At 36.2% G+C, this 288,358-nt stretch overlaps 13 protein-coding genes, 1 long non-coding RNA gene, 1 other non-coding gene and 2 pseudogenes across 29 annotated transcripts; 6 read left to right on the forward strand and 11 right to left on the reverse strand.

Annotated features, from left to right (window-relative positions):
• Positions 1 to 2,515: 2,515 nt before the first annotated feature.
• Positions 2,516 to 3,831, reverse strand: LOC132622263 (F-box/kelch-repeat protein At3g23880-like; annotated as a pseudogene).
• A 9,237-nt stretch (positions 3,832 to 13,068) lies between these two features.
• On the forward strand, positions 13,069 to 13,530 carry LOC132628900 (secreted RxLR effector protein 161-like). The gene has a single exon (XM_060344652.1). It carries the CDS (start codon positions 13,069 to 13,071, stop codon positions 13,528 to 13,530), a length of 462 nt encoding a protein of 153 aa, XP_060200635.1.
• Positions 13,531 to 18,397: 4,867 nt separating this feature from the next.
• LOC132627215 (F-box protein CPR1-like) lies at positions 18,398 to 28,920 on the reverse strand. Of its 6 annotated transcripts, none has more exons than XM_060342426.1 (3): positions 28,667 to 28,894; positions 26,175 to 26,618; positions 18,398 to 19,744 (listed from the first exon to the last, which is right to left on the reverse strand). In XM_060342426.1, exon 3 carries the CDS (start codon positions 19,710 to 19,712, stop codon positions 18,495 to 18,497), a length of 1,218 nt encoding a protein of 405 aa, XP_060198409.1. In that variant the 5' UTR covers positions 19,713 to 19,744; positions 26,175 to 26,618; positions 28,667 to 28,894; the 3' UTR covers positions 18,398 to 18,494. The 6 variants fall into 6 exon arrangements, 4 of the variants coding, with proteins under 4 accessions (XP_060198409.1, XP_060198408.1, XP_060198407.1 ...); XR_009577806.1 differs by lacking the exon at positions 18,398 to 19,744 and adding an exon at positions 19,752 to 25,223 and having other exon boundaries at positions 28,667 to 28,920; XM_060342425.1 differs by lacking the exon at positions 26,175 to 26,618 and having other exon boundaries at positions 28,667 to 28,893.
• Positions 28,921 to 41,204: 12,284 nt separating this feature from the next.
• Positions 41,205 to 45,070, reverse strand: LOC132627216 (F-box only protein 8-like). The gene is made up of 2 exons (XM_060342427.1): positions 44,033 to 45,070; positions 41,205 to 42,758 (listed from the first exon to the last, which is right to left on the reverse strand). The coding sequence occupies exon 2, from the start codon at positions 42,724 to 42,726 to the stop codon at positions 41,515 to 41,517; it is 1,212 nt and encodes a 403-aa protein (XP_060198410.1). The 5' UTR covers positions 42,727 to 42,758; positions 44,033 to 45,070; the 3' UTR covers positions 41,205 to 41,514.
• Positions 45,071 to 53,574: 8,504 nt separating this feature from the next.
• Positions 53,575 to 62,231, reverse strand: LOC132627218 (probable galacturonosyltransferase 10). The gene is made up of 2 exons (XM_060342428.1): positions 61,833 to 62,231; positions 53,575 to 55,230 (listed from the first exon to the last, which is right to left on the reverse strand). The coding sequence occupies exons 1-2, from the start codon at positions 61,983 to 61,985 to the stop codon at positions 53,779 to 53,781; spliced, it is 1,605 nt and encodes a 534-aa protein (XP_060198411.1). The 5' UTR covers positions 61,986 to 62,231; the 3' UTR covers positions 53,575 to 53,778.
• A 13,116-nt stretch (positions 62,232 to 75,347) lies between these two features.
• Positions 75,348 to 99,369, forward strand: LOC132627219 (probable protein phosphatase 2C 11). The gene is made up of 8 exons (XM_060342429.1): positions 75,348 to 75,748; positions 84,738 to 84,880; positions 86,247 to 86,345; positions 86,437 to 86,595; positions 91,611 to 91,697; positions 93,772 to 93,863; positions 95,912 to 95,983; positions 98,715 to 99,369. Exons 1-8 carry the CDS (start codon positions 75,552 to 75,554, stop codon positions 98,841 to 98,843), a joined length of 978 nt encoding a protein of 325 aa, XP_060198412.1. The 5' UTR covers positions 75,348 to 75,551; the 3' UTR covers positions 98,844 to 99,369.
• Positions 99,370 to 100,996: 1,627 nt separating this feature from the next.
• LOC132627220 (uncharacterized) lies at positions 100,997 to 107,307 on the reverse strand. The gene is made up of 2 exons (XM_060342430.1): positions 101,851 to 107,307; positions 100,997 to 101,780 (listed from the first exon to the last, which is right to left on the reverse strand). Exon 1 carries the CDS (start codon positions 106,518 to 106,520, stop codon positions 105,813 to 105,815), a length of 708 nt encoding a protein of 235 aa, XP_060198413.1. The 5' UTR covers positions 106,521 to 107,307; the 3' UTR covers positions 100,997 to 101,780; positions 101,851 to 105,812.
• Positions 107,308 to 108,928: 1,621 nt separating this feature from the next.
• LOC132627221 (ras-related protein RABC1) lies at positions 108,929 to 115,001 on the reverse strand. Of its 2 annotated transcripts, none has more exons than XM_060342432.1 (7): positions 114,845 to 115,001; positions 114,535 to 114,739; positions 113,346 to 113,414; positions 111,220 to 111,285; positions 110,495 to 110,616; positions 110,202 to 110,330; positions 108,929 to 109,226 (listed from the first exon to the last, which is right to left on the reverse strand). In XM_060342432.1, exons 2-7 carry the CDS (start codon positions 114,668 to 114,670, stop codon positions 109,119 to 109,121), a joined length of 630 nt encoding a protein of 209 aa, XP_060198415.1. In that variant the 5' UTR covers positions 114,671 to 114,739; positions 114,845 to 115,001; the 3' UTR covers positions 108,929 to 109,118. The 2 variants fall into 2 exon arrangements, with proteins under 2 accessions (XP_060198415.1, XP_060198416.1); XM_060342433.1 differs by having other exon boundaries at positions 114,535 to 114,729; positions 114,845 to 114,987.
• Positions 115,002 to 118,512: 3,511 nt separating this feature from the next.
• On the forward strand, positions 118,513 to 121,364 carry LOC132628901 (probable indole-3-pyruvate monooxygenase YUCCA11). The gene is made up of 5 exons (XM_060344654.1): positions 118,513 to 119,124; positions 119,789 to 120,022; positions 120,126 to 120,248; positions 120,578 to 120,722; positions 121,057 to 121,364. Exons 1-5 carry the CDS (start codon positions 118,513 to 118,515, stop codon positions 121,362 to 121,364), a joined length of 1,422 nt encoding a protein of 473 aa, XP_060200637.1.
• Positions 121,365 to 124,406: 3,042 nt separating this feature from the next.
• Positions 124,407 to 126,562, forward strand: LOC132622272 (probable indole-3-pyruvate monooxygenase YUCCA11). The gene is made up of 4 exons (XM_060336853.1): positions 124,407 to 125,034; positions 125,515 to 125,748; positions 125,845 to 125,967; positions 126,292 to 126,562. Exons 1-4 carry the CDS (start codon positions 124,420 to 124,422, stop codon positions 126,463 to 126,465), a joined length of 1,146 nt encoding a protein of 381 aa, XP_060192836.1. The 5' UTR covers positions 124,407 to 124,419; the 3' UTR covers positions 126,466 to 126,562.
• A 35,878-nt stretch (positions 126,563 to 162,440) lies between these two features.
• LOC132627222 (uncharacterized) lies at positions 162,441 to 167,711 on the forward strand. The gene is made up of 2 exons (XR_009577807.1): positions 162,441 to 162,705; positions 167,128 to 167,711. It is a non-coding gene; the product is annotated as an uncharacterized LOC132627222 (long non-coding RNA).
• An 827-nt stretch (positions 167,712 to 168,538) lies between these two features.
• Positions 168,539 to 169,561, reverse strand: LOC132628902 (uncharacterized). The gene has a single exon (XM_060344655.1). The coding sequence runs from the start codon at positions 169,559 to 169,561 to the stop codon at positions 168,539 to 168,541; it is 1,023 nt and encodes a 340-aa protein (XP_060200638.1).
• An 11,904-nt stretch (positions 169,562 to 181,465) lies between these two features.
• On the reverse strand, positions 181,466 to 197,917 carry LOC132628903 (carboxyvinyl-carboxyphosphonate phosphorylmutase, chloroplastic-like; annotated as a pseudogene).
• Positions 197,918 to 205,009: 7,092 nt separating this feature from the next.
• On the reverse strand, positions 205,010 to 207,327 carry LOC132622279 (transcription factor MYB119-like). The gene is made up of 2 exons (XM_060336865.1): positions 206,849 to 207,327; positions 205,010 to 206,075 (listed from the first exon to the last, which is right to left on the reverse strand). The coding sequence occupies exons 1-2, from the start codon at positions 207,000 to 207,002 to the stop codon at positions 205,294 to 205,296; spliced, it is 936 nt and encodes a 311-aa protein (XP_060192848.1). The 5' UTR covers positions 207,003 to 207,327; the 3' UTR covers positions 205,010 to 205,293.
• A 23,585-nt stretch (positions 207,328 to 230,912) lies between these two features.
• LOC132629624 (small nucleolar RNA R71) lies at positions 230,913 to 231,018 on the reverse strand. The gene has a single exon (XR_009578386.1). It is a non-coding gene; the product is annotated as a small nucleolar RNA R71 (small nucleolar RNA).
• Positions 231,019 to 250,630: 19,612 nt separating this feature from the next.
• LOC132627223 (scarecrow-like protein 1) lies at positions 250,631 to 254,249 on the forward strand. 4 transcript variants are annotated; one of them, XM_060342434.1, is made up of 3 exons: positions 250,632 to 250,799; positions 251,165 to 251,219; positions 252,334 to 254,249. In XM_060342434.1, exon 3 carries the CDS (start codon positions 252,451 to 252,453, stop codon positions 254,065 to 254,067), a length of 1,617 nt encoding a protein of 538 aa, XP_060198417.1. In that variant the 5' UTR covers positions 250,632 to 250,799; positions 251,165 to 251,219; positions 252,334 to 252,450; the 3' UTR covers positions 254,068 to 254,249. The 4 variants fall into 4 exon arrangements, with proteins under 4 accessions (XP_060198420.1, XP_060198417.1, XP_060198418.1 ...); XM_060342435.1 differs by lacking the exon at positions 250,632 to 250,799 and adding an exon at positions 250,810 to 251,027; XM_060342436.1 differs by lacking the exon at positions 250,632 to 250,799 and adding an exon at positions 250,810 to 251,009.
• Positions 254,250 to 255,124: 875 nt separating this feature from the next.
• On the reverse strand, positions 255,125 to 282,055 carry LOC132627224 (small RNA degrading nuclease 5). 6 transcript variants are annotated; one of them, XM_060342438.1, is made up of 14 exons: positions 281,898 to 282,055; positions 280,838 to 280,894; positions 280,682 to 280,747; positions 279,293 to 279,426; positions 279,048 to 279,160; positions 275,883 to 276,011; positions 275,724 to 275,794; positions 274,959 to 275,018; positions 274,060 to 274,115; positions 266,341 to 266,401; positions 265,907 to 266,171; positions 257,363 to 257,550; positions 256,978 to 257,273; positions 255,125 to 255,596 (listed from the first exon to the last, which is right to left on the reverse strand). In XM_060342438.1, the coding sequence occupies exons 1-14, from the start codon at positions 281,976 to 281,978 to the stop codon at positions 255,473 to 255,475; spliced, it is 1,701 nt and encodes a 566-aa protein (XP_060198421.1). In that variant the 5' UTR covers positions 281,979 to 282,055; the 3' UTR covers positions 255,125 to 255,472. The 6 variants fall into 6 exon arrangements, with proteins under 6 accessions (XP_060198421.1, XP_060198422.1, XP_060198423.1 ...); XM_060342439.1 differs by lacking the exon at positions 281,898 to 282,055 and adding an exon at positions 281,598 to 281,771; XM_060342440.1 differs by lacking the exon at positions 281,898 to 282,055 and adding an exon at positions 281,477 to 281,554.
• Positions 282,056 to 288,358: the final 6,303 nt, after the last annotated feature.

Consider the following 288,358-nt stretch of genomic DNA (forward strand, 5'->3'; position numbering starts at 1 on the left):
TGCTAGTTTTTGTAAAATTCGTTTACCAGAAATAGTATCTTATGAGGGTTAAATTCGTTTTCCGGATGAAAATAATTCTCAATCAATTGAAATTGCAATGGAAAATGTTAATCTAGGAGCCAAGCTCGAAGAAGATGATAGCTAGTTCAGGGTTAGAACCGAGAGAATTAGCTTGAGAGAAATTGTAAGAAAACAGAATATAATTGATCTTATTATCATGAATGAATTCAGTTACAATGATACAATGTATTTATACAACCATTGAATTGTAATATGCAGTAACTAATCGAATGCAGCTTACTGTACAGTGCACTTCTACAACTAATAGCTTTAACTAACTCCATGTCAGCTACCATGTCACAATTCGCATCTTCACCCATCTACTGGCATCACTAATCTTTTCCATTCTACTTATTGTAGTTATGGGGGAGATGGCGGCTCACAGCAATCTCTAGGTAGTTCTTGTGATATATTTTTCTTAATCAAAAATGGCATTTTTATTCATTTCCACAAAAAGAGGGCACAAGAGCATAGCACATTTGAGTTGAGGGATATGAGCTCCTCTCAAATATCCCTGATCTTTCCTGAAGAATATACAAGCTAGTTATCCTAGTACATTTGAGATGAACTAAATACATGCATTTGGTCAAGACTAGAGACATGTACAAAAATAGCCACTCAAGGAGGCTCAGCTCATAAAAACTGTTGGGTCTCTTAATGTTAAACTATACGCATAGCAGGTAATCCCTATCCGTCCAGAGTCGTCAATTCTTTGACTTGAGCATGGAGGTCATTGTAGTTAGTGTATTCTTTAGAAGATTTCCCATAGCTTACGGAAGCAAGCTTCTGCGACTTGTTGCATTCTCGCTAGCAGTGTTGGATTGAGGATCGTGACAGATGAAGCAATCCACTAGCATTTTAGACCTGTTGACTCGGTGCCTTAACCTGACCGAGCAAACCACCTATATGAGACCTTATGCAGATACTTTATGAATCTGAATCAAGAGGTACAACAAACTCTTATGAACAATGCTACTTGCATATGTGTATAAATACAAATGTTTCTCGGACCTAAAAATATGTGATGGCTATACAAATGTACACAAGTGACCCATAATGTATGTCTATGAAGCCTCTATAGTAACTAGAGTGATATAACTGTCATATTTTTGTTAGTATGAACTCATGACCAGTTCACCTGCACCATGTCACCCCAAAAAGCATAGTAGCTGCTTCAGCCCAATTGCTTGGGCCAGGGATTTACACCAGTGATTATGCAAAAATCAGCTGCCCATTAATGTCTCTAATGATGCCACTTCCACAACAGAAGTCGTTCTTACAACTTCATCAGAATTAAGTTTAAGAAAAGGAGAAAGCGGTTTAATCCAAATAAGAAAAATAATATTTTCACAAATAATAAAAAGAGTGAAGGAGTTCAGAAATAGCTTTCCAGGAAGGATTCAATTTGATGTTACAGAAGTGCTCCACGATTAGATTAACCATTGAGGAGACTATAAGAGATAGCAGTATACATCTCTTTACATTAGTTTTCTCCTTTTCATATTTTGCCCCACATCTTGCTTACCTTATAATTTCTCAAGTAGCAATTGCAGGTAAACACTTTGTGTATTTCCTTTGAATTTCCACCAATTAGTTCTTTTGAGTTATGTAAATCTTCTTGCCACTAATTTTTCTTTATATTCAAATAGTACTTAATGCATAAAGAGGGATTCCGAGTTTCAACCTGAAATTTATCTTTTCATATTTAATCCATGTATTGTTTTCCCATGTTATATCAGGTTTAAAATGATATACCACTTGATGTACTAAATTATACCATGATTAACTAAGCAAGATTCAAAATACAAACCAAACACTGAATAAAATAATTGGACAATTTCATACTATAATTATTTCATCTTATGCCACAAACCAAACGAGTCCGAAAAGTTAAGGAGCCAGATACAAATTAGAAGCATGACAATTGAAGAACATGTCGGTAGAAAACATCATATCCCCTTAGTTAGACTTACTTGGTTCAAATCTAAATGGGTCAAATTAATGAATTTCGATTATAGAATGATTAAATGGAAAGAAATTAGTAAAGCTATATTGACAAAAGTAATTAACCTTTGGGATTTCCTTTACAGTTTTTCTTTCTTTTTCGGTGAATACCATGCTTCTATCCTGAACTTTCTCAAGTGGACCAAAGTATAGATATAGATACAGAGCATTTAAAATCTCAAGTCCAAAAGCAATGCCCCTTGACACCACAACCAATTAGAGAGGCTAAGGCAGATATAATCACATGATAGGAAAATACCACGTGTGTTTTTCTTCAATATAATACTGATCCAAGCAATCTTAAGTTTTCAAACACAATGTTACAAGGAGGTAAGATATGATGTCACAATGTTTAGAGGTAGTTCGGTTTTTTCTGTTTTCTAGTTTTTATTACAACAAAATTCCGTGTCCAAACCAAACAAAACAAATATTTAAGTTCGTCATTGGAAACCAGATTTGATCCGAGTCATCAAAGTCTTGCGGATCTAAGGCAGGATATGGAAGAAATGTTCAATTTGCTCGACTGCATTATCCTCGCCTTGACTTTCATTTTCTCTCTTTATTGGAGCTAGGCTCTCCTTATAATTGAAAACCCTACAGCTATCCATGTTAAAGTCCAGCTGAAATCCAAGATCTGTAACGTCTGTTGTTGTAGGGTCATATAGCACCAGCTGTGAAATTTCTGTGGAGTCACCAATAAAGAAAACCATCTTATCGTTCTCCCAGATGTTGCAAGGCCAATGAGAATCTATACTAGGTTGAACAGTAAGAACTTTTGACCAACTGCCCTCCTCTTCATTCATTATCCACACATCATATATGCATGTCATACCCATAGCAGGGTCCAAGGCTAATATAGCAAGCGAGTCACCACGCAAGATAAGCGGCCCCCAGTATTGTTCACTTGGAATATCTGGGCCTTGCATCTCCCCAAACTGTTCAGTACCCATGTCAAATGAGCGTATGCTGTAGATATCAATGCCGGTACTTAGAAAGCCAATAATAAACCCCATTGACATAAGTGGCATCAAGGGGCGCACTAAAATCACAACTGGACGGGAATATAGGTGTTAAGTTCTTCCATGAGTTGTTGCATGAGGAATACACACAAGCATGGAAATGACGGGAACTGCCCCGGCTCGTATCAACTCAGAATACTCGAATCCATACAACCTTATAATCTTGAGTCCACAGGTCAAACCCTAACCCAAATTGATGATCACTGTCAGACCAGTGCTTCTTGATCTCAAAAGGTGCAGGAGGCAGAGGCCGGAACTCTGTGGTGGCAGGATTCCACAATCCCAAGCGGACAGCGTTTCCACAAAAATTCTTCTGCACTAAGAATAAGCCATCAACTGGGCCAGCAACGCACGTGAAATCAGAGACCCTCGGAAGCTGAAGGAGAATTTTTTGTTCAGGGGTCACAGTTGGAACTATTTTTTCAGGGAGTAAGGAGAATACAACAGACTTTACATATGTGTGTGTCCTTCATGTCCTATTTGAAGTTACAGACGAGGAGATGGGCACGATTGTTTTTGTGATGAAAATGCTTTTCTATGAAACTCTGACTTTTGATGAGAGCATACTAATGCTTGCATACACATATGAAACACAAGAGTGATTCCACAGGCAACCTCAGTAGAATATCCAATACTAGATCTTCTGGGAAAGGACGACGATCATCCATAATGGTGGTCATTTTCTACCAAATCTTTTACCTGGAAATATAAGCAGTTCTCTGGTTCAGAATAAACAGAATGACACAACTTACAAACATATTGAAATCGAACAGATCTGCAACACAAGCATTAATAGAATACAAGGTGCAATAAAAGAAAAAAATCAAGCAGCAGCATTACCAGGTAATCAAACTTAGAAAAATGGGAAGTTACACATTTGGCCGCTCAGCCAAAAATATTTACATCTGCGCCGATATACATATTTTATGTGTATTTTATGCATCTGACGACTATTTATTTTTGATGGGCAACTATTTATGTCAATTTCCCTTAAGAAATGGACAGATGGGAATTCATAGAAGACTAGTAAATATTGACTAGTGAAGATGGTTAAGAAGCCACTATGGTTAGGTTAGAGTTAATAGCCTTGTTTAACTAAGTCGGTTAGTTAGTTGTTAGGTTGTTAAAAAAGCGGTGCTGTATATAAGTTTGGAAGTTGTAAATCTCATTTAGTACATTTTGAGTTTCATGTAAATCTTCTCTACAGTACAACTTCTTTCTCTCTTCTTCTTTCTTCTTCTTTCGACTGGTTCCAGATATTCATTCATGGAGTTATCATGGTATCAGGGCTGTGGTTAGTCGTAGATCAAACCAGTTGAAGACTTCCAGGGGTTGTTATCACTAGTAGCTGCTTAGATTCCAGTGTGAGTAGCTGAATCATAAATAGGCATCGAAGCTAGGTTTCTGATCCAAAGTGAGCTTTTCAATGGCGAATAGAGATAGTTAACACAGTTCTACGTGAAACGGAAATCCAAACTCAAATACAGCACATGCAAGCACTGGTTCTGGCGGCACAATTTACGGTAACATTCCTGCAATTGATCAGTATCATTCTTTGTATCTACATGACTACAGTCAAATGACAGTCCAGGTAGCTCTTTAATTTCTCTTCAACTAACTGGTTCTGAGAATTATGCTCTATGGAGTCGGTAGACTATGATTTTGTTTATGGTCGCTTTCCTAAGGATAATTTCATACCAGAATTGCACGATCTAAGGGGAAAATGCAATGATGTTGTAGTTCTGTCTTGGATAAAGAATGTTGTAAGGCCAAGTTTACCGAGTAGTATTGTCTATGCCTCTAATGCACATAAAGTCTGGGTTGACCTAAAGTAAAGGTTTGATAAGGTTAATGGTTCTCGTGTGTTCACTTTCACAAAGAAATTCATACATTTACTCAAGGAACTTTGGCTGTTGAAATTTAGGGACCTTGAAATAGTAAATACACAACCTTTTCGACTAACATCAATCCACAACACTTGGAAATGGAACAAGTTTAACTTAGCACAGCAAATTGTGCTCATCAAATGATATGATAGATCATTGGCCCTGTGAACTAATTTGGAAGACTAGACTACCTCCTAGGATCAAGTGTTTCACCTGGACTACGCTCAGAAATGCTATCCTAACCCTGGACATTCTAAATAGGAGAAAGTTTCAGCTAGTAAACAAATGCTTCATGGGCCACAATAGCTTGGAGACAGTGAATCATTTGTTCCTGCACTGTCCGTGGCAACAGCTCTTTGAAACATGTTCATCTCAATTTCTGGTATCAACTCGACTCTTCCCCAAAGTGTCAAAGAAGCAGTAGAAAGTTGGAGTCTAAAAGAAGTTGATGGCTCTATCAAGAAGACCTAACAGATGATTCCAGCATGTATTCTTTTGTTAGAAAAATGTGATTTTTCTGGATAGTGTTTAATTTAATATTTTCTATTTTGATATTTTGTTTAGTTTGTAAATGAATGATGGTCCTTGTTTTGTGGAATATGTCTTGTAAGAAAGGACAATAGTGGTTGGGTAAGTAAGGTGTCCTACTAACTTTTGAAGTGTATTATGTAGATATATGTGTGTATGCCTTTTGGAATATGAAATGAATGAAAAAAAATTCTGCTGAACCTTATTTGTTTTCTCTATAGTCTCAAAGCTAACAGTGGCATCAGAGCCCTTCTTCTTGAGGGATCTGTGAAGAAAAAAAGAAAAAGGTTTTTTCTTCAGTTCTTCTAAGGTGAGGAGAGCTAAGCAGCAGTAACATGGCTTCCAACAACTTCTTGGGTGCAGGTCCTCCTATGTTTACAGGGGAGATTATCACATATGAGTGATAAAAATGAAGGCTTATCTCAAAGCTCTTAGTTTATGGGAAACAATTGAAAGTGAATCTGATCCTCCTCCACTTGGACCAAATCCAACTGTTGCACAGATGAAGATCTGAAGTCAAGGAAACCAAAGGTTCTCACATGTCTTCATTCAGTACTCTCAGAAGTGATTTTTACAAGAATAATGGCTTGTGAGACACCTAAAGAAGCATGGGAAAAGCTAAAAGAGGAGTTCGATGGAAGTGATAGAGTGAAGACTGTCAAACTCCTAACTCTCAAAAGAGAATTTGAGATGTTAAGGATGAAGGAAGGAGATACTGTGAAAGACTACTCTGCCAAACTTTTGGAGATTGTAAATCAAATCAGGTTGTTTGGTGAAGTCTTTCCTGATTCAAAGGTGGTGGAGAAGATGATGATAAGCTTACCAGCAAGGTTTGAGTCCAAGATTTCAGGAATAGAGGAATCTTGTGATTTAAAGACTTTATCAGTAGCAGAACTGAAGGACAATAAAAGGATGGAAGGAGATAAAGTAGCTAAGGGGAAAAGATGGAAGGAATCTTCAAAGAAAGCGAAGTTTCCACCTTGCAACAATTGTAAAAGAACCAATCATCAAGAAAAGGACTGTTGGTTCAAGGGAAAGCCATCTATTCAATGCAGATTTTGTAGAAAAATGGGTCATCTTGAGAAGAATTGTAGGGTCAAGCAGAACCAACCACAACAAAACCATGTGCAATAGGCAAATTTTACTGAAGAGTCAGAAAAGGAAGAGGAAAGCCTGTTTATGGCTTCTCATGAAGAAAACACAACCAACAAAGCCACATGGTTCATAGATAGTAGATGTACGAGTCATATGTCACACAATGAGCTTCTGCTTCACACACTTGACAAGTCAATTAGAACTAAAGTCAAAATGAGAAATGGTGAAACGGTAGAAGCACATGGGAAGGGTTCTGCTGCCTTTCAAACTAAACAAAGGTACAAAATTTAGCATGTAATCTGTTATGTGTTGCTCAAATGATGTCGAAAGGTTATTCCTTATTTTTTAAAGGTAAGCATTGTTTGGTTTTTAACTGCAAAGATAGTTTGGTTATTAAAGTAGAAATGGTGAATAAAGTCTTTCCTTTAGACGGGAATCTTGATAGTGTCAATTTTGCAAGTTTGGACGAGTCATGGTTGTGGCACAAAAGATATGGGCATTTTAACTGTGCTACTTTAAAGTCTATGTATGAAAAGGGCTTGACTAAGGATTTACCTGAGATCTCACTGTCAAAAGAAGTTTGTGGTTCATGTCAAATGGGTAAGGTACACAGGAAAGCATTTCCTAAAAGTGCTACCTGGAGGGCGTCTGAAAAACTTGAGCTAGTTCATACTGATGTGTGTGGACCTATGCAGACACCATCTTTGGGCCAAAATAAATATTTTGTGCTCTTTATTGATGACTTAAAAAGGATGACTTGGGTGTATTTTCTAAGTAACAAGTCTCAAGTATTTTCAGTTTTCAAGAAATGCAAAGCTTTTGCTGAAAGACAGAGTGGTTGTAAGCTACAAGCATTGAGGTCGGACAACAGAGGAGAATACATTTAAAATGAGTTCAATAAGTATTGCGAAGATGTATGGATTGATCACAAGCTGACAGTAAGCTATGCACCCGAACAGAATGGGGTCTCAGAGAGGAAGAACAGGACTGTAGTTGAAATGATTAGATGTTTGCTGCTGGAAAAGAAACTACAGCAAAGCTTTTGGGCAAAAGTTGTTCATACTTCGGTGTATTTGTTAAATAGGCTGCCGACGAAAGCTGTGGATGGAAAGAATCCTATTGTGGCATGGTGTGGAATAAAGCCATCTACCAAGCATTTAAAATCTTTGGTTCAATATGCTATTCTCATGTTCCTTCGGTCAATAGAAGCAAACTTGAACCGAAAGGTGAATTGGGGATTTTTATTGGATATTCGTCGCAAGCTAAGGGTTATAGAGTTTTCAACTTGCAGACAAAAAATATTTCCATTAGAAGAGATGTAGTAGTGGGTGAGCATGCTTATTGGAACTAGGATAAGGTGCAAATTGAGCAAGAAAATGCAATTTCTCAAAACTTTCTCCCGCTGCCTAAGACACAATCAGTTGGCTATGAAAATCTGGAAGAAGATGAAGAATCAAATGGGGAATCCTCACTTGATTCGCCAATTTTGAAGATAATGTCCCTTGCTGATATACATGAAGGTGTAATGTTGCAATCTCGGAACCAACTAGCTATCAAGAAGCATCAAGACATAAAGTTTGGATTGAAACTATGAAGGAGGAGATTGGTATGATCGAGAAGAATGACACTTGAAAGCTAGTTGATAAACCCAAAGACAGAATTGTTATGGGGGTGAAATGGGTTTATAGAACCAAACTTAATCCAAATAATTCAGTTTATAAGTACAAAGCAAGGCTTGTTGTGAAAGGTTATGCGCAAGTTGCTGGTCTGGATTATGGAGACACATTTGCACCTGTTGCGAGACACGATACAATAAGGCTTCTATTTGCTTTGGCAGCTCAATCAAATTGGAAGTTGTATCATCTAGATGTGAAATCGGCGTTCTTAAATGGGCTGTTACATGAAGAGATTTATGTTGATCAACCAGAAGGCTTTCAAGTTGCAAGAAGGGAGGATAAAGTCTACAGACTACATAAGGCATTGTACGGATTAAAGCAGGCTCATCGAGCTTGGTACAATAAGATTGATGTTGATCTCATTCATTGTGGCTTCAAGAGAAGTGAAAATGAAGCCACTTTATATGTTAAGAAAGATAAAGGCAGAGATGTGCTTGTTTTGTCGCTCTATGTTGATGATCTTTTGTTAACAGGAAGTAATGAAGCTATGGTGAATCAGTTCAAGCAAGAAATGGAGACCAAGTTTGAAATGTCGGATTTGGGTGAAATGACTTACTTTTTAGGAATGGAGATTCATCAAGCTACTTATGGAATCTTCATTTCTGTAGAAACTATACAATCTTGACTTGTTCCATTCATTCACCAAGAGAGAATATATATAGGATACAATCTTGAACCCTAGTGAAACAAGGAAACTAAGATCCTAGTGAAACAAGGAAACTAAGATCCTAGTGAAACAAGAAAACTAACTAATATATGGTAATTAGTGAAACAAGGAAACTAACTAATATATGGTAATTATCTCCCTACAAATATGCTACCAAATAATATCAAATAATATAAAGATATTATACCGCAATACCCCCCCCCCCCCCCCCCCCTCAAGTTGGAGCATGGGAATAAAAAATGCCCAACTTGGAAAGCAAGAAGTCAAACTGAGTTTTGCCGAGAGCTTTGGTAAAAATGTCTGCCAATTGTGAAGATGTTGAAACGTGTGACGGAGAAATCAAACCTTCATTAATTGCATCACGAACAAAGTGACAATCTACCTCAATGTGCTTTGTCCGTTCATGGAAAACCGATTTTTTTGCGATGTGCAAAGCGGACTGACTATCACAAAACAATTTGATCGCCTTGGGATGCTGTATACCTAAACTCAACAACAGACCTCTCAGCCATTTCAACTCACAAGTGACCGCAGCCATGGACTTATATTCAGCCTCTGCAGAAGATCTAGAAACTGTGTGCTGCTTCTTTGTCTTCCAAGAGATGGGAGATTGACCTAGAAATACTAGCCAACCTGTCAACGAACGACGAGTAAGCGGACAAGCCGCCCAATCAGAATCACACCATCCCTGCAAAGTCAACTCACTGTCGGCACGTAACAAAATACCCTGTCCTGGTGTGCCTTTTAAATAACGGACCACTCGTAAGGCCGCTTCCCAATGTTCAATCCGGGGTTCTTGCATGAATTGAGACAAAATATGAACAGAATATGCCAAGTCCGGTCGAGTGACCCTCAAATAAATCAAACGCCCGACTAATCTACGGTAGACCTCCGGATCCGACAACAAATCTCCATTTGCAAGGCCAAGTTTATAATTTTGCTCAATAGGGAACCCACTTGGCTTTGCACCTAAAAATCCTGCTTCAGAGATAATATCAAGAGTATACTTGCGTTGACACAAAAACAACCCTGATGAACTACGAGCTACTTCAATACCCAAAAATTATTTGAGAGACCCAAGGTCTTTCATTTTGAAACAATCACTCAAATAGGCTTTGAAAGTTGCAAGTGCAGCGGAATCATTCCCAGATATAATAAGATCATCAACATAAACCAAGATATTAATCTGAATATTCCCTCTAGTAAATGTAAAAAGATAATAATCAGAATAAAATTGAAGGAAACCGTACCCTTTCAAAGCAGTCACCAATTTTGCAAACCAACATATAGGGGCCTGTTTCAACCCATACAGCGATTTGCGCAAACGACACACCAACGTAGGATCTGGACTTTCAAACCCGGGAGGGAGCTTCATATACACCTCCTCATCAAGGTCACCATGTAAAAAGGCATTATGAACATCCTTTTGGTGAAGTTCCCAATTTTTGGATGCTGCAATGGCTAGGAAGGCTCGAACAGTAGTCATCTTGGCGACCGGAGCAAAAGTTTCATTGTATTCAATCCCCGCTTGTTGATGATTTCCCAACACAACCAAGCGCGATTTGAGCCGTTCCACATCTCCATTTGACAAAAACTTGGTCTTGTACACCCACTGATTACCAAGTGCTTTCTTACCCGGAGAAAGATGTTCCAAAGTCCATGTACCATTGTCTTCCAATGCACGTATCTCTTCTTTCATTGAATGTCTCCAACCTTCGTGTTTCATGGCTTCTTTGAAGGTCTTAGGATCCTTACCCGAAATAATAGCTGCAAGAAACTTACGATAATTTACAGAAAAATTGTCACAATTAATATAGTGTGCCAAAGGATAGGGAGTACCTGAGGATTGATTGTTAACAGGAGTTGTAGGGGATGGACTATTTGCAAAAACTGAGTGTGTCACATAATCACGAAGCACAACAGAGGGAAATTTCTCCCGAAAACCACGCCCCAAGCCACCTTCCACATTCGTGATTGGGGTATGGTGTTGCTGCCCCCCCCCCCCCCCCCTCGCTGCCAGCGGGTGCTGGGTTCCCAACGGGCTGTGCAGTGGTTGTTGGCAGCTGCTCAGCCTCACTGCCAGCTAGCGCTGGGTTCCCAGCGGGCTAGACAGTGGCCGCTGGCTGCAGCTCGGCCTGGCTGCCAGCAGGCGCTGGTTGGGCAGTGGTTTGCGGCTGCTGCTCGGTAGCCTCCGAACTATCAACCTCGCCCCCTAATTCATCCCCGTACACCATAAAATCACGATCAATTTCAACTCCCTCATCAAAAAAAATAGACGAAATATTAACATCTTCCGGACAAGCAAAAGGAAACACATCCTCCACAAACTTTACATCACGAGAGACAAAAAATTCCTTCGTATCAAGATCAAACAACCGCCACCCCTTCTTACCAAATGGATATCCCACAAACAAACACTTTCTGCTCCGACTAGCAAATTTGTCACCCTGAGTTTTTTTATGATGAGCAAAGCACAAACACCCAAAAGTACGAATAGCATCAAAAGAAGGAGGTTTATTGAATAAAATTTCAAAAGGTGTTTTATTTTCCAATTTGGGTGTGGGGGTACGATTTATGAGATGAGAAGATGCAGCAAGAACACATTCACCCCAGAAAAAAATAGGCAAATTGGCCTGAAATCTCAGAGCCCTCGCAACATTCAACACATGTTTATGCTTCCTCGCTACCCTCCCATTCTGTTGCGGAGTACCCACACAAGAGGTTTGAAACAAATACCAGTGGCGGAAAAATAATCGATCAAACAATTAAATTCTGTACCATTATCACTTTGTACAACTTTAATTGTTTGATTAAATTGTCGATCAACCATAGCAACAAAAGCCATAAACATCGAAAACACTTCTGTTTTATCAACCAACAAGTAAATCCAAACAGCTCGGGAAAAATCATCAACAATTGTTAAAAAATAACGAGCTCCACACGACGAAACATGGCGATATGGGCCCCACAAATCACAATGTATTTTCTCAAATATTCTAGATGCATTATTATTACTTAAAGGAAATTTGTCTCTGGGATGCTTAGCACGTAAACACACTTCACAATCCTTTGCTAAACTACTCTTATCACTACTGACATGAGGAAGCAACTTAACTACTCTCTCGGAAGGATGCCCCAATCGTCGATGCCACCATTCCAATGCGGACGTTGCCACGACAGTAGACACATGTTGCACCACGTCCGGTTTGCTAAAATAGTATAGTCCGTCCGGTTTGCTAAAATAGTATAGTCCGTCCCTCCTAACTCCCGTTCCAATCAGCTCCTTCAGTGGGTTATGAATAGCACACATATAAGAATTAAAAGAGACAATAGAATGTAAAGTATCAGTAAGTTGGGGGACGGAGAGTAAGTTGCAACGTAAATAAGGCACATAAAGGACATGATGTAAGGTGATTTTATCTGACAGTCGAACAGAACCTTCCAAAGAAGCAAGCACCTTTTCACCATTAGGCAAACCAATAGGACAATCAACAGTGTGGACATCAAACAACCAAGATTTCTCACCGATAACATGATGAGTAACACCAATGTCAATAATTCAAGAAAAAACATCAAACTTACCATTCAAGCGATTTTCGGGAATTGTAGCATTACCAAAAAATCCCGTAATAGCCTTCCATTGATCGGAAGTAAAGTGCTGACCGACGGCAACGTTATTTGATGCGCCCTTGAAACGAGTAGGCGTGATATAGTCCCTGGGTCGGTCTTGAGGACCGATAAAATAGGGAGAATTAGACTCAATTTTGGGTGGTGGTGGAGGAGGTACGGCGTCACCGGCCATGGAAATTTACGATGAAGAGAAGAAAAAAAACGTGTGGCCTGATACCATGTAGAAACTATACAATCTTGACTTGTTCCATTCATTCACCAAGAGAGAATATATATAGGATACAATCTTGAACCCTAGTGAAACAAGGAAACTAAGATCCTAGTGAAACAAGGAAACTAACTAATATATGGTAATTAGTGAAACAAGGAAACTAACTAATATATGGTAATTATCTCCCTACAAATATACTACCAAATAATATCAAATAATATAAAGATATTATACCACAATAATTTCTCAAAGAAAATATGCATGGGATATTCTTAAAAAGTTCAAGTTTAAGATGGACAAGTGCAAGTTCGTATCGACCCCACTGGTTCACAATGAAAAGATTTCGAAGTTTGAAGGAGGTGATAGGGCTAATCCAACAGTTTATAGAAGTATAATTGGTAGTTTGCTGTATTTGATAGCAACAAGACCTGATCTTATGTTCGCGGCAAGTCTTTTGTCGAGGTTCAAGCAAGCTCCAAGTTTAGTTCATCTTAGTATCGCTAAACGAATGTTGAGGTATATCAACGGAACCGCTGATTATGGTATTTGGTTTAAAAAGGAAGAGCAAAGGCAATTGTTGGGTTATTCGGATAGTGATTGGGCAGGATATACTTTTACACTTGGTTCAGGCATGTTCTCATGGAATTCAAAGAAGCAGGAGGTGGTAGCTCAATCATCTGCAGAAGCAGAATACATCGCTGCTGCTGGTGCGACTAATCAGGCTCTATGGTTAAGAAAGATTTACGTGATCTAGAGCAAAATAAAATTAAAACTAATGTCGTTAAAGTTGACAACAAGTCAGCAATATCGATGGCCAAAAATCCAAAGCAACATGGTCGTAGCAAGCATATAAATGTGAAGTTTCACGCTATCGGGCAAGCAGATAAGGATGGCGAAGTTAAGCTTGTTCATTGCAGCTCCGATCAGCAGATTGCAGACATCATGACCAACGCTCTTCCTAAGGGGAAATTTGAAGTTCTGGGGGCTAAGCTGGGAGTATCCATGAAAAATCTCAAGGAGGAGTGTTAGAAAAATGAGATTTTTCTGGATAGTCTTTAATTTAATATTTCCTATTTTGTTATTTTGTTTAGTTTGTAAAGGAATGGTGGTCCTTGTTTTGTAGAATATGTCTTGTACGAAAGGACAATAGCGGTTGGGTAAGTAAGGTGTCCTACTAACTTTTGAAGTGTATTATGTAGATATATGTGTGTATACCTTTTGGAATATGAAATGAATGAAAAAAGTTTCTGCTGAACCTTATTTGTTTTCTCTATAGTCTCAAAGCTAACATTTTTTGGTGTATTTAGAAGGCAAGGAATCTCAGATGTTTTGGTGGTATCTCAACTCCAAGTAGTAGTTTGAAATCTTTTTGTATTTTTAATCTTTTTAGTTGGAGCAATCTATCCCCTGTGAATGATGTATTATCCCTTTTAGATTTCATCAGCTCCCTAAATATGGCTTAGAGACCATATGTTTGCTTTCAGGTTAAGTCCCTCATTTAGAAATGGATTTTTGTTCTCAGGAGTTAACCATGATTCTTTTGTAGAGATAATATCTTAGATGGTCACTCAACTATGGGTGTTTCACTCAGAAAGTCACTCAACTTTGTTTTCTAACCAGAAATTCACTCAACTATGAATGTTTCACTCAAAAAGTCACTCAACTATGGGTGTTTCACTTAGAAAGTCACTCAACTTTATTTTCTAACTAAAAAGTCACTCAACTGTTGGTATTTAGCCTACAAAGTCACTTAATCTATTCAAGTGATTTTTTAATTACATCTTGCTGATTTTTAATTAAAGATTGTAAGAAATAACAAATACATATTTTAACCATTTTATTGAACCCCCCACTTGATCCGACCCATGAAAAATATGTTGATAAAAACTTTTTATTTTACCATTATTCCCTCCTAATTTCTCTCGTATCTTGATCCACCAGAAAAATTTGGTCTAAACAGTGCCGCCTCAAGTCTTATTTAGTTCAGTTTATTTTATTTTTTTCAATTTTTGGACAGATGAGACCGTGGTACCTGTTAATCGATTCGTCCTTATACAACCTCTTCATAAGCTTATTCTTTATCATTTCTAATAAAGTTATAATTGCTTTGTTTCTTGCATCAAATATGTACCTACAAATTAAAATATAAAGAGCATAATGAGCGGGAAAAACGCAGAGAAAGAGGAGAAAGAGTCTTGAGCGCGAGAGAAATTAGGAGGGAATAAAATAAAAGGTCTTGGTCTATATATATTTTTAGTGGATCGGGTCTAGTGGACGGGTCAATAATATGATTAAAATGGATATTTGCTTATTTCTTACAATTTTGGCTTTAAATAAAATCAGCAAAATATAATTAAAAATCAGTTAAATAAGTTGAGTAACTTTGTAGGTGAAATACCAATAGTTGAGTGACTTTCTGGTTAGAAAATAAAATTGAGTGACTTTCTTAGTGAAACACGCATAGTTGGGTGACTTTCTGGTTAAAAAACAAAGTTGAGTGACTTTCTGAGAAAAACATGCATAGTTGAGTGACTTTCTGGTTAGAAAATAAAGTTAAGTGATTTTCTGAGTGAAACACGCATAGTCGAATGACCATCTGAGATATTATCTCTTCTTTTGTGTATATTACTTGCATTCTATTGATGCCTTTCTAATATAACATCTTAATTCATCAAAAAAAACAAAGTTTAACTTGGCACAACTTGCAAATATTTCTAACAATTGAAATTTGAAAGATGCAAAGAATGGTCAAAAGGAGGTACTCAGGTACTGTATAATTTAAGAGCAGAATCATTACCATAAAGAAGATACAAAAAAACCATAACAGTAACCAGTGTTTTAAAAGGCGGGGCGCTTTACTTAGCACAGGGCGAGTCGTAAGCCCCATGAATCTTTAAGATTTTAATTTATAACATAGTAAAATAGTATAATAACACAAATTTATTTTAAAAAAATACATTAATAGTTTTAATAAATTAAAAATATGATTAAAATAACTCATAGAAAACAAAACTTCTAACAAAATATTCCAAATATAAATAATGCAATGATATAAATGTTATTATGAAATGCAATTAACTCTAACATTTTAACTTTCAAACAAAAAAGAATCAAAACTTCTTAAATACATTACTACCATACTATGCAATTTACCTCCCTAAAAGAAAATAATCAATAAACTTTATTAGTATTATAATTAAAACATTACTCCTTCAACAAACAAAATTACATTCGAATAACAACTAATAAAATATGGTAATTTTGAGACATAGGAAAAAAGACATGTAGACCAATAATAATAATAAGTGAACATGTAAAATCCGGTTATGTAATTTTAAAAAAAAATGTTAAGTGATATTCACCCTCATGGTGTTCTCAAATAGTAAATATACAATACTACTACTTGTTATTTGAGATACTTTGAATCTTCTTAATTTTATAGATGAAAAAACTATTAGAAATCTTTAATAAATCATGAGGGTCAACAGTCTTAACTAAGGAATTTGACCTATAATTGTGTAAGAACTGTAAGGCGAGCCCCGAGCGTTGGGCGTGTTTAAGGCGTACAATCGGGCGCTTAGGGCGTAAACGTCACATAACTAAGCCTCACATGTAAGTCCCGAGGCGTTTTGCTAGTGCCCCGCCCGGGGCTGTCTTTTAAAACACTGACAGTAACAAAGCTATATCATCAAATAGGACAAGATGCAAAACAAAAAAGGTGGAAATAATTTGAAATCTAACCTTATGAGCTGATGAAAAAGAGTTAGTTATGAGCTGAATCTGAGAAGGAAAAGACACAGAAGAAATACAAATATGAGATGGTATCTATTTCCTTGTTTGTTAAGGTACAGGATTAATATTAATATTTAAATTCTTAGCAACATTTGACCTCGTAACTAAGAACTTAAAGTCATAATATTTCTCCCTATCTGATATTCAAAATTATCTGACTTCGATTAATTTAGACTTGACTACTTCTCATTTTCCCCTGGTGCCAGTGTCACACTTTGACATTTTATACCAACTAGTATAATCCCTTTTATGTAAACGTTTTAAATATCTTTCTTATATTAATTAAATGATAGACCAAATAAAAGCTGTAAATAAATAAAGGAAAATATATGGCAATCTTTCTGAATGTTATTCTTATAATTTAAACTAGGTGGTGTATAACTCTATATGGAAAGATGAAATAAATAGAAATCTTTACATATGAAACACATATGTAAATATATTAAAGGTTATGCTAAGAAAATTGATGAAGTATTTCATAGGCAAAACTTAATTCTAAATAAGTCAAAGTGTCAAACTAATAGCTTGGTCTCCTTCTAGGAACGATTAAAGTGAATATTGATGGCAGTGTCAAGGCTCAAACTGAATACGATGCTTTTTGGGGATATTTAGAGACGGGTAAGTGAATAGTAGATTATTCGGATAATAAGATGAAACTTACTACAAGCCTCACTACAAATATGGAGCATATTCAAACAAGGACTAGGGTTAGCAAAAGAAATAGGATATAAATAACTAATAGTGGAAAGTGGAAACTATTTGTTTGATGTCAAGCTCATCAAAGAGGAGGGCATGCATTATCACCCTCTTAGGGCTATTATTGAAGATTGTAAGTATTTGCTAGAAGTCAACAAGACTACTATTATTCATACCTGGAGGGACGCGAACATTGTTGCGGACTTTTTGGCAAATGTTGACCACAAATATGAAGAATATTTGATTACCTGGAAGTTGCGCTCAAGGAAATAAAATTTTACATCGCCCTGACAATTCAACTTACGGAGCTTATGAAAGATTTTGAGTAACTTCTTATCTTTTCCAATGAACCAACAAATGTATAGCTTTGATTGAAAGTTCTTATTTATCTTGTTTGTTATGTTATAGATTTAATGAAAAAATATTTTAGACGTACAATAACAATACGCTTGTTACATTGGAAATGTGAGGTAGAGTGATCTCGAATTTCAACTTGAAAGTTATATTTCTCAATCTCCCCACTTGTCTTTCCTTAACTAAATGGTACGTGATTCATAAAAAATGTTCTAAGTTTCAACTTGAAGTTTTGTTGCTCAGTACACACTCCTCTGCTATGGTAAATTTTTGACCGGCACATCATAATTGCCTTTGAAACTTTCCTATAATCCTCCAACATTTTCAAAATTGTTTTATCTTGATAACGTTAAAAGTCCTATTTATCCAACAAAGGTATCTTGTCATTTCAATCAATGCGGTGATCAACCGTTTTGTGCATTTAGCCACTGCAAGTCTGCAACAGTGAATTTTGACTAATTTTAATGTGACATCCTTTAAAACTTAAAATTGATTGATCTTTGAAAACATTAGGGATCGTGCGTTTCGACTAAGATATTCTTGTTATTTGAGGGTCTTGAGAAATATATCCAGTTTATTAGTACACTAGTGAGGCACTTATACATTGAAAAAAAAGTTCATTTGGTTATAGATTGTATCCAGCTTCTCACTCTAACTTGAAGTTGGATTTTCCAGTTTGAAACACTGGGGAGAATCAGTTCTCCACTGAATCCTTTTTCTCCACTCACAAAATTTCAACTTTTTTACAAGTGAAACGCATGTCCAGGCACAAGCTCAACTTTCAAATGTAATCTTTTAACTTCAACTTCAAGTCCTTTTCATTTACGAATTTCAACCAAATATGTCTGGAATGTTCTTTATAAGCTATTGAATGTTCTATAGGTAACAACCAACGGGCCTGGATGTTCTTTGTAAGCTATTGAAGAAGTGGTCGATTTGCTCAACTGCATTATCCTTGCCCTGGTTATCATTTCCTCTCCTTATTGGAACTAGGCTCTCCTTGTAATTGAAAACCCAATAGCGACCCGCGATTAACTCCAGCTGAAACCCGAGATCTGTAACTTGCCTTGTTGTAGGGTCATATAACACCAGCTGGGAAGTTTCAAAGCTTTCGAAAATCATCTTATCATCCTCCCAGAGGCTGCGAGGCCAACAAGCAACTTTTAGTAGAGGTTGAACAGTAGTGAGAACTTTTGTCCAACTACCCTCTTGTTTCATTACCCACACATCATATATGCATGCCATTGGCTTACCAGGGTCGATAACTATGATAGCAAGCGACTCACCACGCAACATGAGCTTTCCCCACTGTGCATTTGGAATAACTGGTCCTTGCATCTCCCCAAATTGTTCGCTTCCCATGTCAAATGAACATATGCGCCAGCTTTTATTGTCTAGGCGTCCAGAGAGCCAATAATATACCCCGTTGAGATATGTGGAACCAATGGGCTCGTGTAAGCTACAACAGTAAGGGAATTCAGATTTCAGGTTCTTCCACGAGTTGTTGCGTAAGGAATACACACTGATAAAGCAATTAGGAGAAACGTCCATTCCCCAGTCACCCCAAAATATTCGAACCCATAGAACCTTATAATCTCGAGTCGACGGGTCAAACCCTAATGCAAATTTATAATCATGTTCTTCGAGTGGATGAAGCTCAAAAGACACAGGAGGCAGAGGCCAGAACTCTCTGGTGGCCGGATTCCACAAAGCCAAGCGAGAATCATCTTCAGCAAGAAACTCCGCTTTCTCCAGTAAGAATAGGCCATCAACTGGGCCAGCAACGGACGTGAAATCAGTGGCCTCCCCAAACTGATGGAGAATTTTTTGTTCAGGGTGAACACCTGGAACTATTTTGTCGGGAAGTAAGGAGAAATCAACGGACTTTCCTTCATCTAATGACATTGTTAAGTTACAAATGAGGAGACGGGCACGATTGTTCTTGTGATGAAAATGCTTTTCTATGAAACTCGGACTTTTGATGAGAGCATACCAATGCTTGCACACACATTTGCAACGCAAGAGTGTTTCCACAGGCAACCTCAATAGAACATCCACTAATAAATCTTCTGTTAAATGACGTCTACCAACCATAATGGTGGGTCGCTTGCTCCCCAGCTTATCGCCTGGAATTATAAGCAAATCTCTAGTATATAAGAAACAAACTGAGACCACATACAAACTTATTGAAAGAGAATAGATCAAGACAGCAGGCATTAAACACAATACAAAGTGCAATAAGAAAAAAATCAAGCAGCACTATTTATCATGTGATCAAAGTATCAAACTAAGGAAAACTGAAAAGACAAAAACAAATAGAAAAATGGACAGAAATGAATTCATAGATGACTACAATCAGGCTGTATTTGCCTGCTAACAACAGTAGGGGAAAGACTAGATCAAGAAAAATGGAACCTCATAACGAAAACAAAGAAAAGTGCACATTTGCAGCTGCAACACCCCACATGAACAATACAGAAAAGAACCCAGGGTGTCTCATCTCTCCGATAGAGTGATGTCAACTACTTTTCTTAACTATATTACATGAAAGTCAGCTTCAGACTTTATATCTGGAACCCACTTTTGCAACCGCTAGGACACATCACTTAAAGATATGACGGGTGAAGATGGGAAGATATGTAAGAAGAAGCTTCTTCAAATGTGTATCCCTTTTGTGATTGTGGTCCATTCTTTTCCTCCATTCATTATCATTGTATGCTTCTTATCCAGTGTATGCTGAAAAACTTTATTAGGAAAATGTTGTTTAGTTAGACTTGATCAACAAAAATATGAATTTCCATTTGCTGCCTCAAGTCAAAGACTTTTACCTCTCTATTATGTTCTGATAAAGGTGAATTGATCCTTGTGGGTCTTTAATTACAGAAAAGGGTCAGATTTGCCCTTGTACTCTCAGAAATAAGCTATATTTGTCCTTCATTATAAATATTTAACATATTTGCCTTGTCATCCTACTTTAGGGCCATATTTGCCGTTGTACTCTAAAAAAAGTCATGTTTATCCCTACTCCGTTAAGTCCTCATGTCCCACCCTAATTTTCTTACGTGGCGCCATTTACCATAAGAATCATTTTTTTTAATCGAAATCGTTACCAGTATTGGAATGTAATAAGCTCCAATTAGAGCAGAATTGATACAGAGGATCTGATATACTCAGACCACAACTAGTTAATGGTTATGTGTAATTTAGTTTCATTTCTCTTTTTTGGCTTAGTAAGCAAAATGGGTTCTTAGATTAACCTGTTACTGGATTGATGGTCGTTGTGATTGTTACCATGTTGATGCCATTTGTATTAGTGGTATCTCTGTATGCAAAGTTTTGGGTTATTTGTTTTCGTCGCGGTAAACTTTCCTTAGATCCGGAAGAAAACTAGAAACTCACATGGAGCTCGAGAGAGAAGAAAGGATGGAGAAATGGAAAAGATATTTTTCTGTTTTTTAATCATTTGGTATGCATACAGTTATTTATACAAAGCTGTGCCAGCTGTCAAACTAAACTAACAACTTTCAACTGATGCATTAACTAACCAACTTAGGATGCATCCATGTGTAGCTCATGCGCACTGTATTAGTGTAGAATTTAACACTCCCCTCAAGCAGGAGGGTGAAGTAAGTAGAAGACTCCTAGCTTGCACAACAAATATGTGTGCTGAACTCGACCAAGCCCTTTTGTAAGATCTGCCTGCTGATCTTTGGTTCCAACATAAGAAGCCTCCACCACTCCTCCTTTGATCTTGTCCCGAATGAAATGACAATCATTCTCGATGTCCTTTGTACGCTCGTGGAAAATAGGATTGTGCGCTATTTGCATAGAAGCTTCTGTTAACTTGATATTTCACTGCCTAGAAGCCTGTTTGAGCCCATACAGTGATTTCAATAAGTGACACACCTTGTGCTCCCCCTGCTTCCCAAACCCAGGAGACAATTCCATGTACACCTCCTCACTAAGATCACCGTGTAAAAAGGCATTGTAAACATCTATTTGAAACATGTGCCATCCTTTAGAAGCAGCCAGAGCTATAACAGATCTCACTGTAACCATCTTGGCCACAGCTGAGACTGTGTCATGGTAATCTAGCCCCCCTCCTTCTGGCTATAACCTTTTGCCACCAGCCCAGCCTTAACCTCTCTACACTACCATCAGCTTTATACATAATTTTGTACACCCATTTAGAGCCCACAACATTTTCTCAAGGAGGCAAAGAAACAATCCTCCAAGTTTCATTAGCCTCAAGTGCCTGTATCTCCAGTTGCGTTGCCTCAACCCACCTTGGGTCCTGAGCAGCTTCTTTAAAAGTCCTAGGCTCAAGTTGGGCAGAGAATTTAGCTAAGACACTTTGGAAATGTGAAGATGTCTGGTCATATGATAAGTAATGTGAGAGAGGATAATTTCTGGTTTTCCCTTTCTTGGTTGAGACGGTCTTTCAACCAGATAGGTTCTTTTTTTTTTTTTAACTGGTTGTAGGAATTGTAACTCGGAGATTCATGCGGAATAATACAAACCTTCTTCTCTAGGATCGATGTGTGTTACTACCACCAATTGCCGAACGGTTTATTACAAGATCACTTGTGGAGTCTTGTAAATTATCCACAGCAACTACACTCTTTTGTTTAAGGAAAACTCACTCAGTGTATTTTGTGTTGTGTTTGGATGATCTCTACTGATCCCTTTTATAGGACAATATTGAAACTTATAACTCCGATTCATTCAAGAGTTACATCACCCCTTATCCCTTAACTCCACTAAATTCATGAATCACATAACTCTCTCTCTCTTTACCATAGGGAGTTATTTAGTTGAGTTGTAACTTGCCTTCATGAATGAAGCAAGTTATGGGTTTTCCCATCAATGGGTGTACATCCGTTTCCAACACTGGTACTGTTGTATTCCTCAGCATTAAGGGTATGCTGGCGACCTCCAAAAAGAAAACAAAAAAGAAAGGAAAAAAAAAAAGAGCAAGAGGCAGCTACTTACAGAGATCCTAGGAATTCTACGAGTTGATCTGCTTCTTCTATACATTGTTCTTTGCACCAAAAATAAAAAGATACAATACAATTTCCCTTCACATTATGAGTAGAATTGGATCTATCTTCAAAACATCTTTCATTCCTATCCTTCCATACAGACCACCAAACACAGGCAGGGATAATCCTCCTCCCACTTCTTCTGACTCTTACTTCCCCCCTCTACTCACCCAACAACTCAGTAGATTTGAGGTGTGCTCTGGCATGGTCCAATTAACCTTTGTGAGGCTAAAAAAGATTGCCCAAATCTGAGTTGTGAATCTGCAGTGGAGAAACAGATGATTGTTTGTTTCCCCTGTTTCATTGCATAGGCAGTTGTTTCCCATGTTTCATTGCATAGGCAGCATATAGAAACTACAGGTAGCCCCTTTTTCTGGAGCACTTCATGTGTTAGGCAAGATCTCCTAGCCACCAGCCAAGTGAAACATTTTACTTTGAGTGGTGCAATGCTTTTGCAGATTATCCTCCATAAGTGTGGGTTGTCTCTTGCCAATCCATTAATATCCCTTCGTAAACTCTATTAGCTGAGAACACTCCATCCCTGCTATGTTTCCATCCCAGCTTGTCAGACTCAGTAGAAATACCTGTAAAACCTTCAATATCCTTCAAAAGATTTGCCACTCTTTCAACCTCCCAGTCATTCAAATACCTTCTGAAGTTTAATTTCCATCCATGAGGGCTCCAGCAGTCAAAAACAGTAGCCTCAGGATTGTTGCATAACAAGAATCAATCGGATATGAGTCCTTTAAAGCAACCTGACCATTCCAACTTTCCTTCCAAAAACCAGTTCTCCTGCCATTGCCTACTATAATACAAGAATTCTTCCAATTTTGGCCATAAATCTCTGATTGATCACCACACCCCTACTCCATAAGTGTTTGTTACTGTACTTGTGCACCAGGGACTTGTTTGTCCATATTTGCACTGTATGACTTCCTTCCATAAGGCTTGTTCTTCAACATTGTACCTCCACAACCGCTTCATCAAAAGGCTACTGTTCTGCAACCTCAAATTTCTAATTCCAAGTCCTCCCTGTTCTTTGCTCAATTGACTGCTTTGCCATTTGACTAAATTATATCCTCTGTTTTCTTTTCTGCCATGCCTTAAGAAATTCCTTCTCAGTTTGTCAAGCTTCTTCGCCACCTTTGTTGGAACAGGAAAAAGGGACATTACATAGGTTGGTAATGAATCTAAAACAGCATTGATCAGAGTGAGGAGTTGCCAGATAGGTTCTTTACTCACTCTAGATGATTTTCTAGAAGATACTTCTGTAGGAGTTAAGTTGGCAAGCTGTTGAGAGGTGATTTCTTGTACAGGTTCAGAAGGAATTTTATGTATGGGTTCAGGCTGTTGAGAAATGATTCTTTGTACAGGTTCAGAAGGGATTTCTTGTACAGATTAAGGTTCACACTGAGATATAGTTTCAGGTAATGAATGAGAATTCTTCCTCAGTTGGAGGATCAAGCTGAATAAGCATCTCTTCATTTAGCAACTGTAACTCTTCTGGAGGAGATTGAATAGGCTGCAGCTACGCTGAATAGGTTGAGCATCATGGAAAGGAAATACTGCTTCCCTAAATACCACATCTTTACTTAAAAAAAAAAAAAAAAAAAAAAAAAAACTGATGTGTGACTAGATCCAGCAGTATATAACCTTTCTGAGCCTCTGTAAAGCCCATTAGTGCTGAAGCTCTTGCTCATGCAGCAAACTTGTCCCCCTTTGGTGTGGTTGTTGCTTAGCACAGACATCCCATTACTCTAAGATGATCTATGGACTTCTTCCTCTTGTGTAGTAATTCAGAAGGGACCTTGCCATTCAAAGCACTAGAGGGCAGTCTACTTATAATGTAGACAGCAGCTCTAATGCATAGCCTCCAATACTTGATGGGAATATATGCTTGAAATCTCAGTGCCCTAGCTGTGTCAAGGATGTGCCTATGCTTTCTTTCCACAATGCCATTTTGTTATGGTGTATATACACAACTACTTTGATGAATAATTCCTAATTCTTGGAACAGCTCAATACATTGAGAGTTGAAGAACTCTGTGCCATTATCAGTTCTAATCACTTTCACCATTACACCAAATTGATTCTTAACTATAGACAAGAAAAGCTTTAGTGCTACAATCACTTCTGTTTTTAACCGTAACAAGTAAGCCCAAGTATATCTGCTATGGTCATCAACAACAGTAACACAATATTGCTTTCTATCAAAAGTCGATGTCTTATAAGGACCCCACAAATCCAAGTCTACAAGAGTAAATGGTGAATTTGATCTTGAACTACTACAGGGAAATTTCAATCTGGCCTGCTTCGCTTAAGGACATACAGGGCATTTATTTGTAGAGTAACTATTGAAAGCATCCTTTAGAAAATCCAGTCCCTTCATTGTGGATGGTGAAGAGTGTCCCAGCCTCCTATGCCACAAACTAAGCTCTTCTTCTCTCTTTATTGTTGCAGCAATGTGCACAGCACCTTTATTCCATCCTTGCACAGCATCACTCAGAATGTACAGACCATCTCTTTCCTTACCAATCCCCTTGACCCTGCAACTTGAGAGATCCTGAAATACACATAGATCAGGGAGAAAAGTAACAGCACAAGAAAGTTCCTTGGTTAACCTAGATACAGACAGAAAGTTGAACCTAAAATCTGGGACATGTAGTACATTTTTCACTACTTCATTACCACATAGTGTTAGACTACCAAAGTGAGTATATCAGCCTTTCCTCCTGTTGGTAGTTGTACCCTATCTCCTGTTTTCCCTATTGCTTCTATAATCTAATTTAAAATTTCAGATTTGCTGTAACATGGTTTGTTGCACCACAGTCGCCATACCTGCCAAGTTGACCTTTTTATCACAGCTAGTATCCTTGTTCAGCATGCCAAGTATCTACTTATACTACTCTTCAGTGAACAAGGCTCCTCTGCCCTAATGTTCAACAGATCTTTTACCTTCTATGAAATCATGAAGCTGACTAGATCCTTCACCAGCTACATTGTTTACAGTAGTAAATCTCCCTTTTTCTTCAGATGGATATCCTATCACCTTCCAGCATCGGTCCTTTATATGACCCTTCTTCTGACAGACCTCACAAACTAGATAAGGTTTTTTTCCTTGGTAAGGCTGTCCTCTACCAACTGAGCCTTGATAAGGCTATCCCGTACCAGCTGAAGTTTGATGATTCTGTCCTCTACCAAATTACATTGCCAGTATCATTTTGTTCAGTTTTTGTATTGCCGTTTACACTAGTGGACTTATCACTTTCTACTTCAATTATCATTGCATACGCTCGGTTAACTGTCGGCGCAATATTTTTTAGCAGAATCTGCCTCCTAGTGTGGTCGTACGACTCATTCAACCCTCCTAAGAATTGCAATAATCTCCGTTCCTGGAGATGTTCCACATAGTCCTTGGATTTTTGGCATCCACACTTAGGAGTACGGATAATCATGTCATATTCATCCCATAATTCCATCAACCTTGAGTAATAAACTGAAAAAGTGATTGTACCTTGTTGAGAGTATTGCAATCTCTCTATGCAGTTGGAAAGTTCTCATTCGATTCACTTTGTTGAATCTCTCCTTCAAGTCCTTCCAAAGCGCATGCACATTCGATCCATACACAATTCTGTTCAGCAAATTCTTCAAGACTGAACTCGTGATCCAGGAGTGCACTATCGCATCACATTTCTCCCATAAATGATGCAATTCCTTCTTTTGTGTCTCTTTTTTGCAAGTTCTGTTCACAAAACCTAGTTTCCTTTTCCAAGCAATGCAAATTTCATGGATTTTCTCCATAAGCCGTGATTTCAGCATCGGTAAGTTCAGTTGTAATCGAGAATGATCCAGGGTGTCCAAAGCTTGAAGATACAGTACATGATTGTGATCCACCGCCACCTTGTTGATGGAACTTCTTCGAGCACTTCAGGCATTTATTAATTTGTAATTCTCAGACCTAATTGTGGAATTTGTTCAGCAATTAGTGCGCGGAAGACACCTGCTCTAATACCATGTCAACTTTCCTTAGATCCAGAAGTAAACTAGAAACTCACATGGAGCTCGAGAGAGAAGAAAGGATGGAGAAATGGAATCGATATTTTTTTGTCATTGATCATTTGGTATACATACAGTTATTTATACAAAGTTGTGCCAGATGTCAAAATAAACTAACAACTTTTAACTCATGCACTAACTAACCAACTTAGGATGCATTCATGTGTAGCTCATGTGCACAGTATAAGTGTATACTTTAACACGCATTTTGGTCAATGCGAATGCTGCTTGCTTTTTTTTTCTTTTCTCTTTGGAGCATATGTGAGTTTTAAGAAAAGGGAATACAGATGATGTTGGGGCTGATAGTAGCTGAATGTTGATGAAAATCTAGCTGCAAAAAGATATGCATCAGTGGCTTTAAGAAAAGGGAATATAGAAGAAAACTTCGCACATAATAATAGAGTTTGCTATTTATTGATTACGGATAATAAAGTCGCACTTATCCTATTGGCTTTCCTAATTTCAAATCTCCTTTACTCCAGCTTTGTATCTATTCTGTTTGAGGTTAAAGTTTGCTTCTGACGCATTGACGCCGCGGTTCAACAATAATTGTGGAAGATAATGTAATGGAAAGTTTTATCGAGAAAGATCCTGGATATTCGGTTGGAGTAGAAAAATATCAAACTTGATTTGAAAGACTTAATTGGAAAACAAGCCACTTAGGCACCACACATAAGAAAATTAGGGTGGGACATGGAGATATAATAGAGTATAGATAAATATGACTTTTTTTTTAGAGTTTATAAGGGCAAATATGGCCCAAAAGTTGGATGTCAAGGGAAAACCCGTTGAAAAAGTATAACCAAGGGCAAATCTGACCCTATACTTAAATGTGTCGTAACATATATTCGTAGGTCGTAAGCCAACACTCGTATTCATACTCGAGTCTATACCCCGAATCCTAAAATATATGTGATGAAGAATCCGCAATCTTATTGGGTACACACATCCGAGTCCAAGCAACATAGCATAAAACTATTTTCGTGTGTTGGAATCTAAAAGCTGATTTTCAGGCAGTGCCAGTTCTGCTTCTGAATTTATTTATTTTTTTTGATGACATGGGAACCGCAACCTCTACTCTTGGGGTGCGCACAGGGTAAACCCAGCTCCTGTGCAATAGCTCGAAAACCACACAGGAGAGATAACCGGCACTAGGCAAGACTCGTGTGACAAGTTCGACATATAGTTAAGAAAAGATATATTGTCATCATTTCTAATAGTCTTATTAAGATATTTACCCAATGGAAAATAGAAGATTAAAGATACATTTACCCAATGGAAAATAGAAGATTAAAGAAACAAAATTTAGAAAAGTCTTCTTAAAATACCTGGCAATCATGGAGCAAGAATGAATAGAAACCACAAAGAAAAAATACAAATTACTATCTTAAAACTAGTCATTTGCCTTTCTAGTCTATTCTACACAGCAACTTAGTTTATACAACCATTTTGCAGGTAATAAGAAACAATAAATATACACCCTTTTCGACTAATCACAATACTTGGTAATGGAACAAGTTTAACATCCATGTTAAAAAATTTGTAAGTCTTCCCATTTACCTAGTAAAGAAGTGGTCATTTAGCTTTCTAGTGTTTTCATTAGCCAATCAATGATTTCCTCTTTGTTTTCCTCAACATCTCAACTTAGCATATACACAACCATTTTGCTGGTAATTTAAGAAGCATTAAACAGTAAAAATGCACACCCTTTTCGACTAACATCAATTCACAGCTCTTGGAAATGGTTTTAACTTGGCACAACTTGCAAAGAATCCTAGCAATTGAAAATTGAAAGATGCAAAGACTGGTCATAAGAGCAAAAGCATAACCATAAAGAAGGTTAAAAAAAAAAAAAAAAAAAAACATAGCAGAAACAAAGCAGCAAAACCCTATATGATCAAATAGCACAGGTCCAAGAGAAAAAAGGTAGAAAAGAATTTGGAATGTTACCTTATAAGCTGATGCAAAGAATGATTTGTATTAGTGAAGAAGAGGCAAAAGCTCGTCAATTTATTAGTATCAACTCTGGTGGTGTACCACGTTGGTGCAAAATATCATACATATGACCATATAATAATAGTTGTCCTTATCAGTTGTCCACGCTACTGAAACGGCAAAATAAACACACAGGTCGTCAAACTTGACTTCAGTCGCCAACCATTTTCTTCAACTTTGATATGCATAAATAGGTACTCAACTTATATAAAACTAGTGGATTTATCCTCGCGAAGTGCGGATTTGCCTTTCAAATATTAAACTTATTAGCTTTTTAGTTTTCAAAGTAAAATAAATTAAATTATAACCAATTATATTATAAGCGCTTAATATATATATATATATATATTTATGTGATTTCTGTCACTTAAGAGTTTTTAGTCTTCAATAATTACTTGTATAGTAAGTACAAGTGAAACAAATTTTTTGTTTTTCTTAAAATAAAGTAAAGAAATAAAGTATTCAACAAAAACCAATCTATTTTTGTGCATATATATTCAAACTTTAAAATATTTAACTATCTAATTATATGAATCTCTTATGTAATTCTTATCTTATTCTTTTCTTTTCTTTTCCCATTTCTAACCTTTATATCTATTTTTCTTTTTCCTTTTTGACCTTTTTACTTCCCTACACAATCACTCATTTTTTTTAAAAACAATATCAATTTTTTTTTTTAAAACAATATCAAATTTTATTTTTCTTTCTCTTTTAACTTCCTAACAATAAAAATAAGAAACCAAAATATATTATTCTCAAATCTCAACATGAACTATAAGAAAATATATTAAATAAATATTGCATAAAAATATATCATAAAATATCGATAACCATGGATATTATTACGCATTATTTATTCAATTTAATTAGAGAATATGAAATAACAGATACAGTTAGAAACAGAAAACGAATAAATAATTTAATTGGTGAACAAATCATTTGGAATATGAAAAGAACCCAACAAAATATGAGAAATTAGTTTAATGACTTTTCTTCTTGATCATTAAATATTAATATAACAAATTTTCTTAAAATTCTAATATTAATCCGGAGGTCTTCTTCGTGCTGGTAGCCGCTTCCTTCTTTTTAAATTTTTTGATTTACCATAAGCTTAGGTCTTTTTAACTGCTATGCAATTGTGACTTATGTTTGGTTGATGATTATTGAGATTCACACATTAATATTAGGCAAATAATCATTTCTTGTTAAGAAATTAGATTTTTCCCTCTTTTTTTTTTCATATATTAAGTTTCAAAATAGCTTTAAAATTACATTGTGTCAATTTTTGAACAGATCTAATTAATAATATCCACAACATATCTAATCGGAAATAATTGTTCTTTGTAAAAGAAATTAAAGCAAACTAAGAAGTAGAAAAAATTATGAATTTAAAGAGTATATAATTACCTTAGAAGAAATGCATCCAATGTTAAGGTAGATACCATCGAGCCTGCTCTTCGATGTACATGGCATAGCACAAATAATTTAGCAAATGTTGAGTAAGATTAATTATGAGAGTCAAAAGAGTAAAGTTTTCAACCAAAATGTTGCATACCTTTCACATGAATCTCACAAAATAAATTGTGATTATGCAAAATAAAAAGTAAAATACACTGACCATGCAAAGTCAAGATCAACATTCTTCCTTTCATGACTTCCCTATCTTCTTGAACACAATATACATAATCTTATCCCAATCTAACACAAAATAATAACAAATCAAATAATTTATTGAAACGACTACATACACTTTACCATACATTAATAATAATATAGAACGAACTTATTACAAAATTAAACTTGGGAAAAGCCTAAATATTCACGTGATCAAACTGCTGAAGAAGAAGAACAAAAAAATGACTACTAAACTTCATATTGCACTTCTTGTTTTCTCTTTTGGCAGCCATGCAACTCCCTCTTACTCACTCTTGTCCGAAGCTCTCTCCATTTTTACCCTCAGACACAATCTTTTCCTTCTTCAATACATCACAATCCAACGCCTCAATCTTCTCCACAATTTCAAATCAAGAAAACATTAAAATATAAAGTGTTGCGTTTGAGACGGTGTCATAGAAGGCAGTGCCACCCCTTTTGGGCGTGAAGCCAAATGAATGAAAAATGTGAGGAGAAACTAATAATATGAAAGAAGATAAAAAGCATAGACATTAAACTATATTAATTGCTCAATTTAATTGGAGATTAAAATGGTTGTTGAATGTTGACCCATGAACCAAAAAAAGAAGAAGAGCAAAACGGATGAAATGAAAAGGCATAGACTTGAATATGTATTAAATGTTCAGTTTAATTAGAAAAATAAAAATGATTGTGGATGTTTTAAATAAGCTAAATTAATAGGATGAAGGAGGAAAAAATTGCAAAAAAAGGAGAAAAAAGATAAATAGGTTTCTTGGCTTTAGAGAGTGCCACATCACCGTTTTTATGCCTAGCTCTATATTATATATAGATTAAATATGTAAACATAAATCCAAACATACCATATAAATTTTATAGGTGTCTTGATAATCATTTTATAAGTTGGAGTGTTTAACTGATAAAATGGAGAAAAATTGAAGTGCCTATTTGTGCACACCCGAAGTTAGAGGATGTACTAATTACCAATTGAAGTCAAGTCTGAGGGATTCATCCAAAAATATTTTTCAATTTACAAAATTAATTAATTTTTTCCTATTTTGTCCTTAATATTAATTTTTTCTTAAAAAAAGTAATTAATATTTATTGGAGTGCAATTATAGATAAGGTAATATAGTAAAAATACACTTTTATTTATGATTTCTTAAAGGCCGTGTAAAAGGGAGTGGACAAGTAATATAGGCAAAAAATATATTTTTTACCTTTCTAATATAAAAAAAATATTTTGTAAAATACCGGAAAATCAATATTTTATATAATTTAGGACAAAATACTTAAATTCAACATGAAAAAGTTATTACAATGTATATTTCATAAAATAGTTCATTAAATTAAGAAAAAGGAAAAAATATTATTTCTTAACATGCATCTTTTGGAAGGAAAAAGAAAGCTTAAATTAAGCACAATTTACTTTTATGGAATTTTCAGTACTTTTTTGTGTGTTTAATTTGAGAAAACATCTACAAAAATATCTTATATTTATTTATAAGTTAACTTTTTTTATTTCATCCTACAACAATATTTTCGGAAAATATTTTTGAAATTAATTGAATATTGTAATATTTCTTGGAAGAAAAAAAAAGTGCGCCCATATAAGTTCAATTCATAGAAATAAATGAAATTAATTTAACATATGAAAAGCTGAATTTGGATCATTGGAGAGTTTAATCTCAAAAATTTAAGTACAGTAGAGATTCGAAAATCATTGTTTGATTTTATTTTATTTTTAAGAAAAGAATCTAATAGATAAACTAAGAAAAATATTTTCCTTAACTTTCAGACACGATTTTGTACTTTAATATTTTAGAAGTTTTTTGATGTCAAATTGATGTTACAAAAACAAAAGAGCAAGAGCATAACAAATTTAAAAAATATTTACAAATTGAAATTTTAACACCGGCTAAATAAAATATATAAAAATGTATCAAAATTATAAATCATAGTCCTTTCGTCTCAATCAGAAAATGAACTCCGAAGTATGGTTATTAATTAATCAAATTTTATATGCACACCCTTTCAACATAAAACTCATCAAATACATTACTATATTAAAAGACAAACTATAAAAAGAAATTACACACACACACATATATATATACTGAATATGTTTGAAAAAACATTGTAGTTAAAGAAAATACAATTTGATCTCCAAACAGTAACAATACTAAACAATTGCAAAAATTATATATTTTACCTTTCTAATATTGAAAAATATTTTGCCAAATACCGAATAATCAATATTTTATATAATTTAGGACAAAATACTTAAATTCTACATTAAAAAGTTATTACAATGTAGATTTCATAAAATAGTTCATTAAATTTAAGAAAAAAGAAAAAAAATGTTATTTCTTAACATGCATCTTGGAAAAAGAAAGCCTAAATTAAGAACAATTTACTTTTATTGACTTTTCAGTACTTTTTTGTGTGTTTAATCTTAGAGAACATCTACAAAAAAATATGTTTAAAAAAGCACTGTAGTTAAAGAAAATACAATTTGATCTCCAAACAGTAACAATACTAAACAATTGAAAAAAGTATATTTTTTACCTTTCTAATATTGAAAAATATTTTGCCAAATACCGGATAATCAATAATTTATATAATTTAGGACAAAATACTTAAATTCTACATGAAAAAGTTATTACAATTCATAAAATAGTTCATTAAATTTAAGAAAAAAGAAAAAATCTTAACATGCATCTTTGGAAAAAGAGAGCTTAAATTAAGAACAATTTAATTTTATTGAATTTTCAGTACTTTTTTGTGTGTTTAATCTAAGAGAAAATCTACAAAAATATCTTGTAATATCAAGGCTCTTAGTTATTTATATTTATTTATAAGTAAACTCTTTTGAAAACTCTTTTGATTTCATCATACAACAATATTTTTGACATTAATTGAATATTGTAATATCATTTGGTGAAATATAAGTGCACCCATATAAGTTCAATTCTTAGAAACAAATAAAATTAATTTAACATATGAAAAGCTAAATTTGGATCATCGGAGATTTTAATCTCAAAACATTTAAGTAAAGTAGAGATTAGAAAAGTCATTGTTTTATTATTATTTTTTTAAGAAAAGAATCTAATATATAAACTAAGAAAAATGTTTTCCTTTAAATTTCAGATATGTTTTTGTACTTTAATATTTTAAAAGTCTTTTGAGTCTAATTGATGTTACAAAAATAAAGAATCAAGAGCAAAATATCAACAAATTGAAATTTTAGCACGGACCGAATGAAACTAGTAAATAAAATATATAAAATGTTGTAAGGAAAGAAAGGAATGAGAAAATTAATAAGGAAAATATATGTCTTAGTTCGTTTTACGTCTTTCCATGTATAGTTTTGTTTTAAAATTACTTTCTGTGTCACAAATATCTGTCATGGTTATTAAAGATAGTTGTTTGAAATTATTTGTCATTTTAGTAGTTCAGAGCACAATTAATTATTTTTTCTCATTTTACTCTTAGACCCCATTTGGATTGGCTTACAAATTGCTTATAAGCTGTTTTCGGCTTTTTTGAGTGTTTGGCTGGTCAGCTTAAAGTCATTTTGTGCTTAAAATAAGCTCAAAAAATAATTAGGCCCGTTTGACTTAGTTTATCTAAAGCAGCTTATAAGCTGCTTAAAATAAGCCCATCCAAACAGACTCTTAGTAGAATTTTGTCATTAATGGAGATACACATAAATAGAGTAAATATTTCATAGAGAGAGATTATAACTTAGACAGTATAAAAAAATTGTAAGTAAATAAAGGAAAATATGTAGCGATCTTTTGTAATGCTATTCTTATAATTTCAACCATGTGGTTTGTAACTCTACATGGAAAAAATGAAATAATTAGAAATCTCTACATATGAAACTTATATGTTACTTGATGTATCTCATAGGCAAATTTTTTATTCTAAATAAGCCAAAGAGTCAAACTAATAGCTTGGTCTTCTCCCAGGAACGGTTAAATTGAATATTGATGGCAGTGTCAAGGCTCAAACTGGATATGATGCTTTTGGAGAGATTGTTAGAGATGAATAAGTGAAATTGTTTGTGAATCTGTGAGTAAATGAATCAAACTACAACAACATCCCCAATATATTCCAACAAAGTGGGGTCCGGGAGGGCAGAGTGTAGCCGACCTTATCCCTATCTTGGGAGGTAAATAGGTTGTTTTTTATAGACCCTCGACTCAAGAAAAGTTAATGAATCAAACTAAGAAGAAGAATTGAAGAATAATAAGAACACTAACTTGTGGATTCAAGAGAGATCATGAAAGAGAAGAGATAGAGAGAGAATTTTCATTATGAAAGACGAATTCACTAACTGGCTACTACAGTTGGTATATCAGTGTATATATACACAGATTAAAGAAGCATAATCTTTCTAAACTAACTTCTGGATAGGTGGCTAACAACTTAACCAACTTTTACTAATAAATTGAATAGGTAAAAAGACTATCCTACCCTTCTAGATATAAGCTAACTTATTCTTTAACGCTCCCCTCAAGCTAGGAGGTGAGAAATTGTTATGAACCCCTAGCTTGGAACTTAAGTAATGATGGTGCACTTTGTTCAATCCTTTGGTCAACAGATCTGCAGGTTGATCATAGGTTGAGATGTATTTAGTGACCACCAATCCTTGAAAAAAAAATTCCTTTATAAAATGACAATCAATCTCAATGTGCTTTGTCCTTTCATGATATACAGGATTTGCAGCAATTTGTATTGTTTCTTTACTGTCTGAATGAATTTTTACTGGTTTTTTCACTTCAATTGCCAATTCCTTCATCAGTCCAAGAATCTATATATCTCAGTAATAGTTATTGCCATACTCCTGTATTTAGCTTCCACCGAACTCCTGCAGACTGTGATTTGTTTTTTGGATTTCCAAGTAATAAGAGATTCTCCAAGTTTTACACAATAACCTGTCACGGATTTTCTGGTGTGAGGGCATGAAGCCCAATCATAGTCACAGTAAGCTGAGATTACTGTGTTTGGACTGCTTGTTAGTAATATACCTTGTCCAGGTTAGTTCTTGATATATCTTACAATTCTCAAGGCAGCATCCATATGGGATTTCTTTGGCTGTTGCAAAAACTGGCTTAAGGTTTGAACTCTAAAAGATATGTCAGGCCTGGTCATAGTTAAATACAGCAACTTCCCAATCAGTCTTTGATAAACACTTTGATCAACCAATGGATCAAGTTTTCTCTTGGTTGAAACAGCCTCTGCAGTTTTTACATGATCATCATACTGTTTAGTTGTAAGTTTGATATTTGTATCAATAGGAGTAATAGTTGGTTTTGCTGCAGTTAACCATGCCTCAGAGATCAATTCAAGTGAGTACTTCCTTTGGTGCATTAGGATTCCTTTCTTTGATCTTGCAAACTCTATACCCAAAAAATACTTCAACTCACCTAGACTCTTCATTTTGAAGGTCTGATTGAGCTTTTCTTTCTAGGCTTTTTTGTAGAAGACATGTTTCCTTATCTACATAGATGAGTGCTATAGCAATTCCTGTACTGGTTTTTCAGATAAACAATGAATGATCCAACTCACTTTGTTTGAACTGGAACTTTAACAATGCCTCTGACAGCTTGGCATGCCACTATCTTGGTGCTTGTTTTAGATCATACAGTGATTTAATGAGTCTACATACTTGATTCTCCCCCTGACCCTTAAATCCCTGTGGTAGTTCTATGTATATCTCATCATGAAGGTCACCTTGTAAGAATGCATTAAACACATCTATTTGATGGATGTGCCAATTGTTTTGAGCAGCCAAAGCAAGAACTGTCCTTATTGTTTTCATTTTCACCACAAGAGAGAAGGTTTCTTGATAATCTATCCCTTCTCTTTGACCGTATCCTTTTGCTACTAGCCTTGATTTTAGTCTTTCAACTTCACCAGTAGATTTGTACTTTACTCTGTACACCCATTTGCAGCTAATTGGTGTTTTTCCTTCAGGTAGACTTACTACTTCCCATGTGTGATTACTTTGTAAGGCATCAATTTCTGTCGTCATAGCTTCTATCCAACCTGGATCTGCAGCTGCTTCAGCATAATTTCTAGGCTTTTTTGTAGAAGACATGTTTGCTAAATAGGCTTGATAATGTGAAGATAGTCCGTCATATGATACATACTGAGAGAAGGCAAAAGGAACTTCTTGTACATTTAAGGTGACAAAGTCTTTAGTCCAAATTGGTGGTTTTCTTGCCCTTCCAGACTTCCTTTGATCCTGTTAATTAGGTTGTTGTACTGCATCTGGCACAATATTTTGCACTTCTTCAGGAACATTTTCATTTCGCACAGCATTATGCATAATTTGTGGTGCACCAATCTGCTCAGCAACTTGTGTTATATCTTGCACTTGTAAGTCTGAGATTTCCCCCATAGCATCTAGTGTTTGCGAATCATTCAGTGCTGAGGACTCATTTGACACAGTGGTAGGTATTTGTAAAGGCATAACAGCTGAAGAATCCAACTCTACTTCTGTAGTTGGAAATATATATAGGCATATGATTCTGCTTTGCTTGTTGAAAAGGAAATATGTCCTCTTTGAACACTACATCTCTGTGTACAAAAAATACTTGATTAGTAAAGTCATACAAAATGTAACCTTCTTGACATTCTAGAACTCTTATTTTTTTTGCACATGGACAAACTGAGCATTTATTCACAACTTCATATATAACATCAGTCTTTGAGGAAAATAATTTCTGCAGAACACTAGTGGACACATGTCCAAATCTTTTATGCCATATTTCTATATCAGACTTAGTACTAATATCTATGAGAGGTTTTGTTTTAGCATGTATATGTTGATTGCAATGCCTTGCAGCTAGAATAACGTCTTTGTTACTTGAACTTCCTGATAGTATGTATAGCCTATAGCCTATCATCCTCTCTACCAATCATCTTCACCTTCCCACTGAAGAGATCCTAAAAAACAAAGAAGTCAAGGAAAAAAAAAAAGAACATTGTAACTCTTTAGTAAGTTTGGCTACAGAAAGAAGATTAAACTTAAATTGTGATATATGAAACACATCTATGATGGTGTTTTGGTTGCATAATGTACTTGCAACAGTAGGAGTGACTATAGATATTTATCCATTAGGTAAAAACAGTCACTTTGGATTTTCAGTTTTAGTTATCGTTTCTTTATTCAACATATTCAGGTCAGACATCATATGATTGGTGGCTCATGTATCAACTATCCAGTCTTGACTCTTGTCAGACACCATAAGTGCCATACTGGTACCTACATTGTTAGTGACAACAACATTATCCACTTCATCATTTATGCAATTGGTTAGACCTGCAATATGTACAGAGGGAGTAGGATGTGCAGACGTCTCAGGATTCCTGTTAAAAAATTGCAGAATTTGCTGATACTGCTCTCTTGTTAGACTACAAGGATCCATTTGTTGAGCTGATTCACCTGTGAGCCTGATTGTCCTGTACTTGGACAATTTCCTTTATGTACATAGTTCCCTGCACTTTCAACCATTGCATTATGAGCATATCCAGCACCAGTTTTCTTCTTGTACTTATAATCCTGGGGGTATCCAATAAGTTTCCAGCAATTCTCTTTGGTATGCCCCTTAAGCTTGCAGAACTCACATTGAAGATTGCAGTTTACATTTGTATTCCTACCATCCTAGAATCCATAGCAATATCAAAGTTTACTTGTGCAACTGTAGAATTAGCACCCAAGATCCAGAAGTAGGTGCAACATTTTTCTGACTTTCATCACTAATCACTATAGAGTAGGCCTGATTAACTGATGGCATATGATGTATAAGCAAGATTTGGCTTCTTGTTTGCATATAAGACTCATTCAACCCCATCAGGAACTGAAACAACTTTAACTTCTGCAAGAACTTAACAAATTCCTAGACTTATCACATTGACAAGAAGGTGGTGGAACCAGTGCATCAAATTCTTCCCATAAATCTTTGAGTTTAGAAAAATGAACTAACACATAATTTGTTCCTTGACTTAGAGTTGCTATTTTCTTGTGAATGTTAAATGTTCTTGAACCATCCACTTTTTGAAATCTTTCACATAAATCAGATCAAACAGCCTGTGCACTAGAGGCATACATTATACCTCCTAGTAAGTTTTTACCCACAGAGTTCATTATTTTACCCACAGAGTTCATTACCCAAGATAGTCTAATAGCATTGACCCTTTCCCAATGTTCTTTCATTTCAAGATATTTTTCTTTAGGTCATGCACCAGTAACTAATCCAAACTTATTTCTTCCTAACAGTGCAATTCTCATAGACCTATACCAGAGATAGAGAGAGAATTTTCATTATGAAAGATGAATCCACTAATTGAGTATTACATTGGTATATCAGTGTATATATACACAAATTAAAGAAGCATAATCTTTCCTAACTAACTTCTGGATAGGTGGTTAACAACTTAACCACTTTTAACTAATAAACTGAATGGATAAAAAGACTATCCTACCCTTCTAGATATAAGCTAACTTATTCTTTAACAATAAAAAATGTGAATAATGGGTTATCTGGACAATAAGATGAAACTTACTTCAATCCACTACAACGCTATGGACCATTAAACAAGGACTAAAGTTAGCAAAATGAGATATAAAGAATTAACCGTGGAAACGTACTCCAAGGCTATCAAAGAAGAGGTTTGCTGGAAGCCAACAAGAGTACTACTATTCATATTGGAGGGATACAGACAAATGTGCAAACTTTCTGATAAATGATGACCACAAACATGAAGAATATTTGATCATCTGAAACTTGCGCTCAAGGAAATAGATTTTTATCTCGCACGTAGCTTACGAAATATATTGAGTAACTTATTGTCTTTTCCAATGTACCAAAAACTGGATAGCTTTATTTTAAAGTTCTTATCTATTTTATTTGTTCTGTTATATATTTAATGAAAAAATATTTTAGACATACAATAGCAGTGTATGCTTATGATAGAGCGATTTCGAGCTTCTGCGTGAAATTTATATTTTCAATCTCTCCACTTTGGCTACCTTTATTTGAATGGTACTTTATTCGTAAAGAATGATCCGAGTTTCAGCTTGAATTTTTGTTGCGCAGTAGACACCCCTCTACAATAATAAATTTACCGGTGTATCATAATTGCCTTTGAAACTTTTCTATAATCGTCAACCATTTTCAAAATGTGTATCATGATTGCCTTTGAAACTTTCTTATAATCCTCCAACATTGTCAAATTTGTTTGATTGATAACATTAGAAATCCTATTTTCGAACAAAGGTATCTTGTAAATTTTCAATCAATGCTAGTGAGTAGGGTGTACATGGACCGGGTTGGTTCGGATTTTTTAAACACCAAACCAAACCAATTGCGTCGGATTTTTAAATTTATACACCAAACCAAACCAATAAAATTCGGGTTTTTCAACCTCGAGTGTTTTCGGTTTATTCAGGTTTTTCGGGGTTTTTTTTCAGAATAGTCTTGATACAAAATATATAACTTTTACTTCAAATATTTCTTTAGTCCTAGTAAGATATTACTATACAATTAAGGTGTTTCATAAGAAAATAACGCAAAATGTGAGAAGAATGATGACATTGTATTAAAATATTCAACAAAAGATAATAAAATCAGTTAAAACAAATATTGTTAATTAATAAGCCATAAAGAAAATGACCACAATTTAAAAATACTAAGTCATGCTAAAAATACTGCTAATAAGTATTAATTACATGACAAGAAAAAAAAAACTTAAGTTATGTATTTTCACTCTCTAAACCAATTATGCAAAACTAAAGAATAGATATACATATTATTGTATTCCTAGTGGTAAATTGAATTTCTTTTGTTAGTATTAGTGTTGAGTTGGTTTTAGTTTGGACTTTCATATGAGTTACTAATATCCATATGATATAAAACTTATTGACATACAAAATTCTAAGTTTAAGCTTGAATAATATGATAATAGATAAAAAAAAATTACGAAAAAATTTAAAAAATATTTATAAATTACATTACAAATAAATATTTTTATGTATAAAATATTTCATTAGAATTGAATTATGTTTGTATATGTGATTGTATTCACCCGACAGAATCTAAATAGGATTAGAAAGAGAACTTCTTTTTATTATTCGAACGTACCAACGAGTTATGAAATCGGATTGATAGCCTCCACCCATGTTCTAGCTCGTCGGAGAGCTAGATTGCCTCAATTTTTTGTCTAATTTACTAGTGGCAACGAAGTTCTTAAATGACTAAAAATTGAATACATGTAATGTCGGGTTGGTTTGGTTTGACCTTTTTAGCTAAAACTAAATCAAACCAATTATGATCGATTTTTTTTTTCAACACCAAACCACTAGTCAGGTTTTTTTCTCGGTTTGACTTGATTTGTCGATTTACTTTGTACACCCCTACTGGTAAGTAGTTATCAACCATTAAGTGCATTTCGAGCCCGCATGCCAAGTTTCAACTTGGAATTTTGCCGCTCGGCAGCCCACCACTGCAATAGTAAATTTTGATTAATTTTAACGTAATTGCGTTTGAAACTTACTCCTTCCGTTCACTTTTACTTGTTATGTTTCGCTTCACGAGAATCAATTAGATTAATTTCATATTTAAAATTTAAATATTCGAAAACTATGCGAAAAATACTATAAGTTGCAATCATTCTCAATGAAAAAATAAATATGGTCAAATTCCATACAGTTTGAATCTCGAAAAACGAAATATGACAAGTAAAAGTGAACGGAGGGAGTAAAATTCTTTGATCTCTGGAAACTTTAGGAATCATGTGTTTAAACGAAGAGACCTTGTCAAACGAATCAGCGTCTTGCGACAATATATCCAGTTTAATAGCAGACTACTTAGGCGTGTGGACATTAAAATAAATTCAAATAACTGTTTGGTTATACATTGTATCCAGCTTCTCGCTTCAACTTGAAGTTTGGTTTTTCAAGTTTGAAAACATGGAGAGAATCAAATTTTCACTGATTCTTTTTTCCACTTACAAACTTCAATTATTTCACAACTAAAATGCATGCCCGAACAAAAGTTCAACTTACATATACCATCTTTTAACTTCAACTTCAGGTACTCTTTCTTTTTCCTCGAATTTCAACCAAACCTGTGTCTGGAATGTTCTTTATAAGCTATTTAATTCTTCAAGTAACAACCACGAGGCCCGTATGCTTTTTCGAACCTATTGAAGAACTGCTCAATCTGCTCAACTGCATTATCCTCGCCCTGGCTGTCATTTCCTCTCCTTATTGGAACTAGGCTCTCCTTGTAATTGGAAACCCAAGAGCGACCATAGATTAAGTCCAGCTGAAACCCAAGATCTGTAATTTGTCTTGTTGTAGGGTCATATAGCACCAGTTGTGAAGTTTCATCTATTTGGAAAATCATCTTATCATCCTCCCCGACTCCACGAGGCAAATGAGAAACTTTTATTAGAGGTTGAACAGTAAGAACTTTGGTCCAACTACTCTCGTGTTGGTTCATTACCCACACATCATATATGGATGTTGGTTTACAAGGGTCAACACCAACTACGAGAGCAAGTGAGTCACCGCGCAACATGAGCTTTCCCCACTGTGCATTTGGAAAAACTGGTCCTTGCATCTCCCCAAATTGTTCGCTGCACATGTCAAATGAGCATATGCGGCAGCTTTTGTTGTCTAGGCGCCCAGAGAGCCAATAATATACCCCATTGAGATGTGTGGCACCAATGGGATTGTGTAAGCTACAACAGTAAGGAAATTCAGGTTTCAGGTTCTTCCACGAGTTGTTGCGTAAGGAATAGACATTGACCAAGCAATTAGGGGAAACATCATCCCAAAATTGTCGAATCCATAGAACCTTATAATCCCGGGCCGACGGGTCAAACCCTAATGCAAATTGATAATTCTGATCTCTGAATGGCTGAAGCTCAAAAGTCACAGGAGGCAGAGGCCAGAACTCTCTGGTGGCCGGATTCCACAAAGCCAAGCTATTATCATCTTCAGGGTTAGGCTCCACTTTCTCCAGTAAGAATAGGCCATCAACTGGGCCAGCAACGGAGTTGAAACCAGTGACCCTCCGAAGCTGATGGAGAATTTTTAGTTCAGGGTGAACATCTGGAACTATTTTGTCGGGAAGTAAGGAGAAATCAATGGACATTCCTTCATCTAATGACATTGTTAAGTTACAAATGAGGAGACGGGCACGATTGTTCTTGTGATGAAAATGCTTTTCTATGAAACTCGGACTTTTAATGAGAGCATACCAACGCTTGGACACACATCTGAAACGCAAGAGTGGTTCCACAGGCAACCTCAATAGAATATCCACTAATATATCTTCTGGTAAATGACGTCTACCAACCATAATGGTGGGTCGCTCGCTTCCCACTTGATCTTCTGGAAATATAAGCAAAAATATCTAAGTATATAAAAAACAAAAGAGGCAACATACAAACTATTAAAAAAAGAACAGATCAAGCAAACAAGCGCTATATTACATGCAAGTCAGCTTGGGCTTTATATCTGGAACCAGATTTCGCTACCGCTAGGACCAATCACTAAAAGATATGACGGGGGAAGATAGGAAGATATGCAAGAAGCAGATATGTATCCCTTTTTGTATTGTAGTTCATTCTTTTCCTCAATCCATTATCATTGTATGCTTCTTATCCAGTGTATGCTGAAAAACTTTATTAGAAAAATGTTGTTTAGTTAGACTTGGTTAACAAAAATATGAATTTCCATTTGCTGCCGCGACTCAGACTTTTACCTCTCTATTATATTCTGATAAAGATAGGTGCTTCAATGTTTTCCTTGAGGTTATTTGTTCGACCCCGCTCAGCAACATAATAGTTTAGTGTTACCTTTTCAAAAAAAAAAAAAATTATGTTCTGATAAAGATGAATTGATGTTTGTGGTCACTATCATTATATAAGCAGAAGGGTCTTAAGATCTTGGACTTTCTTTTGACAAACACAGATTCATATTTTGCAGAATTCCCTAATGCAGAAAGGCTTCATTGTCTAGAAGAAAAAGGTAGAGTGTCATGACCATTTTCTTGTGTTACTAAAACCTGATTTTCATTTCTAAATCATATAGCTAAGAAAAGACATATTGTCATCATTTTTAATGGTCTTATTAAGATATTTACCTAAATGGAATATAGAAGATTGGAGAAACAAAATTTGGACAAGTCTTCTTATAAGAAACCTAATGTGGAGCAAGAAAGAATGATAAATTAAGATTTCCATCTTAACATTTTTGTAAGTCTTCCCATTTCCTAGTATTTTCATTAGCCAATCAATGATTTCCTCTTTGCTTTTGCTCTACACCTCAACTTAGCATATACAAACCATTTTGCAGGTAATATAAGGAGCATGAAACAGTAAATATACACACACCCTTTTGAACTAACATCAATCCACAACACTTGGAAATGGACCAAGTTTAACTTAGCACAACTTGCAAATAATTCTAGCAATTGAAAACTGTAAGATGCAAAGAATGGTCAAAAGGGTGGTGGGATCTACTTTAATAGCAAAATCATTTCCATTAATACAGAACCATAAAGAAGATAACAAAAAACCATAACAGAAACAAAGCAGCAAAACCTTTTATCACCAAATTTTTTTTTTTAAAAAAAAAAAAAGTAGAAAGAATTGAGATCTAACCTTATAAGCTGATGAAGAAGAGCAGGTGCAAAGACAGAAAAATGCAAAAGCTAGTCACTTTATCAACTTGGTTCTCCCCTTTTTGTTACAAGTACAGAATTGATTCATGGGTGGGTAGAAATGCCTTTACTCTTTAACTACTTGTATTCTCAGTTTAGAGCTTTTAACCAAAATCATCCCTCTTCTTTCGCCCCCAACTTCTACTGCATCCTTATAATATTTCACTTTAACTCAAAACATCCTTTAAGTTTTTCAAAGTTGACCAAAAACATCCCTCTATTAACATTTTCATTCATAGTTAACGGATTTTTCATTCTCTCATGATTTTTTCTTTTTCCCGAAGGGAGAGCCTTCGACTTCAGTGAGCTCTTCATTATTAACGAAAGAATGTTGCATTGTTTTTTGTCTTTGATTTTTTCCGATTTCTTTCTCGCGAAATCAATTAATGATAAAATAAATCTCTAATTATCTATTTCTCTTTCCGTATTCTGCTTCAGAATTTCTATTACTGACCAATCAAAACTTCTTATTTCTTTTTCCTACTTTTTTTTTTTTTTTTACAGAATGTGAATCTTTGAGATGAATTCAATGTCTTTTTCTGTATTTGGATAGAAAATCATGTGCAGAAACTGAAAATTATGCAGATTTTGTTCTGCAGAAACTTTAAAAAAAAGTTCAAATTTAGTGTGTAGAAATTAAAATACGTTTTCGGAAATTAAAAGTTGTGTGCAGAATGCAAAACTATGAGGAGAATGCAAAATATATGGTGCAAAAACTGAAAGTTCAGTGCAAAATCAGGAAAAATATCGTGCAGAAATTAAAAACTATGTGCATAAACTAAAATTTAAATGCAAATCAAAGTACAGAATGCAACAAATTATGGTGCAGATTAAAGACTCCATTAAATATGGATGAAATGTTAACATACGGATGTTTTTGGTTAACTTTGGAAAACTTATTTTGGGTTAAGTGAGATATTACAAGGATGTAGTGGAAGTTGGGATGAAACAAGAGAGATGATTTTGGTTAAAAGCTCATCGGTTTCCTAGGATACTATGGTGCCACACTTTGTACTCTATCATTTTATAGAGAAAACGACATAAATGTTCTTTAACACGAGGGTAGGTTCAAAATAGTTCCTTAACTATACAATTAACAATTTAGGCCTTTTAAATTTGCCACAAGTTGATAAAAATAGTCCTTTAACTATGATGGTAGGTTAAGAATAATCTCTTAAGTATGCACTTAATTGTTTCGGTCTTTGAGTTCGCCAAAAGTTAACACTTTTAGTCTCCGGCAAAATATTCATCGAATGTTGTTTGTTAGATTTGACGAGAAATATGAAGAAAAAAATTTGCGAGAACTCACATTTAGAGGTACACACTACTAAAAAAAAAGGGACAAATATCTCGGGACAAAACCGACGAACGTCCGTCGGTTATAGTGTAAAACCGAGAAGAAACCAACAGACTTGATAATGTCAGAAAATAAACACAAAAATCGAATGATTCAGTCAGTTAAAACTGAGGGAGTCCATCGGCTAGGTAAAATACACTAGACTCGGGTTTAATTGAAAATCCGGTATAAAAATAAATATTTCCATTGTAGTGAATTTAAAAATAAATATTTTCCGCACATTTTATTAGTCGGCATGAGCGGTTTGGCCATCCCGATTCAAATATGATGTGAAAATTGAGTATTTGGCATATATTGAAGAACTAGAAGATTCTTCAAGAATTTAGTTGTTGCTTGTTCTTATGAAAAGTTGATTATACTAGCAAATGTTGGGATTGAATTCCCTAAATTCTGAAAAAATATAAAAGGTGAATATGGGCCCGTTCACCTGTTATGTGATGTCTTAAATAGATGCATCGATAAGACGGTCACATGTGCTTTTATTGTCAACCCGCAGTTTGACATATGCAAAGTTACTTGCTTAAAATAATTGAGTTGAGAGCACAATTTTCAAATTATGTAATCAAGATAATTCATCTTGTTAATGCTGATTTATATCCAAGCTGGTTTGGCGTTAAATGCCTCTACTAAATAGCTAAACCGTTGTTTATGAGAACAAAGCTTCATGTGTTGATCTGAAATATGATATATTGCATACAATAACACTTATATGCTTCAGACCAAAGAATTATGATAAATTCTCCCCTCACAATTGGTTCAAGGTCAGGAACCAGATATTTCCATCTAACAATTTTTATGTGTGGTATATGATTAATTAATCTACCGTGATGCACAAAAATGGATTCCCCTAAAGAAGATGGGATATATGTTAGTTTTCTAACATAAAGGGGAGAGAAGAAGCAGCTGAGAAATATGTTATGAATTATCATTAGTATGATCCTCATTCAAAAGATAATTCAACTCAAATGCTAGAAGCATTTGCTGACCCAAAGTTAATTTCTAATTTTAGCTACAAAACGCTCCTATTAAATTCATGTCCCTGAAGGACAGAGTCTACAACATGCATGAAGCGTGGTAGACTAATTGGTTTCAAACGCAATAATCATTGAAAAGAAAGAGGAGCAAAATGATCAATGATCATTACAAGGAGACAATGATTATTATAAGGAGACAATGTGCTCTTGAAAAGCCTACGACATAACACTTCATGAAACCTCATGAGAGGTTAGGCACCTAAAAATAATGGAAGGGATGAGATCTCAATAAGTTATGTCACATTGCAAACCGATACAAATGATATATCATCGACGATATCTTTGGTATAATATAGCGCAATATTGTAAAAGATTGTGAGGATCTAAATTCTACGTCTATTAAAGCATGCTAACGGAAATTATTATCAAGTGAAATGATGAATCTTGGTAATTGTAAAACTTATTGGACCTACTGTCCAGACACCACAAGGTGTCACATCATTTAAATAGAAATATATGTTGTCACAGCCTATATGAATTACTTGACAAAATTATATGAAAACACTACTAAAAAAGGGGGAAAAACCGATGACGAAAACCGACGGACTGCGTCGGTTTTTTCAATTAAACCGACGGGAAACCGACCCTTTATGGTCCGTCCGTTTACATAGCCTCGCTTTTTGAAAACCGACGGACCACGTCGATTTTTTCCGACGGACTGCGTCGGTTACGTGGTCCGTCGGGTTTTATAAAATAATTTTTAAAAAAATCGACGGACAGAGTCGGTTTTTTTAATTTCTGATTTAATATGTTATATAAAAATAATATATATGTTATGGAAAAACTGACGCACGACGTCGGTTTTTCATTTAATTTTTTTTATTTTAAATACAAAACCGACCCAGTGCGTCGGTTTTTTCATAAAATTTCAGAATTATTTTCCAGAAAACCGACAGACTGAGTCAGTTTTCCGTCAGTTTTCTGGAAAATTTCCAAAATTCAATTCCTGCATTTTCTGCAGCCACACCTGCACAGAAACCAGTACCGAAAGCAGCTCAAAACTAACATTAAAATGCTCCAAATCAATTCTAAAAGAGCTACAACACATAAAATCATCCTAAGTAATGATAAAACACATCAAACACTATTTAAACACATCAAATACGATCTACATAGACCTTCAAAGTTCAGAAATATTTAAATGTCCAACCAAAAGTATCATTAACTAGTTTTAACACAATCTCTTTGCTTCATAGTAACTCTTAGGTATGTCGAATTCAGACTAACTAGTTCCCCTACAAGCTTAATCATTGAGTCCATAGCAGCTTCAGCAACAGTCCAATCTGATTTGATGTTAATCATTCTAACTGCAACAGACAACTTAGAATGCTGACTCCCTGCCTAAAGTGGACGACTACCCTCTTCTAATTCTTGATAGAAGTGCATTGCTTCTTCATTAGGAGGTTCCTCAAAATTTTGTCCAAGTTCAAACCCAGACTGTACGCCAAAATCATCATTAACCATATCATTAACTCTATCATATTGGACATGACTATATTCCTACGACACACTACTTTCACGGACAACCAATTCTAAAGATTGAAAAGTAAATCTAGAGAAATAAAATCTACATTTTAGTATTGAGGTTATAGAAATACTATAACTTAACAATTCTAACTTTAAAAAGCACAATCTCAACCAATTCTAACTTTGAATTCTCAATAACAATTCTAACTTTAATAACTTATGGATTCTAACTTTAATTCTAAAAATTGAAAAGTAAACCTAGTCAAATAAAGTCTACATTTTAGTTTTGAGGTTATAGAAATATTATAACTTAATAATTCTAACATAACTTAATAATTCTAACTTTGAAAAGCACAATTCCAACCAATTCTAACAATTGAAAAGTAAATCTAGAGAAATAAAATCTACATTTTAGTATTGAGGTTATAGAAATACTATAACTTAACATTTCTAACTTTGAAAAGCACAATCCCAACCAATTCTAACTTTGAAAAGCACAATACCAACCAATTCTAACTTTGAATTCTCAATAACAATTCTAACTTTAATAACTTATGGATTCTAACTTTAATTCTAAAAGTTTAAAAGTAAATCTAGTCAAATAAAGTCTACATTTTAGTTTTGAGGTTATAGAAATATTATAACTTAGTAATTCTAACATAACTTAATAATTCTAACTTCGAAAAGTACAATTCCAACCAATTCTAAAAATTGAAAAATAAATCTAGAGAAATAAAATCTACATTTTAGTATTGAGGTTATAGAAATACTATAACTTAACAATTCTAACTTTGAAAAGCACAATCCCAACCAATTCTAACTTTGAATTCTGAATAAAAATTCTAACTTTAATAACCTATGGATTCTAACTTTAATTCTAAAAATTGAAAAGTAAATCTAGTAAAATAAAGTCTACATTTTAGTTTTGAGGTTATAGAAATATTATAACTTAATAATTATAACATAACTTAATAATTCTAACTTTGAAAAGCACAATTCCAACCAATTCTAAAAATTGAAAAGTAAATCTAGAGAAATAAAATCTACATTTTTGTATTGAGGTTATAGAAATACTATAACTTAACAATTCTAACTTTGAAAAGCACAATCCCAACCAATTCTAACTATGAATTCTTAATAACAATTCTAACTTTAATAACTTATGGATTCTAACTTTAATTCTAAAAATTGAAAAGTAAATCTAGTCAAATAAAGTCTACATTTTAGTTTTGAGGTTATAGAAATATAATAACTTAATAATTCTATCATAACTTAATAATTCTAACTTTGAAAAGCACAATTCCAACCAATTCTAAAAATTGAAAAGTAAATCTAGAGAAATAAAATCTACATTTTAGTATTGAGGTTATAGAAATACTATAACTTAACAATTCTAACTTTGAAAAGAACAATCTCAACCAATTCTAATTTGGAATGATCAATAACAATTCTAATAACTTATGGAATTCTAACAAAAAGCACAATCCAACAAAAAAAAAAAACCTAGTCAAATAATTAAAGTTTACATTTTTGCACATATTCAACATCAATAATATTACAAAGAATGATAACTAAGCTAACACAAATACATTGACAAAGAAAATGAAATATAGCACAATCTCAAGCCAAAAAAAAAAAATGACAACTAAACTAGTCAAATAAAGTTTACATTTTTTTCACAAATTCAACATTAATAACATTGCAAATGATGTTTAACAAAGCTAAATAGATTAGCATTAGGCTTAAAATCTACAAATAAAACTAAAATTGAAAGAATTTTAAAAGCCCTAATTTAAGAGAAACTAACCTCAATTAATTAACTTCAAAACGAGTCTGGGGTTGGTGGAGACGGACTGCGCAGGCGGCGGCGCTGGGCGGGGGGGAAATGGGCAGCGGGGCTGGGCGGAGGGGAGGGGGGGCGGCGGGTAGCTAGGGTTTGAGGGGAATGGTAGTTTAATTGGGAAGAGGATAAAAAATGGGTATGAAAACCCGTCTGGAATGTTTTTAAAGAAAAATCGACGGACAAAACCGACCCTGTCCGTCAGCTTTTCCCGCACGTTTGACCAGATTTGACTCAAAATTTAAAAAAAAAATAGGAAACCGACCCTGTCCGTCGGTTTCCTAAAAAAATTGTTTATTATTTTTTTTTAAACAAATTGAATTGCATATTATTTAAAATATTTTTAAAAATAAAACCGACGTCATCCGTCGGTTTTATATTAATTATTATTATTATTATTATTATTTAATAAAACCGACGTCGGACGTCGATTTTTTTTTTTTTTTTGCGGATATATAATTTTAAAATTTTGCGGAAAAAACCGACGTTGTCCATCGGTTTTTTAATTAAAAAAATTAAAAAAAAAATAGAAATACACAAAACCGACGCACTGAGTCGGTTTTTCAAAGCGACGCAGTCCGTCGATTTTTTGTCCGTCGAATTTTGCCAGTTTTTTAGTTGTGAAATTCTTGAAGAATTTTGAATGCCTGAAGCATATACAAGTTCTAGTAGTTTTGTTCATTATTCTTATATGAATTAAATCAAGCAAGGTGAATGTGATTTAATCACCTTAATGAATGTTTAATGACTAAGGGTCTATTTATCCCTACGTCTTTGTGAAAATCAAAATCTATCATATTGTTTGTGCAAGTTGATGACTTGAGAATTATTGAAACTCTTGAAGAGTTTTCAAAAGAAATAGATTATCTGTTGAAAGAAGTTGAAATGAGAAACTTGCAAGATTTTTTGGTCTTGAAGTGTCATATCTTTATGCAATTGATGTATTTATATATTTTGCTATGACTATGAGGGATTATGGTCATACGATGTTATTTTACATGATAGTCAAATCATATAAAGATAACATATGTTTATAAAGCAAGTCAGGAATGCACTTGGAGTGATTTCAATAATATTATATATCAATGCAACTTTATCCAAAGACTGAAGATGCAGCAGCATACATAGCCCAACTAAAGAGAGGATTCATAAAAGCACAAGTCATGTTTCACCAAAGTTGTTCTTCACACACTAGCTCCAGAAGAATGGTGATATCAACATGCAGGAGAGTTGTTCGAGTAATAATATGACTGATTTATTCACCAAGTCTCTAGCAACTGCAACTTTCGAGAAGATATTGCACAAGATTGAGATGTGAAGATTCAAGTTTTTGGATTGAAGTTCTCATCAGGAGGAGTTAATATGCGTTGTACTCTTTTTCCCTTTCAAGGTTTTTGTCCCACTGGGTTTTTCCTTGTAAGGTTTTTAATGAGGCAACCAAATGACGTATTATTAGAAATGTGTACTCTTTTTCCTTCACTAGAATTTTTTTTCACTGGGTTTTTTAGTAAGGTTTTAACGAGGCACATTATCTATCAAATAGACATCCAAGGGGGAGTGTTATAAATATTATTTATTATTGTGGATGACTATCTTTAGGAGAAATATTAGGGTTAGTGACTTTGGGATCAAGTCACTTTTCCCCTATAAATATAGAGGTTCTCCTTCATTGTAAATAAATCTCTAACAAGAGAAATAAAGAATTCCTCTCTTCTCTCCTTCTCTACAAATATTCTTGTTCTTGCTTTATTATTTTATAACAATCTATATATAATATAAAGCTAGACATAGATAAGGTGATGTGACACCTCTCTATGACTTTCATTCCTATTTATTTTTTTTCTCCTTTTTTTGACATTTATTTGCATTTTCTCTATTTTTTCATTAATTCCACTATCCCAATTATTGCACCGCATGGTGTTTAATGTCAAAAAACGTTTCTTTCACATTGTTAGGTTGTACAAGCTCTTAAATAGCTGCAAATGGGTGTCAAATAACCGGTAAATGGTTGTCCATTTCACCTTCTTTATCACTCTATCTATGTAAAGTTTATGAATGTATTCCAAATATCCATAAATGCATACCTTCTTCCTTCATACATGATGTATCCCGTCATACTATAAATTGAGGTGAAGGAAATACAAGTTTTTCACTCTCCTTCTCAGAACAATCATGAAATATATTTTACTTTCGGTTTTTTTAACCAAAGGGGCGATTCTTTCTCAATAATTTTGACAAATAACGGAGTTCTCCAAGCCATGTATACTTTGACTTGATAAGATATGTAGAATCTTAATACCAACTATTGTTTTGTTAAAGGGTCTTAATAACATACATTTCAAAATGCACTTGTGAATATTATAAGCATTTTTTGCATTTAACATTCTGCTTATGCCAATCATTTACGCATAACGTCAATTGCAGGTTTGATTTATTCACACAAACCAAAAGAGATTCATAAGGTTTGAACATTTAAAGCTATATAGATTTATAAAGTATATAATTAACTCAAACTCTTAATGTAAATTGTTGATGTCCGAGTGAGATATTTACTATAGACTAAAATGTCAGCAGCCTGTATATACATGGTGGTGACTGGTGGAGTACATGGTGTTTATTATACATGAGTCCTCTGTTTTTTTATTCTTTAAAAAAGCTCAATAGAAGCTCAACTCTGATAATTTTCCACTTAAAAAGAAAGTGTAGTAATATTTATGTCGTGTTTCGTTATGTCTGAAAAGGAATTGTGGTGGAAAGAAATGGATACAAAGGAATAGTATGTAAGAATAGAAAGCAACGCTAAGAAGGATCTACTTTTAAAAACTTATTAGAAAATTTAAAGAGTATTATATGTTAATGAAATACCTAAGGATGCAATTTGTAATTGCATTAAAAAATAAAGTAGAGCATAAAAATAATATCCTCTTCCTCCCACTTTATTATGTGACACAATTTGGTGTACGAGGTCAAATTATCTAATTTTCGGAGTGAGTTCGGACATAAAGTTTTCATAAAATTTGAAATAATATAAACTTTTGTAAAAACTACATAAAAGTTACTATATACAAGGAAAAAATCAAAGCATTTCGTTTTGTAAATAAACAATTTTCTTACCAAGGAAAAAAAAATCAAAGCATTACTTATATGAGAATATGATATTTAAAAATAAAGATAGGTTCAAACATCATGTTTATTTAGATTTTATGATTTTTATCAAAATAATAGAAAATGTCGATAGTATTTTTACAAATATAGGTGTCAAATTTTTTGTTAACATCGTTTGAGTACTTTAAAACTATATTATTGTGAATAGAATGTGAGTTCAAAATTTTAGGTTTATTTATTTAATGAAATTCTTTTTGAATTTAGATATTGAAAAAAAAAAGATAATTATTTCATAATTTTAGTAAGATTTTAACAACCGCACGAAGCGCAGATCAATTTTCTAGTTTGTTCATAAATTCGCACACATTCTATATCCCCAACAAATATATTATTCCTCGATGCTTTAATTGGTCGTGTGCCTGTGCACTTACATGATTATTACATGTCTATTGGGCTATTGGAGTCAAAAAAAATTATTAAGAAGGCAACTGATATTTTCATGTCTCCTCTGTCAATAGTAGAAATGGGTAAAAGTTGCTATTTTTTCATATAGCTCTGTTTCAATTCTCTTCCAGAGGATTAATTGTCTTCTCGTTTTTCCTATTAGTTGGTGAAGAGGGGGGGAGGGAGGAAGAGGATTAGAAAAGATATTACATCTTGACAAATCTTGCCAACAGGAATCATACAACATGAAATTTTATCCATTCTGGCTAATAGAATACTGATGCCTTGATGTTTGTTGCAAACCTATACTACAACAAATTGGAATAAGCACGGAGATAACAATAGTTAAACCTTCTTAATCTCACAGAACCTCTAACAGATTTCCAGAATGATAAACTTACCACCTCTGTCAGAACTATGATAAAATTAATCAAGCCAACTTAGTGAAAATTGCATTGTTGTAATAAAGGATGACCATAATCAACATATTTGTCCCAGAGCGGCTTGTACTTCTCAATACCAATCTTCAACCAGGGTTTTGAGTTACCATTAAAGTGCAGCACAGCTCCCTTTTCTATCAATTTGGGATCGACATTCGTGTAACCAAAACCTAAGACATGCCATGAGGGATTCAAAGCCTCTGTCAATCCATAGAAGGTCAGCAGTCCAGGTGGTAAAGTGCCAAGCTTCCACAAAGTGCGGTCCACGTTCTTTTCTTGCCAGTAATGATATATGCCAGTAACATTCCTTTTTCGCCACTCAACCAAATCGAAAACATTCATCCCGAAGGCCCACCCACATGCATCAGGATCAAAATGTTGACGTATAAGTGGGTGAGAATAATTTAGGTACTTGTGATATCTGTGGAATGTCTCCATACAAGTTTCTACTGCACCATTTACATTGCCATTCAAGTCTGTGGAGAATAGGCCTGAAAGATCCTTCTGCACTACAACATCATCATCAAGAAATACAACCTTCTTAAGTGCAGGAAAAACTTCTGGGATATAGAATCTCAGATGGTTAAGCATCGATAGATATTTAGGGTTTCTGAACTTGATTGGAGTTCGGCTGTTCTCATGGTTGCCAGAAAAGTAGTAGTTCTGTGTGTCAGAATCTTGAAGTTGTTTGAGAACAGGTACATACGAAGCATTTAACCAACTAAAGTCTTCAATCTTTTGTACATCAACAGTCACTCCTCGGAAACTATTCATGGTGAACCATGCCTTCATTGCAGCATAGTTCACCTCGTCCGTTACGAGGTGGAAGACCACCATATCAGGATTCTTGGAATGCATAGCTGTTGAATTCACCACAACTGAAGTTGCAAGGATGTTGTCTGAGAATACACAGAAATGATACAAACCGGTGTCCACAAGTTTGGCAGCTGCTTGCTTTTCTTCCTTGGGTTTTCTCTGCAAATTGGAACTTCTGAACCATTCAGCTGTTAACCGGACACCAAGGCAGTACAGACTTTTAGGGACTTCTTCAGCAGCTATTTGTCCATATTTTGAACTCTTCTCGCTGAAGGAATTCGTCTGTTCTTCAAGGCTTTGGATTTTAGCTTTCAGTCTCATAAACATGGTTGCACTGTCATAGTGAAGTTGCTGTGCTTGGTAGAGCAGAAGTGCCATATCTCGAATTGCACTTTCTGATTCTCTGTTTGTCAAGGGATTTCTTCTGGAAGCAGCATTAGAAAGAAGCATCTGTGAGTTGCGGATTTGAGCACTTAGTTCCCATGCAAATTGAAGGTTGTTGCTTTCTTTTGCAATTACAAGAATTGCCTTTGCAAGAGAAATCTGATCATTAATTTGCCTTGCCACCGATTCAGGCCTCAGCATTTCTTCAGTGATGTTGAGACCATCCGCAATTCTGTCATGTCTATATGGTCTCTGCAAAGAAACACGAGAGAGTACAGGTTCAGATTTATCCATAAGCTTACAAGAGACTGTCAGACAAAGGGAAAAACAGACTGCAACTGCAAATTGAGAATGCCAACATGAAGGCACCCGTGAAATGAAATCTTTATTGTAACAAGCGTCATCTAATGAGTTAATAAATTCTTCCTCCAAACATATGTAGTTTCCTGGGTAGATAAATAAAGAATCCAGTGCCCAATTCCTATTGCTTTAATCAAAGGCACCACTACACACAAGTTAACAGCATGGTATGATTCAAATAGGGGGAAACACCGTAGAATGTATTCTCTCATCAGTATTAGAAATTTGGAATCATCACTAAACTCTAAATGTCACTTAACAGTTGATTTCTCATTCATCGATTTCCATAATTCTTTTCCTTTTCAAATGAGCAGACAGATAGATTCTCAGAAACCGCATAAGCCTTAATAGTGTTGTTGCGCTAGCTTGAGGAGCATTTAAGCCCTAAAGCTAGGTGCATTTCGGGCAATTCCCGTTGTCACATGGAGTTTCAATGCAGGAACCGAAGCATTAATATGTGTCTTATTGATCATGGGCTTGCCCTAAATAAAGCGGCACTAAACAATGCATACACCTGGCAAAGTGTCGTATTAATTACTATATAAATGTCGTATTAAATACATACATTAGTCACTAACTATAGGAATTAGAAATGTATAGGAAAAATAAGCACTAATTTTGAATTAAAAACTTAAAATTGCACTTTTTGTTCTGGAAACAGAATTTTAAATGGTTCTTTAACACCATTGACATGATTTTTTTTTTTTTTGCTTCTTTTTTTTTTTTTTTGGGATTCATAAGGGCATCATTGACATGACTTCTACTTCATACATTTCAAGTTCTGTAATTTTTCACTTCCATGGTATATAATTGTTGTTTTTGTTATACTTGTTTTTTCTTGTATTTCATACAAAGCTCTCCTCTTTTTCCCTTAATTTGTGTCTTTCTTCACTAAAGCGCTCTTTTAGTTGCCCTTTTTACTTAAAGCTCCATAGGATTTTGGTGTAGTACATTATTCGTATTTAAAAACGCTAAGCATTTGTTGGGAACGTATTTGAGTTTCTAGCATCACCAACAGCTTTTTTCCTTTTACAGTCAGACTTCAGTTAAGCAGATACATTATGATGTGGAAACCATGCAGCAAAGAACATTGGGCAACTGAAAAGCACTAAATGGAAATATCAGTGGTCGAATGAAATGCTTGTAGGAAAATAAGCGAAAATAAGAAGTATCAAAATTGACTGGAACAGAAAGATTTTCGCGAAAACAGTCGCCACAGAATCAATAAATTCCAAAAAGATTTCCACGTGATGTCAACATACATTTTGCTTTTATTTTTCTCCCGCACTATAAAACTTATCATTGGCAAGCATGAAGTGGCATAATGACCAGAGGGGGCCTATATTGTCCAGTGAGAGTGCACTGGCACCCGCAGACTTCGAGAAAAAAAATGGTATATACATGTAATATCTACAGGAAATAGACATATAAAGACAGAGGCCCCTGCAAGTGCAAAATATGTTTTGGTGCACTGGTTGAGAGGGCTTTTTGCAAGTCCTTGTGTTTGTAACCAAAGGTTCAAATCTCCCTCAATGCAATTAATTTTACTTCGAGTAGATTTCGACGCTAGTATCCTATCTCCCCACTTCAGTGTTCTTTTTTCATTTTCTTTTCTTTACATGTGGTCTTCTTTTTTATTTTATTTTTGGCTGGTTTTAATGCCCCAGCCTTTTCCTTTTCTTTTTTGGCCCCCTTAAGCCTTTGTTTTTCTTTTTAATTTTCTTTACCTTTGTTATTTCATTCTTCTATACTACCAACTCTCCTTTTGCCCTCGTATAGAATGAATTTTTTTTAAGTAGGACGAGTTAGGTCATGATCTATTACTTCGAGTTAGGTCTGATGTATTACTTAGGGTAACAATTGAACCGCACATCTTCACCTAACTAGAATGATAGTTGATGAATTCAGTTGAATCAGTTCATAGTTCTTTGTGATAAAAATTAGTTAATGAGTATTTATTTTCTTTCCGATTTGATTGACTCCAAAATTGTGACGGCTTGCTAAATTCGCCTTTGGATGTTTTAAATTTAGTATTTCTGAAATATAATATAATACATATAGAAATTACGCATAAAAATGAAAATATTATAAAGGCAAATTAATCTAAGAAAAGTCTATCAAAATTGAGCTACGGTTTTTCACCAACTTATCTAGTTGATAGGCACACTTTTTTTGTTGATATTTTTCTACTTTTATGCTTTATTCAATAGAATCAAATGGAGAGAAAAAAACTTAATGATCTGAAATAACTTCGGTCTGTTAATCAGTTGGTTTTTAAATCAAATACCTATCACACCAATCCAAAACTATTCTTGAACCGACCAACCGACCGAATAACCCTTATTTTAAAGAACCAGTTATAGATTCTACATTAAATGTAATGGTGCGCCTGTGGTCTTTAAATCATGGGTCCGCCTCTGATAATGACATAAAATGCGAATCTTCTTCTTGTTGTTGTTTTTTTTTTTTTTGTTTTTTTTTTTTTGGGGAAAACCTGAGTTAAGTCCAGCTGAGCTGAACCACCAGGAGTCTTCCTGCCTTCTTTCCATATTGAACACTCCAGAATAAAGTTGGGGAAAATTTTCAGAACTACCGGACAGAAAATTTGTGGTCTGTATTGTGTAACAACAGAGTGTTTTCTAAGATAGAAACTCTTCGTACCACATTATTATCAACAGAAAACAGAGACCTCTCCATTTTATCTAGACCACCTCTAGAAGCAATATTTCTGTCCTCAGATTATACAAATTATTCGATTTATTGTAAGAACTTTTTCTCAGTTAGCTATGTTCTAAACTAGGAACTATTGTTTTATTATTTTACACTAGTTGCCTGTCAAGAATAATATATGTACCATGCAACTTTGCATTCTTTTTTCTTTTCTTTTTTTTTTTTTTTTTTTTTTTTTTGAAACTAGTAACTTTGTAGTCCTCAGCATTAAGGGCATGCTGGCCACCTCCAAAAATTTACACTAACTAAAAATTAATTACAGCACAAGTCTGGGCATTGTTCATTAACTAGGCTAAGGTGAACTAGACTATGCCTGAACACACTGCAGACCTTCTAAGCTGTTGGATAAGAAGGGGAGGGAGCAAGAGTCAGAAGATTTGGTGGAAAACAGTTCCTGCCTGCATCTGGTGGAACATTTGGAAGGAAAGAAATGATAGAATTTTTAAAGGCAGAGAAAGTTCATTGCAGAAGATCCAATGGAAAGTCATTTCTTCATTAAGTTTTTGGTGTAAAGAACAATATGTAGAAGAGGAAGTTCAGCTAGTGGACTTTTTAGGATTACTGTACGTATTTCTCTTTCAGTAGAGTGTAAATTTTTGGAGGTGGCCAGCATACCCTTAATGCTGAAGAATACAAAGTTACCAGTTTCAAAAAAGTTAATTACAGTAAGCCTATAAAGTCCACTAACGGAACTTCCTCTTCTATACATTGCTCTTTACACCAAAAAGATAAAGAAATGATGACCTTCCACTCTGCTTTCTTAATTATCAAAAATGGGAACTCTGCATTCTTGGTTCCTTTGAGACATTTAATAAGATTATCAAATTACAGAGAGACTACCAGGAAGACAGGTAGCTATAGCTTTGATATGCCTTGCATGTTTTTTTCTTTTTATGTCCTTCACCTATTAATCGAACAAAGTATACTAACGTGGACCCCTGTATCATTCTTAATTTCCTCAACTCCAAGCATAACTTATTTGGAATCTATTTTCTTTATACATACTCAGTACTGAGTATTCTGCTAACTTTGTTCAACGTCCACGAGGAATTTTTAGGCTTTTATTAAGAGGCTTCTCAGATCGAGCCACTTTGTACTTTGTCGTTGATGTCACAGCTTGACAAAGGAACTACTCGAACAATAATCAAATTGTACTGCATTGTTTAATGCCAAACTAAAAAAGTGTTGAAGCCACAATTAACTATATACAATCGGATAACTCTTGGTTTCATTTAATTCTTCCGGAAGGCATGGAAAAGTGTACTATGAAATGTTCAGTTTAGGCACTAGCCACCAAGTTTGGACATCTTAATGTTCCCGAAAGCTTAAATTTGGGACGACGGGACTACTATATTCTTCAATGTCTTAGACTAGGATGTTTAATTTTCCTTTTCTATTTGCTACCTTACTCATCTTTGAAGCAGATTTAGTTGAGGCTAAGGGCATCAATCTGACAGACCTTTACGGTACCCTCACGTCTTAAATCCTCTCTTTTTCTTTCTTTCCTTTGACCAAATTTGCTTTATCCATCGGTAGCACAAATGTTCATCTTGATAGCCTATTCCAGAAAGATAAAGATGTCAGTTCTAGGCCTCAAAGTAGCCCAGATATTTTCACGCACTATTTAAATCCCACCATGATTTCTTTTAGCTTTAAAGTTTTTTGCCAAAATCAATACCTAATGCTCATGGTAACCAAAAAACATCAAATTATTCAAAAACTCAGCTATAGACCCGTCCAGAAATGCTAAGCGTAGTCACAGTCTCTTCTGATTACTCAATGCAAGTGATGAACTTGTGACGTTTGTACAGCAAATGTACTTCTTGACACTTTTTCCTAGCAATAATATCGCTAAGTAATAGGAAAAAGAAGTTGACTAGGATTATCCGCTAGTAGTTTGTTGTCAGGCACTAAAATACCAGTAGTAAAGAACCAGGGAAGGTGGGGGCATTACCAAAGAGGTTCTAGGTTTGATACGTATCCTCAAAGAATTAGGTATTCTTCGACAAGAAACAATTACTTCAAATTCACTTGGAATATATCTTGGAGGAAAGAAAAGCTTCATCGTACTTTAAACTTATTAACAGATAATAATAACTCAACCACGCATAAACTGCTTTTGGATATAGAGATAATTTCATTTTTCATAGAAAGTTCCAGAAATTTACAGCTTTTCCTTTTGTTTCAATAGATCAGTATGCCGCCTTAGTTTCTATATAGCCAACTCTCAAGCCTAAATGACCATTATTAAACAAGAAATGCAGTGACAATTACACATAACGACTGTACAATATATGAACTAAATTCCGTGAATTGGTTTTATGCCCACCTAAGAGATAATATTGAAACAAAAAGCTAACATTTGGATAACAAATCAAAATCCATCTAAGTTAGGATGTAAAAGATAATGTTGAGAACTATTAAGAAAGGTGCGACTTAACTTTGGTTGGGTTGTTGTGGTCAGAGGCAGATCAAAAATTTAAGTTTTGAGAGTTCAACATTTTAAGGTTCTTAGCATTGCACATTACATCTTTAAAGTTATGGGTTCATATCACTAGTTGTTGCAATTTTCGTGAATTTTTGTGTATAAATTTATGCTCTTTGTTGAAAGTACTAGGTTCAGATGAACCAGGTGTCGGTATGCTACATCCGCCTCTGGCTGTGGTTAGCTTGTAGTTTGGTAACTAATTATTGTTAAATGGATAGGTAGTTTGTTATAAGGAAGTAATGAGTAGTTAACCGAAAATAGTTTGTTAATAGATTCTTGTGAACAGCACACACAAGTGTAAGTATATAAGCCTTGTAAAATTCATTAATGAAATTTGAGCTCACATTGCACAAACTTCCCTTAGTAAATTTTCACTCATTTTCTCTTTACAATTCTTCTTCATCTCTTCGAATAAGTCTATGGTTCCTGAGATTAGTGAGCTTGGATCTGTGTAAATTTTGACAAGAACTCTAAAATGGAAAACTGAGAGAGCTCTAATTGCATGTTTGGCCAAACTTTTGGGAGGTCAAAAATGCTTAGAAAATAAGTGTTTTACGGGAGTACCAGAAGTTGTTTCTCATAAGCTAAAAAGATGTAGCTTTTCCCCAAAAGTAATTTATTGAAAATACACTTAGAAGCTAAGTTGCACGGACTCTTCACTTTGGATGCCGCATCCGTATCGGATTCTCCAAAAATGCACTACTTTTGGAGAATCAAACATGCACCTGTTGACATTTCTGAAAAGTCCGAGCAGCATAGCTTAGAAAAGCTTTTTAAAAACGATTCGTCAAACACTAATTGCTGCTCAAAAGTGTTTTTCAAATTAATTAGCCAAACCCAAACTATTTCTCACCCAAAAAAGTACCTTTTAACAAAAACACTTGTCAACATAAGCTGATTTCAGAAGTTTGACCAAACAGGCTATTAAACTGATTGCAAAAATCTTTTAGTATGATACTACTGCAAACTATTAGTTCACAATGTCAAGAACAATTAATATAATTGAGTAACCGAAAGCTCAACTTTCCACAATCATCTAAATTCTTCATCGAAAATCAGTGATTTCTTAGCATAAAACAAAACAACAGGAGCAATTTATAATACTAGTGCAAACTGTTAGATCACAACTGTCAATAACCATTTAAGTTCGTCCATATCAAGCCTATTAAAACTAATTGAGTAACCGAAAGCTAAAAAAAAAGGATTTCTTAGCTTAAAAAACAGAAAAGAAGAGAAAATTATAATAGTTGTAAGAATGAATAGTATTTATTATTACCTTAGTATAAGCCAATCTAGAGGATGAATCACGAGTTTCTCTACTAAGCAAAATAATGAGGAGCAATATGGCCAATCCACACACAGTTAACCAAAACACATTGGAGAATCGCCGCCTAACCGGTCGCCGGAAATCAGAGTTCCTCCGTCTCATTTTTCCGGCGACTACTCAAATATAAATAACTTTAGTAACTCTATATTTTACCACAACCAAAAAAAAAATGTGTGGTAAGTTGGAGATTTGGGTTTTATTGTGAGTTATCAGTGTGATGGTAATGGAGATTGTTATCAGATCTACAACGGTGCAGAAAGTTGCATGAGAAAACGGAATTGAGTTCTATAATTGTTCTTTTTTTATTATTTTTTGGTTTACCCAATTTTCTATTGAGGGAAAAGAGAGTAAAAATAACTGTAAAATTTGATGGAGACTTGTATGGTTTTGTCGGTCGAATTTGACAATTTATTTTGTGATATTAGCCATTTGGTTAAAGCCAGCACAAATTAAATTTTAAAATTAAGCTAAAATCTAACCCATAAATTTGTGTTGATTTAATTAAATGATGTGGATCTATAATTGGGGGTCAAGTGTCATAGCTGTTATTATAAAAATGGAGTTAATGAAAAATGGTATAAATGAGTCATTTTGGTAACAACATGGCATAAATGAGACAAATTATTAATGAATGACATAAATGAGTTATTTCTGATTCTTTGATGGCATATTTGAGCCTTTTTCCTTTTTTTTTAATGACAAGGACACCCGCAATGCTACAAGATGCGCACAGGGTAAATCCCGCGCCTATGCAATAGCATGCAAACCACATAGGAGAGATAACCCGCACTAAGCAAGTGCTCGTGCGATGAGTTTGATCCAGAAGGCAAATCTCTTATTATCGTTGACGGGGATTTTCAAATGTGAGATCAACCAACTGAACCACCCTTATGTGCATATTAACCATGGATAGTGTCTTATTTCAATTTTATATTTTTTATTGACAAAAGAACCCGCAGCTGCTACCCTTCGAATGCGCACAAGATAAATCTTACTCCAATGTAATAACCAAACTAATTATTGTCATTTGTTTTTTATTATTTTGCAAAATCAAATTTCGAACCTTTATTTTTGTAAAAGAGAAGTTGTTTTGATAATAATATTAACAAAGAATAAATTTTTATTTAATGTAAACGCTTTAAAAAACATGGTATGAGTTTTGATCACACAATTTCATAAAAATATTAATTTTTGAATTTAATGTTGGATGACAATTCAAAGTAGAATTGAATGAAGACAAATATTAGTGTAAGATTGTCAATGAATAGTGAATAATGGAGTGATAGATATTGAACTGAAGTGTTAAATTTTATATATATATATATATACTAGTGTACGTATCCGCGCAATGCGCGGATCGTTTAAAAAAAAAAAAAAGAGGAGAGTGATAATAGTAATAGACGTGTCTAAACCATGTGTGGCATATTATAAATTTTATATTCTCATTTTTTTTTTTGGATCAGTCTTATTACAGACAAACATTTTCCTATAGTATATGTAGTTGTCACTGCTTCTTCACATATTATACGGTCTTTTATACTCATGAGCTAATATCACAATAAGAGGAGGTATCACAAACCTGATGATTATTGTGGACGTTACTCCAAAAATGAAGGAATCTCTGGGAAGTAATATTGTTTGTTGTCTTGGTTTCAAAGGAATTCTATCTGCAAAGCAAAGTAGTACATACAATTTTTTATTGCTAAAAGATCCGGTAGAAGAAATAAAAAGAACAATTATTGAAAGAAATCGACTACACAATTAAATACATAAAAATTCCAAAGTGGCTATTGACAATTGATTCCACGTACCAGACAACCATAAAAACTCAACTTCCTGTGAATATGTTCACACATCACATTAGATTCAAATTTTATTTCAGCTCCTCAATGTTAGTGTAATGACCAGCACGTTGTGCGAATAGTATTAAAAAACAAATTAACCACATCAAAATATGATGTTGCTCATTTGAGCATATTAAATTTAATTGTTATATCCACTTGCCAAATGCCATGTTAATTTTCTAATGTATTATTTTAAATAACAACACAAATGATGGTCATGTTATTCACATCATGCTAAGCAATTCAAAACAATATTTCTGATACAAAAGCTTTTTGCGATTTAGAATATCATTAGCCTTAATTTAGATATGTAACAAAATACATGATTAGGACTAAATGTACTCAAGAGTTGATGTAAAAATAAATGAATGGAAAATAAAGATTTTCAACATAGACTAAACCAAAAAATTTGAGTTAGTAAAACATGTGTTAAAACGACACAAGAACACCAACCAAACATTTGCACAATGTCGATTTTCACTCACAGGGTAAAGGAACGCTAAAAAATTTAACACACAACATTTTTATATGAACCAAAGAAAATATGTCTAGCCGAGAGAATCAAATTTATTAGTTCCTTAAATAAAGTCTAGGTCCCATTGATTTAGACAGTCCCATTGACTATCTCATTTATTCACTATTAATTATTTAAGAAAACCATTCACATTCAAATTTCCCGAAGCTTGCAATGAAAAAAATCTTAACATCAGCATACATGACTAAGAATACAGAGATTTAATTAATAAAAAAACGCAAGCTATATAGCATAATTACTCTCACGAATTAACTACACGCAGAATCCTCAACCTAATATTCATTTTAAGACATTTAGCATTATATTAGAACGTATATGACAACTAAAAAAGTATATATGCATGAAAGCTCCATTGGATATCCAAACCAGAACATGTATTAAATTTTAAGACAATTTTAGATGATAGAACACCATTTATTTCGAAAAAAAAAGTAAAACTGCTAAACATTAAAAAAAAACAAAAAAAATTAAACAAACTTTGATTCATATAAAATATTGAAATAGAAATGTAATAACGGGAACGAATCTTCAAATTCTATTCAATTTTTTTTGTATTAAGTAACCTAATAAATATTGTATTATGGGAATGCTCTTACCATTAAAGCTTCAAACAATACTCCCGGTAGAGATGCCGTCAAACATTTGAACCCAACTAATAATACTACCAACATAAAATGAAAAATAGTGAAATAATAGTGCACAATAACATGTTAAAATTTATAGCGCAAGAAAAAACATAATGATAAAAATTTAGAAGCATAGAGATTACTACTTTAAATCCATTGATTATTGCGTTTTAAAAAATGTATATCAGCTTACTTAAGATGCAATTTACTTTTATAGAATAATGTCTTTCCAAGTTGTCCTTTTAAGATACTCCATGGTCATCACTTAATCTCTCACTAAAAACCTCACTTGGAAGTTGGAACAATTACAAACAAATAAATTCCATGCAGAAGAGATTAAAAGAATGCATGACAAAACAATAGTACTCATAGATTTAAAGGCCCCCACAACCCTCCCCCCCCCCCCCCCCCGAAACCTGTTACACCTCGAAAAATCCTCCGTTGGTATGCAAGCGGGCGAACTAGTAAGGAGTATACGATAATTGTGTGAGTAAGAAATGTCATTTGATGACCCTAAGTGAGATTTCAAAGGCATCCGACGTAAGACGAGAAAGTTGGCTAGATAAGGCAAAGTATATGATCAGTATCGGAAAGGAAATGCGAGTAACGAGTTAGCGAGCACTTAATGATGACTTGGAGAAGAGTGATAATGTCCATTGGATTGGTATTGAAGTGTTAAGAAGGTTCCATAAGGATTGGAGATCAAACGAATCGACGAAACGAAATTCGGAATCACTGGGGATTATACGGCCAAACATACTGGTCGTATAATTTATACGGTCCGTATGTCTGGACCGTATAATCAACCCAGCTTGGCCAAACTCTCTGTACCAAACATACGGCCAGGACATACGGTCCGTAGATTTTATACGGACGTATGTTGGTCCGTATATTTGGTCGGGGCAGCTTTTGCTCAATAAATGTAAGGGACTAAGTTGGTTTCATTTCATTTCCTTTGACACCCCTTCTCTCTAAAAACATCTCTCCACATTTATTATACAAGTTTTCAAGGATCATAAGTCATCAACAACATCAAACAAGTGAATCAAGAGTAAGAACCCATCAAAGATCATCTAAAGTCAAGAAATCCAAATGGAGGAAAACTAGGGTTTTGCTCAAAGTGGGGTATTATCAACTAAAGCTTGTTCCTACAACATCTAAGGTAAGATTCATGATATTTACATGATGTTTAAGGTATTTTAGAGTTAAAATACATGGATTGTAGAAAATATGGTAAAATGGGTTATGAATGATGAATAGTGACATTTTGAGGGATAGTTGAATTGAATCATGAATGTTGTTGTGATGTGATATGAATGTGTTATAAATGGTGTTAAGATCATGATCTAGACATTTTCAACGAATGAACGAAGTAGGGTATTATGACCATGAAAATGGGTGAATAAGAAGCAAATTGAGGAATCTAGATAATGTGAATAATATGAATGATTAATGACTATTGTTACGATATTGTGAATGTAATATTAACGTTTGGGAGTTGAATCACGATATGGGAAAATGTCGTATAAATAGAGGAGATGCTGTCCGATTTTCTCCAGCTTTAGTCATATATGTTAGTTGTCGATTCTAATGATGGTATGCCCTTAATGAAGGTAGAAACGTGAACATCGGAGGAGTACGCGCGAGTGTAGAATAGTGCGACGGAAAGGTATGTAAGGCTAACCCTTCTTTCATAAGGCATGGTTCTTTGGCCAAATTCCTAAATTCTCTCTATGAGTATGTTGTCTCCAAATGATTGATATTCCGAGCTCATAAGCTCGCAATCCTTGATATACACTACGATTGTACTACACACCTCATATGATGAGTAAGCCTATGATATAGACGTAGTAGTAATGATGATGATAGTAACGATGATGATAATGATAATAATGAGGTTAAAGGTGCCTACGGGCTAGTATATTTATATGTGCCTATGAAGGGCTATAATGAAACCCCGAGCTTATAATGCCGGGTAGAATATATGTATATGAATATGTATAAAGTATGTATACGATTACGAAACGCGCACACACCTCTGCAGATGGTACGGATAACCCTGAAGCCTTGGTAGGGCCAGGTATGAGCAACCTTGAGCCTTGGTTGGCCAAGTATGTATATGAAACCCCCGAACCTACATGGTTGGGTATGTTATATAAGGATATGTATGAAACACCGATCCTATATAGGGACGGGTATGCTATGTAAACACTATGTATATGAAATGACTAAGTATATAATATGAATATGAATGTGATAAGACTATGTACATGAATACGAGCACCAATAGGGTACGAGTACTATTATGGAATATGGATGATGGTGTATGTATACGAATACGTGTGAGAAATGGAAGGTTCCTATGAAAGGTAGGTAAGTGCTATGACGATGATATTATTGTCTCCTCCCCCTATGCTACTTCACATGTTGTCTATTATGCTTTCATATTGATGTTGATCATGCTTTACATACTCAGTACATTCTTCGTACTGACGTCCTTTTGGTTGTGGACGCTGCGTCATGCCCGCAGGTGCACAGGGGGATAGACTTGATCCATAGCTGCTTATCCAGAGATTGCATAGCAGAGCTCCATTCCCTTTCGGAGCCGTAGCTTTTGGGTACTTATTCTTTTGTGTATATAATTATGGGCATAGCGGGGTCCTGTCCCGCTCATGTGATATGTCATACTCTTCTTAGAGGCTCGTAGTCACGTGTATATGGTTAGATATGTCCAGCCTTGTCGGCCTGTGTTTGTATATCAATTTGTCGGCCACGTTAGCCCATGTACATTGATGTGGCATAAATGCCAAGTATGATATAATGGTGATGTCGTCCAATGGGACTAGTTTAATGAATGAATGGAAAATGCATGTTTAATTATGTGGCTCACCTAGATGTAAGCATAAGAGTAAGCTAAGAGGGTGCCCGGGTGGGCTAGCACCGGGTGCTCGTCGCGGCCCCCTAGTCGGGTCGTGACAAAACCAAAAAAAAAAAAAGATTTTTTAGTGAGACCAAAATCTTCTCAGTTCTCGCCTCTCCCCGGCAAGGAAGATTTAGACATACATAAAGCTTAGGAAACAAATTCTCTTATCAACGTGCATATTCTTTTTAAAAATTTAGCGGAAAACTCATAATTTTATATAAAATAACAAATGATAAATACCTATCTTTGGCTTACAGTGACAATTTTCGTAATACTCCTCATAATTCTGCATCAATCATCTTAGACTCCTTTGATGGCCATAACAACCATACAAAATATAGTCATTTCGTTCGAAACTTTGCCTAAACCTCCCTCAATTCCATCATCATCATACTCACATTTATGTACGACATTGTAGTTGAAACGGAATACAAATATGAACTTGAAGACAATATTAAATCTGTCTCCGAATTAAATAATGACGTTACAGCATTAGTGTATGAAAAATATAAATAGTTGAGTTAGAGGTGGAAATGGGAAATGGGGAACGTGGGTGAGGCTTGGGTTGGTTGTAGTATAAAAAGTTATTTATAAATTTTAAAAACTGAATGTTAAGAGCATGCAAATTTTTAAACTGGTTATGTCACGGAAGTTGTAGTTATAAATTTGAAGGATATGCAGAAACGTGGTATTCTTGACCACTACTTAAAACTAATTGTTCAGTTTTTTTAGGGTAACCGTAAAAAAAAAATACCCAAATTCAGATTTCTTTAGTTAATTATTTTTTAATTTTAATTTAAAAATAATAACTACTTATAGATTTTTTTTAGATTTAAAGTTAAATATAGATTAAAAGACAATAACTAATGTTTAACTAATTAATTATTTTTTGTCCTAAAACTACCACGTGTCATTATCCTACGCTGACACTTGTCAAAATCTTAAGGCAAACTATCCTCTTTTTAATAATATATATATATATATATATAATTTTATTTTCAAACAAATTTTATTGCAATTTTTCCGTGTTTTTATGAAAGTTGGAAAGAAACACCATCTTCCAACTTAACAATAGGTTTTCAAAAATCAGTGTTAAACAAATGCAGGTGTTCATGAAAAACAAAAAGATATGAACCAAATAAAAATTAAATCAAACCAACCTGAAAAACAACATGTACTTTTATTTGACGATTTTGAAGTAATTTTTTAAAAATTTGTATCGACCAAATCTAAAAAGATCATGCACTTAATACAAAATAATTGCGTGCGACACACCCAATGTCTCATAGGTTTTCATGCTTTCTTTTTTGTCGAGATGCTATTAAAAAGATTAAAGTATAATTGGGATATGAAGTAATTTACTTCAAAAAAAAAATCTCAAATTTAAAGCTTTAAAGGACAAGAACGAGATGAAGATTAGGAAGATTAAGGACCATCTCACATGAGAATTTTTCACTTTTTCCTGGAAAACTTTTTCACTTTATTTGAAAATTAATATTTGGCCATGAAAATTTCAAATGCAACTTGAAGTTGGATTTGGAATTTGAAAAACACCTAAAAATCTGTTTTCACTTTTTTCACATTTAGTACGTTCAAACAATCATATATTTTTTGCAAAAACTATAACCAAACACAACTCTAACTTCAAAATTTCAAATAAAGTGAAAAATAATTGGTTTTCATGGCCAAACACCTATTAAAATCTCAACCACACAGTTTTTTCTACTTCATTTTTTAAAGATGTTGATCTAAATAGTGCACGTCGAGTTTTGAAATTCCGAAAATTTTCGTATTTATAGATTTTTTGTTAGTTTCGACATGCGGCCACACATACATACGTACGCAATGGCAGAGTCAGGATTCATATTAAGGGATGTCAAAAATTATAAATGTATCGCGACCCAAGTTCGAACACACTATCTTAAAGACCTTTTGCGATCTCTTAATCGCTGCGCTGAGCCTTCAGCTTGTGTAAAGGGATGTTGAAACTAGTATAGATATCTATAAAATAAAATTTTCACCTGCCTATATAATGTAATTTTCCGGCGAAGGGGTGTCGCTTGACACCCCTTGGACAAGGGTAGCTCCGCCTCCGGTACGTACGTATGTTGGACATATAATGGTGATGATTTGTTTGTGGAATAGGAATATCATGATTGACAATATGCAATCAAATTAATTAGAATTATATTGCAGAACATTTTGGTATAAATATTATATTAATCAAACAATATATGTTAATTGTTTAAGTAATAAATCCAATGGAGTGTAGAAATACGATTTGAAATAATATTTGTGAATTTTAGAATAATAACTCACATTTATATTGAATGAAGAACAAAACGTACCTACTGTCTCATTGAAGGTTCATGTTGTCATCGACTACTGTAGATCTTCGGAAAAGGGTTGGATTTGTCCTTATACTCTCACAAATAAGTTATATTTGCTCTTCCTTATTTTCTTTTGATATATTTGGCCTTATCATCCAACTTTAGGGTCATATTTGTCTCTATACTCTATTTTCGAGTCATATTTACCCTCCGTCAGTTAAATTCCTTTTCCCCACATTTATTTCCCTACCAGGTGCCTACGTGAAATTTGTAAACACATACACAAACTATGAGAGCGAACCATAGAAAGGGGTTTCGCCATAGGAGAGAATTCGAGAGAAATTCTAGTACGATTTAGTTATTCACTCCACTCGATTCCATTGAATCATCTCCAGAATTCTACTGCTCTAGTTTGGGTAGAAGAATTTTTTCAAATATTGTTGCATGCACTCAGAGATCGATACAGTAACGAGCTTAATTAGCTCCATCATTGCTTTCTAGGTCTTCAAATACGACGTTTTACCACGTGATGTTAAAGGCCTCCCCCTTTTCTAATACTAAAAAAAGGTTTTCATCTTGATTCGACACCTAAGTTAGGTGCTTTACTTGTCTATGTTCGAGTTAAGAGCCCATTAGCATATTATGTTAATTTGAATGTAAAGCAATTGTTGAATTGAGATTCTGACAGGAAGAAGATGGTGAAATTAATTTCTATATTTCAATTATTAAGGCCGCACAAAGGACAATTCTTTTTGAAATATTACAAATATACTACTCCCATTATCCAAAAATAACAAAATGTTAAAACAAATGAAAATACAAGGAAGTTAAGCTCAATATTGCACTCCAGCTAGACATTTCTTTCATCTTTTCCTTGGAAACTGGTATTTCTATATGCAAATAAAATAAGAGATGGTTGCAACGTGTATGCTTAATGGCATAAAATTCAACCTTAAGGGCAATTTTGTCTTTTCAAAATCTAAGAATAAAATTCACATTTAAGGGAAATTTAATCTTTTCAAAATTCCCCATGAAACGTGCCTTTCAACCTACAATTAAAACGAGTCCGCAATTTTTTTAACCCAAAAAGTATCAAAAGGCACCAAAATAACTCTAAAAAAAAAAAAGTGATCGAAGTACCTTTTGCGCACTAATTTAGTGCGCAAAGGCCTATTTTTTTTCCACACAATTTTAAAGCTCTCAAATTCACTTTTTTTCATACTTTGATGCAAGATTAGTCATGTTTCAAAACTCCGAAATATTAATATTTTATATAGAACTTGATATCTTTTTTTGCGGACAATAATGTCAGCTCATTACATGAAGTTTACCTAGACATTTTGATCGTCGTTTTAGGGGTTGTAAAGTGCCTCAAAATAAGTTTTGTTTGTTTGAATCTTGTTATCTTTAGGTTTAAGTCTTTTCTTTTATAAGGTTTTGTTTTAAGTGTTTTATTTTTTAGTCAAGGCATTACTTTTTTTCGAATGTACAAATAAAAATATTATATTAAAAAATAATTCATCCAAATCGAGAGGTTCAAAATAATTCATTGCAATAACCAAATAATACATCATTATTTACAATAACAAAATATTTAAAACAATACATCAAGTGTGGGAGGCTCTTCTATTACGAGACGTACTTGCACCACCAAAGCCTCGTAGGCTACACAAACGCTTATCATGGCCAAACTGCTTACACGTCGAGCACCTTCGAGAGTATGTCCTATCCGATTGGGAATTTGAGTTCGTGCGTTAACCCGAATTTTACGGATATACTCCTTGTTAGCAACCATTGAAAATGGCTCGTCTGGCCAATAAGCTTGATCACCAAGTGGGTAGAAGCGGCCGACATATGCTTTAGGGTAACTTTTGACGCTGTATTCCGATGCCACATAACTTGTTACTGTATTTCCCATTGCCTCGAAACACTTGACGTTATGAGAACACGACATGTAGTATGTTTGCTACTTACCACAACTGCACGTTCTCGTGCCCTCATAAACGGTATGTATGTTTCCTCCCTTACCATGGTAATAACCCGTTGTGATTTCATACACATGTTCAATCAGGCCATACTCGGTCATCTTGGGCAGCTGACTTTTTTGCCTGTGATGCTCCGTCATTTTGAAAGGTTTTGGCATCCATCTCCCACCCTCTGCTCATATGGCTCTGGCTTGCTTGGTTCTTGTCACAAACCGCTCCACACCTTGCATGAAAGTCATTCTTACCATTGCAGTAACGGGTAATCCCTGAGCAGACTTTAGCAAACCATTGAATGACTCCGAGCTGTTTGTTGTGAGCATCCCCCATCTCCTGCCTTCATCAGCGTGTAATGTCCATTTTTCAACTTCGATTTTCTTCAACCAAGTATATGCTTCTGGACTCACTTAAAACTAAAGTCCCCATAAAAAAAATGGCTTGCGAGGATGGAGACGATCAAGGAAGTGAGTCCAGAAGCATATAGTGACTACCCGCTGAGTCCAGAAGAAAAACTTATTTTGGTGCCTTTTGACACTTTTTGGGTTAAAAAAGTTGCGGACTCCAATTAAAACAGCCACGTATCATTTTTCTTGTTCTCTTTTTGCTTTCTTTTGGACATTTTTTGTTCTGTCTTTCTACATTCCGATCTGGAAATTTCTTGGCATAAACCCACCTTAACTAACGCAATGCAGAGAGAAAGAGCTAAAACAGAAGTTTCATAGTTAGCATTTTAAAAGTAACTGGGTAAAAGCAAATAGTGAAAGAATCTGTATTAGGATGTTCAAGGTGTTAGTTCTTCAGCATATGCAAAAGAGAGATGCATAGCCTATTATCTCAAGGTTTTCAAACTTCTTTCTTTATGTTTAAAAATAGTAGCTACCATTAATAAATAGCGAGACAGAATAAAAAGCTTACAAAAGCTAACTTTTTGTGCTTTAGAATTTTGAAAGATTGATAAAGAGAACTTTGATTCTTTTGAGCATTACTGATAAATTTAGTGACTGGGAGAAGAAAAATAAGAAGAAAGAACACAATGATTCTTGCAGAACTGAGTTTGCTTAAGCAAAAGAAAGCAAACCTACATTCCCTTCAAAATATGATGTATATGCTTCAATAGGTAATTTTCTGAATCCTTTGCCCCTAATCAAAGAGTACAATAATGTCCAGTCCATAAATCATATAATGGGACCACAGACAATTTCATTAAACAAAGATTTTTAGATGATAGATTGCAGAAGCTTTGCATTGATAGGTTTAATGCATGGAATAGGAGGAAAAAGAAGGGAAAAGAGGAAGATAAGGTGCAGATTACTGTTGCTGTAGCTGAGAGTTGAGTTGTAAAAATTAAGGTAGGATCGAGAGAAACTATTTTTGAGAAACACACAAAAATCTGAAACTACTCTTCATTTGAAGTGTGGCCAAATAGTAAATTGGTGTATACTCTTGAGGTAGCAACAGTAGAAAGATCAATTTACTTGACGATACGTCAGATTCCAATCCTATCAACAAGAAAGTGACGGCAACAACTTTAACAGCTCCCCTTCGTACTCCTTTTTTTAGCTTTGGTTTTAGCTTTAGGAGAGATTGATGTGTTAATATCTTTAATGCATGGGTGGAAATTGCAACAATAAGGTACACATCCTCATTTTCATCACTTCCTGCGACATTCTCTGTTTTATTTGTTGTCCAGCACTTTGGGAAGGATCTACTATCTTTCTTCTCTTCTTTGCTTGAGATATAAGAACTAACAACTCATCATTACGTCTTAATTGTATAGGTATTTTTTGTCAAAAACTGCTAAGAAGAAGGCTACGACAGCAAGCACCATTGATTCCACTATGCAAATACTATAACCTGTAAATAATTTTCTCCTATGTGATATAAAGAATGCAGCCATGGGTGTAAATAATGTAACATTTGCCAACCACGAATGGATACTGTGATTCATATAATGTTGTCCGTCTTGATACTAGAGTCTAGAATTTAGACTACCTAGATATATCAACTGAACAGACCCTTACTGTTGTTTTGACAAAACAATATATACAGGCATCTTAAACTCTCCCATCATTGGGCCTGTGCTGGCACGAGTCATAACTGCCTAGTTAGTATATGTATGATAGTTATTTTGAACTGGTTGAATAAGGAGATTTAACGGACGGAAGGTACATATGACCCAAAAATATAGTACAAGGGTAAACACGATTCTAAAGTTGGATGATATGGACAAATATATCAAAAAAGTATGATGAAAGACAAATATAGCGAATTTATGAGAGTACAGGGGCAAATCTAACCCCTTTTCGGTAGTTCTTTTATCGCCTATTTCACTTTAATACTTTTTAGATCTAATCATTTACATCAAAATCACATTTAATTCAGTAGTTCAAATAAAATCAATGTTAACTTGATTTTGATAATTTATACATTCTTGTATCTTAATAATCAATCAATGCACTCAACATGGCAAGAAAGAGTAAGCTTGAATTTAGAGTGGGCAATCGGGATGAAGGAATTTTTAATTAGCGTAAAGTGAGATATTTAGTTAATATACTTTCAACCATTTAATAACCATTTAATAACTAGTGAATAAATAAACTTCACTAAAATATATCGTTTGTTTTCTATTAATGACCTAATTAGAATGTTTAATACTCCTTGATTCTTGTAGTTTCTCTTGAAATTGTTGCCTCATCTAAATTTTCAGTAAACTTTTTCTAAAAAGTCTTAATGCAATTTTCTCGCATTTTAAGAATATATTTTTCCATCACTTTTGATAACGTGCTCACTAATTTATTTGTTATTTAAAGACTCGATACTTCAATAGTTGTAATTTAGTTCATAATATACTCAATATTGATCTTTTTATAGATATCTTTAGTTGCTTCAATATTCAATAAGTTGTTCATTAAATATACAGTTTTGACTTTGTTGCAGGAAATATGAAAATTCATGCATTCTATAACAAGAATAAGAAAAATAACACTATAAACTTGTTCTCATTAGGTAATAATTATATAATCAAAATACATTATGTGTATTGTATTAAAAGAACGATAAAGAAAGTCTCAATAAAACAATTAAGTTATTACTTCACATAATTGAATAACACAATAAGATCAGTTTAACAAATGTGATGTTCCAACTCCAAGGACATTAATTTTCTCTAGGTTTATTTAACTGTATATTTGTGGTGCAGAATCAACTCCTAAATTTATCACAGGTTCTTTCTTTTGCACAGAAAAGGAAAGTAAGCAGTTAAGATTAGGGGCAAAAAAGGTCAACTCAAAAATTTCCGAAAGTAGCAAAGCAATTCGATAATTCGATTCCAAAAAATATAAACGAAGTTTTTTTCTTCTAATAAACAGTTGCTCTATTCCGCACACATCAATTACGAAAAAAGTACAAAACTGAATGCGGCGATTACGATGAACGTTAACGAAGAACAATCCGATCTTCCAGAACCTTCTCCACCGTCCGTTAACAAACACGCGCCGTCACAGCAACCGCCGAGAGACTCCACTGCGCCGCCGCTGTCTCTGCCGGAGATGAAGCAGCCGCCGTCAGCAACTGTTACAATTCCGTCTATTGATCCAAATGCGCTCTTTAGTGGCGGCGGTATTAGGTAACTGCATTATTTCATTTTTTTTGCTGCTGAATTTATTGGGGAACTTACCGAAATGCATCTAGTTAGTATACACTCTGGCTGTATAGGTATGTATATTATATGTATATTTAGTTTAAACTATACACTTATCTATACACTGTGTACGTATTTTGTAAACTAGATGGCTGAATGGTATTTGGCTGTTATTTTCCCTAAATCAATTTATTTGCTGTTAGCGGGCTTGAGAAGGGGTAGAGGTAAGCCTAAGAAGTACTGGGGGAGGTGATTAGGCAGGTCGGCAGGAAATGACACATCTTCAGCTCACCGAGGATATGAAGGAGGGTGTGGAGGTCTAGAATTAGGGTAGAAGGTAGTCGGGAGTTCTTTCCCGGTGTATTATTCTTGAATTTTCGCATTCTTAGTTTTTTTAGACTATTACCTTGATGTTGTTTTTATGCTTGTTGCTACTACTTATTGCCTTCCTTATTCACATTTCTTTCAGCTGAAGGTCTTTCGAAAACAGCTTCTCTACCTTCTCAAGGTAGGGGTAAGGTCGCGTACAATCTACCCTCCCCAGACCCCATTTGTGGGATCACATTGGGTGGTTGTTGTTGCCAATGCTGAAAATTAGTCATCGCTTATTTTTAGTTTGTTTGTGATTCGAGAAATGATACTGACACTCCACTTTGTCCTACTACATTATGGTTTACTGTTTTATAATTCCAGAGTTTATGATTATTTTGATTCTTTCTTATAGTGTTAGAAATGAGAATGACAGTCCGCAGTTGCTATTTCTACTCGAAATTATGGTCTAAAGTTTTTTTTTTTTCCCTTAGGTTTTCTTACAATTTTTTTCCCAAAGTATTCTCTGTTTCCCAAAGATGGGTAGTATTTACAAATGTGTAGCATGAACATATAAAGGAGGCACACCAAAAATCTAGCCAACAATCACAAATTGCTATTTCTGTTATACACCAAATATAAAAGAAATAAGGAGAGCCCTCAACAATAGTCTCTGTATCTTCCAGGAATGAGGAAAACCCAAAACTGCAAAAGGAGACGTCATGCTCATCTTCTTTTTCTTCACACGCACTTTGTTTTCTAGATTTCCATTCTTGCACCCGAGGGTGTGGCCAAGTGGTCATTGAAATCGGTTGAGAACCATGAGGTCTCAGGCTAAATTCCCAGCAAAGTTACCCGGTACCTGTGCTGGTGGGATGTACGGACACCACATTTTTTATTTAAAAAAAAAAAGGCTTTTTGTTGTTCCTGCAACTATTTCAGGAAGTGCCTGTTGGATGTTGAAAGTTACAGAAATCACAGACCTCAGCTCCGAAGATGCAGCAAGAGATGATCCACATCCTCCCCATGTTTCTTACACATACATCTCCAATTCATGGTGGTGCATGTTCCTGAAAAAGATGTTTATGGTGATGCATTTACTCCTTAAATTATCTACCATTAAGAGAGGCTCCTCATGCAGCGCAATATGTGACAAATATGTCTTCTTTTGGCGCCTTTGTTGGGAGATTTTGATATGAGATTATGATTTCCTAACTAAACAAGCGGTAACAAGACATAACTGAGAAGTACTTTAATTTCGAGCTTTTTCCGTATAAAAAGTTTACCTCCTCAAACTCTGTATCACATAATCTCATTAGGATCAATTCTTCTGATTGGTCGCCATTCAGTCTCAAAACCTTAGCAACTGTGATCTTCATATGCTTGTCAAATGAGAATGAGTTGGGATTTTTTTTTTGGCTAATGATGGTGGTGTCTAGGCCAACTTGTTGGCAAATGAGAATGGCGTAGTTGGTGAATTTACATGTTAAATTATTATCTCCGCACCATAAATGATCCAGAAATATGTTCTATTTCCGCTTCAAAACAAACTCAAAATTTCATTTCGTGATCCCTCTCCACGAACTCACTCATTAGGGAGGTTTTAGTGAACCAACCATAATGACTGATATCATATTTCACCAGAATCACCTTTCTGTATGTGACCTATTCTTCTACTGAAAATTTCCATATATGCCCAACAGTGTCTAATTAAGAATTTCCAATCTTCGGATGGCTAATCTCACAATCTGCATGAAATCTATTATACCGTGTCATAAAATAACTTCACTGTTAAACTTTTGAAATCTTGTCCTAATTGATGCCAAAGTGAACAGGGACAAAAGAAAGTTAGATTCTTAAAATAGCAGCACGTAGAAAATGGATCAATGGCTTCATGGAAAGGTTTAGAGGCTCTTCTAATATTATAGTCTCACACATTGTATGTAGACCCTTGCAGGATGGAGCCAGTGTAGTAGATATGGGTTCAGCAGTTTCCAGTAACCTCGGCTCAAACACTATATTAGTGTTACAAATTCCTATTTTTTTTTTTTTGATGAAGTAATTGTTATCATTAGCATCAGGCATCAAGAAGATGCAAATTACAGGTAAAGTTAGAGCTACCTAGTAGCTTCAAAAAGCAAAAATCACCTTGTTAGCTTTCTACAGTCAAAACAACTATCTTAAATACAGTGAGCTAACAAAGTCCAAAAAGTTTTCATGTGAATCTACAGGGGAGACATTTGCCCAACTAAATAAATACAAAAGACAGTTTGCTTTCAAGGTTGGTGTTGGGGTTGATAATCCATCAAAGCATCTTCTATTCCTCTCCTTCCATATGCTCCAAAAAATTGCAGCAGGTATCATTCTCCAAATGTTCTTGATGGTGTTATCAACCCTCCAGCTGCTCCAACACTCGATAGCATTCTTGATGGTGCGAGGCATAACCCAACTGATTCCAAAAAGTGAACAAAACATGTTCCAAAAATATAATGTAAATCTACAATGCAGAAACAGATGGTTGTTGGTTTCTGCCTTCCCGTGACACATGTAACATCTATTAGCCATATGAATTCCCCTTTTCATAAGGTTGTCCAGGGTCAAGCATGCCTCATAAAGAGCAGTCCAGCTAAAACAGATGACCCTGGGGGGCAGTTTGGTTTTCCAGATTAGTTTCCAAGGCCAGAAATAAGTAATTCCATTTTGTTCCATAATCATTTTATATCCTTTCCTCATAGTGTATCTGCCATCACTTGCACCTCCCCATTTGAACTTGTCTGTGATATGCTCATTTAGTAGAATGTCATTCAATGTGGCTAGAAGCCTGACTAGATCTTCAACCTCCCAGTCTTGAAGATTCTTCCTCAGTGTGATGTTCCAGATGTGCCCAATCTTGTTTTGAGTGATGGTAGAGTCAGGATGACAAGCAATCTGAAAAATAGCAGGATAGTCATGTCTTAAGGTTGAGTTTCCCAGCCATTTGTCCTTCCAGAACCTGATTCGCTGACCATTGCCTGCCAAAAAGTGATGATTTTCTGAGAACTCTCCCCATAGCCTTCATATATGCTTCCAAACTCCTACCCCATGTGGTGCACTGGTTAGTTTGGTGCACCAGCTGCCTTGAGAACTATGCTTAGCATTAACCACCCTCTTCCATAGAGGTTGATCCTCTTGTGTGTATCTCCAGAGCCACTTCATCAAAAGACACTTGTTTTGGGCTGCCAGATCTTTGATTCCCAAACCACCTTGATGCTTTGGCATAATAATCTTTTCCCACTTTACTAGATGGAACTTGTGTTCACTGCTATTACCTTCCCAGAGGAAATTCCTTCTTATTCTATCCAACTGTTCCAGCACTTTTGTTGGCATTGGGTATAGTGACATGTAGTAAGTGGGAATGCTATCCAGGACACTACTGATTAGAGTGAGCCTGCCTCCCATGGAGAGGTATTGCATTTGCCAGGAAGCTAACCTCTTCTCAAATTTTTCCACCACTCCATCCCATATAGCAGTAGACTTGTATTTTGCACCCAATGGGAGGCCCAAATATGTGGTAGGAAATGTGCCAGTGCTGCAACCCAGAATTCCTGCTAACTCCTCTAGGTTTAGCACATCATTGACCGGATAAATCACACTTTTGTGCATGTTAATATACAGACCTGAAAGAGCTTCAAAAATAAGAAGGGTTAGATTTAAATAGAGCACCTGATCTCTGTCTGCACCACAGAAGATCAGTGTGTCATCGGCATACAATAGGTGGGAGATGTTGATTGTGTCCCCGACACCCACATCAAAGCCTCTGATCCATTGCATACGCTTTGCTGTGTCTAGTAGTCTGCTTAGTCCTTCCATAGCAAGAATGAAAAGGAAGGAGAGAGAGGATCTCCCTGCCTTAAGCCTCTTTGAGGGGAGAAAAAACCAACCGGGCTTCTGTTGACTAGGATAGAGTACTTCACTGTTGAGATGTTAAAATTGATCCATTTGCTGCCAAACCCCATTTGCCTTAGAACTGAGATGAGGTATGACCAATTTAGTTGGTCAAATGCTTTCTCCAGATCCAGTTTACAAAGAATTCTTGCTCCTCCCTTCTTCAGCTTCCAATCCAAAACTTCATTAGCTATCATTGATGCATCAGTGATCTGTCTGTCTTTTATGAAGGCATTCTGTTGATTTGACACTAGCTTTTCCATCACTGATTTGAGCCTTTCAGCCAAAATTTTGGCTACTATTTTGTATATGCTTCCAATAAGACTAATTGTCCTATAGTCTTTGAGTTCCATGGCACCTTTCTTCTTAGGGATGAGAGCAATGAAAGAGGCATTGGATGACCTCACCATCCAACAATGTTGATGATAATGTGAAAGGGCCCCCATGATATCCTCTTTAATGAACTCCCATGCCTTTTGATAGAAGGCCATTGTGTATCCATCCGGGCCAGGTGCCTTGTCTGGTGCAGATGCCTTAATAGCAGCTAGAACCTCTTCTTCTTCAAATATTGCCTCCAAGCTGAGATTCTCCTCCTCTGTTATAGTGGCTATTCCTTCAAAGTTTGCAGAAGGTCTCCAATTCTCTTGCTCAGAGTAAAGCCCCTCATAGAAGTCCAGTATCTCTCTTTTAATCTGCTCTTTGTCCTCAATAATTACATCTTCCACTTGTAGTTTGTCAATGGAATTGGATCTTCGGTGAGAGTTTGCTACTTTCTGGAAATACTTGGTATTCTTATCCCCCTCCTTAAGCCAGAGACATCTAGATTTTTGTCTCCAAGAGACCTCTTCTGCACTTGCTATTTGCTGTAGCTCAACTTTTAGGTTCGCCATTTGAATGATCTCTTGTTGAGTGAGATTCCTCCTTTCCTGGTCCTGTTCAAGTGCTAAAAGCTCTGCCAAGGCTTTAGACCTTTTGGTCTCTATCTTCCCATATTCCTCTCTGTTCCAAGTTGTTATGTCTTTCTTCAGATTTTTTAGCTTTTGCAAGAGAATGTAATCTGCGCTGCCAGTGAAAGAATAACTCTGCCACCATCCTTTTAGTTTCTCCATGAACCCTTCTGATTGTAGCCACATATTTTCAAATTTAAAATAGGAGGGGCTAGCATCCCAGTCCCCACTTTCCAGCATGATGGGCTTATGATCAGAAATTACTCTAGGATATGCTAACTGTTTCACTGTCTTGAAGGATTCATCCCATTCAGGGGAGATGAGGAATCTGTCGATTCTAGAGGCTTGAGAACAATTTTCACCTCTTGACCAGGTATAACTTGCACCATGAAGAGGCAAGTCTATCAAGCACAAATCCTGGATTGTTTCTGAGAAGGTTATCATGCCCTTAGACCTCCTTGTGCAATTAAGTTTTTCACCCTCGAATCTACAGACATTAAAGTCTCCTCCGAGCACCCAGTGCCCATCCAATTTCGTTCCACATTTCTTCCCTATCTGGGTTTGTATGAGGCCCGTAAATACCTGTGAAACACCATCTAAAATCTTCTTGTGTGCTTTCAAGCATACAAGAAATGGAGTAGATGCTTTGCAAGTTCCCCACATTGTTCCATAGCCTCTTGTCCCAGACTACAATGATCCCACCCCTACTGCCACTCGCTTTTAATTCAGCCCAATCAGCCCATCTGTTGCCCCATAATTGATACACATCACCGTCTGGCCAATCTTGAATTTTAGTTTCTTGCAAACACATGACGTCGACCTTCCATTTTCGAATCAAGTCGTTTATTGTATTCCTTTTCCTTCTGTCATTCGCCCCTGCACATTCCAACTCAAAATTTTGAGTTTCATCCAGAACTAGAGTGATAGGACCTGCCCCGTTCCCGGTAAATGTTGGTCTTTTATCATAATTGACCCCACTGATTAGCCTTTTCTTTTCCCCTTCCCCCTTTGGTTTCTTCTCTTTCCCAGTCTTGGGTGAATGTATTTGATGCTTGAGTTGTTCCTTTCTTCTTTGCTCCATTCTCAAAATAATGCCCAGCAGTTCATGCTCAAATCCCTGAAAATTGACACCAAAAATTTTGCATGCCTTCCCCATTATGATCTTTGTCCATGTCGAGGTTTCAATCACCGTTGGTTTGTCTATCCTGTGCATGCTCGACTCTCCTACATGCCAAGTTAGTGGGAGAGCATCACTCACTGTATGAGAGGAGAAGTCCGAATCTGAGTTGTTTACCCGGGTCAGAATCTTGTGTGATGATGGCTGTTGAAACAGACGAGGAGTGAAATCCTTTGGGTCTTCTTCGTCATCAGCATCGAAGGAGTAATCTCCTGTGATTGGATCTGGTAAGAAGTCCTGAGTTTGTGAAGGAGCTGGATTCTCTTGATTATCGATTGAGTCGGTGCAGGACTCAATAGATAATAAGTCGTATCTATTAGAGTTTGCCTCAGCAATTGGGCCTTTAACCTGCCAGATCTGTTTCTCTTTCATCAATTTAATTTCTTTCACTTGGGCCTTTTTCTTTTTTGGGCCCTTCTTATAAAAATTAAGCCGTCCTACCTTGGTAGGAGTCAGGTCTGCATACACTCTACCCTCCCCAGACCCTACGATGTGGGATTTCACTGGGTTGTTGTTGTTGTTGTCTTATAAAAATTAAAATTAGGAGCCTGGCCCAAATTTTGTGGGTTAACCTGCTGTGTATTGACCAAAGGAAAAGAAGCAGAGTTGCAATTTGAATTAAAGTAATTTTGCTGCCTAATCACGTGCGCTTGCTTTGTGTCAGTAGCAATTTTCGATGCACCTTCTTCTTCCTTCGACTTCTTCTTTTCCAGTTCGCCGGAGCCTTTATTTCCGGCTGGCCTGGGTTTGAGATGAATGTCATCTAAAATCGTTATCTCGAAGCTCCAGTCTCCCAGATCTAGGTCAAGCTTTGCAGGAATGATTCCCGTTGTGTTCCGAATGCAGATACGAGCCCAAAAAAGATGATTTTTGTGTTTTGTATCGTCATCAATTTCAACGAAACCACCACAGTTATCCCCGATGAACTTGAAAGTACTTTCTGTCCATGCATGAAGGGGAATACCAAAGACTTTGACCCATTTGCGCCCCGTACCAGTCCCTTTTTGTAAATCCGACGCCGGCGACCGCCATGCCAAGGCCAATCTTCTGCCATTCCAATACCAATCCCCCGCCTTGATTCTGATAGCTTCCTGTTTGGATGGGAAGTCGAACAAAAATTGATTGTGGTTAATTTGAGTGACCTTGAGGCCGGCTGTTACTTGCCATCTCTTGACGAACCAGCTTTGAATTACTGATGGGTTTGGGTTAGCACTGCCGGCGTCGTTGAAGCATCCGATGAGACACTTTGAAAGAAAGTGTTCATTCCCACGTATCCCTTCATAAGGATCCATGGCTGGCCATTGGAGGATTTTTGCAGCTTCCATGTATGTTTTTGCTTGCTCCGTGGCTAGCTGAAACCTGGGGTTTGAAGCCTTACCAAGAGATCTTTGAATTTTTTCAGCAATATCTCCCCATCCCGTATTGAAATCTATCTCAGGAATAATGATAGCTGACTTCCTTTGGCCTATCTGTGTCTCGATTTGCACGTATCTTCCATAGCTGTTGAAATTCTGAGTCACCCTATAGGAATAAGCTTGTATCTTCCTAGCCCATCTCCTACATCTGTTTCCATACCCAAGTGAAGCTTGCTTCAAAGCCTCACAAATCCATCTCAGGTTGCTTTCATCCACCTTAATACTGCTGATGAATCTTTTGCTGCGCTCGTAGAGAATAAACCATCTGTCACAGTCCTCACTTATATCTTTTAGCTCGAAGGATTTGTCCCCTGAGATAAAGAAAAGTCTCCGGGCCATATTCATCGGATCTATGACAAATGGGTATCAGAAGAGAGAGGGGAGAGAAGTAAAGAAGAGAAGGAAGGGGAAAAGAAGAGAGGTGGAATTGATTCCGGTGATCAGAAGGATCACCGGAGGGGGAAGGTTTTTGGAGAAGTAACTAGGTCATATTCTTGGAGAATGTGCCTGGGAGCATTTCATAATCTCAATGTGCTTATTATGTGATATACAAAAACTTACAAATTCCTATTAATATGTACAAATTATCTATTGAGAACCCAGTAAGCAAAAAAAGTTGTGATTCAAAACCCATAAACTAAATATCCTGCCTCTGCCTCTGGACCCTCGTTCTATGTGATGCTGAAGTTTCTCTACTTTCCTATGCCCTCCGTTTTAATTTATGTGAACCTATTTGACTGGGCGCGGAGTTAAAGAAAAGAGGAGAAGATTTGTAAACTTGTGGTGTTAAATGAGTCTCATATATTTTTTGTGGCTATAAGTCATTGCATAAAGGTAAATTGTTTCCAAATATAGAAAGGAGTCATTCTTTTTGGCACGGACTAATAAGGAAATAGGTTCACGTAAATTGAAATGGAGGGAGTATCATCATATGAGAACTGCAAAATATACTCTACTGTGGGGTACCTTGTGTAGCTTAAAGAGCTGGTCGCTGGGCGGGTTAGGTCTTGAATTTCAGCCTGGTTGCTGTTTTTGGTTGTGGTTATGATAAATGCATTTTCTTTTGTTCAGATTTTTAGATTTTAATACGACTGTATCGTCATAGTGGGGAGAAAAAGTAATGCAATACTATTCATTTCTAAATATATCTTTGGGGATGAACTTTTATAAGAAACTAACTGTATCTTTTTCTTTTATTGAAGCTTTCTGACCGGGAATAAAAATGCTAAATTCAGCTATGGATATGCTACTTTTAAGGGAAAACGAGCCTCCATGGAGGACTTCTATGAGACAAGCATATCAGAAGTTGATGGTCAAATGGTGGCATTTTTTGGTGTTTTTGATGGTATTTCCCAGTTTTTCTTGCATATCTTGTCAGGATGGGTATTTTCTTTTTGGTAATTAAAGTTATATTATTACCAACTGAGGGAAATTACAGTTCAACCAAAAAATAAAAGATTCAAGATTGGACATGCATGCACCAATCTTTTGCTAAGCTACTTCTCATCACTACCTCAGTACTTAATGTTACTTATGCTTATACATCAAGGATAGAAGTTTAGACCTTGCAATATCCTAGCTAATCTGGGCCTCAAGCTTACTCCGAAGAGACTTCTTGGACAATCTGTTTTCACTATTGCTGCTGGGGTTCTTCTTTTGTACCGGAACACCCTCTAGTTCCTTTATTTCCATACATAATATACTGCTGCGGCCAATGTCATCTTAAAGATTTCTGCTTTGCTTCTCTTTCCTTTGCAATAGTTCACAGTCCACCTTATCTCCTCTTGCCAATCCATAGTATCCCGTTGTATCTTTTCCCAATGTAACAGTTTCCACCATATACTAGAAGTTTCAGGACATTTGAAGAGCAAGTGCTGGATACTTTCAGCTTCATCACATAAGGGACATTGGAGGCTAACATTCATTCCTCACTTTGCAAGTCTGTCTTTAGTAGCCAGCCTCTCCAGTATTTCCAGTCTTAGTATAAATATCCATTTAGGAGAACCCCTTTCCAGTCTACCCTCCCCAGATCCCACTTGTGGGATTACACTAGGTATGATGTTGTTTTTGGAAGGGGCCTTGTAAGTTTCTTTATATTGCTTGAATAGATATTTCTATTCCATTTGCATCAGTTCAGTCATTGTGCAACCAGCTTCTTCAATATATTTCCTGGATTTGAGTATCTTCCTAGTCAGCCATGCAGCCTGTTTTGGTTCAATTTGCGAAGTAGCTCTCCCTTTCACATAGTAGATGTGCATCCATTTCACCCATAGGCTGCCCTCTTTTTGCAAATATTCCATTTAGAGTTTACATATTGCAGCTTTATTCCAGATCATGATGCTGATGAAGTCAAGCCTCCAGCTGATTGAGGTTGACAGAGCTTTTCCCATGCCACCAGTGCCTTCCTAGATATTTCAGCTTTGCCGGTCCATAGAAATCTATTACATCTTTGCTCTATGGTTTGTGTGATCTTCTTAGGGGGTATGAATATCTGTGCCCAGAATGTTTGCATTGAAAAAATGACACTCTTAATGAGCTGAGCTCTTCCAGCATATGATAGGAATTTAGCAGGATGGGCATTTTATACTTTCAGAGTGTAATTCTTGTTTTGATGACATTTTAATGGTTGTAGATAGGACAATTAACTCATGAAGAGACTTTCTTTGCGACCTAGATGATTGTTTATCCCTTTATACTCTTATTGGTATTAGGTCATGGTGGTTCAAGAACAGCAGAATACCTAAAGAACAACCTCTTTAAGAATTTGACTAGTCATCCTGATTTTATCAAAGATACGAAGTCAGCTATAGGTATGAACCAGCGCAGACCTCTATGTTATTTCTAATTTCATCCTATCTTCTCTCTTCTGTATCATTTAATGGGAAAAGCTCTTGAATGCAGTTGAAGCATTTAAGCAGACTGACGCCGATTACCTTAATGAAGAAAAAGGCCAGCAAAGAGATGCTGGTTCAACAGCATCAACTGCTGTTCTTTTAGGTGATAGATTGCTTGTTGCAAATGTGGGAGACTCTAGAGTCGTCGCTTGTAGAGATGGATCAGGTTTGTTGCTTGTTGACTAAATACTATATGCTAAATTTTCACAAACACAACTTGGTTTCCAGAGAGATGTATATATTATTTGGTCTATCTCATGGTCAGTTAGCCTTTTTTTTTTGTTTTTGTTTTTTGTGGCTTATCTTTGTTATAGGTAACTAAAGGCTTTATTAAGGGAAGTACCCCCGGAAAAGTGGGTAAAACTCACAGGGATAGAGGGAGTGTGTCAGAGCGTTTGGTCTGAATAATTTACATCTGATATGTGAGATGTATTATTTGGGCTGTACAGAGCTGTGATTCTGGAACTACCTTTTGTAATTTTCAGCACTTTCTTCATTATCATATCAATGAAAATTTACTTAATCTGATTAAAAATACACGTGTGAAGAAGTATATAGACCTGAACAACCAAAATAAGAAATAGCGGAGTACATTTCAAACCTCCCAAGCAAATAAGAACCTCAAACAAATTTAGACGCTTAAAACAACTTTGTTACTCAATGCTGGCTTATCATAGTTTACGTTAAGCATTCCTAGAATCATAGTCAACACTATACTGGATTTGTCTGGCTAGTTGCTTTCGGTGTGCACTGTAAATGACCTGATCATTAGGATCACTTTCATCTTGCTGTCTTTTTCCTGTATTGATTATACCTTCTTTACTCTGATTGTTTGTGGAATAGCTTATTCAATGATTTGGAAAGATTGTTTTATAGTCTTCTCTTTTGCTTTGGCCATAGCCAGGCCCAACAAATTTTCCTTTGGAAGATGTTAGCTATGAAACTTTTGCAACAAAGGAATGTAACTTGTATAATTTAAAATGATTACCTATGAAGTTTTCCTTGTAAAAAAAAAAAAAACCAATGAAGCATGTTTCCTTATTGGACGGCCTTTATCCTATTTGTCTCCAAGGTCATTTGTCAAGTTAAAATGTTATTATAATCTTTTATCAGTAGGTTCTCACAAGAGCTCTAAGCATACTATTCTATGATAGGTGTTTTTCATCGGAATAAGATAATTAAGGACTCTGCTGGGTTTCTTTATGTTGTAGTCTTGTTGTTTCTTGGCTCTCGCAACTTGACATAGAGGCTGTAACAATTGATCCTATTAGCAGAGAAAAGAACCAATAAAAGGAACTTCAGAGAAAATGCAAATGTTAATCATTGTCTGTCCAAAATCTGAATAGTTGATAGTAAATCAAGGATAAATTCTGCCTCCGGGGTTTTTGGTCTAATTGGTAAGAGCGCAACGCATAATGTGTGAGTAGGCGCACGTCATTGGTTAGAACCTTGTCGTAAACAAAAGCCATGTATGGAAGTGGAGAAGGGTAGAGGGGCAAGCCCATTATCCTTGAGTTTGGAACCGTGCACCGTCGGCGCTCGAGTATTTCTAGGTTATAAATGATAAAAAAAGACAAGGATAATTCTTTACTTAAAAAAGGATAAATTTTGATTCTTCTGTGTTTGAAGTTCTCATGATATGTTTAGATGGTTGCTTCATTTGTTGATAAGAACTCTAATGGGTACAGTTGTTTTTATAATTTTTGTATTACGAGTTAATTTTTTTTTTTTTGGGGTAACATTGGTATTGATAGCACTAGGGCAGTGCTGAAGCCATATTTACAGAGGAGAAATCCCCGCAGCCAACAAAAATCCTAAAAAAAACAGTTAATCTTATGAATAAAAATTCTTGACTCATTAAATAAGAAAAAGAAGACTAGGGATAATAGGATGTTTCTTATCTATACTATCTAAAAAATCTCAATGATTTACCATATTTATGGAGTGGAACTTCGCTTCATATTTCTTTCAAATTGGGGAAGTGTTTGTTATAACTTGAATGGTTGATTGATGAATTATGTTCCCAAAAGTTCAATACAACAAATATATGGTATGGTAAAAACTTACTTCAATGTTCAAACCAACCCAATAAAAACATGACACACGCCTTCATATATACTTGCATCACTAAATCATAGTTAATTAATACACATTCTCACCTTAATTTATCACTTAGCCATGCAAATCAGTATGGTTTGCTGGAAATACTGGGTGTGGATGAGTTACCAGTATGGTATTCCATAATAAGAGAGACAACTACTTAGGGAAGCTTAATTAAGAATAGAGAATATATTTTTTTGATCAAGGAAAAGTGGCGCCATATAGAATATATTATTGGGGAAAAATCCAAATATACCCCTGAACTATAAGATTTGGAGCAGATTTATCCTCCGTTAAAAAAATGGCCTATATCTACCCCTACCGTTACACAAATGGCTCATATATACCCTTTTTGACAGACGGAGCTCAAATACCCGTTTTAAAAATATTTCCTTGGTGTCTTTTTATAATTAAAGCCGCGTGTAAAAAATAGACATTTTTTTAAAGGAGGGTAAATTTGCTCCAAATCGTATGGTTCAGAGGTATAGTTGGACCTTTTCCCTATATTATTTATACAATCAAATACCACCAATCATTAAAATCAAATAATCTAAAATAGTTAAGTTTATTTGAATTTAATTCTCTTTTAATTTAATCTTTCATCGAAAAAAAAATCATAAACTACTACTCTCTCCTCTCAATTTATGAGATGTACTTTGATTGGCATGGAGTTTAAGAAAAAGAATTTTGAAACTTGTGGTTTAAACAAGCCATAGATATTTGTGTGGACATAAATCATCTCATTTGGAGTAAAATGTTAAACTTAAAAGTGTTTTTAAATATAAAAATGTATCCTTTTTTTTTTTGGGATACACTAAAAGAATGTGTATCACATAAATTGGGACAGAGGGAGTATGTCATATTGCACTGCTATGAAAATCAAACATTTTCTGGGCAAAAAAATCCTGCACACTAAACACTAAACTTGTTTAACTTTATTTTAGGGTGGAAAATGTTTTCTTTGAAAACAAGTGGGTTTCTTACTTATTTTCTAGTAATTGGTAAGTAAACAAAAAATGTTATCCCAAGAGCATTTATATGTAATCTAGCTAACTATGGGGTGAGATGGGGTGGGGTATGGGTGTTCAGGAGTGGTAGGGGGTGTGGGATGGTCAAGGGCTGGGGTTTGGGGGTGTTGGATGGGTGGGGTGGAGACAATGAATTTGAAATGTAACTTATGGAACTTCTTTTCCCTAATTACATTAGGGAAGTCTTCCTCATTTTAAAGGAACCTGTTTTCCTAATGAAAATGTTCTCCAAAACATTTTGATCAACCAAACAGAAAAATATGAATTGAAGTTTTCTTTTGGATAAGGTAAATTATGAGAGTGAAGTTTCTCAATTTATTTTTTAAAAGACTAATAAATAATTTGACTCATGAGGTAAACTGAAAAAGGAAACAATAGATTGGCCTGTTGAAAATTTTTCAATAGAGTTACTTACTTATCAAGGAAGAGAATCAAAGATCATAACACCGTAAAAGTTGCTTGTCATTTAGTTAAAACTTTGTGAACTATTGTTTACTTAATTATATTTTAATTAGTATAATTTTGATTGTAAGTTGTTAAATGAAAGATAGAAGTCCATCCGTCCCAATTTGTTTTGGCCCTTTTCACTTATTGAGGGTTAATTTGATCAATTTTTGGTGTGAAATTGGACTAAGATTAGTTCATTCTTCTCAAGATATTAGACACCTACCTACATGAAAAATAGTAAAGTACTACAAGCTGCAGCATTCTATGTACCAAAATAGGAAAGAATACATTTACATATTAATAAAAGCTGACCTAATTTGATTGTCGGAAAGAGAATGGTGAAATAACTTGGGACATTTAAGGGAAGTTCCTATTTTTCAGCTAATGGATTGAAAAGGAAATGTACCTTATAATTCATTTTTGTACTGACTGCAAAGGAAATGTGGGTTATTCCATTTGAAATGAATAAAATATTTCTGATTGAAGTTAGATTTGCAAAATTAAGAAGAAATCATTATGCAAGTTAGGAGTTAATTAAGAATTTTTAGTGGTATTACTATCAGTGGAGAGCGAGTGACACAAATGGATTACATGTACAAAAGGATTACATGTATAATTCCTTTAAAGATAATAGAATTATATTACCTTTGCATTGTAAATCTTCCCGGATAGAATCTAAACTGTAAATATGAGAAAGTCAAACTAAAACTATTGACCTAATATAGTGGATAAATAAAGAAAAATACTCCTCGTTGATGGAAATTTAACAAAATTATAACTAAAATGTATATTCGTTTTATATTTAAATATCATTTCTAAATAACCACCTCAGCAAGAAATATAAGGGATCTATCCATTTTCTTATCGCATATAAGAGATTTAGCTACTTACTTTTAGTTTTTGAATTGAAACACTAAAGGAAGTGAAATAACAAGACAAATCCATTGGAATGAGACAATCATAAGTAAAACACTCCTTCTAACCCAGCTTGTAATTTGTATGGAGCACTTATTATTTGAGAAGTCAAACAACTTTTTTCCTGACCTAGTTCTTCGTTGGAAAAATCTAGAAATATTTTTTATTCTTTAAATTCAATTTTTGGGTTTACATTAAAAAATCAACCAGAAAGTAGGGCATTTTAATTTCACTTGCTGAATGATGCTATACATCCTAGGACTGTTGGAATAACTTTCAGCAATTTGAAATTCCACCGTGTCCATATACTTTTGTATTCATTCTCTTATAAAACTATAAGAAAAAGTATTCTTCATTGTCTGTTTGTATTGTGTGCCACATGCGTGCAAAATGTATTTGCTAAATGTTAGTATGAGTGGAAAGCAAGAAAAACTATCATTCTCATTGGACTTGCCATTTGAGCGTTATCCCTAGTATAGCACCTAAATTCTGATAAATTAGATGGCGGCAATCTATATTCTTCTTAAATTTCAACATGTCTGAACTTAATTATTTATTTCTCAGATTTCTAAAGTGAATTCAGGAAGTGATTCGTCAAGTTGAATGATTATTAGCCACATTTAAGATTTTTAAAAGATGTTACTCGTTTAAGCTATATGGTTTCGAGACATAACTATTGCAATTAATGCAGCTATTCCTTTGTCCGTCGATCACAAGCCTGACAGATCTGATGAGCGTGAAAGGATTGAACAGGCGGGTGGTTTCATCATCTGGGCAGGTAAAAGTCTGTTGGAATCTTTGTATGTGTTAATTGCTGCTTTATTGGCCTGGTAAATGCTATCGGAGACTGGAGTCGCAAAGAATTGTACTGTTCCGGTGCTCTTTTTCAATTTAATCAGAATTTTATCTTATTTTTCCTATCGGGTTCTATACATACTTATTTTGTAATCTTCATTAGGCGCAGAAAGTTTCCTTAAAGAATCTTCCAGAATCACATTATATAGATCTTTTAACCTTCATCATTTGTGAAGTTTGAGAGACTTCACTAAAATTTGCTATTCTGCCATTCGGACCTCAGCCTAGGTTAAAAGTTGGCGAAGTTACACTTAGGCATTTATGATATGCCTTGATTGCAATTTGGTGGTTGAATAAATTCCATTATCATTGTTGTCGTGAAATCGTTGGCTCTTCCAGTAAGAGCATACATAGATTGCATTTGAAGCTCAAGAAGTGAAGACGATAGGTTTTCCATGTTTCTTGACGAAACATTATTAAACTTTCAGGGTGTGATGTGACTTGATGCGTAATAACCCAATCCTTTCAACCGCCCCATCTTCCGATTCTTCCTTCCTGGGCTAGGAGAATTTATTGCTAGTATATTACACAACTGTGTAGTTAAATATTAGTATAGTATGAGTTTTTGGCCAAAAATATCCCTTATCTTTGGGGTAGGCTTAACTTTGTCCTCTAAATATAATCTTGAGCACTATATATCCTTTAAGTTTGCAAAACTTGAGCACTTTTAGTCTCACTAACAGAAAACTTGAGTTTTTGGCCAAAAATATCCCTTATCTTTGGGGGTAGGCTTAACTTTGTCCTCTAAATATAACCTTGAGCACTATATGTCCTTTAGGTTTGCAAAACTTGAGCACTTTTAGTCTCACTAACAGAAAACTTCACATCCTGTTAGAAAACTAACAGCATTTAGCAGAAAGAATTCAGCAGCAAAAATCAGCATTCCAGCAACAAAAAAAAGTGTTTTGGCAACAAAAAACAGCGTTCCAGCAGCAAAAAAAGAGCAATCCAACCGCAAAAAAATAGCATTTCAGCTGCAATAAAAACAACATTTCAGCAGTCAAAAATCAGCATTCCAGCAACAAAAAAAAGTGTTTTGGCAACAAAAAACAGCGTTCCAGCAGCAAAAAAAAAGAGCAATCCAACCGCAAAAAAATAGCATTTCAGCTGCAATAAAAACAACATTCAGCAGCTGATTTTTGACTGCTGAAATGTTGTTTTTATTGCAGCTGAAATGCAATTTTTTTGCGGTTGGATTGCTCTTTTTTTTGTTGCTGGAACGCTGTTTTTTGTTGCCAAAACACTTTTTTTTGTTGCTGGAATGCTGATTTTTGCTGCTGAATTCTTTCTGCTAAATGTTGTTAGTTTTCTAACAGGATGTGAAGTTTTCTGTTAGTGAGACTAAAAGTGCTCAAGTTTTGCAAACCTAAAGGACATATAGTGCTCAAGGTTATATTTAGAGGACAAAGTTAAGCCTACCCCCAAAGATAAGGGATATTTTTGGCCAAAAACTCAAGTTTTCTGTTAGTGAGACTAAAAGTGCTCAAGTTTTGCAAACTTAAAGGACATATAGTGCTCAAGGTTATATTTAGAGGACAAAGTTAAGCCTACCCCCAAAGATAAGGGATATTTTTGGCCAAAAACTCTAGTATAGTATACTAATGTAGAATCATTTATTAAGTGGAAGAAGGATACCAACTTGATTAATGTGTTAGTTTTAGATGTATTTTTCTATGTTGTGGAACTAAAAGCTGCTGGTACTGCTTTGTTCTTATGTTGATCGGAGACGTAAGGCTGCTGTTTGAGCGTGGAGCAACATGAGTTTCTCAGTGTATGGAGTAGAATTGATAAAGATGTTTATTGTGGTGTGCTTCATGCGGTTTCTTTTCCTGTCAGTGCCTTGTATGAGCAAATACTACATATTCGTGCTTGCATGCCTTAGGTGCTTCTTACTGAAAGTTATTACTGTTCAAAAAGACAAAAATATGCATGCGTGGTATCTTAGTTCCTTTTTCCTGTTAGTAGAATTCAGTGCAGTGTCCTGCTGCTCTCTTCAGGTACATGGCGTGTAGGCGGGGTCCTTGCTGTTTCTCGTGCATTTGGAGATAAAATGCTAAAGCCATATGTTGTGGCAGACCCAGAGATTCAGGTATATTGGCTTTCTTTCTTGAAGCACTAGTTTGTCTTCATTTGCTGCTTTTTTTTTGCCTGATCTGTCAAGGCTCGAGAGCATGGTGTTAATCTGGAGTATGGTTTTCCATTGTCCCCTTGTGATATATTATTGCAAAAGGCAGTTTTAGATTTTAAGGAAACGTATGGTGTTTTTAGTTTCTTTATATGAAACTTTTTTGGTTTATATGGTAACCTACATCTACCTTAATCTTATTCCTCAAACCACTTCCCCGGAGTCTAGAGCTGCCCTTCCTCCACATTGCTTACTTGGTAACTCAAACCTTCAACCTCAAGGTTGGAGGTGGTTGTTGTTTTCCACTTGATAAACCCTCTCGTCTTAGCTTCTTTAATTGAATAAATCAACCTCTTTTTTTTGGGGGGTGGGGGGGTTTGGGAAATGATGAAGGTTTTTTTTTTTTTTTTTTTTTTTTTTTTTTTTTTTTTTTTTTTTTGCAGTTTTCTTAAAAGAGATGCAAAAAATATTTCCACAGTGGTGTTCCAAATGAGATGGTGCATTAGCATGATTGTCCATGCTTTTAGTCTAAAAGTAATGCTACGTTTGAAAGGTTATCTTGACCCTAACTTCCTGAAGCATCTAATAGCAATATGACCAGCAAACAGGCATCTATCTGGTTCTATCATTTACTGCCAACTTGGTCGAGCAGAGATAGACCAAAAAACTTCTTCTGCCATCTTTTACCTTGTTTGTTTTCTCTGATTAGGATTGGAATCTCTGAATTTGCATAATCCCAAATCTCCCTGAAGCTACTTCTGTTGCCTTGAACGAAGAAGTGCAATTACAGCTTCACAGAATGTATTGAAGAACTCCATCTTGTTTAATACTCCTTCTGTCTTATTTTATGTGTCTTAGTTTGACTTGGCTCAAAGTTTAAGAAAGTGAAGAAGACTTCTGAATCTTGTGGTCTTAAACTAAAGGTGTGTATAACAAATACCAATTACCCTTTGAATCTTGTGGTCTTAAAACATGCCATGTCATTTCTACAAGGGACCGTCATTAAGGGTAAAATGAGAATGTTGGAACGAAATACTTAGTATTTGAAACAAACTAAAAATAAGGTAAGACACATAAATTGAAACAGAGGGAGTATGACATAAAACATTTGGTCTTCTGCTGCAATACTTTTGGCAGCAATAAGAGCTCTTCATCATACACTTGTGGCCTTTAGTAGTGCGAGTGTCTAGTTATTTCAGTTTGTACTATGACGATCAAGTTAAACTATTGCATAATAAAGGGTCAATTAAAAATATATTTGAATGGTATAGCCATATAGTGAAGTGTGAGAATCGAGACCAAGCTGCTCGTGTTAAAATATTTTCAGTACGTACTCCTTCCCTCTAAGAATTTGTTTCTCAGACCAGACATAATTTTCTTGAGGAATGCATTAATTGCCCCTGAAGCTGTTGTATGAGAATTGAAGGTTGATCGAGCACATTGCTCTGGGACTGTTATGAAGTTTAGAAGAGGGAAGAAAGGAAGGAAACTAAAATAGAATTTCACAGCCTTAGTCTTCCTTTTCCTTCTATTCCACCGCACTTTATAAGATGATACCATAACCATCAGAACTCATAATAATTGCACAAAAATATTGCTATTTTGGCCCATGCTTGTAGATGGAAGAACGATATGTTTGCATAGAGGTTTGGCAGTTCCTATCCAAGGACTGGCGGTAGACAATAACCTCAGTAGAAAAATGTTTGAGATAGTACATCGCACTTAAAACATAAGCATACAGGGGGAAACTGGCATTCAGCTATGTCTTTTTTTTTTTTTTTCACTATTTTGCAGCTGAAGTATTTTACGTCTCCCAGGATTCATGCTGTATTTTTTCTTAGCACATCTTGTCCCTGTAATTTAGTTGTTTTATTCTGATACTGTAGCTCAGTAGTTTTATTGAACTAAAATATTGCTATGCACATCTCTCTCTCTCTCTCGTATAATTAGCGTCCAATGTTAATTGACTTGTATTGATGGTGAGTGCACTGGTCTTTGATCTCCTTTTTCAGGAAGAAGAAATTGATGGTGTAGATTTTTTAATAATTGCAAGTGATGGACTTTGGAATGTCCTGTCTAACAAGGTCAGGTTTCTTCGCCAAATGTGTTACCTTTCTTGGTTTTTGAACACTAACCAGATTTCCTCAACTTAAAAACTCTTAGTAAGATGACAATGCTTAAATGTATATGGAGTTGGATGTCTTGATTGCATAAATTAATTAGGCTTACTTATGGCCTAGATGTCCTAGCTTTGATCTAATTTCTATCTTGTAATCTTTATAGTTGGTAAGAAAGTAACAAAAAAGAAAGATAGGCTGCAGAAAATTGCCCTCCTTTAATAAGGTATTTGCTACTCCATACAAATAGGAGGAAGGCCAGTGATGCAGGAATAGAGGGGCCAAAAATTAAGGGCTCGTTTGGCCATAAATACCAAAAACTTTTTCACTTTTTTTTGGAATTTTTGAAGTTGGAGTTGTGTTTGGCCATAGTTTTTGAAATTGTAGTTTTTGGTGAAATGTAGTGTAAAAAAGTGAAAAAGTTGAAATTTTTTGAAAAACAAGTTGTTCTTGTTTTTAGTATTCCAGAATACAACTCCGGAAAAAGTGAATAATTTTTATGGCCAAACACCCACTAAGTATCTTCGATGCAGTAGCGTTCTTGCTACAATGACTGTGCAGTAACCTCATTCTTCGAGGGTTTGGGCTCTAGTTATGTAATTTTTTCTTAAATTATCTTATAGGACTTATTTGGTTATTTCTTTTCCTTACAGAAATGCAAGGTAAGACTGGGTTCACTAGATCTAATGTGATCCGCCCTTCCCTAGAGTCCACGCCTACCCTGTGGAATTAGTCTAGATGCACGGAAGCTGGCTAGGGCACCACAGTTATTTAACAAAAGGCTTTGCAATTTGACTTTATGTTCATTTTTCAAGGACCAGTAGATTTTGCTGAAATTAGCCCCCAGTCAAATCTTCTTTTCGTGTTTCCCTAACAAACTAAGGTTTTGTCATGAGTTTGAAGTAAAACCCATTCTTACCACTCTCTGGCTTTAGCCTTTAGACATGTGGCAGTAGGTAGCAGCGAGAGTTTGATGGGGTAGGGAAGGGAAGAGAAAACCTGTGGGGGAAGGGAAAGGAAGGAGGAAGGACTTAGTGGGAAAAGAAGAGGGGAGAAGGGGAAGGGCTTAGTGGGAAAAGACGAGTGGAGAAGGAGGAAGGACTTAGTGGGAAAAGAAGAGGGGAGGCTCATGAGGGTTAAGGAAGAGGGCTGGCACTATAGTTGTTTTTCTTTTTGTGTTGTTGTGTGTGTGTGTTGGGGGGGGGGGGGGGGGAGGTGGAGGTGGGGAGGATGTTAAAGTATAGATGAAATGTGTATGTCAGTTGAGAGAAAATGATGAATTGAGATCCATGTTGCTTGTTAAGTGTTGCCATTTGTTTTTAGGTGGCAAGAGTGGTGGCAATGTCTCATGCCCTTGCATGCCGAAAGGCCATTCAAGTGCTAGCTTTACAACAACATACCGTGTAATCCCACAAGTGGGGTCTGGGGAGGGTAGTGCCTACGCAGACGTTACCCCTACCTTGTGGAGGTAGAGAGGCTGTTTCCGATAGACCCTTGGCTCAAGGAACACATTTCAATTGCTAGCTTTGTTGATTAAAAAAAGGCCCCTATTCTATGGGCTGGAGCAATTTCTAAGAAGGACCAGAACAGTTATTGGATATTCTTTATGGCCGAGCTACTTGTCTACATGTGTGTCAAAGGTAAAAGTCAAACGTGTACAAAAGCATGATGGTTTGTTGGACTTAAAAGCTCAACCCTCACTTTAGTTAAAAATACGTCAATGATGAAGAATAAAAGAAAGGAATACATATGAAATGCTAGAAAAATTAACTATAAGCATGTATAGTTGATTGCATGCAGAGAGGAATTTTAGAAATGTCTATCAGGGGATTTTGCAGCTGCACTGGAGGGAAAAGACATACCTGGTTGTGGAAGATAGACGGAAGGTGGTCTCAAAAAAGGATGGAAGTATATAAATTTGATGGGTAGAAGGTAACTGAGGATAGATGCTCTGAGGTACTTGATTAATCCAGACATCTCCCTTTGCGACCTCAGAGCCTGGATTGAAGGATTGAATTTGAATGCCTCATACAAGGGTTTTCTCTTATTTCTTCTGTCTTTATTTGAAGCTGGAGCTTGTCCTTCAAAGGGCGGGATATCAAACACGTGATTAGAATCTTCGTTAAGCTCATTAGTGGTCAGGAATTCAATTTTGTAATTCAAACTTAAGCTCAAATTTTTTGCAGTCCTGAGGTTAAAATTGAGGGGGAAAGACTTCTAATATACTCAATATTTGGGGTAGTTTGAAAGTATGCTCATAAAAATTGGCTGGTAACTGTTCTTAGGCTTAGAGCTTGATGTACAGGTGAAAGATCAAGGGGAAGCTTCTTTGCTTAGGCAAGCTCAAGTTTGGTTAGGGTTGTAATACTTTTATCATTTTCTTGTTTATACAGTTAGGAGAAAATAATAAACCGGGGAAGTTTTTCTTTCTTAAAATTAGTAGGCTTCTATGTTACCATTATCAAAAAAATTAGTAAGCTTCTTCTCTAATTCTAGTTTCATGATAGTTAGGACACGATAGAGTAGCTTTATAGTTGATGATTTTGCAAGCTTTGCTGATGTTTCTAATATGTTATCATTTGCTGATTGGTTCCTAAAGATTAATGCATATCAATCTTCTCTCTTCCTATGTTGTAACTAGAAGTCGCTTCAACAAGTTATGAATTTCAACGATCTAACTTCTCTTCATTGCATACAGGAGGCCGTGACCATTGTGCAGGACATAAAAGATGCGGAAGCAGCATCACGTAAGCTTATAGAAGAAGCTTATTCAAGGGGGAGTTCTGACAACATCACCTGTGTGGTTGTTCGATTTGAGAGCGCATGAATGGACCTTTCAAGGTCTGCCTACCTTTCCTTTACTCACAAACATAGAGAAAAAAGAAACACACACAGAAACTTTCTCCTCTGTTGTTTCGCGACAGTCTTACTCCTTTTCTCAAGCATTAAGAATGATGTTTGTCAACGATGCTACTCACTCTGCAGACAAAAAGATCCCGAAGGGAGGATGTAGGCCTTGTAACTAGCTTATTTTCCAACTTTGCTATTCTTCTGGTGATGATTAAGTTATTCGGTGGCCATGTCACTTGGAGTTGTGGTCATGGGGATTTTTACAGATGGTCTCTGCTTGTAGACTTGTAAAGTTGCCTTAAATTGTTGTGATGACGAAGTGTAAATCATGCTGGCCTACATTTAGTTTTTTCTTCTTTATTTACATATAGCTCTTTTATGATAGGCACTCAGTGTTCCCCTTGGCCTACCCAGAATTCTCAATCCAATATTTGCTGACGTTGTATTCTCCTTATATATTTACAGTAGAAAACAGAATCAGATATTGTCTTCTTTCCGTTTTCTGTCAAGGTTGTATTTGGGTATATGTCTTCTACCTCTACCAGCGTTACTGAGAGCGGTGTCTCTCTCTTAAGAATTAATGACATTTGCTAATATTATGTCGAAGAAGATCAAATATTGGTTTCTTCTGGACATCAGATTTGTCATGAAGTTGTCATTTACGACGTAATCTGAGAAGCTATGGAACTTTTGCAGGGAAACAGAAACTGAACAGCAGAAGCAATAGCTATGCCTCTTTGAATTCAGAAAAATTGAGCTACATGCAGCTGGCAGGTTGTCCAACTTGGGCAGATGTATCGCAATATGTTTGGTCTACCAAAGACTGGCAAAAATATACCTTCTCGACAGTCTTAACCTATTATTTGCGGTAACTTTGGGTGTTAAACTCCTAATTACAAAACAAGTGGTATCCCTAGGACCTCTAGTGAACCTGATAGGCTGGTATTTCTTGCGAAGTCCGCATGAACGTGGGAAACTTCGTGTACTAGCTGCTTCTTTCTATTATTTTGCTGGTCTTCTCCAATTGAAGATAGTTTATGCTGATCATTGGTCAATCTCCTCTTGTATACGACTTCAAATGATATTGAAAACCAAGTGACCCTCAATTTGAATATGTTGTTGCTGCTTTATACCCACTGGAAGGTTATGCAATTGACGTGTCACGGCAAAGAGATGATGGTGGTCCACAACATCAATAGCATTTCAAGATTTTTTTTATTTTCAACCGTATGTTTTCAATGATAGTCCCAAGATTACCCTTGTACTTCTGAGACTCTTGTCAACAAAGTACTAGTCATCGTTTACTTCCGAGAAAATAATAAAAACGGTCTCTTATGTTTGGGGATAAGTTCATAGTAATCCCTTAAAATACTTTTGAGCAATTTTAAATTTGCTAAGGGTGAAGATTGTTTGTTGCCTCTATTTGCTTAGATTTGACGAGAACGGCGTAAAAAGATAGATTTAGCGGAAACACACATATTGTGCAATTTTTGGTGTTTAGTACTACTTTTTGTGATGCAATATCTAGGATTTGATTGGCTTTCGCGGTGTTTCTGACTACATCTTTTTGTTTTTCACAGGTTTCAAATTTTCCGGCCAAAAGTTGTTAAAGTACTTACCGAAACCGAAAGTACTCACTGAGTCACTGTTACCAGATTTAAAATACAACTCCACTATGGGAAAGGGACAACATTGATTTCGCAATATGTCGCCGTTTGGTTTGGATTATTTATTTTTACCTATCAGAAGGTGTTATAATATAAAATTATAAATTTGTAGAGCTAAGGCAGATATTATTTCAATAAATTGATTGAAAATTAAAACTGACTATTTCAATCCAATTTCTACAAGCTGACTATATATATCTAATATGCACTGATTTGACATATTCAAAATCGTAGGGAGTCAATTATTAAGAAAGAACCGCTTCTCGTCACAAGTTTCTTCATTCCTTCAGGTTGAACCTGAAATTTCTAATTATGGAAGGATCACATACATTCCACATTTCTTGCTAATACAAACTCACAATAATCAAGAATCTTTGATACTGCAAACTAAACAAGCTTGCAACACAAGACAAAAATTACACACTTTGAAAAGAATGTCTGATGCGCTAGATGAGCTTTAGTCTAACTCGGGCGGAAAAGAGTAATGATTGACTTCAGAATGAATCATCTGATTGTAACAATTTCATTTATAAACAAATGAATTATAAGTACAAACACTAGTATCAATATCAGGGGAAGAATAAACGCTCTGAGCAAGGAGTTGAGTTAGGTTTCACAAGGATAAATCCTAACATTCACTAGCGAGCCAAAGAAGCAGACTATTTTTTTTTTTGAATGAATATAATTTTTTTCCTTTTCACTTTTAATTTTCTTAAGATGGATGAGGTAGAACTCAAAGATGATACCCGAGAGGAATTAAAGTTGTGTTGGTGCTGCACTCAAGTTCATAAGTAAATTCACTAGAAAGGAGATCATGTCTCAAGTATTATAAAGATATTACCACAGCCAAAGCTGGTTTCAGATGGCAAAGCTGAATTCCATCTGACGTAAACCTCAAGAGCAGATATTACAATCAGAGTCTGGAACTGAGGTGCCATTGTCTTCACATATCCCTTTCCGGGGTTCATCTTCATACTCGGAGGTTCCAGAGTCTGGAATTAGCCTTCGGCTCATACTAGAAAGATTTGGTGCATAGCCTCCATAAGGATACTGCCCGGATCCAAATAATGATGGTCAACAAACTTGAGTAAGTTGAGGTAGTCATTTGCCTCATCTCGTCGAACTAATCTCGAGACAAAAGTCACAGAAAAAGTAATGAGCTTTTCACTTCTAGGCCACATATGCACACAGGGTACAATCCTGCTAGCATCTCTCTTCCAAACAGGGTCCACCAGCTGACTTCACCTCTGTTTCAAATATGTGAAATTTCCGAGCCAAGAGGGGTCAAGCCAAAAATTCATTCTCATAAAAAATTACCTCTAATATGGCGTTGGATGCTTGAGAAAACCAGGAGGTCCTGCTTCAGACACTTTCAGCTCACCTTCAAAGCTGTTGCATTCATTAAGAGTGCGTTTTCCTAAAGCAGCAACGAAGTGGCTTTCTGGGCATTTCGAAGGACACTGTCTCATTCCTCGAGCTTTCCAGTTCCATTTCCTCTCAAACAGAGCAGCTCATCTTCGCTGTATCAGTACAATGCTGTTGGAGTTTCACTCAGAAGCCAAGCATATTGCAAACCATAAAAATAAAAATAAAAAATCTTATCATACATAAAACAGCATGTGATATGTAAGACTAAAGTGGAATCAGTCTACTTGTACCTGATTCACAAAGAAAAGGCGATCAGACTTGTACTTGTCAGCAGGATAAAGCCAAGAAAGAGCAAAAATCGTGAATTTTCAGCTAAAAAATATCATACAGAGAGTGGTCAAGTGAACATGTCACTCTCCTAAATAGATACCAGTTGATATACAGATTAGCACTATCTCCGAAATGGCACAGCGTGTAGCTGAAAGGGACAACAATGTTCATATATACTTGGAATCAAACTAAAATCACCTCATACGATAATACTTGTAATTGGATGAATATATTCCTTATGAACCTTAGCAGCAAGCAAAATTTCTAAGACCAATGAAGACCGCAAAACTATTTGTCTCCTCTATGCTTCCGAATCGCTCTGATTTCAGTGTTATTAAAAATGATATTTTGAGCAGAATGAAATGATGGATCTGAAGTAAAACATTGATAATTCCGCTATCTAGGGCACTGGAGAAGGTAATAACACTCCCCGTTTTCCCAATAAAAAATGACCTTTTTTTTAATTTGTGGTGGAATAAGTGTTTGATTGTTGGAGCTTTACAATTTCTTCTTTTGGCTCCCTCTTCTCTCTCAGTTGGTGATGCTGTTTTAATAACTATCAGATAAGCCAATAGTCCCGTTATGGCAGAAATAGTGAGAATACAACCTGCCTATTCCAAAAAAAAAAAAAAAAATGACCGTCCAAAAGAAGTGCATGTTAATGTTCAGTGGTACTATAGCCTTGAGACCCTTGCAGAGTGGCATGGAGAAAAAGAACTGTTCTTTGGCACTCATGGCGATATTGTGTCTTCAGAAAGCACACAAGGATATAGGAATGCTGTGATAGCTAAAGAACAACTCTCTCTCCATGCCCATTCCTCGAGCTTTCCAGTTCCATTTCCTCTCAAACGGAGCAACTAGTCTTTTCGGTACTGACAAAATATATGAGTCCACCAAACTGTATAGAGAACCAGGTTTTCTATCTGTTTCCTTAAGTCAGACAGAAAGTAATAACGCAAGATATTTACGCGAAAACCTACTTGCTCAATGGAGTAAAACCATGACCACTGCAGTAGGATTTTGCTCAAACTTCACTATAACCGAGCAAATTTCAGATTACAAACTATTGCAACCTAAGAATTAAACTCTTAATCCCTCCCCCTTAGAGTAACTCTATTGCAAGACCTATACAATAACTCTATTGCAAAGACACACCTTGGCTAACTCTAGCCAAGTGAACAACTCAGAATGGTTGAGAAACTGTCCTACTATGACACTTTTTGAAAGCTGGGTAGGTATACAAGATAAAGAACAAAAGACAAAGACTCAACAAACTTAAGGACTTAAGACATCTTCAGTGATTGGGAACTGGTCGCTCTGTTTGTTGCAACTTTGTTCTTGAGAGCACTTCGAGAGACGGAGGGTTGCACTTGAGATGTGAGTGATTTTCTGATTTGCAAGTGTTAGGTTTTCAGTTGTACCATGTTGTTTATATAGGTGGAGCAAGTAGGTTGATATGAAAGTGACATTTCATATTGCTTTGGCCACTTGAATTGCAGCTGTGCTGCTGCACTGCTACCAGTCGGTACAGTGTCAGTAGCTTTACAACTGTAGAGTTGACTTGCACCGCCTAGAGCCTGATCCCATCTAGTTTCTCTAAATACATATCTGGTTCCCTGAATTAGTTTGTCAAATCATTAAAACACAGAATAGAATAACTTATCAATTTTCTCCTTTTTGATGATGACAAACTCATAATTGTTATTCCCCCTGAGAACCAGATTCCCCACTTGTTCCCCCTGAGAATGAGACCCATCAACATCACAACATTTACCTCCCCTGATTTCCTTCCCCTTTTGGCATCATTGAAAAGAGTAAGTACATAACATGAGCAAAACAAAGCAATAGCAACATTAACTCATGGCCACTTGGGCAACACTAACATGAGCAACAACAAAACAAACAAGGTTGAATATCATTGCATAAAAAGCATAATGCCCAATTTAATACCATCAAAAACTTAATAGAGTCAGAAGTACAAAATATGATAACTAAACAACCAAGAGTACCACAATCATTAAAAACAGGATTAAAAAGGATGGAACAGTCATGAGAATAGGGAAACAGGGGGTTTGAGGAAAGAGGACAAGGAAGTAAAGGAAATGGGAGACTACAAATGCACACTTGATCCCTCTAGGACCCAACTTGGTCCGGTTTGGATCATTATTTTTGCAATATGCAAGACACCCCCACACTTTAAAATATCCTCTATTAGGCTTCCTTCCCCTCCATAATTCATATGGAGTAATCTGATTTTTCTTCATAGGAATCGTATTAAATATATGACATATAGCAAGAAGTGCTTCTCCCCACAAATTAAAAGGCAATTCAGCATGTAGCAACAAAGCATTAATCATTTCTAAATAAGTTCTATTTCTTTTTTCTGCTAAACCGTTCTGTTGAGGAGTGCGAGGAGCAAAACACTCATGAATAATACCATTTTCTACACAAAAAGCATTAAATTCTTTGGGAAAATATTCTCCTCCTCTATCGCTTCTTAAGACTTTAATTCTTTTTCCTAATTGATTTTCCACTTTTGCCTTATAATTCTTAAAAGTATTAAAGGCTTCATCTTTATGTCTCAACAAAAATATACATAAGTATATCTAGAATTATCATCAATAAAAGTTATAAAATATCTATTTCCTCCTCTTGTTAGCATGCTATTTAACTCGCATTTATCAAAATGAATTAAATCTAACAAATCAGTATTTATTTCAACACTTTTAAAAGACTTCTTAGTCAATTTAGATTTAACACATAATTCACATTTTTTAGATCACATGAAATTAATCCACTTTTAACCATTCTTTTCATAGCACTTAGGCCAACATGTGCCAATCTATAATGCCATAAAGAAATTGAATCCAACAAAGAAAAGCAAAGCAAAGGAATTTCTCTTGGTCCTAAAAAAGATCAAAATAAATTCAAGAAGTCCAAACAAGGAGGTTGCTTTGTGTGTGGAAAACCTGGCCAGTATGCCAGAGATTACATTAGAAAGAACCAGAAACCAGAAGTGAATTCTACAAAAGAAAATGAAGAGATCATTGCTACTGTGAGCGAGATCTACGCCATAAAAGGGAAAGTTTCTAGTTGGTGGTATGATACATGTGCTACTGTTCTTGTTTGCTATGACAAGTCCCACTTCAAGACTAACAGAGAAGTTACTGATGAGCAAGAGGTTCAAATGGGAAATGAAGGAAGGTCCAAAGTTTTTGGCAAGGGAAATGTTGAACTTGCATTTACTTCGGGCACGATAGTTACTCTAACCAATGTCTTACATGTTCACGATATGAATCGAAATCTTGTTAGTGGGGTACTTTTAGGCAAACCGGGTATTAAATCTGTAATTGAATTGGGAAAATTAATTTTATCCCGAAATGGTGTCTTTGTTGGAAAAGGCTATTCTACGGATGGAATGGTCAAGTTGTCTGTAACCGATGATTTTATTATTAATAATAAGAATGATGCTTCTGTTTATATGTTGGATTAGTGGATGGACCAGCTCAAGGGATCATCTTGAGAAGCTTGTCAATCCTTTCATTTGCAGCCCGCTGGTCATGAACCAATTGTCCAGTCAGTTACTCCACTTCCGCCTTCAGTTTTTCCACTACAGCCTGCAGCTGAGCATTGTCTTCTTTCAAAAGCCCACTGGCACCTGGCTCCTCCCTTTCTTTTGCACACTGCTGAAGCTCAGTCTTCAGAATGGCATTTTCAACCCTCAACTTGTTGGTCTCCTCAGTTGCCCTTTCCTGGGCATCAATCAGACTCGAGATCGTTGAGCTTCTGCCAAAACCTCCCTTCTTTGGCACGCATTCGCAGTCCTCAAGAGTACCCAGAGTAAACATTTGCTTTCTGGTTCCCACAATCACCTTTCCAACCTTGATTTCAAAGTGCTCGAACACTTTGGTGAGAAAGAAACCATATGCCAATCCATGCCTGCCTTCCTTAACCGTGACCACTTTTTTCATATGCTCGATCATCAGAGCAGGCAAGCTGACTGGAGTGAAGTTGGCCAACGCTTCTATTAGATACAAGTCTGGGATGGCTGCCATAGATCTCCTTTCATCATGGGGCAACAACACCTTTTTTACCAGTTCAAACAGGAGCTGGTACTCTGGCTTGAGCTGTTTTTTGTATAGCTGTTCCCCCGATATGGTCCCCTCCTGCTTTGCAATGATGTTCAAGAACTCCACTGAGGCTGATATATTTTTAACTATCTTCGCCGTCAGTGGAAACTCCAAGAATTTCCCCAATTTTCTCTTCATCAAGAGTGAAGTCTGAACCATTCACATGCAGAAATAAAGATTCATCTGTGAAAAACAAGTTGGTCTAAAACACCACTACTTCATCTTCAAACAAGCTTGGAACTAGAGGTTTAAATAGATGACTCCATTTCTGAAATTCCACCATCTCCAAAAGTTCCCTCATCCCAGGCTTCTCAGCAATCTCGGGATCAAATGCCCTTCCATTCAGTACTTTCTAAGTTTTCAAAACCTCTTTCCTTTCCCATTCTGTTATTTCAGTTTTCTGTTTCGTTGATGAGGAACCAGGTTCCTCACCCGCACTTGTCTTTCTTTTCCTGAGAGGGTAGGTTTTTTTTTTATTTTCCTCAGATTCTTCAACCTCAGCACCAGGTTCCTTTGCAGCAACAACTGCTGACTTACCTTTCCTCATTTTTTCTTCCTTAGAGCTTTTTCTCTCAAGTGGAGTTTCCTCCACTTCATTTTCTTCCTCATCAACTTCCACCACCTCAGTTGGTGACACCTCATCCTTATCTACCAAAAACCTTTTGACTAGACGCCTCTTCTTCTTTAAGGAGCTTTTCTCCTTGTTAGCTTTCAGGGTTGAGTCTAACTAGGCTTTTGCTTTTTGTCTTGTGGTTGGCTCCTTTTTGGCAACGTGCTTCTGTTTAGTCACTCGATCCTTTGGCGAGGACCCAAACTTTCTTTTGAACACGAGGTTCAAGGCTACTTCATCCTCATCAACCTCCTTAGAAGGAGTAACTGTACCAGATTCCTTGCCTGTAGAAAGGTCTCCTAAAGGCACAGTAATGATTGACACACGTTGGGAGTTGGTGTCTCAGTTAACTTTTGAGGAACCTGGTCCCATCCCACACAGGGGCAGTCTTAAACACGGGGGAATCAGATTCATCAGATGAACCAAGGTCCAAAGGTATCTTTCTCACGAGCAAAACAGTGCCATTAATCATTTTGCTTTCACGTGTACCAGTGGATGCCATTATCTCTTTGTTAATAAAGTATGTTTGCCAGTGTATTGTATTTGTGATGAGAAACAAAGGCAGGGTACTCTGATTTTGTAGGTGAAGACTGGCTAGCCTTGTAATCCACTTTCATATATCTCAAAGTGTAGGAATTTGTGTTTTCTGTATTCCAAAAAGACTCCTTAATTCATGTGTGACAATCACTTTGAACTTAAACTTAATCACCAAGACTAATTGGAAAGTGTGTGTTTACCAGTTTACATTTACATGTTAGTTGAATGTATATCCCCTTTTTGTGGCAGAGACCCTTAGTACTTTGGGCTCACAAATGAAAAGGTTTTTCCATTTATTATCTTGACGTTGAATTTTGTGCTGAACTTGGACTAGAAATGCTCCCCCTTTTTCCACTGCCTTGCTTTACCAGAAATGAAATTTTACCGTTGGACAAATATAAACTACATACCAATTGTTGTATTTTTATTCATACTAATGTTAAATTCTTAAAAGCTGTTTATTTAAGAAAATATAGAATCTTACCAGATTTAAGGATTACTTATACATGTGAAAAAACTATAAAAATGTTGCTTGAACAATGGCATCTCACTATGTATGTGCATAGTTTTATACACCGTCAATGTAAATAATTTTTTTGCATTATCAAAGGTCATTTAAAGGATATCTATAGGTAAGTATGCTTAATTTATAGGATTTTAAATCCTGAAAATAACATATGTTATCTGCTGCAACATGTAAAGATAACCTGATGGCCCGTTAACTCTCAACGTAAAAATCCCAAAGGAAAATATAGATGTATTTAATGAGTTAAAAACTAAATTATTCAGATATTAAGACTTCTTTTAAATAAAAATAAATAAGACAGTTACTCAACCTCAAAGATAACATCTCATTTTCTCATCCGATATGACACTCTAAAATGGATGTGCTGATAAATTAGTTTTTTCCTTTTCACCATTACTCAAGAATCAAGATGCATATACTAAACCTCAACCACAGTACCCAAGAGGAATTAAAGTTAGCGTTTGTGCTGCATTCAAGTTCATAAGAAGATCAAGGAAACTGATAAATTTAGAAGAAAGAAGATACCATCTCATATTATAATTATACTACCAGAGCAGAAGCTGGATAAATATTAAAGCTGTGCAACAACTTGAGAGACTCGACTTGGATAGCAGCCCAATCTTGAATTTATGATAAGTAATCGGCTTCCAAAAATTTGTGTTGGACAACACCTAATCATACAATTGTCTCTAAAGACAGCTACGTTGTGGCTTGTAATAACTAACGGTAAAAAAAAACATCCTTTTTGACAGGTGATAATTTAAAGAATCTTTTGAGTTATCAAATATTTTTAGCACCGACTAAAACACAAACAAAAATGGAACTAAAAGGCAAAAGCTTTATTACCATTAGTCATTTTGAAATTTTCAATTTTTTGCCTTTACTATCACCAAAGGAAAAAAGAAATCATCTTCTTCAAATATTAAATTAAAGACGAGTAGACAACAGAAGAACATTCAGTCACAAGAACTACAAACGTGAAGGATAGAAACCCAGCTGATATTCAAGTAATTACATCATTTTCTTTTACAAAAGAAAGGGAAAGCAGATGTGAAAGCACGAAGAAATCAAGGAAGCATCCATCTTAACAACAGCCACTTGTTGATGCATCAGTTTCTGGAGGTTTCTGTCTAAATATATTTTTCTTGACACCAGCTGAACCTTCAGCCAAGAGACTTGGAGTGTCCAAAACCTGCAAAACCAAAATTCATCATCATAACCAAGAAATGTTTCACTTCAATAGAGGGAGGGGGAAAGTAAAAGGGACTCCCATCTTTTATATTGAAACAAAGCTTCATTTATATTGAAATCCAAGCTAAGACAGTCAAACTACTGCGAAAAGACATAACAGCTGAGACAAAAATAAAACTGAACTTCGTAAGGCATGTATAGATGTGCGGCAGCGCAATAATAAAACCATTTATTTTATAGAGATAATATTTGCTAGCAAGGCTGTTGGACAAGGAAACAGACCCAACAAAAGGTTAAGTTGCAGTGACTACTGGCGGATAACTCCAAGTTCACCCAATCCCCATCTCCCCAACTAAGAAAAAGTTTAATGTTGCCCAGAGTGCAGAAAGCCCACCAGCTGTTCCTCAAGGAGATTTCCAGGAAACACATGGGAACATAGTTAAGACATGGCCCGCTCTAGGTATACTCGAGAAGTATTATCACCGGTAAAGACAGTTAAATATCTAAAATGAAGGTAGAGATCTCACAGGCATGATAAACCTGTTGCTCAGCCAAACTCAATAGTCGACATCCAGCACATCTTATATTTCAAGTGTCCATATCAACTAAACTACTATAGACAAGATACCAGCCCCCTGGAGCTAAATAAAACCGTCTGGTCCACGTAAGGGAGTGAACGAATTTCAATTGATCAAAGTAAACCACAACAGATGCTATGCTGTCTTGTTGGTCTACATTTGCTTGAGCTATTGTTTCCTGTTTTTCTAATTGCAGATATGAATATGCATACTATCCACACCATCCCGAATAATAACTCCTTTACCAAGACCTACAAATGCTATTAGGCAACAAAAAAGTTTCTTCCCGATAGAAGATCCCATCATGACCAGTCCATTCAAACTTTTTTTTTTAAAAGAAATTTACCAGTCCATTCAACATGAACAAAATACAAGAAAGATCCTTGGATTATTCATACCTTCAGCACAAGCTCCTCAAAGCACTGCTCGACATTGACCCTTGTCTTTGCACTGCATTCAATGAAAAGACATCCATATTCCCTGGCAAAATCAATTCCCTCTTTTTTGCTGACAACCCTTTCACTCTCCTGCAGAAAAGTTCATATGTATGTAAATGAATCATCCCTTCAAAATTCACAAGCATCATCACATACCGACATTTCAACCAAACAAATGCACTTGGTCAAAATGGGGTATATGATTGTGTTGGGGAAGATGGAACAGGTTCTCTTCCTAGAAGAAGGAGAGGTACCTTATCAACTTTGTTGCCAACAAGCATCTTGACGCACTCCTGATTTGTCGAATACAGGTCTATTTCTTTGGCCCATATATCAGATAGATTAGTGAATGTGTCTCGCCTTGTTACATCATAAACTGTTGAATCAAAGATAGATAAGTCCAGAATATGGCAACATGCTAATAATATCTTGGATGGCAGGGGAGTTGGGTGAAAGAATTTGCTCCAAGAACAAGAAACCCATTAAGAAGAAACTGAATTTGCTCCAAAAAATAAACCAGCAAGAAGAAGCATACTTTTAAATAGTACTCAAAAATTAACATACTCAAGCATATCATTAAAGAACAGTCCAGCCCGCCCCACTAATTTTCCCTTTTCATTCCCATTTCTATTCTTTTAACAATGCAAGAATGGACGTATACTTCTCCTAAGAAACATTCTAAAAAGTCGAGACAATCTTTTCCATCCATTCTTCGGGGCACTAGAGCAATCTTTCAAAGTTCTGGCCTACTACTCCATCAATTCTCTAAGCTATGACAACCATGTGAACCAACACATAAGACAGCATAATGACACATATAAGCCAGATGCATACTGTGCCAACTTCATGTCTTGTTCTTAGTGAACGGCAGTGATTGCTGTCTCTAAGAAAGAGATTGAAGTAAGTGTAGCATGATGATTACATAAATGAATATCCGTCAAATCAAATAACAAAGCAGAAAGAAGAGACAGCAGATTACCCATAATTATTCCTTGAGCTCCTCGGTAGTATGAACTTGTTAAAGTCCTAAATCTTTCCTGTCCAGCTGCAAAACAAGAAAGTCATAATGCTATCTAAGAATTGTGCTGGAGGAAACCTCCCACTAGCACATTCACCAAAACATGCTGAGCTCAATCACTGAATTAAGTCGACAACAATATTAAGGAAGCAATGCCAATCAGCTGCACCCTCTGCCACCACCTTATTTCCAAAGGAAGTAAGCAGGTCAGTTGGTGATAAGTTGATTTTGAATATATGAGCAAATATCAAGCATTCGTTAATATTTGCTAAGTTTCAAGGCACTTCATAGGTTTCTCTCACTCACTTCAATACATTTTGCAGAAGAAAACTCTTGGGAGGTACAATAATCAAGCTACCATTGACTCAAATTCAAACATTAACTCAAGTTGGATACTGTTAAGGTGCCACAACCCACACCTAAATGAATAGCAAGCATCACTCTCTCGCCTTGTGAACAGCGACTAGGTCCTCTAACCTTAGCGCCTAAGTGCTGCTTTGTGTTCACAGTTTTCCATTTTGCTCACATATATATAGCATTCAATTTATTTGTACTCTTCTTCAATTCTTCCTGGTTTTGATGGATGATAAACTGAAGTATTGAATATTATGCTTGATTTGATGAAGTAATTGGCTTCATTAATGGCATCAAGAAGATGCAAATTAGTTACAATATTGTGCCTGATTTGTCTAATTGATTGTAGATTTATTTGGAGCCTTGTGATTGAACTTTTTCTATGGTAATATAAGGTTAGATTATAATTAAATTGCATGAAGTTTAAAACACTAACTCATTAGATAAATTAATTAGCAATTAGGATAGGAATATGCCTAACTGCCTTATGCAATCAGAAATATGGCTTGACACCAATGGATCTTTGTTAACATTATTCTCATGAAACATATAAAATAGGTTACAGAAGGTAAGCTGTCAGCAATTTGAAAGATACTTGCAGGTATAATAGCGCCCTAAGATAACTTAAATCATTAAGGTACAGTTAGGACTTAGGAGAATACAAGAAGCTCAATAAAGCATTCTACTTGCTCTTAGTTTGTCAAAAATTAAATTCACGTTTAGTTAGTTTAGTTCTTTAAGTCAAGTTTAATTGTCTAAACAAACCAAAATTATTCTAGTCTTGATAGTTAATAAGTGGCCTGGGTACTCAAGCTCCTATATTACGAGTGCAACAGCATATACCTGCGAGTGTTGTGACCAACAGTTGGCAGTACTAGTTTTGTCAAGTAAATTGTAATATCTAATGATATAAGGGTCACATAATTTTCAATTTCTTCATTCTACAACAGATGCAAAATATGCTTTCTTAGTAGGCGTTTGGACATGCGATTTCATCTCATGAGATGAAATCCCAAATCATCCAAGAAGGCATGATTTGGGAAATCATGATTTCAAAATTTTTAAATGTAAAACTTGACCCATAAGTTTATATTTTGTAAAAAAAGACCCATAAAAATTTTAAATGTAACAATGTTGGTTCGTCTTCTCGGTCATCTGATTGGGAAATGCATGCTGTTGCCATGTGGGAGAGAATTATATTAAAGAGTAGTTATATTACTAGTCATGTTAAATTTTCCTTTTTATTGAACTAAAGTTTGATCAATTGATGTATTTTTTAGAAAGGCCTTATAGTAGCATATTAATTTTTTTATGAACTATGACTTGCTCATTTGGTATGATTGTATAAGAATTGGGAAAGTTTTGATGATTTTCACAACTTGTGGGGTTTTTCTGTCTATAAGAAAAAATACAATTTAAGAAATTCAAATTGCATGTCCAAACATGATTTCATCTTATGATTTCAAATCATGTCCAAACAGCTCCATAGGTTGAAGAGATTTTAGCTTTTAGATGGAAAACCACAAGATATATTTTGGAAAACCACATCGTATCATATCCAGCTTAAGGGTAAAATCAATAATGAGCCTCTATTTGGTTCGCATACGATATATTTGGATAAGAATTATTTCAGGGGTTTGAAAGAATGATACCTGGAGAAAAGGATACGCAACTAAACCATTTAAAATAAAGCACGACTTTATTGAAGATATGGCATAAAATGACTGGATTACCTGTATCCCATATAGCAAGCTTCAACTTCTTACCCCCGACGGTGACATGTTTTACCTTGAAGTCCACACCTGAGAATATGAAAGACAGCTTATTCCGTAACTAGTTATCCAGGGAAAAAACACCATAGAATTTTTGACATGCATTTTATGGCATATCAAGTGCACAGTGTAAACCTGCTAAGTTCAGTTCAGAAAGATTTTACACAGGATTTCTTTCTTCAGATGTATGCACTATTTCTCACTTACACGTGACTAAAAACACATCAAAATACAACATCTCCATTCTCAAATATATTTGTCAATTCTGACACCATGTATGGAAAAAACCATCATGAAGTTGGACAGATCAATTAACTGTTCCTACCACCAGTTTAATTCTAGGTATTCCTTCTCTTCTTTTGTTTCTTTTTGATGCTGCTGGTTATGCAGCACTACATCAATACCAGAAATTCAATAAATATTCCCCTTCATCTAGTTAGACCAATGCAATACCACTCATATTGAATTAACTCAAACTGTTAGTCTCACTTTTGATAGACACATAACCGTTCCAAATAAAGTCTTTTAACTCTTTCATAATTTATGCAGCTTCAAGTTACCGAATCGCTGCAGCCAAAGTGTTAACTAACCTTCAACATGCAATAGAACCCTTGAACAATACAAGTTTTGTGCATAAACAGCTAAAAGAAATTTCCACACCCACAAAACACTCGAACTATTTTATTCAATCTTTCCATCAATACCACCATTTTCACAAATTAAGTACTCCCTCCGTCCCAATTTAAGTGATTTACTTTCCTTTTTGGACTGTCCCAAAAAGAGTGTATCTTTCTATATTTAGTAAGTTTTCCGATTTTCAACATTCTACCTGGCAAGTTTATGACCACAAGATTTAAAGGACAACACACATTTTTAATTTAAGACCACAAGGTTCAAAAGTCTCGCTTTGTTTCTTAAACTCCGTGTCAAGTCAAAACCAGACAAACAAATTGAAACAGAGGGAATATTAACCAATATTTCATATTTGATCCACCTATCATTCCCATTTCCACACCCAACCCCTCTTTTTTAATAAAATGTACATCACAAAACACAATTCTAAGCAACAATATCACACAAAACACTTAACAACAAAAAAACCAATACATTAACAATTTTTTAAACCAAAAAAAAACTATAAAAAACTTACCAATAGTTGGAGAAAGATCCTCAAAAGAATCAGCAGTGAAACTGAGAAGCAAACTACTCTTCCCAACACCTGAATCTCCAATCATCAACAGCTTAAACAAGTAATCAAACTCTGGTGCAGATGAAGATGCCTCCATTTCCTTAAATACCCTTCAACTATCTCAAATTTCCAACAATACCCAAATACTCAATCAACCTTAAAAACCCTAAGATCCAAAAAAAAAAAATCCAAACTTTAAAACATTTCAAGAAACACAGATTCAAAAGCTATATATCAAATCAAGAATTGACGAAAAAGAAAAAGAGATAACCTGGAATTATGGAGATAATTGGTAAAGTGTAATTATAAAAAGATGAGATTATTTATTTTTTATAATTATTATACATGGAGAGAGTGTTGTAAAGGTGGAAGAACGTTGGAGAAAAAGTTGGGTATATGAAGAGTTGCTTTATTTTGAAGGCAAACTTTTTAATTATAGCGATTATTTGTACACTATGCTTAAGAAATTGTACACTTAGTTTACCTTTTTGTTTTTTTGTTTTTTTTGGCAATAAATGGTTGCCGACTTGGATGACCGATTGCTTTCATCATGCCAAGTACAAATTCAAGTACTTAAAACATTAGCCACACATGATGATTATATTAATTTAAATTAATGAATATAAAATAAGTATCTTTCCTAGATAAATTTGTCATTCAATTATGATAAAAATTAATATTTACAAGGGAAAATTGTAGCCAAATACCATTCGGTCATCTAATTTTATAAAATATATACATAGTGTATAGATACTGTATACTTTCTCAATTTCAATTTAAAATGTCTTAGTTTGACTGGACACTGAGTTTAAGAAACAAAGGGACATTTTTGAATCTTGTGGTCTTAAATTAATAATGTGTGTAGTCTTTTAAATCTTGTGATCATAAACTTGCCGGGTAGAATGTTGGAAATCGGAAAACTTACTAAATATAGAAGGATACACTCTTTTTTAAAGAGACTAAAAAGAAAAGTGACACACTTAAATTGGGACAGAGGAACACACAACATATACAGTCGAAGTGTATACTTCGGTCATGTTGGTAAATTAGTTGGCCGAAGGGTACATTGACTACATTGACTAAGTTTTCCATTTATAATTCGATCTATTTGGAATGGATCAGTTAAGGGCCAAATATACCCCTCTACTTTATTTTATTAGCTAACTTTATCCTCCGTTAGTGATTGTGAACAAATATACACCTGTCGTCTGCAAAGTTTACACTTATACCCCTATTTGGATGGAAAATCCCAAATCAAATTAAATTACCCAATCTGATCCCCGAATCGCCACGACCCAGCCTCGATTTCATCTTCTTCTCCAAGAAGAATGCTCAAAAAATTTGATCCAATCTCCTTCAATCTTAATCAAACGAGTTCAAATTTGAGATGCAAATTCCTCAAAATTCAGTGAACAAATCTCAATGCCTAGCATGTCTTTGAGCCATTTTTTCTTGCATATTCCATTTTTTAGCTATTGTTAGAGTTTGAAGCTTGAAGAAAAAAACTTGAAAATGGGTTTTGTTGATTCAATGTTGGTGGTTGGGATTTGTTCACTGAATTTTAAGGAAGTTGCATCTCAAATTTGAGCTCATTTGATTGAGAATCAAAGAGATTGAATCAATTCTTTTAAGCATTTTTCTTGGAGAAGAAGATGAAATAGGGGTCGGGTTGGGGCGGGTCAAGGAACGGTTTGAGTAATTTTCTTAAAACCGAATAATTTAATTTGATTTGGAGTTTTTCATCCAAATAAGGGATAAGTGAAACTTTGTAGACGGCAGGGGTATATTTGTTCAGAATGGGTATATTTGTTCAAAATCACTAACGGAGGATAAAATTGGCCAATAAAATAAAGTAGGGGGTATATTTGGCCCTTTTCCCAACATTCTATTATGTAGCGTGGTCTTGATTTTGCATATGGTGTTTATTCTCGTTTTGCCTTTTGTCGCACTACTTCCGTTAGCAATCAACTTCGGACTCTCCTTAAGGCGCTGCGTTGAGTAGAGATTTGAATGGAAATACCATTTTATTTATTACATATGGTGATATGATGACTATGAATTTGAATTTTGCATTGATAGGAGATTGTTACCATGCAGATTCATGATTTAAGCTTAATAAATTCAACTTTGAAGATTTTTAATACTAACTCGAATTGTTAAAATTATAAAATCAGAATTTATTTAAAGTTTGTACATATATATTGGTCTTCTGTTAAAAACAAAATGGATTTAGATGAAATCATGGTCCTTTGGCTACGTTCCCCTATGGTTGTCGTCACATTACGCTATTGAAAATAATGATTTGGTAGCAAATTAAGTACTTCCTATCATTAGGTATGTTGACATCTGAGTCAATATTCTAGTAATATTTGAAAGTGAAACTAATCTAATTACTTCTATTTTATTCACTAGGTCAAAGTTGTTGCTCACCAGAAATTGCTCATTAAAATTCTCTATGTGATTGGAGTACAACATAGTATTTGCTCATAGGTATTGTCTACTATTTTTACTTGGCTAAAACTTTTTCTCATATATAATACCGCTTGAAGATGTTTATGAAGAAATTATTATTCAAAGGAATCATTCAATAACATACTCAGTGTAATCTCATAAGTAGAGTTGGGAAAGGTAGAGTATACGCAGATGTTACCCTTATTTTAGAGGTAGATAGACTGTTTCCGACGTACCTCACCCCTAAAGGAATCATTTATATAAAATTGCAAAGTATTGATATGCATTTAACGAAAAAAAATTGTTTGCAGGAATTTCCCCTGTAGGAATACAAAATTACATGAGTTATTAAGGATTTAAGGTGCATCATGGGAAAGTATACAAATAATGTGGTACGTAATTTCAATAAACAATGCTTATACTAAGAAATTATGACCTCTTACAGTTAGTCACTAGCATGAAAGATCATGCGGTTTATGCTGAATTTCTTCTTCTTTTTTTTTTGGGGGGGGGGGGGGGGGGGGTGGGGACTAAGATAGATACATTTTCCCAGCAAAGGATTAGGAAAAGATAAGAGAGAAAAAGAAAAGCAAAAATGCGAGTTGACTTCATATGGTCACTCAACTAATAATTATTATCTCAAAATTTTGCTTAACAGAAAAAATAATTTTTTGAGATAACACTATTAGCTGAGTGACCATATGAAAAATCAACCCGAAAATGCACACCCCATGTTTGAGTATTTTTCACTTTGGTAGCAGAGGTTATTAGCGTCTCCAAATTGAATCAAACTGAGGATGTCAATTAAACTGCAGAAAATATAATCAACCCTTAACACTGAAAAGTTTTATCAAAATTAAGTCAATGTGAAACACTATTCAATTGTTGATCCCCTTGTCAAACAATGATTAAAACCAAAAAAAAATCAATTTTTTTTTTATTCAACAACAAAAAACTGAAAAATATTTTCAAAACAATCATTTTTTGAGGAAAATATTTGTTTTAAAAAAAATATTTTGAAAATCATTTTTCGAGGAAACCATTTTCTTTCATCAGAATCACACATGTGATTAAATTTTTTTTTTGTTCTTAAAAATTATGTTTTCCACTTGTAAACTAACTTATTTCTACCACTTAAATTTGAAAACTGCAATATTGAATTACTTAGCAAATATAGTATGACGAGTCTACCATAAAAAGAAGATTTACACAATTGGATAATATACATAAAAATCAAGTAATTTATATCAATCTTGATCAATAAACAAATTCAAACTCTTATGATATGCCTCTCAAACTTTGCTATCTGGCAGTCAACATTAGATAGAAGGTAAAATCTGCATATTGAGATTTGGATAATATGGCTTTGGAAAGTGATTTATTAATTTTCTATGTTCTTCTCTATATAAACACAATAAAATAATAAAGATCAGCAAAATAGAGAAGAAAAAGGATAAAGATAAACAAAGAAAAAAAGAAAAGGGAATTATGAAGCAAGAAACAGTTGTGCTCATTGTTGGAGCTGGCCCTGCTGGCATAGCTACTTCTGCTTGTCTAAATCTCAAAAATGTACCAAATATAGTTTTAGAAAGAGATGATTCTTTTGCTTCTTCATGGAGAAAGTCTTATGATAGGTTGAAACTTCATTTAGCAAGTCAATTTTGTGAACTTCCTTACATGTCATTTCCTCCAAATTCACCTACTTTTATGTCCAAAAATAGTTTTCTTGAATACTTAGGTAGTTATGTTTCCCATTTCAATGTTAATCCTTTGTATAAGCGTGCCGTTGAGTTTGCATTTTTCGATAAAGTTGATTGTAAATGGCATGTCAAGGCGATGAACATTGAAAAAAATGTTGTTGAGAATTATGTTGCTAGGTATCTTGTTGTTGCAACTGGTGAAAATAGTGAAGGTTTTGTTCCCAAAATAGAAGGATTGGATGGTTTTGGCGGAAAAATCATGCATTCTTGTGAGTATAGAAATGGCAAGAGTTTTGAGGATAAAGATGTTTTAGTAGTTGGTTGTGGAAATTCAGGTATGGAAATTGCCTATGATTTGTCTAATTGGGGTGCTCGGACCTCCATCGTTGTTCGTAGCGCTGTAAGTTCTCTCTTTACTATTTAATTTTATCCATTTTTTTTACTTGTCACTTTAATCAAAAGAATTTGGTATTCTCTCTGTTTTAATCTACATGAAACTTTTAACTAGATAGAATTTTTTTTTAAAAAAAGACTTTTGAAAAATTATGATTTTTAATATGCAATGATATTCACGCTATAAAATCATGTCATTAAGAGTAAAATAAGAAGTTTAAAAATGACTCTTTTTGTATATGGAAACAAATTAACTTCAAATTTCCTATTTATCCTTAATGATATGGCTTTGTAGTGACATAAATGCTAATTCATGTTTAAGACTTTAAGTTCCAAAATCTTTCTTTCTTTCTTAAATTTCGTAAAAAGTCAAATATTGAAATAAGTCATTCTTTCGTAATCATTTCTAACATAGAAAGAAAGATTTCATTATCCATTCTAAAGATAATAATGTCACACAATACAAAGCGAATGGAGTAAAAAATATTGATGACTTTAGAAAACAAAGAAGACATTATTATTTTTCAGTTCCCCCTTATTACTTTTAGGTTCATGCATTTCTTTTCATGGAAAATCAATTAAAAAGAATCTTTCAATTTTTGGTTGTATCAAAGTTCATTATAATTATTATCATGCTTCATTTTCATTTTTTTCATTTTTTTTATACATAGGTACACGTTCTCACGAAGGAAATGGTCCAAATGGGGATGTTTCTATTGAAATACATTCCTTGTAGTATAGTTGACCAAATGGTGATGATGTTAAGCAAATTAACACATGGAGATCTATCAGTATTTGGGTTAGATAGACCTAACAATGGTCCCTTTTATCTTAAGAAAACTACCGGTAGATCCCCAGTTATTGATGTTGGAACAGTGGATAAAATCAAACAAGAAGAAATCAAGGTACATGGAATGATTTTTATTATTTTTTCTTTAGTTATTATTATAATTATATTTATTTCTTCCGAATATAATTTTTTTTTCGATTTTTTATTTTGATTATCAGATTTTACCTTCGATCAAGAAAATCAAAGGAAATTATGTTAAATTTACTGATGATAAGAGACAACGGTTTGATGCCTTGGTTTTTGCTACAGGGTACAAAAGCACAGTTACAAAATGGCTCAAGGTATTTGATAAATATGAAGCAGATTTTGTGTGCACTGTCTAAATTCAGATTGTAACAATGAACCCTAATTTTATGTTTTAGTGTGTCACTTTAGAATTTGGGACTTTATACAAGTCAATTTAACCATTGTCTTAAAACGATGCGTTAAAACTTAAAATCAAAGGTCAACTTAAATAGATCTAGACAATTTTTTTGTTTGTTTGTGATATCCAGGTTAAAGATTGAAAAATGATGTTTTATTTTTTAATAAATATTTTCAAGATTTAAGAAAAAGAAGCTTGAAGATATATCTTTGCAAATTGAATTGTTTTATGAAACACTTTTTGTAGGATGATGGTGTGCTATTCAATGAAAGCGGAAAGCCAAAAAAAAGAAGTCCTTGTCACTGGAAAGCAGAGAAGGGTATTTATTGTGTAGGATTTGCAGGTGCTGGATTATTTGGAATTTCAACCAAGAATATAGCTGAAGATATCAGTAGGATTTTGATGCGCATTTGAAGAACGTCGGTGGCTAGATGGATGATATTCATCCATCTCTTAATTAGATGTTTCAAACTCGAGTTTTGAGCACGGATAACCTCTTCGTAAGGAGCACTTTATATTTTAGTGGATCATACAAGGCGTGAATCCAATTAGTCAAGTCGATAGATTTTGAATATGGGATGTATAGAAAAAAATATCAATTTTGCTGTATTTTTTGCCTCTCTTTACATAATTTAGAAATCCTGATGTAGTTGTAGCAAGCTCATAGAGATTTACAAATACAATACAAGAGAGGTTAACTTACTCTAGCTCACGTGCAAGTATAGGGGGAGTATTTCGAGATAGTAAAGGCGAATGGATAGCAGGTTTTAGTGGTAATGCCCATGCTTCCTCTCCCCTTCATACCGAGCTCGTGGCACTTTATGAAAGACTTCAAATGGCAAATAGCAGGAAATTCTTCCCTCTGGAGATTGAAACAGATAGTACAGAGGTAATAGAATGTTTAGCAAATGGAAGAGACACTCACTCTGCTACTATCTATCGTTTTGTTAATCTCCTTGTTGTGTTACTGGACAATATCAATAGTACTACTGTCGTTAGGAAAGAAGTTGATGCTAGGTACTGTAATATCTAGCTAGTTTTGGTAACCAAAGTGTCCTACGTGACGCTTCTACGGCTTGTAAAGTTGTAATGACTTTATTACATCAGTAACATAATATTATCTTGGATGATAAAAAAAAAACTACTCTAGCTTTTCAGTCTTTTCTTCGTCCAAAATTCTGTACTCTTGGGTTACTTGATTGGTGGGATAAGTGATTACAATCCCAGAATAAAATTAAATAAAAAATAATATATTTGCCTTTCTCTAAAAAGCTTCAAACAAGATAGAAAATGTTAAAACTTAAATAAAAATTTATTCCAATTTATCAGTTTAAACCAAACACATATGTTATATCAACCTTCGTATACTTATTTTATTGGTGGGATAAGTGGTGACAATCCCGGACTAAAATTAAATAAGAAAATATTTGCCTTTCTCTAAAAATCTTCAAAGTTTTTCAAGATAGAAGATGTTATAACTGAAATAAAAATTTGTTCCAATTTATCTATTTAAACCAAACACATGTGTTAGTTATATCATACCTCCGTATATTCTATTTTTAGTAATAAATCAAATATTTACCTATAAGAGTATATTTACTAAATTTTATAATCCCAAAATAACTTGTTCCCGAATCAAACAACCCCTTAAGCCTTAACTTATGATTCACAGAAAGTTAATAGTAATTTAGTTTTTTTTTTTAATTTATTTATGATGGTGGGTTCTTCAGCTTGCACGCACTTTGACTATTTTATCAATATTCGTTGGCTTTCACCGCTTAGAAGTGTGACGTGTTACACACTCATAAACAAGTCCCTACTACAAATAGCGCTCCATGACTCAACTTGTGTGACTCATGTAACCTAGTACTACGATACTGAGTTTGTCACGAGTCGAACTGTAAGCCATGATCGGCCCTCGCCAACCTTGGTGCTCGTTGAGCAGAACTTTTTTTTTTCTTTTTCTGTTGAATCAACCAAACATAAAAACATAAGCATCCCATAGAAAGGCATGAATGTATCACATATCTGAATAAGCTTCGAGGATAGGCATAGCCCAAAATAATACTAAATGGGTGAAAATGATTTTCACCCCTCAACTTTGTTTCAAATAGCAAACTCCCCCCTCAATTTTGAACAATAGACATTCTTCCCCCTTTATCAGATGCAATGACTATTTCACCATTGTTTTTTAATCCTCTATTATGTAATACATTTTTATATTATATATATATATTTTTTTTCTTTCTTTTTTTAATCTAGGTATATATAGATTCTTATTTAAGTTCATTAACATTATAAGTAGAATAATACTTTTATGAATTTGTGACAAAATCTAATGCTATTTTTTATGATCGTTATTTCAATATTATATGCAGTAGGTATGTACATGCATGTGTGTATATTTAAATTTCACTTCTCTTTTATTCTCTACTGTTTATATAAATAGACAAGGTATATATAGATTCTTATTTAAGTTCATTAACATTATAAGTAGAATAATACTTGTATGAATTTGTGACAAAATCTAATGCTATTTTTTATGATCGTTATTTCAATATTATATGCAGTAGGTATGTACATGCATGTGTGTATATTTAAATTTCACTTCTCTCTTATTCTCTACTGTTTATATAAATAGACAAGTTTTGGTTGTCACTCATGGAATATTTCTTAAATATATTAAAATTACAGTATAAATAGATAAATTTTAAAAATTTGCCCCTATTTTTAATCGTTTTTACATTACCTGCATAGAAACATATTTATAAAGTTATTATGACATGTTATTTTTCACTTGTATAAATAAATATTAAAGTTTTATTTTTTTTATTAAAATTAATTTTTTGTTTATTATGCTAATTTATTTTATTATAGAAAATCATTAACTTATATATTCAATTAGTATTTCTCACTTTTTCATTCGCCTAGGAGATAATATTAAATTTTATAAGAAATTTGTTACATAAATTAAGAAAATGAAAAATATCATGATTTTAAAGAAGTTAAAAAGACAAAAGTTGATAATGTAAGGGTAAAATAGGCATTTAAAAAAGTCAATTAGGATAAAGGAGAGAAAATATCTATTATTCAAAGTTGAGGGAAGAGTTTAATTACTAAAGCATAGTTGGGGGTGTAAATAATTTTCACCCAATACTAAATGCATAAACATCTACCTGCTGTAAGCCAATGAAGCTTGCATAAAGTACATTACATATGCATAAAAGTGGGATCTTTTCCTCAGATCCATCATCAACACCTAATTTTATTAATTTTAAAATTAAACTCATATTTCAAGTTTTACCCTATATACAATATTTCATTTTTAGAACAAAGAATCAAACGTCCGATAAAAATAATCTTTGCTATAATCTCGCATTTCTAATCCTGCATATGATTCATATATTTTTTTAATCCCAATGTGCATATACCTTGTTTTATAATTAACCACAGAACTCCTTACTAATATTAATAATCCTTGACACTGAAAAGTTTTATCATTCAACTTAATGTGAAACCTATCCAATTGGTGACACCCTTATAAAACCTTAATATGTACTAAATAATTTTTCAAAATATTTTTGTTCATAAGAATCACCCATGTAATTAAAAAAGAATTGTCCTTGAAAATTGTGTTTCCATCTTGTAAATTGATTCTTTCTACCATTTAAATTTAAAAATTTCAATGTTAAATCATTTAGTAGATGGAGTTCAACAAGACTACCGTAAAGTGAATATTTACACAACTGCATAATATACATATAGAGAGAATAATTTAATATCAGCATTGAACCGTATATAATTCGGCTACTTTTATAAATGAACCAGTTACTATAAAAACTAGATAACTTCACAAATTCAAGCTTTATGGTAAGAATTTTAAAACTTTGCTAATCTAGCAATCAACATAAATAGACTAACATTAGATTGAACATTAAATAAAAGGTAACATTTGCATTTGGAAAATAATTTATTAATTTTCTTTGTTTGTTGGATGTTCTTCTCTATATAAACACAGTAATAAAAATCAACAAAATAGAGAAGAAAACGGATAAAGATAAACAAAGAAAAAAAAAGAAAAGGGAATTATGAAGCAAGAAACAGTTGTGCTCATTGTTGGAGCTGGCCCTGCTGGCATAGCTACTTCTGCTTGTCTAAATCTGAAAAATATTCCTAATATAATTTTAGAAAAAGATGACTCTTTTGCTTCTTTATGGAGAAAAAGGTCTTATGATAGGTTGAAACTTCACTTAGCAAATCAATTTTGTGAACTTCCTTACATGTCATTTCCTCCAAATTCACCTACTTTTGTGTCCAAAACTGGTTTTATTGAATACTTAGATAATTATGTTTCAAATTTTAATGTTCATCCCTTGTATCAACGTACTGTCGAGTCTGCATTTTTGGATAATGTTGATTGTAAATGGCATGTTAAGGCGATGAACATCGAAAAAAATATCGTTGAGAATTATGTTGCTAGCTTTCTTGTTGTTGCAACTGGAGAAAATAGTGAAGGTTTTGTTCCAAAAATTGAAGGGTTAGATGAGTTTGATGGAAGGATCATGCATTCAAGTGAGTACGGAAATGGCAAAAGTTTTGAGGAGAAAGATGTTTTAGTAGTTGGTTGTGGAAATTCTGGTATGGAAATTGCCTATGATTTGTCCAATTGGGGTGCTCGGGCCTTCATTGTTGTTCGTAGCCCCGTAAGTTCTCTAACTATTTCCTTCCTCGATCTTTTTATCTGTCCGTTTAGTCAAAATAATTGATACATACTTCCTGTTTCATTATATGCATACCTATTTTACTAGATATGAAGTTTAAAAATGAAAAGAAGTTTTTATATTTGTGGTTTTGTACATTTACTCGGCTATAAAATTATGTCATTTAAGGATGAAATGAGAAGTTTAATTAAAGATAATTTTCTATATTTGGAAGCAACTTAACTTTAATTCCTATTCACCCTTAATAACATGATTTTATAGCCACATGAATGTTATGTCATGTTTAAGACTATAAGATCCAAAAGTTTTTCTTTCTCTTTTAAACTTCGTAAAAGTCAAATATAAAAATTTGTCGTTCTTTCGTAAACTTTCCAGACATAGAAAGATTTCATTATTTTCAGCACGGACTAATAAAAATAGTGACATAAAATTTCATCGTGTTTCATTTTTCTTTGTATATAGGTACACGTTCTCACCAAGGAAATGATCCAAATGGGAATGTTTCTATTGAAATACATTCCTTGTAATGTTGTCGACCAAATGGTGACGTTGTTAAGTAGATTAACATATGGTGATCTTTCTGTCTTTGGGCTAACTAGGCCTAACAAGGGTCCCTTTTATCTTAAGAAAGCTACTGGTAAATCGCCTGTTATTGATGTTGGAACATTGAACAAAATCAAACAAGAAGAAATCAAGGTACATGGAACAATTTTTTTCACTCCAATTATTAATATAATTATTTTCCGCCAACTATTTCGTGATTTTTACGTCTGGTCTCATTTTGGTCTTCAGGTTTTACCTTCGATCAGGAAAATAGAAGAAAATTATGTTAAATTTACTAATGGTAAGAGAACACAATTTGATGCGTTGGTTTTTGCTACGGGGTACAAAAGCACAGTTACAAAATGGCTCAAGGTATTTGATAAATATAAAGCAATTTTGCAATTTTCATTTATAGTTCAAATTAAGATAGTAACAACCTAACCCTTAATTTTAAATTTTAACACCCCATTTTAAAATTGAAGACTTGTACCAGTTAATATAACCATTTTGTCCTAAAACAGGGCGTTAAAACAAAAACTAAAGATAGAATTGTTACATAAGTCTAGCCAATCTTCTTATTTTTTTTTTTTGTGATTAATTCCATGTTAAAGATTGAAAACTAAAATATTTATTTTAAAAAAAAACTTGAAAAATGTATTTTGCAAATTTAACTGTGTTATGAAATGCTTTATGTAGGATGATGGTTTGCTATTCAATGAAAATGGGAAGCCAAAAAAGGGAAGTCCTTGTCACTGGAAAGGGGAGAAACGTATTTATTGCGTTGGATTTGCAAGTGCTGGTTTATTTGGAATTTCATCTGATGCTAAGAATGTAGCTGAAGATATCAATAGGATTTTGATGCACATTTGATCCCTCCATAATTTAAGTAGATGTTTCTAGTGCAAGTTTTAAAGTATGCGGAACGTCTTTGTAAGGAGCAATTTCAATTTTAGTGGATCATATACGAGGCGTGAATCCAATTAGTGGGACCGGTCAATTTTCAATATCAAATGTATTTAGAAAAAATATCTATTAATTTTACTATGTTTCCTGCCTCTCTTTATACGATTGGAAAATCATGATGAAGTTGTAGCAAGTTCATAGAGTAGAATTCTCTACTCTTATCTTTTATTTACAAATATTATACAAGAAATATTGGCTTATTCTAGCTTTACAGTCTTTTCTCCATCCACAATTCTGCACTCTTGGTTGTTTGTTGATGGAATAAGCGACTATAATCTCGAAACAAAAATAAATAATAAAATATTCTTTGTGTCTTTCTCTAAAAAAAAAATCAAAGTTTTAAAGAAAGATAACGTCAAAATTGAAAATAAACCAAATTTATCAGTTTAAATCAAATGCATTATATATATATATATATATATATATATATATATATATATATATATATATATATATATATATGTTATAAAATTAGAGCAATATAAGACAAGAAATATAGACAAAGAAGTAAAGAGGAGAAGAAGACTTTCTTTCTTATTTCATGTATCTAATCCATGAGCCAAAAATGCTCTATTTATAGCTATAAAGTACATCGTCAGAGGCAAGAATGAAGTTACATAATAAATAGATACATATGAATTCAAGTAATTCATGTATGTGATGTGTAAGAATTAAATGGACAGACACTTTAGTTCAGTGTATTCATAACACTCCCCCTCGGATGTCCATAGATAGTGCGCCTCGTTGAAACCTAACTAGGAAAAGCCCAGTGGGAAAAAATCTTTAGTGAAGGAAAAAGAGTACACACATCTTGTAATACGCATTGAGTACTGCCTCATTAAAAACCTTACCAGGAAAACCCAATGGGTCAAACCATGATTAAGAGAAAAAGAGTACGTCGCGTATTTACTCCCCCTGACTAAGACCAAAATTCAGATGCCGGAGTCTTCGCATTCCAACCTTGAATATCATCTTCTCAAGAGTTGAAGTTGGCAAATATTTGATGAACAAATCTACAGGATTGTCACTTGAACGGATTTGTTACACATCAATATCACCATTCTTCTGAAGATCATGTGTGAAAAATAACTTTGGTGAAATGTGCTTCATTCTATCTCCTTTTATGAAGCTTCCCTTTAATTGAGCTATGCATGCAACATTGCCTTCATATAATACTGTGGGTATTTTTATATCACACTTCAAGCCACATCTTTCTCTAATGAAATGTATCATTGATCTCAACCACACACATTCTCTACTTGCTTCATGAATAACGATTATCTCAGCATGATTCGAAAAAGTAGTAACAATGGACTACTTTGTAGATCGCCATGATATAGCAATACCTCCGTATGTAAACAAATAGCCTATTTGACATCGAGCTTTATGTGGATTAGATAAATAACCTCCATATGCATAACCAACAAGATCTGTACTACCATTGTTAGCATAAAACAGACCCATATCAATAGTCCTCTTTTAGATATCACAGTATATGCTTAATTCCTTTCCAATGTCTCCGTGTAGAGGAAGAGCTATATCTTGCTATCATATTAACAGAGAATGCTATGTCACGTCTTGTAGCATTAGAAAGATACATAAGTGCATCAATGGCACTAAGATATGGTACTTCAGGACCAAGAAGCTCTTCATTTTCTTCTTGAGGTCGGAACGGATCATTACTCACTTCAAGTGAGCAAAAAACCATTGGAGTACTTAAAGGATGCGCATTGTCCATGTAAAATCGTTTTAAAACTTTTTCGGTATAGGCAGATTGATGGATAAAGATCTCATTTGCTAAATGCTCTATTTGCAGAACAAGACGAAGTTTTGTCTTTCCACGATCTTTCATTTCAAATTCTTCCTTTAAATATTCAATTGCCTTTTGGAGCTCTTCTGGAGTTCCAATGAGATATTTGTCATCAACATAAATAGCAAAATAACAAGTATAACAAACTCTGATTTTGTTTTTTTAATAAACACACATGGACAAATGGCATCGTTTATATAACCTTCATTTACCAAGTACTTACTAAGGCGATTGTACCATATGCGCCTTGATTGTTTTAGACCATATAATGATCTTTGTAATCTGATTGAATACATTTCCCGAGACTTTTAACTAATTGCTTCAGGCATTTTAAATCCTTCAGGAATTTTCATATAAATTTCATCTAGCAAGTCATATAGGCTGTGACAACATCCATCAGTATTAATAATGTGACATTTTCTGATATTTGGACTGCTGGTCCAATAAACTTTATGTTTATCAAGATGCATCATATTACTTGGTAATTATTTCTACGTCAACATGCTTTAAGAGACGTAGAATTCAGATCCTCACAACCTTATACAATATTGCGCACTATATCGTATCAAAATATCATCAACAAGATATCATTTTGTATCGGTTCGCAATTCGACATAACTTACTGAGATCTCATCGCTTCATTATTTTCAGGTACCTGAACCTCTCATAAGGTTTCATGAAGTGTTTTGTCGTAGGCTCTTCAAGAGCACATTGCCTCCTTATTATGATCATTTTCTCCTTTCCCTTTTCAAGAATTATTACATTTGGAACCGATTGGTCTACCATGCTCCATGCATGTTGTAGAGCCCATCCTTTAGGGACATTAGGAGCATTTTGCAGATGAAAAACGAAATAGTTGGGTCAATAAATGCTTTCAACATCTGACTTGAATTATCTGAGGATCATAATGATGATAATTCACAACATATTTCTTAGCTGCATATTATCTCCCCCTCATGTTAGAAAAACTGCCACATATCCCTATTTTCTTTGAGAAATTCATTTGTGTGCATCATGGTATATCCATTAATCATATATCGCACATCAAAAGCTATAAGATAGAAATATCTAGTTCGTGACATTGAACCAATTATGAAGGGAGAATTTATCATAATTTATTGGTCTGAAGCATACAAGTGCCGGTGTATGCAATATATCATATCTCACATCAACATCTGAAGCTATGTTTTCATAAGCAATGGTTTAGCTATATTATGGAGGCATCCAGTTCCAAACCAGCTTAGATATAAACCAGCATTATCAAGATGAATTATCTTGATTACATATTCTGAAAATTATGCTTCCAACTCAAATATTTTGAGCAAGCAACTTCGTAAATGTCAAACTACCTGTTGACAATAAACATACATGTGACCGTCTCATAAATACATCTATTTAAGACATCACATCGCAGCTAAAGTGTCACAACCCGGCTAGGGGCCGTGACGGGTACCCGGAGCTAACCACCGATCACCCCTCGTTCTACTACTCATCATACTCATTAAACGTTCATTTATCAAATTCATACTCAAATTATAAGAAAATCATTTTTCTTTTGGGAACATAAATACTTTTATATACATAAGCCTTTCGGCTATGAGAATAATATACATATATATATATATATATATATATATATATATATATATATATATATATATATATATATATATATATACAACAATAACCTCGTGAGACCCTATAACCCACACCTGCGTATCTACGAGCCTCTACTAGAGTGCTAGACATAGGGACGGGACAGGACCCCGTCGTGCCCAAAATATATATATACACAAAAGAATAATCACGGCACATCTGGAACAATGGAGTGCTCTCAAATCAACTACTAGCTCCTATGAGTCTGGATCAAGATCACCTCCTTGTCTACCTGTGGGCATGAACACAACGTCTAAAGAAAACGGACGTCAGTACGAACATTGTACTGAGTATGAGAGGCATAAATAGCAACAATACATCAATGAGATAAAGGAAGCATCAACAAGGAGCAACTGTATATGACTGTCTCTTATAAAAGAAATAACACATGTTGTCTTACTCATAATCATCATCGTATCATATATGCATAAATGTATAAGCTGCCCGTCCATATCGGATCGGTGTGATAATCATTAGCCTGCGTCCAGGCCTCCCACGTCCGGGGTACAATCTCATGCCGTCCACTAGTGGTGTCTGTCCATGTCACCTAGACATGGTGTATACATATAGCTGCCCGCCTTAGCGGTGTCTGCCCGACCATATAGGCGCGGTGTGATAGCATCATGTACGTATCATAGACTTATCATATTCTCATCATATTATTATCATAATGCCTGACTGGAAACTTAAGACAATTATACTCTATCGGGGTGACATAAGGTCGTGAACCCCCGATTCCATTATGGAACGTTTATAAGTATCCTGCCCCACCTTGAAGGAAATAGTATATAAGGTGAGTGTATGCAATAAATGACATCGTTAACTTTATAGGAACATCATATCATAAACTCTAGAATCTTTATACTTTACTCATCATCAACTCTATTGGCTCATAACATGTCTCTTATCTCATATAGTCATTCATGAATATAGACTTTTAGCTTTCCGGAGTATAGAAGATTCATGGGAAAGAAAGAATAATCATGTCATAGGATTCATGCCATAGAAATAAAGGACTAGCCTCACATACCTTTTTCGTTTAACTAATCTATCGCTTGCTCGTTCTCCTTCAATGTCCATGTTTCTACCTTCAAGAGAAGTCGCATGAACATTAGCTAATCGATTACTTAAACGTGCTTACTAAAGCTAAAGAAAATTGGGCAGCATTTTATTTGTTTATACAACTTTTCCCATACTCTATATCAACTCCCAACAACCATAACAACATTTACAATATCATGGCAACAATCATCATTCAATCTACATTATCCGCATTTCGCCATTTCACTCCAATTTCTCCATAATCATGGTCACAATTCATTATCGCATTTTCTCACATATAATACTCATTCCCTATTCTAAATGTCATTCATAACATACTAACAATCACAACACCGATATGCATGATTCATATTAATCTACTATTCACAATTGCCACTAATCTCATCTTTTGTAATCTATTTTCCATTTTCTTCCATAATCCAAGTGTTTCAACTTTTCCTTACCTTTAACAACATGGAATAATCATGAAACTCACCTTTGAATGCGTAGGAACGGGTTTTGATTGGCAATACTTCACTTGGGGAAAACCCTAACTTCGCTCCCAAGAGAATTCTTGACTTGGAGGAACCCTAGCTTCTTGCACTTGATTCACTTGAATTCTTGATATTGATCTTTGCTTTCCTTTGTATTCTTGTGGATGAAGTGTGTGGAACCTTCTAGAGGTCTTGAGAGATATGAAGAAGTATGTGGGAATTAAATAATGAAGTGGAATCACATTTATATAATTGAACTTACTCAGCCCGTCGGGACTTCCACGGACACTTGTACGGTCCGTGGAACATGGCACGGTCCGTGAAAGTGGTCGTGGTTCACCACCATGAAATACTTAGTTGCTGTTGAGTTATACGGACCATTTTACGGTCCGTATAACATTCCACGGGCCGTATAACATGGTCGCGTAACTCACAGTTTTTCCGAAGTTGTTCTCGTCGTTTCGTTTGATCTCCAATCCTTATACAACCTTATTAACACTTGTTTAATACTTCATTAATGATCTAAACATCCCTATAACTCGACCTCAAGACCTTACCAAACAATTCTTAACGCAATAATTTACGAAACCTTTCCTAAACCTCACTTATACTCCACTTATCCTTATCAATCCTTATTCCATTAATTCATATAGCTCCAAGATCTTAACGTACGCATTCTAAGACCACTAATTATCCGTCTTATAATCTTAAGAACTTCCTTTTATCCTTAAGCTCGCAGTAGTTCACTCACTACGCGACGACATGAAATTTCCAAGGTGTAACATTCTTCCCCCCTTTTGGAACATTCGTCCTCGAATGTTAAACACTCGGGAATTCTACAAAAATTTCGCCAGAGTTTTCCTTGTAATATGGCATTACCGTCCTGTCACAACGACCCATAATAACATTGCCTCACGGGGCTACAATACAATATCAATATATTTATCGCCACACACGACCAAAAGCATGAAAAGTAAGCATACATACCTCATAAGGTTGGTGTTTCATCTTAAATCTCTCCTGGGGGTTGGAATAAGTGCGGATGCTTGAACTTCATACTCTCTTCCGCTTCCTAAGTCATTTCTTCCCGATTGTCATTTCGCCATAAGACTTTGACTGAAGCTACTTCCTTATTTCGAAGTCGTCGTACTTGCCTGTCTAAGATGGCAATAGACACTTCTTCATATGCTAGCTTTTCTGTCACTTGAACATCATCTATTGGAACAATCCTCGTGGGATCTCCAACACACTTGCGGAGCATCGAGACATGAAAAACTGGATGGACTAACTCGAGTTCTGAAGGTAAATCCAATTCATAGGCTACATGACCCACCTTGCGGATAATTTTGTAAGGTCCAATGTATCATGAACTTAACTTCCTTTTCTTGCCAAATCTCATCACCCCTTTCATTGGCGACACCTTCAAAAATACCCAATCATCAACTAGAAATTCCAAGTCTCGCCAGCGGTTGTCCGCATAAGATTTTTGGCGACTTTGGGCTGTCAACAATCGATCTCGGATCATTTTGACTTTTTCTACTGCTTGTTGAATCAATTCAGGGCCTATTAGCTGTACTTCTCCTGTTTTAAACCATCCAATCGGGGATCTACACTTTCTTCCATATAAAGCTTCATACGAAGCCATTTGGATACTGGAATGGTAACTATTGTTGTATGCAAATTCGATTAGAGGCAAATGATCATCCCAACTTCCTCCAAAGTCTAGAACACATGCTCTTAGCATATCCTCCAAGGTATGAATAGTACGCTTGTTCTGTCCATCGGTCTGCGGATGAAATGTCGTGCTAAGCTTCACTTGAGTACTTAGACCTTCTTGAAAAGACTTCCAGAACTTGGCTGTAAATTGGGCTCCTCTATCTGTGATAATGGATAGTGGAATACCATGGAGTCGCACAATTTCCTTAAGATACAACCTCGCATAATCTCCTGCTGAGTATGTGGTTTGGACTGGAAGAAAATGAGCTGCTTTCGTGAGTCTGTCCATGATCACCCATATGGAATCATACTTGCCTCGGGAATGAGGTAACCCCACAATAAAATTCATGTTGATCACTTTCCATTTCCAAGTAGGAATTTCTATTGCTTGCAATAATCCTCCTGGCTTTTGATGTTCGATCTTTACTTGTTGGCAATTTGGACATTGGGCTACAAATTCTGCTATGTCTCTCTTCATGCCATCCCACCAATACATCAATTTGAGATCGTGATACATCTTTGTTGCCCCTAGGTGAATAGAATACCGAGAATAATGGGCTTCTTCTAGAATTCGTCGGCGCAATTCTGCAACATTCGGCACACATATCCTGCTTCGGTACCTAAGAATTCTATCCATAGAAACTTCAAATGGGGACTTATCTTTTCCATGAGATGAGTCTCTGTAATGGCACAAGTGAGGATGTTCATACTGACGCTCTTTCACTTCCATATTCAGGGATGAAACTGTGGGATCATTAATACTAATTCCTGCATTACCCGAATCAATTACACGTACTCCCAGATTAGCTAGTTGATGGAGCTCATGAACTAATTCTTTCCTTTCCGGAGGAACTTCGCATAAACTGCCCATTGATCGGCTGCTAAGCATATAGGCTACTACATTTGCTTTTCTGGGGTGGTACAAATTATTCACATCGTAATCCTTCAATAACTCTAACCACCGCCTCTGCCGCAGATTTAACTCCTTCTGTTTGAAAATGTACTGAAGACCCTTGTGATCTGTATAGATATCAACCTACATACCATACAAGTAATGTCTCCACATCTTTATTGCGTGAATGACTGCAGCCAATTCGAGGTCATGAGTTGGATAGTTCTTCTCATGTTTCCGCAGCTGTCTCGAAGCATTAGCAATGACTCTACCGTGCTGCATTAACGCACATCCTAACCCAACACCGGAAGCATCACAGTACACAACATAACCATTTGTCCCTTCTGGAAGTGTTAAGACAGGAACTGAGGTTAATCTGTCCTTCAACTCTTGGAAGCTGCGTTCACAAGCATCATTCCATTGAAATTTGACTGACTTCTGGGTTAGCTTCGTCAATGGGGCTGAAATAGAGGAAAATCCCTCTACGAATCTTCTATAGCACCCTGCCAATTCCAGAAAACTACGGACTTTTGTAGGCGTCGTAGGCCTTGGCCAAGTCTTCACCGCTTCAATTTTCCGAGTGTTGACTCGAATGCCATCATATGAAATAACATGGCCCAGAAATGTTACAGAATTCAGCCAAAACTCGCACATTGAAAATTTTGCATATAATTCTCGGGCTCAAAGAATTCCAAGAACGATACGTAAATGATCTGCATGTTCTGATTCTGTGCGAGAGTATACCAAAATATCATCAATGAATACTATCACGAATAAATCCAAGAGTGGCCTGAATACATTATTCATCAAATTCATGAACACTGCCGGAGCATTAGTTAACCCAAACGACATCACCCGGAATTCATAATGGCCATATCTTGTTCTGAAAGCTGTTTTGGGAATATCTTCTTCTCTAACCCTCACTTGATGATAACCCGACCTCAAATCTATTTTAGAAAACCATTTGGCACCCTGTAATTGATCAAACAAATCATTAATCCTTGGAAGAGGATATTTTTTCTTTATAGTCACCTTGTTCAACTACCTATAATCGATGCACATTCGTAGGGAGCCATCTTTCTTCCTTACAAATAGAATAGGTGCTCCCCACGGTGATGAACTGGGTCTAATAAACCCTTTTTCAAGCAAATCTTTCAACTGTGCCTTTAGCTCTTTCAATTCTACCGGAGCCATTCGATACGGAGGAATGGAAATAGGCTTGGTGTCCGGCAACACATCAATGGCGAAATCAATCTCTCTTTCTCGAGGAAGGCCTGGAAGTTCATCTGGAAATACATCCGGAAATTCATTTACTACCGGAACGGATTGGAAAGTTGGCGACTTTACTTCAGTGTCATGAACTCGGACTAGATGGTAAATATAGCCCTTAGTTATCATCTTTCTTGCCTTAAGGTAGGAAATAAACCTACCTTTTGGAGATGTTGTTTACCCTTCCATTCAAGTACGGGCTCTCCCGGAAATTGAAATCGAACTATTTTCATTCGGAAATCAACCTAGCATAACATGAGGCCAACCAATCCACACCCATAATCACGTCAAAATCTAACATTTCCAGCTCAATTAAATCAGCTTTGGTCTGGCGATTGCATATCACAAGTACACAATTCTTATACACTTGTCTAGCTATCACGGGATCACCAACCGTAGTAGATATCTTAAAATGTTTAATTGGCTCAGGGTTCACCCCAATACAACCAGCAACATACGGAGTAATATAGAAAAAAGTATATCCCAGATCTATCAATGCATACACATCATGGGAAAATATGGATAATGTACCTGTGACCACATCTGGGGAGGACTCAAGATCCTGTCGTTCGGCTAAAGCATATACACGGGGCTGAGTGGCACCTGAAGCAGATGCTCCCCCTCTGCCTCTACCTCGACCTGTTGGAATCTGGGGAGTCTGCCCTACTGGGTGCACTGAAGATGAACTAGCCACTGCACCTGTGGGCTGAGCCCCAACTCTACCACTCGTCGACGGGCAATCTCGTAACATATGCCCAACCTGGCCGCAGGTATGGCAAGCATCTGAACCCTGGCGACACTGTCCGGAATGTAGTCTACCGCATTGGCTGCACCGCGGTACTGGGGGTCTCCTTTGGCTATAATCTTCCCTGAACTGAGAATCTGAGTCCCTCGAACTCTGACCCTGTCCTGAACGAAAGGAGCGATAAAATATCCTACCTGTAAATCGTGGAAGTGCGCTAGTCACCGACTGGCCTGAGTGTCTAGAATATGTCTGCCTTGATCCCCCACTATAATCACTGCCTGCCCCCATAGATCTGGCCCTCTTGCTTTGCCTTCTTCAATATCACGATCACCCCTTTGCAGTTGTTGTCGTCCCTCTAAGTTCTAGGCATGGGCTTGTATTCGGGAAATATCCATCCCGTCTTGCAATGAAGCCGTTAAGCAATCTTTAAATAAATGTGGCCCTAAGCCGCTCACAAAGCGATGCACTCTATCTCTCATATTGGCCACCATAGTCGGGGCATACCTAGCCAAGGAATTGAATTGAAGGCTATACTCCCGGGCACTCATATTTCCTTGCTTTAAATTTAAGAACCTATCCGCTCTATCTCGGCGGACCTCAGGTGGTAAATAGTGACGGATGAAAGCATCTACAAATTCTTGCCACACGGGAGGAGGCACATTTTCTTTTTTTGATGCTAGCCAATTATTATACCACAATACCGCCACATCTCGGAGTCTATAAGATGCCAACTCCACAGATTCAATCTCGGAAGTATGGATAATCCTCAATGTTCTCAACATCTTGTCAATAAAGCCTTGCGGGTCTTCATCCGGCTTTGACCCGAAAAACTCCGGAGGATTTAAACTCATAAAGTCACGGGCTCTGGTACTGGCTGCCCGATCACTTGAACTCACATTCTGCCACTGTGCCTGAGCGGCAACCAATTGTGTCAATAAATGAATGGCCTCGGTCACTTGTTGACCCGAAGCAACCGGTGGAGGAATTGGAGCTGAAGCTCCCCCTTGTTCTTCTACATTGGGTGGGGTAGAGGAAGTATTAGATAGAGCCTCATTTTGTGACTCGCCCTCTTCTACATTCATTGGCGGCTCTCTTTCTACCCGTCTTTTTGTCATAGTCTTGCCCTTCTGGGCAGCTGTAGCTTTTCCTTTCGGCGACATTTCTAAAATCATAACACACTATTAAGAGGGGAAAATCTTATAACACATCTCCATCGCACGATCTCTTAAGATGAAAGATGGTCATTTTTCCTAAATGCCTTGTAGCTGTCTGTTTATTAGTGTGGCGCGCAACACACCATAAACAAGACTCTACTAGACACGGCTCGTAGACACTTCCTAGGACTGAACTGCTCTGATACCACTTTTGTCACGGCCCCTAGCCGGGTCGTGACATGAAGGGGCCCACATTCACCTTTTATATTTTTCAGAATTTAGGGGATTCAGTCCCAACATTAGCTGGTATAATCAACTTATCATGAGAACAAGCAACGCAAACAAATTCTTGAAGAATCTTGTAGCTCTTCAATATATTCCAAATAATCAGCACATCAGATTTAAATCAAGGTGGACAAAATGGTCATATTGACTGATAAAATTACCTGTACTAGGAAACTTCAAGTTTACCATGACGAGTGTTATTTGTTTTAGTAAACTTCTGATTTACTATTGCATGAGATTTTATGTCAATAAACTTCTGGTTTTATTATGACATGTGATACGCTCATACTCGGATAAATTTTCACATATGTCTTTCTTAACCGTATTAACTTGGAGATATTCAATCTTCCAATCATTTATAATCTCAATATGCTAACCATCCTTATTGCAAATAAACTTCAGGTTTACTATTGTGTTCCGATCGTACCAATTACGATCTACGATGAATGGTATTATCATATATAACATTTTCAAGAGACTTCAATTTATTAATCATAATCAGATCTTATTTGGACAGTGCTGGTGTCATGATACTTGTAAATAAATAATTAGCTCTTCTGCAGCCTTTGATCATTAATTTCTATTACTAAATATTTCTTAAATACTTCTGGTACCATGAAAGCAAATTTAGACACTACTGGTGTCACGAAAATAACATTGAATTCTAAACTTCAATATTTCAAACATCTCCTTCAGGGAGATTTATTATTAACATCTGAATATTTTGTATCTAAGCATCAACCACATAATAATCACATCCTTCATAAAGAGATACATAAATTGTTATTTCCTTCAAGAAAATCAATAAAAACTAACCATAATGTATCAATGCGGTTATAGTAGAAACATTCTATTTTGCCTTCTTTTGCCTTCAAATGATACTTAATATAATTATTTGAGATGTTCCTATGTACGACGAGTATGTGCTGCAATGATGTTTATACCACATGTATTTCCTTTGTTATTTTATCTTTCCAGGAGGTAGCCTGTGGTATAACTTCATTCTCTTCGGGAAATGAAACATGAATATTTGAATGTGCTTGACATACAACATTCATCTATAGCTCATTATTTTGCACAAGCACAAGAAACACTGCTTCAATATATTTCTCAGATACTTTCTTTCTGCTTCAGGAGTAAAGTTTCTGAGTTTTACTACTTTAGGAGTAAAGTTTAAAGTTTTACTACTTCGGGAGTAAAGATAGAATATTTCTTCTCAATTATTCTACCTCTTCTGGAGATGAGTCGTGATAACTTCACAACCAAACGCACGTCCGTACTTATAAGCTTTACTAAATATTATCACATTCACTTCAGGGAACAAATTTATATTTTTAGCTTTTATCAAAAGTTCTCATTCTTCAGGAATAGAACACAATCATTTGAACGAGCCTTAAGCATATCAAATCGTGATAGCTTAGAACTTTTTTTTTTAAGAAATTGCTACTTAAGCAGCAAATCGAGGCATAGATACGATGTAGAAAATTTTCCTCTAACACATCTTCAATTGAAGCCACAACAATGCATAGGAAATATTGTCACTTCTGGTGATCATATATTTCTTGCAAACTCTCATTTAGCCATTAAGGGATATAAAATTAAAATCATAATGACTCTTTATTTTTCTCCAGGAACAAATTTAAGGCATAAATAATCCAGAACTAATTAGGTTCCCATGGATCAAAAGAACCCAACAATTTGTACAATTAGTAGCAAACTCGTGATAGCCAGATATACTCCTTGTGAGGTCATCTTTATCATAAGCCATAAAAAGCCTTCCAAAATGAATTTAAAATAATACAGAGACTTACTTGCATCACTACAACCTTTTTATGAATAGTAGAACAATTCATCAATAATAAAACATAGCAAGCATTTGAAAATATTTTCACTTTAAGTGATCATAAGAACCAACCATAATTAATAATACCTTGAACGTATTGTCACTTAATTTTACAGTTATAAATTTAAATGCTTAGTCCTAATTAATAAGATTTTATGAATATTTATTATCGGTCTATTAGTCATATATTTCTTACAATTCTGTAAGTAACATTTACTAATGAAACGGACATGTATTTCATATTATTGCCTTTGATATTTAATGAATATACATCTAATATTGATATTCAAATAAATGTGATGATCATCACTCCCTTAATATGAATGACGAACAAGATGAAATTAATTGCCGACATTTACATTCACATGTTAATAAAAAATTTAGTCATGCATGTGTAGAGTCTTTTATCATAGAGAAAACTATTTTTCACACAAAGAATTCATGTGATCGTTAATTAAGAAGCTAATTCACGGGCTATTTAGCTACCGAATAAAATAATACATATGTAATATCATATCGTAAACTGTCGTAGTTTACTTGTAATAAATAACTTTGACATTTTATGAATAATAAAATAACACCAAATGTGAGCGGTAATTTCCTTATATCATACCACATATATTCAAACCCATAATAGTGATCAAGGGAAGATTATTTAATGATAGGCATGTGGTTGCAATTATAAGACTAAAGGCAATTGACCTATATCAAATTCATTTAAGCTTCGATAGCAACCACTGTCGTTAACATTATTTCATGATTATGTCTTGAGAATTCAAGATATAATTAAGTTTAAGGCTGACATAGTTGAATGTAATAAGAATGATAATTATGTATTCCAAGAACCAAATTAAAGCCAATCTTTTGGAAAACATACCTTGCTTGATGTTCGTAACACAAAAAAAAAAAAAATGAAAATCATACCGTAACCTTCTCAGTTGATTAGAGCTTCGTGCTGATAGCGTGTTATAAAATTAGAGCAATATAAGACAAGAAATATAGACAAAGAAGTAAAGAGGAGAAGAAGACTTTCTTTCTTATTTCAAGTATCTAATCCATGAGCCAAAAAAGCTCTATTTATAGCTACAAAGTACATCGTCAGAGCCAAGAATGAAGTTACATTATAAATAGATACATATGAATTCAAGTAATTCATGTATGTGATGTGTAAGAATTAAATGGGTAGACACTTTAGTTCAGTGTATTCATAACAATATATATATATCATACCTCTTTATTCTATTTTAATCCAATGAACCAAATATTTGCCTATAAAAGTATATTCACTAAATAATCATTTAATTATTTAATCTTCATATTATAATCCTGAAATAGGTTGTTTCTGAATCAAACGACCTCTTGAGTCTTACCTTATGTTTCACAAAAGTTAATAGTGGCATAGTTTTTTATTTTTATTTTTTATGACGGGTGTGTCCCCAGCTTGCATGAATTTCGACTATTCTGCCATTATTGTTAGTTGTCACAAATGTGATTTTTGAGTAATTATCCACCAAGGCTTAAACATATGAGAAGAAATCATGTGGTTTGTCTTTGATTTTATTTGAATTCTAATTTTCAAGATTTTAACCCAATTAATCGATCATTATATCACACTCTATGGTGATGCAAACTTGTTTTATTTATTCAGTAGCATTTTGATTTCGTAGTGGAACTAGTTGTTTAGTCATTAATGTTTTAATTTCTAACTTAAGATAGAGCGTTTAGTATGATTTTCTTTAAAATGGTTTAATCACCTTTTAGTATGCATCAATGTAAAGATTTCGAATCAAACTGCCATTTGCAAACTCTATAGGCTCTCAGTCAGCAGAACGAAAAGTTGTGGATTACATTGGTGCATTCTTATTATATAAATCAGAATTATTGGCTAACTATGGAGGTCCCAACACAAGCCTCTTGGATGGTAAGAAAGATTTCCAGCACTAGGAAGTACTGGCAAACTCTGGATATACAAGGGGAACAAGTTCCAGATCAGCGTTGCCTACAAGAAACTGAGAGGTGAATTTACTAATGTACCTTGGAGAGAATTGGTTTGTCATAATGCATCCTGCCCTAAACACACCATTATAGAGTCTACTGGAAAAGTTGAGAACTAAAGATATTCTGCTCCAATGGGGCATGGCTATCAATGGACTTTGTGTTCTGTGTGGTGACCAAGCTGAAACTTTGCAACACTTATTGTTTGAATATGTCTACTCTAATGGTGTTGGAGTGATGTATTACAATGGCTTCAATGGAAAAGTACTATCTTGGTATGACAACAAGAGTGGAGATGGGTGCTGAAGGCTAGCAGGACTAGAGCTCCTAAGGGTGTAATACTTGAAGCAACTTTTGAAGCAGTGATATATGAAGTATGGAGTGAGAGGAATGAAAGAGTTTTCAACAACAAATTCACAAGAAAGGAGGAGTTGGTTTATAGAATACAAACATTGTTGTACATCAGAGTAAGTGGGACTAGAAGGCTATCTGATTATATTTGTGAGCTATAGTTTCTTTGGTTCCAAGTTGGAAGTATAACTTATGTGTTTGCCTTACTTTTGATGAGCAGAATAGGTGTCTTGCTCTGGTTTTGTAATGAGTTACTTGGTGATTAATAAAATGTGACAGTTAATTGCTAAAAAAATTAGCTTCGACAAATATAGTAAATGTTTGATAATGGTTTGAACCTTTTTCAGCTAACAACCAATATTTCTGTATGAACTTCGTTAATGCTAATCAACTATTCAATTGTAAGTAATTTCAGTATTAGATTTAGTTTTTTATAATACAAATTAATCGATAATTATAAAAATATGTGTGAATATAACAATTCTTGGTATCTGATTGTGTTTGATTATGTTGAATGTTGAGTTGAATAGATTGGATAAGTTGAAAGTGCTTTGGTTGAATTTGAAAGTTTTTTTTCGCCCACACTAAATTTGGAGTTGATTAGGATATGCAAATAGTTCTTAATGTGAAAATACAAATCTGATCTTTAAATAATAAGAGATTGCATTTACAAGATTCACTAGTTTCAAATAAGAATATAAAAGTAGCATGAAGCACCTTATACTGTTAAATAGTTGTTTGTGTAGCTTATTATCCACAGATTCAACCGAATAAACTTTAGGATATAAAACATAAAATCTAAATCATCCATAAACTCAAAAACACAGTCTAGAAGCATCTAATAGACTTTAAATCCAAAGATCCAAGGATGCAACCCGAAAACAAAAGCAGAAGCAATAAACATAAACCCTTGTCTGGAACAAATGTAGTTGGTTCACCTCAGCTGGAATTCAAGATATGTTGTGAATCAGATCAAACAGGTTCCAAAACAATGTTAGAAGACAGATCTACGTGAAGCAGTAAATGGTGAGCTACAAGCTAAGTAAAGATCTTCGATCCTTCCCCTATTATACCCCTCGAAGTAAGTTTCTAGAATACCATGCATGACAGTAAATAATGCATCAAACATATATACGAAGAAATCGAATCATTGGAGCTACAACAATTATAACCATCAATTATGAAGCGCGTTCAATCACATCCACAATTGGCACAGTACACCTAACAATGGACCCTCAGATAAAATTATTAGACCAATAAATGAACCTCACTGATAAGATTACCAGAACTGCACAATGAATCCTCACGGATAAACCATTAAACCTGAAGCATGATATGAATACCATCATATCAACATCAAGCGCATATAACAATCAATGCAAAATAACAATATCATTCGATGCATAACAATCTTTAACATAGCCTAAGTCACGTACAACAATAACACGTAACATATCATGCTACCTAACAAAACTAGAATGTCATGCTTATGTTTTATCAAGCAAAATATATGCTTCAGACGTCTCAACATACATGTCATAGTCTTAACAAAATATACATTATAAGTACTTCTTACTATATAGACTTACATTTTAATAGATTAGACATAGATATACTATCAATTAAAGAAGCCCAAAGTTATAAATTGTTAATGGGCCTAGAAAAATATCTGTTTCTTTAAAAAAAAAAAATATATTTGATGGAAATATATTGAAGAGGCACCTCAAAGCCTGAAAATGAACTTCAGATAACCTTTATGGTCCCTAAATCAAAAGGGACGCTACTTTTTTTTTCTTTTCTATCTCATAAAAGAACGATTGGAAGGGCATTCTTCAAGGCTTAGAAGATCTTGTTTCCTTCTACTAGTTTCTTGCAATGGATCAAAGTAAGTGCCTTTACTATTCTTCTAGATTTATATCTCTTTCTAATGATTTACTTGCGATCTTGTGTATTGTACAAGTTTTCCAACATATATAGTTTCATAGAAGATATAATCTCAAATACATAAAGTTTTAAGCTCAAAATAGCATACATGTCCTATTACATGCTCAACGTACCACATACTAGGGACCTGTTTGGTCATGAGAATAATTCACTTTTTTTTTTCAAAATAATTTTTCATTTTATTTCAAAATTAGTGTTTGGTTATAAAATTTCCAAATCCAACTTGGAGTTGAATTCCAAATTTGAAATGTACTCGAAATCTGTTTTCCAATTCAATCTTCACAAAATTCAAATAAAGTATTCTATTCTCTTCTTTGCAAAAAGTAAAATCAAACACAACTCCATCTTTAACTCCAACTTCATAAATTCAAAATAAAGTGAAAAATATTTGAAATCTATGGCTAAGCGCCTACTAATCACATTCAAACATTTATGCAAGTTCCAACCCATGCTTATTTAAAGACAAACATCAATAGGTTAAAATTCCACTTATAGACTCAAAACATAAATTCAAACGTAAATACTCAAAATAAAAGGTCGAATTTAGCTGGATTTATAGAAAAAATGAAAAAGTAAATGGAAAAATTATACAGAAAACAAAAGCATGTAAGAAATACATATACTTGTAGATATAAACTTTGTGCAACGATATGTGTTTTGCCAGTTTGGTAAATGTGAGTTTAAACTTTTTTGGTTAAGCCAAACCAAATACTATAACTCTTAATTATTAGTTATTACATGTAAAACTGCAAAAAATTACACTGTAGGTTCTTGCAGTCATTTTAAATTTTACTAATTGCATTCGGCAGTCAAATATTTACTTCGTACAATTTGAGTTATATTTAGTTTTATTTTTATTTTTAATTATTTAACTTGTAGTCGGTCTGATAAATTTAAAACCGAGTCGGGCTCATTCTTTACTTGTCTTCCTCCTCCTTATTCAAAGGCTTTGATTGATGTTGGTAAACAGAGATTCCATGGAACTAGTTGCTTTGCGGAGTACCATTATATATTTAAGGTAGAATATTTAAAAAGAAATCTTGACACGTTTTATTCAGATTCCCTTAAACTATATTTGATCTTATTTATCCTCCTGCACTTGGATTTCTATAATCATTACTCTTTCAAACAATAACTAGCTCTAATCACCCTTATATTTGGCTTTTTATAATCGTTTCCCCCTAAAAAAATAGTAAAAGGAGAAACAATTTGGTAGCTGTATTTTAATAGAGAAATAGAGAAGATGTGTGAAAGGAGAAAAGGAAACCGCCGTTGAAATGACTAAATAAAAAGAAAATGGTAGTTTATTTTTTATTTTTTTTTATTTTTTAACATATTAGATTAATATGATGTGGCTGCTATTTTACACTCTCACGCGCCAAACATCATCTCAAATCACTTGGATTACAGAAAAGCCAAGTACAACGGGATAACTAGAACCAATTTATTATTTGAGAGGATAACAATTATTAAAAAAACAGGTGTAAGGGGTAAACAGACTAGACTTACATCTTTAATTGATTTGTTCATTTTATGGACCTAGTGTGATTTCTTAGATAGAATCCATACAAAGATAAAACGGTGAATCAATCAGTTTTCTCGAGTCGTACGCGGAAGAAGTTTAAAAAGAATTTGAATGAAACATGTCAAGCATAAGAGTTCTTCAGGTATTCTACCTATATTTTGAGTCCGGAACCAAAATGCCCTCAAAAAAACATTTTGAACTAAAATACCCCAACAAAAAAAATGTTACCAAACTACCTTTAGCGCAGTAATTTACTGCGCTATAGTGTCCCTCCTTTTTTTTTCGGCCCTTTTGGTTAACCCTTCTTCCATTACACTTTTTAACGTACTTTGACCATAGATTAATCATGCTTCGGGACCCCGAAACTTCAATATTTTATATAGAACCCTACTTATTTTTGTGCGATTAATAAGGTAGGATCAATACATCAAGGATACACAAAAGTTCGGATAGCCGTTTTAGTGGTTGAAAAGTGTTCGAACGCCATTTTCGTTTGAAGGCTCGGTGACATTAACTTGAAGTTCTTTACGAATACTTAAACTTGTTCATTAATAATTAATCAAAAGTTAGTCAAAATGGCAGCATTCATAAAAAAAAAAAACTTAATTAAATTCCATCATTCATAACCTTGAGTAGATGAAAATACTTAACATACTAATATTCTTCAAAATAACAGCATAATCATAAATTAAACTTAAAACTAAAATCACAACATTCTTAATCATCATCAGAGTACAAGTCCTCAATGTCGTCCTCAGAAAAATATTGGCGGTTTCTTAAGACACATCTTTTTTCAGTAGCAGTTAGTTCTCTACCGGTTGATGATGCTTGTTCTTGGGCCAACTTTATCATGTAAAATTTACATCGTCTTGCCAGCATTCTGTTGTTTTCTTTTCTAATTCTTTGCACGGCAAGCTCGCAAGTTTCTGGACCTACTTGAGGCATGGTTAAGGAGTACCTTGTTGGGATTGGAGTGTTGAGATTTTCCAAGTCACGAACAAGACGTTCTGATTCGGCAAGCCGATGTGACCATTCTCGGCGTAAACCGCAATAATATTCCCGCGGATCTGAATATTTCACACTGCAGAAATCATCATTACGCTCTATAAGAAGGTGGGGATTTAGCTCATCTAGTTTGAAATCACTGGTATAGCTCGAAAAACTGCTATAATTTGAACTCTCATCATCACTGCTATTTGGTTCTTTTGGAAGGAGTAAACACCAAGCTGAGTTTCTACTACTCGACATTGAATATGGTGTAGTCTAATAACAAAAGAAAGGGCTACTTATATAGTTGCAAACCCCCAAGTACCCACGGGGGGGGGGGGGGGGGGGGGGAGGGTCTTTATGACCCCACCTACTTACCTTATTGTAAGAAAAATATTAATCTTCATCGGACATTTCACAGTCCGAATCCTACTTGGATCTAAATCTTGTGCTACCATGTATACCATATTCTACCCTATGGTAACGTATTTGCATCCGATTGTTCTCTTCATGAAAACGATTAAGAGCCAAATTAAACTCTTGTGGAGTTCCGCGATGTCACGACCCGGCTAGGGGCCGCGACGGGCACCCGGGGCCAACCGCCGAGCACCACTCTGCTTAATGCTTATTGTACTCATTAAATACTCTTTTCAGAATTTATAGACGAAATATGTGAGAATCATACTTTACAAAGAAACATACTTGCTTTATATACATTTGCCATACGACTATCAAAATAGTATATGCATATGATAATATCTTGTAGAACCATCTAACCCCCACTGCGCATCTACGAGCCTCTACTGACATGTTATACTCAAGATCCTATCGCCCTGCCAAAGTATATACGCGGGGCTGAACAGCACCTGAAGTAGATACTCCCCCTCTACCTCTGCCTCTGTCTGCTGTAGTCTGAGAAGTCTGTACGGTCGGGCGTACCGAAGAAGAACCCATTGCTGAACCTGTGGGCTGAGTCCCCGCTCTGCCTCTCGCTGAAGGGCAATCTCTCATAATGTGACCAACCTGCCCGCAGGTGTAACATGCGTCTGAACCCTGACGGCACTGCCCGGAATGTAATCTACCGCACTGACTGCACCGCGGTACTGGAGGTCTCCGCTGACTGAAGTCTCCCCTAAACTGAGAATCTGGGGCCCTCGAACTTTGGCCCTGTTCTGGCTGAAAAGAACGATCAACTCTCCTGTCTGGGACCCTAGGAGGTGCACTGGTCGCTGACTGACCTGAGTGCCTAGAATGCATCTGTCTCGACCCTCCTCTGTATTCACTGCTCGCTCCCATCGATCTAACCCGTTTTCCTTGTCTCCTGTCACTATCATGATCACCTCTCTGCAACTGTCGCCATTCCTTATGATTCTGTGCATGGGCTTGTATCCGGGAAATATCCATCCAGTCTTGCAAAGAGGCTGTTAAACATTCTCTGAACAAATGTGGCCCCAAACCACTCACGAACCTGTGTACACGATCGCCCATATCGGCTACTATACTCGGAGCGTACCTTGCCAGAGAATTGAATTGCATACTATACTCTCGGGCACTCATGTTCCCTTGCATCAAATTCAAGAATCTATCCGCCCTAGCTCGGCGAGTCTCGGGTGGCAAGTAATGACGGATGAAAGCGTCCACAAATTCTTGCCAAACCGGAGGAGATGCATTCTCTCCTCTTGATGCCATCCAGTTGTTGTACCATAGCACCGCCACATCGCGGAGTCTATAAGAAGCTAGCTCCACCGATTCAATCTCGGAAGCATGAATAATCTTTAAAGTCCTCAACATTTCATCAACAAAGTTTTGCGGGTCTTCATCCGGCTTAGATCCAAAGAACTCCGGGGGATTTAGGGTCATGAAATCACGGGCTCTCGTACTAGTTAAACGATCACTCGGGCCCGCACTCTGTCGTTGTGCCTGGGCGGCAACCAACCGAGTCAATAAATGTATAGCCTCGGTCACTTGTCGACCCGACGCAACTGGTGGAGGAATCGGAGCCGAGGCTCCTCCTTGCCCCTCTATATTAAGCGAGGCCTCATTCTGTGATTCACCTTCCTCTACATTAGCTGGAGGCTCTCTTTCCGCCCGCTTTTTCGTTGTAGCTTTGCCCTTATGGGCAGCTGTATCTTTCCCTTTTGGCGGCATTCTGAAATCATAACGCACTTTTAGAAGAGAATAAAATCCTACACATGGCTCTGTCGCACGATCTATGAAAAGAAAGATGGTCATTTTCCAAAATGCCCTGTAGCCTCCTATTTATTGATGTGGCGCGCTATTCATGCCCAAAATGAATATATAGATATACACAAAAGGAGATCATAAGCACCTCCGAACAATGGAGTGCTCTCGACAGCTGACTGCTACTAGGAATCTGGGTCTAGCTCGCCTCCCTGTCTACATGTGGGCATGAACACAGCGTTCGAAGAAAAGGACGTCAGTACGAATATTGTACTGAGTATGAAAAGCATAAACAATGAAGAAAAGATAATGACAATATAACGAACATCAATGTGAGCATATGGATCTAAATGATAACCATAAGAAGAATGATACATGTTGTCTTACTCATACTCTTTATCATGTCATATATGCATATCATGGAAGCTGCCCGTCCATGTCGGAACGGTGTAATAATCAATAATATAAGCCCGCGTCCAGGCCTCCCGCGTCCGGGGTACCATCTCATGCCGCCCACTAGTGGTGTCTGCCCATGCCCGAGAGGGTCATGGTGTATCCCTATAGCTGCCCGCTGTAGCGGTGACTGCCCGGCCAACTAGGTGCGGTGTAATGCGATCATGACAGGCTTAACATAAAATACTTATAACATCATCCTTTTCAACATATGCTTATCTCATCATAATACATGCATAATGCTCATGATTAACTTTACTCTATCGGGGTGACGTAAGGTCGTGATCCCCCGATGGTATTATGGAACAATTACTGATACTCTGCCTCACCTTGAAAGAACTAGTATATAAGGTGAGTGTAAACGATGAATAACATCATTATCATGCTAGCTTCATCATATTATATCTTGCATATTATATAGGCATTATGACTTTAGACTTCTAGCTTTCCGGATTATAGGAACTCATATAGTAGGTAGGAATTCGAGTTATAAGATTCATGCCATCAGAAGGAAGGACTAGCCTCACATACCTTGGTCGCTTAGCTAGAATATCGTTCACTTGCACTAGGTTGTGGTGGATTGATGAAATAAATCTTAGATTTCTACTTGTGTTCTTGGTTGGAAAAGGGTAGAATATTCTAGAGAGAGAGAGAGGATCGTGTAGTAGCAAATGGGAAATGAAGAAATGGGACTTGGATCATGTTTTATAAAATTCAACTTCAGTCCCGATGCCATTATACGGTTCGTTATACGGTCCGTATAAATTTTTACGGTCCGTATAACTGACCGTAAAATGGGCTCAGTGATCACCCCTCTCTGTGATCATTTGACGATCCATTTGACGGGCCGTATAATTGTTATACGGTCCGTATAACTCACCGTAAAACTGATCTTCCCTCATCTTCATTCTGTGACACTTTGACGGTTCATTTTACGGATCGTCAAACCGTTATACGGTCCGTATAATCTGCCGTAAAACTCACCCTTCAGTCAGTCTCTTCTGTTACACTTTTGCGGTCCGTATAATGGACCGTAAAACACTTTTACGGTCCGTATAATGGACCGTATACTCCCCAGTTCACTGAATCTTATTTTCTTCACTTTGTTTCATCTCCGATCCTTATGGAACCTTCTTAACAATTGTTCAACGCCTCAATACCAATCTACAGGACTTTATTACCCGTCTCCAAGACGCCACATACACTTTATCCTTATTAGCCTATTTTGCGCATATTAACGGAAAAATTTCCGAGGTGTAACATTCTTCCCCCCCCCCCCCCCCCCCCCCCCCCCCCCCTTTTGGAACATTCATCCTCGAATGTTAAACACTCGAGTTCTTATAGAAATTTCGCCAGAGTTTCCCCTGTAATCTGGCATTACCAACCTGTCACAGCAACCCATAATATTATTGCCTCACGGGGCTACATCATAATATTAATGCATCTATGGCCACACACGACCAAAAATCATAGAAATAAAGCATACATACCTCAATTCGTCGTCGCTTCGTGTTGAGCCTCTTCTGGGGTTTGAAACAAATGGGGGTACTTGGACTTCATTTTCTTTTCCGCTTCCCAAGTCATTTCTTCTCTATTATTGTTCCGCCATAGAACTTTGACTGACGCTACTTCTTTGTTCTGTAGCCTTCGCACTTGTCTGTCCAATATAGCAACAGGTACCTCTTCATATGTTAGCTTTTCCGTCACTTGCACATCTTCTACCGGGACTATTCTCGTGGGATCCCCAATACACTTGCGGATCATCGAAACATGGAATACTGGATGAACTGATTCAAGCTCCGAAGGCAAATTCAATTCATAAGCTACTTGGCCCACCTTACGAATGATTTCATAGGGTCCGATATACCTGGGACTTAGTTTCCCTTTCTTGCCAAACCTCATCACTCCTTTCATCGGCGATACCTTTAGAAACACCCAGTCACCAATTTGGAATTCCAGGTCTCGTCGGCGATTGTCCGCATAAGACTTTTGACGACTCTGGGCTGTCAGTAACCGATCTCTAATAATTTTGACTTTTTTGACGGCTTGCTGAATCAGGTCGGGACCTATTAATTGTGATTCTCCTATCTCAAACCAACCAATTGGAGATCTACATTTCCTTCCGTACAAAGCTTCATATGGAGCCATCCGAATACCGGAATGGTAGCTATTGTTGTAAGCAAATTCAATGAGGGATAAGTGCTCGTCCCAACTATCACCAAAATCTAGCATGCATGCTCGTAGCATATCTTCCAGGGTTTGAATAGTGGGATCGGCTTGCCCGTCAGTTTGCGGATGAAATGCCGTACTGAATTTGACTTGAGTACCTAGACCCTCTTGAAACGACTTCCAAAACTTGGCTGTGAATTGTGCCCCTCTATCTGTAATAATGGCTAAAGGAATTCCATGGAGTCGCACGATTTCTTTTAAATACAACCGGGCATAATCTTCCGCCGAGTACGTAGTTCTGACTGGGAGGAAATGAGTTGATTTCGTGAGTCTGTCCACGATCACCCATATAGAATCATACTTCCCTCGTGAACGGGGTAATCCTACAACAAAATCCATATTAATGATTTCCCATTTACACATAGAAATTTCCATCGCTTGCAACAAACCTCCTGGCTTCTGATGTTCTGCGTTTACCTGTTGGCAATTTGAGTATTGTGCTGCAAAATCTGCTACATTTCTCTTCATGCCATCCCACCAGTATAATAATTTGAGGTCATGATACATCTTAGTTGCACCGGGATGAATGGAATACCGGGAATGGTGTGCTTCCTCTAAAATCCGTTGGCGCAAATTTGCCATATCCGGTACACATAGCTTGCCTTGATATCGAAGAACTCCATCCATGGAAACTTCAAATGGAGACTTTCTCTTCTCACGAGATAGGTCTCGGTAACGGCTTAGTTGAGAATCTTCGTATTGTCGTTCCTTCACTTCTACATTCAAAAATGAAACTGCGGGGTCATTAATGCCGATACTTGCTTTACTCGAATCAATTGCACGCACTCCAAGTCTCGCTAATCGATAAAGCTCACGGACCATTTATTTTTTTCTGAGGGAATTCCACATAAACTACCCATTGTTCGACGGCTAAGCGCGTCGGCTACCACATTAGCTTTTCCGGGGTGGTACATGATGTTTACATCATAGTCTTTCAATAATTCCAACCACCGCCTCTGCCGTAAATTCAACTCCTTCTGCTTAAAAATGTGTTGGAGACTCTTGTGATCTGTATATATGTCGATGTGAACTCCATACAAGTAATGTCTCCATATCTTCAAGGCATGAATAACCGCGGCCAATTCGAGATCATGAGTTGGGTAATTCTGTTCATGTTTCCGCAGTTGTCTCGAGGCATATGCAATGACTTTGCCCTGCTGTATTAGTACACAGCCTAATCCCATGCCGGAAGCATCACAATATACCACATAGCCATCCGGTCCTTCTGGAAGTGTTAACACTGGGGCTGAAGTCAACCCGTCTTTCAATTCTTGGAAACTGTGCTCACAAGCGTCATTCCATTGAAATCTTGCCGACTTCTGAGTTAGCTTCGTCAAGGGAGCTGAAATGGAGGAAAACCCCTCTACAAACCTTCTATAGTATCCTGCCAAACCAAGAAAACTACGAACTTCTGTCGGCGTCGTAGGCCTTGGCCAAGTCTTCACAGCTTCAATTTTCTGGGTGTCGACTCGGATGCCATCATTCGAAATAATATGGCCTAAGAATGCCACAGAATTAAGCCAAAACTCACACTTGGAGAACTTTGCATATAATTCTCGGGCTCGAAGAACACCAAGGACAATTCTTAAATGATCCGCATGTTCTGATTCTGTGCGAGAATATACCAAGATGTCATCGATAAATACTATCACGAAGAGATCCAAAAATGGTCTGAACACATTATTCATTAAATTCATGAACACCGTCGGGGCATTTGTTAACCCGAACGACATCACTCGGAACTCGTAGTGACCATACCTTGTCCTGAAAGCAGTCTTGGGAATATCTGCTTCCCTGATCCTCACTTGATGATAACCCGATCGCAAATCTATCTTGGAGAACCATTTAGCACCTTGCAGTTGATCAAACAAATCATCGATTCTGGCAAGAGGGTATCTATTCTTTACTGTCACCTTATTCAATTGCATGTAGTCGATACACATTCGTAGGGATCCGTCTTTGTTTTTTACGAACAGGACCGGTGCTCCCCACGGTGATGAACTAGGCCTTATAAACCCCTTCTCGAGTAGATCCTTCAACTGTATCTTTAATTCCTTCAACTCTGCTGGAGCCATTCGGTACGGAGGAATAGAAATGGGCTCAGTGTCTGGTGGTACATCGATAGCAAAATCAATTTCCCTTTCTGGAGGAAGACCTGGGAGCTCGTCTGGAAATACATCTAGAAATTCATTTACCACCGGAACCGACTGAAAATTTGGCGGCTCTGCCTCGATATCATGGACTCGAACTAGATGATAAATGTAACCTTTTGCTATCATCTTCCTCGCCTTGAGGTAGGAAATAAACCTACCATTTGGGGATGCTGCATTACCTCTCCATTCAAATACAGGTTCTCCCGGAAATTGGAATCGAACCACTTTTGTCCGGCAATCGACATTAGCATAGCATGAGGCCAACCAATCCATACCCATAATTACATCAAAATCGATCATCTCTAACTCAATCAAATTAGCTCGGGTCTGACGGTCACATATAACAATGACACAATCTTTGTATACTTGTTTTGCTATCACGGGTTCACCAACCGGAGTAAGTACCTCAAAGGGTTTAATTGACTCGGGTCTCACTCTAATACAACCAGCAACATACGGAGTAATATAAGAGAAAGTAGAGCCTGGGTCAATCAGAGCATACACGTCATGGGAAAATATAGTCAAGATACCTGTGACAACATCTAGGGAGGACTCAAGATCCTATCGCCCTACCAAAGCATATACGCGGGGCTGAACAGCACCTGAAGTAGATACTCCCCCTCTACTTTTGCCTCTGCCTGCTGTAGTCTGAGAAGTCTGTACGGACGGGCGTACCAAAGAAGAACCCATTGCTGAACCTGTGGGCTGAGTCCCCGCTCTGCCTCTCGCTGAAGGGCAATCTCTCATAATGTGACCAACCCGCCCGCAGGCGTAACATGCGTCTGAACCCTGACGGCACTGCCCGGAATGTAATCTACCGCACTGACTGCACAGCGGTACTGGAGGTCTCCGCTGACTGAAGTCTCCCCTAAACTGAGAATCTGGGGCCCTCGAACTCTGGCCCTGTCCTGGCTGAAAAGAACGATCAGCTCTCCTATCTGGGACCCTAGGAGGTGCACTGGTTGCTGACTGACCTGAGTGCCTAGAATGCATCTGTCTCGACCCTCCTCTGTATTCACTGCTCGCTCCCATCGATCTAACCCTTTTTCCTTGTCTCCTGTCACTATCATGATCACCTCTCTGCAACTGTCGTCGTTCCTCAAGATTCTGTGCATGGGCCTGTATCCGGGAAATATCCATCCCGTCTTGCAAAGAGGCTGTTAAACATTCTCTGAACAAATGTGGCCCCAAACCACTCACGAACCTGTGTACACGATCGCCCATATCGGATACTATACTCGGAGCGTACCTTGCCAGAGAATTGAATTGCATACTATACTCTCGGGCACTCATGTTCCCTTGCATCAAATTCAAGAATCTATCCGCCCTAGCTCGGCGAGTCTCGGGTGGCAAGTAATGACGGATGAAAGCGTCCACAAATTCTTGCCAAACCGGAGGAGATGCATTCTCTCCTCTTGATGCCATCCAGTTGTTGTACCATAGCACCGCCACATCGCGGAGTCTATAAGAAGCTAGCTCCACCAATTCAGTCTCGGAAGCATGAATAATCTTTAAAGTCCTCAACATTTCAGCAACAAAGTTTTGCGGGTCTTCATCCGGCTTAGATCCAAAGAACTCCGGGCGATTTAGGGTCATGAAATCACGGGCTCTCGTACTAGTTAAACGATCACTCGGGCCCGCACTCTGTCGTTGTGCCTGGGCGGCAACCAATTGAGTCAATAAATGTATAGCCTCGGTCACTTGTCGACCCGACGCAACTGGTGGAGGAATCGGAGCCGAGGCTCCTCCTTGCCCCTCTATATTATGCGAGGCCTCATTCTGTGATTCACCTTCCTCTACATTAGCTGGAGGCTCTCTTTCCGCCCGCTTTTTCATTGTAGCTTTGCCCTTCTGGGCAGCTGTAGCTTTCCCTTTTGGCGGCATTCTGAAATCATAATGCACTTTTAGAAGAGAATAAAATCCTACACATGGCTCTGTCGCACGATCTATGAAAAGAAAGATGGTCATTTTCCTAAATGCCTTGTAGCCTCCTGTTTATTGATGTGGCGCGCTATTCATGCCCAAAATGAATATATAAATATACACAAAAGGAGATCATAAGCACCTCCGAACAATGGAGTGCTCTCGACAGCTGACTGCTACTAGGAATCTGTGTCTAGCTCGCCTCCCTGTCTACCTGTGGGCATGAACACAGCGTCCGAAGAAAAGGACGTCAGTACGAATATTGTACTGAGTATGAGAAGCATAAATAACGAAGAAAAGATCATGACAATATAACGAACATCAATGTGAGCATATGGATCTGAATGATAACCATAAGAAGAATGATACATGATGTCTTACTCATACTCTTTATCATGTCATATATGCATATCATGCAAGCTGCCCGTCCATGTCGGAACGGTGTAATAATCAATAATATAAGCCCGCGTCCAGGCCTCCCGCGTCCGGGGTACCATCTCATGCCGCCCACTAGTGGTGTCTGCCCATGCCCGAGAGGGTCATGGTGTATCCGTATAGCTGCCCGCCATAGCGGTGACTGCCAGGCCAACTAGGCGCGGTGTAATGCGATCATGACAGGCTTAACATAAAATACTTATAACATCATCCTTTTCAACATATGCTTATCTCATCATAATACATGCATAATGCTCATGATTAACTTTACTCTATCGAGGTGACGTAAGGTCGTGATCCCCCGATGGTATTATGGAACAATTACTGATACTCTGCCTCACCTTGAAAGAACTAGTATATAAGGTGAGTGTAAACGATGAATAACATCATTATCATGCTAGCTTCATCATATCATATCTTGCATATTATATAGGCATTATGACTTTAGACTTCTAGCTTTCCGGATTATAGGAACTCATGTAGTAGGTAGGAATTCGAGTTATAAGATTCATGCCATCAGAAGGAAGGACTAGCCTCACATACCTTGGTCGCTTATCTAGAATATCGTTCACTTGCTCTTCTGCATTATCGCGTCGTTGCCTTCATAATAGAATTCGAATTATCATTAGTTAATGGACTATATGGACGTGTCGCTATTTCTAAAGAAAATTGGGCAGCACTTCCTTTGTTTATTCTACGTTTCCCATGTTCTAGGTCAACTTCCAACATTCACCACAATACCCACAATATCACAATCAACAACTATCATTTACATACCCTCATCACATTCCACCAATTTCCTCCAATTTCCCATATTTATCCATATAGCTTATTATCGTGTTTCTCACCTTTAATACTTATTTCATGGTAAAATCATCATTTATAGCATTTTCATAACCTTAACACTTCAACTTATATGATTCAATTCCATCATCACTCAATAGTGGCACTATTCACCCATTCAAGACCCATTTGTCTATGTGTTTCTACAATTCAAGCTTTCTTATTCTCCTAACACTTAAATAACTTGATAAAGTCATGAAACATACCTTGGATGGTGATTGAACAAACCTTGAGTTGAAATACTTCACTCCAACAAAACCCTAGTTCCTCCTTCTAGGAAATTCTTGACTCAAATAATCCCTTTTGATGTGTTCTTGCACTAGGTTGTGGTGGATTGATAAAATAAATCTTGGATTTCTACTTGTGTTCTTGGTTGGAAGAGGGTAGAATATTCTAGAGAGAGAGAGGATCGTGTAGTAGCAAATGGGAAATGAAGAAATGGGATTTGGATCATGTTTTATAAAATTCAACTTCAGTCCCGATGCCATTATACGGTTCGTTATACGGTCCGTATAACTGACCGTAAAATGGGCTCAGTGATCACCCCTCTCTGTGACCATTTGACGGGACGTATAATTGTTATACGGTCCGTATAACTCACCGTAAAACTGATCTTCCCTCATCTTCATTCTGTGACACTTTGACGGTTCATTTTATGGACCGTCAAACCGTTATACGGTCCGTATAATCTACCGTAAAACTCACCCTTCAGTTAGTCTCTTCTGTTACGCTTTTGCGGTCCGTATAATGGACCGTAAAACACTTTTACGGTCCGTATAATGGACCGTATACTCCCCAGTTCACTGAATCTTATTTTCTTCACTTTGTTTCATCTCCGATCCTTATGGAACCTTCTTAACAATTGTTCAACGCCTCAATACCAATCTACGGGACCTTATCACCCGTCTACAAGACGCCACATAGACTTTATCCGTATTAGCCTATTTTGCGCATATTAACGGAAAAATTTCCGAGGTGTAACACGCGAGGCATTGACATAGCACATTTTTTGGGGCATTTAAGACCTACTGACGCTAACTTATGCTCCAGTGCTGCAGCCTCCCTAACACGCCAATCTCACTCCTCTCTCATTTTATTATTGTATTCTCGATTGAATCTATCGTTAGGGTTATTTGAGTAATGAAAATCATCATCATCTAGTTCCCAGGTCTTACCCATTGCTTCAAATATGTTTGCTGGAGTGAACAATATAACACGACTAATATCTTTAAATTGGTCAAAAAAATGACATAGTAACTCAATTTTGTGTGGAATGTTGTGTGGTTGGTAACAACTATTCGTCAAATTACGTTATATAAAGTTTGATTTGAATCATGACGTTTTTCTGTTTGACAGTTGAGGTGACGATATGCTGCAGCGGTATAGCGTAGTAAAATACTGCGTTATACCAGTATAACACATTAAATTACTGCGTTATACTGTCATAACGCGGTATTTTACTGCGTTGTGACAGAATAACGTAGTAATTTACTGCGCTATTCTGCTGGGACCTGACATAACGCAGTTATTTCATGCGTTATGCAACACTCCGTACTTAATTTGATTTGACGTAACACTGCAAGACACTGTAATGCATGTGTTGGTTCTATATTCAAACTTCAAATCCTATTAATACCGAGTTCGTATAAGGCAAAAAAAACAAAAAATTTGAAGTTTCATCTAGTTTTTGCATTTTGTATTCCTCCTAAATTATTCAAAATATGGCAGATGTTCCAAGAATTAGAGTTTCTTTATTCTGGGACAGACAAATTATATTCGAGGAAAATAATTTGCGCTATGATTTTTCCCCAAAATACCATGTTAAGTTTCCACTTGACTTAAAATTCTCAAAACTACTCCAAGCCTTGTATAATAGACTACAAGTTAGTAGAAGTGATTTTGATCTAAATATAATTGGAAAATATCCAATGTCATTTACGCCAGAAGGTGTAACTAGTTATGGACAGTGGTACATTCAAGACGATGATTCTTTGACTGATTATTTGAAGGCGCCTTATGATTATAGGCAATGCATAACTTTAAACGTCCTTGAAATGTATATAGAGAAGGTCCCCATTAATCGACTTGAATTCATGGCTAGGGTTCCTCGGGAAGCCCGAAATAGACCTCGTCGGGAAGCCCCGTCTATAATTCAAGCTGAAGTCACTCAAGCGGAACCTACTTGTCAACACAATTACCCTGACATGAGTACCTATGAAAGTATTTTGACTAGCCAAATGCCTCTAGATAGTTTAAGTCAGCAATTTGACGGGCAGTGGTAAATATTCATTTTTTACAATATTATTATTATTATTATTATTATTATTGTTATTGTTATTATTATTATGTGTAGTGTCACTTGAATGCTACTAATGATGTCGATTATATTATTTAGGGGTTATACACCTGATATGGATCATATCGGATGGTCTCCTCAATCGGGATGGATGAATCAGGTTGGAACATCCTTATCCTATCCAACAACTCAAAGCGATGGTCCTTCCTCAAGTTTCGGTGCAGTTAATTACTATCGGTACGTCTATTTTTTTTTTAACATCAATAGTGTTATTTGATGTGTAGTAGTTAAAACACCCTAATTTCTTATGTAGGGAGAATGTGGTGGTTGCACCAAATTATAGGCAAAGGCCTGCTATGGATGGTCTGGATTATCCGAATTATATAGTGACATCATCCAACGATAGTGAGGAAATACCTAATGCGGAGGAAAGTGACGATGAGCAAAGTGACGATGAGCAAAGTGACGATGAGATTGAGGTTGGAACTAATCCTCAACATCAAGTAAAATTGTTGCAAGACATGATGAACAGTCCGGCACACGAGGAGGAATTGAATTCACAGCAACCATTTGAACAGCAAGAGTCGACTCCGATTCAGCTGCAAAGCCAATTTCAATGGCAAGAGTCGACCCCGATTCAGTGGCATTCCGATGAGATCCCCTATCTTGATCATCTTCAAGATCGCCCAGATGCCTTTGTCTTTACTAGGGATGATGATCATATTCGGCGAAGTTTGTGGAAAGAGCCAGTGGATCTTTTAAAATAAAAGGCTCATATTGAAAAAGGGATGATTTTCAGATCGAAAAAATCATTGCAAAGGGCTGTTAAGATTTATTGCATCCAGGGGATGAGGGAGTTTAAAGTTGACGATTCCACACGAAAACTTTGGCGATTGGTCTGCAAGCGAAAATATCAAGGCTACGAATGGATGCTCCGTGGTAAGGAAACTGCTGAAAAGATGTGGACTATTTCAAAGTTCTACACAAAGCACACTTGTGATATGGGTGACCTCCCAGATGATCGTTGCAATCTAGATACTAATTTGATTGCGCGTGTATTAGTTGGCGATAATAGAGAAAACCCAAGGTATCCCCTTCGTCTAAGTTTATTTTATTTTTGGTGTTAATATAATGTTCCTCGTTGTTATATGCTGATATTTCAAATTTTTCAGGCTCCCTATTAAAGATTGTATTAGAGCCGTCCTGAAAGTATATAGCAAAACTGTTACTAGGAAAAAGGCGTATCTTGGGCGTAGGCGTGCACATGAGATAGTCTTCGGCAATTGGGAGGGCTCTTTGACGTTGCCGAGATACATGGCGGCTCTAGAACACTTCAATCATGGTACTGTTGTTGAATGGAAGCTCAAATCGAAGCCTGGTGTGCCGGATAATATTTTTGATTTTGTGTTTTAGGCCTTCAAACCATGCATTGATGGTTTTGCTCATTGTCAGCCTGTAATATCAATAGATGGAACACATGTGTACGGGAAGTATGACATAAAGCTGCTAATAGCAGTTGGAATGGATGCAAATGGAGCTATATTCCCTCTAGCTTTTGCAATTGCAGCTAATGAGAGCATTAGTACGTGGGGTATGTTTTTGGACTACTTAAGGCAACACATTATTAAAGATCGCATGGGAATATGTGGGATATCAAACAGACATGCTGGCATATTGCACAACATGTTCAATTTGCAGGGGTGGCAGCCACCTTTTGCCTACCATCGTTATTGTTTAAGGCATTTGAAGGCAAACTTCCAAAAGGCATATCGAATCCCAACACTTTGCAATTGGATGTGGGCGGCTGCAACAGAGCATCAAGAGAAGAAGTTTAACCTGCAGATGGACATTATTAGGTGGGCGAATGAGGAAGCCTTCCACTGGTTGAATGCAGTTGATAAAGACAAATGGACATTATACCAGGATGAAGGTAGGAGAGGGGGTATGCTGACAACAAACAGCTCTGAGTCATTCAATGGCTTGTTGAAATCTGCACGGGGACTACCCGTCACCGCAATGGTGAGAATGACATTTAAGCAGGTTGTGGAGCTGTTCGTCAGTAGATCAAAAGAGGCCAAAGCACATGCAACAACATGTCAAAGATGGATGCCAAAACGGTCAAAACTGTTCGAGTACCACAAATATAAGGCTCAGAAACATGACCGGATGGAGTACAACTCTGCAGAGCGCATATTTAAACTCACAACAAGTGTGCACCAAGGTAAATGAGGTAACGTCCACACAATTTGTGAGATTCCAAGAACATGCACATGCGGCAAGTGTCAATCATATTACATACCATGTTCTCATGCCTTCAAGTGTTTTATCGCAATGGGAAAGAACGCCTCCCCGTACATAGCTGAGGAATATACAGTTGAAAATTATGCAAGAACGTATGCTGGAAGGTTCTACCCACTTGGTAGTGAGAGTTATTGGCCACCGGATCCATTTTCAATGGTTGCAAATAAAACATTTATCCGTAAATTCAGAAAGAATGCATACTCGCGTATTCATAATGAAATGGATGTTCCACCGGGGAGATACACTCGAAAATGCTCATTTTGCAATTATGTTGGTCATGATAAGCGCAAGTGTCCCTTACGGCATGGTGATCAAACTACATCTCGCGGTGGAAGTACCTCTCGTGGTGGAGGAAACTTTCGTGGTGGAAGTACCTCTAGTGGTGGTGGCACATCTCGCGGTGGTGGCGGAAGATCAACTCAAGGGCATTAATTGATGAATGTTTTTTAAGTTTTTTTTCTTACTTTGATGATTGTATTTTAAAAAGTTTGGGATTCTTATTAATGAACAAGTTTAAGTATTTTCATCTACTCAAGGTTATGAATGATGCAATTTAATTAAGTTTTTTTTTTGTATGAATGCTGCCATTTTGACTAACTTTTGATTAATTATTAATGAACAAGTTTAAGTATTCGTAAAAAACTTCAAGCTAATGTCACCGAGCCTTCAAACGAAAATGGTGTTCGAGCACTTTTCAACCACTAAAACGGCTATCTGAACTTTTGTGTATCCTTGATGTATTGATCCTACCTTATTAATCGCACAAAAATAAGTAGGGTTCTATATAAAACATTGAAGTTTCGGGGTCCCGAATCATGATTAATCTATGGTCAAAGTACGTTAAAAAGTGTAATGGAAGAAGGGTTAACCAAAAGGGCCGAAAAAAAAGGAGGGACACTATAAAGGTAGTTTGGTAACTTTTTTTTGTTGGGGTATTTTGGTTCAAAATATTTTTTTTTGGGGCATTTTGGTTCTGGACTATTCCTTGTATTATAAATTCTTGTAAATATTTGTGCCTAGGCCAAACCAAACTTACAAAATGTCAAACTATTTGGAATTGAGCCGCACAAGCAATACAATAGACTTCAGATATTTTATTTGATTCATACTCATATACTAAAATTTGACCTTATATGTAAAAATATTGGAATTAATTCTAAAACTATTATAGTTACAACAATTTATATAAAGTTTTTCAACCCCCTAAATTTAAAAATAAGCTAAATAATTTCTAAAAAAAATTCCGTTAGCATAAAGAGTATATTTGCACCATTTATGTAGCGACGAGGTAGATTTGCAACATTTTTTAATGAGGAGTATATTTGTTCTAAGCCGCAAAATTGAAGATATATTTGCACCATTTCCCTATCTAAAATTTGTACTTTATATTAATGTTTTTTTTCAACTTCAACCCTATAAATTTTGAATTGATTCTAAAACTATTCAAGTTTACAAAAAATTACCTATAATTTTTTCAACTTCAACCCCCTAAATTTGGGATTGACCTCTAATTAGGACCTGGATTTCCCCAAAATTTGTCCCTTCCAACATTCAACAAAGAGAACCCCCGTATTTTCAAATTACGCTTTCGAGCAATCACTTCCTCAGGCGAAAATATAGGTGTAAGTAAGTAACCTTATCGAAGTTTCTGCCTTTAGATTTTCCTCCTATACTTGTGTTTTCACTTGTTGCAAATTGTTTATTCTTTTATCTTCTAAATTAATTTTATGAGAATCCCCAATACGGGGTTTCATTACATTCACGTTTTTTTGGTCTCCAAATCTTTTTTATGCTTCTTTAGATATTTTGCAAGCTAATTTCCAGGTTAAACGAAAAAGTTCAGTTTTGGTATCATATTTTTCTAGCAACCCCTGATAGTTTCACAAATACAGTAAGAAGGTCAAATGTATATGAAAGTTACTACCTGTTGCTTTTAAATCTTTCTTTGATTTCACTCCTTTTGAGCCGAGGGGTCTATCGGAAACAGCCACTCTACCTCACAAATGTAGGGGTAAGGTCTGCGTACATCCTACCCTCCCCAGACCCTACTTGTGGTATTACACTAGGTATTTTGTTGTTGGATTACTAGATGTTTCTTATATAATGGGACGAGACAAGTTTTCTTTAGCTTAGCTCTTATGTATAAGCAATTAGAGGACTTCGATGTGGTGCGCAAACATGCTATGTGTTCAAGAAGTTTGCTAAGTTGATGTAGAGTTGCAAATTTGGGTTTTTTTTCTCTATACAATCTGGAATTGAAAGCTCACTAAGCTTTTGAGAAAATTACAGCTAAGAAAGAAGATATAGAGAGAGTCTGATGGATAAGCTAAAAACTAGGGCTAATTCATTTCTCAAAAGATAGATAAGTACTTAAGGGAAGTTATTTATAGGCTTAATACGTAGGAGGTAGGACAACAATGAGCTAACATACAACAACAACAACATACCTAGAGCCCGTTTGTCTTCGCTGATTTAAAGTAGCTGATAAGCATTAAGTGCTGACTTATAAGCACTTTTATTTTTACCAAACACAGAGAGAAGCCGAAAAGTGCTTATAAGCTGGTTTGACTAGCTTATAAGCTTAGCCAAACACCCTCCTAGTGTAATCCCACAAGCGGGGTCTGGAGGAATGAGCTAACATGCTCCTCTAAAATAAGCCATAAGTTGCAATGCTAACTTGAGCCTCCTTAATTCCTTTCCAGTTGCTTTTAGAGGCTTAAGAAATTCATATCGTATCAAATCTCGCTCCCTCAAATCACCCTTGTCCTCAAGGGTGTGTATTGTAAAAATCAAGGAACTCAATCTCTCCGGGATCAAATGCAATTTGTATAGATTCATCGTATGGAAGGGTTCTTGCCCCAGCTCGATATCTCCGTATCTACAAGCATAACTACTTAATGTTTCTGAGATGACTGATCTTGGTTCGAATGAAGACTTTTTGATGTAGCCTTCCATCTTAGAAAGATGCACACATTTTTCTAGAACTCATAGAGGTCTCAAGTAGTTTTCCACCCGTAGATCAATTCCATACTCAGAACACTTACTTGTCTTTTCATTTGAAGCTGTGACAATGCCTCCAGGGCTCATGCCTGTATCATCGATATATTCTCACAAGCGGCAACAATAAAAATGCACCTTTAAGAAACAACGAGCTCAATCATTTTATCTCAGATGATACACACCAAATGATAGCAATTGCTTTTGCAACATAGGACCACAGTAACATCTTGTCCCTCAAATTTCCTTTACAGGTGCACAATGTAGTACCCAGGAAGCCAATTCGTCCATAAGCATTCTCTCTAATCGGACAGAGCCATAAGCAGCACGAGAACTATCTACCAAACAGAGGAATCTATGTGAACATGCTTATACTTTACCAGTTCTTCTTCGACTTCAAGATAGCCAACTTGATCAATTACACCAGAATTAGCTACACTGAAGATTGCTTTATCTGGTATGAACCCCCAGGAATCTTGCATTATCTCAAAGCAATGTACATCTTCCTTGTTAGTTCCTTGTTGTGCACCGCCAGATATCATTGGATACCAAGACAGTAATTCTTTGACAGTCTCAATGCTAGATCTACATGCAGTCTCTTCCTCAACATCCATTGCTTTGTCATCGTTATTTATAAGGGTACCCTGTGAATCATCTTACGATGAAGCAGGTTCCACTTCTTCATGCTCTAATTCCCATTTGCATGGTTGTAGCTTCAACAATCGAAAGATCTACCTCTACCACCATTTGCGTGTTGTGGTTTTATCCTTCATGCTACTTATACCTTTTATGAGATGTGATCATTTCTGGTCTTAGCTAAACTCATATTACTGTACATCCATCTGATCGTTCATATTTTACGACACTCATTTTATGGAAATTGCTGGGCTGCTAGAAGCCCAACAGTCACTCATGTAACATTGCTAGTCTTACAACTGTTCTAGAGAACTTGTTTTGCTTATGGTGTAGGATGGAACGCACAACTGAGGCTGCAACAGGTCTGCCCCAATTGGGCCTTTTAATTCCAATACTCAATAATAGTCTTTTGGCCTTTGGGATAAATTAAGGGCATCTTAATGATGTCGAGGTCACGTGAGTCTCACCTAAGAGGCATGGCCAAGTCCAACCTATAGAAAATCATCATCAATCATCGTCAAGTTTGAATTGATGAATATGAACGGAAAGACTTAATGGATTAATGGTGTGGCTACAGTGAGTGAATGTAAAAATTCATATATCTTGGAAGGCTATTGTTTCCGGTTTTGTGCAGAATTTGGACTGCAATTCTGCTTACAAAATGTTTCACAGATGATATGTGAGATGTAAGGACCAAATAGCATCATGTGATGTCCTAATCATATTTTATTAGGTTTAAATGATTAGATAGGTACTTGAAAACTGAATATTCTGATGAGAAAAAGACAAGTTGAAGCCAAAGCTGAGGTACTTGCTTTTAATATCAGCTTGTGCTGTAGACAAAGTGCATTGTCTAAGCATGAAATAGTACAAGTTTCCAAAAAAAAAAAAAACAAAAAAAAAAAAAAAAGGTTTCAAAAAAAGCATGAAATAGTACATGATTTTTTTACTGGATGAGGGTCTGCGACTTATTCATGTCTGATAAGTGATAACTTCACTAATATTGAGATATGGTTAAAATAGTGTTTTGAAGAGGCGGAGTGCCTTTTTCTGGATTGCAGTTGCAGAATACAGGTGTGGATTCGGGTAACAAAAAGAATCTAGTTTATTTGAGGAGGCATTTCAATGTTTTGGTAGTTTCAAAAGTCCATATGATCCATGAGAACTACTGGATAATATAGAGGTGCTGTTATAGGTTCATATGTTGTCACAAGAGTGTGAGGACAATTAGGATTTCTTTTACATGGCAGTTGTTTGAATGAAGGCTAATTATGTTTTTCAAGTGTACCGAGTTTTCTTCATTTTGTCTTGATATGGAAACATTGTGGTTGTTTAATGGAGGTTCTAATGAATGAACATCATGTAACAGTATAATTTCTGACCATGGAATGCCTGGATTTGGTGGAAAATCAGAGGAACTTAGGCCTTTTAGTCTGCAGTCAGTGCAGGGCTGTTGGTGGGAGTTGAAAGATTTTTTATTTGATAAACGAAGTATTTTGAACTATAGATGGAGCATTCTGCTGGTATATCTTCATGGTTGTGCCATGTTTCTTGCGGCATGCTAGTGACATGGTGCAAGACGTGTCAACAAGAACCAACACCTATTTATTTCGGGCAGTACCTAACACTTGGAGAATCACAAGAATGGAGAAGTTGCAGTAGAGGCGCTGCTCAAAATTTCATGGTTGACTCTAAGATGGCGGGGAGCTCTATTTGCTTTTTCGTTTTTATGGATTAGAGGATTCTGCAAATGTGATGCTTTCAGCACTAACATGACAGATTTGGGAAAAAAAAAAAAAAAACCAGCCCATAGTTTGATTTAGGTGAAGAAGTGGTTCGCATATTATTAGGTAGAGAAGCTATGGAGTTGGTGTGAAGCACATACGCATAGTTCCATCCTTCTTCTTCACAATAAGTACAGGAGCACCCCAAGGGAAAATAAGAAAGGCGCTGCTTACAATTTGCAGAAGAAGAATATCTGTAGAGATTGCCATGAATAATTTTGCCTTCGGTTCTAGTGCTGGATCACTAGGAAGTCTCTCTGAAACTCCTGCACATTTTGAATCCATGTGTAGAACTTAATTGAAACTGATAAACTCCATTCCAGCCTTTCTATTGCAACTTGGCTATTTAAGAGGTTGTTGCAGCAGTTACTGCATTTTTTGTCTATTCTAGGCAATGAAGGAACTGTTCTTTGTGGTGCGTATTTTCTGAAATAGTAACAGAGATTTTATCTAGTCCCTTATCTTTTATATTCTATTTTAAATTTAGGAATATGTAACTTGGGCTCTTTATTGTCTTACACAAGCTTCTGCATCTCAGAGAAAGTTGCGTTAATGTATTTTCTTTGATATGCCAATAAGATATTTGTTTTTAGGTGATCTGGGGCTTTACAACTCTGATATATCTTTCCAGGTAGACAAATATGAATATAAAACCAACAGTTGCATTGAGAGCCATTCTTGTCGGAGGAATAGCTGCTTTTGCAAAAATTGGTGGTGCTGTTAAAGCTGCAGGAGGTGTAAAATTAGGTGCAGCAGCTGCTGCCATGACTGCTGCAGCAACAGCAGCCGTATCAGGATCAAAACAAGAAGAAAAGAAGGATGGTTCTCAGCAGTTGTCATCCAAGTGATGCACACAGCCCATGTTATTTTTTCTCCTATGTTACTTATAAATTGTCAAAATAAAAGTTGTAGGGTGGTGGAATATGCCAGTCAAATGGTTTACCAATATGATCTTAAATAGCTGAGATATACGGGTCCTTACAACTGCGGGATTTGTTAGTTCTGTACTAATGGAAGTAGGATTTTTTTGAAGTGAAAAAAATCATCACTCAGCTTCGGGGTAGAGGCAGTTTGTTTGCTCTACCTGGGGTATGTAATTGTTTTGTACCAGTAAAGGATGTATTACTGCTTCTGTGCTACTTTCGGAAGCAAAGTTTATGTTTTTGTAAGGTTTTAAAACATGGGGTCTCTTAATAAACCAATTTGAACTTTGAATTCCTTGTTCATTATACTGAGTACATTAGCTGAACCTTTTTCATTAGTATAGACTAATTTGCCTTGTATTAGTGAGAACCGGGTTGCCATCCCTTTCTTAGTAAATGATGATAAGTTAACCATAAGATACGTGACGGTATTTATCCCTCAAATGTTTTCTTGGGTGTTTGCTCGTACTCCCAAGTACATAGTTTTGGAAAGTACATAGGAAATGCATTTTAGCTTTTGTTATATTATTGTTATTTTTGACTTGTATACTTGAAAATCATTCTTGAATTCAATTATATTTTGCTTTAACGATGATAGATAGCATCGTGTAATACACAACAAAAAAGTAGTTTGGAAGTTAAATGAAAAATATAAACATTATAGCCATAACATGAGAGGGTCAAATTAAAATATCAATACAGTTTTACAAGCCCAATGGATATCCAAAATTAATGACATTATGGTAGGAGTAATAAAATAAAAGGAGAAAGGAATTAGAAAGGAACATACATAAGAATCAAGGCAAGTCAACAATTGATTTTGTCAAAGATTGTTAATCAAGCAGAATCAATGATGGCATATGATAACATCTAAGACAACCATTATGACATCCATAATGACCAAAGCTGATAAAGAGAATGCCAGTCTTTCATCTTTACTATCATAATAGTTCCCATAAATATTATCCATTGAAAAGGTCAATACAGAGAAATGTTCCACCCACAGAACTTGTGCTGAAGGAACAGAAAATGAACTCTAATATTTTACCAAAAAAAGGGAAAAAAAAAAGAGAAAAAAAGAACTAATATTTATGTGTAACACAAGATACAAGTCAAACTTTAAACGTCATAAGCCTCCAATTGCACATCTTTGGACTTCAAAGGTTCATACTCTCCCAAATAAACTTCAAGATGATCAGAAAGTGCAGATTTGTCAATGTTCTCATGGTGATAGGACTTGCAAACAAAGTAAATAATTGTTTGAATCACCAAACCAAAGAGAATCAACTTGAACAATAAAAGAAGACAAAGCAACCCAACCCCTACACTATACAACATCCCTAGATGCATATGATGGTTTCCATGTACCACAAACTTCTTGAAAATAAAGTTCAAGACACCAAGTGAAAGATTGAACTTGAAAAAGAAAACTAGGGCTATTCTCATCTTCCCCTTCAATAAATCCTTGCTTTTAAGCATGGCTTTCACCCCATATGAATCCTCTAACACGGTTATCACACTAGCTAAGTGCCATATAACCGAAAGGTACACGGATCCGCCGACATAAAGAATCCCCATGATCACGACAACAAATCTAACGATGCCATCGTTTTCACCCTGCATGCTGAAAGCCCATACAAACCATATAACAAAGGCAAAGAAGGCAACAAAGTTATAAGCGAAGAAACAAAGGAAAGCACACAAGAAAGTGACCATAACCCTCTTCCAAACTTTAGGGACAACACTCATAACTTTCATGAAACCGACTTCACGAGAAGTGTATATGCAAGCAATTGTGTAAACCACAGCAGAGGTGGAAAGAAGGGAGAAGATGACGAGGATAGTGAAGTAAACAATTATGAAAAGCCATAGAGAGGTTACTTCTGAATTTATGTGATCAGAGATCTTGTTGTATTTCGCCGTGCCCGTGTGAGTGTGTAGGAGCTGAAACTCAGAGTGCTTAAGGTCAGAGAAGAAAAGATGGTAAACTTCCATGTGAGCTAAGAAGATGAAGCACATTGGAAGGATCAAAGAAAGGGTGATTTGGCTGAATATTTTCCTCCATTTGTAGATGACTTTGTAGGCTTCTATGTAGATATCAAAGAGGCCTAGGAATTGCGTCTCTTCTTGTTCTCTATCCATGGTTAGTTGCATAGAGGATATGGAATGCAGATGCTTTAAGAGGGGGTAGATGGCAGGATTTAATCTATGGAAATGAAGGAGAAGAGATTAATATATGGTAGGAAATTGGGGAGGATATCTATATAGGCAAAATTTTCCTCTCTTTGGTCAATTTGTTAAAAAATATAAAGACAAAATTGAAAAGAAAAAGAAAAACAATTTGAAGCGTGAATAAGTAAAATATCTGAAAAGAAATGTTTCTCCAGTACAAAGTTATTTAGGGAAATATAGATAATTTTCTTCAGAATTCCTCAAAGCCGATACTGCAAAGATTGAATAACCACTTTTAGGGAAGCCGTAATATAAAGGAAAAAGGATTATTTAGAATTCTTATTTCTGAACAGGTATTTTGGTTAGTAATTCAAAACTTAAATTTAAATATTTAAAAGTTTAGGTTTCATATAAATTAATTTTTTTATAGAAATGAATACAAAATAAATTGTTTATATCTTTATTGCTCATAAAAACTAATAAAAATTGTCTTTATTCAAAGTCCAAGTCAACTCAAGTATTTTGGCAGAGACCATTTCAAAAAAATAATTAAAGGGCCTCTTTTTCAAATTTGCTATCTTGAAAGGGAGGTCCATGTGGTGCATTTGGGGATTAATGTTTGATTATTGATTTAGACCAAAAAAAAAAAAAAAAGTTTATATAATGTCCTTTACTGGCCTAGGAAAAGGGTAGAAGCCAAGGATTTCTCAACTTGGGTGGATTTCCTGGATGATCATTGCTTATGGCTAAGGTTTATTATAACAAATTCATAAACTAAAATTTGTAACAGAACAAACGCATCTAATATTTGTAACAAAACAAACACATCTAATATTCCTATATTTCGAATAAAATGAAAATCGCCGATAATTCATCAATCAGATGGAAGTTACAATTACTAAGTTTCACAAAAGATAAATTTGTCAAAGAAAACACCACCAGATCATCAACGCAACAAATCGAGCTATATAGAATGGGACGAAATGCATACATTATAATAACGGATCAAAATTACTTGGAAGCTTGGTTTTAACGTCATTGTCTTGTTTTGTAGTTACAGAAAATGCAAAAGAGAATTAGAGGATAAAAGAATTATTGATTAGATAGAAATTTGGGGCACAAGATGTGACTGGATGAAAGAAGAGAAATAGACTTTGAAAAAACTTAGGGGTCGTTTGGATAAGAGACAAGTTATGTAGAAATTATGCAAAAGCGGTGAGATATCAAAATACATCGGCATGTATATTTTAATTTCTTGTCCACCCCTTCCCTCTAAGGGGAGATCAGGGAACCCGATCAGAATTGGGCCAAGACTAATTGCGAGTTTAAACTGGTTTACTATGTATATTTTCAAGTGACAGCAAGTATAGCAACGTAGGGGTTAATTATGCAGGAATTATACATATAGGAATTAGTTATTGAAGGATTAGATCTGCAGATTATTCCTTGTTGAATGTTTAGTTTGATATAGTACAAGTTAGTCTGCAATATATAATTTAAAGTATTCGTTTATTGGTTAGACAATACAAAGAATTTCCAACTATTATGAAGGTCAATTTTTTCATTTTGTAATATTAATCTATGCATAACTAATTCTACACTGTTATTCGTATCCTATTTAGCATAAAATAATGCATAGATTTCGCATAACTTATGCACACAACAAAAAAGACAATCGAACACTGCATAATTAGTGATCAATTTCATGCAGAGTATCAAAAGGGCAACGAAATATTATTCGATTCGTCCCAAAATAGTTGTCACGTTTCGCTTTTCGAGAGTCAATATTTTTCTAAGCTAAATTCTATAAGATTAATTTAATATTCTAAAGTTAAAATTTATATCTACACGAAAAATATTATAAGTTGTAATTCATCTCATATCAATATAATGAAAAAATACATCATGAAATGTTGGTCTAAGTTCAACTAGTTTTGACTCTCGAAAAGAGAAACGTGACAAATATTTTAGGACGAAAAGAGTACATTATTAATGTTAGATTTTATGTTGGTATTATCATCATATTTTATACACGTGAAACCAAACGACCCCTAAGTGCTTCTTGGACGGCAAAGAAAAAGACCAAAGACTAATTCAGCGGGTCTTACACGCATGGACGAATTTTCTTGGGCGTTCGTTTTCAGCTTCCACTCCAACCAGTCTCCACGCAAAAAAATAAAATAAAAAAGTATTTTTTTATTGTTAATTTTCATTTCCTGTTAGTGTTAAAAAAAAAAAAAAAAAAAGGAACTTTCATTTTCCCTTCCCTTTTCTTAATCTCTACTTTCTTCTTTTTCGTTTTTTTTGGTTAAGCGTCTCAAATAGATTTTTATCTACATCTATAGCTACATTATTATAAAAGCATGAATATAAATGTTAGTTGACTAAAATATTATTTAAATATTAAACGACTTTTATGCCCTTCGATATAAATTATTTCTTCAAAATATAATTCTATATTGAACAAAATTGTAATTTAAAATTTCCCCTAATATTAATTCCATAAATTCTAATCACAAATTTCAACTTTGCACGTCCTACCTATTCTTTAATATCTAGGACTCTGAAGTTGGTTATTCCTGCTTAAACCCGTCAACCGGTTCGGGTTAACCGGTTCAAACCGGTAACCGGACCGGTAAAATCGGAACCGGTTAAATCGGTTAACCGTTTATTATATACCGATCCGGTTTCAATTTTTTTTTGGAACAGGAACCGGACCGGTTAAACCGGTGGAATTAATTTTTTTGTTTTTAAATAGAGCCGTTGGAGCAGCCCAATGGACCGTTGGGCAACGGTCCATTTGCAAAAATGGCCGTTGCTAAACGGTCCCAAACCCATTTTTTGCCCCCCCCCCCCCCCCCAACCCCCCAATTTTTTTTAACACTTTAACCCATCCCCCACCCCTATATAAACTCCTCTCCATTTTCATTTTAATCCACACCAATTCACTCTTCTCTTTCTCTCAAATCTCAATCTCTCAATTATAATTACTTTGCAACAATTAGCCACTTTAAATTTCTCTCAAATGAATATTATAAAGTCTTATTATAGTTTCAATTATTAATTTTGCAATTATAATATTGTTGGTGGAGTTGGTGATTTTGCAACAATCCGAAGTAACTTTGGTGGATTTGCAATTCTAGCCGCCTTCACTTTGTTGGAAATTAGTCCGGCAATTTGGTACCTTCGTTCCAACTCTATCTTTATTTCTCGCAATTTAATTCTAGCAATTTAATTTGTTGCAATTTATTTTCTTGTGATTTAAATTAATTCTATTTAATAATGGCGAAGAGATTTAGATGTAGTGTCGGTAGTAGTGGTATTGTTAGGCGTGGGCTTAATGAGGAAAGATTTGTGGAAGAAACACCTAATTTAGGTATTGATGTTGGTGGAAATAATCCACTTTTAGGTCATGAGGCAATACAACAATATTATACCGACACTTTTAATGAAATTGATGATAATGATGAAGCACAAGCCCCCGAAAATCCCATAGGAGATACATGTCCTGCACAATCACATACACAAGACAAACTGCCTAGAACTCGTAAGCCAACCGCTAAAATTTGGAAATTTATGACTAAGGATAGGGAAAGCCAAACAGCTAAATGTACCCTATGTGGACAAGTATTTACTTTTAGGCAAGAAACTAGTAAGGATGGTGGAACGAGTACACTAAATGCTCATATGAGAAAGAAACATATGAATGTTTGGGGAGAGCAAACGGGTTCAAATGTGGGGGGTATTCAAATGACGATAGACCCACGAACCGGTAAAATTTTTAAGTATGACAAGAAAAAAGAGCGTGTAGAAATAGCTAAAATGGTAGCTTATGATTGTTTACCATTTTCCTTTCCTTCGGGTTTAGGGTTTGTTACTTACATTCAACGTTGTTATAATCCGTTATTTGAGGGTATTCCTAGAAGTACTTGTAGAGCGCGATGTTATAGATTTGTTTAAAAAATATAGATTTTATTTGTGCCATGTATTTAATTCTTTAAATTGTAATGTTTCTCTTACCGCTGATTTGGGTCTTAGTCTTAACAAGTTAGATTTTTTTGCTATTACATGTCATTGGGTTGATGACAATTGGGTTATGGAAAAAAGAATTATATCTTTTTTATATAATGAAGAAAAATGTCGTCACGATGGAAAAATTTTAGCGGATTCAATGTTTACTATTATGAGATTTTTTTAACATTTATAGAAAAACACTTTGTATTGCTTTAGATAATGCTTCTAATAATACAAAGGCGATTGGTCTTTTAAAAAGAGAATTAAACTCTCCGCTAAAAAATATTTTTCATGTGAGATGTAGTTGTCACATTTTAAACTTAATTGTTAAAGATGGTCTTGTGCGTTTTGACGATTCTATTCAAAAAGTTAGAGAGACAGTTGCATTTCTTTTTTGTAATGCTAATAGGGGAAGACTTAGAGATTTTAAGAATTGTTGTGTGAAAAATAACCTTAGACCTAGAAAAATTCAAGTAGAAATTGAGACTAGGTGGAACTACACTTACATTATGCTACAACAAGCATATGAATATAGGATTCCCATACAACAAGTTCACAACAAATATAATATTAATAATGATGATTGGTTAAATTTTACGCATTGGGAAGATGTTAAGGAATGTGTTGAACTCTTAGAAATTTTTTATAATGCAACTCTTGCTTTTTCTAAACAATTCTATCCCACGGTAGCCGGAATTTTAGCCTACTTAGCGGAAATAACTAGAGTTTTACAAGAGTATAAATATAAACCCGGTTATCAAGCGGCTATTTTTGATATGACAACAAAATTTAAGAAGTATTTTTTTCCCATCCCAACTTTATTTATATTGGGTTCTCTTTTAAATCCTTGTTTAAAAGTGTCTTATACTAAAGCATTGGTTGGTCAAATTTATACATTTTTAGAAATTGAAGAGGGAGTTCAACCATCTTTAGCTGAAGCCGAACTCGCTATTGATGACGAGTTTATAAAAGTTTTTACTCATTATTATAATTTGGAAGAACATGCTACACCCGTTACTCCACGCCCTACTACTTCTCAAAGTAGCAAAAAGAGCTTGTCGGGTTTAAAAGTTTTACATTCACATCCAACTCCTTCTTATAATGCAAACTTTGATGAATATTACTTTTATTTGATGTAGCCAAATGTGGATATCAAGGAACTAGATGAGTTGGACGTCTTAGCATGGTAGAAGAAATACAAGGCAAGTCATCCGATACTCTCAAGAATGACTCGAGATATCCTTACGGTTCAAGTATCAATCGTGGCTTCGGAGAGTGCATTTAGCCAAGGAAGACAACAAATTGGAGACCATAGACACTCATTATCTAGCTTTAGCTTGCAAGTACTACTGTGCATTCGCGATTGGATTAGATCGGAGCGACGCAACCAAAACTTAGAAGCGGAGGAAGGCGAAGAGGAAGAGATTGAAGATTTGATAGCAAGTGGACCGGACCAAATGGAAGACTTTGAAGATATCTCCATGGCCGATTATGATACGGGGGAAATTAACCAAATGATTGAGAATTGGTGATTTTATTATTCTACTATTTCTTTGCAACTCATGTATTATTTGCAAGTTAAAAAAAACTACAACTTGCAAATAAATGTTATCCGAGAATGAATAAAATATATGGCTCATTGAACTTTCTTCTATTTACTTGTGTTCATATTTTTACTTATATTAAGTTAGGAATATACCTAAAATATACTTATAATATACATCTACTTAAATTAAAAACTAAAAAGTTATATACTTGAAAAATAACTAAAATATACTAAGAATATACTTATAATATAAATATACTTAATTTATAAAATACTAATTTATAAACTTAGAAAAAAATTAAGCTATAAATAACTTAAGTTATAATATATAAGTATATATATTATACATATATAGTGTGTGTATATATATATATATATATGTTATAACCTAAGTATATTGATATATATAAGTATATTCTTAGTATATTTTAGGTATATGTAGTATAACTTAAGCATATAACTTAATATATATATACATACGTATATGTTGTATTGCTATTAGTCAGTTAATATATAAACCTTACTTATAAATAAATATAACATATGTAAATATACCTACAATATACTAATAAATACTATAATATATATATATATATATATATATATATATATATATATATATATATATATATATATATATATAATATACAAAAAAAAAAGAGGGTTTGACACTTATATATGTTATATAACCTAAGTATATTGATATATATATAAGTATATTCTTAGTATATTTTAGGTATATGTAGTATAACTTAAGCATATAACTTAATATATATATATATAATATACAAAAAAAGAAGAAGAGGTTTTCACACTTTTGAACCGGACCGGTCCGATTTCGGTTATTTAACAGGTTAAACCGGAACCGGTGGCCGGTTCCGATTTTTGACCGGAAACCGGCCGGTTCTGATTTTTGAATCGGAAACCGGCCGATTTGTTAACCGGTTATCGGTCCGGTTCAAACCAGTTAACAGGTTACTGCTCTTCTCCCCCCCCCCCCCCCCCCCCCCCCCTTTTTTTTTTTTTTTTTCTTCAGGAGGAAGTCAACACAAATTCAAATTCCTTTTTTAAGGGATAAATCTACTAATTAAATTTATAGGATACTTTGGTAAAAAGATTGAAATATTCTTACTCCTGAATTTGCAATTGAAAATTTATTATCTGAGGTATATATTTTATAGTATTTGAAGCAAGATATTTTCGTGCAACGAGAGATATATCTAATATAAATCATAAAGTTGGGGAGTATATTTGCACATTTGTCCTAAATAAATATATATAATTACAATAATATTATCTAATATTTTTTTACTGTAATTGAGACTGTCTGCAAATAACGTGCAACCGCACGTTTACAGAGACAAGTTATTTTAAAAGCATGAATATAAATGTTGGTTGACCAAAATAACCTTCAAATATTGAACGAATTTTTTACCCGTAACTATCTCATTACTTTAGACAAGAACATACAAGGAAAGGACACAACTGGAATAATACACATTAGGATAAAAATTTGTATCCTATTAGTACTTAACTCACGGGTAATAAATTCTAATCCTATTATTTGGCGTTTACAATTGTACGTGGATATGGTTCCTTCTCTTTTTGTTAAATATAGAATTAAGTTAATCTAATATTTAATGTTTTTAGTAGATGATTATCCAGAATAGTTTGTAAACGGAGAAGTAAACATACAATCAATGAATCCAAATTATAGTGTTAACAACTTGGTTTCCTAGGTCTCATATGCCAAATTTTCTCATATGCTTAGATCAGTCTTCCTTGTCTGATTTTTGTTGATACAAGTATTGAAAAGTAATATTGATAATAGGGTCTCTTGATAATAAACCATACATGGTATGAATATAGGAAGATTTAAAGGGTATGCTATGAGTTTAAAGTGTTGACGAGAGTTAATATAAGATACTTGAATAGATCATATAACCAAAAAGTGTTGATGTCATGCAAATTGAAGATGCTAAAGTTTACTACTCTTTTAGTTAATTCAAAATTTGAAATTCTTGAGTTTGTTAACCTCAAGTTAATATAGTTAATTCAAAATTTGAAATTCTTGAGTTTGTACAATAACCTCAAGTTAATATTATAGGGAAAATACATAAATACCCTCCTCCCAAAACGTATACTTGAATTAATTATGATGCACCAACTTTTGCGGGTGACCTATTACCCTCCTGACCTTATTTTTTTTTATATTTTTGTACCCTCTTTTCGGCTGTCGCGGCACAATCAAAATTTGATGCTCAGTTGCACAGTGGAGAGTGTTGCACCCTCTCCACCACATTGGCGCCACGTCACTGCCACATCGTCGTCTTCTTGTTCTTCTTCATTATTTCAAGAAATTAATCAACCCATTTTCCTCAATTAACACACACACATTCAATTTCATCATCAATCATAAAAAGTTAATTTTCAAGAAATCAACCAATCCATATTCTTCCTCCATTAACACACACATTCAACCAATTTTTTTCCTCTATTAACACACATTCAACCCATTTTCTTCCTCCATTAACACACACATTCAATTTCATCATCAATCATAAATATCTTTTTGAGAAATCAACCAACCATTTTCTAGATTAGTTCAGTTATGCATCAAATAAATATCCAAGAAAAACTCAAATTAAAGGAAAGTTAAGAATGGACCTTCACTGTTGCAATTTCGAAGTCTCGTTTAACACACGAATAGATACAACTTCTGTTCCAACAATGAAACCCAACAGCAGAACTTAGACCAAAACAGCTGATCGGAATTCGAACGGAATACCTCAATCAGAACTCGACTACACCCAACAAAGACTGAAAACAGGGGAGACCGAGGGTGTTTTAACAGAGGTGAGAAGGTGTCGTTTGGTGATGGTGTTCTTGTGAATCAAAATGATGAAGAAGATGATTGCTTTTTTTTTTTGTTTGTTTGTTTTTCGTTTGGGGTCTATTTTGATCGCTGGTTTTAGGGGGTTAGAGAAATAGGTGGAGAAGATGATGATTCGGTGGCTGTGGGTGGTGACGGGTATTTTCGGGTGTTTGGACGATGGCAGATGGAGGTATGGAGGTGGTGCTACGACGATGGGGGTGACCAGAAAAATGGTAAGATGGTGGTTTCAGGTGGCAACGGAAAAAATGGTGAAGATGGTGAAAATTTTGTGTGTTTGTTAACCGAGGAAAATGGGTTGATTAATTTATTTTTTGTTAATGGAGGAAAAGAACAAGAACAAGATGACGTGGCACTGACGTGGCGCCAATGTGGTGGAGAGTGTGCAACACTCTGGGCATCAAATTTTGATTGTGCCACGTCAGCCGAAAAGGGATAAAAAATATAGAAAAAATAAGGCCAGGGGTAATAGCCACCCACAAAGGTTGGGTGTGTCATAATTAATTCGAGTATACGTTGAGGGTATTTATGTATTTTCCCTAATATTATATATCTTTCTCTTACTTTCACACACGGGCTTAATATCTTTTTCTCCCCATCTTATTCTTCCATTTTCATTTCAAGGTATTACGTGAGATGTATGTATTTTGATTCAAGGGAAGTACACTTGAAAAGGAGAGAAGCTTATTAGAATCATATGATAATATTGAGAGTTTTTATGCGGGGAAATCCCCTTTTAAAATGCTGTCAGCTAGGAAATTATTTCCAATTATTTTGATGCATTGAGTTCGCAAGGATTTTGAGGACCAGAACTTCTATAATTGAATTGTTGGTTAATATGCATATTTCCTTTAGGTTACAACCTAATTAGTTGTTTTCTTGCTTTACAAAATGTATTTATAAGTTCGAGTGTTCAACTGACAGGTGGAGACAAGGTAAGGTGACTACTTATACACACTCAAAGCTGAAGAGCATACTTGTCAGCTGAATCTAAGTTTAAGGGCCTGTTTATACATTATGCCAAAATATAATTTACCTAAACTTGATCACGACCAATATGATGTACCTTGGAATGAGAGAAATTATCAAAGAAAAGGCAAAAACAAGTTTCAATGCAAAATCAAAGCTAAGCCCAGAACAAGAGCAACTTTGTAAGACTGTATTACAAAGAGTAAAATCTGATAGAGAATTTCTTTATAGATTGCCTAGAGGAACCGGGAAAACATCATACATCACGCATCACTTGCAAATGTCACATCAAGAGGCATGATAGTGTTTGCAATAGCAACGGGTGGTGTAGAAACAACAATTTTATTAGGGGATCATACAACTAATTCTTGATTCGACATATCTCTAAAACAATTGAAACGACCCTCAAAGATATGTCAAAGTAGAGTGGTAGTGATAAACTGAAAAGAAAAGCAAAATTGATAATATGGGATAAAGTGCCTATGTAGAAGCATCAGATGATCAAAACATTTGGTAGGAACTTCAGACATATAATAGATGTCGATGTACAGTTTGGTAAATTTAATCAACAATCGATGAGAGCAAAGACCATCGTAAATGCTAGCTTGGTAAAATCATATTTATGGCTTCAAATGAAAATGTATCAACTATCAAAAAAATATGAGAGCAAGCATTCAATGATTTCTTGCTTCGTGTTGAGAGAAGAACATATAACAAAAGATGATTTAGTCCTTTTAGAACAATTGATTATAAAGACCAATTGTGACATTAGTGCTGAAGATCGCTAAGTAACGGAAATATTTCATCATTAAAGAAAACGAAAGTGGTGAAAAGTTACTTGACATAAAGAGCTATCTTAGGTAGCAAAAATAAATATATTGATAATTAATGAGATGTTGGTTGCCAAGCTTCATGGTGAAAATAAAATATTTGTAAATTTCGACGCAACCTTCTACTAATAACTACTACTAGAAAGAATACTTAGATACTTTAACAACAAATGGTCATGTAGCACATATGTTTGTTGTCAAGTTCATTACTTCTTATATATGTTAGTGTCATGTATGTATGTGACATACAAAGTATTAAGTGGACACAATTAAATTTTTGTACCTCATAAAGCAAATAATATGTAATTTCAAATAATATTACCTATCATTTGTTATGATTGAATGGAGATAACATGGGAGACACGTTCATAGAGATTATTTATTATAAAAACATGAATATAAATGTTAATTGACCAAAATCTCCTTTAACTATTGAATGACTTTTATACCCTTAATTTAAAAATAGAATTGTAATATTTAAGACTTTGAAACCAATTAAAATAGTGATAAAACTCACAAAGTGCGTGTCAACAAGGATTCTAATAGACAAAATATACTGCCGCAACAAGTAATTAAAAACAATGAGGAAAATATGGATTACCCTCTAAACTCGTGCATGTGCTTTTCATCTGATTCTTGAAAAGAGAAAAGTGTCAATTTGTCCGTGTACTATGCAGCTACGCAGAATTTCGTTTTGTCCTTGACGAAATTTTAATATGAAGAATGAAAGGTAATATTGAACAATAGTAAAAAAAAAAACAAATAGAGGGGCAACTGAAGTATTTTGCACACGTAATGTTTCACTCATTTATGCTGGAGCTCTATTAATGATGAGGACAAGCACGAGATGATTCCACAATCTAGTAATATTAGTAAAATCTACCATTAAATAGCGGGGATTCAATTCAAACTACACCTTTTTCCCTGTCCCTTTCTTTGGTCCCCTTGTAAATAATAATAGGATAGTTTACCAACTTGTCGGCTAACTCTTTTGAGCTGCATTTTCGTAAAGAGTTACTTTCGGTTCCCAATTTGATACACTTTTCTTTTATTTATCCTAAAAAAAATTATACATTTCTATATTTAGAAATAATTTTATTCAAAACTACGTCTTTTACCCTTAATGAAATGATTTACAGCCATACAAATATCTATGACTTGTTTTAGACCATAAGTTTCAAAAGTCTTTTTTTCATTCTTACACTCTGTGTCTAGTCAAATTATATCACATAAATTGAGACAGAGAGTAGAAGTTATTATATTGTTCTGACACGGACCTGTTCCATTCAAGGGTTACTAGAAGAAAGATAAGTTCAGATTAGTTAGGCTTTTTAGCTATTGCTAATGTCTTACACCATGCAAAGTAGTGCTAATTGTATGACAACCAATTGACCCAAATGCTCTCTTCAACAATCTCACTTTTTGCACTATGGATAGAATAGAAGGTTACACTTTTATCCAAAATAAATTGAAAAAATGAAGGTATTTGATTTTTTTAACATCAACGGGTCAAAGTTGCCATGTTTTCGAAGCTACATCCTTCTCAAGTTCTCATAGTTTATACATGCAAAGAAAGAGCTCTTTGATAGCCTGCATTCCAATTGATCCATCCGATTGTCTACCCTTCTTACATTGTTATTCGCATTTTTAACAAATTGAGAATGGAGAAAGTATCACCAAATATGAAAAGGAGCATGATGCAATGACTAAGAAATTACCATTTAGCTCAAGGTACAGTTAGAGAATTCCTGTACTAGACCAAAAATTTAGCTACCGCACAAAGCACATAAAAGAGCTCCAAGAAGTTAATGAAATTACTTTGTCCTTAGTTTTCTCTGAAATTTGATAACCACCTCACAAGAAAAAGGCTTCAATCTTTTCATGTTACTCGTTGGTTGATTTCTGCACATTTTTCCAGTTTGAATATCGTCCTTCAAGCTCAAACCAAGACTCCAAATTGACCAATTGGTTAAATTCTTCGAAAGTCGCCATCTTGTCTAGGTGATCTCTAGTTGTTCCTTGGTCCTTCAATGTCTTGAGAACACCAAGCATTGCACGAGCAGAAGCATAAAGAATCGTCAATGGATGACGATCAAATGGAAGCCTATAGCTCTCAGTTCTTCTGGAGTATGCAATGCTGTGACGCCACCCTCTAGCATGTTACATACCCTTAATCCATTAGTCTTCTTTCCTATTTTTTTTGAGCTCCTCGTCATCCCTCGGTGCCTCCACAAAGCAAGCATCCGCTCCAGCCTAGATTGTTCATTCAATGACATGGGAAAGTGGTAAGAAGAATCAGGCTGTATTCCATAATGGTATTTATTCGTGCATCTTCACTTTTAGCTTATTAGTACTCTTTGCAATTGAGCCAATTCGTAATGCAATTTCAAAACCCAAATCCTAAAAAATAAAAATGATTTTTTTTTTTTTTTACCATGGATAGACTACATCTGCACGTGCAGTAAAAATCCTAGGTGCCAATTTCAAGAACTATTGTACCAAACTATTGCTTGTACATATTGTATTTAAGCAAGCTTTATATACACCTATGTTTAATCAAGAGAGATTTTACCCGGCAAAAAATGTGCAAGCAAAATAGTAAGTAATTGAAATAATAGATACAAAAGCAACATGTAAATATAACTAAAAATGATCAAAACAGAGAAAAGTAAAGAATTAATAAATGAGAAGTAAAGAATTAACAAATGAGAATATTGCCGGTCCTGTAGGCTAATTCAAGAAAGGTAATATTTGGGCTAAAAGTCTCAAGTGACTTTGCAGGCGTAGTTTGGTCATTCTTATTAGCAGCAATTGTTGAAACCTTCGGGTATCAACGACTCAACATAACTTTCGAAAACCTCAAGGACCCTTTCGATGAAATTACATCTCATTTACCATCATAACTTTCAAGAAATAACTCACATTACATATTAAACATTATAGTTCTGGTTTTGTAATGCTCCTCTGCCCTGCAAGCTGAAACATTTTTTCAGCTTTCTTATCACTTTTCAGTAAAGTACATTGATTTTCTGCAAACTCTCATGCATTCTCCCGTGATCTCAAATACTCTAAAGAAATTTTGCACTCATTTCTACTTCATCCAACATTGATAACACAGATTTTCAAGATAACCTGCTACTGAGCAAAAACCTAAGTTGCTCGGACTCGGATGCGGGTATCCGATACGGGTACTGATCCGAGTGTCGGATTCGGCAAAATCTAAATTTTAAGATTCAGGGGTGCGGATCGGGGTGCAGGGATTCAGCTAAAAAAATTCAAAATTATAAAAAGTAGAGCTATAAATGTTGAGAGAAAAACACGAATCAGCAAAAAAGAGACAAAAGTACTATAATATTGAAGGTATGTCATTTCTCTTATCTTAAATCTGTTTTATCTTTAATTTTGAGAAATCAAAATCTCAATTTTCCCCCAAATTTGTCGATAGACTCCGGTCAAAGTATCCAAACTTGGTTGACCGTATCACGGACGTATCTCGCTCCCGACCCCTGTCGAGACTGGATCGGCACCAAAAACGGAGAGTCCGCGCAACTTAGGCAAAAACTAATGCTAGATTATCAAATATAATAGAAAGGAATATAGTTAAATAGCTTCACTTATACATCTCTCAAGAATAGTTGCAGTTGCTATTGGTTTTATTGTACATTAGTTTGCCATGAGATATCTACTGCAAGAGATCAAGCTCGTTGAAGATTACACCAGACCCAATTATGAATAAATAAATAATTGAAATTGTCAACAGCTGTAACAATCCAAGCCATTTCTTGTGTTAAACTGTTAAAGCACTTAGAAAATAATTATATTAGTTAGCTTTTGTTTCCATTTTTTGATATCTTTTAAAAGGACAAGTGCTTTTGGAAAACTGGAGTACCATGGTAAAACAAGTTCATAGGCAGGAGCTGCTCACAAGCGCTACGGCAAAAGGTCATTAGAAGTTCTTAAAATCCTCTGGATTATATTTGTTGCAAGACAGAGAAAGTATGAGGTATAGGAGTTTTCTAATGCTTCGTCTGCTCAAATTTCACCAATAAACCAAAAGAACGTGGTTGTTACTTCCTCATAAATACAACTGAGTCTTCATATTTTCTAAAAGCCTCCTCTGACCATGAAAGTGAACAGGATTTTTTTGTGGCAAACAAAAATAATTTGATAAACTTAAGTTATTGTTTGATGATGTGCCACATTTTTCTCAGTAGGGGCAAAAAAATAAAGAAAAAGAGAAGGAGAAATAAGCATCCATGTAGATTTGAAGTGCCTAGAAAAATAAAATTGAATATGATAAGACAATCTTACTATTCCGTGATATGATTCAAGCAAAATATTCATTTTACTTCAATCTTATGTTTTTTCTAATTGTGAAAAGATTTAACATGAATACCCAATATCAGCAAGGTAACACAGCGTGCAACCCATACCTCCATGTAAAGACTAACACAAGAAATGGCTTCTGAGAGACCATATTTTGCTGAGGTAGCACGTGCATCAGTCCTAGCGACAAGAAAAAAGTCAGAATCACCACTAGCATCCCTTGCAGATGCTATTTTTGCAGCATGTTCCTCTGCAGGTATAACATGAAAGAGACATGAAACAAGACAGAGTTCCCAAGAGAATTGGCATAAAAGATGAACAAAAAGCACATCTAGAAAAATGAAATTAACAGAGACATATGTACAGTTTGGCTGTAGACATAGTAACTGATTAAAAAAAGGAGAGCAAGAAGGACTACCTGTTTGCCTCGCATGTGTCCTAAATAAAGAGACAGAAAAGATGGACAGTAAGTTCAATGCTATTGAAGCCAAGACTGTTTACCCCGGATTCGGATAATCAATTAAATTTGTAAGTGGATATAGGATATGTGTTTTGTTCTTGATGTGTGTTAGATAGAGAAAATAAGTATTTGAAAGCTCCTTAGTAAAACGGCTAATGATGATAGTTTGCTAATAACATGAACGTTTGCGAACAATGTACGATACTTGATGGATAGAATGCAATAATAACAACAACGGGTGGCCTTGGCCGAATCAAATAATGAGAGAGATTGTATATATGAATTCTTCTACTACAAGTGTTCTTGGAAAACAAAAGGAGCCAACCCCCTCAAAGGAGGGGATGTGCTCTATTTATAGTGGCACTCTCATGGTTCTCATACAACATGAGCTAATAAAATAATGATAACAAGGACTGCTCTGCACGGATTTGGTGGAATTAGACTGACGGCGCCGTCTGACACACACACGGTGGGTAGTTGACCATGACTGGACGTCACTGACGCGTGGCTCGTCTGCGACGGCCACACGGACAAACGGCCACTCGGGCTAACGATCATGCGGACCAACGGCCACTCGGACCAACGGCCATGAAAGCCCGAGTCCTCGGGCTTGGCCGTTTCAGCGATGCAGAAGGCAGATCAGTCGGTGCCCTTGCTCAGCTTCGGCCCAGGCATTGTTTCGGTCAAGGGCGAATAGCATCGGGCGCATCCCTATTCCCTCATCCGGTTCCCGTTCCACCGGTTTGGCTTACATCCGGTTTTTACCGTATACAGATAGCCCCACACTTCCCGGATCTGCGATCTATCGGAGTAACGGGAAGTGGATAATTATCGAAAACCGGTGGTTCTGGCAGCTCGTCATGGTCTTCTTATTTTGGCCGGAACGGTTGCGTAATGCATCCCCTTTCGTCGTCCACGTGTCCCGCTCCGGATGGCTCGTCTCTGCCAACCGCCTTTTTCACATCGTTTCAAGTCACTTCGAATTAATGACGGGACACGTGGCGTCCCTTGATTGGCCGTCCTCGGTAACCGTTCCTCTTCTTCGCCTATATAAGGCCCTTTACCTCCTCATTTTTCCATTTTCACGCACTTGCTCTTCTTCAACTTCACTCCATTTTCTGCACTTTTTCATCTCCACTACACACGATCAACTTCCCATTTGATCTGCAGCTGGTTCATTGATTCACACAGCGTGCAAAAGAACCAATTCTGCTTCCCTTTCTTTTAGCCATCATCAGTCTCATCATCTTTCTTAAATCCCTCTCTTGGGCCTTCTTTCTTTCCTGTTATCACGATGTCTGAATCCACTTCTCATGATGCTCCACCGGTATCGTCCCCGGGGGCCGAGCCTGCGACTCCGGTTAAATTCGAGCCCACGGCCTCGGATATCATACCGGCTAAATTCAATTTTAGCAAAGACATTGAGGTCGAGAAGCCTTCCTCCGTTTCAGACAGGGGATTTGACGTGAGGCGGTATCCCTCGTCTATCACCGAGGAGAGGCTCGACATAGTCCGGGCCGATTGCGGGTGGGACACCCGTCCAGTTCGGGTTTTCGCCCCCGGGCCAGATGAATCCGTTACCGACCATCGTGAAGGGTTTCTGTATGTTTATACATACCCCTTCACTCTCAAACTCGACCCCTCGGTGGACCCGATCATTCTCGACATGTACCGGGTTTACGGCGTTACATTGGCTCAAATCGGCCCAAACGTTTGGAGGGTCATAGCGTGTCTCCGGATGTTGGCCAACAACACCGAGGAGGAGTTCACACTGGCCCATCTGATACGCCTTTACTCCCCGAGGCTGTTCCGGGGTGGCGTAATGAAACTGGCCAAGCGGAGCCGGAATCAATTCTTCACGAAAATGGATGAAGATCGAGACCGGGGATGGTTGGAGCGATACGTCCGGGTGAAGACCGAGGACATAATTCTAGCCGAGCACATGCCTTGCCCGAAGAAGTGGAATAACAAGCGTAAGCCCGAAGTCTCGAACAATTGCGTTAGTATTGCCTCGTCAAATTTTGATTCTGCTTCCTCACCGTTTCTTTCTTACTTTTTCCAGCCAATGGGTACGTTCCTCCGGTCATCCGGAATCTGAATGATTGGGTCACCGTGCTCCTCACCCAGCATCCCTACGACGACCGGACATGGGCTCACCTGTCTCGTGGCCGATGGACCGCCCAAAATCACGGTAACCTTCTATTTTTATTCTGCTGCATTCTCCTTTATTCGTTTCGTCCTTTGATCTTTGCTTACATCTTGTCTTTTTAGGTTTGCCTAAGGGCTCGGTAGCAACCAGATCGGAGTCGGGGACCGCCTCTCCAGCACCGGCGCCCGAATTCGACACAACGGGTTCTTCCCGTGTCCTCTCCGATGCTGCAAAAAGAAAGCGGCCCTCCGAAAAGGGGCAGACGCCGAAAAGGAAGAAGGCAAGGAGTGTTGCTCGTCCTTCAAGGGAAGAGACAGAGCCCGACATCATTGTTCGGAGAGTCGGCTCCGTTCCACCGTGGATTCAATACCGGAGGAGGCGGTCTCCGTTCCGCCCCTTCCTTCCATCGGCGAAGGTCTCTTGGTTCCTGCTCCACATTCAGGTGCGGAAGAAATACTTTCACCAGCTCCTCATCGGTCGATTGACTTTGTCGACATTTCAGGTGAAACTTCTTCGGAAGACGCTCCCCTGCAAAGAAAAAGGTCCGGGGAAGCGGTTGCTGTTGAAGCCGATAAAAGGACCGCCCCAGTACCGGAGAGCGAAGCCCCTACAGGCACTCGTCCGTCTCCCGAGCACGAGCCTGCTACAACTGTGGAGCCCTCGGCCTTTGCCGAAATTATTGGTGCTGCTCCAAGTTCATCTACCCCGGCTCTGCGGGTGGATGATTTTGATGATATGTTCTCGAGCACCCCCCCCCCCCCCCCCCCCCGCTACCGGAGAAGCAGCGGGCTTTGGTCATCTCCCTATTCCTCGGGCCACGAGGCCGGCCAACCGGATCTCCGAATCAGGGGCCAGGGACAGCTTGGTAAATATTTTCCCGGCCCCGAGCGTAGAGCCAAGGAGAACCAGATCGGTCGTAGTCACCGTACCCGAGGACTGCAGCTTTCTGTCGCGCCCGGTGGGCGTAGCGAGCTACTTGCGGCCCCTTATTTTTGACTCGGACAAGCGCAAAATGACCGGGCTCACTTGGCAGTGCCTCATTAACGAGGGTATGCATGCAAGCAACCGGGTAAGCTCTTCTGTCATCGTTGTACAGTTTATCTATGGATTTTATCCTTAGTTCGCCTAAGCCTTCTGACTTGTTTTACCTGTAGAGTATGGTGTTGGTTAATGAAGCTTTCATCCGCGCCCAACATGAGATAGATGATCTTCGAGGCCAACTGGATGCCCAAGGCCGAGAAACGGAGAAATACCGGCATCTCCTTCAGGAGAAGGAGGAAGAGTTGAATTGGGTGGCCGTGCTGGCCAACCTTCGTCCTGAGCTCGATGCGGCTAAGGACGAAAACCGTCGTTTGAAGAGTGAACTAGCCGCTATGACTGACTATAACCGGAGCCTTGAGGCTGAAAAGATCGGCCTTAGCCGGGATAAAGCCCAATTTTCTTCGAGGCTAGATGAGCTGGAGACCACGGTTTCCCGACTCCGGGGGGAGCTGGACTCGGTGAATGTTGATGCAACAACCCTGGCCGAGAGGAACCGGCAGCTCGAGTCCGAGGCTGCTTTGTCCAACGAGCGCAGGAGGGTGTTCGAAGAGAAAGCCGAGGAGCGATCTCGGATATGCCAAGGCCTAAGAACCGAGCTCGAGGAGGCGGCTATCGCCAACAATGCCCTTAAGGCCGAGCTGGATACAACCACTAGTAGGATAAGTGTCCTTGAGGGGGACCGGGCTGATATGGAAGCAAAACTGGCCAAGACTGAGGCCGACTTAGAAGAAACATGGAGAAGTGTTGAGGCGGCCGAGGCTTATACTGCTATTGCTGCCGAGTACGAGAAGTGGAAGTCTCGGCGGATCACCCTTGAGCAAGCCGAGCATGGTCTCTCGGATCTTCCGGCCCTGATACTCGAGGCCAAGAGGATGGAGGAAGAAGCCAATCGTGCCCTCGGGTCCGAGTCAGACGACTCCGAGCGAACTGAGTCCGAGCACTCAACCACCTCTAGTCATGCCGGATAGTATGGGGCTTGTGCCTTGCTTTTTGTTTTTGCTTTTTGCCTTTGTAGGACTTTGTTTTTCTTTTGATGTAAGAGACATCCGTTGTATAAATGAAAAGTGCATCCTTCTTGCTTCTTCGTTTGAATGTTTGTTTACTGCTTTTGCTATAGTTGTTGGTCTGTTCTAGGACCGGTCGACTCATAGTCGTTAATTCATTGTGCCCTCAGTTTTATCCGATATTTTGGGGCCGGTGGCTTATAAAATTTTGGCTTGGATCATAGTGATCTCATTGCCTTTGTCGAATTTCGACCAAGGTACCCGGCGTAGGGTATGCGAATGAGGCAGCATCGAGATACGACGGTTATCGACTGGGCAAAGTATATTTAACAGAGAGTTGTTATCCCAACTTTTGATAACTTGTGTTTGCAAAATGTTTGTACACATGAGAATTTTAACTCTTTCTTCCTTAGCCGTAGCAAATGTAAAATGCGACACGATTCATTATGATCGTTTGGTCTTTACATCGGGGGCTATGGCCGGTGGCCGGGCCTTAGTTTTGCCGTAGCAAATGTTGAATGGGACACGATTCATTATGATCGTTTGGTCCTTACCTCGGAGGCTATGGCCGGGCCTTAGTTTTGCCGTAGCAAATGTTGAGCTTCTCCGTTTGTTTTAATCGGTGTCATCTTTGGTGTGGCATAGTACTCCCCTAGCACTTATCCGATCTCCAAGGTCGGGTGAGTGTTATTATGTCCCCAATCGGAGGATGCGACACCGGGTATTCGGGTACTTGCCCTTCATATTCGTCAAGTAACACGTTGTACTCGTTGCCTCGTTAAAAACCTTGTCGGAAAATCCATTTTGGGACAAAACCGTACTAAGGAAAAGAGTGCAACACGTGTTTTCAGATCTGGGTTCTCATTTTGTCCCGCTCTTGCCTTCTTGCAAAAAGGAGAAAAGTTAACGAGAGAATTCGGGGGGACCATACCTTAGTAGTAGTATCTCTTTAGGTGGGCCACGTTCCAGTTATTACGTAGACGCTGCCCGTCCATGGACTCCAATTGGTACGATCCTTTGCCCGTTATACCAGTTACCTTATACGGGCCTTCCCAGTTCGGACCCAACTTTCCCTCATTGGGGTTCTTGGTGTGCAAGGTAACTTTTCGCAGTACTAAATCCCCGACTTGGAAATGCCGGAAGTTGGCTCTTCTATTGTAGTATCTTTCCATCCTCTGTTTTTGGGCCGCTATGCGGACCAACGAGCTTTCGCGTAGTTCATCTGCGAGGTCGAGCTTCACGGCCATGGCCTCCTCATTTGACTCCTCGGTGGCATACCTGAAACGGAGGGTCGGTTCCCCGACTTCTACCGGGATAAGGGCTTCGGCTCCGTAAACCAATGAGAACGGGGTTTCCCCCGTGCTCGCCTTGGATGTGGTTCTGTAAGCCCACAACACCTCCGGGAGTATCTCCCTCCAATGATGCTTCGATGCTTCAAGTCTCTTCTTCAGATTTTGGATTATTGTTTTGTTCGTTGATTCTACCTGTCCGTTTGCACATGGATGATACGGGGTCGACACAATTTTCTTGATCTTCAACCCCTCGAGGAAACTGTTGACCTTGCCACCCACAAACTGGGGGCCATTATCATAGGTTATCTCGGAGGGGATGCCGAAACGGCAGATGATGTGATCCCATATGAAGTCGATGACTTCCTTCTCTCTTATCTTTTCGAAGGCCTGCGCTTCAACCCACTTAGAAAAATAGTCAGTCATAAACAAAATGAAACGAGCCTTACCTGGTGCCTGAGCCAACGGACCCACAATGCCCATTCCCCACTTCATGAAAGGCCAAGGTGAGGTCATCGAATGCAGCAACTCCCCGGGCTGGTGAATCATCGGAGCATGCTTCTGACACCCGTCGCATCTTCGGACAAAACTTTTCGCGTCTTCGTCCATCCGATTCCAGTAATAACCGGCCCTGATAATTTTTCGAACCAAAGCTTCCGCACCGGAGTGGGTGCCGCAGGTTCCCTCGTGTACCTCTCTTATCACGTATTCCGTTTCACCGGGGCCCAAACACTTAGCCAGAGGACCGAGGAAAGAGCGTCGATACAGTTGACCGTCCACCAAGCAAAAGCGGGCAGCCTTGGTCCGTAGCGATCGTGACTCCTTCGGGTCATTTGGGAGCTTACCATCACGCAAGTAGTCGATGTACTTGTTGCGCCAATCCCAGGTCAAGCCCATTGTGTATATTTCGGCGTGCCCGGTTTCTATGGCGGTGTTTGATAAGTGCATCGTTGCCCCGAGATTGATTTCCTCCCCCTCGACCGAGGATCCCAAGTTTGCTAATGCATCGGCTTCGCTGTTCTGCTCCCTCGGTACGTGTTGCATGGTCCATCCTTTAAATTGATGAAGTACCACTTGGATTTTTTCGAGGTACCGCTGCATCCGTTCGTCCTTTACCTCGAATACGCCGTTCAACTGGTTCACGACCAAAAGCGAGTCGCACTTTGCCTCGATTGTTTCGGCTCCCATGCTTCGAGCCAATTCCAAACCTGCAATCATAGCCTCATACTCGGCTTCATTGTTAGTCAATCTAGCAGTTCTAACGGACTGTCGGATGACATCCCCGGCCGGGGTCCTAAGGACAATCCCTAGTCTGGAACCTCTAAGTTTCGAGGCCCCGTCCGTATGTAGAGACCAAATGCCCGTGGTCTTTCCCGAGTTCAGCAAAATTTCCTTCTCGACCTCGAGGACCATGGCCGAGGTAAAGTCTGCCACAAAATAGGCCAAGATTTGGGATTTGATGGTCGTCCGAGGCTTGTACTCGATGTCGTAACCGCTAATATGTGGGGTGGCATTGAAAATAAGGTCTGAGCTTTCTGGAAGCGCTTACCAGTGCTAATGCCAGTTTTTCTAAATGGGGATAACGGGTCTCTGCATCCCCCAAAGTTCTACTTACATAATAGATAGGGAATTGCGTACCTGATTCTTCTCGGACCAAAACGCCGCTTACCGCCATTTCGGAGACTGCTAGGTAGAGGAAAAATGGCTCATCGGTCTTCGGTGTGTGCAGCAATGGGGGGCTGGACAAATGCTTCTTCAACTCCCTTAGGGCTTCTTGGCACTCCGGTGTCCAAACGAAGTCGTTCTTCTTTCTGAGCAAAGAGAAAAACCGGTGACTCTTGTCCGAGGATCTCGATATGAAACGGCTCAGCGCCGCTATCCTCCCGGTGAGCTTCTGTACCCCTTTTATGTTGTTCACGACCTCGATATCCTCGATGGCCTTGATCTTGTCCGGGTTGATCTCAATTCCCCGGTTCGACACCATGAAACCCAGAAATTTACCGGACCTTACCTCGAAAGCACATTTCTCCGGGTTGAGCTTCATGTTGTATCTGCGGAGCACATCGAAGGTTTCCTGCAAATGTTTTAAATGGTCCTCTGTTTCTAGGGACTTAACAACCATGTCGTCAACATAAACTTCCATTGTTTTCCCTATTTGTTCTTCGAACATCCCATTAACTAGGCGTTGGTAAGTTGCACCGACATTTTTTAACCCGAAAGGCATGACGTTATAACAGTAAGTCCCATAGCGGGTGATGAAGGACGTTTTCTCTTGATCCTCCGGGTGCATCCAGATTTGGTTGTACCCGGAGTAAGCATCGAGAAAATTTAACATTTCATGTCCGGCCGTCGCATCGATCATTCTGTTGATGTGAGGCAATGGAAATGAATCCTTCGGGCATGCCTTGTTTAAATCCTTATAATCGACACACATTCGAAATTTATTACCTTTTTTGGGCACCACCACCACGTTAGCAAGCCAATCCGGGTATTTCACCTCCCGGATGGAACCTATATTCAAAAGCTTTGTTACCTCGTCTTTCACGAAGGCGTGTTTTGGCTCTGCCATGGGCCTTCTTTTTTGCTTTATCGGGGGAAATTTCCCGTCCAAGCTGAGTTTGTGTGACGTTAGTTCCGGTGATATACCTGTCATATCTATATGCGACCATGCAAAGCAATCGGCGTTAGCTTGAAGAAACACAATTAATTTACGCCTGAGCTCCGGGGTGAGCCTCGTGCCCAGGTATACCTTTCTGTCCGGTAAGAACTCGAACAAGATGATCTGCTCCAGCTCCTCCACGGTTGACTTGGTCGCGTCCGAGTCATCCGGCATGACAAAGGATCTGGGCATCCCGAAGTCATCCTCTTCATGCACTGGATCCGGTCCAGTATACTTTAGTTGCTATTGGGGGACCTCCCCTCAGGTTGTACCCTTCTCTTCCTGAGCCGGCTCCACGGGCCGGGGAGCTGCCTCTTCTACTGCGAACATTTCCTTTGCTGCGGGCTGCTCGTCTCGGATGGTTTTCACCCCCTCCGGAGTGGGGAATTTCAGCAACTGATGTAGTGTTGAGGGAATTTCCTTCATGCTATGTATCCAAGGTCTGCCTAATAACGCATTATATTTCATGTCCCCTTCGATCACATAGAACATTGTTTGTTGAATGGTGCCATCCACGTTCACGGGCAACGAGATCTCTCCCTTCGTGGTTTCACTAGCCATATTGAACCCGCTGAGTACCCGAGCCAACGGTACAATCCTATCGAGCAACCTAGCTGTTCGACCACTCTCCATCGGATGATGTTGGCCGAGCTACCTGGGTCAACCAAAATACATTTAACCTTAGTTTTAAAGACAAGTACAGAAATTACCAGTGCATCGTTGTGCGGTTGAACGATGCCTTCCGCGTCTTCGTCATCGAAGAAAATAGAGCCCCTGGTCGAATGGTCTCGGATGCGTTTTTCATGAACAATTGAGACCTTGGTCCGTTTCATTACCGGTCCCCGAGGGACGTCAATACCCCCAACTATCATGTTGATTGTATGCTGGTGTTCGACCGGTTCGACCCTTCGATGAGCTTCCCGTTCTTTGTAGTGATTTTTGGCTCGCTCGCTCAATAGATCCCGAAGGTGGCCGTTTTTTAATAATCGGGCTACCTCTTCTCTCAACTGGCGGCAATCCTCAATTTTGTGACCATGGGTTCCGTGATATTCACACACCACGCTCGGATCCCGTTGTCCCGGGTCTGACCTTAGTGGTTTCGGCCATCGCATATCCGGGACGCGGCCGATGGCCGATACAAGGCCTGAGGTATTGACGTTGAAGTTGTACTCCGAAATCTTCGGTGGACCCTTATTGTTGGCGGAACTTCCGGCATCGCTCCTGAACGAGAGTCCCCGGCTGTTTGACGGGCGCTCGACCCGCTTGCTACCTCGACCTGAGAAGTGGCTCGGGCTTTCCCTTGACCTCTCCGACTTGAAATTTGATCTCTCCGAGTGGGAGTATGGTCGAAACCTTTCTTTCGATGATTTGGACTTCATTTCATAACCTTTCTTCGATTTCTCGAAACTTCTATTCACTTTAAACTTTACCGAAGTGAGCCCGAACTGATCATCCTCCACCCGAATCTTCGATTCATACCGATTGTGGACGTCGGCCCATGTCACGGCCTCATATTCCAGCAAATTTTCTTTCAATTTGGCTGAGGCAACTGAACTTAGCATGTTGAGCCCCTTTGTGAAAGCTTGTGCTGCCCATTCTTCTGGCACCGGGGGGAGTTCCATCCTTTCCCTCTGAAACCGGGTGACGAACTCCCGCAGTAGCTCATCATCCCTTTGAGTTATTCGGAAGATATCGGCCTTACGGGCCTGCACCTTTATGGCACCGGCATGTGCCTTTACGAAGGCATCGGCGAGCATTTCGAAAGAGGTGATCGAGTGCTCGGGTAGGTGGTCATACCACGTCAACTCTCCCTTCGACAGAGTTTCCCCGAATTTCTTCAGCAACACCGACTCGATCTCATCTTCTTCCATGTCATTGCCCTTTATGGCGCAAGTATATGAGGTCACGTGCTCATGCGGGTCCGTTGTGCCATCATATTTCTGTATATCGGGCATTTTGAACCTCTTCGGGATCAGTTTCGGGGCCACACTCAGTGGAAAAGGCCTTTGGATGTACCTTTTCGAATTCGGCCCCTTCAGCAAAGGTGGAGCCCCCGGTATCTGGTCCACCCGAGAATTGTATGTCCCGACCCTCTTTTGGTTTGAATCTACCCGTTTCGCCAAAGTTTCGAGCATCTTTAGAACCTCGGTCGAGGAGCCGGCTCCGGAGTCGTTGCTCTTAACCATCCGTACCTCGTTTCTTCCGGTTTCGGCAGCACCCTTTTCCTTTTCCGGCCCTGCTTCACCCTTTCCGCTCAGCAGTTGGGCAATTGCTAATCCTTGTTCGGCGATTGCCGCCCTCTGTTCCTGCAACATTTCAAAAATTAAACGTAAGTTAATACCGTCGTTTGGTGCGTCCGGTTCTCTCCGGCCCCGATCCCGGGACAATGTAACGGAATTGTGAGTATTTAGTGGATCAGTGGCCGGTAGGGCGGCATTCTCTTGATCCACGGTATTTTGCCGGTTGAGCCCCTCCCTCGAATCGACGGGGTTCGGGTCAGCGGGGTTTGGCAATGCCCGTAGTCCGCTTCCTTCGTTTTCCGCCACAATCTCGGTGTTATTGACATGACCGAATTGTTCGACGTCAGCCATTTAGTCCATTTTCGCAGAGATGGGCAGGGACGTTTTTTATTTTGATGAATATGATAGAAATCAAGACCAAAGACCACTATTATCCTAGCCCCACGGTGGGTGCCAAACTGTTTACCCCGGATTCAGATAATCAATTAAATTTGTAAGTGGGTATAGGATATGTGCTTTGTTCTTGATGTGTGTTAGATAGAGAAAATAAGTATTTGAAAGCTCCTTAGTAAAACGGCTAATGATGATAGTTTGCTAATAACATGAACGTTTGCGAACATTGTACGATTCTTGATGGATGGAATGCAATAATAACAACAACGGGTGGCCTTGGCCGAATCAAATAATGAGAGAGATTGTATATATGAATTCTTCTACTACAAGTGTTCTTGGAAAACAAAAGGAGCCAACTCCCTCAAAGGAAGGGGATGTGCTCTATTTATAGTGGCACTCCCATGGTTCTCATACAACATGAGCTAATAAAATAGTGATAACAAGGACTGTTCTGCACGGATTTGGTGGGATTAGACTGACGGCGCCGTCTGACACACGCATGGTGGGTAGTTGACCATGACTGGACGTCACTGGCGCGTGGCTCGTCTGCGACGGCCACAGGGACAAACGGCCACTCGGGCTAATGGCCATGCGGACCAACGGCCACTCGGACCAACGGCCATGAAAGCCCGAGTCCTCGGGCTTGGCCGTTTCAGCGATGCAGAAGGCAGATCAGTCGGTGCCCTTGCTCAGCTTCGGCCCAGGCATTGTTTCGATCAAGGGCGAATAGCATCGGGCGCATCCCTATTCCCTCCTCCGGTTCCCGTTCCACCGGTTTGGCTTACATCCGATTTTTACCGTATACAAAGACATGTAAATTATATTTCCTCAGCTCATAACAAAAAACATCTCAAGCAGAAGCACTATTACCACACTTCTTCGGCCATGCTTGATCCTGGAACGAAAACAGAACACATGAATTAGTCCTTTAACGTCTAAGGTTTTAATGTCTTCTGCCAATTTAAGATCATACCTCTAAGAAGCCGCCAGCGGCACCAGCAGCAATTAAATCCTTGATAGTTCTTTGAACATTGAGAGCACTGCCACCGCCTGTATCTGCAAGGTGAAATAATCGAAAGCTGAAGGACTTGGTAATTATATAAACCACATGTTGTGCCAATTCTGATTGAATGGCCCTATGGAGAATAAAAGTTTTTGAAATAATATATATGAGACATTTGGGTTGTAGTTCCTCTGCGAAACTTTTTCCATTTTCAAAATTCTAGAGTCTTGTTTTGTCTTTTCAATTCCAGTTTTCACTTAGACAGGACTTATTCACTGTCTGAAACATAAATCCGTTTGCAACGAGTGAATCCAAATGATAAAAGATCCCCAATACAGTGCACGAACAAACAAACAGAGGTAGTTATGGAATAAACCAATCCAGGATGAAACTAATTGAAGGGTTCAGTGAATCTAGATAAGAAGAATCATAGACAACAGAGATCCACCAGTAGAAAATAGTGAATAAAATAAGGATTTCCAAAAGTATGAGAAATTGGTACATGCAGCATTGATTTGGTTGAGTTCCCTGAAATAACTCATGCCATTGAGTTCAAGGGAGAAAGAGGAATGTTATCAATAAAGACCATATGAAACACGCAGTTAGGACTGGGCATATTGTTTAAAAGTTCTAGAAATATAACAGCTACTCAAAAACTGGCCAAATTAATCTATTCTAGAGCAGTAATTAGTTTATCAATTTAGTACGCAAAGTACACTAAATATTGCTTTGATCTTTTCACATGGAGTATTGAGAATAAATGGTAAATCAATAGTAGCTTTTGCAACTCTTTTGTTCTTAATTGCACCGTCGGTCAGTTCTTTGAAGCAGCCCTATGTATCCTATGATAAACTTTAATAAAAGCCTCAACAATACAAATCTAATGAGTTATGACTATATATTAAGTCTGCAAACAAGGCTAGTTTGATAAATCATTTTCTCAAGTCACGTTACTGAATCGTGAAATTTAAGTTGAAGATGGATAATGTATATCCCCGGACCCCACTTGTGGAAATACACTGGGTATGTTGTTGTTTATGGATGATGATGTATTACTTATATGGCTTTTGAGTTAATTCACAATTGTATTCTTGTGTTGTCTTAGCCTCATTTGGCCAACTTAACTTGTTGAAACTGCATTTCCAGAACATTTTTATTCACCTTTGATTAAATGCTCAAATGACCTGAATTTTATGTAATTGTATCCAACATTTATCAAGCAAAGTAAATAGATGATACACTAAATCATGCCCAAGATTGCTTGCCTGTTCCCGGTACAAAATATCATTTTCACAGCCCCAAGTGCAATTTCTCTATCGGCAACTTAAGTGAAACTACATTAAATACTTGTCAAGAAATAACAAGCTCAAAAACGGGGAAATATTTTAACTTTTGAAAAGGGAATTAAACAGGATAGACCTGCATCAGCAATGATTGGAATCAATGGAGCAGCAGCACAAACTGAACGTGCTGTTTCTGCCATTTCAGGCGGTCTACAATATGAAAACATGTGCTCAAATTCATCAATTAATTTCCCAACATTTCCAAATCTTAAGATAATTAAGTCTCACATTACTCCAATTAACTAAAAGGAGGATAAGATACTAACGTTCAGAACAAGCTCCAAATAGTACACAGGAAAAATCACCGAAAAATGGTATTCCCTGTCCCTAAATGCTTTTATATACTCCCTCTGTCCCAATGCATTTTGAGAGTCAAACTTCTTTATTTTGATTGTAAATTTGGATGTCAAATCTTTAAGTTTTTTGAAAAAATAATTTACATATTTAAAAACTACATAAAAAATACTATAAGTCACAACAATTAACAGTGTAAACTATTTAAAGGACATACGAATAAATCGTGATAAAAAAATTTCTTATTTGACTCTCGAAATCCGAACTGTATCAAAGTGGGACAGAGGGAGTATTGCTTTCCAAGAGTCAAATTCAGTAAAATTTGACCTCAAATTTCTAAAATATTTGGAACGAAACATTTTCAACTCAGTTCATATTAATGATGTTAAGACTAGTTTGTGTGGAGTAAACTAATCCAATGGATATCTGCTAACTCTTTCTATATATCTAAGGATATAATCTCTTCAAAGCATGAATTATCTACAACTGGTCATTGTTTCTCTGGGAAATTAAAGTGATGAATGATATGTTAAAGGTACAAAAGCGAGCAAGGTGATTAGTTATAGACGGATTAGTTATGCAGAATTTCGTTATTCCATTTTCTATTCTGCATAAAATAATATAAAAATTTACTTATAACTACCTATTTCACTAATTATGTGAAATAATAAAAATATAATCAAATGTCCTACTTGGTGTGCTGAATTTTATACAAAGCAGTTATACCAAACATTAGCTATATTTTTTTTTTTCCTGAGCAGCAACCAAGAAATAGTTTTTGACGTAAATCAATATCCCTTGTTCACCAATCAAACGGTGGATACGCGTCTGCATTTTATCTCATTATCGTGGCCCTACGATTAACTGACTTGCTATGCAAAGTACGTGAACTAAACGACGTCGTAATTGGGAACTGTGGATGCAAAGAAATAGTTTGTTGACGTCATCATCACCGGCATTTTTAGGATTTAGAAAGAGGTTTTTTTCGAGTTTATATACGAGTATGGGATGTGATACAAACGCGCTTGTTTAGAGCGTGGGATTTATGCTGGGTAATCTCTTTTGTTGTTTCGGCGTTTGCGAATTTTAGTCCTTATCTTTAAGACCTTATTTGAGATAGAATATTGTATATTATTTACTTAATTAAAGAAAATAATAGTAATTCGACAGACTGTGACAATTGGGGGTCGTTTTGGCAAAGTTAATTTATTCATGCATTAAATTAAGCATAAAGTATATCATGTTTGGTAGCTGGTTAGGAGATAAGTTATTTATATACTTCTTCCGTTTCAATTTATGTGAGTTCATTTGACTGGGCACGGAGTTTAAGAAAATAGGAAAAACTTTTAAACTTGTGGTATTAGATGAGTCGCGTATATTTTGTGTGACTATAAATCATTGCATAAAGGTAAATTGTCTCCAATATAGAAAGAGGTCATTCTTTTTTACACGGACTAATAAGGAAATAGATTCACATAAATTGAAACAGAGGGAGTATAAAATTAATAGAGTGTTTGGTTTGTAATTTAGAAACCCGTATAACTAATATATTTATAAGTTATGAAAAAATTTATGTATTATTTTATGCGGGGTAGAAAAAAGAATAACTAAACCTGCATAAAATAATACATAAATTCTCTCATAACTAATTCATATATTACAAATGCTTGTATAACTCTAACCGGCTACCAAATAATAGACAAGCATGCATGAAAGAAAACAGATTACGGTGATGTTTTCTTTAAAACACGTGAAATAACTAGAAAAAATTCAGCAATTTGTCTCAACCAAATCTCATTGACGCAAAGTTTTTTTGTTCTTTTCTAAATTGATTACTCCAGAGGTGTTAATTCAAATTTTCTAAGACTGAATTTCTTTTCTTAGAAATGATGTTTGGTCGAAAACTAAATTAATTTCCCAACACTTTACTACTATATATAAGGGATAATAAAAGGGCTTTTGTAGTCCTCATAAAACTTTTCCAAAAATTATCAAACTTTTCGATTAATTACTTCTAGGTCCTCATCTTATTTTTTAAAGTCAAATTTATTTTTTATTCTTATGGTCTACTTTTTAAAAGCTGTCGAACAGTATGCCTTATTTACCTGTTTTCTATCCGGTATCCGATACCCGCATTAGAGCTCGCCTAATCCAGATTTGCGTCGCATAAGGCCCAATCGGGGGAAGCGCTCCCTACCAAGAATTTTTTCATACCCAGGCTCGAACCCGAGACCCCTGGTTAAGGGAGGGACAGCCCCATTCGCTGCACTTTATTTTCCCTGTTGCTCTCTTCTATTGTTCTTATCTATTAACCTAAAAAAATAGTCATTTTTCGCTAGATATTCTTGCTTCTCGTTGCTCTTTGTTTTCTTCTCTTTCATTTGTTGCTTATTATAGATTTTTACATGTAAGCATTTCTTTTGCTTTATATTTGTATTATGAAATTTGAAAATTTCTGAAAATTCTTTTACTCATATGTAGGCATTTTTTTTACTTTATATTTATAACACTTTAATGAGCTCATATGGGTTTACCAAGAATAGTACAAAAATGATTTTCAGATAGTTTTAAAAATTATTAAATGATGCCATATAATGTTGAAAATGAAGAAAATATTATCAGTCAAGATCAGGTTATCTTTAAAATCTCTGGTTTGGTTAACTAAAATTAATCTTTTAAACCCAAAATGAGTTTGAAGTAGGGTGGAATTAGAGTTTCAGCAACCGATTTGATCGGATTCGGTAGCACTTTGGTTCAAATTCTGTATTTGTCTTAAAAGTTCATTAAATATGTATAAATTATTAATTTAGAACTAAATAACTTAAAAAATTAGGATTCGAAACTCACATATTTCAAATTATGGCTCCGCATTTAGTTTGAAGTAAATAATTTCATCAAAATGAAAGTTAAGATATTAAAGGAGCGAAATGAAATTTTTGCTTTTATATTTTGAAAATATACTTATTTGAAGTTTAATTACTACCAACATAAATTATATTTCTTTAATTAAAATATTACTTTTTATATCTGGAGTTGGCCCCGTGCTTAGCAGAGGCCTCGTGAAACTAGTTTTAGAAACAAAGAACACAGTAATTTCTGAGAGATTTCTTAAGCTAGAGAATTATGCGCTAAATGGTATAAATATTAGAAGTCTATTTTCAACTAAGAAAAGGAAATAGAACAGTGGCACTCCTTTCAAAAATTCATTAGTCTGAACGAATATGTTTTGGAAAACAAGTAAACGGTTTATTTGCGGTGATTTGGCTCTCAAAATGGTCTTAGAATAATAATTTGGAGTTGTCACCCAATTAGAAAAATAGGACATTTTGAGTAAATACGTTAGCTACACAATTGCAATCCCTCCCTTGACTATACAGAGTGGATTAAACAAAAAAACTCTTTTGAAAATACAGAGTGGGTTAAAAAAAATACTTTTGAAAATCTTAGACTCCAAAGTATGTGCGATACTACCCAAATTATACATGAAATGCAATTACTCCTCCAACTTTGATGATTATATAAATTATAATTTACATATGATAAAGCACGGAAAACGAAAATTGATTAATATTCACTATAATGTAGCCTTTCAAACTACATAGGACAAAAAAATATAAATCTTGTACTAACTTTGCATTTTGTAAATTGTTTATATGCTCAAAATGATCCGAATTTTGGTGCACTGAAAGAAACAAGCATGATGAACGATTAACGCATAATCATCATATTGACAGTTAACACAAGTATTGTTATTTGAAACCTAATTAAATATCCATGTTTTATCTTAGTTATAACTTATATGACCCGTTTTTTTAACATTTGCACTCTAACAGCAGAGAGGTTCCATTTCCGCTATATATACATGATGTACTGAAAAACAATTGATTTAAACATTCCCCCCAAAATATAAAAAAATTAGGCAACTTCTACTGAAATACTTAACATTAATCCCGTTTGACACGGTTATCGTACAAAATGGTGCAGTTGTCCGTGCTTCGTGGAGGCATGAAGAAACATCATCACTGATATGATATTTTTAAATTTTATTTATTGAAAAAGGACGATGAAAATTTTCATGTAACCTCGATCGATGTTTTACTAATTTGAATTATTATTTTCCTTTTCTCTTTTGAGTTATAAGTTTGACTTCACTATACATTATATCCAAGTTTATGATGAGTAATAAAAAAAAAGTAAGTAAAAGATAAACATTACTTGATCACATTCTATATGACATAACAAGTTGGACGGCTTGTATATATTTCTTCATAAAACTCTTTCTTCAAAGAGACTAAATAGTCTTGTCCATGTGTATCATATATGCCTATCGATATTAAGTTCACATCATTCTCTAGTTTACTTCGTTCTTTTCCTCTTTTCTCTTTCCCTTTCAATTGAAGGTACGAAAACATTTTCAAACTACTTATAATGTAGATATCTTATCGAGAAGAAATAGGACAATTGGATTACGTACTATACACACTTTTTCTTTATTATATGATTTAGTTGTATAATTTGCAAGCTAGTATATAAATTATCTGTGAGATGAAGAAGAATGAAGGAAGAAGCTAGGACCAAATTAAAGAGAAAAGGAGAGACGTATTTAGAGGTAATTTCGAGGACATGGTAGACGAAACAATGGTAAATTTGTTCATTGTATGACAATTATATATAGGAAAAAGTTTAACAAATCATCATTGGTGTAGAAGTTTTATTGTATAATGGTATTATATAGTTTGAATAAGAAAAACATCGAGTGTGATATAACAAAATTGTATTATAGGGATGTTAGCATAATTTAATTTACCAAAATAATAAATAAATACCTGATAAGATAGCTAGGTTGTCAAAGCAATATTGAAAATTTGTTTTAATAACTTTGAAAGATACTATACATGTTGTAATAATATGTATACTAGGAATTAATCTTACGGCATTTGCTTATTTCCATCAGTTTACATTTTATGCAACATATATTATTAGAAAGAAGGAATTAAGTTAGGGTTTTGCGTGATGTCATTATTATATAAAATGAACTCCAGAAAAATCCCTTGTTCGTAAAATACCTCAGGTTGATTTTGATTGGTAAACAAGTTATACTTCTCAATTGTAATATGAGAGTTATAACACAAGAACTAAATAATGACGAGATTATTTAATAGATATAATTTCTTGATAAATATTTGGTTCATTGCACCTAAAACGAGATATAAAGGGAGATAATATTGTTGAAGAATGAAAAAAAGTCCCTCATCGGTGGTTAAAGAAATGGATCATGAGTCTAACTCAACCCCAAAAGCTAGCTTATGAGGGGAGGATTGCTCTTTTTTCATTCCTCAACACCCCACCTCACGCCCAGGGCTGGACATCTGGAGCGTGGGCAATATAATTTGGGGGCCTAACATCGGGTGAGATGGGTCCTGCTCTGATACCATGTAAAGAAATAGATCATGGGTCTAACTCAACCTCAAAAGCTAGCTTATGAGGGGAGGATTGCCCAAGTCCATATAAGGAGACCACCCATCTCATTAACCACCGATGAGGAATTATTTTTCATTCTTCAACAAATATAAAACACATATTTGACTTACACAAGATAAACTCAAATAATTTTATTCTCAATTTTTAACATATGTTTTCAAGAAGTACTTTGGAGAAGGACATTTTTGTAATTTCAAAATTGTTATTCCATAACTAGAGAGGTATCAGGATTCTTTGTACCGAAATAAAGTTTAATCGAATAAAGGGCAGTCCGGTGCACTAAACTTTCGCTATGCACGGGATCCGGGGAAGGATCGTACCACAAGAGTCTATTATCCGCAGTCTTACCTTGCATTTCTGCAAGAGGCTGTTTTCACGACTTGAACCTGTGACCTCCTGGTCACATGACATCAACTTTACCAGTTACTCCATGGCTCCGCTTCTAAAGTTTAATGGAATACGGGAAAACATAATTTTACATTTTAGTCAAGGATTATTATTCCCTATTCTCGTAATTAACAAAACGACCCCTTAGAGCACATAGTTTAGCGGTCTGGTAAACAGAAATCTCCGTACAAATTGAGAAAATCCTGCCATCAGCACACATAATTAAAGTGAATAAACAAACGAAAAAGATAGTTAGATGACTTAACTTTCATTAGTCTCAATTAAATAAATCTGATTAAGGATCAACTCTATTCAAAGCACAGGACGAGAAAGTAAGATATATATCCCAAATCTTAAAATTGGAGTGCACCTAAGATACATGGGTTTGTCGTCGTTAGTTTGCCTGTAAACATTCGTTAATGAACCATTATCTCCTTTATTTGAATACGGTTCCGATTTCCTACGTAGAAATACATGTAACAAATAGTCCTCTACCAAACTAGTATGTTGTAACTTTCAGGGCCTGTTCCAAATAGCTATCAATAATATATTTATGTAGCTGCTCCTTAAATGTTGCGATTTTAACATCTGCTTGACACTGATATACAATATCATTAGCACATATCTCACATCAAATTAGTTTCCCTCTTTTTTACTTAAGAGATTAGCAACTGATTCTTACCTGCACGAAATTGATACTTTTACTTTCTACAGAAAAGGAAAAAATAAGAAAATTTGAAGAGAAAGAAACGCAAAGATAATCTTTCCATGTCACGTAACACATGGGAAAAAGAAAAGCAACACATTGAGAGAATTGAGAAATATTAGTACGAATCCCTTTTTTTCAAGAAGAAAGAGTTTAAGTTCTATGCATTGATTTTGTAAAAACATATATGTATTATTAGGTCATTTATTGGTAATTAAAGTAAATTTCTTGATAAGCATTAACAACGAATCTCATAAAAATAATAACTGACCTGTCATCACAAGTTAAAATTCATTAATACTATAAACAGTTCTTACATTATCCATGTATATTACTTAAATCCTCAAAAAGAATATATAAAGATGTAACATGCATAAACCAAAGGCTTTCAACATAATAGTATAGTATATTCATATCAAAGTTTATTACTTATATTATGCTACAAGTGTTCAAAATCTATCTCCCTAAGAAATTAGGACGATTAAGTAAAACCTAAGAGAGGTTAAAGAAACAGTTAGCTAATTAAGCTATCACTTGAACAACAACTATAGGCAGTGACTAACATGATAAGGAAATTAACTAGGAAGCATATCAAATACTTATATTTTAATTGTAGATGAAAGATATCGAAAAGAATTGTTAAACATTAAACAAAGAATAAGGGAAAAAAGATAATCAAGAAGAAATGCCCACACCAAGAAAATCTATGAAGGGAATATCCTTCTTTTCCCTTGCTTCTTCTACATATTGTTGTTGTTGTCGTCGTTGTTGTTCAATGCTTGCCCTGAACATATTCCCGAATGAAAATGTACTATCGCTAATATTCACTACTCTTTCAGTTATGTCATCAGATCCATTTCTATCAGCATAACTAAAAGGGTTTTCAATTATACTCCTTTTATAAGTATTAGCTCCTCCTCCATGGCTTGAAAAGCTTAAATTATCTTGACATAAAGGTTTTTGGTCTAGTGAGCTTTCTCTAAACAAATGGCTCCTATTTCTTCCACAAAATTCAGGTGTAGATGAATATGTGGACATTGAGAAAACCCTATCTTTGTTGGGGTTTTGAAATTCAAAGAAGTTGATTTTGGAGCCATAATTACCTTCTCGTGTTTTCGGATTATTATTATTGTTGTTGCAGCTGTTGTTGTAGTTCTTTCTTTGAAAACCATAGGAGAGTGATTTAGAATCACTTAGAAAATTATCATGATGTTGTTGATATAAGCTTCTTTTGCCACAAATCTTGGATTGTTCCCTTTGCTTTCTTGCCATTAGGACATGCCAATGATTCTTCACAGCATTGTCAGTTCTACCAGGAAATAATCTTGAAATTAATGCCCATTTGTTGCCATGTATTCTATGAGCTGCAACTAGTCTTTGTTCTTCATCTTCTGTAAATGGCCTTCTATTAATTCTTGGATCAAGTTGGTTGAACCATCTCAATCTACAACTTTTCCCTACAGATTTAAGAGAAAAAAAGAATTGATTTTTCTTAGTAACTGATGATTTTCAGAAAGAAAAAAGAACCAAATTAAATGTGTGAATTAAAGACTTATAGAACAAGATCGTTTAATTTGCATTTAATATGCTTTTAAAACAGTTGAGAAGATACTATCAATGGAAGCTGCTAGACTTCATGTGTGTATGCATGATGCCAAAATTTTCCATTTTAGCCAAGTTTAAATTTTAATTAAGTTATAAGATAAACAGCAATAAAGGTTATCCATCTATAAAAATAGTTTGTGAAGTAGTTCATAAGCCATCTTTAAACAAACAAATGAAGAACAAAATAATAGCAACACCAATAAATGAAAATCTTTACTAACTTTTAATGGACTTGAGAAGTATTTGATGCTAAATATCGCATATTAGCCAACTTTTGACAATAAAGAAAATTCTCAAAATGTTCTTTAATTTTTTGAAAGAAAAGGGGGTGATATCAAAGTTCAAATTATGCTTCACTTCTTTCAACAAAAATTTACCCTAATTTTGAAACTGTAGCGCCATAATAATCAAAACATCTCTTTTTAAGATTCTTTTTTCTTCTTACTACATGATACTCAAATTTAGATCATTAAAATCAAAATTCTTACTAATTACGATTCGAGCAAAGAAAAAGTAAGCCTATTTATTTAGATGGTCGAGTCAACACATCATTTTTCGCTTCTATATATGTTTATAATCCAAACTCAATAAGTAAATAAATAATATTTCATAGATGGATATAAACCTGATCTTCCTTGAAGTTTTTCAGCAATAGAGTTCCAATTTTGAGGACCATATTGTTCTACAAGCTGTCGTAGCCTTTCATCTTCGGCCGGTCGCCAGTGGCCACGTGGACAGCTACTTCTTGTATCATCACCTGAACCACCACCTTCCGCCATGTATATGGTTGAACAAGCTGCTGGAAAAGTTGTTGCTAGTAAGATTAGTAATCTTGATCAAATTAAAGAAAATTAATGGAATAAAAGTATAAAGATGTTATATATATAGTTATAGTTATATGTCAAAGAAAGAGTAAAAGAAAGTGGGTTGGTTTAGAGATATATAGATGACTGATGGGCAGTCACTTTTGTTGGTTTTACACGACAAATTGGGAAGTGAGAGGAGAGAAAAACTTTTGTATACTTGTTGAAAAATACATATTTTTTTTTTTCTATTGGTCCTTCATCATCTTATTTCAAATTCTCACACGTTTTAAATTCATAGATTTCTATTTTTTTTCCTCAACAAGGAAGTGACTCTGAATGCAAAAAAACATTAAAAAAAAAAAACTCTGAATATATTGTCTGGCGCTATATCTCTGATGACCGGCTCAATCTCACTCATTATGTTTATTATGATTAATGATAATATCAAAAATTTCACGAAATAGGGAAAATAATAAATTTTAATAGAGAGAGAGAGTGAGAAAATCCTTTTTTGGAACATATAAGCTATAATTCATAAATGAGATATAAGCATACTGAGAGAGATCTTAATGTTAGAAGGACCGGGTTAGGAACTTTTGGTAATGTAATTAATTAATTAGTTAGTCATTTTGGTTGTGGAATATTAAATTCTTTTCAAGTACAAAAGAAGTTATTTGTGGAAGCCATCTCTCTACTTCCAATGTAGTGATAAGGTTCGCATATTTCTAGCTTCCCCAGACTCCACTTTGTGAGATTAGACTGGGTATGTTAATGTAGAAAAGAAGTTATTTAATTAAAGAATTTTAATTGTATATACCGACGATGTAAAAAATATTTAAACAATTATGTCACTTATTAGTACATAATTAATTTGTTGTCATAGGTTAAAATCCACTGACAGTGTAAAACTTACTTTTTAGAGTTCTGGTGTATATAAATTAATTGATCCTTAGTTAAGTTGGTTTTACTCATGTTTGCTAATGAAGAGTTTAGTATGCATTAAATGCCTTGCTATTTCATTAGTTTGTACACAAACAAAAAGGGGGAAATATTTAATAAAAAATGAAGAAATAGGAAAGTTGGGGAGTCGGTTATGGAGGTTGTTGAGGGGTGTAAATTCATTTCATTTGCGTTAAAGATACAATTATATTAGTCCTTTCAAATAGAGAATGGTAATAATGACTACCGTTAAGAATTAAAAAATTTCCGTTAATAAAGATTTTAGCTAGGTATGATTAGGCTTTTGCTCCACTAATTGGGTTTTCAATATTTCGGTATGTTGTTTGTACTTATTAATTAGATCGATGTGATATAACAGACTGGCCTTAGTAATCGGCTATTATTAGATCAATTAGTAAATAATTGTGATAAAACTATAACATTAACAACAACAACAACAACAACAACAATAATAATAATAATAATAATAAATATTACTATTAAATAAAATAAAGGGCTATTTTTAACCAGGAAGAAACCAGATAGAGGCAAGAAAAAAAAACTAGCAAAGTGGTCACGTTATCACTCTACAGTACTGGATTAAGTATTTTAATAAATTTCACAAAAATATGTTATATATTTGTCAATGAAAAGTTTTTTAAAGAGACAAAATTGTGAGGATGGGTTCAAGTATTGAAGATAAATATTGGGAACACATACAGAGAATATTTTAATGATCGCAGATTACCCATTTATACTTATGTTTATTATAGTCCATGTAATACTGATTTATAGAAAAACAAGATGTAACGTGTTGGTGGCAATTCATAGTTGATTATATACTAAGATGAAGAATCTATTGACAAATATTTGAATGAAATAAATCTTTAACAGCAATATACGATATAGGCAAAGTTAATTTGTGTGAAATATGTATATATAAGAAACAATTTCTTATTCTTTTTTTATAATCATTCAACAGTAAAAAAAAAGGGTCTATCCATGAAATTTCGTTTACGCAGTATCGTTAAAGTATAACAATAGTAGTTACAACGTCAATTGCATGTCAAGCTATTACAATATTTCAAAAATAAAATCAACTTATCAAGATAAATAAAATTAAAGAACGAGTTTATGTTATTGTCACCCCTAGTGTTTAAGTAAGGATTAAGTCATAAAACAATACTAAAAATAAGAATTAGCGACGGACAAATTATGTAACTAAACAGCAAAATCCGGATCCATCGCTAATCTTATTTAGCGACAGATTATCAAAAGTTTTTGTTAGTTACGAGCCATTTCGTGATGGATTAGCGACGAAATTCATAACTAATTCTAGCTTCTTTTGCAGTGAAAGTTTATTGCTTATATGCTTGACCACAATATTACGTTGCCTTCATATTGTACTAATTTATATGTCCAAAAACAGGTATTAATAATGAAACAATAATCTTCGCGCGCGTAAGCTACATAATATTTCAAATCTATGCATAAAACTAAGGAGTATATGTTTATCATATCAAAGCTCATAATTCATTTCTTAAGAAACAACTCTAGGAATTACTTTGTTAGGAAAATATATAGTTCAAACATTCTGATGTTTAAGAAAGAGTAGCAGTTGAGAAAAGACATAATTTAATTTACTCACTCACCCAAATAGGCAAAATATAAATTGTACTTCTACTACATGTCTTCCAATCCATGCAAATGGAATCACAAAGTTGAAAGCTTTGTAATCAATCAATTAATTAAAAAATTGATTTCTTAACTGACTCATTAATCTATACCCCACGAAACTAAACACTTCTCTTTGGAGTCAATTAAATTAATTAAATGGCGTATCCATTCACATCGAAAGTTTATCAATCAAACAAGACATCTCCAACGGTGGGTGTTAAATCAATATCTAAAACCTTGGTCCTTAATACGCATGTCTATCAACAACAACAAAATCCAATCATGTGTAACTTTTTGGATTTGTAAATAACTAAGTTAAATTCTGTTTGGTTAATTAGTTGATTGTTGGAATTATATATGGATATAGCTGGTCTTTCGACTTCCATTTTTCCTGATCAGTCTGCAAAGGCTGACCTGTACTCCCTCCGTTCCAACTTATGTGATATAGTTTGACCAGATACGAAACTTAAGAAAGAAATGAACACTTTTGAAACTTGTGGTCTAAAACAAGTCATAGATATTTGTATTGCGGTAAATTATTTCATTAAGGGTAAAAGGGGAAGTTCTAAATTAAATTATTTCTAAATATAGAAATATATCATTCTTTTTTGATAGACTAAAAAGAAAAATGTATCACATAAATCGGAACAGAGTTTATTTATCTTCTTTTTCCTCATATATTGTCACAGCCTAAATATGTATGGTCAAGATTGACACAATATGTGGCTAGTTTTACGGATAAAGTAACCTCATTTTTCATCTTGAAGTGGTTATAGTATACTGAATTTTTTTCCATACGAACATTTCGTGCACGAATAGACTACTAATTGGAGGTCTATGGCCGATTAATATTGTCCCTCAGTATCTAGCTATTGCAACTCTTTACGCCATTTTGATGAGTCTGACACTTTTGTAATTCAGAAAAAAAAAAAAAAAAATTGGAACCAAATTAACCCATTAAAAAAAAAGGAACCAAACTAGGCTTCACGCACAGAATCTGTGCATGAAAGGACCAAACTGTAATTTTTTAAGTTTGGTCCTTTCACGCACAGATTCTGTGCGTGAAACCCTTGCCTAAAAACCCAACCCAACCTTTGTTCTTTCTCTTCTCTTTCATTTTCTCCATCTTCACCCTTTCAATACACTTTTGCACTTCCAAAAACATGTCTCAAAGTTTTGAAACTTCAATGTTTGCTATACAACCTGATATTTGCGAATGCAGTTATTACTGTAAACTAAAAACATCAAAGACCCAAGATAATCCGGGTAGCCGTTTTTGGCGTTGTAAAGTTCCCAAAGTAAATGTTTTTACATTTTTTAGTGTTTTTTTTCACGTTATCCATATATTTTACTTTAAAAAACTGATTTTCTTGTAATGTTTATAGGATATGGGTGGTTGCAAATACTTTCGGTGGGAAAATAGCATTCACGTGGATAAAACGGTGGCGGCGAAGTTTAAAAATCCAGTTTTGGATAGAGATACCGCGACTTCACGTATCTCTAGAGATACCGCTAAGTTGGACTCGCAATTTAAGCTTGTGGAAGCTGAAGAAAAAATTGAAGGCTTGGAAGTGTTGCTCACTGATTCCGAAAAAGAAAAAAAAAATGAAATTTGCTGAAGGCTAAACTTAGAGAGGCTCAACATGAGAAATAGCTTTGAAAGAAAAACTTAAATTGTGAAATATTATTTGTGCTATGTTGTTGTTGTTCATTATTTATATGTATTTTGTTTATTAAGTTTAATATTTCTATGGATTATGTTTTTTACTAGTTGTACCTTTTCCCCTATAATGTAATCCGCACCCTTTATGTACTAATTTAGTTGTGTTTCTTTGTTAAATTGTCAATTAATAATAGACTTTAACAATAAAAGCAAATTAAAAACATGCCAAACTAATTCAAATTGATGACTTCGTCATAAAATGAAAATACAAATTAACAGCCTTAGTCCGAAACTTAAATGACCCATAATCTAAGACAGTTAGCCTAAATAGACCCTAATCGTCATCAGAATAGAAGTCGTTGATATCGTCCTCAGAACGATATTGGCGGTCTCTTAACACACATCTTTTTTCAGGAGATGTTAGTTTTCTACCGGTTGATGATGTTTGTTCTTCAGCCAACTTTAGCATGTAAAATCTACAACGTCTTGCCAGCATTCTGTTGTTTTCTTTTCTAATCCTTTGTACGACCATCTCGCAAGTTGCTGGACCTACTCGAGGCATGGTTAGTGAGTACCTTGTTGGGATTGGAGCGTTGAGATTTTCCAAGTCACGAACAAGACGTTCTGATTCGGCAATCCGATGTGACCATTCTTGGCGTAAACCGCAATAATATTCCCGCGGATCTGAATATTTCACACTGCAGAAATCATCATTACGCTCTACAAGAAGGTACGGATTTAGCTCGTCTAGTTTGAAATCACTGGTATCACTCGAAAAACTGCTATGATTTGAACTCTCATCATCACTGCTATTTGGTTCTTTTGGAAGGAGTAAAGACCAAGCTGAGTTTCTACTACTCAACATTGAATATGGTGTAGTCTAATAACAAAAGAAAGGGATACTTATATAGTTGCAAACCCCCAAGTACCCTCAGGGGGGGGGGTCTTTATGACCCTAACTAATTACCTTATTATAAGAAAAATATTAATCTTCATCGGACATTTCACAGTCTGAATCCCACTTGGATCTAAATCTTGTGCTACCATGTATACTCTATTCTACCCTATGGTAACGTATGTGCATCCGATTTTTTTCTTCGCGAAAACGATTAAGAGCAAAATTAAACTCTTGTGGAGTTCGGCGAGGCATTGACATAGCACTTTTTTTGGGCGTTTAAGCCCTATTGAAGCTAACTTTTACTCCAGTGCTTCAGCTTCCCTAACACGCCAATTCCACTCCTCTCTCATTGTTTTATTGTATTCTTGATTGAATCTTTTGTTAGGGTTATTTGAGTAATGAAAATCATCATCATCTAGTTCCAATGTCCTACCCATTGGTTCAAATATTTTTGTTGGGTTAAAACATGTAATAGAATCAAGATTTCCAAATTGGTTGTAGAATGTCATGATAACTCGTTTTAAAGTGAATACTAGTTGTTTGTCAATCATGTTATATATAGTACTGCATTTTTTGATTGTTTATTTGAATTAAATTCATATTACGCAATGTTCTTGTGCGCAATAGGACATGATTTGACAACACATCATACATGCCAATTTCAGCTTTTTTATGACACCTAAAGGACCGATTGGACAACACAATGCTGAATTTTTGATCGTTTATTTGAATTAAATTCATATTACACAATGTTCTTGTGCGCAATAGGACATGATTTGACAACACATCATGCATGCCAATTTCAGCTTTTTTATGACACATAAAGGAGGATGCTAAATTTTGATCGTTTATTTGAATTAAATTCATATTACTCAATGTTCTTGTGCGCAATAGGATATGATTTGACAACACGTCATGCATGCCAATTTCAGCTTTTATATGACACCTAAAGGACCGATTGGACAACACAATGTTGAATTTTTTACCATTTATTTGAATTAAATTCATATTACGCAATGTTCTTGTGCGCAATAGGACATGATTTGACAACACATCATGCATGCCAATTTCAGTTTTTTTATGACACCTAAAGGACCGATTGGACAATACAATGCTGAATTTTTTACCGTTTATTTGAATTAAATTCATATTACGCAATGTTCTTGTCCGCAATAGGGGTGAATATGAATTTATTTAAGAAGAATGTTGGACGAGGTAAAAACTCATTCATTTCATAAGTTTAAGTCTCTTAAGTCATTCAAAAAAACCTATCTTAAGTCATACAAAAAATGGCTCAAGATATTCCACCAGTTAAGGTTTCAATACATTGGGATGGTATTATCCTTGATGACAATAGTACAGTTCGTTACAATAAAAGACCAAACGTTCATGTTAAATGTCCACTTGAAATGTCTTATGAATCACTAGTCACTTACATATGTGAAAAAATGAAGATTAGTCCATATGAGTATGAAATCTCTATAACAGGCAGATATCCACAATCAGTTTCCAATGATATAGTGCTTTATGGCAGGCATTATATCAATGATGATGATTCTTTAAGGGATTATTTTAATGCGCCAGAAGAATTAAAACATTTAGTTGCCCTTAATGTTCTGGAGATGTATGTTGAAAAGATACCCAGAGAGGTCCCGCAACAACAGTCCAGTCAAGCTAACACGTATGGAGATTTTAGTTCTTACGGGGGTATTTTGAGTGGCCAGGTGCCGCTGGAAAATCTTACCCAACAATTTAATCAAACTTGGTAAATATGCATTCTTATATTATTATTTTGTGCAGTAGCACGTGCTTATTGTATGTATTAATAAATAACCATTTTTGAATCTTTGTAGGGGTTATAGACCTGATACGAGTAATATTGGGCAGTCATCTCAATTTAGTGGAGCAAGTCATTATTATCAGAACTCTCAGTCCAGTGGAGCAGATTATTACAATAATTCTCAGTTCAGTGGAGCTGATTATTATAATAATTTCCAGTTCGATGCAGCTGATTATTATCAAAACTCGCCAGTGGTACCAACTGTGGATGAAAGGCAGTCCTCTCAGTTTGGTGGAGTTGATCATTCTCCACACCATGTTCATAATCAGTATGTGTAGGTTCATCACCTAGATGCTAAATATATATATATATATATATATATATATATATATATATATATATATATATATATATATATATTTGTGAATTTGGAATTTAACATATGCTTTTTATTGTGTAGGAGGAGGCCTTTCTTAGATGGCGCTGATTGTCCAAGTTATATGGATACTTCAGAGAGTGATGGCGATGAACCAGCTAATAATGCAGAGGTAATCGATGATGAAGATAGTGAAGGGGATGAAGATACGCATTGTAGTCCCCAAAACCAACCAGAACCAACTCAACATCACGTACCACCTGCGATGGCCGAAAACCCAATTCCTGACAGCTCAATGCAATGGCATTCTAACTATATTCCATATCTTGACAGTCTCCAAGGTCGTGAGGCTGCATTTGTCTTCACAAGAGATGATTATCAAAGTCACCAAAAAACGTGGATTGAACCAAAAACTTCCATGGCTGATCAATGCGTCATTGCAAAGGGAATGCAGTTCACATCAAAAAAGATGTTGCAACGGGCTGTCAGAATGTATTGTGTACAGGGTATGAGGGAGTTTAAGGTTGATGACTCAAACAGATCGGTACGGAGGCTGATTTGTAGGCGACATACTCAAGGATGTCGGTGGTTGCTTTGGGGAATAGTTAAGCCGGATGGTCTGTGGGAAATCACAAAATTTCACCTGAAGCACACTTGTGATATGGGACAAAGTCGAGCAGATCATTGTAATCTAGATATAAACATGATTGCTCATGTGTTACTTAAACACGTTGAGGAAACTCCAAGGTAATTTATCTGACCATTTACATTATATATCTTATAGCAATTAAAATATCATTGCTAAATGTTGTTTGTTTAAACTTATGCACGATGCCTATCAAAACTTGTATTGGCATGGTCCACTCAAAATATGGTAAAATGATAAGCAAGAGAAAGGGATTTCTCGGGCATCGACGTGCTTTTAAAACGATCGTTGGAACTTGGGAATCCTCTTTTCAGGCGTTGCTGGGGTATATGGCGGCTCTAAAATATGATAATCCTGGCACTGTTGTACAGTGGTGGCTTTTAGAGGGCAGAATTTTCGACTTCGTCTTTTGGGCATTCAAACCAAGTATTGATGGTTTTGCTCATTGCAAGAATGTGATATCGATAGATGGGACCCATGTGTATAGCCGATATGACATTAAGCTCCTAATTGCAGTAGGTATGAATGCCAATGGGTCAATATTCCCTCTTGCTTTCGCAATTATCGCCAAAGAGAGCAACGAGACATGGGGGATGTTCTTGATTCATCTACAAACTCATGTTATTAAGGGTCGTCAGGGCATATGTGTCCTATCGGATCGTCATAAAGGCATATTGCACAATATACGTACTTCAGAAGGGTGGCAGCCTCCACATGCTTACCATCGATATTTCTTAAGGCACTTAAAGGCTAATTTGCAAACAAAGTTTGAAAATGGCACTGTAAACAAATTGATGTGGGGGGCTGCGATGCAGCATCAACAAAGAAATTGGGCTGCAAAAATAGAGCTTCTAAGAGGAGTGAGTGAAGAGGCATATATTTGGTTGATGAAATTAGAAGTTGAAAAATACACTCTTTATGCTGATGGAGGAAGGAGATGTGGCATGCTCACAACGAACAGCTCGGACTCTTTTAATGGACTCCTCAAATCTGCTCGAGGACTACCTGTTACCGCAATGGTAAGACTAACTTTTAGGCAGGTCCTGGAGCGATTTGCGGATAGGACAAGGCAGGCCATAGCTATATTAGCCGACAAGGGAACATGGATGCCAAAGCCCTTCAAAAAAATGGAGCACTATAGAAGAAAGGCAGAGGGTCGCCAAATGACCGAATATGACGTCGTTCAACGAATGTATGAAGTTAGAATGGGTTATTGCGACGGCAAAGGAGGAAACAAACATATCGTTACTGAGCGTACACAATCATGCACTTGTGGTTAGTGGCAAACGTACCACATGCCATGTTCTCATGCAGTCAAGTGCTTTGAGAGAATGGCCAGAAATGTAAATGATTATGTGGCGGAGGAATGTAAGGTCGTAAAATACCTTAAAGCATATTCGGGCCAATTCTGTGTCCTTGGTGATCAAGCTTATTGGCCAGCCGCGCCGTTTTCTATGATTGCGAACAAGAACCATATCCGTAAATTGGGAAAAAACAAGCTAACCCGTTATCACAATCAAATGGATGTTAGCGAAAAGACTTACTCTCGCAAGTGCTCGACATGTAAGCAATTTGGGCATGATAAGCGTTCATGTGGGCAAAACTCTCGTGGTGGCAGCACATCTGGAAGTAGAAGAGTGTCTAGAGCTTGATTTTTTTTTTAATTCTATTGTAATTTAATGATGTATTTCGTTGCTAATGGAATGAAATATTTTTCAATTATTATGAACCTCTCGTATTGGATGAATTATTTTTAAATATTATATTTATTTTTGCACATTCAAAAAGTGCGGATTACACAATACAATAACAAAATAAAAAAGACATAAAAGAATCCGCACCCTATAAAATATGGCACTTAAACCTAAATATAACAAGTTTTCAAACGTACTTCGGAGCACTTTACAACCCCAAAAACGACAATCAAAATGTATATGTATACTTGATGTAATGAACCGATATTATTCCACACTAAAAAAAATATTAAGTTCTATATAAAATATTTATATTCCGGTGTTTTGAAACGTGACTAATCTTCGGTCAAAGTACGCAAAAAACCTTAATTTTTGAGAAAGAGAAGAGAAAGAATAAAGGTTGGGTCGGGTTTTTAGGCAAGGGTTTCACGCACAGAATATGTGCGTAAAAGGACCAAACTTAAAAAGTTACTGTTTGGTCCTTTCACGCACAGATTCTGTGCGTGAAGTCTAGTTTGGTTCCTTTTTTTTTACTGGGTTAGTTTAGTTTCAATTTTTTTTTTTTAGGTTCCAAAAGTGCCGGACTCCATTTTGATTTGATGGATTATGAGGTTTTGGATGACCCTTCTTTTCTTTGGATTTCCTCTGCACCCTCCCATGACATTGTAATTACTCCATCACGACGCCCTTCTCTCGAGGTTGACTACATAAATGGTCATCAAAATATCAACGTGATATGACTTCTATTTCCCCCAATACACTAGTCCGGCATCAAGAAAAGATGTAGAGTGTTACTTATGGATTCATTCGAACACAACAGTTTAACTCATTCTCATACGTGGTAAAAAGTTTACAAAATAAGTATAATTTTTTTTAACCTAGAAAATTAAACGAGTTATGGTAAAATTTCGAACTCGGACGCATAAAGTTCAAATCTTGAATTTGCACGACATATTGTAGACAACATAATTAAATAAGGGAAACTTACACAAATGACTACACTTTTTTTTTTAGGCATAACTACACTTTTGCTAATTACATTTTGTAGCTACAGTAACATGTATTCAAATTCGGCTGTATTTCGTTGTATTCCAATTCCAATTCGGTTGTATTTACACTGGATTCAAGTTATCGTATTTAAATTCGATTGTATTCAAACAACATAAATGAAAAAATAGGGATATTCATCTGGAGTCAAATTCATTGTATATAAAAAGAATTCGGATGTATTCATTCATAACTACTTTTACATTGTATTTAAATTTGGTTGTATTCATACAACATAAATGCAAGAAAATACAAGGATATTCAGTTGTATTCAAAATTCACTGTATTCATTTGTATACAAAAAAATCTCTCCTTCGAAATACGGGAGAAAAATACATAAGAAACATTTTATGGTACACTAGATCTCTGACACTTTAGATATCTGACGAACAATACAAATACACTAATATATACAACAATACAGTGTATTTTTCAGTCAGATCTGGAAAACACAGTGTATTTTTCGGTCAGATCTAGGCCACCGACCTACTCATCTTCCGGTCAGTGTGTGGCGGCAGCTGTTAGAACTCGCCCGAGAAGATGGAGAGTTAGATGACGACTTCGCCACTGATGAAGAAGACGACGTCGTATCCATTCAAATCAACAAAGATCCATGCAAAAATCAAACGAACTGTTAACAATCCAAATCCTTAGGGTTAGATTTGACGGTAACGGCGGCGGCGGTGGTTAGACTCGCTGGAGAAGATGGAGAGGAAGACTGATCTAGACGTTAGAGAGAGAGAGAGAGAGAGAGAGAGAGAGAGAGAGAGGAGAGTTATGTATTTTACCTTAATAGCTAATTAATGTCATTAACATACAACTTTTAAATATGGGGAGTAATTAATGAAAACTATAGCTACTAAATATAATTATCTACTACTAGTTTGCCACGCCATGTATATTGCCCTAATAAAATAAACAGGACCGGGTCCTTGTCAATTGGAGCCCAGGATCAGCCAAGCCCAGTTCTCCATCAGCCCGACTAAAGGATTCGAGCCAGTTTATTTAATTTTCTTTTTCACTTATTTTGTATATTGGAGTTGTAAATAAAGTGGATATTGAAATCAGTTTCTCATTTAATTTTTTTCATTTTCATCGACTCTATCCCTTTCTCTATTCTCTCTCGGAATTAGGGTTGTCCATGAATGGTACCTTCATTTCTGCTTAATTTCTAATGTTTACACGTGTTTTTAATATTGATGATAATGTTAATTTTGAGTGTCAATAGATAAAATAAAAAAGGGCAAGGCACAACATAAGAAAATACTAATACTGGTAGAAGATTAGTGGACTCTGTTTACATAGTTCACATTTGTTTGAATTGCAAATAATTCCACACGACCAAACAGATTAGTTATGCTTTCTATTAATTGGTGTCTTCTATGTGACTTATTTAATTCGTTAAGAACACTACTTCATTGACATATGTTTGCGACCTCATTAGCAATTTTCATACTTTAATTAATTAATTCCATACTCATTAATGTTTGTATGTGTAATTAATTTTAATGTATGTTTTGGTAGAGTTGTGCGGAAGCCACGAAAGGAAAGGTTTAAAATAGCTTTCAATCAATAAGTTTAAAGCATTTCAGTTACTTGTGCAAATAAATAAAAAATGATTATCTCTTCCCAAAATGTCTTTATAATGAAAACCATAATATAGCTTTTTCCATACCTTCTCAAGAAACCCCATATTAGCTACATATCAACCAACCCTGAAACTCCTCAACCATACCAACTTTGACTATTACTGTTCAACCTTTTCCCTCTCTCATTATATTCTACTAAGTATTAGAGATTCATAATTAAATTATATATATATATATATATATATATATATATATATATACTGACGATATAATAAAATTCTTAAATCATTAATGCAATTTAACTTATTATATACTAGGTTAGTTGATTACTATTTATTTCACTGTACTAACCCATAATGTTATATAAAGTAACCAGGAATTACTTTGTAGATGATCGGCTCTATAATTTTTCATATACTAGCATGCATGTATGATGTAACTTGAATTTTAGAACAATAGGTAGCGTGCCTCTATTTCTTTTTGTAATTAATGTTCACGTATGCATATAGTATAACCCTTCTAGGACATGCTTTAATTTTATCAGTCGTGTCACTTCGATTAAATGCGATTTGTTACAGGGTTGTTGTTTATGATGTTAGCTTCATTAAATTCGCTATTTTGGTCTTACAATATATGGGTACTCAACCCCCTCCCCCTACCAGTGGCGGAACTCCCTCGGCAGAAAAAACACTATTTTTACAAGGTTAAGATTATTTTTTATGTATATATGGTAGATGTTGAAACCCTTTAGATTTCTTCGTATGTTTACTTTTTTATATTTTAAACACTTCGGCGGAAATCCTGACTCCGCCATTGCCCCCTACAACAATCACATTTGCAGCCCCTACCCACAAAAAAAAAAAAGAAAATTAAAAAGAAATAACTGTGCCTTTTAATTAGTCTAATCTTCTGGAGCAGATCGATAAATATCTTGGTAACTTCTAGAATCAGTATGCTGTTCAATTTTTTTTGTCATGCGTCTTAAATTTTACACAGGAATCTCAGACGAATTAGTTGACCGATAGTGTATATATATAGACTAAAATATACTTGCAGCCTAAAAGAACAAATATCTTCTGTTGAAAATTGTTTCTATGATAGTATTTATTTAATGATGCTTCCATACTTGAAAAAAACCTGAGGTAACTTGTGCTTCTTCCTCACACCTTTATTTATGCTATTTCTAAGGGGTCGTTTGGTGCATGGTATAAGCTGGGATATCCCAGCACTATTTTTTTTATACCATGTTTGGTAGAAGGTATAAATTTATCTTAGGATAAATTCATATCTTGTACCAAACAAGGTATAAAATGCATCCCAACTTAAAAGATGGATATTCCTTCGTATCCTACTTATCCTGGGATTATTTTATTTTAGATGGTATAAAATAATCCCAAGAGATGGGATAAGTTAGTCCCGGAATAATTTTGACTACCTACCAAACGACTCCTAAGGGTTTAACTTATATATGCTAGGAAATGTAAAAGATTTTTTATACTATATATCAAGTCGTCTAAAAGATAATTACATGTAACTATTCATAATAAGTGAAATATACGCGAAAATAAAATAAATAACTTGCTTCAATAAGTTCAAATACACCGACAATGTAAAATATTTTGGTCTCCGATATCCAACTTGAGGCCCAACTAATCCGAATTCGCATAAAAAAGTCTCACTCGGGGTGGGGAGGGGAGGGGGGGGGGGGTGTAGGGGAGTTGTAGTAAAGCACTCCCTACCAAAGGCGACTCGACACTGGAACTCGAACCTATCCTTTTGATGAAGAATGGAGGAGTATTTACCATTTCACCACAACATGTAGTTATAATCATATTTTATACTGCTAGTGTATATAAGTTAAATATTAATTATTTCTGTAAGTTCATGTTTACCAACTGGATTGAGTAAGAACATTAAGTTTTACCACCAATGTTGTGGCAGAATGGATAGGATATCTCCATGCTTAATCAGAATTTCAGTCGGTTTGATCGAGGGATTGAAAAAATCATATCATGCTCCCTTCCCCTTTAACGAGCCTTACAATGCGTGAACCTGAATTAATCGAGATCCAAAACAGGTATATATATATATATATATATATATATCGGACACCAAGTATAAAACGAAAAATAGTTAAAAGAAAAGGACGTTAAGCTTCTGTTTCACAAACAAATGTGTCAATGCAGTAAGTAGTCTCAAAAGCAAAAATAAAACGCTTTCGAAGCCAATCTTAGGATTATAATAGCGTGTCATTGGACACGATTTTTGAAGTGAAGTGACGGATAAGAATGTGTATATATAGTAGGCCTTTTCTTGTTTCATTTCGTTCTGGTCAAATAATTAAAACTAACCCTAATTAACCCCTTCTTAATTATTGTATTCCAAATTCGGGGCAAGTACAGGTAGTTCAATGGTTTCGTAATTCAAGACTTTGATTACTTCTCACTTTCAACTAAATAAAAATAAGAAACTTTAACGAGTTAGCCCACTTCTCCAAATTGAGGCATATATAAAGCAAAGTGGAACAAGAAAATGATACTTCAGCTGCCAATGGTGTCCAATAAAAGGAGTCATAATCATTCTTTGAATAACGCCCTTAATATGCATGATCTCATGTCATCTAAAAGAGAAAAAGATGATTAATTTATTCCACCAAGCTACTTTAAGTTGACAAGAAAGAACATAATAATACTCTTGGGAATTATGTTATAACCACCAATAATGGTCTTATCTTAAACCAACTTAATTTATGTAGCTATGACTAGCTTAACCGTGTGCTTCATTCGTTATGCTAAATGCTAATAAGAGGAAACAATTCTTATAATCATAGCCAGATTCAAAAGTTGAATATTATGTGTTCGGGTACGGAATTCCACCACAACCATTTGAATTATTACTGGGTTCGAACTCTATTATTTTTACTTAGCTAGTAAATTTTTTAATGCATATGCAGAGTCTGAGGGCCAAAGTTATTGGCTTCAGATGAACCCATACGTCCTTTTGACTACCTCTGTCCCCTCTTATAATCAATAGATTTTAGGGAAATCAATGTTATTGTTTAACGCTAGCTACCTGAAAAGTTTGTTTACGGATTAGAAAACTTCTATCTCTGTGAAAAAAGCTGTTACATACCACATTTTCAAATTTCATCACATGACTTAACGCGCTACCACCATGTTCCCATGGCTTAAAGTTTTCAATAGATATTTGGAATAGAGGAGATTTGTTATTTCTAATAGTCGAAGCCAAATATTGATATGTTAAGTTAATTATCACGCCTTTGAAACGTGAGAACGTGGGGTAATTTAAAATATTTTTTAGGTTGGTGTATTATGTTATTCATAAACTTAAAAATGAATGTAAATTTAATTTTGGATACTGGTGAAAGGTAAACAACAAATTGTTAAATTATGCAAAGTGATGTTTAGATTGTCACACTGTGAATCACATTGTACGCAAAGCAAACTGGCCCAACTAAAACAGGCTTAAAATAGGAAATTAATGGGCCGGATCCATTTAATCTGATAATCAGTCGGACGTGAGCTAGACCATGGGCCTTTTGGTGTGATTCTCTAAACTATTTCCGATAGTATTGAAATAAGATGTGTTAGGCTGTTAGCAATTGAAAATTGTGGGCATTTGTATTAGAATGTTGTTGCATATCAAATTTGGCGTTGATTTGGACCGATTATGAAGCAAAAACACATTGGTAAGTTTTACACAGCAAGTTATGGTGACATATTAGAATTTGTAGTCAATCCAAATCAGGATTTATAGTCATGATTCTGGCGATCCGTCAGGTTTGACCATAAATCCTGGTGATCCGTCAGGATTTGTGATAAGGCAAGTTTTGCCATCAATTTGAAATTCGTCAAAATTTGTGGCGAAATTCTAGCGATTCATCACAGTTAGCCATAAATCCTAAATCCATGGCTATTCATTAGAATTTTGCTACTTAATGTTGGCCGCTATTAATTTATTTTTGCAGATTTTTTTCTTAATGAGGTCAAAATTTAAATGATCGCACTAAAGATCCTATTTGTGCAAATCACCTATCATAGTGGGTACACTATAAGTCTATAAGGTCACCTCTCATGAACCGTATCACACTGACCCAAAATTTAATGGGCTAAAATAGTATCGACTTGTTGCAAAGGTGTCCAAAAAATATGTGGGTTTCTATTTAACAAAATTGTCACTTCGGGAGGGAGGGGGGCATGAAATTACACACAATGACCTTGAAAATAGTAGTCTTGAACTTTTAATTCTCATTTATTTCATGGGCAAACTTTCACGGTCAAAAGTTAAAAATTTTATTCACGAGGGAAATAGGATCAAAAGCTCAAGATCACCCAGAATAAAGTAAGGCACATACTAGCTTACTCTAGCAACTTTTTTTGTCCTCACAAAGCTTCTTCTGTATAGATATACTTGTATTCGGTTTCTCAAATGAGCTATTTTTTTTCTCCATCTGAAGCAAAGTCACTGATTTTTAGCATTACCGAATTAGTGAAAAAAATAATTTAATACCTTTAGTGCAATAAAATAATTGAGTGACTTGAAATTAATCCAGAGAATCAGTTCATGAAAAAAATCGTGAGGGTCAGCTCTTCCTTGTCAGAAGCACTCCAAGAATATTAGTGGTTTCAAAATATGTTGTATCCATCGTCCAAATGTGTAGATGATTTATCAATTCAATCGGTCATTAATCCTATAGTTAGCCATTATCTAATTCCCTTCTATACGATGTTGCTCACTTATTATTTATTTTAACCCGTTTTACTCGAATATAACACTATGCTATCATCTCGAGAGGAAAAATTTACGTACAAGTAATATACACTTTGTATAATTTCTTGCATAGTTAATTGAAAAAAGGTTAACTATCTCCACGTAAGATGAACCATGATAATATCAGACTTTTTTTCTTTAAATCATGCGGTAGGTTTGGACTTGTCCCACGTTATACGAAGAATGTCAATTTGAGCTTATTCTCCCCACCTTTTATTTTAAACTTATGACATTTGTTCAATCATATTTGATTAGGCCATTCATGAACAATTACCAACATAAAATATGCTTATGAATGGAAAATTACGGAAATTAACCGTTGGAATATAATTGCCGCAAAATGATTGTGACGATTCTTTAAAGGGAAAAGGGCCTAATTTACCCCTCTACTTTGGGAAAAGGTTCATATTTACCCCCGTTATACTATCAGCCCATTTATATCCCTACCGTTACAATAGTTGAAACATTTGCCCCTATTTTTAACCCCCTGTCCACCGTGGCCAATGGCTTTTTAAATAAATGTCACGGTGGAAATTCTATGCCACATAAGAGGCCATGTCACCCATATAAAAGGGCCTGATTTACCCCTCTACTTTGGGAAAAGATTCATATTTACCCCCTGTTATACTATCAGCCCATTTATACCCCTGCCGTTGAATACCGTGGTCCCACATAATATTATTTTTCACTTCTTAATATTATATTAGTTGTTTTATATTGTAGGGATGGTTAATGTGGACCTGTTATTCCATCATAGAGGTGAATGGATTACTCACCCAGAAATTAAGTACTCAAGAAAGCTGGTGCACACCTGGAAAGGGTATGATTCTGATCTTCTATCTTACATAGACATAGTTGATGAATTTATCTCCAAGCTAGGATATGTTGGTGTTCAACAGTTGGTAGTATGTGGTCCTTCTGGTAAATATTATGAAGTACAAGGTGATGTTGGTATTAGAACTTTGTTGGCATTGGTGTCTGACCAGTTTAATGTGATTAATGTCTTTGTTGTGGATTAATGTTTCAACTATTGTAACGGTAGGGGTATAAATGGGCTGACAGTATAACAGAGGGTAAATATGAACCTTTTCCCAAAGTAGAGGAGTAAATCAGGCCCTTTTATATGGGTGACATGGCCTCTTATGTGGCATAGAATTTCCACCGTGGCATTTATTTAAAAAGCCATTGGCCACGGTGGACAGGGGGTTAAAAATAGGGGCAAATGTTTCAACTATTGTAACGGTGGGGGTATAAATGGGCTGATAGTATAACGGGGGTAAATATGAACTTTTTCCCAAAGTAGAGGGGTAAATCAAGCCCTTTTCCCTTCTCTTTAAAAATAGCCTCGTGAAAGCATATTACAATGGTTAAAAATCGTCGCAATTTATAATTATAACCTCATAATTTTTTTTTATAACGATCGAATTAGGTAGACCTGCTCGAAATCTGGTCATTATAATTTGATGCATATTTCTTATTATAAATTAATAATCTGTTACGCCACTAGTCAAAATGATAAGTATTAGAAGTACACTCAAAATCATTCGAAAAATAAGTCATAATAGATATTCCTAAAAAATGAATGGTTGACCAATTATATACATCCAAAGTGTGGAGTTTTAACCTCCCTATAATGGCTATTGTAGGAGGAAGCCGTGTATACTGCAAGATTTGATTAGGAGAATGAGTCTCAACCACCCCACTTGGGTTGTTGAGTGGATCAGAGAACATCTATTAATCATTTGATGCATGAAAGTGACTTTCTAAATTTGGTTACACTTTTTGACCAAAACTTTGGAAAATTAAACACCTACGTACAAAACAGGAAATGGTAGGTATCCCCCACGTTAATTTGTAGTGACTTTTTTGAAAATTTTAGCAAAAAGTCGCATCCTCCTATAACATTTAACATCTTAAAATCTAAATAGATATATTTCTCTTGTTGGATCTTTTTCAAAAGAGTGGTTAAACTTTTGTAGTAGTGAAAATCCGTTATTGCTGCAATTGTCGTAGTGTAGCAATTAACGGCTTCACATATAAGGTTCAGACTCTCTCATATTTTGTCGTGAGAAAATGTTTAGAATGTAGTAAATAATTTAACTTCAAGTTTATAAATTAAAGTAAAGTAACAAGACATATCACTTAACTATGATTAAGTGATTAACACTTACATAACATACAAATGTCTAGTATTCGAATGCAGGTAAGTTTTTTTCACCGGTGAATCCTCTTTTTCATCTAATCTAACAGTTGCATTACATTTTCTTTTTATAGTGGTGAAAAATATCATGAATTCAATTCGATACGTGGACAACTCAGAAGATGATGCTTGGCAGATCAAGTCTAGTCAGAACTAGCTCAGCAAAGTTAGTTCTGGTCAGGGTTTAAGATTATGCATGGGTGACATCCTCCGGACATGTTCCTAGTCTATTGTCTTGCCTCGGAGTAAGGCGAACGATAAATCTTTGATGACCGGTCATGATAAGATGCACATATTAAATATTAATCGATTTTGCATTATCCTGGATCCACTTCGACAGTTATGTATCCACGTACATAACGGACTCAATGAGCAAATAGTGATCATTAATTATGAGCAACTGAACAGGGAAAAAAACGTTACTTAGGGTTAGATTATGAATACACCTATTTCCCCTACTTGTAACCCATCTCATTTTCATCATCTCCATTGTATAAACATATAATTTGTAGCAACAAGCAAGTCCTTACTTTTCCGATTAATTTGTCTGACAGTTCCGCCGGAGATAAACTCAATAAGATCTTTTCTTACTCTTTTGCTCATTACTTTAATTTACAATTCCTTATTATTTACATGTTATATTAGCTTCACAAGAAAGTTCCAAGCATCAAGAAGTTAGTATTTTATCACTATAATCTACGTGCCCTTGACCTCCAAATATAAATTCAATTGTTATTCTAAGTCACAGATTTACGGATAAACACTTTTTAATTTCAGAATTCCTCAATTCATATAACATGTTGTAACTATTGGGTTTAAGTGTTAGGTGAATGGTAAATGGGGGGATGGAAAAATGGAGGGAAATGAAATTGAATTAAAAAAAAATGCAAGTAAACTTTGTCCCGGAAAGCAAAACTTGTGTGCACTTAATTATATTCTATGTGTGCTTTCTGCCGCCTGTTGTGTTTGTCATTCATAGGGGTTTGTTGTATCGCTATACAGGTGAGTTTAATTTGTTCTATTCTGGGAGGATATATTTCGTAGCCTCGGATACATTGAGCGGAATAGCTTCATTAAGGACACGCGGTGAATTCCGTGGGCTCCAAATTATTTTTCGTTCTTTCCAAATTTTGTTTCAGATTATTTTTCGAATACAAATTAATAACAGTAACTTTGTACTATTCTTTTTTGCAACAGAAAACAGAATTATTCATGAGAATGAAAGACTCATTTAATTGAATCGTGTTTTTAATTCATCCTAATTGTTCCAACAACCAATTAAGAAATTAAAACAAAAATCAACTAAGTATAAATATTGATCATCAACTCAAGTCTTGATTCTAAAATCCTGTGGCATGGATTATTTCTAATATTTACTCACATGATAGTGGTACAGGTACTAACTCTTTTAATTGTTGTATTCGAACAATATTGTTTTCTTTTATACCCAAGTTGATCTCACCAGTCAAGTTGTAAAGGTAGACCAATTGTAAGAAAACTAATATATTCATAGGTGGCTATGCTTGTCGAGGTACATATAATTCCTCTACTAGCAAGATTCACTAATAAAATCCTGAAATGAGCTAGAAAGTAAATAAAAAATAAACAAAATTCCATAAAGAGAAATAAAGGGTTACATCACTGATGATGATCAACTGGTATTCTTATCTGTATATAAATAAATTGAAAAGCAATATCGTAATGGATTTGTTCAGTTCAATTATATACTAAAAATTAAAACAGATGATATTTGTTGTGAAATGAAGATCAAAGTGTAAAGAAACCTTCCATGCTTAGTAATGGAAGTTCATGCAAAACATAAATGTAGAGTAGCCGTTATTCAAAGAAGGAGAAGATAGAATTGTATATTGAACTTGTGATTGTAATCAACATATTACAATGTATATATAGTGTATACACACTCAACTAGAAGGGTCATTAATCCCTTAACCGTGTAGATCAATAAATAACTTTACACTAACTAACCATCTAACTACTTAACTGCATTTAACTAACTTTGATAGCTGGAAATGAGTGAGCTGCCCATATGCAGTATTTGTTTTCCTTCAACACTCCCCCTAAAGTTAGGTGAGGTGAAAAATGTCAAGCACACCTAACTTGGACTTCCAGTACTCATGTTGAACCTTAGGTAATCCTTTAATTAATATGTCTGCAGGCTGTTCTGTTGTAGAAATGTACTGAGGTGAAACAAGAACTTGTTAAATTTTTCTCTTATGAAATGGCAATCAATCTCTATGTGATTGGTTCTCTCATGAAAAACTAGATTTGTTGCAATTTGTAGTGCAGATTTACTGTCACTAAAGATGGATACTGGTTGAGATATTTCTGTACCAATTTCTTTTAGTAATCCAAGTAGCCAAGTTAACTTTGCTACTCTAATGGCAAGACTCCTATACTCAGATTCTGCAGAACTCCTTGATACTACAGTTTGTTTCTTAGACTTCCATGATACAAGTGAATTGCAATACTTAATCATGAAGCCTGCTACTGATTTCCTGGTAATGGGACAGGCTGCCCAGTCTGCATCACAAAATGCAGTGATCTCATTCTTTGACTGACTAGATAGTAATCCTTGTGATGTGCCGCGGATTTGTGGCACATTCGACGCCTTTTTACTATGAATTTTGGTTGTTTTCAAGTAAGTCTGGTTCTTGTTAATATTTTTTGTTGTGTTTTAGGAAAACCATGGCCCAAAAGTAGAAAAAACAAAGAACAAAGGAAAAATTGGCCAGAAATGAAGAATCGACGTCCCGTCGATCAGCCGACGGACCGTCCTTCGAAGCGTCGATAAGCTCGATTTTCCAGTGATGACATTAGTTGAAGACGACAAAGGACAGAGACATCGACGAAGCGTCGAACTGATCGACGCTTCATCGTTTGTGTCGTCAATCAAGATCTGTCAACAAGAAGAGAGAAAGACGGAATACTCGACGGAGCGTCGAACTGGTCGACGGCACCGTCGAATGGATCACATTGCTGAAGATACAAAGGACGGAGGAATCGACGGATCATCGAACGATCGACGGTCCGTCGATCTTGCTATCGGGGGAAATTTTGTCAGTCGCTGCTGTGCGTTTTTTGGAGCATATTTAAAGAACGTTTTAGGTTATTTTTAGCAGCCAATTTTCATTTTATGCACGTGAACAAAGTTCCATTGGTGGGTGAGCATTGATTACTCCACTTTTGGAGCTTAGTGAAGACAACAAGATTCCATTTTTCATCATCTTTATCACACTTTGTAAGCTTTATGTCTCATTTATTGCTTACTACTTTTGAGACCATCATGTGTGAGTAGTTTCTTTAATCAAAGTTGTGGACCCAAATGATGGGTGTTATGTAATGGGTGTCTAACATTGTATATATATATATATATATATATATATATATATATAATGGGTTGTGATGTGTTTTATTATTTCTCGCATTCATTGTTCGTTAGTGGTTGCAAACACTTGTTTATGGACAAACCCTAGTTTATTTGGAAAGATGAACTAGGGTGTGATTTGAAATAATATAACAAGGACTCGGGGCGCTAACCCTCGTTTAATGAACTCACTTAGGGATAAGATGAGTTCTACTTGGCATTTTAATCGATCTTACTCACAACTTTTCTACATTTGGGAAAATCATGAAAAGAAATACTTTCTAACTATTGGAAAATATTAGAAAGTGCATTAGAGATTAAGTGCATACAAAACCCCGACCCATTAGAAATATATCATATTGATACCCATAGCATAACATCTAATCACCGCGGGGACACAACTTTGGTTCTCCCAATCCAAACAAATTCCAAATACTTCAAAATAGCGAATACAAACAAAATCTTTCCTTTATACTATTCGGAATAAAATTAAAGTTTCTAGAGATTAGTTACATAAATAATTAGTACATTTTTCTCTCCATATTCCCTGTGGGAGTCGACCCCAACCTTGTTTGGGTTACTATATTTGACAACGTCCACTTTATGCCATTAATAGGTGTAATTTGAGCGTATCAAATTTTGGCGTTGTTGCCGGGGAATACGGTTTTGAAATTACTGATTGTTGTGTACTCTTCTTTAAAACTTTTTCTATTCCATCACACCTTGTTTGTTGTTGTGGTGAACCAGGTGAACATAGCAGGAAGACAGAATCGAAATCAAGGAAACCAAGGTGGACTCCAAGTGAACCCACCTGCACCAGAAGAGGATGAGGATGAGAATATATTTACGGAATTCATCAATGAAGCTGATTATGCTTCTGTTGTGGTCCCTCCTAGGAATGGAAATGCTACTTTCAAAATTGATAGTTCTATCTATCAGCTGCTGAAACTTGAAGGTAATTTCCGAAATTCTTCGGAGGATTGTCCACTCCGACATTTGAAGAACTTCCTGCATGTGTGTGCTCAACAATCCCAAGGTGTTGTTTCTACTGATGCACTTCGGTTATGGGTCTTTAAATATTTCTTGGCTGGACAAGCAAGGGAATGGTATGAAAAGCTCGCCAACAATTCTATTCACACCTGGAGCGAGTTAGCCAATACATTTTTGAAGAAGTGGTTCCCACCAAGCAAAAAGGCTGAACTTCAAGAGAAGATCTTTGAGTTCAAACAACTTCCGGGGGAACAATTATATTCGGCATGGGAGCGTTTCAAGTACTATCTAGCTCAATCTCCAACTCACGGGTTTCCGGATGCTATTCTCACCGAGAAGTTCTATAAGGGATTAAATACAATGAATCAAATTGTTGTCAACACTGCAGCTGGGGGATGCTTCATGGACAAATCATTTGTTAGCATCACCAGGTTGCTCGATAAGCTCACCACCCACAATCAAGCTTGGCACTCAAATGATAGTGAAATCTTGTCATACGGTAGTCCTTCTGTTGCCGCGGTGGCCAAAGAAAATCATGAGCGAGATCATGCTTTTGCTCAATTGCAAACCACCGTGGATTTGTTGTCAAAGAGGCTTACGGAGAAAGAAGCTAAAAGTGTGAATATTGTCGAAGAGATGCCATCTCATGCTCCCGGAATGAACCATGTCTCGGAGGAAACTTATCTAGAGGGGCAGCCACAACGTAAGGATGTTAATTATATCGATAACTCTCAAGGGGGTTATCAAAAGCAATGGAGACCCCAACAACAAAGCAATCAATATGGCCGAAATGAATATGGTGGTTCGGACATGAGGGATTACAACAACAACAATTATGGTAATCGGAATTCCAATGCCTATGTTCCACCAAAGGGGCGTTCTTCTAACTCTCAAAATTGGCGAGAGGGTCCTTCCAATGATCAAGGGACCTCTCGAATGGAATCTATGCTTGAAAAGATATTGGAAAACCAACATAAGAGTGACAAGAAGATGGAAAATTTGACCGAAGTGGTAGGCTTTCACACCGCTTCGATTCAAAAACTTGAGTCACAAATGCGAGATCTTACTCGTGAGCAACATCCCCCATAAAGAGGGGGCCTTCCTAGCGACACAATTCCGAACCCAGGGGGTAGTGAAGGTGATCACATTGCCTCATGCAAAGCTATTTCTACTATAAGTGGAAAGATCCTTAATGCGGTGAATCAGAGAGTGGTTGAACCTATCATTGTCGAGCCGATTGTTGATGAGGTTATTGAGGAAGAAATTGAAGAAGAACTGGAGGCACCAATCGAAGTGCCTATTATTGTTGAGAAAGAGAAGGAGGCACACCCTATTGTTCTTAAGGGTGACGAGGAGCCAAGTATTGAAAAAAACTACCGGTGGTAGCACCCAAAAGAGCAAGTTCACGGGGGCAATTAAACCCTTGACTCAAACATATAAATCCCCTCCCCTGTTCCCACAAAGATTGATGAAAAGAACGGAGGATGCCAAGTGCCAACGCTTCTACGACCAATTGAAAGGGTTGTCAATGAATATCCCATTTCTTGATGCATTCCAAGAAATGTCGGGATTTGCTAAATACTTGAAAGATTTGTTGACGAAGAAAAGACCAATCAAGCATGATACAGTGGGAGTCACCCACCGTGTGAGCGCTATTATTTCATCATCAAAGGTTGAGAAGAAAGGAGATCGTGGGACTTTCACTATCCCTTGCACCATCAGTCATCATGATTTTGCTCGTGCTTTATGTGACAATGGGGCTAGTATTAATTTAATGCCACTAGTCGTCTATAATCAAGCCGGTTTGGGAACACCTAGACCAACAAGCATGCGTCTCCAAATGGCCGATAGAACCATCAAAAGACCGGTAGGGGTTGTTGATGACGTCCTTGTTAGAGTGGAGGAATTCTTATTACCGGCAGATTTTGTCATTCTTGATTGTGCGATTGACAAAGAAGTCCCAATTATCTTGGGAAGGTCATTTCTTGCCACCGGAAGAGCTCTAATGGACTCGGAAAAGAATGAAATAAAATTCTGGGACAATGATGAAGAGGTAACTTTCCAAACTAGCAAGGGGTTAAAATTGCCTAGTGCTTATGAGAGCATTTCGGTCATTGATTCTTTCGATGTGGTAGACGAAGCGGTGGATCATAAGTTAGAGAAGGAGCACTTTGACGAAACACTTTCGGCTATTTTGGTGAACTTCGAGGCGGACGACATGAAGGGGTATATTGAAACGGTTAATTCTCTTATTGGCCGGGATTCGTACTCTTATGAGCCGAAGAAATTATCTCTTGATCTTGATAAAAGAACCACTCCTCCGGCTAAGCCTTCGATTATTGAACCTCCAAAACTTGAGCTCAAGCTACTTCTCTCTCATTTGAAGTATGTTTTTCTTGGCCCAGATAATACTTTACCAGTTATTCTCTCATCTTTGTTAAATGAGGAACAAACTCAAAAGGTGCTTGAAGTGTTGCGGGCTTATCGAAGATCTATTGGGTGGACTATTGCGGATATTAGGGGGATTCCCTCCGGTATTTGTGAACATAGAATCGAACTTGAGGGGGATAGTTCATCAAGTGTAGAGCATCAAAGAAGGCTAAACCCTCATATGCAAGAAGTGGTCAAGAAGGAGATAATCAAATGGTTGGATGCGGGTGTTGTATACCCAATTGCAAATAGTCCATGGGTTAGTCTGGTGCAATGTGTGCCAAAGAAGGGGGCATCACTGTTGTCCCTAATTCCAAGAATGAGTTGATTTCTGCAAGGACAGTTACCGGATGGAGAGTGTGTATGGACTATCAAAGGCTCAACACCGCGACTTGTAAAGACCACTTCTCTATGCCTTTTATTGATCAAATGCTTGATCGGCTAGCCGGAAGAGCTTATTATTGCTTTTTGGATGGCTATTCGGGATACAACCAAATTAACATTGCATTAGAGGACCAGGAGAAAATCACTTTCACTTGTCCTTATGGCACTTTTGCTTTCAGCCGCATGCCTTTTGGCTTATGCAATGCCCCGGCTACTTTCCAACGGTGTATGATGTCTATTTTCTCGGATATGGTGGAAGATTTCTTGGAAGTCTTCATGGATGACTTTTCGGTTGTTGGTGACTCTTTTGACGAATGTCTTGCCAATCTCGGTAAGGTATTGAAGCGGTGTGAAGAAACCAACCTTGTACTTAATTGGGAGAAATGTCATTTCATGGTGAAGGAAGGGATTGTCCTTAGCCATAGGATTTCCAAGAAGGGTATTGAGGTAGACCAAGCAAAAGTTGATGTTATAACCAAGCTCCATCCACCAATCTCTGTCAAAGGAGTTCATAGCTTCTTGGGACATGTCGGCTTCTATAGGCGGTTCATCAAAGATTTCTCCAAGATCGCTAACCCGATGTGTAAGCTTCTTGAAAAAGAAGCTAAGTTTGCGTTTGATGAGAAGTGCCTTAAGGCATTTAATGAGTTGAAGGAAATACTCACCTCTACTCCAATTATTGTATCTCTGGATTGGTCATTGCCATTTGAGCTCATGTGTGATGCGAGCGGATTTGCTATTGGTGCGGTGCTTGGTCAAAGGCAAAACAAAATCATACACCCAATTTATTATGCTAGCAAGACCCTCAATAGAGCTCAAATGAATTATACCGTCACCGAGTAAGAGCTTCTAGCCATTGTCTACGCGTTTGAGAAGTTTCGGGCCTATCTACTTGGATCCAAAGTGGTTGTTCATTCGGATCATGCGGCCTTGAGATATTTGATGACAAAGAAAGATGCAAATTCGCGATTGATTCGTTGGGTATTGTTGTTGCAAGAGTTTGACTTTGAGGTCAAAAATCGAAAAGGTTGTGAAAACCAAGTTGCGAATCATCTATCTAGACTTGAGGAAGCTGGGAGACCGAGTGGAAATCTTGAGTTAAATGATGTTTTCCCCGATGAGAGACTCTTGGGTGTATCTTGTGAGGTTGCCCCTTGGTATGCAGATATCGCCAACTTCTTGGTAACGGGTCTTATCCCTGACGACATCAAGGCTTATCAAAAGAAGAAATTTTTTAGAGATAGTCGTCAATACTATTGGGATGAGCCCTATTTATTCTGCAACATCATTCGGCGATGTATGGCCGAATCCGAGACCATGGAAATCTTGAAAGCATGCCATGACTCTCCCGTGGGGGGTCATCACAGTGGGAACCGCACAGCAGCTAAAGTGCTTGAATGTGGCTATTATTGGCCCACCCTTTATCATGATGCAAATTTGATCGTGAAATCTTGTGACCAATGTCAACGCCAAGGGTCAATTGGGAGGAAGCACGAAATGCCAATGAATTTTGTCATGGAGGTTGAGCTATTTGATGTGTGGGGCATCGACTTTGTGGGCCCATTTGTGAGTATTCGAAGTATGCGATACATCCTTGTTGCTGTTGACTATGTGTCCAAGTGGGTCGAAGCTGTAGCATTGCCCAACAATGATGGCCAGAGTGTCACCAAATTTCTCAAAAGAAACATATTCACAAAGTTTGGCAGTCCAAGGGCAATCATTAGTGATGGTGGCACTCACTTTTGCAACAAGTAATTCGCTAATCTCATGGAGAAATCTGGAGTGAAGCACAGGGTGGCAACTCCTTACCATCCCCAAACTAGTGGGCAAGTCGAAGTCTCCAATCAGGAGATAAAAAACATCTTAGCCAAGACGGTTAATGCAAATAGAACTGATTAGTCATCTAAGCTTGATGATGCTCTTTGGGCTTATATAACAGCATTCAAGACACCCATTAGTACTTCTCCTTATCGGTTGTTGTTCAAGAAATCTTGTCATCTACCTGTTAAACTTGAACACAAAGCTTTGTGGGCATTAAAAAATTAAACATGAATTGGGACGAAGCAACCAAGCTGCGATTGTTTCAAATGAATGAAATGGATGAGTTTCGGTATCATGCCTATGAGAGTGCCAGTTTGTATAAAGAAAGGATGAAGCACTATCATGATGTCAAACTTCTGAAGAGAGATTTTCAACCGGGTTATTCGGTGTTGCTATTCAATTCAAGGTTGAAGCTCTTTCCGGGAAAGTTGAAATCCAAGTGGTCCGGCCCTTTTACTTTGATGAGTGTGTCACCCAATGGGTCGATGGAGTTAAAGTCCGACGATGGGACTCGTACTTTCAGGGTGAATGGCCATCAGGTAAAGCACTACCATTGGATGGTTGATGGGGATAAGATTGTTGATGCTCACAGGTTGAAACATAACACCGGACCTTAACACCAAAAGTGGTATTACGTCGTGCCGCGACGTTAAATTTTGCGCTTCTTAGGCGGCAACCCATGGTCATTTTCGCAATATGTTTTTCCATTTCGTTGATTTTTGTTGTTGTGTTGTGTTGATGTTTGTTGATGTGTCGAGGAACCTAAGTGTTGAACCCAGAAATTGCCAGGAAAGCAGTTACACGACACATTCGATGGAACGTCGATCTGATCGACGAGACGTCGAATGCACCATCGGAGTGGACCACCTGAAAGATTCGTCACTGGAAATAACGGAAGTTCGACGACAGGTTTGACGCTCCGTCGAACTGATCGACGGTCAGTTCAACGGGCGTTCTTCTCTCTTTTTCATATAAAAAAAAGGGGGGGCATTTTCACTCGACGGAGCGTCGAACCAATCAACGCTCCGTCCTTTTGACGCGTCGATTCAGATCAGTAGTATATCACCCGAATCATTTCTCTCTTTCCTCATTCTTTTCTTTTACGTTTCTCTCTCTCTCTCTCTCTCTCTCTCTCTCTCTCTCTCTCCCCACCTATCCCTCTACCATAACCGTTACCCATGTCCCCCTCTCTTCACCACCCCACAACCACCACTCCCCTCCTGCCCTATTACTCTGTCCCTCCTTCTGTGTGTGTCACCCTAGTAGTGATTCTTCGGGTGTTTTTCCTTCCTTAAGGGCTGAAATCATATTCTTTCCATTTTAAGGTATGTGAGTTCGTGGATTGTTTGCTCCCCTGTTTTTTGCTAGTTGTTTGCTCGCATTCCATGGCTTGTTTTGATTATTTTTGCTTGCCTTCCAATTGCTCCATTTTTTTTTCTATTATTTCGCCTGGGATGCTCATTTTTTTGCTGGGGGTGGTTTGTTTTTGGATGTTGGGTCATTGATCTTTAGCCGAGTCGGAGGGAATTACGACAAACACACCTCATTCATGAGATTATTGTTGTTTTGCCCACCACCTGTTTGATGAAATGCCAAAGTGTGGCGTTGTGTGTAACAATGGCTTGGAGGGCATTACGACCACAGAGTTGTTTTGCCCGCCAATTGTTTTCCCTATTCTAAGCCAAGCCAACGTGGGGTGAAGTCTGAGTAACCCCAAACTACGTGAAGAATTGCACCACGGCCAAAGGAATGTATTGAATCTGTTAGCATTAGCCTGCGAACTCATTCGACGCTCAGTTCGACGGCCCGTCGATTCATTCGATGGACCGTCCTACTCAACGTCGAATGAGCACTCTCAGAAGTCTTAACCAAAACAACCTCGACGGTGGACTCGACGGCCCGTCGAATCAATCGACGAGGCGTCTTTCCCACCGTCTTTCAGTCAAAAATTCCAATGGCTAACAAAAGATCGACGGCTCGTCGATCAATTCGATGAACACTTCGACACTCCGTCGATCTGTTCGACGACTCTTGTAGCAAATCAACGGACCGCTGGCAGCTTTAACATTATCGCATGTTTTGCACTTTTTTCTGGTTCTGTTATATTTCTATGGTTGTCTTAACAACGAAAGGTGTTCTTTTCGCAGGTATGCCTCTAAAGAATCCAGTCAAGCGGGGTGGTGGTCCCAGAAAAGGTCGAGGACAAACAACCCTTACTCTTAGGGATGAACCCTCCGACTCTGAACGTCAAGCGGTGGTCCCAACGACTAGGTTGAGGGCACAGGCCACCACTCCTCGAGCAGAATCACCCACCTTACTCTCCTCCCAGTCTGCAGAGGGGGCTTCATCCTCCACATCCGCTGATTCTAGCGAGGCAGCAACAGAGCAACCAGCCGCTCCTGAGCGAAATTCAGATGAGGAACAAGAGTGGTTGCGGCTAAAAAAGATGGAGGTAGCTGCAATCCGATTCCCCTATGAGGGGTGCCGAAAGTGCTATATAAAAGGGGCCACTACAGTCAGCGGGGGTAATCCGAGAAGAAATATTCAAGAAGAACAACAAATCAGTATGAGCGGCTTAGAGAGCTACCCTCCGATTACTGATCTCATCCAGCACTATCATCTTAAGGCATTCACACAGCCTCCAGGGGATTATTGCCCGACCATGGTTCGGGAATTTTATGCCACCTACAGAGTGATGCTAGAGCAGCGGAACAAGAACAAGAGAGCTTTGAAAGCCGCCCTTCCATTAGACACAGTGTATGTTCGGGGTGTCCATGCTGACATCTCAGCCCGCACAATCAACAGGTTTTATTTTGGTGATGACTTCGTGGCACCGATCACAGTGGAATATGATGATAAGTTTGGAAGAAGGGCTGAGCAATCTGTAAGGGAATGGTTTGCAACGGGGATGGCTAGAGAGCCAGCGGACCAGGCCCCATGGGTGAGAAACTTGGCTACCAAAATATATAAGGCGGATATCAGCTTGGAAGCTAAATTTTGGTGGAATTTCATCATATATCGGGTTCTGCCCACGGGAGCAGATAACATAGTCACGCCGGACAGAGCAGTGGTTGTGGCTGCTATGCTATCCAGGTACCCAATGAACTTGGGTGATCTGATCAGTAGAGCCATTAGGGCACGCGTACCACAGGAGGCGACAACCTTGATATTCCCGTGCCTTATTGCGCAGTTGTGTAGGTTGGCCCAGGTGAGGCACATTGATACATTTGCATCTACTCTCCCCGCAACAAAGGTGTGTGACATCACACGGAGTAGGGATGAGACCCTTCGTACATCTCAGGCCACCAGTACTTCATTGCTAGATCTCATGGATGAGCAGACTGAACAGATTATGGATTCAGTACCACAGGGCACAGTTGATATAGGCACGGAAGGACTGTCCAGTACAGAGTCCTCCACACTATCTATAGCTGATGCTACCTCTTCTTCAGAGGCACCACCTCGGCCTGCTGTCCCATCTTCATCTCCTATTCCTCCGTCAGCCGCAACATCGGCTTCCGAGGATCTCTTTGTCCTCAACAGAGCCAACTTCAGAGAGTTTGACATCAAGGCAGAGCGTGCTGATCAACAGGTGACCTGGATATTACAGCAGTTGGGTAGGTTTGTCCGAAAAGAGATTGCAGCAGAGTTGGAGCCTCTTCAGGAGGCTATGGAGAGGCATCACGCTAGGGTAAATGCGCAACTTGACAGTTTAGAGAAGCGGATACTCACTATTGATAAGAAGAGTGAGTGTGGTACTTCGGGAGATTTGAAGACCGAGCTTGACCAACTCCGAGCTGAGATTACGGCCCTTCGGACAAGAGAGCAGGTTATTGTGGATGACCCGACACCACCTGCACCAGTCGCCAGCATTTCAGATTTGATTAGAGTAGTTGACTTGGTGACTGAGGATGAGCCTAGGGAAAGTCGCAAGAGAAAAAGGCCTGACACATTGGGTGATGATGAGGATGAGGAGAAGGATAATGAGGATGAAGACCCCGAGCTTCAGGAGGGTATTCGGCGGTCGCGCCTGGACACGAGGTTCACCGGCGCATCTTCCAGCACTAGTGCTATCCCAGCACCAGTCCGGCCGATTACGATAGTTCTTCAGGACCTGCAGCCACAGGGCCAGTCAGCTCCACCTCTTCAGTCCACTGATCCAGCAGTAGAGAGGGCTCCCATTCGCACTATTGCGAAGGAGACACCTCAGCAGCAATAGCAGGATTAGAGCATCTCAGATCGGCCCCTCCACCATGGGGTGATGGTATGATTTTTGATGCATTGGGGACAATGCATCCTCTTTTTGCTGGGGGTGGGGTAACCTGATGTACCTTGTAGTGTATATATATGTTAAATGTTGCTTAAAGTAATTGTGACTTTCATGGTTGTTGCATTTTGAACTTATGGCACGAATTTTGAATGAAAAAGGATATTTTTGAACTTGAAAATGGATTGATTTGAAATTGACCCCTCCGAAAGTTTATTGAGTATCTTAATTGTAATGAATTGACATGTATGGTTCTTTTTGTGACATCATAGATATTAGAGTGTGTATGAATTGAGTGTTCAAATCCTTATGTCATTGTGAGTGTGAGAACTTCTTGTGTTCATTATTAGCATATGTGGATCTAGAACTTGCCTGGTAGGTTGTGCTATATTGCTTAGGATAGTTGGTTGTGAAGTCATCATAGGCTTTCCTTGTAAATAGTCACGTTAACCTTAAAAATCCCAAAACCCGTTCTATATGAATATCACTAGTTCCCACGTTGAGCCTTTGACTTTTTCTCTTGATTAGCCATAACAAACCTTTTCCCCACTTCATGAATTCATTCCATCTTTGCACCCGTTCCCTCCTTGACACTACTAGAGAAAATAGGCAAATCGCCTAAGCTGGGGGTGGTATATGTGTGAAGTAAAGGCCAAGAGCCTAAAGCTGGGGGTGTGTGAGTTGCATAGTCGAGAACTGGATGTGATAGCGGATCAAATTTGAGAAAAGTTTAAAATATATATAAAAAATATATATATATATAGATTTATAATAATAATAATATTGTCTCATAAAAAGATTGTAAATTCTAGAAAGAGTAAAATCACATCTTAGTCATGAGTTGAAGAATGAATAGAATGGGCATGAGAAGAAAGGTCAAAATCTATAGTGTCGAGGAGGATGAGTCACTAATTCCCAAAGCTCTTCGCGATCAAGAACAAGTCCTATAGCGATCACAACTGAACCATCTGAAAGTGTTACGCATTGAAATTAAAGGCAAGCATATGGTATCTGCACTTGTAAATCATGAACTTCTTTGTGAGCGCGAGTGCTTTCTATTCTCATCCATCCTTGTCCAGATTCTTATTGTAAAATTGTATGTGGGACATTCTCTAATCTAAGTGAGGGCATAATGGTGAATACCCGCACGCATAAATGCTTCTAATAATGTGATGTCATTGATTGAAGCGTCATGGTCAATTCTAATAAGTTATTATGAAAGAACCCTATTTGGGAATGAGGAAAGAGGGAGTTGATTTGAAAAATGCACATGCCGGTAGTGATGAGCAAGCACCATTGTAGTCGCTTTTACTTTATTTTTAGCATAGTTGTAGTCTTATTTTGTGGTTGTTTTGTCTGACTTGCTTGAGGACAAGCAAAGATCCTAAGTTGGGGGTGTTGATGTGCCGCGGATTTGTGGCACATTCGACGCATTTTTACTATGAATTTTGGTTGTTTTCAAGTAAGTCTGGTTCTTGTTAATATGTTTTGTTGTGTTTTACGAAAACAATGGCCCAAAAGAAAAAACAAAGAACAAAGGAAAAATTGGCCAGTAATGAAGAATCGACGTCCCGTCGATCAGCCGACGGACCGTCCTTCGAAGCGTCGATAAGCTCGATTTTCTAGTGATGACATTAGTTGAAGACGACAAAGGACGGAGACATCGACGAAGCGTCAAACTGATCGACGCTTCGTCGTTTGTGTCATCAATCAAGATCTATCAACAAGAAGAGAGAAAGACGGAATACTCGACGGAGTGTAGAACTGGTCGACGGCACCGTCAAATGGATCACATTGCTGAAGATACAAAGGACGGAGAAATTGACGGATCGTCGAACGATCAACGGTCCGTCGATCTTGCTATCGGGGGAAATTTTGTCAGTCGCTGCTGTGCGTTTTTTGGAGCATATTTAAAGAACGTTTTAGGTTATTTTTAGCAGCCAATTTTCATTGTATGCACGTGAACAAAGTTCCATTGGTGGGTGAGCATTGATTACTCCACTTTTGGAGCTTAGTGAAGACAACAAGATTCCATTTTTCATCATCTTTATCACACTTTGTAAGCTTTATGTCTCATTTATTGCTTACTACTTTTGAGACCATCATGTGTGAGTAGTTTCTTTAATCAAAGTTGTGGACCCAAATGATGGGTGTTATGTAATGGGTGTCTAACATTGTATATATATATATATATATATATATAATGGGTTGTGATGTGTTTTATTATTTCTCGCATTCATTGTTCGTTAGTGGTTGCAAAGACTTGCTTATGCACAAACCCTAGTTTATTTGGAAAGATGAACTAGGGTGTGATTTGAAATAATATAACAAGGACTCGGGGCGCTAACCCTCGTTTAATGAACTCACTTAGGGATAAGATGAGTTCTACTTGGCATATTTAATCGATCTTACTTACAACTTTTCTACATTTGGGAAAATCATGAAAAGAAATACTTTTTAACTATTGGAAAATATTAGAAAGTGCATTAGAGATTAAGTGCATACAAAACCCCGACCCATTAGAAATATATCATATTGATACCCATAGCATAACATCTAATCACCGCGGGGACACAACTTTGGTTCTCCCAATCCAAACAAATTCCAAATACTTCAAAATAGCGAATACAAACCAAATCTTTCTGCTATACTATTCGGAATAAAATTAAAGTTTCTAGAGATTAGTTACATAAATAATTAGTACCTTTTTCTCTCCATATTCCCTGTGGGATTCGACCCCAACCTTGTTTGGGTTACTATATTTGACAACGTCCGCTTTACGCCATTAATAGGTGTAATTTGAGCGTATCACCTTGCCCTGGTTGGTTCTTGAAATACTTCACCACTCTTAAGGCAGCTTCCATATGAGACTTCTTAGGTGTTTGCACAAAATTGACTCAGTGTTTGGACTCCAAATGATATATCTGGCCTAGTCACTAATAAGTACAATAGTTTCCCTATAAGTCGTTGGTATACACACTGATCTGCTGGATGATCTTCTTCTTGGTTGCATTTGCCTTGCATATCTTCACTCTTGTCCTTTATGCTGTCATCATACAGTTTTGATGTTAGTTTTACATTGACATCTAGTTTTACATTGACATCAATTGGTGTAACCACTGGTTTAGCAGCAACAGCTAAGCCTGCTTCAGAAATTAACTCCATGGCACATTTCCTCTGATGCATAGTAATCCTTTGGCTTGATCTTGCAAATTCAATTCCTAGAAATTATTTTAACTCTCCTAAATTCTTCATCTTGAAAGCATTTTGAAGATCAGTCTTAGTTTCTTGTATCAGTTCTCAGCTATTTCTAGTGATAAGCATGTCATCTACATACACAAGAATGAGAGTGGTTCCTTGTTTTGAGTTTCTGATGAAGAGAGAGTGATCATGTTGACTTTGCTTGAATTGAAACTTAATGAGAGCTTTTGATAACTTAGCATTCCACTGCCTAGGGGCCTGTTTCAATCCATACAAGGATTTTATCAGTCTGCATATTAATTTCTCCCCCCTGACTGGTAAATCCTTGTAGCATATCCATGTAGATTTCATCATGTAAGTCTCCTTGTAGAAATACATTGTACACATCCATTTGATGGATATGCCAATTCTTTACAACAGCCAGTGGCAAAACAGTTCTAACTGTCACCATTTTCACCACAGGTGAGAAAGTTTTGTGGATGTCAATCCCTTCTTTTTTACTGTATCCCTTTGCTATTAGTCTAGCTTTGTATCTTTCTATTTCTCTATTTGTCTTGTACTTTATCTTATATATCCACTTGCAACCAATAAGTGTTTTCCCTATATGTAATGGCACTACTTCCCATGTTCGTTATTTTCTAGAGCAGCAATTTCCTCCTTCATTGCTTGAATCCACTTAGGATCCTTGTTGGCTTCACTATAAGTTGCAAGTTCTGTTATTGTTGAGACTGCAGCTGTGTAAGCTTTATACTTAGAAGAAAGCTTATCATAACTGATATATTGGTTCATATTGTATGGAACTTCCTTGTGAATATTTAGTGAAACAAAATCTCTCATCCAAATTGGTGGTTGTTTTGTCCTTGCAGATTGTCTAGTTGGAGTTGGTACCGGTGCTTGTTGTACAGGTATTTCCTCTAGTTGTTGATCTGCTGGTTGATTTTCTATATGTTGTTGTATTGGTGGTTGTTGAATGTACATTTGTTCTAGTTGCTGGTCTTCTATTGAGTTATCTGTATTTTGAGATGGTGATCCTTCAGGTTCAGGAGTTTGAGTGTATGTTGTTGGTACATGTACTTGTGAATTCAACTGACTAGTTGGTTGCATTAACCAATCTGCATTAATCCGATCATTTGTATTGTGTAGGAACACTATTTGCATCTTATCAATCCTATTTTAAAATGCGAAGACCTCTTCTTTGAAGATCACATCCCTGCTCACAAAATAAGAATTATCAGCCAAGTCATACGAAATGTACCCCTTCTGCACTTCTGAATAGCCCATGTGTACAATAGATTTTGCTCTTGACATTAGCCTATCAGTCTGAGTTAGGTCCTTAGCAAAGCATAGACAACCTAGAACTCTTAAGTGTTTTATTGAAGGTGGCTTATTATATAGTTTCTCATATGGAGATTTGTTATGCAAAATATGACTAGGCAATTTATTTATTATATAAACTACAGCAAGTATGCAGTGTCCCCAAAATTTTATAGGAATATCAGATTGGAGTCTAATAACTCTTGTGACCTCTAAGATATATGTTTGTGTTTCCTCTCAGCAACACCATTTTGTTGAGGGGTGTACACACAAGTCCTTTGATGGATTATCTCCATTTGTTTGAATATGTTATTGTAGATATTATTCAGGAAGACTGTGCCATTATCAATCCTTATTATCTTTATTGACTTGTTGAACTGATTCTTAACATAAGCAAAGAAATGCTGTAATGAGATAAATACATCAGTCTTTTGTTTGAGTAAGAATATCCAAGTAATTCTTGAAAAATCATCTACTATTGTAAGAAAATATTTGTTTCCATCAAAAGTACAAGTCTTATAAGGACCCCAAAGATCTATATGTATCAGATCAAAGCAGTTATTACTTCTAATAGTACTATGCTGAAAAGGAACTCTAGTTTGCTTAGCACATGGACAAACTAAACATTTATTCAAATTTTCTCTAATTTGTTGTAAACTACTAGAAAATAGTTTGTTTAACACAGTAGAGGAACTGTGTCCTAGTCTCATATGCCAAATATTGATGTTACCCAAATGGTTTTCCTGGTCATTCTTCTGAACAACAAAGCATGCATTCTTCTCCAATTTATTCCATTGATGTAACAACAAATACAAACCATCTTTTATCTTTCCAATCTCCTTCACTTTTCCAGTGAAGAGATCCTAAAAACATAAAAGTCATGAAAGAAGGAAGCATAACACTGCAATTTTGTTGTTAGTTTAGACACAGAAAGTAAATTGAATTTAAACTTTGGTACATGAAACACATTTGATACTGTGCTTCTGTCTGAAATTGAGTTTTTCCCTACATAAGTGACTAATGAAAGATCACCAGTAGGGAGTTGCACCTTTTTTGGAAATTGAGGCACTTTTATAGAATCTTTGTTTAATAAGCCAAGATCTGAAGCCATGTGATTTGTGGCTCCAGTATCTATAATCCAATCTGTATTACTAGAATCTAAAGAATTTAAGCATTTTTCCAAATCTGCAGAATAGTCATTGGATTCTAATAAACTTAAACATTGGTCCAAACCTGTAGAATTACCATTAGCATTTGCAGAGAATGAGTTGTTATTGTTTGAAGTAGAAGGACCACTGATTTGTTGCATATTTGTTTGATTCAGCACCTGAACAATTTGTTCATACTAGTTTCTAGTAAAAGGAACTTGATATCCTCCTTGCACTTGTAAGACATTATATCCAGGATTAGTTTGACCACCACAACCAGACTGATTTTGTACCATCTCATTAGTATTTTGCCCATATGTAAAGTTAGGTTGATTGTTGCACTTTTGTATGATTGGCATATTTTGATTCTCATCTTCATGGCCAACCTCACCAAGTACATTATATGCAGCACCATGACCTTTGTATCCACCACCTGACACACCTTTCTTTCTTGACTTAAAATCAATAGGATAGCCTACTAGTTTATAGCAAGCGTCTTTAGTGTGTCCTTTACACTTACAGAAATAACACACTAGAGTAAAGTTCTGATTATTATTTTGATGATAGGACTGATTTTCACCTTGATTATTAGCTTTCTTGAACCTGTACTAGTTGCTAGGACCAGCACCATTGTTTCTAGTATATAAGGCAACTTCATAATTTGCATTAGTAGCAGAATTTGCTCCTAACATACATGTATTATTTACTCCTAACACACCTACATTAGCAGCAACTTTCTTTTGACTTTTATCACTAATTACCATGGAATAAGCTTTGTTCACAGAGGGTAAAGGGAAAATCATCAAGATTTGGCTCCTAGCTTGACTATAAGAATCATTCAGCCCCATCAGAAATTGAAATAGTTTCAACTTCTGTAAATGTAAGACAAACTCCCTAGACTTATCACAGTTACATCCAGGAGCAGATACCAAGGCCTCTAACTCTTCTCATAGATCCTTAAGTCTTAATAAATATACAGATACAGAGACAGTACCTTGAGTCAAAGTGGCAATCTCTTTGTGCAGATTGAAAGTTCTTGATCCATCCACCTTGCTAAACCTTTCAGCCAGATATTGCCAAATTGCTTGTGCTCTTGTTGCATACATGATACCCCCTAGCAAGTTCTTGGAAACTGAATTCATTACCCAAGATAAAGCAATTGCATTAACACTCTCCCAATGGTTCCCCATTTATTCAGGAAAATTTTCTTTACTACAAGAACCATCAACTAAGCCTAATTTGTTTCTTCCAAGAAGAGCAATTCTCATGGACCTTAGCCAGATAGAGTAATTTTCCATACCAGTTAATTGAAAAGATATGATCTGAATACCACTTACATCAAATGGATTCAAGAATAAGGATGGTTATAGCCAATTCTAACAGCTTGATTTCCATTATTCTGATTCTGGTTTGGAACTTGATTCCCTACTGCGAGATTTGCATTGTTGTTTGGCACATTGTTGTTTTGAATCCCAGTATCTACTTGAATTCCATTGCCTTGAATATTAACATTGTTGTTCATCATTGTTCTTGGTTGAACACTCACAGAATCTTGACTTTGATATTAGCATAAGCAAAACAGAAATAAACTTTTGAATGCAATTGAGATCTGGGTATCCAGAACTTCTTTTTGATTGTGATTGACTCAAGATCATATAGGAATAACGTCCTGCTCTGATACCATGTTGTGAAATGAAGATCAAAGTGTAAAGAAACCTTCCATGCTTAGTAATGGAAGTTCATGCAAAACGGAAATCTAGAGTAGCAGTTATTCAAAGAAGGAGAAGATAGAATTTTATATTGAACTTGTGATTGTGATCAGCTCATAACAATGTATATATAGTGTATACACACTCAACTAGAAGGATCATTAACCCCTTAACCGTGTAGATCAATAACTAACTTTACACTGACTATCTAACTAGAGCCTGTTTGGATGGGCTTATGCCTATAAGCTGCAAACGGCTTATAAGCTAAAAAAATAAGTTGGGGTAGTCTAACTTATTTTTTTGGCTTATAAGTTGTTTTCAGCTTATAAGTTGCTTTAGATAAGCTAAGTCAAATGGGCCCAATTATTTTTTTGACCTTGTTTTAAGCACAAAATGACTTTAAGCTGGCCAGTCAAACACTCAAAAAAGCTGAAAACGGCTTATAAGCAACTTATAAGCCAATCCAAACGGGCTCCTACTTAACTGCCTTTAACTAACTTTGACAGCTGGAAATGAGTGAGCTGTCCATATGCAGTATTTCTTTTCCTTCAACAATATTATTAAAGCATAACCATATCATCAGTCATTTCTTGGACAATATTATTACTTCGCTTAAGCATCATAGTTTATGTTTATAGCCTAGGACATGCTGATATATATGAGTAATTAATAAATTGTGGTTGGCAGAAAGAGACAAATATTCGAGATTGAAGAATAATATCTTGGTTGTTCTTGTCTAGTTAGGTAGGATATTAGACTAAGATTAATACCGCAATCCTTACATCTCAAAACGTATTATACATGTTCTTAAGACTCTGTGGTCGCTAGTTAAAGTTTTATGGTAAATTAAAGTTATGCAATGGTCTTCGTTAACTTGTATTGTTGATAACTTAAAATGTTATTTATGTTTTGAGCTATATTATGTCCCATATATAAAATTTAACTTAAATATATTTGGCCTTATAGTGACGGGAAACAAAATTTCATTTTACTTGCTTAAGCTTACTAATTTGTTGGTGTTAAGGTCGAAGGATTCGGAATTTGTCCGAATCTCTTACAAACTATTGACGACAATAACAAAGATAATAAAAAAAATCTAGTACTAACAACAAAGAAAGAGATAGACAAACTTATGGTGAGAAATTTGACCATAGAGCCAACCAAAAATATGCAGAACAAGATAAAGATTTGTAGAGAAGTCTTGGATGATTTAGAGTTGGGAGTTTCTATAGAGCATGTCGAGGAAGTTCAACCAATTGATGATTATGTAAAGGATTACAGAAAATTCAAATCAAGATAGAGAAGTATTTTCTTTTTCTTATTTACAATCGAGAAATGTTTTGGCACAACAGAAGAAGGAAATTGTAGTTCAAATTTGTTGTGGGGCATAACTATAGTAACAAGAAACTATGGGCGTTCTCTATCTGTCACATAAAATAGCAGCATCATTAATCCAATACAATCATATATCGCTTGAGAAAATGTATGCTCATTTGATATTTGCGCGAAATTATATTAACTCATCATGATTAACTGATAAAATAAAATAAATAACTATAAATAATTTGTAACAAATTTATGTGTAAACCCATAATATATAATTATATGTTTATTGATTTTATACATTGAATACGGATTTTTGTATTATTATAATACTTAACCTATTTTTGCTCCCAAACATCATGGTTCATCCCTCTGACAAGATATCATTTTGATATCCTATTTCTGGAAGAGTCACTATTTGACTCGTTATCCAAAATTGCTGAGTAATCAAGTTTTATACGAGTGCGACATTTGCTTCGATATCCATTATCAGAATCACACGTATAAGTAAAATAACTTTGTTACTTTCTCTGATTAATAATATGTCAATTTGCACTTTGAAAACCTACTTTGTGGATAAGGTAAAGTAAATAGATGACCATGACTTCTAATGCTTTAAAATTAGAATGTTCATGTGGGGTAAAATACCACAAAGGATTCGTTTCACACTTTGGTTCAAACACTAATTATGAGGGTAACATTGTCAATTTCTTGAGAAAGGGAAATTTCCTTCAAGCTTAATGCATCAACAGTTTGCATTTGGTCCCTACCATGTTTAACCACTTCCTTCCTAAGTCCATCAAATGTCTATTTTGCCCTTTTTAGTTTCTCTTTGAGGGTAATATTGTCCCCACTCCAAAAAAAAAAAAACAATATATCCCCCGTTCTAAAAGATAATAATACAAATACTTCCGTTGTCTCATTTTTAATGATGATAATTAGAACATAAGATGTTACTTTAAATTATATATTATTAGATATGAGAGTACTTGAGTCTGCATCATTTTTTTTTTTTAAATCCTATCCGGTGTCCGGTATCCGCATTGGAGCCCGACTAATTCAGATTTGTGCCGCGTAGGGCCCATTCGGGGAAAGCGCTTCTAATCAAATATTTTTCCATGCCTAGGGTTCAAAACTGAAACCTCTGACTAAAGGAGAAGCAACCCTACCTACTGCACCACATTCTTTGGAGAGTCTGCATCTGTTGTTGGTTACTGTTGTTATTTATTTGCTTGTATAAAATTCTGGTCCGTTGCTGACTTGAAGTATTCATACTTAGAAAAGTTTGATTGAAGTATCACAAACAAGTTTAAAATTTCAATGGTTACAAGAATTATTTTTTAAAATTAAATAGATTAACATGAAATACGTTATTGATAAAATTGTATAAAAATATTAAGATCGCCTTAAAATGGGACAAAATGCTTATTTTACTGTTTATTTACACCAAATTAAGTTGATGACTGGATAATATTTAATGAAAATTAAATTTAAAAATTGAAGTAAAAGCTGAAAAATGATATCTACCATTTAACTTTAAAATTTACAGAGCATATATCACTAGGTTTAACTATGCGACAAAAATCAATATATTAGCACTCCCTCCGGTTCAAATAAGTGTTTACATAGCTTTTGTAATTACGAAAATACTAACTCCTAAGCAAAAATATATAATATGACTAAACTACTCTTATAGTTTTTTTATTACATAAAATCTTACTTATCTGTTTCTTTCTTAATTATGTTAGTGAATACTTATTTTGAACCAATCTAAAAAGATTAAGTGGACACTTATTTGAACAGGAGGAAATAATTGATAATTTCTCTATTCCAATTTATGTGACACTCTTTTCTTTTTAGCCTGTCTCAAACAGAATGTCATATTTCTATATTTAGAAACAATTTGACGTTAAAGTTACCCTTAATAATAAGATGATTTACAGTCAAACAAATACCGAAGTCTTATTTTGAACCATAAATTTTAAAAGATTTTTTTTTTTTTAAATTTCATGCTTAATTAAATTGTGTCACGTAAATTGAGATGGAAGGAGTATGTCTTGAATTCATCAATTTGCAGTAAACATGACATGCATTCAAACGTCACTAACCACAATGAAAAAGATAATGAAACAAAAAGAAGAAAAGGAAAAAAATGAAAACATCATCTCGTACACGCGTTCACCATGCTCATCTAACATGTAACAATGAAACATAGTCCACTAGATTTTCATTCAATGGTGATGATTAATTTGTCGTGTGGGGACAAAATGAAAAACAGGCATGGATCACACTGACAGTTTACCCGTTGTATTTAACACACACACACAATCAACTTGTTCTTGTAGATAGTCAGACAAGTCGGTATTTTACATGCAGACAAAGAAAAATATTAATACAACTATAGTAGAAAGCAAGAGGAACCAGAAAAAGTAAAAGGGTTTGAATTTCTTGGTATTTTTGGAAGCTTCTCTACAAGTATATAAAATAATTAAAAGGGTGTAAGTGTTCTCATTCCTTTTTCTTGAATTCCAATAGTTTCAATTCTCTTTAAAGTCTTGAAAGTTTGATCTTTTCATAAAGTTTGAATTTTTAGCACCAAAGATTAAATTTTTTTTGGTTTTTAGTTGAAAGTTTCTTCTATGTATCTCATGGAAATTGTTTAATCTTTGTGCTTGCTGGATTTGTACCTACTCAAGATATTTTTATTGGTAATATACCATAAAAGGGTATTTATCTGTTCACTTGCTCTTTTTGTTTACTTCTTCTCTCTACCATAGTCAAAGTCTTAAAAGGGTCTGCTTTTCTTTTATTCTAAGCCAAATCTGAAAATTCATCTTGGTCTGTTCACATATGAAATTTGCAGATTGCTGTTGTTGATTTTTCTCTCTGAAGCCAATAATTTAAGTTCAACTAGACAGGTAAATTTGGCTTGGTTTCTTTGAATTATACTGTTTTGGTGTTTCTCTTGTTTTCTGATGTTTGCTTAGTTTTTTGTTCTGAATTTGGTAGCTGGAATCTGAATATTTTCTTGATATAAGTTTCTTTTAAAGTGAATTTCCTTATCTTTTAACAAACTTTGCAGAACCATCTGAATATTTTCTTGATATAAGTTTCTTTTAAAGTGAATTTCCTTATCTGTTAACAAACTGTGTAGAACAATCTGTTTATGGATCATGTTGCTGTCCTTAATTGCTCTTCAGAAGTTAGAGTTCACACTTCTTCAGTATGTTTTTTTGTGATTACCATATTCATTCTCAGGACTAAGGAGGAGGATAGATCTGTAAAAATCAAAGTGTTTTGGAATATTTATTTTATTCTTGTTGAGGTTTTATGTTCTTTTTGGTATTTTGTTGACTCTCTAATAGGCTAAAGCCCTTCTTGCTTCCCCATTTTTAATATAGACCTTGTCTCAAAAGCAAGAACTGATTATATTAAATTTCCTCTTCTTCTTCTTTTCAAGTTTTGAAGGAGCATGAGTAGTAAAATAAGGAAAACTCCCAACTACACACAAGTAAGACCTAAATTTTGCAGGAGTCTGGCACAAAATATAGGTAGTATACTCCATTTTGGATGATTGAAAGTCCTAGACTGTTGCATAGATAGCAGTGGTATTTCTTCAGAATTCTTTTTAAGCTTGAAACGTTTTAGTGATTTTGGGAGTTGATACTGTTTGTCACAGAGACGACTTGCTATCATTGATGAGTAGCTTTTAATTCCATTGGTCTCGTAGATATGGTTCCTGAAACTAAAAAGCTCGAAGTATTTTGACTAGTTATAGACCTAACTAAAATCATTTTATGCTGCTGAATCTTCTGTTTCCTGCTGCATTCTATCTCATATGTTGGATCATTTGTCCCCTGAGTTGATATTCAGTGCAATAAGGGATCATATAAGCAACAATGCATATATCTTCTATTCTTTCACTACCTAACTATATTCAGATTCTCCCATTAGTTGTCTTTTAATATTGTCTTCTTTTACATTACTGGTTTGTTTTGTCTAATCGGACTGTGTGTCTATTTGATGTTTCAGAAGCAGAGAGAATATTTACGGGGATCACGCACCAGTTTCTGGTTGAATCGAGTAGCAGTTTTTGTAAGGAAAAACTTCAAGCAGCTTTGTTTTGAGAATAAGTATAATAAGTGAACCATGTCTTTAGTTAGATCTGTAAGATCAATTGGAAACGGGAAGCTCTATTTTCCAAATGGTCACAACGATAACTCTGGCTTGTCAACATCCTCCATGTACACCAAAAATGCACGTGGGATTATGTGTGCAACCGAGTCTAGCAGCACAGATAGTTATGATCCTAAGTATCTGCTCGACTCTCCTTCACCTTCGGAAGAACTTGTAAACACATCAAGAGATTACAATGTGTCTCAGGTTAGTTATGATTCTGGAGACTTTGTCAATCGAAGTCCAGATTCGTTACAGTATGATGATGGAAGGGTGACAATGAAGCTTCAAGAACTTGAGAGGGTACTTTTTGATGATAAGGAAGTTGAAGGAGATGATGTATTTGCTCGTATGGACATAGATGGTGAATGGTTTAGCCAACTTAATGACTCTCCCAAGGAGTCAACATCTGCAGATTCTAATATCAGTAGCAGTAGTAGCTACAAGGAAATATCCGTCACTGCTCCTCAAACTCCAAAGCAGATGCTTTTTAGTTGTGCTGCTGCTATTCAAGATGGGAACATTGAACAAGCGTCATTTATGATTAATGAGCTCAGGCAGATGGTTTCCATCCAGGGAGATCCTCTTGAAAGAACTGCAGCTTACCTGGTAGAAGCTCTTGCAGCTCGAATGGCGACATCTGGCAAAGGTCTTTATAAAGCTCTAAAATGCAAAGAAGCCCCGTCTTCCGAAAGACTCTCTGCTATGCAAGTCCTCTTTGAAGTATGTCCATACTTTAGGTTTGGTTTTATGGCAGCAAACGGTGCGATCCTAGAGGCTTTTAAAGATGAGAAAAGAGTTCACATCGTAGATTTTGACATTAACCAAGGAAGTCAATATTACACTTTATTGCAGACATTGGCTAGTATGCCCGGTAAGCCACCTCATTTGAGGTTAACTGGGGTAGATGACCCTGAATCTGTCCAGCGTGCTATTGGAGGCCTTAACGTTATCGGTCTAAGGCTTTTTCAGCTAGCAAAAGATCTTAACATCTCTTTTGAATTCCAAGCAGTGCCTTCGAACACTGCATTAGTCACCCCGGAAATGTTAAATCGCCGACCTGGCGAAGCTGTTATAGTGAACTTTGCCTTCCAGCTTCATCACATGCCCGATGAAAGTGTATCAACAGTAAACCAAAGAGACCAACTTCTTCGGATGGTGAAGAGCTTAAAACCTAAGCTGGTAACAGTTGTTGAGCAAGACATGAACACTAACACCGCACCGTTTCTACAAAGGTTTGCAGAAGTCTACAACTACTATTCTGCTGTATTCGAGTCTCTCGATGCTACTCTTTCAAGGGATAGCCAAGAGAGGGTTAACGTGGAACGGCAATGTCTTGCACGTGATATCATAAACATTGTTGCGTGTGAGGGATTGGAGCGAATAGAGCGTTATGAAGTTGCAGGAAAGTGGAGAGCTAGGATGATGATGGCTGGTTTCACTCCATGCCCAATTAGCCGAAATGTCTACGAATCGATCCAGGATCTTATCAAGCAATATAGTGATAGGTACAAAGTAAAGGAGGAGGCTGCTGCACTCCATTTTGGGTGGGAAGACAAGACCTTGACTGTTGCTTCGGCTTGGAAATAGTAACAAACAATGCTGTGCATTGGATCAACTTGTAGCGAAATCCGACTTTGTGATAATATTTCAGTGTTTATGATCAGAATGCATGACATTGTATACTTTGATGCTATTGAAGATACAGATTAACTTATGTGCTAATGTAGGTTGATGCGAATTTAGGAGATAAAACTGTTCTTTTTTTTGTCTTTCCTATGTCATTTTCAATTTCAGCTTGCTGTTTTTGGCTCTTCATTTTTATTTTTCTGTCCAGACAATTTAGCAGGATCTTAGTAAGTCCAATAGTTGCAGCAATTTTCTTCCTTTTCACCTTTTTATTTATTGGCATCTATATAGTTATCACTATTATCTTTATCTTTATCTTTATATATTTGATTTACTTTTCACTTCTATTTTATTTTGGTATGATGATGACATAATTTGGGCTTAAATGGAAAAGTGCGGATTATATACTCGATTTCAACTTATTTGGGATTGAGGGGGCAGTTTGTTGCATAAAGTTGGTGTATGAAGATTCTGTTAATCAGGAGCAATTTCTCGTGATTGCTTAAGCAGCATAAACATTCACAAGCTTTTGAGCCAGTAAATGTTTTCAGGTCGAGCTTGTTTAGTTGAAGCTAATGCTATGTTAATATCTTGTTCAAGAGAAATTGAGGACTTCCTTTTTAGTTAGTGGCTCGGTTAAGCTGAAACTAATACTATGTTATTAGTTCCTTGTCAAGACAAACTGACATTCTATTAGGTACCTGGCTCCACGAAGGTATTTGTAACTTCATTTGTTTGGATCAAAGTATGAAAGGGTCAACTGATGTCTAAGATATCTGCTTGTGGCTATACAGCGTGCGCGTTAAATTAGTTAAAGTGCATACAAACTTTATCATAGCACACTGTAAGATAAAGAGTTACCAGTTCAGATATGAACCTAGTAGCTCTTTTTCTTCTTTCCCTAGTATCAATTTGAGTCAAGACTTTAGCAACTTCTTGGTGGAGCACCACTTATGTCTTCACCTCAATCATCAATTAGTCGTCCATAAGAGAAAACCCAAACAGTAACAATAAAAAATGAGTCAAAAGTTCTAAAATATTTGCATATATAGCCTAGAAATAGTCAAGTGGCATAAAAAAGTATAATAAGTTGGCCATACAAATCACACAGAAAAGTGTAATAACTTGGCCATATAACTCTAATATCTGGTTCAGTTCCTCGTTAACGGCCACAGAGACGATGAAAGGCAACAAGACACCTTACATATACACGTTTTACACATTATGAACTAACTTTACATAAAGAAAATTCCCCTCATAGGAAAATATCTCATTTTGCAGATTCCTATTCTATTTCTACACTGATAAACCGGGCTCTTGCAATAAGAGTTTTAATGTAAATAGTCTGATAGTTAAAAAAAAAAAATCAGTGTTTGACACCTACAAAGCACAAACCAACTTCAGCTTGCGCCTGCAACTCTTCCAAGACTTTAACAATTTTCTCACGGGACATCGAGGCATCAGTCTGCTCCGACAAGATCTTCCTCACTCTGCATGCACAAAAAGGAAAAAGGATATAGTTGGCAAATTTTGCTAAGCAATAACATATTATCAGCGTTCTTCGATTTCTTTTACTATCTATTGTTTCTTGCACTTCGGTTGTTGTATTATTTAGCTGTTGTTACTGTTCCTTTCTTTCATAATGCTATGTAGTGCTTTCCTAATTATGTCAGGGCTTCTTCACTCTCGTATTTTTTGTGTCCAAAACTGCTTTGAAATACTTTCCTTTTCTTTACTTGAACCGAGCGTCTATCGGAAACAACCTCTACCTCCACAAGGTAGTGTAAAGTCTACGTACACACTACCCTCCCAAGACCCCACTTGTGGGATTACACTGCATTCGTTGTTGTTGTTGTAATAACATATTATCAGCCGAAAACTACACAAAGACTGGCAACTAGAAGACAGGAAATCAGATACTTCCTGGATCTCCATGAGACTGGCAGCAACTTATTCAAGAATCCAACGTAAAATTTGAATCACTCGGAATTAGACTGAACAAACTTCCAACCTCCCCAAATACCAATAGACGATCAGTAGCGAAAAGCACTAATAGAAGGACATGCTGAGGAACACTTATTTATAGATACACTTTAACTATACATGGTCACTGGTAGAACTAACAGGTTTAATACTTCAAAACTTTATAAAAAATAAATAACAGCTTTAAGTACCACAAGGGATTCTAAAAGAGTAAAAATTTGTTTCTTAATAATAATAATCTTGGCATATGTAAAAACTTTATCCAATCCAGCATTGGTCTTTATATCGGGTTAAAAAATAATGAAAGGACCACAATTAAAAACTAAAGAAAGATTTTCATTTGTCAAAAAACCAAAAATTTCACAGGAAAGTTGAATGAAGTAATACTTAAAATATGAGATAAATAATAAGTCCTGAATTCTATTTCAACCACGAAAATTGTATTTAAAATTTTTCTAATATTTTTTAACAATTACGCTATCTAATACATTATGCAGTATGCAGTAACTACTAAATATTGAAAGCCTGCTAAAGACATGGAATATGACCTTGTGTTCAAGAAATCAGCAAAGTGAATAAAACGAAGCAATTTTTCACATAAGTTGATGCCAAACTACGATAAGCTAACTCCTATATTGCTATACGTAAATCGCTCTCAATTTTTGTCAATAAATATCATTTAGCCATCAGATATTATGAGGGATGTTCCAAAATTTAGACAAGACCAACCATCACGAAGGCCAATGATATAGAGGCTAAAGCTAATCTTGACCCTAAAACCCAGTAAATGACTATCATTAGGTTTAGTTCAAATTCAGAGAGAGGACCAGGATTTTGTGCATTCATTATTCCTTGGAAGCAAACAATCCAGCTTAAAAAAGATTTTACCTTTGAACTATTGCAGTGTCTCCATGGCCAGTGCAAATAATAAGCATAGTATTTACAGGAAGATTGGAGTAAATGCTCTTGACTCTGCGATTCATACGGCTTAAGATATCCTTCAGTTCAGGAGTGACATCAAATTTGATGCTTTTTCTGTTATTAGACTGTTTCTCACACGTCAGCAATGCTATCATTTCCGCTAATTTCTTATTTAGCTTCTCAGAGTCATCTGCTTGCTTCCTCAAATATGCATATAGCTCTGCAAATTGCGTCCAGATAAACTGAACTTTATCATTTCTGACCTATCAAGACAAGCAATCCAGTATAGTGAGCTGTCGGATTCTTAATCAGTCTGCTTTTTAACAATGCAAATTAGATTCTTTTGACTCACCTCTTTAATGGCTTTTGAAAGAGCTTCATCATCAGATGATACTGGAATTGTATGGGACAATTCACCACCATATCTCCTCACTACGGATATATTATCAATTATTGAGGATCCTTTGCCAGAGTCACTCAGAACTGAAAGAAGCTTCCGCCGCAATAATTGTTGAGATGGAGGTATGCCAAAATCAGGCCCTAGTTCAGGAAGTTACAGCCCAATGAAGTCTAGGATGCATTGATCCAAAAGCAAAAAGGAAAAGATTTGGTGATGGGCCGTCATAAACAACATAAATAGCATAAAAAGAGCTCCATTTCGACGACAAAAGAAAAAAAAATGAAGGTAAACACGGATTGGAAAAAGGAAGCACAAGAATGGCTTGCTTGTATATCTGCTTTTTATAATGTACTCACAAAGTTTAAACTATGTGTTAACCTCCAATTTACATAGAAGCCTCATTTTTTATATCATTGGGTGCAATTAGTCTAAGAGCACTAACTATTATGCAAACTGTCGACTGATATGCTAGGGGACCATTTAGGTCACAAATGCATTTAGCATGAATCATTGCATCCACGTTATAGCGAGGCTTAGGGCAGCATTAAGTTTCTATATCCAAGATGCAATATAGGTACTACCAATTAGTTCAGATTATGTTTTAGGGCTACATACTTTCCCCCCAAACTTGCACCAATTTCCCATTTACAAACCCTATAAACTGATATCTCTTTATAAACCTTAACTTGAAAATTCCGTAGCTAGTAACCCTCCCCCCAAAATATTGAGACATGGCAAGCGCATTTTTTCCCAACATTTCTAATGCGTGAAGGGGTTAAATTTTTTATTTTTTTGAAAAAAAGTGAGACAAATTGGACAGTCAGATTTAATCAAATGATCTAACATTTTTCATCTTATTTTTTATTCATTTTCTTTCGTTCCCTTATTTTAGTCTTCCTTTTTTACCACCCAACATCCACCCCTCCTACTCTTCCGCCGCCGCCGCCCCATGAGAAAACACATCCTCCTCTCTGCCCATTTTTCTCTAAAGAACACCCACCAATTGAAAAATACACAGGATTCTGCTACCCTCTCTCTTGTCCTTGAAGCCATGGATTGTGTTACGACAGAAATTCTTTATGTTTATATCAAGATTCACGATGGAAAGAGTCCTAGGGCTTGGAAGGTTGCCCCGCTAGCACTGATGTGGGTTATTTGAAAAGAGCGAAATAGGAGAGAGTTCGAAGGCGTGGAACTAGATATTGTAAAGTTGCAAAATAGTCTCTTGTTTCTAGTTTGCTTTTGGTGTTCCCATGAGACCCCTATTTGTATAGAAGATTGGGTCTCCTCTTTTGAGGATCATGTTTTGATGTAGGTTCTCTTTTTTTAGTATACGGCTTGTATACGGGGTCTTTTTCCCCAATTGTTAATAAAATTATTACCTTATCAAAAAAAAAAAAAAAGATTCACGATGGAATTGCTCAGGTTTAACTAAGGATTAATTTAGTTGGGAAAGTTGGAGCCGGCCAGCCGCTATGGCTCTTAAAATCAATATCCAATCTGAAGAGTTGTCTCTAAATTTCGAGTACTGTAGAGACAATAGGGGTGAGGAATGCAGAGGTTTCTTCAATAGTGGAGTAAATTCCAGATGAAGATATCACAGAACTTGAGGACATCATCAATGGGTTTTTGATAAATCCCAAAATGGCAACACCCATGAATGAGACTAGAGCCATTTTGATGCATGAGTCTCGGAGAAAAGAGGGACTCTAAAAGCAAGTTAAGGACAATAATTACTGTTCGCTGGGCGACTTCTCATTAAGACCTGGTGCAGAAGGAAAAAAACGGTGGTTCTTCTGCTACAGTACAATCTGCACCGAGAAATAATCCTTTTGCAGCTTCAGTGGTGCGAGCTAGTGATGGGGCTGTTGTAGGAGATCAAAGAGAAGGGAGTTTTGGGATCCGTAATGGTGGTCAAATAATGGTCCAGCAGTGGGATGGCAACTTGGAGCCGGGTGGAGGATGAAGAGATGACCAGAAAAGAGGTGGGTTTTTTGGCGAATTTATACCGCTAGACACATTGAATACAAAAATCCTCAACAGGGATAAGTACAACCAAGGGGGTCTAGGCATTCCTTAGTAATCCTAATGAGCTCATGAACCGCTACTAATTAACAAGCATGAAGAAAATAAGAGCTAGAGAGAACTAGGTATTTATGATCATCACAGAGCTTATGATTCACTCTTATGATGATATTATAAATGAGGATGCTTAAGTAATTCAAAATTATAAAAGCTAACTCAACCTCAAGCTTCCTTTTACAAATGTATGAACTAAAAAAGATAGTTTCCCTTCTAAAGTATTTTCCTCTTGTCGGCTTCTTCAAATCTGTCCAACACTTGAGAGTTCATAACTTCTGCTTAGATTTATTGGATCTTGTTGAAGTTGTTGACACTTCCATATGATTTTGCTTTTTCAGTCGCATCGGTAGGTGCCTGGGTACAAACTTCTCAGTCACCTTACCATCCCAACTATTCTTTTTTTCATGCTTCTAATTTTATTTGCGTTGTTCTCTAGGAGAAATATTTGCATCCCTAATTGTATTTGCAGAATAATGATCCAACATATCCTCTTTCTCACCTTGCACAAAGATGTCCTCAATCTTGTAGGTTAGCAAATGTATTTGGGGGGACAGTACTACTACCACCAACGTGTAGTTGTTTGTTAGTAGTAATAGTTGTAAGAGCACCAAAGCTCCTTGTCACTAACGGAAAAGTTTTGACCATTAGAACCTGTTGTCGTCCAAGATGTAATGGAGTTGAAGCACCGGCAATGCCACTACGCTTAGGCACAAAAGCTAGTGCTTTGGGGCTCAATTTGCTATGACGTGTGACATGCTCGTCCTCTTCTTCCACCATGTTGGCCCATCGACTCTCAATTGTAACAACTTTTTGCCCGCTAGAAGAGTTACCTGTTTGAGAAGGACTTTCTTGGACAGAAGTATTTAAAAAGACTAGAGGGTTTGGAATGTGGTTCACCCTTCCAACAATTTTACTTGTAAATGGACTATAAATACCACTTCCCTTATTTAAGAGATTAAGAATCAATTCTTTCCCTTCTTGCAAGTTAGGAGTGGTAGACATTCCAGGAATTTGACCAATGAGTCCGTATTAACTAATACCGAACTCACTTTGAGTCAATGGATTCTTACCCTTAGTTTGTATCCCATCTTCCACCATGTCAACAACTCAAAAGGATTGTATGTCAAGATTTGTTGAGAATCTACCGATTCAATAATTTTCATTCCAGATGATTTTCGATGCATTACACTGAGTTGACGTCTGCATAAAATTTTGATGTTGTCCAACAGTAGCACTATCTTGCGGCGCAACAACCACAGCTTTTGGATCAGCTCTATTATTTTCTGATTCAACTCTTAACACGATCATCAACCATAGACAAAGTTTGCTCAATATCACCACTTTTAGAGCACTACCAAGATTTTTCTTCACGCGCCGCACCTACCTTCTCAGATTTCTCAGTCGCAACATTAGCCACCCCCATGTCGTTACAGGCTGCTGCTACATTATTTTTGGTAGTTGTAGCAGGACTTCACTCTTCCATAACACCTCTGTTATCATTTGTTAGTTGTTGCACATTATTGACATGTAACGTGTCGATCAAATTAGTTGCCTCAACTCGATCATGACCACTAGTAGACACAACCAATGCATTAACACCAGCAGGAATAAATTCATCTAATCCTTTCCCTACCAGAGCAGCCGCTCTTTGTAATCCTTTTTCATCTAATATTGTCCTCAAATCACCTTGAAAATTTTCACCACTTTTGGCTTCATCTTCCACTCAACTATCATCTTCCCTCCTATTTTTCTTTGCCATCAAACAAGAAGTAGCTTTATCATGTCCTTGATGTTTACAAAAGGTTCAATACAGAGGAAGATTATAAAAACAAGTTCTTGGTATTGCAGATTTTCATTAAATATAGTCTTATGCGTTTAGAATGTTTGTCGAGGAGATCAAGAATGACTTTTACCCTAGCTGTACTAGGTCTTGTCTTGTCTTCTGTTTCTTTATCTATGGCAATTGGTTTACCTACTGCTGAAGCAATTGATAATAAAGGTTTCTTAGCAAACAGATTTGTTGGCAAATGCTCGTGAGGTTTCTTCCTTCAGATTGAAGCTTTGTGTCCATAGGGAAAGTGTGAAACTGATGTTGTTCTCCATTATGCAGCAAATATTCAACTTGTTTGATAAAACATGCACGAAATCTTCATATGAATCCAAGCGAATCAAAAGATGTAGAGTAGCGAGCGAACCGATCAACCATCTTCCTTTGATCGTAAGTTGTTTAGGGATCAAATTTTTAGAAGGTTCTAATGTTCAAAAAAAAAATGTTAGTGACAAGGAGCTTCTTGATGCATTGGTGAGTTCTAATGTTGAGACATTGACTTCTCTTACAGCTACTAACACTAACAAACAACTACAAGTTGGTGGTAGTAGTACAGGCCCCCCAAATACATTTGTTAACCTACAAGATGAGGACATCTTGAGGAAGGTGAGGAAGAGGATATGTTGGATCATTGTTTTGCAAATGCAGCTAGAGATACAGATATTTCTCCTAGGCAACAATTCAACAACAAAAAGAAGCATGGAAGAAAAAATAGTTGGGATGGTAAGGTGACTGAGGAGTTTGGTCTCAGGCACCTACTGATGCGACTGGCAAAGCAGAATCATTTGACAGTGTCAGCAACTTCAACAAGATCCAATAAATCCAAGAAGAAGTGATGAATTATTAGGTGTTGTAGGACAGATTTGAAGAAGATGAGGAAAATACTTCAGGTTACTTTAGAAGGGCAATCTATCCTTTTTAGTTCATACATTTGTGAAAAAGGAAGTTTGAGGTTGATAATTCAACTTTCTTCTTGGCTTTTAAAATTTTGCATTACTTAAATATCCTCATTTGTAATATCATCATAGAGTGTATCATAAACAATATGATGATCATAGAATATCTAGTTCTCCCAGCTCTTATATTCTTCATGCTTGTTAATTAGTAGAGGTTCGTATTGGTAAGGTAAGGCCAAGCACCCCTTGCTTGTACTTATCCCTGTTGAGGATTTTCTGTTTTTATTATTAAAAAATGACCGCTAAAAATTCAGCAAAAAAAAAGAATAGAGCAAGTTGAGGAAATTATATATTAAACTATGTTTTAGTCATGTTGGTAGGTTTTCTTGAGGTCCTCTGTTTTCTAGGAGTCTTAGTCTGTCAAGAGACTTTTATATCTTAGAAAGTTATATGCTACTCCCTCCGTCCCAAAAAGATTGTCTTCCTTTCCTTTTTAGTCTGTCCAAAAAAGATTGTCACCTTTCTATATTTAGAAACAATTTAACTTTATGAGATGATTTACAGCCACACAAATATCTAAGGCTTGTTTTGGACCACACATTTCAAAAGTCTTCCTTTATTTCTTAAAATCTGTGCCAAATCAAACTAAGACATCTTTTTGGAATGGAGGGAGTAGTAGAAAATGTCAAGAACTTCTAGTAATTTTGTTTTTATTTTGTATAATATTGGGCTGAGATGAGCTTGAATGGAGTGAAATGATTGGTCAATATTCATATGATAGACCCCAACATGCTTGGAATTGAGGCATAGTGGCTGCATTTCATTACAATAATGACACCTAGAGGACGTGGCCTAAAATTGAGTGACGAAAACACCCTTCGCTGCATGGATAAGACATTAAAAATTACTATAAAAATTGTTTTGTATGATCACCTATTACACAGAGAGATTTATTTGAGTACCATATATATATATATATAATGTGTGTACGTGAAGCGTGTATGTATGTATTTGTTTGTGTGTGTGTACGTACATATGGTATGTGTGTGTAAATATATATTTATATTTACGTATATGTATGTATGTACATGTACATTAAACTAGGCATGATAAAAGGCAATAAACAAGGAAGTGTTCGTTACTTTAGAGAGAGAAGTTCCCCCTTCTCTCTAACCCAGACGATAAGATACATTTCCCGGTAAGCGTTTTACCCACGAACTCAGTGGGACTTCGACTAATCTAGTAATTTAAGCCCATTCTATAGCACAGTGAAGTAAAAACTGGATCAAAATTTGAATTGCTGTTAAAAAATAAAAATAAAAAGTTTCAACAAGAATGTCCTATAGAGATGCTGCAATCTGGCTATCATCGTCCTTGAGGGAGAATGTCATCTTACAGCATAGATAATATGGAAGGCCTCAATAATATGATTAAAACAGCTAGCTTAAATGGGTGGATTCAAGGTTTTGAAGTGGCTACAGCTGATAGGGGCAGCATGGAAGTGACACATCTCCAGTATACTGATGACACGCTCATTTTTTGTGATGCACAAGAAGATCAGTTGAGATACTTGAGGGTGATCTTAGTCTTATTTGAAGGTGTTTCTGGTTTACACTTAACTGGAGGAAAAGCCTTTTATTCCCCATCAATGAGGTCACAGAGATGGCACAACTAAATGCAATTCTAGGTGGAGAAGTTGGTGCTTTACCAACTACTTATCTAGGAATGCCACTGGGAGCAAAATCTAAATCCATAAGAATTTGGGACAGTGTTACTGAAAAATGTGAGAAGAATGGAAGACTCAATACTTATCTTTGGGGGCCTGGGGGGTAGGTTGACTCTCTCATTCACTCAGTCTTAGATGCTCTTCCTACATATATGATGTATTTGTTTCCAATCCCAGAAGGGGTCATTAAAAGGCTGGACAGAATCAGGAGATCATTCCTATGGCAAGTTAACAAAGAAAAGAAAGGGTATCATCTAGTCAAATGGGAAGCTCTTACTTTTGGAAAGAAATATGGAGGTCTGGGAATCAGGAATTTGAAGATTCACAATAAAGCACTGAAGATGAAATGGTTGTGGAGACTTACCAATGAGAATCAGACTCTATGGGGTAAAGTTATAAATGCAAAAAATGAGAAGGAAGACAAATGGATGACCAAGGAGGTTGATACACCATATGGGGTTAGTTTATGGAGGTCCATCAGGGCCTTTTGGAGTGAACTGAAAAGCAAAACAAAGATCAAAGTCTTAGATGGTAACAAAACTAGCTTCTGGGTGGAAAACTGGCATGAAATAGGGATTCTTAAAGTACACTTCCCCGACATATTCAATCTTGTGCTTCACCAACAGAATACTATAGCAGAAATGTGGACACCTCAAGGTTGGGATATAACTTTCAGAAGATTACTCAATGATTGGGAGATGGACAGGGTAACTGAATTTTACAGCATCCTTGCACAATTCAGTGGTGTACAGGCAGGTGAAGACAGACGTATTGAGATGGCAAGGTAACAACAGTGGTGATTTCAAGGTGTATGCAGCATAGAGGTTGATGAATCTGTCTAATCAGCAGATTGATAATTGGCCTTGGAAACATATTTGGAGAACTAATATCCCACACAAAGTAGCTTGTTTTGTGTGGCTCTTGGCAAAGGAAGCTGTCCTCACCAAGGAAAATTTAATGAAAAGACAGATAAGATTGTGTCCCAGATGTTTTTTGTGTGGAGATAAAGCAGAGACAGTTACCCATCTATTCCTACATTGCGAAGTGACTGAACAGCTGTGGAGAATTGTCTTTAACCTTAAAGGCATATCCTGGATCATGCCTGGAAAGATTGCAGAAGCTTTACAGAGTTGGGAGGAAGCAGGGTCTATGGCAAAGAACAGAAGTAGATGGAGAATTGTCCCTGCTTGCATCTGGTGGACAATCTGGAAGGAGAGGAATTCAAGATGTTATGAAAATATAGAGAATAGTATGCAGAAGATCAAACTGAATTGTCTTTTGCTATTATGTTTTTGGAGTAAACAGATATTTTCAGATGATACTGCTACCATAATTGATGGGCTAGATTCAACATGAGGTAGATCAGTTTAGCTTCTGAAGTACAATTGTAAATATACAAAAGTTACCAGTTTCAAAAAAAAAAAAAAAAAGAGGTGAAATCAAGAGGAGGTTGGAATTCCTTGATACCCGCCTAATTGGTCAAACCAATTGAGGGACAGCGTCAACCGAAGTGATCTCAACAGGGCTGCTCGGAAATCAGGAAGCAGGAGAGCAACAGCCCGCCTGAAAGTTTCTAGGTTTGGAGATGTTTCATTGCTCTTCAGAAGCTGAAACAGATCATGATCTAAAAAGGTCACATGTGGAAGCGGGATTCTTTTTTGTATATTCACTGCAGAATGAAGATGTGGGTCAAGTCGTCAACAGGAGTAAGTGATACCCAAGATGGCACCAGACACCAAGTTTTGGACTCTCCAAAACAGAAGAATTGAAGGCCCTTTCAAATTTTAAAATTCAAGCTGAAGAAATAGGGCTAACGTGGTGTCGAGGTCTGCCATGCGCCAGAGCATTTATAGGTCCAACTTAATGAGGTCAGACCAAGAGGAACCAACTAAAGGGGCTGTAACAGTTTAGAATGCACAATATTTAGTGGTGCATTAGCATGTGTAGAAAAGGAAATAGCTTACCATTGTTTATTTTTAGTAGTGCTAGTTCCAATGTAGCTTTTGCATCTTCAACGCTATCATGCCCATTGCCTGAGTCCTGTATCTCCCTGCCAAGAAACTTTCTGCTCAGAACGCGAAGAGCAGCTTTGTAGGTTCCTCTTGGGTGCTTGTACAACACAGCGGTATCAATTACCAAATTATGACTGATCTTCAGGGCTAACAGATCATTTTCCAAGGAATGCCCAACTAGAATGGTCTCCTTGTGAACCATTTTCAAGAACTCCTCCTGAAGAAAGAAAAGACAGTTAACTAAAACAAAATAGGACATGTATAGCAAAATCAGTCTACTAAGCAGATGCAAGAAATCTGCAAGAAACTATTAATGCTAATTGCTTCTTTTCCAATTACAAAAATGGGACAAAGAGGTTAGCAGAAAAAAGGCTCTAGTGATGAACCTGGATATCTTTAAGAGTGGTAGTCACATCTTCCAACATCTGACAAGTAATTCCACTATACCTGAAAAAGTTCAGATGGCTCAACATAAAGCAAGACTATCACTTAATGAAAAGAGAGGAAGAATAAATATTTAAACTGCAAACTACCTAAGTCCTTTCAAGTTAAAGACTCACGTACAGAGTTCTTCTGGATGTGTTTCCATCCCATCCAAAAAAAAAAGATAGATAACTAACTGAAGGACTAAGACTTTCAAGAAAGAGAAGACAAGTCCCTGGGTTTCTTTATTAGATTTGTCTTCCTCTTTTTCTGGACAAATATTTTTTTCTTCATCATTAAGTATTTTTATGCTTAACAACTATTTTAGCTTATAAAGGAAGAAATTTTATTTCGCCTACATTAGAACACAACTGGCGCCATACAGCAAGTTGAACTCCTGCTGTGTCAGCCTCCCCTCTTGGCACCCCCCACCCAAAAACAAACCCTCATCTTTCTTTCCGACTTCAGAAATGGATCTTTAAAAATGAACTTACGAATATAAAATCAGAAACATATGGTTGAAAGTTTTTGGAATCCCTCTAAATGCTTGGTGGTCGCATGACATTTTCTCATTGCAATCTGGTAACTGCTCGGAAAACATATGGTTGAAAGTTTTTGGAATCCCTCTAAATGCTTGGTCAATGGATACTTTTGAACATATAGGGGCTCGTTGCGGGGGTTATGTCGGTGTTGATGAAGATACGAAGAACAGAACCCACCTGATCTGGGCTCGCATCTGCGTCAAAAAATCAGCTATGAAGTTTCCGGCAAGTTTGAATTTTGAATTTGATGATAGGATCTTCGAATTGCCAATAATTAAGGAAATCCGGTCTTTTTCTTTACATGCTGGTCCTTCAACTGGTTTGCCCGAGGTTGGTAATAAGATGGGATCAAATTCTCTCAGCGCTCCACGTGCTAATACCATTAATGATTCACGTGACACACGTGTGGAAGAACCTGTGGAGAAAAGAAGGAATTCGAAGGATTTAAACACAAATGGGCCGGCCTTATTCTCTTCTAATAGTCAGGGTAGTAAGAAACACTACAAAGGGAGAACTTCATTAGCTTTGAACAACGGTTACTACACTAAAGGCCCACTTACAAGCAAACACTTCAAGCAACACAAAAAGAAGCAAGTGTGGAGATCATCTGTACCAAAGCTGGACCCATGCTGCTTCAGAGCTTCATCTTCCTTGAATGCTTCATTCTCTTTTGATCCTTTTGAACTAGAAATTCAAGCTTCTAGTCTCAGGGATTTAGAACTCATGGAGGGGACACTGTCCGAGCCTGAAGCAGATGATGAAGCGGTTCACGCAGGGCACTCGATGGACCCACATATACCCAAACCGATATTCTCAGCACTGTCAGTTTCAAATGAATCTGACTCTGGTATCTCATCTCAGTCCTACAACAGTTTTCTTCCTTTGCCTTGGCATGATCCACAAATTCAAACTGTTGATATCCCTGATGTGGTGGAAACCTCAAAATGGACGAAGTTGACAATGATGAAGGCTTGCAAAGTGTTGGGGGTAAATGTTGCTGGGTTTGAACACGAACTTCTGGGAATTATTCTGAGAATGGAGGAAAAAAGGAAAGTGCAGATTCTTGAGCAAAAAAATAAAACAGGAGAATTAAAGAAAGGGAAAAGCAAAGCAGTTACTGAACTTAAAAGATTGGATTGGGGTCTCCAGGACGGGAGTGGGAAGAAAGAGAGGGGCAGGTCTCAAAAGGCTCATTCCAGATGAGAGTTAAAACACTCAGCTGGAATGTGCAGGGTCTCAACAATAAAGACAAGAGAAGCACTTTGAAATCTCTTATTCACAAGTGGGGAGTTGATATTATTTGCCTGCAGGAAACCAAAATAGAGACATGGAATCCATCTCTAATCAGGCAAATTTGGGGAAACAGATGGATCTCTTGGGCAGAAGTCAAAGCAATTGGTACCAAAGGTGGGATATTAATAATGTGGGACAAAAGAGCTTGGAAATGTGTTGATTTTGAAGCAGGAGCCTTTTCTTTATCATGTAGATTCGAAAGTCTTGCTGAGGATTTCAAATGGGTTTTTACTAGTGTTTATGGCCCTCATACCAATCCAGAAAGGGAGGATCTTTGGCTCGAGTTAGCATCTATCAGGGGATTGTGGTCTGACCTATGGGTCATAGGAGGGGATTTCAATGTGTGCAGATTTGTGAGGGAAAGATTGAACTGCGTTAGAAGATCAAGGGCGATGCTGGGCTTCTCCAACACTATTCTAGACCTGGATTTGATTGACCCTCCACTTCAGGGAGCACAATTTACCTGGTCAAGAGGGGAGGAGTCTCTCCAAGCCTCTAGAATTGACAGGTTCCTTATCTCAACAGAATGGAGCGAGATGTTCAATACTATCAAACAGTACCCCTTGCCTAGAGTTTTTTCTGATCATAAACCAATTATCCTGGAAAGTGGAGATTGGGAGACCACACCTTCTTATTTCAAATTTGAAAACATGTGGCTTCAAGCTGAGGGTTTCATGGACATGATAGAAGGATGGTGGATTTCTTACACTGTATTAGGCACCCCAGACTTTGTGCTAATGCAGAAACTAAGGAATCTCAAGAAAGACATTACTAAATGGAATAGGGAGGTCTATGGAACAATCGAGACTCAAAGGAACAAGGCACTCAAAGAACTTTGGAAGCTGGACCAGTTAGCTGAGCTCAGAGCTCTCTCTACAGAAGAGAAAGGTCAGACATTGAATCTCAAACTTGAAATTCAGCAAATAGCAACCGCTGAAGAGATCTCATGGAGACAAAAATCAAGATGTTTATGGTTGAAAGAGGGGGATAAGAATACAAAGTTTTTCCAAAGAATGGCCAACTCTCATAGAAAGGGCAATACCATTGACAGACTCAAAATAGGGGATGAAGTAATTGAAGACAAAGGAAGGATCAAGGATGGTATTCTGGAGTACTATCAACAAATTTACAAAGAAACTGAATCTTGGAGACCCTCAGCTGTCTTTGAAGGTCTGTCAAGTCTCAACACAGTGGATAAAGAGGACCTTGAACTTCCTTTCACCGAAATGGAGATTTTAGAAGCTCTCATGACTTGTGCCCCTGACAAAGCTCCAGGCCCTGATGGTTTCACTATGGCTTTCTTTCAAAAATCATGGAACTTCATCAAAGCAGACCTGCTAGCAGCTTTTAATTTCTTTCATCAGAACTGCCAAATGGTGAGATCATGCAATGCCTCTTTCATTGCTCTTATCCCAAAGAAGAAAGGGGCCGCAGAGCTTAGAGATTATAGGCCTATAAGTCTTATAGGCAGTGTCTACAAATTGCTGGCCAAAATTTTAGCTAAGAGGCTCGGAAAAGTGGTGGATTCCTTAGTTTCTGGACAGCAGAGTGCTTTTCTGAAGAATAGACAGATCACTGATGCATCTATGATTGCCAATGAAGTGCTAGACTGGAAAATTAAAAGTGGTGAGACTGGGATCCTATGCAAATTAGATATTGAGAAAGCTTTTGATCAGCTTAACTGGGCTTATTTAGTCAACATTTTGAAGCAAATGGGTTTCGGGGAAAGGTGGATTTATTTTTGTATTTCGACAGTGAAGTTTTCAATTCTGGTGAACAGAAGTCCAGTTGGGTTTTTCTCTTCTCAAAAGGGACTCAGGCAGAGGGATCCATTGTCCCCTTTCCTCTTTATCATTGCGATGGAAGGATTATCTCAGCTGTTAGCAAAGGCCAAAGAACTTCAGTGGATTCAAGGGTTCCAAGTGGGCAGAAATCCTTCCACCTCAGTCTCAGTCTCTCATCTACTCTATGCAGATGACACCCTTATATTTTGTGGAGCTGATTGTCAGCAGGTCTCTAATCTCAACACTACCCTCATGATCTTTGAGGCCATCTCTGGACTTCATATCAACATGCGTAAGAGCACTATATATCCAGTGAATGAAGTGACCAACCTAGAAGCTCTTGCTGATATTCTTAGCTGCAAAACAGGCTCCTTTCCCACCACCTATTTGGGACTTCCTTTGGGTGCTAAATTCAAATCATCTGGGATATGGAGTGGGGTCATTGAAAGAATGGAGAAAAGACTAGCCACTTGGAAGATGCAATATCTCTCATTGGGTGGCAGGCTCACCCTCATCAAAAGTGTCCTAGACAGCATTCCCACTTACTTTATGTCACTCTTCCCTATGCCAACCTCAGTTCTAAAGCAAATTGACAGGCTTAGAAGGAAATTCCTATGGGAAGGTAACAGTGTTACTCATAAATTCTCTTTGGTCAAATGGCAATCAGTTATTCAACCCAAAGGCCAAGGGGGGCTGGGGATTAGAAATCTTAAGTTTCATAACAACAGCCTACTCATGAAGTGGCTTTGGAGATATGGTCAAAATGAGGCAGGGTACTGGAAGGAAATCATCAAAGCTAAATATGGTATTCAAGACCACTGGACTGCAAAGAAAAGCAATGAACCACATGGTGTTGGAGTATGGAAACACATCAGTAGTCTCCAAGAGGAATTCTTCCAGGCTGTCTCATTCAAGGCTGGAAATGGGCTCAAGATCAGATTTTGGCAGGACAAATGGCTTGGGGACACTTTAGTAAAAGATTTATTTCCCTCACTATTTCTGATAGCTTCTAACAAAGAAGCAACATTAGCTCAATATAGAGTTAACAACTGTTGGACACCAATTTTAAGGAGAAACTTACAGGATTGGGAAGTTGATGATTTTCTTTCTCTATTAGAAAGTTTGGGACAAAGTACTTTGGTGGCAGATTTTCAGGACAGAATACTCTGGGGAAATTCTAAGGAAAAGATTTTCACTGTGAAGGAATGTTACAACAACTGGTGCTCTCAAAATAGCCTTTTAGAGGTTTGGCCTTGGAAGCTTGTATGGAGAACCAGACAGCCTCTCAGAGTTACTTGCTTCACTTGGACTGCACTGAAGGAAGCATGCCTAACACAAGACAATCTTAGAAGGAGAGGTGTAATAGTTGTTAACATGTGTACCATGTGCAAGCAGACCAATGAAAGTGTCAACCATCTATTTTTGCACTGCCCTGCAGCAGCTAGCCTCTGGTTTTTCTTCTACTCTATGCTTGGTCTACAATGAGTAATGCCCTTCAACATCAAAGATGCATATGCTAGCTGGATACTCTGGAGAGTTGACAAATCCATTAAAAGAATTTGGAGAATGATCCCAGCAGTAATTTTTTGGACCCTATGGAAGGAGAGAAACAACAGATGCTTTGAAGGAATCTCAACTCCTATTTGCTCTCTAAAGTCTAGGTGTTTAGTTAGTCTTTTTAGTTGGCATTTTTTTGCCCCTGTAAACAATGTGGGTAACTTTCTAGATTTTATCAGCTCCTTTTCTCTAGTTCAGTAGAGATAGGATATCTTTAGATTGTTCTACAGGTTTTGCCAAGCCTACCAGCTTTTCCCATCTGTAACCTTGCATCTTCTTGATGTTTTACTAATGAATTTTATTACTTTACCAAAAAAAAAAAAATCAGAAACTATTCTTTCGGTGAGAAATTGATAGCAACACCAAGAGGCAATCAGAAAGTGAGAAGAAAAGAGCTATCTTGCCCGGTTGCCCCTAAACGTTCCTAAAGTTGAGTTGTGTATTCTGTATTCTTAAACATCAGTTTGCTTCTTAATCATCCTTTCAATTTCCAAATTGTTCCTCACTAAGCCGAAAATGGAATTACACTTTCTCTACCCCATAACAATATAAAATGGAAAAACGCAGAGAAAGATAAAAATTATAGCCCCCACACACACTGATTTTACCACCCACATAGCCCTTCCCCTGCCATTCTTTGCGTACCTTGCTTGGAAAGTGATGTTTGAGGCAGGGGCGGACCCACGTGCAATTTAGTGGTGATCCAGCACCCGTTAAACCCGACCTAGACTAGGTATAGTTATATAAAAAATATTAGAAATTTGAGTATAAATATTTAAAAAGCACCCAATAAACCAATAATATAGTTGGGTGCTTTGGCTTTCAGCCTAGACTTAAGGGCTTGCGCAGCAGGTGATCCAGGTTCGAACTTGGTCCTCCGCATTTTACTTTTGGTAATTATAAGTAGAATGGTTTTAAAGGCAAATGAAGAATCGGAAATATTAAGAACAAAAGAAATTAAAAGGAAAAAGTTTTCTCCCGCAAAAATTAATAGAACAGAAGAAATTGAAAGGGGAAACTGCGGAGAGAGATCAAATCCTGGTTGGGAAGCTCAATTCTTTAGTTATGTCTTTTTCTTGGTTCCCTTTTCTTATTCTTTTATCTTTCTTTCTTTCTTTTTCTTTTTTTTTTTTTTTTTGATAAGGTAATATAAAAAAAAATCTTATATACCTTTTTCCCCTCCTTGATTCCTTTCGTCTTACAAGACACTTTTCTATTGAGGCAATGAGAGATTGGATTGGAAATTGTGGAAAACTTAACAGATAACAGAGAAAGAAAGAACAGACAAAGGGTGCGGTACAATCGTCAATGAAGTGGGTGCAAACCTTAGGGACCAGGGTTCAAATCCCAACAGAGAGGGAAAAAAAAAGATTTGGTGATCTTTCAATCTGGCTAAGCTTTGGAGAACAGAGTTACCCACTATGTGACCTAGTTGGAGGTAGCAAGTACCCTGTGGAATAGTCGAGTGCGCACACACTGGCCCAGACCATTACTATAATATAGAAAGAAAAAAAAAAGACATAGAAGAAGCAAAAAGAAACTATTCCCAGACTTATCTCGGCTTGGTAGTTCTGAATATTACCTGAAGCTTCAAATTTTTGCGCTCAAGAAACTACTAAATACACAATAGATTTTATCCAATTAACCGAATTTATATGGCTTCCTCAAAATCAATAGGGTAAAAGTAGTCAACTCTTGCTAAACCAAGCATGAAAATTTGACAGGCGAGACATTCTTTTGATTGATAAAGATCAAATAAGACTATAAGAGTCCAAGAAGCAATAAATCCAACTCCGATGGTATTGAAGTCTAGGCCATCTGAGTTGAAGATTGGTTTCAGGTATACTAAACCACAAGACCCTTTTGAGTTACAACAGGCATTCCAGCCTAAAAATGAATTCCTTTGAAACAATGGGGGAAGCATATTAGCAAACTTTAACTTTCAGCTCATAAAATAGGACAAATTTTTTATTAGCCCCAACTTTAACTTTTAAAAGATACTTTAACTTTTATAATGCCTTTACGCATGGATATACCATTTGAATACCACTGAAAAGCAAATTCCGTAGATAAGAAACACAACAAAAATCATTTGAAAGTTGATAAAAAAACACAAACTTCAAAAACAATATGGTAGCTGATTATCTAATCTGCTACTCCATCCATTAAAATTTATCTTGATGTAGTTTGACTTGGTACGGAGCTTAAGAAAAAGGGGAAGACTTCAAACTTGTGAACTTAAACATGAAATTACATCTGAGTGGCTATAATACTTTTGAAACTTGTGGTTCTAAATGTGTCATAACATTTGTTTGGCTGTAACAGCTTCTCATTAAGAGTAAAATGTGAAGTTTAAAATTAAATTATTTCCCAATTTAGAAATGTGTCATTCTTTTTAAAACGGACAAATAAGGAAATAGTCTCACATAAAATGGAACAAAGGGGTATATATTTTAGCATGTGTGGTCAAAATGTAAATTTAGAAGTTATCAGACATAAGAAGTACCTAGTATTGTAGTCAACAATGTCATTTGATGGTTTGACCAATTTATCCAGCATAACCTGCACATGGTTGATGATATTAGCCCCCAGCAACAGAAAAGGATGTAGCCTATTAATATCATCTGAACGACCATGAGACAATTATTAATACATCAAAATCTCTCGTAACAGGCCAGGGAGGTACATTTGAGATCAAGTTGAGACTTCCGATGACCATACAGGAGGATAAAAGAAGAAAAAGGAACCTGAAAGACCATCTAATTCGCCCAAACACATGCGAAGGAATAATATACCTTAACACATGGCGCATGGACCAAAGGGCAATGCATATGTCCTAACTTCTTACATCTGTTCAAAAATATGCCTGGATAACTACAGGGTTCAACTATACAAATCAATAATCCCAACATATATGCAGGTTGATTCATTTTAAAGTAATAGGCCCAAATAGTGCATTGAAGGATATATAGACAATCCATATAGTAGATCCCAACTAGTTTAATATTGAGGTGTAGTTGATTGTTAATTGTATGATAATGGCAGTATATATTTGTGCTGACTTGTTACATTTTTAACAAAAACAGATGCTTGAATCATGACAGTGGTCAACTATACAAATAAATAATGCCGACATCTATGCCAGCTGGATCATGTTAAAATAAAAGTTTTTTGACAAGGCCGGTTCATATAAACTAATTAAGGACCACCCCTCAAAACGCAAAACAAAACAATGAAACATCAAAAAGATCAGGTAAATGGCCTTTTTACATAGAAAAACAACTAGCTATGGAACAAAATACATGATGAGGAAATGGAACTATTAAAGCAAAAAATAGATTACCCCATTGTCATGCAAGTGAGGGACGAAAAGTAGAGTGAGAAAAGAAATAAGATGAATTATACCTGTCCTTTAACATCCACTAATGTCACTCTGGTAAGCTCAAAGCCTTCCTTTGTAATACACTACAAAAACGTATATTTGTACCAAAATGAAATGAGATTTGTTTGCAAAGCTTCCAATTTAAAGAACAATGATAAACAAGTATTCCCCTGCCCCAGCCCAAAAAGGTTAACTATGTAAGATAAATTAGGAACAGCAAGCATAATATATCTGTCTGCCTGTCCAAAGAAGATACATTAAAAGCTATTGTTTTGATATAAAATGTATATGCAGTGGCAAACAGCGGAAGAGCCTTTCTAACATTGAATAGCAAAGATAAGACAAACCACATTTGAGGTTCAAAACAACTGCTATTTGCTGTGGGAACACACTGATAGTAAAGGATGCATATACTTCTCGTACCATCTTCAGATGCTAAGTCCAACTAGTCTGAACACAACTTTTAGTACCATTACCTCAGAACTAATATTTTATATATTATATACATCACTATTGAATCACACAAACCAATGTCTCCTCCCATCACCAACCTTGTCAAAGAAATCTAGATGCAGTAAATAGTTAAGCTACCGTAAATCATATCTCATCCAAAAACATGATTACCCATCATAATTGAAATGCTCCCATCTTCTCCAATATTTATATCTAAGGAGTAAGGAAGTGAAGATAAGCAGACAGCATCGATTTTGCAATATAGGTACGTTAGAAATACTAACTCATAACATTTTGATGAACAGATAAAGTTAAACAAATTGCTGTTAAGTTACCATCTCGCAGTCAAGGGCCAAAACCTCATGTGGAGGTGTTCCTGAAGGAGCGGGGAGCGTTGAAAGAAATTCTACATGGGTAATGAAATACCAAGGTGAACTGTCAATAATCTTAACCAAGTAACTCAGTAAATTTCAAGTTCTTGGAATGCATGTCACCTGTTTTCTCATAACAGTATCCATTTTCTTCTAGTTCCTTATCCGTAAGTGTGTAATAACTAATCGGAAATGGTATATCTTTCTTGAGCTCAACAAAAGACAGAGTCTCCTCATTGGGAGCCTCAGCACCTGCATGAATAAGAGGATGATTAAGATGTGCTTGGCAAAATGGGTATTACCGAAAAACAACATAAGAGAGTGGTAGACAGAAGGAAGTTACTTTTTCAATTTATTCCTTCAACAATCCATCAATCAAGCATGCATCAATCCCTTAAGTTACCAGTTTCAAAAAAAACATGCACCAATCCCATATTATCAGGGTCGTTCATGCACCAATCCCATATTATCAGGGTCGTTATTTTTCTTTCTTATTTTTTGGATCAGTTGGTTGGGGTCGGTTATATGATCCTCTTTATTCATTCAAATCAATTTCATTCTGCCTTTTAGCTGAATCTCAGACTAACCCCCACAAACAAGTTAATTCCAACTAGTTAGTAGGTTGATCATTTGTTATGATGTCTATATTCTTAGCTAAACACACATCAATTATGAGAGATATTAGATCTTCCGAAATAACTTCCTTCCGTGAATTTTAAGGTCTATGTCATCCTCTTTTATCACCTTCAACAAGCATAGTCATAGTGCCATACCTAGGCTTTGGTGCATCCACAAGTCTGTATACATCACAAATCATCTCAGGTGAATTACTCTAATTTTATCCTCTATGTATGCTACTTATCGTGTTTGTCAGATCACATATGTCATCATTTCTAAAGCAAGTAAGATGTGATCATTTCTATGCAAGTAAGATGTGATCATTTCTAATCACATCCAGTTTTGTGTGGCACATCCATCTTTAACATCCCGCACTCGGGAATATATATTGACCTTAGAGGCTCGGCTAAGTTGCTCGGACTCGGGTGCGGATATCCGATACAGGTACGGATCCAAGTGTCGGATTCGGCTAAATCTAAATTTTAAGATTCGAGGGTGTGGATCCAGGTATGGATACGGGTGCGGGAATTTGGCTAAGAAAATTCAAAATTATAAAAATAGTGCTATAAAAAACACGAACCCTTGAATTCTTGGTTTCTCTTTGTTTGGCCTGAATCATGAAGCAACGAATATAAGACAAAAGGACTATAATATTGAAGGTAAGCCATTTCCCATGTCTTAAATCTGTTTTATCTTTCATTTTGAGAAATCAAAATCTCAATTCTTCCCCCAAATTTGTCCATGGACTCCGGTCAAAGTATCCAAAGTTGGTTGACCGTATCCGAGAAGTATCCCACACCCGCACCCATCCATCTCGAGACAGGTGCAGCATCAAAAACGAAGAGTCCACGCAACTTAGAGGCTCGGCATTCACTCTTGTAAAACATTACTGGTCTCACAACCGCTATGGAACTTGTCTATCATCTTATTAGGTATATTCCTATCGCACGACACTCAAAGTAGCGCTCTTTAATCCCAACCATCTTACTTTAATGCTAAATGTTACATCTTCATGTATCACGCCATTCTCATATAAGGTGAAGCCTATATATCTATTCAACAGTTAGACGTCACAATTTTGTCTTAATCATATTTCACCTCCATTCCTCTCATGAAGCTAAGCTTACAGAGGATATGTACTCCCTTACTCTACTTATCCTAAAACCCCTACTTTCTTGAGTGCTTCAACGTATCCAACTTTTGGTTTACTCCACATTAATTAGTACAGTATCATCCGCAAATAGCATAAAACATGGAATCTCATCCGCAAATAGCATAAAACATGGAATCTCATCCTGGATATCGTTGGTTAGTTCCCTCCATAATTAGGACAAACAAGTAAATGCTCAAAGAAAATTCCTAGTGTAAACCCAGTGTTATAGAAAATTTATCTATATATCCTCTAATAATTATCATGTTTATGGCCGCTCCTTCGTACATATCGGTTGTGGCAGTGCCACCACCCAACCTCCCCTAAAAATATCCTCTTTTCAAACAAAACCTATTTCGAAAAGTCTCCATGATTTACAATTCTAAGCATTTGCGATATAACTTATGAAATATAATAGTTCCAAATGTTATCTTCTTGTTACTTGTAAGATCTCTTCACATAGAATCTTAGAGTATGTAAGAACCAGCACATCATTATTAAGTTCATATTGCAAAAAGGGTCGCATTTGGTTTTTCATGGAAGGGACAAGGATTCAACATTTTAATCATATTTACTACAGCTGCTAGTAAAGTAATTCCATCCTTCATGCTTTGACGTTTAAACATGTTGAGATTGGGAAACAAAAGGTCAAAAACTTAAAACTCCTGCTCTTGGATTTGCATATCTGGAGAAGACCCAAGGGTTTCGCTGCGGCTCCAAACAGGATGGCTGCTCAAACCAGTCACCGAGAGCATCTTTTCAATTACTAGGGTTGCTGATAAATAACCAGTGGAGTTACGAATAAATGATGTATTAGAAGATAAACTTTTCACCACCACTCGGCAACTTGCTATGTCACAAGACACAAGAAACCGAAGTCAAATATCAGACCATAACCAAAGCACAAAGAGCTCAATTGAGATCTCTTCGGAAGAATCGTTTTTTTTAATAACCGTGGTGTTGAGGCCAGCTTGCGCGCATCTCGATTAATTCCACGGGGTAACTGCTACCCCTCTCTGTACAGGTACCAGTAACTCTGTCCACCAAGGCTTGAACAATTGGGAAGAAATCACCTAGTGTTTTTTGTCTCCGATGGGATTTGACCACTAAGCCACACCCTTGCACGCGATCTCTTTGGAAGAATCTTTAACGGTAAAATTCGGTGTTCGGGGTTGTCACCAGTGCTCGATGTTAGCGATGTCCCATATTGAAACAGGTGAAGAAAGACGAGCAAAATCTAACCATTCTAGCAGGAACCATCCATGATGTTTTTCCAAAACTTTTAGGGGGCAAAATCATAAACAGATATTAGACAGGTGCAGACAAACTTATAAAGTACAAGATAGACCATAGCAATCCTGCTGATATACAGTTGAGGAGACTGCCTGCATTACAGGCATGTCATTTCTAGACCTCCTTCCGCAAGAAAATGAACCTCTAATTAACTGTAAATGAAATCAAAAATAGCATAGACTTGCAACAGAGACTTCTGGAAAGTTTTTCTTGGATCAGACTCGGACCTTGTTCAGATGACTGGGTGATTTTCGGAGAAATGAGCTCAGCTGCTTTCCTTTTCCTCTTTGATTTGCACGTGAGAAGTGCATCTATTGTCTGATTTCCATCTGATACACAACTGCCATGAAACAAAAACTAATCATCATAAGAAAACATAATTCCACTTACACAAGAATGACCAAAAAAAATTAAGATAAGTACCAGAAGCGTAATAAGATACTGATTATTCAAACATTAAGCTATTATCCACCTGAGCGCTAAAACTGGCCTCGGAACACCACAGCATTCTTTGAAACCTTTGAGCACTTTAGATTGTGATAGATATAGAGATGCATCAAGGCCAGGGACATACAGCATTACCACTTTAGGGATCAAAGGCTTATTCTGCATGCAAAAAGAAAGAGGTACGGAAGAAACTGTGTTCAGCCTCTAAGCAAGATATTATTCACTAGAAAATTGATGGGGACCATCCAAAAGGCAAACAAACACATCCATTAACTAAATTCTATCTCCCTGTACGTCAAATAAAAAATGTGCAGTATATCAATAATTCAGGATATATAACACACAGAATCGCATATGACTTTAGAGCCAATAGCAAGTAAAACCATAACCATTTCCTGAGTACTATCAATATTTCATTGATAATGTTTCAAAGAGAGCTCAAACTCAAGTAAGAAAATCTTTGCAACTAACCCGGTCTCCTAATGACTCGCACGACATATAAGATAACGCAGCAATGTATTTTGCTGGTACAATCTGCATACTCATCACACCAACTTACTAGTAAAGTAGGAACTACATCAATTGCTTAGGAAATAAAGTGTAAAGCTGAGCCTAAGACTGCACATTACTAAATGAACGGAAGTATGCAAATGTACTTTTGTAAGTTCATATAGGTTATTGCTATACATACTGACAAGTGAATAGCTAAGATGGGAAATGAGTCTAAAATTGATTTTAATTTCTTTTTTTCCCTTTTTTTGATAGGTCAATAATTTCTATAACATAAACACCGAGTCCATGTCAGAAGATACTTACAAGTTGTCAATGTGACTTAACTGTGTCATCCACATTCATCCATCACATTTGTTCAACTATCTAAACAGCATAATGTTTTTTAAATTGTTCTCGCTATTTTTAGCAATCTTCCATTTCTTCATTCAAAGTGTCAAGAAGAGACATAAAGGAGACATGATTTGATTCTTTTCGGACAGTGGATCAGAAAGTGAATCTAACAACATAAAATTTTACAATATCAGATACTCAATTTGATTTATATCACCATCTCAGACTTAGATTTCAAGTATGGGTGTCTAATGACATAATGTACCTTACTAGCAAAATCTACATCACCTATCTGGTATGGAGATGCAAATGAGCAGTTAAAATCATCATTCTTCAGTATAATCTAGATCACCTAGCAAAGAATCATTACTGGCTAGGTTATTTATACATCCGTACCAAAAATATAAATAATCCAGTAAGCAATGAATCCTTGAAATGGAACAGCTCAACTTGTCCTCCCCAGATTTAGATTTTCTTCAATGTATTCCAAAAAAGTGAGATGTTTGTGCATCTGATACAGATATTCAGACATATGTACAAAACATGCGAAGAAAGGAATGAAATACATTACTTTGATAAAAGCCCATGATGGCATGAACCCATCAGCAAGCACCCAGGTGATAAGCCCTTGCACGTCCTGTGTTATCACATTAAGCATGATAAATCAAGTTCTAACGTCTTGTAAAATAAGAAGAAATGACCTCGATCAGTAGGTTATCAAACATACTTGGAAGTTTAAGGTTGAGTTGGCTTCTGGTTTGTTGAAAACAATATCTGCTCTTGCCTGCACCACAATCAAAACTCGAATACCATCACACAAACTTTAATAGTTTCTCTTGCGCAATGACATATAATAATGGATCAGACACAATTATTCAGCAAAAATTAACAACATAACCATTGTCTCCAGAACAAAAATAACTAACAACCGCCACATGGAAAATGATGCTGACAACAGGAATAGTATGTCACCATGGTGTTCCATATTTTCAACAAATCTTAATTTCCTAATAGCAACCCTCTTCTTCAAGTGAGCAAGTTAAAAGGTCTAGACAGTAGACAATACAACCCACTAAAATGAACTCAATCTGCAAATCACAAAAGATTTTGTTTTAAAAAAAAAAAAAAAAAAAAAAAAAAAAGGCATCCCGGTGCACAAAGCATCCCGCATTAGCAAAGTCCGGGGAAGGGCCACACCCCAAGTAGTGTGATGTAGACAGCCTAACCTAATGCAAGCATTAGTGGCTGCTTCCACGGCTCGATCACGTGACGAAAAAAACATTTCTTTTATCAGTTAAAAAAAAGATAGATAATTTCTTTTCCCTCTTTTTTAGTCTTGTCTCTTTTCTACATTTTGGGTTTGTACCTTGGACTAGTTCTTTTTTCAAAATTAATGCCTTTATAACAAGCTTCCACTGAACCCACAATCAAAACCATATGTCCTCATGGAATTAAAATTTTCATTAGCCAAAAAAAAATCCCCATGCCTATTTCTTCAAGTTAACCAATTAAAACTCCAGTCACTACAATCCAATTAAATTAACTCAACCCACAAGCTCTAAGAAAATAATCTTCCCCTTTTATATTTTTCTCCTCTTTTCTCCCTTCTCTGGGTATCTACATAAAAGGTGTTTTTACCTATTTTAGAGAGAATCAATTCAATTTATAACTCATAAATGAATTGGCATTCATGATATATATAATAATAGTAGAAACTTTGTACTCCATTAACGAAGTTTTTTCTATAAATAAACAACACATAACAAAAATAGGAAAGAAGAGAGAACCTGAGGGCCGTAAACGTCAAAGAAGGGTTTGGTAGTTTTCTCTTCGTCGGGAATTTCAGTTTTAGCGTTGTCGGAACTCATGTTACTCACTCCCCCACACGGAATGCAAACTTCACTAGGGTCGGATACTTTTTATACTTTTCTTTCTTATTTTATTTTTTTCCTCTCATAATACTAAAGGTTTCAAAATATTTTCCTTTTTTCATTTCAAACTACATATCAGAGCACCGGCACAACATATATTTATAATTTTATTTTTATATAATTATAAAAAGAATTAATATATTCTACAATATTTCTTGAAAGTCACTTATGTAAAGATAGAAATTTTGGGAGCGTGGGTTCAATAATTTGTGTCATGATGTTATTTCTTTGTTTCAGTTTAGATGACTTTATTTAAGAAAAAGGCTAATAGACACTTTTTAAATTATGCGTTAATCAAATTTGAACCAGAATTTCAAAACTTATTGAATTTTTAACTACTTCTAATTACGAAAACGTCATTTGAACTACCATTCCCCTAGGCTAAAACGTGAAACTTTTTATGCATATGGTGATTATGTATATTGTGTTATATAACATGGGCATAGATGCGGTATAAGATTTTTATCCCTTTTTTTTTTTACTTAACCTATCATAAGTATGTACTAATAATTTATTTTGGCTATTATGGTGCTCCGTATATAATTAGAAACTTAAGACATTGGAAAATGTCTTTTGAGAATGTAATACCCATCTTAGTTTCTTTTTAGGATATTAAACAGTATTGCAATAAACATCCGAGTAATTTATTTTATCAGTTGTAACAATATTTAATTAATTTGATTATAGAATTACAGTTGGTGAGGTAAGATATAACCCATGGAACTACAAAATGTAATCAGTTGTAATAGTAACTTTTATACTATATATAAGCATGGGTTTTAAAAAAAATGAAGCTTGATAATAATATATTCAGAACTACTTTTGAAAAATTAATCACCATTATTGACTTAATAGGGGATACTTTGAGAATTACATGGATATTGCCTGATTTTTTAATATGGGTTCCATGTTTTTTTTCAGTTGTAACAATATTCAATTAATTTGATTATAGAATTACAGTTGGTGAGGTAAGATATCACCCATGTAACTACAAAATATAATCAGTTGTAATAGTAACTTTTAAAAAATGAAGCTTGATAATAATATATTCAAAACTACTTTTGAAAAATTAATCACCATTATTGACTTAATGGGGGATACTTTGAGAATTACATGAATATTGCTTGACTTTTTAATATGAGGTCCACATTTTTTTTAACATGAGTTGGAGGTGGACGATGCACCTCCAACCCATGCTTATACATAGTATAAATATAAATATTTTAAAATGTTTTTAACAAATGCAAAGCAAAATTGCTATGATTTTCTTTTTTCTTAAAATGTTTGAAGATTTAAATGCAAAAAAAAAGTAGATGACAATATAATCTTTGTCACACCCCCATTTTAACCCGGAGTCAATTTTAGGAGGTATGACGTATTGGTGATTCCTATTTATTGTTTAAAGGAGTCGCCACCTAATTAATTTAACGATGAATTAGGACATCTAAATGTTAACTAAGGTAAAATTAAAACTAAACCTTAATTAATAGTCTGCTTAACCAGTGTGATTCTAGGTAAGGGTTCTATATTATCCTAAAGGGAAGGGGTTAGGCATCCTTTAGAATCCGTTAACTTACGGTTATCCGACCAAACTTAGGTTAATTAATTAATGCTAAATAAGACGTTAAACCTTAAGAAAAACAAAAAAGGTTAAGAAATGTTGCTAAGGTTTTTTAAGAAAAATATAAGAATGTTGTTGAAGATAAGATTTAAAGAAAATATAATAATTTGCATGAAAGAAGATTTCAAATGCCATTTAAAACAAAATTGATAGAAATTGATAAAACTTTAAATAAAAAATGCTATTTAGAATAAGACCTGTAGAAAACGTGATGATTTGCATAAAAGGAAATTTCAAATGCCATTCAAAATAAACTCATGAATGTTGATATGATTTTGAATACTAGTGCTACTTTTGCAATAAAACTTGCAAAAGATAATTTACATATGAGTAGACGAAAATGCTTGAAATAATTCAAATGGTTCATTGATTTTTAGGAACAAAAATACAAAAATAGCTATTGAAAGTTTTCTTTATCCTCTTCATTATTTTTTATTAACTATGCTTAGCTAAAACTATATATATGATTGATTCAAACTTAAAGAGTTATTAATAAAATATACTTGAGTTCATATTTGAGTATTAATGATGTTTTGAAGTGTCTATAATAGTAAAATATGCTTCCCTTTACTTGAATATGCTATTTTTTTTAAAAAAAAATATTCTAATGAAAGATGAATGTTATAAGCGTTATAAATAATTTTAACATAAAATTAATAAGGATGAAACCTATGTAATTAATTATTGGTTTATTACCCATTACTAAGACTAAACCTCTCTAACTTCACTAAGGTTCATCTAAATTAAGAAAACAAAACAAAGTAACGGGTTAGTCAAATAATACAAATTAAATGCATAAAAACAAAATAGGGGGTGAAATAAAATTTAATGGGCTCAGCCCACGTTTGAAGGACTGCTGCTGCTGTTGGTGAGAGTGGGCTCAGTCCACGTTTTTTAATGCTACGGATCTGCCTGCTATTGGGCTTTGACCCAATAAATTCTGTTTTCTATTTTCTGCTGCGGACAGGATTGATAGGGAATGACTCGGAAAGATTTCGTTGGACTTATAGCCCAACTCCGAATGCGGGAGAAGAACGAGTCCCTCGGATTCGTATGCGATGGTCATGCACAGAAAAAGAAAGGAAAAGGATTAGAATATAATCAAAAGAATAAGGTCGAACATGTAAAGATAGAATTTCAAAACAGATCAAAGATTATGTATATGCTGTCTATATTTAAATATATCTTATGTATACATATTCATAAGGATGTATAGAAGGTCAATATCGGAAAGTTTTCACCCCCGTCTTCCTATCAACGTTATTAATTAAGATATACGTATCATATACAATATATATACAATCCCATAATACAATCACACTGGACAGCCGCACAAGCAAATAAAAAAAAAGAGTGGGGCAGCAATCAGTTTTCCCAAAAAATCATCAACATTCAATATGATCATTATTTCACTCGGCTAATGCACAGATCCAACCAAGGGAAAATGTTATTTACCCAATCCAAACAGTGGGCATACTAAATTTTAAATCAAAGGTAATGTGAGAGATGAATGATATTCAGGCAGGCAAACTCAATTCTTAAACTAAACAAGCACGGCAACCTCCCTAACATGATACCAATATAATTTCAAAAGAAAGCCAATTCTTACTAGCCCTTTTTTTTATAATACATCAAATTCAAATAAGAACAAAATCTTATGATAACCTTTAGTAAGCTTATTATCCATTTAACTGAATACTTACACCAAGCTAACCATGTATAAATCAACTACTACAGTAGCACACTAAAACTATCACATATCTGGATCACATGGATCCTTAAAGCATAAATCTCGGCCTAACAGAGTATTTCTAATTAAACAGAGAGGAAATCAGAACCAGCCCCTCAAACGAATAAAACAGAGGCAGGACCAGCCACTCCACAAACTAAAGAAAACGCGAAGCAGAAGCGGAAGCAGAGTTATGGAGGGTAGAAAAATCAGGATCAGAATCAGCCATACGACTAACAAAAAAGAAAACAACTGAGGCATGCCATTAACTTAGCATTGTATGAAAGAACATATCACTGATCAGGATAGACTCAGACCTTATTTTAAGTCGATACTTAAGCATACAGGATGACGCTACAAGTTGATATATCATATATCATTGCTAGTTGGCACAATTCATCATGCGCAAGCTCACATGAACACATGAATACCATTAAAATCGAGATTGAACTAGACCAAACTAAGATGCTATTGACTACTAAAAATGAAAATTTAGCCAAACTAAGACATGAACATGCAGACGCCATTACCCTAAAAAAATAGCAGATAGGATACTACTAAAACACTGAACTGAACCTGAACCAACTAGAAACAACCAATATATACGAACACACAAATACCTACTAAGCTATTAAACGATATTAAACTAAATATGGGAGAGTTGTTTACATGCTCAAACTAAATTATCATACATAAGCATACTTAACCACATAAATTGACTAACAGAAACTATCAAATTAAACTAACTTAACTAAACTAACCTAACATGTGATATACCTAAACTGCTATGAGCTAAGTAATATACGACTTCTCATAACAAAACATGAAATGAATCAATAGAGCAACTAAAAGGTAAGCGTATGCACGTAATTTAGCAAACTGTAGAATAATATATAGAACTAGTCGATGAAGAATGAAACAGGCACTGCGGAACTGATTAGCCTGTGATTAACCCACATTGATACACGACACAGAACCGAACAATCACAGAACTGGAAAAACAGAATCAATCCGAGCTTAAACAGGCATAATACAACTAAAACCACCACAAATAGGAACTAAAACATAATCAACCAAACGAATCACATGAGTAGTTTAAACACTCAAACAATTGCTAAAAATAATTTAAGGGAAGGAAATTTACCTTCTTCGGGTGCAGCGAAGTGAGGCGAAGGTCTCGATATCCCTCGAACGCCACTAAATTCTAAATCGATATCCTCTCGGATTCGAGACAGCCAACAGAAAAAAATGAACCAAAAAAAAAATGTTTTCTTTTCGAATCGATACTAGGTAATATTGTGACAGTAAAAAAAATATACTTTGCAGGGGTTTCTTGAACCGAAAAATCGGCTATTTGGGAATTTGCTGAATCAAAAAGGGTCCTGTTCTTTGGGGTTTTTCGATTTTTATCTTTAAAAGGTTTCTACCGCTAAGCAAACTTTATCATCCGTGTTCCTCTCTCCCCAAAAAAAAAATCCCCCCTTGAATTAACAGAAAACTCTTATTTATATCCCCAATTCTCCTTTTCGTTTTGTATATAAAAAGTAAATAAAGAGGGGAGCGTTGGGGAAGACGACGGACAGGCGTGGGGGGACAAAACGAGGAACAGGGATGAGTGGGGAGGCGGGGAACAGGGAGTGACGGTGGTGGGGTTAGGTGCGGCGTGGTGGGTGAGGGGAAATGAGGGAGAGGCGAGAAAGCGGAAAGAGAAAGAAGAGAATGGAAAGGGGGAAGGGAGGCGCGGAGGAGAAAAAGAATAAAGGAAACCCTAGGGGTTTCCCTTTATGTTGGAGCTGATGCGGGTCGGACCCGGTATTTTTTGGACTGGGTCCATTTTTGGACTGAGTATTGAGAATGGGCTAAAATTAAAAACATAGACTGGGTTTAAAAATTGAGATAAAAGATATGGGCTAGTCCAAAAAATATTAGGAGTTAATCGGACTTTGATTTGGGGTCCGGTAAGTCAAAAATACGGACTACGTGCACAAAAAATAGTTTGGTTTTTAAATTTAAATAAAGACCTGTTTAAATAACTTGTGTTAAAATATTGCTCAATATGAGATATGCAATCATTAATGCTCAGATATAAAAAAAAAAGATGGCGTTGTAATAGCCGTGCAATAATATTTTGAAAATCCACAGTAAAATAAATACTATTATTTAATTACACAAAAAAGATAAATGCGATGCGTGTGCGTAAGCTGGTAAAAAAATACTAAAAAAAATGATAAAATTGTGAATTATAATAATAGTAATAAATAATAATAATAATAATAATAATAATAATAATAATAATAATAATAATAATAATAATAATAATAATAGTAACTGCAACAGAATAATAAAGTGCCGGTATTGATGAGAAGTTGATAATTTAGTAAAAAATGACTATATATATATTTTAATTTTTCTAAAAATATTAGAGGCGTAAATAGGTATTTTGGAAGAAAGGCGGGACAAAATTGGGTGTCAACAACTTGTCCCTCTTTGCCCGGTAATGATGAAAGAGTTGTCGGGCAAAGACGTTGACTCAGTAGCCTATTTTGTCCCGGCTAAAAGAAACTTGAGAGGATTATGACCGAACTCCGGTCTCTGAGTTGCCTACATATCTCGGGCTGCACGAGAATCAGGTCGAGTGTAGTTCTGGAACAATTACGACACCTGAACCCGATTAGCGCGAATCTTGCAAAATATTGTCCCAGTGTTGAATTATGATAACACTGGGTATTATGATAGAGACTTGAGAATTCAATTGCTGGAATGCAAAAGAATACTTGTGATTAGAGACGAGTGTTCGAGGTAGATCTTTGACCCGTGTCGGGAGGTCTGATTATCCTTCCCGACAAATTACCCCAGTTCGCTGCCGAAGAAATAGTTCCACGAGTTGATGTGTGATGCCAACTTCGATATTGTCAAAAAGCCAACAGCTAAAAACAATTGTTAGCAATAAAGAAATATATGTGTAAA

Source organism: Lycium barbarum, chromosome 2 (assembly GCF_019175385.1).
Source record: "Lycium barbarum isolate Lr01 chromosome 2, ASM1917538v2, whole genome shotgun sequence".
NCBI lineage: Eukaryota > Viridiplantae > Streptophyta > Magnoliopsida > Solanales > Solanaceae > Lycium > Lycium barbarum.

What these genes read in the sequence shown, in the direction of transcription:
- LOC132628900 (XM_060344652.1), top strand. Translation starts at nt 13,069, where the DNA reads ATGGACAAGTGCAAGTTCGTATCGACCCCACTGGTTCACAATGAAAAG.
- LOC132627216 (XM_060342427.1), bottom strand. Translation starts at nt 42,726, where the DNA reads ATGGTTGGTAGACGTCATTTACCAGAAGATATATTAGTGGATATTCTA.
- LOC132627218 (XM_060342428.1), bottom strand. Translation starts at nt 61,985, where the DNA reads ATGAGACGGAGGAACTCTGATTTCCGGCGACCGGTTAGGCGGCGATTC. An exon ending in CTAGATTGGCTTATACTAAG is followed by an intron (nt 55,231 to 61,832) that starts GTAATAATAAAT and finishes GTTTCTTTGCAG; the next exon opens with AGACCATATAGACATGACAG.
- LOC132627219 (XM_060342429.1), top strand. Translation starts at nt 75,552, where the DNA reads ATGAACGTTAACGAAGAACAATCCGATCTTCCAGAACCTTCTCCACCG. An exon ending in AGATACGAAGTCAGCTATAG is followed by an intron (nt 86,346 to 86,436) that starts GTATGAACCAGC and finishes TCTTGAATGCAG; the next exon opens with TTGAAGCATTTAAGCAGACT. An exon ending in TGGTTTCATCATCTGGGCAG is followed by an intron (nt 91,698 to 93,771) that starts GTAAAAGTCTGT and finishes TGCTCTCTTCAG; the next exon opens with GTACATGGCGTGTAGGCGGG.
- LOC132627220 (XM_060342430.1), bottom strand. Translation starts at nt 106,520, where the DNA reads ATGGTTCAGACTTCACTCTTGATGAAGAGAAAATTGGGGAAATTCTTG.
- LOC132627221 (XM_060342432.1), bottom strand. Translation starts at nt 114,670, where the DNA reads ATGGAGGCATCTTCATCTGCACCAGAGTTTGATTACTTGTTTAAGCTG. An exon ending in GCTTGCTATATGGGATACAG is followed by an intron (nt 111,286 to 113,345) that starts GTAATCCAGTCA and finishes CTTGTTTTGCAG; the next exon opens with CTGGACAGGAAAGATTTAGG. An exon ending in TTGAGGAGCTTGTGCTGAAG is followed by an intron (nt 109,227 to 110,201) that starts GTATGAATAATC and finishes TTGGTTTTGCAG; the next exon opens with GTTTTGGACACTCCAAGTCT.
- LOC132628901 (XM_060344654.1), top strand. Translation starts at nt 118,513, where the DNA reads ATGAAGCAAGAAACAGTTGTGCTCATTGTTGGAGCTGGCCCTGCTGGC. An exon ending in TCAAACAAGAAGAAATCAAG is followed by an intron (nt 120,023 to 120,125) that starts GTACATGGAATG and finishes TTTGATTATCAG; the next exon opens with ATTTTACCTTCGATCAAGAA. An exon ending in GAATATAGCTGAAGATATCA is followed by an intron (nt 120,723 to 121,056) that starts GTAGGATTTTGA and finishes GTGCAAGTATAG; the next exon opens with GGGGAGTATTTCGAGATAGT.
- LOC132622272 (XM_060336853.1), top strand. Translation starts at nt 124,420, where the DNA reads ATGAAGCAAGAAACAGTTGTGCTCATTGTTGGAGCTGGCCCTGCTGGC. An exon ending in TCAAACAAGAAGAAATCAAG is followed by an intron (nt 125,749 to 125,844) that starts GTACATGGAACA and finishes TTTGGTCTTCAG; the next exon opens with GTTTTACCTTCGATCAGGAA. An exon ending in CAGTTACAAAATGGCTCAAG is followed by an intron (nt 125,968 to 126,291) that starts GTATTTGATAAA and finishes TGCTTTATGTAG; the next exon opens with GATGATGGTTTGCTATTCAA.
- LOC132628902 (XM_060344655.1), bottom strand. Translation starts at nt 169,561, where the DNA reads ATGGATAGAGAACAAGAAGAGACGCAATTCCTAGGCCTCTTTGATATC.
- LOC132622279 (XM_060336865.1), bottom strand. Translation starts at nt 207,002, where the DNA reads ATGGCGGAAGGTGGTGGTTCAGGTGATGATACAAGAAGTAGCTGTCCA. An exon ending in AAAACTTCAAGGAAGATCAG is followed by an intron (nt 206,076 to 206,848) that starts GTTTATATCCAT and finishes TTAAATCTGTAG; the next exon opens with GGAAAAGTTGTAGATTGAGA.
- LOC132627223 (XM_060342437.1), top strand. Translation starts at nt 252,451, where the DNA reads ATGTCTTTAGTTAGATCTGTAAGATCAATTGGAAACGGGAAGCTCTAT.
- LOC132627224 (XM_060342438.1), bottom strand. Translation starts at nt 281,978, where the DNA reads ATGAGTTCCGACAACGCTAAAACTGAAATTCCCGACGAAGAGAAAACT. An exon ending in ACTCAACCTTAAACTTCCAA is followed by an intron (nt 280,748 to 280,837) that starts GTATGTTTGATA and finishes GTGATAACACAG; the next exon opens with GACGTGCAAGGGCTTATCAC. An exon ending in CCACTCTTAAAGATATCCAG is followed by an intron (nt 266,172 to 266,340) that starts GTTCATCACTAG and finishes TTCTTTCTTCAG; the next exon opens with GAGGAGTTCTTGAAAATGGT.